The sequence below is a fragment of the Plectropomus leopardus genome, chromosome 20 (genome assembly GCF_008729295.1).
Source record: "Plectropomus leopardus isolate mb chromosome 20, YSFRI_Pleo_2.0, whole genome shotgun sequence".
Lineage (NCBI taxonomy): Eukaryota > Metazoa > Chordata > Actinopteri > Perciformes > Serranidae > Plectropomus > Plectropomus leopardus.
Genome location: NC_056482.1, coordinates 1,938,468 through 2,169,814, shown reverse-complemented (window position 1 = coordinate 2,169,814; position 231,347 = coordinate 1,938,468). Strand labels below are relative to the sequence as shown.

Sequence of the window (231,347 nt, the reverse complement as noted above, 5' to 3'; positions counted from 1 at the left end):
CTTGCATTCCTTCTTACAGAGACATCGACTGGCTAGTCCCTGATAGGAGACAACTGACTGTTCGACACGTATGCGCTATGTTATTGATTAATTTCCTGTCATATCTCTGTTTTCTTACTTTCTCTTAATTTAATTCTTATACACTGCAGCATCTCTTGATGATTTGGAATGGGATTTTTTGGTTGTGTGTATAAGTTTTTGTCTTTCTGTTTTTGTTTAAAAATTCAAAAGTCAATTAAAAATTTTCAAAAATTGACCCTCAAACAGTCAAAAGAAATGTCCCCACACGACTGGATCCTCACACTATAGCAAACCCTGCCAATTCAGCAGAACAGCAGGGAGAGGGAGCAGAGTGAAGCACTGATGTCCTCAGAGAGTCGACATGTATTTCTGAGTGTCTATCATTTGGACTACAACACTGGAACTGTCAGCCAACTAAATTCTAGAGCTGAAACCACGCACTGATTCATTTCATTAGTTAGCTTTTGTAAGGAATGCTGTTCAGAATTTACATCAAGACAGTGACACAGTCATAGGGACAGTCTCTGGATGAATGTGTCAGAGCTGATGTAGCAATACACAGCAGAGCTGGACACAGTATCAGTCATAGGAAAGTGCAATGCGGTCCAAACACATCTTTCACTAGTTCAAACAGAAACCATGGGCTACAGCATGAACTATTTGATAATAAAAGAACTGTGAGTGGCAGGATTTTTTTTAAGATTATTTTTTTGGGATGTTTCCCTTTACTGATAGGACAGCTGTAGAATGGCAGGAAAAGTGGGAGAGAGAAGGGGAATGACACACAGCAAAGGGCCACAGGCTGGAATCGGACCCGGGCCGCTGCAAAGTCCTCGGCATATGGGGCACACACTCTAGCAGGTGAGTTAACCGCCAGGATTTATTTAATCACTTGTTTCAGCAGATGTAAACAGTATTTCCTCCCTCTGGCCTCATAGCCTTTTCTGGCTGCATTACAAAAACATGTGACTCGAAATGCAACAAGAAATTAGTTTACAACATGTCCAAGCACTTCAAAAAGTTTTGGTCAGAACTGATGAGTACAAAGGAATGGGTTTGATGAAACTCGATCCTGTAAAAGTGTAAAGCTTGGCTGCAGTAGCGCAGCCTTCTCTGTTACTTTGATACAGAACCTTAAGAAAAAAAATGAAATGAGCACATTAAGAGAAGCAGCAGTGGACTGACCTTGATGCCGGCTGCATAGCCCACAGGCTGTGGGGCAATGTTGGACTGACCGGGCTCTCCAGTGACCATGGCCATCCCAAAAACTTCCTGGAAGGCATCTCTGACTGCCTCCACATTTACCTCCTTATCCGAAGTGACCACAATGTCAATGTCCCCACCAGATTCTGGAGAGCAACAACATGTGAACCTTTATGGAGAACATTTGAACTTTTGGTCAGCTGTTATCATGGAGTCATGTGGTGAAAAGGAGAGAGCTGCTGGACTTACTGATGTACGGAGCCATGCCAGGATCCAGAGTGGTGATCATGGACTCCACAGAGTGCTTGGTTTTGTCCAGGACTGTCTTTACGACAGGGTTACCTGCTACTCCCTGAACACACACAGACAGAGCACATCATGTCATTCAGTGCCAAGATGGACCTGGTCAGTCACACGCATTCATCACGTTTGCACTTCTTATCTAGAAACTACTACTGACATGTAAGACATGATATTTCAGCTACAATTACACATCTAACAGCTTCATTTCTTATTGCTACCCTAGTGGACAACTATAGAGTGGTGAAGGGATGACATTTTTGTAGGCCAACCAGGAAGTTAGCATCGCACTGGTTCCCTTGTCAAAAACCTTATGGGATTTTTGAATGGGATTTTTGGTTATTGCCAAAAATAAGCTCTGTGACGAACACAAGTTTACAAGACTTACACGTTTTATTCAGCATGATAATCTTCACAGATGAACACCACTTTTGTGTGTTTTGAAGTGTAAATTAAATCACCAGAAGCAAAAAGCTATTGTTAGGCTATACACAAACTACATTGCGGTCACACGTATTAAAAGTCACCACTACAAACACTGTAACAACACGTTAAAACACGATCGAAAATTATTATGAACAGATAAAACTTTGAGTGCGAGTCTGTAAAGCTGTAACGGCAGACAATAGGGTTTAATTAGTTTCTGTGTCCGCTGTGATGACGTCTAACGTCCCCGACAAACACTGTAGTCCCAATTAGCCACCTTTAGCAACCGCCTCTTTGAGATGAGTAAAACCTTAAAAGTTCAAAAATCGGGTTTAAGCAGATGTCTTTTATGCTGCAGAACAAAACGTCTTAATATCTTAAGCCTGTGCTAACCACAGACCTTATTCCGGGCATTTTACCAAAAACCCATTGAAAAAACCCATAGACTTTTGGACAAGGGAACCGGGAGTGCTTAGAGGCTAACGGACTTACGCCTTTTAGGACTCATTACTTCACCACTCTATTCCACAGCTATTTTCCTCTATATGCATCAGGTATGCATGGGTTCTGATGGTTCTGATGCTATAGTTGCATTTAAGCCACTTGGCAGACCTGGGCGGATCATGGCACACACTGCCACCCACTGGACAAAAGTGCATCACACATCTGTGGAAACCAAGATGGCAAAAAATGATGTGCAGCCCACCACCACCACCACACACACAAAAAAAACCCCCAAAAAACTAAAAAAAAAACTAAAAAAGCAAAATAAATAGATAGATAAGTTTAAACTAAAGAGAACAAGAAAATGTCCCAAAAGGTGCAGAAAAATATATACAGTATATGTTTATTTTTTCCTGTACCATAATTTTTTAGTATATATCATTCTAATGGTTAAAGATTCAGTATTCAGTTTTAAGGAAGTCTTCCCTTTTTTTTGATTATTTTCTAATAAGCTCCCCCACCCCCACCCCCTTAATGTCTTTTTCTTTATCACCTTTTACTAATTACTTGCAATTTGTGGGCCATTTCCTGTCATGCTCGTCATTGCCTGTTTCCCCCCTGTTTTAGAAAGAAATATAACCAATTAGCTTAGATTTGATTCTAGCAATATTACCTTAAAGAAGCCCCAGATGCCTCCCCCTGAGGTGCCATGTCCGGACACCCTGGGATCTTCCTGCTCCTCTGGGAAGGTGATAGGTGATGTAGCATCTAAACCTCCTGTCATGGCTGGCTGCTGAACCATGGGGTTTGGCACAACACCTGGAAGAAATTATTCAAATAACAAAAAACCCAAAAAAAACACTGTACTGATATATTTAAGGGGCGTGATGTTTTACAAAACTGCCAGTTGGTTCGCTACAACACAGTGGTATCACAGTATGGTAAGTTTTCAATACAACAAAAAATAAAAATACCAAGAAAATATCCTTGATTTTTATTGTTATATTTTTATCATTATTATTTGTGTGTATGTGTGTGTAAATGGACTACACTTGTATAGCACTAGTCTTATTGACCACTCAAAGCGCTTTAACACTACACATTCACCCATTCACACATACATTCACACACTGGTGGTCGAGGCTACCGTACAAGGTGCCACCTGCTACTCAGTAATCATTATATAGACAGACAAGTCACCAATCAACCTGACCTGCATGTCTTTGGAATATGGGAGGAAGCTGGAGACCCCGGAGAGAACCCACACAGACGCGGGGAGAACATGCGGGGAGAACACGACGCCATCGTGCCGCCCATCACATCATTCATATCATATATAATTTATACTTCATATAGTTCATTCTAAATTACCAGTATGTTTTCTTGCCAGATAATCTCACAGCCAACGCAGCTCAGTGCCACGGCAGAGCCTGTATCAACCCAGTTAGGTAACATACGCACTGAAAGGAAGCAAACAGCACTCCAAAGAAAAATCAGCACACTTTGCGGCTCCTCCACTTCCAGTGTGAAAGTGTTGTAAGCCTGGCTTCATGGAAAATCTTGCATCATGTGTGTTTCACAGAAGAAGTCAGGTGGCTCTTACCTGGAATGGTGGTGGGACTGGAGAATGTTGGCATCAGTGGTGTCTGTGGTGTTCGACCAGCGTGACCCCGTGTGATGTCATATCCGGCACTCATGGAGAAGTTAGATACGGCTGCGCCTGCAGGGGGGGCTGAGATGCCAGGAGCAGAGAGGGGAGGTGGTCCAATAGGGGGGACCAGAGGAGACAAAGAGGGGGAGGTGGAAGGGGGAAAGGGAGAGCTGCTTGTGAAAGGAGAGGCAAGTGTGGAGGGAGGGGGTAGGTTGGAGGACTGGGAGGGGTGTGCAGCCAAAGGGCTGCTGAACGTGGAGAGGGAGGGAACAGGGGGGAGGGAGGTGGAGACTGAAGGGGAACCAATGGAGATGGAACTGGTGGCAGGAAGAGACAGTGGGCCGGACAGACCTGAAATACAACGAAGTCATGTTACACCTCAGACACACACATCCCTGGGCTTTTTGTCAACTGCTCGACATACTGTTAGCCTTCCTTCTCACTGTATCTGATTGACGCTCTGGATTCTTTCTTACAGCTGGGACAAAGCAAAGTGTCCCTGCTGTTTGATGATTTACCACAAATGCTAAAGTAAATAAAATATAGCCGCAAGGTGCAATCCTGGGTCCCTTTCTCAGCCAACAGGGAAAGAATCTCAACTGCCTAATATTAAAGCCACAGGCAACAGCAAAGTGGGTTTCAAGCCTCACAGAGCTGAACAAAATCACTTCAACCTGTTTCAACTTGTCTGAAGAAGTGAGAGCAATTGCACATTGTTTGATCATTACTATAATGTGTACAGGTTTCAGTCCGGACTGCAGTCCGGCTTTCTTGTTGAGGATGTGAGGGGCATGGCCTTTTAAGTTTTCCCTTTTTTGGCTGTCAGTTATATCGCCACCTGATTAGGATCAGATTTGATGTGAAGCATAATTTCCAGTTACAGTGCCTATTTTCAAGATAAGAAATACGAACATGAATGTTTTGTCTGATCGGTGTATGCTGTTTAGAATGTTAACAGAGTGCATTTGTCAAAAATGTGATGGAACTGTGTGATCCTTCTTACTTTGTTTTTAGTGTCTGTTAGAGTTCATTTATTTGCGGGGAAGTCTGAAATGTGCCATACAGGCGCAGTAGGTGACACTGTGATGTAATGTGGCAAACCCTAACTGAACCATAATTACAACTTAAGTAATATTCACTGCCTTATGTTCAGACATGACAATTAAAATCCCATAATTTATTTACCATAATTATAATCCTCTTTGAAATTATTCAAATGTAATTATTCAAATGTGCAGTATTCTTTCAACTCTTGAATGTAGGCTATATTTAACATGTGACATATACTGTATATATTGTACATTCTTATTGTTATTCTTGTGTGTATTTCTGTTGTTCATTGTAGCATTGCACACATTTATTTTTTTGAACTTACATACTAGTTTGATGCATTTTATGTAGCATAAGGCACAATTTTTCTATTTTACATACTTACATACGCAACATACTTATACATATATTATACATTATACATACTTTATTTTTTAAAATATCTAATCTAATATCTCTATATATAAATATCTATCCAATTGTCTACTTTTACATTATTTCTATTTTTATATACTTGTTCTTGTACTTATTTCTACCTGCTATAATTCTCAATTCTGGCATCAGAGCAACTGTAACAAACCAAAATTTCCCTCAGAGGATCAATAAACTATTTCTGATTCTGATTATTAGGATTACAGGGGGAGCTCAGTAATATAACACAATCAATACTAGATATTCAAACAGACACTAACTGTCAATATTTGATTGTTCAATGATCAATTGCTCAATAAAATAACTACAGTATATACTAGCTGATCTTATTTTTGGTTAGTTTTACATAAACACATAACACGAAGAAACATTTGGAGAGGTGTCCTTCTCTTAATTATTCAATGATTCATGTAGGTTTTTTTTTTATTGGGCAGGAAATAGAGTGGTCAAGTCTGTAATGCTTTTTGCACTTCCAGTTCCCTCATCTAAAAGACTAAGGCTAAGGTCCAAAAGTTCACAAAATCTTTTTCTTAACCTCCAGAGAAAACATCACAAGGTCAAGGAAAGATGTAAAGGAGAATTGATAAGGACTTAGGAAAAGACGATCGCAGTGTTTAGAGAATCTGACTGAACTTCTCGGCTCTGTGATGATGCAACGGCGTATGTTATTGATGAAACTGCACAAGTTTGAAAAAGTATACAGAGTTTGGACCCTTGAGTGAGATATTTCACATGGTGAATTACTTCCTTTGGACACACAAAATCTATGACATCTTGGTCTACGTCATTTGTAGACCAAAACATGTAGATTTCATGAAAATCAAAAGATAGTTGTGGTACGAGGCGTCCTTCCTGTTGCCAGTAGGTGGCTCAGTCAGTATCATAGTTCAATGACTTGTTGATGTGATAAGGGCTGCAGCCTGACCACAACTGTGAAATCTGGGGCCAATTGGTCAATGCAAAGTGAAGTTACAACAACTTCCTCTTTGGCAGCAACCACTGGGTCTCCATGGCAACAGCGTTCATGGTAAACCTATACTTCAGAGGGAGGCATCATTAAGGTGTTAAAGGTTTTGTCACTGGTTTTGAAGTCAATCAGATAAAATCTGTAGGAGCAGTCCATTAAAGAAGGAAGCAATTAATTTCCATGACATTTATTGTTGCCAGTAGGGGGCACTAAAAGTTATGGTAACAGGTGTCATGTAGATGTGTTCAGGGCAAGATTGTCATCCAACATGTGAAGTTTGGTGCAGATTGGACCATGTCCCTCAGTTATAAACTACTTCCTGCTTAATGGCGAGACATGGAAATATTTGGCTCAGTAACGGCCACACAGTGTGACGAAAACTCACAAATGTAATAACTTTTGATGTCCAGGGCCTTCTGAGAGGATGTTTAGATTTTGAAGTCAATCGGATGAAATCTGTAGGAGAATATACAAAAATACACCAAAATTGCACATTCAATTCAAAATGGCTGACTTCCTGTTGGGTTTAGGGTATGGGTCCAAGAGGCTTTTTTGTAGGTCTTGGGCTGTTTCACATGCCTCCCAAGTTTTGTAGCTCTAGAAATGTACCACAGGGGCTACTTTGTTGAAATCTGTAGGGGGCGCTACACAGCCATTTTGGCACATCAGTGCAAAAACAATTACATCAGATATCACATTTTAGGACTTATGATGTGTGTGCCATGTTTGGTGAGATTTGGTGTATGCTTTGCCTCTCAAAAAGGGCTTCCATTTTTATGGCGAATAATGCCTAACTTTGGCAATTGCGTTTGATGAAAACGCAAAAGTGTAATTCCTGTGCATCATGAAGGTCTTTACAGTATTCTAATTTGATATGAGGTCAATTAAATTAACCTGCTACAGGGGAAAAATCAAAGGGTAAAACAGTAATTTCCTGCTACCAATAGGTGGCAGTATGAGTAAGATTCAAAATTGCACTGCAGATGTTTTCAGGCCTGGACTCTTATCAAATCTGTGAAATTTAGTAAAGATCTGACCATCTGGGGCGAAGTTCCAACAGTTTTTGATGTCATGTCGACACATCAAAATTGTCCACCCGACTTCGGAAACGCCTTTCAATGAAAACTCTCAATATTCATCTTCCAGCATTATCAACGTTTTAAAGATTTTTTGAGACCATTTTGAGATCAATTGAGTCAACCTGCTAGGAACTGGACATCTTACTGTAAAACTTTGCCTTTCTTGTGCCAATAGGTGGCGCTCTCATTATCGCTTAAAATTGTCATACAGATGTGTTCAGGGTGGGACTCCTATCAAACAGTTTGGGTTATATTGGACCATTTACAGCAGAGTTACATACCACTTCCTGTTTACTTCCTGGTTCATGGCAGAACATGCAAATTAGATGCCTCATACAGATCACATGGTGTGATGAAAAGTCATGATTTGAATAACTTTTGCTGTCGGAGGTTTTATGAAGGTAGGCATAACATTTGAAGTCAATCTGATGAAAGCTCTAGGACAAGTTCTCAAGATTACAACCCCTGAAAATGGCCAAAAATACACCAATATTACAACTTCAAATCAAAATGGCTGACTTCCTGTTGGTTTTACGGTATGGGTATTGGGGTGTTGTATAATTCATTCATTCATTTTCCATAACTGCTTGTCCTTGTAAGGGTCGCAGTGCTGACACATATAGACAGACAACCTTTCATGCCAATAAACCTGACCTGCATGTCTTTGGACTGTGGGAGGAAGCCAGAGACCCCACGCAGGCACGGGGAGAACATGCAAACTCCGCACAGAAGGGCCCCCGTCCATGGACCGAACCCAGACGAACCCAGTTCCAACTGGGTTTCGAACCATAGACCCTCTTGCTGTGAGGCAACAGTGCTAACCACCTGTGTAACACCGACCGTGTTGTATAATAATAATAAGAATTCCTTCAGTTTCAAGAGGATCCTCGCACTGTTCAGTGCTCGGGCCCTAATATTAATAATTATAATTCCTTCAGTTTCAAGAGGGTCCTCGCACAGTTCGGTGCTCGGGCCCTAATAATAATTCCAAGGATTTCAAGAGGGTCCTCGCACCGTTCGGTGCTTGGGCCCTAAATATAGGCTCCCAGTCACAGAAGTAAAATGTAACGTTGTCACACGGGATGATTGCTCACACTCACTCTCCTTGATGATCATTCTTACGTTTCAAAAGTGATGAACTGAAAACATCAGTTGTCTTAAAACACCGCTTTGCGTTGTGGTTAATGTGCTGATTCTGATTTCATAGGCTACAGTTATTTATTGTCACTATATTTTTGCTAGAAGCTCTATTAGAAAAAACAGTCAATAATAAATATTAAATACACATAAAACATGATAAGAAAATAATAATAAAATGAGAATATAAGATATATATATATATATATAACAACATTGTCGGGAACATTAGACGTCATCACACTGGACCCTAAAACTCATTCAACCCACTCGCCCACCTTTACAGCTTTATAGCAACAGTCATGCCCAAACTTGTAGATTTATCTGTTTCTGATATTTTTCGATTGTGTGCGCTAAATCAAATCAGAAGTTGAACGATTTGGGGTGGTGACGTTTAAGTCATGCGACCATGATGTAGTGTGTTTAAAACCTAACAATAGCTTTTTGTTTCTGGCGATTTCATTTACGCTTCGCGTTGGCCCTGCCTGGGTGATGCACCACCCTGGTAGCCAACTATTTCCAATATCTAGAAAAACATCCTAACATCAACCTTTCTTTTCTTGGTCTTCCAAAATCTTTTGCTGTTCTACTATAACCACTCTGAATACTCAGTGTCCTTCTCACAAAGAAAATTTACATGCACAGACACCTTCACACACACAAACACACCCACACTTACACACATATCTCATACACACAGAAAACAGCCCCCCCAATTTTTTTGTTTTGTTTAACTGTAAAAACTGTAAAACCGTCCAGCTTATATGTTATCTATCCTGTGTTGTCAAATGTCTTGGTCTTTGTTTGTATTGTTTGTCTTGCAATTAAAAAAATCCCATTTAAAAATTTCATAAGGTCACAGCAGAGGGAACCTGGTCTGCTCACATATCAATACTTCATAGATCAGCTCTTACCCATGGTTACTGGTGGGGCACTAACTGCAGCAGCCACAGTCAGAGGAGGTGTGGGGCTGGCTGGGGGTGTAGTCTCAATCCCACTCTCTTCCATCATCTTCTCACCCTTATACCTACAATTCAGAAAAAAATAGACATCAGGAGGATGTTGGGATCAATCAGGATGTGTTAATCTTGTTCAGGGCATCAGTTCTAATGCTTGCATATATAAACTGAGCACACGCCCATCCCATAAGCTCAGGTTTAGCAGCAGATATTAGATATCAACCATAGACTGCACAGAAAAACTGGCTTACATTAAATACAGTTTTGTCAGTGATTATAAAAAAATCTGTATTTCCACTATTAGTTACATGGATTCAGTCAAAAATTTTACCAATCCCTGGTATCAAGTTACCTTAAATCCTATTACTGTAATGCAGTGACAACACAGATTTTAAATGTGGGAGAAACATTGCTCAAACATCAGATGTATATTCAGTATGAGTACACACCCTAAAAAGTCAGACCACTGCATCCCTAAGATACACATGTTTAAACTTCTTTGATGATATGCAAGGCTGAACTACCAACTGGGCAAAGCAGATCTCCATGTCCCCATGTTTACTGCCTAGTGTCTAAATGTCCTGCTGTGGATGGCTAAAGTTATCTGAATTGAACTGAACAAAGTACAGATTTGTTTTGAATTATGCACCACTACACTGAAATGTAGGCCTATATTAACTATTTGAAGCCTGAGAAAATTAGCTTACTTTGTTTCAAATTACGAAAAGAATTCAAGAGCAACTTAAGAAGAAACAATGCCAAAAAATAGCACAAAAAAGCAAAAAAAGACATAAAAAACCCAAGAAAATTACCTGAAAAGTAGCAGAAAAAACAGTTAAGTTAAAAGAGAACAAAAAATCAACAAAAACAAATAAAAATAGCAAAAGTAAAAGCAAAGGTTTAAAAAAGCAAAGGAAATGACCTTAAAAGGTGCCATGTGAAAGTCATCTGAGCCATAGATTGTCTATGATGATGGAAGATGGACAACATGACAGTTCCCCTAAAGCACAGCTTTTTAATCTGGATCTTGTTTTTAATCAATGGGGCTGTTAGCGATGTTTTGATGACCTGAATACGTGTTTTGGCGGGAACGCCTCCACCATGGGTATCGCTTATGTGCAGACTCCAGCTCCAAATGACGTCACCAGTGCAAGATCGTATCTAGCATATTTTAGCTTTACTTAAGCGTAGCAGGGGTAGGTTGGGGGCGCACCGTCCGTCTTTATAGAGAGGCTAAGATCTAAACCCAGCAAAAGAACACTGTTGCTCCAGGTTTGAAAGGGTTAATATGAGGACCAAAAGGTTCCTGCATTTTCACACTAGTTTGAGGCCCTGACCCAAAATCTACTTTAAAAATATTTATTTTTTTTACCTCAGGTGCCATTGTCCTTACATTTCGCAGATAACTGAATAAAATCAATGAAACTATCACATACTAACACACACTGAACTGTGGGGGTCCACAGCTCATTGTTGCCCCAGGGCCCCAGGTTAATGCGGCCCTGGTGATAAGCACCTTCACTGCTTCATGTTTAACACTGCAAGGAGGGAGTACTGTGCTGCAATCATAACAGCACATTACGATACACAGGAGACATCTGCCACATCACCTACTGCTCCCTGTCAACGTGTACACTTTACCACACTCACGCGCTGACATGTTTAGCAGCACGGCACAGCACGGCTCTGTTTCACGGTAGACAGGCTTCATGCTAACTGTGCTCAGAAACAGTGCTAGGCTAAGCTTGTCTCGAGTAATAAAGACATCCTGGAAGTAACGCTCCACTGTTTCTGTCTGTTAAGAAGCGACCGACATCACGCTGTAGGAGTTGGAAATGAACTGAGCCTAGCTTCCTACAGAACTCAGCTGGAGGGACATGTGGAGACACACACGCGCGCGCTCGGCTCTAACAAAACAAAGCGGTGTAGGTGCAGTAAAAGCGACAAGTACATTTTTTTAATCAAATTCTCCAAGAAACAATCACCAATGTGTGTTATACGCCCTTAATTCAGATTACAGGACACGTAGCTGGACTATCGCTACTCACCTGCTAGCTTTACTAGCTCTGTACACCCATGAATACGCCACCGACTCACTTTAATGACGTCACGTGTTGCCACGTATGCTAGACACACGACTGGGGGGGCGGAAAGATCAAATAATCTCCCATCCAAACCCCTTTCCCACCACCTTTCCCTAACCTCCAGACAAAACGTTACGAGGTCAAGGAAGGATGTGAAGGAGAATTCATAAGGAATTAGGAAAAGATGATCGCGGTGTTTAGAGAATCCGACTGCACTTCTCCTCGGCTCTGTGACGATGCAACGGCGGATGTTATTGACGTGAACGGCTGTCATGAAACTACAATGTTCACATGATGGACTACAAAAAGCACATCCTCACTGGATTGGTTTTTAAGGGAACAAACAGGGTTTTTCCGTAATTTATTTGTGTTTGTTTTTTTTTTTAAATCTTCATTTGCTGCTTTCTTCAAGTCTTATGTAACGTGGGTGTTGTGCGCCATAAACTCTGAGTATTAATATTATGATTGTGACTATAGTAATTATTATTAATATTATTATGTTATTGTTATTATCTTTATCAGGCCTACTTCGCCCCATTCGTTCTCACCTCGTTGTTTACGCTCGTTATAAAGGTTAAATGAGGACAACACGGTGAAAAATAGCCTAATAAATCATTACCATGGTGAGAATTAAAATAAAGGGGAATGTAGGCTGCCAGTCGCAGAAGTGATATGTAACGTTGTCACATGAAATGGTTGCTCACTGTCACGCTCCCTTTCCCTCATATTTATCGCTATGAATCCTTATATGACTTAATTAAAATAATAAATATGAAAATAAATACGACGTGTTAGATCCACTATTGTACATATGAGCGAAAGTATAATTCGTTTTCAGACGGAACTGAACTGCATGAAAAACGAAAAAAACGGCTTGTTTACTCGTTTACTCATTTTAAACCATTAAACGAGAAAACGGAAGTTCACAGCCGTTTTTCCATGATCCCAGGTTTGGTTAGAAACCAAAATCGAGAAAACGAATTTCAAAATAATGGTCGAATTTTGTTAATGTTCATTTCTTTTTGTGATTTATGGGAAATAGTGAGGAAATGAATCAGGACAGTCACGTGACGCGGAAGTAAAAGTAATGACCTTAAAATAAAAGCCCAGGGAACTAAACCAAATAGATAAAGGTCGGGGTATGGGTCACGGTATGAAAGTATAATTAGTTTTCAGACGGGATTGAACTGCATGAAAAATGAGAAAATGGCTTGTTTCCTCGTTTACTTGTTTTAAACCATTAAACAAGAAAACAGAAGTTCAGAGCTGTTTTTCCATGATCAAATGTTTGGTTTTAAACCAAAATGGAGAAAACGAATTTCAAAATAATGTTCGAATTTTGTTTATGTCAATTTCTTTTTGTGATTTAATGGAAAATAGTGAAAAAAAAATTAATCAGGGCGGTCACGTGATAGATAGATTGATAGAAAGATAGGCAGATAAATACGCTGGGGCCTAATGAATTAATAATTTTTTAATTTTTATAACCATGTGATACGTGGTAACTTGGGCTGGAAAACTCTTTGAGAGTGAGTAATAAGTATTGCCACCCCTGCCCGGCACCTCTCACCAGTGGCAACTCCAGAGTGGAAGAGAGTCCAACCCCTCTCGAGAAGACTGGTTCCGGAGCCCATGCTATGTGTCAAGGTGAGGCCGACTATATCTAGTCGGAACTTCTCAACCTCGCGCACCAGCTCAAGCTCCTTCCCCACCAGAGAGGTGACATTCCACGTCCCCAGAGCTAGCTTCTGCAGCCGAGGATCGGACCGCCAAGGTCCCCACCTTCAGCTGCCGCCCAACTCACACAGCACCCAACCCCTTTGGCCCCTCCTATGGGTGGTGAGCCCACGGGAAAGAGGTCCCATGTCACCTCTTCGAGCTGTGCCCGGCAGGGCCCCATGGGTAGAGGCCCGGCCACCAGGCGCTCGCCACTGAGCCCCACCCCCAGGCCTGGCTCCAGTGGGGGGGCCCCGGCGAGGGAAACTTCGAACCATTTTCCGTATTCATCAGAAGGGGTCCGGTGAGCTACACTTTGTCTGGTCCCTCCCCTAGGACCTGTTTGCCATGGGTGACCCTACCAGGGGCATAAAGCCCCTGATAACTGAGCTCCTAGGATCACTGGGACACGCAAACCCCTCCACCACGATAAGGTGGTGAAAATAAAAACAATCCCAGGTTTCTTTTCAACACCATAGCTAGGCTGACTCAGAGTCACAGCTCAATAGAGCCTTGTATTCCTTTGGCCCTCAGCAGTGATGACTTTATGAGTTTCTTTAATGATAGAATTATAACTGTTAGAGATAAAATCCATCACCTCTCGCCCTTAACTGACCTGACCTCGGACACAGGTAGCTTGGATATGGCAACATGGCCTGGAATTTATTTGGACCATTTTTCTCCCATTAACCTTCACCGACTCTCTAATTTGATTTCCGCATCCAAGCCATCAACATGCCTGTTAGACCCAATCCCAACTAGATTACTTGAGGAAGTTTTACCCTTAATAGACAATTCTTTATTAGATACAAGGAATGTGTCTTTATTAATGGGCTATGTACCACAGTCCTTTAAAGTAGCTGTCATCAACCCCCCTCTAAAGAAGCCCACTGTCGATCCAGAGGTTTTAGCTAACTATAGACAGATTATCTTGCCTCTCCAGGGCATTCTTGTTCCCTTGTTTCCTAGTTTTCCCTGATCCTGGCTGTAATCTTGGCTGTACCTGATTGTGATAGCTGTGCTGGTGCTGTGACCCTGCCTTTGGTTGTGCTCGTGCTGTGACTGCACTGATACTGTACCCCTGGCTCACCCTGATTGTGGTCTTGGTTTTGCCATTGCTGTGGTCCTGTCTGAAGCTACTCCTGTGTTGTGGGTCCTGGTTGCGCAGATGCCATGATTGTGCTTGACGTAACCTTCCACTGCCATTATTATGAGCCACGGCTCCACGATCAATATACGCATGGGAATCTTTTCAACACCCACAATATTTTCATAGAGTGCATTTAGTAATTTTACACCTATCATTATTGTAATATGACATGCAACTGTTTTCATTATTGCTGTGCATCTATCCCCCTCCCCCCCTCTCTTTCCCTCTCTCTTACTCTTTCCCTTTTGTCATAATTGTAATTCAATTGTTATTTACGACATCTATTGCACATCTGCACGTCCTGGAAGAGGGATCCCTCATTATCCTGTGCCCCCCCATTGCAGTCCCAACCTGCTGTGGACTTCGTGACCACAGGCAGGGCAAGAGCTGCCTGCCCTGCAAATGAATCACGCATGTGCAGCTCACGACCAATTACAGATGATGATTTTGTACGGTTACAGCAGAGACAAAGAAGTTTTTGTTTAAATATTCACTCTTTTTTAGTTTCACACCCCAAAATCCCTCACACAGTTCACTCTGTTTCAGTCAATCTCACCCACGCACTCAGTCAGTGTCTTGTCCCTCTCCTCGCTTCTCTGGCCAAATATAAGCTACAAGACCACGTTTTTTTTTACTCTACATTCATGAGATCACAAAAAAAGAAAAGAAAAAAGTAACATCATAGTTATATGGCAACAAAAAAAAATGTAAATACATAAATAGTTAGGTTGTAAACTACCTGGTCAGCCTTTTCTATTAATTTTGCCTCTCTCAGACTTTCATACTATGCAAATCAGTTGATTACATCACCTAGCTACTTCTAGCTACTTTTGAGAGAGCCAACAGCTACTTCCCTTACAGAGAAGTTGGCAACACTGGTTAAAGGGGGCAATGAGGTTTCTGATAACCTGGCCAAGGCTAACGTGTGTTGATGCCTTTAGGATGGTGCACAGTGTGGTAAATGTCGGGCAGGGGGCTCAAATGAGGCAGCATGAAGTTATGCTGCACCAAGGGCAAAAAGTTATAGTTATAGTTATAGTACATAAGTTATAATAGTGACAACAGTGATCAAGGTAATGTGTTTTTCAGTCTGTATGAGTTAAAGAAGGCTATACATACAGGGAGGAATACCACGCCAAGCAAGGATGGAAAAGGGTTTGAAATGCTCAAACATGTTAGTGATTTTGTGTTGGATGAGGTGCTGGCTTTGATTAATTCAGTTTGGGATACTGGAAGGTTGCCTGCAGGGTGGATGCATGCTGTAGTTGTGCCTGTATTGAAACCAGGTCAGGCTGCAACTAGCCAAGGGACCTACAGGCCCATTGCCCTTATATCAGTGCTGTGCAAAACTATGGAGAGGATGGTCACTAACAGATTAGTTCATATGCTTGAAGGCAGGGTTTTTTTCTCCCCGTGTCAGAGTGGATTTAGACTGGGATGGTCGACGCTGGACTCAGTTCTAGTGTTGGATTTGGATGTTAGGAGGGCCCTGGCAAATAAGGAAGTGGTGGCAGCTGTCTTTTTTGATATAGAGAAGGCATATGATATGCTTTGGGCAGAGGGTCTGGTTATTAAATTGTATGATTCTGGCATTGGTGGTAGAATGCTTAACTGGGTTAAAGACTTTCTGAAGGATAGGACTATACAGGAAAGAGTGGGAGATGCCTTGTCTGAGACAGTGGGGATAGACAATGGAACCCTACAAGGGAGCGTGATAAGTCCAGTCTTGTTCAATGACATGGTGAATGTCATGTTCTGTGAAGTTGGTTGTGGTTTTGGGAGGTTGCTGTTTGCTGATGATGGGGCTGTCTGGAAGAGAGGCAGGAATGTGGATTATGTTATGGGCCAAATGCAGCAAGCCCTTAGTAAGGTGGAGCAGTGGGCAGAAAGGTGGGGATTTAAGTTGTCTGAGTAGAAGCCTAAATATGTAGTGTTTGGTAAGAGGAAGGTTACTGTGTGGTTTGATGAGCAGATTATCTGGGGGGTGCATGTTGGGCATATAGCTGAGAAGTGTCAGAAAGTTATTAATCTGATGTGTTGCTTCTCTGGGTGCTCGTGGGGAGCTGACAGAGGCACTCTCACCTCGGTTTACCGAGTGATGATCAGGTCTGTCTTTGACTATGGATGCTTGGCTTATGCTACGGCGGTGCCATCTGTGTAAGGTAAGCTGGATATAGTTCAGGCGAGGGCGCTGAGGCTGTGTTCTGGAGCATTCCGTACCACCCCGATCCTGGTTCTGTTGGTGGAGATGGGGGAGGCCCCTCTGAGACTGTGGCGGAGTAAGTTGGGGCTGAAATGTTGGATAGAATTGAAAGGCTGGGGCTCAGCTCTGTCTGCAAGTGATCTGCTGTGTGAGTACTGGGAATTCCACAGGATGGCCAAGGCTGCGCTTAGACGGGAGAGTATGGATGTCAGGGTGTTACTTGGTAGAGGTGAATGTAGTAGTTTGATTAGAGAGGGAATTAAAGAACAATGGCAGGGGGTTGGGAGGAGGAGAGCAAGGGTCACCATCTTTTTTCTATTCAGCTGCGGGTTGGTAGGCAAGGTGCATCCAAATTGAGGACTCTAGGGGAGTGTCACAACAAAAAACGAATTGACAGGAAAATCCTTGACTTTCTCCATGCCACAGGCATCCCAGGATTTAGGTCAGTAGGTGCCAACTAGGGTGTAGTAACTGGTGTCAATGGCGTGAGGCAGCAATGCCCTAGAAGTGCCTAGTCTACCATAAAAACCTAACAGAAGAAGAGGAAGAAATTGTGGGGTGGATTTTCTCCTTTCCTTTGGTAAAGGATGCTCCAGTGTATCCTATACTGAAGGAGATTATAAAGGAAGCATTGACATACCTTTCCTTAATATTAGGAGAATTCGAACAGCTCTTATCACAGCAGCCACTCAGGTACTTCCGGTTCATCTCACTCAGTTAGGAACCTTCTTAAGCAAAAAGAAGTATTCGACTGCAGCCGGAAACTATAATACATCCATGGACACAGGCCTGACTTTACAACAATACATCCTTGGTACCGGATCCGTTCCGCCTATCCGATCCGTTCCGCGCATGTGCATGCAGTCCCCCATCTAGGATAGCTGCCCATGGCAGCCTCACTTGGACAAAAATGTGCGTCAGTACCTGATCCGTGCCTCCTAACAACGAATATTTATGTGGAGAGAAATTATGCTTAAAACCATGCCATGCCGACAGCTTGTCTCAGGAAAAAAAAAAGAGAAGAGTATGAAAACCAAATTGTGAAGAATATAACAGATTATTTATAGATGAAAACAACTTGTGGTTAAAAAGATGTTTGCAAGTGATGAGTTTCACAACAATTATTTAATTATAAATGGTATATATATATAATATTTCTGATATTTTCAAAATTTCTGTTTTAAACCAGAAGTCTGGATATTCTAACTGCAGTTGGGGGGATTTTGATGAATTTTTATTAATTTTAGAGAACCTAATGAAATAATTAATTGTAATTTTTAATTTATTGTAAAACTTTGTTTAAAAAATGACCAATAAATCTACCTTCTACCTTCTAAACTGTACTATATTTATAAACACATGAATAGAACAATGCAAAAAGTTCCTGAGATATTCATTATCTCAAAATGGGTTATCTCAAAAAGTGTCTTTTAGCCTACTTTCCAGATTATTTGTGAATTGTAATATTAAAAAATATTGTTATTATTCAGTATTTAGCATTATTTATACTAATGCATCAATGCAAAGCAGCATGTAATAGCTAATTTTAACTATTTTTTATGTACAGATAGGTGTTCTATTCCAGTGGTTTCCAACTTCGAGTTCAGGCTAGAGTTTTCTTGATGTCAAATTTTAATCAAAAAAGTGATGAAGAGGCAAAAAGTTGCACGTAACTCCCCCTAAAACCAAAAATTGCTGGTTTCAAATTTCTGTTGGTGTACAAATGTAACAAATAAGGTATAATGTGTTATTAGTGAGAACTTTGAACCAGGTTAGCTGCTTCTAGTCTTTTTACCAAGCTAGCTGCATGCACAACAATCTTCACATCTAACTTCATGAGAGAACTCAAAAAAAATCCCTATGCCTAACTATTTATTTATTTATTTATTTTAAATTGTTAATATGTTTTGTAATATGAGTTTATAATGGGTCCATTCATGGATAATTTTCTCAAACTACTGAGCTACTTAACAGTGTGTAAGTATTTTTTTCTACCTATCAAGTTGTCACATATTGACTCTTTCTCATTGGACTTTCACAACCACAAATTGTGTGCTGGGTACCCCCCTGTGTCTGCTGTTATTAGTCAGAGGTGCCATAACGAATTCCGAGACATCAACAAAACCAAGTGGCTTGGTTTAGAAACAAACTAACATTATGGTTTGGCCCTACATTCATACTAGAAGTAAACACAGGGCACCCAGGTAACAGTCCAGGGTTTGTTGGACCCATCCACCACTCCTTCTGCCACCAGTCCTCTAGGAACTTTCCAGCTCCTTATATTACACTGTTATTCAGTGGTTCAAACATGGTTCAGTAGTGTATTACACTGCTATACTCAAAATGCTTTCACACTACATGTCACATTCACCCATTCACACACACATTCACACACTGGTGGCCGAGGCTACTGTACAAGGTGCCATTTGCTACTCAGTAATCATTCATATGCATTCACACTCCAGTGATGCAGCATTGGGAGCAATTTGGGATTAGTATCTTGCCCAAGTATACTTAGACATGTTGCCTGGAGGAGCTGGTGTTCAAACTGCTTTAGAGGTAAACCTGCTCTACTTCTGAGCCACAGTTTGTATTTGTTAGAAGCCTTCTGTTAAATCTCAGAGTGGACACAATAATACCTTCTATGACTTGAATAATAATCAGCGTTTGAGTGAGAGTTTGAGAGAGTGGGGCGGGTCTATCTTTTGATCTGCTTTTATTCTGTGTGACCCTTGCTGTCAGCAGAAATCAACACGTCAAAATCCATGTTACAAATTCCATGTGGTCTATGTGTACATTATTTGTTGACCAAACCATGTAAATATCATGTAAATCCAATGATAATTGTCCCTTAAGGCTTACTTCCTGTTGCCAGTAGATGCCACTATTATGACTAGTAAATATTGTCAGATTTGACAGACTGTCAGATATTGACAGATGTGTTCACATATGCCAAATTTCGTAATTGTAGATAAAACCAGGCATTGGGACTACACGTTAGGGGGCGCTGTTGAGCCGTTTTGACATGCCCGTTTGCAAAACCACAAAAATACAAAAATTTTTGTCAGGCTGAACAAGCGTACCAACTTTCATGAGTTCTTTGTTAATGCTTAATTGTGAAACACTAGAAAAAATAAAATGACATTGATTGGTATTCATGAATGTATATTGTATTAATCTTTTATGTAAGCAGATATTAATTTTACAAAATTATTCAAGTCCTTTATTAAGTTATCACAGTGTAGAAATATTCCACTATTATACCACTTTTCCACAAAAATTACCCCATGTTGTACACAGGTTTTTAACCTAGCTAAAAATACGTTACAGGCTCTGTAGCAGGTGAGTATGCCTTTTTGTGCAAGGTGTTTTTTCGGTGAGTCACGTTCAATGTCGTGGACAGGTCAGAGAACAGGTTAGCAAAGCAGCATAGATGGAGGCCTGTGAAAACATAATGGTGTTTATTTGTTATTGTACAGTCTCTTAGCAGGTGTTTGCAGGTTTTTTGTGCAGTGGAAAGGGGCCTAAATAAATTTACTCATTATGCAGCACACAGACATACTATATAATGAATTGTTGTTTCAGATAAATTAACATGTTTGCAGCATTTTAATGTTGTAGCATATTATAATATGTATGCTGTTGGGTAATTTAATCTAAAACAATGAAGTGAAGTGAGTTGTAACAAAAGCTGTAGTAGCAAAGTAAAACAGCACAATTTCTCACTCTGAAATGTAGTAGAATGGAGGTATTAAGTTTCACACAAGGAAAAATCTGTGGTTCGATACCTCAGGAATACACTTCCGTATACTTTAATGTAGTAAATGGATTCAGTTGACCATTGGTTATCAGGAGGGAGAGGAAAATAAAGAGGACAAAAGGTACAAGGAGAGAGGAGGATCTACAAAGAGACTTCCTCCTAAACTGATCCTGTTGTTACAAAATTTGGGTTGCGTATTGCTTCATCACAAATTTGACTTAAAGTTACTAAATAAATCAGTTTATTTTGCTCATTTTAAAGTGCAAACAAATATCTAAATATGTATTTTTTTATTTAACAAAAGCAAAAAAACCCACTTGAGAAAAAAAAATCTCTTTTTCAAGAGTATTCTGGCCAAGACAGGTAGAAGACAGATGACATAGAACAAAAATACAAAAGCAAAAAAGCAACTTCAAAGTTGCCTCAGGGTGTCCCCCAGAAGGAGCTGGAAAGCATTGCTGAGGAGAAAGATGTCTGGAGTGCCTTGCTCAGCCCACTTCCCCCATGACCCGGCCCTGGATAATCAGACAATGGATGGATGGGTTGGTGGATGGATAGATGGCATACTATACTATAAAGCATTTTTGCTGCATTATCTATTAATAAAAGCAAGGAATCTCTGTCTGTGTGTGACTGAGGTTATATGTTAGTCTCTGCATATCTTGAGAACAGTTCATCTAAATTACTTAGTGTTTGTATTACTAGGGACCCAACCAGAGGTGAAAGGAGGCCGGTAAGGTCTGGTTCTCAGAGAGCAGTATAGGGACGAGGACAGTAGCTGTCCTACAAATCAGTTTAGTAAAGTATAAGGTACAATGTACAAGGTAGATTTATTGTAATTTTTCATTAAGGTGGTTTAAGAAGAAATGAAACTAAAGTTGATCCTAAATTCTGCTACATTTTTTGGCGCCGAAGGAGGAGTTGAGGAGTCTCACAGCCTGGGGAAAGAAGCTGCTCCATAGTCTGGTTCGGCAGCAGATACTTCTGTATCTTTTTCCAGATGGCAGCAGGGTGAACAGGCTGTGGCTGGGATGGCTGCTGTCTTTCAGTATCGTTTGGGCTTGGGATGTTTCCAGTCAGTAGGCTTTCTATTGCTATTCTGTAGAAGTTAACCAGGATCTTGCTCTGGAATTTAGCTCTCCTAAGTATCTGTAGGAAGTAGAGCCTTTTCTGTGTTTTTTAACCTAGGTGGCTATGTGTGATGAACAAGATAGGTTCTCAGTGGTAGTAATTCCAAGGAACCTCAAAACAATTCATACAAATAGCAAAACACCATGGATTACCTGCAAAAGCCAGTCTCTTGCTCAAAATCCTTAGTTCATCTCTCAAAAGTAAATATCTGTGTCAATGAACATGTCAGTGCCATCAGAATGACAAGTGCTTGTGTCATTGTGTACGGATAAGACAGTAAAATTGCTTAGTCATGTTGTCACTATAACAGTGTACTCTGGAGGGATGTTCTGATGTAAACTATGGCTAAAGTTTTGATGACAATTATTGTAAATTGTAAGTTACACCTTAGTGTATGTGGGAGATTAATTGCAAGAGACTGGACAAGATTCACATTTACGCTTTTACTGTTTGTACTGTAATTTCTTGACAGACCATGTCATTGCGATACAGAAAGGAAAAAACAGTACTGCATAGCACAAAGAAAAAAACAAAAAAGTAGAAATGTGAACATAGGACAATCTCCTTAGGGAAAACTGTACATGCAGTGCTGTAGGAATTACAGTGCAGTCTTCCTACACCTCCTGATGTTTCTGTCTGTTGGGCCACAAATTCTCATCCACATCACAACGAATATCTTCTCTTGTGATGCAGCGTGGAAGGAATCTTTTAGAGTGTCTTATCCAGCCTCTGCAGGCATCTGCTGTGATGCCATCACACACTGCATCCATGACAGCCAGAAGGGTCATCTGCGTATGTGGCTGGCGATCATATACTTTCCGTCTCCATGCTGAGAAAAATCTTCAATTGGTGTTAAGGAATGGGGAGTAGGGCGAGACAAAGCATCCTGTTGTGGGTCGCAAACCATTGCCTGATGATGTTGGAGCGATGGAAACTGACATTGTCCCAAACTATCATGTATTTTGGCAAGTCATCTCCAATCTGACCCCTCTCTTGCTCAGGGATGAGGTCCCTGTAGAGAGTGTCTAAAAAGGTGACAAGACGCTCTGTATTGTATGGCCCAATTATGGGAATATGCGTTAACACACCATTCTCAGAGATAGCAGCACCCATGGTTATGTTCCTGCCCCGCTGGCCTGGCAAATCAACTGTAGCTCTGTGGCTGATGATATTTCGACCACGCCTTCTGCGTTTTGTTAGGTTGAAGCCAGCCTCATCCATGTAGATGAAACTGTGCAGTAGTTCACTTGCTTCCAGGTCCATTAAATGCTACATCCAGAAGACACAAAATGAGTTTTATGAATTACATGCATTTTCATTTTGGTCAAGATACAGTTACATCAAATGTATACAGCACATATTGCATCTTCTTTTCTACAGCCATAGCACATGTTTTACCTGCACATACTGGTAGCGCAGCTCCTTCACTCTTTCACCATTTCTTTCAAATGGAACAGTGTACAACTGCTTCATAGTCATTTGGTGTCTTTTCAGCACCCTGTCAATGGTTGATATCTATATAGTAATGCAAAACACAAAACTGAGTAAGATAAAATGTCACTGTTTAAAGTATACTTGCTGTATATTGTAAAATGCAAATGGAATACTGTAATATTGTATGAAGCATTACAGAAAGTATACAGTAATACAGTACAGTGCCTATTGTTAGATTACATACCTGTTCTGCCGATGAAAGGTCTATATGATTGAGGACACAGTTGTTCTACCAACATTTGGCTGCACTCTTTGACCAGGGGGGACCTGAACACAAGTTGTATTCACAGAGCCTTCAGTCACTGCTAAACAGCCTCATCATGTTGTAGAAAAGATAGCCAGGCAAAAGCCTTTAAAGAATGTATGATTGTAGGTATTTAGAATCCTATCAAAAGTTTCAACCAATATCAGAAAAACTAATCTCTATTGCAATATTCACAGTAAATAATCTGCTGAAAATTCATCATAATTGCTAATCAAACACAGACTTCCTATAGTTAAGCATTTAGGTTAATTGTACAGCTAATCAGTTGTCCTCTAACATCATGGTTATGAATTTAATATTATATGAAATATCCCTAAAATATGTCATCAGTTTACGCAATAATTGTAAAGAACTCCCTGAAGGAAAAAGGTTGGGAACCACCGTACACAGCCAAATACTAGGTTTTAATCTAGTCTTGTTTAAAAGTTCAGCATGAGTAAAAATAGCAACATAATTTAATATTTGTCATATCTAACCATCATAATAAATCTATAGCTGTCCAACAGTGCTGTGTCGATTGTGAAAGTGTTTGGATGAGCGGCTCTCGAGAAAGCTGCATCCGCAATACCACATACTGAGAAATGGGCCCATTCCAAATAGGCATGTTTTGAACAGCCACTGCACTAGTAAACATAATCATCAGTAAATCTTAGCTCTCACAGACCACCTTTACTGGTAGTTTTGAAATCTTATTTACATGAGGGACAGTAATCAGTGACCAGTTTTGGAACATCCTGATAGTTCTGGCAATTCTTTTTCATTCCCACATCCAGAAGGAAGAAAATGAAACTTCTTTTCTCTGTTTTTAGAAGAGATCACCTTAGTGCTTCAAGACTATTGAAAGGAAAACAAGCAAAGTCTCTCTGAGCTCATGATGAACTCATATTATTTGAGGATCCTGTGAGTAAGATTGTATTACTACTTATTAGGCTGCTAATTTAAAAAATAAAATAAAATAAAATAAACAATAGGTTTAGCATTTCAATAATATCCGTGAAGATAATGCAATTGTTTTTTAAGTTTAGATCAAAATTATTTAAGTTTAGATCTGTTACTTATGTTAGAATATTATTATTTTTTAAATAAATAATTTAATTTATCTTTCTTACCTGATTTTCTTTGTATGTGTAGAAGTGTTCTATGTGCTTATAGATTTTTTGCCTTTTCCATAATCCAATGTTGTCTATTGAAAGTATGTGTATTGGTCTTTTATTATGGATAGCCCTATCTTTGCTAATCACACAACTTTAATATTCATTCATATCTGTCAAAATATATTTCAGACTGTGGACACCTTAGTGAAGTGACTCAGTCATCCATATGTTCTATGTTAGTGCACCAGCTATTGAACATCTCGGGAAATACAGACTACATTTTTACTGTGCATGTGATGTGCCCAATATTAGGAAGGTTACTATTGAAATGTAATAGGGTACATATTACGAGTTACCCTGTTATGAATGTAATAGGCTAAGTTTCATAACTATTTCATTTACTTATTCAAAATAATTTAACTCACTACATTTGATTACTTTTTGATTACTTTTCTAACAAATGTTTTAAACAGGACAATAAAGCTGGCAAGACCTAAAAAGAAGTAGTACATAAATGCTGCGTCAAATTTATCTGTCGCTTTGCTGACCCGCATTGTCCAAAAATCTGCCAAAAGAAACATTCCTGCACTGCAAAAAATGTAAAGCAGCAGAAGGAATGTTTTATTCAACATGCAAACCTTTGACTGAAAATATTTAAAAAAAATTTTTTTTTTACATTTCTAACCCCTTTGTGATCACCAACATTTTGATTAGTAACTGCAATGATATATTTTTTCTCAGTAACTGTAACTGATTACAATTACATGTATTTGGTAATTTGATTACTACAACTAGTTACACATGTAGCCTAACTTTTTACCCCCCAGCACTGGATGCACCTAATAATATGACGCAATATGACGCTGTGACATGTCTTATTTTTAACCTCTTTGGGGCGGGGCATCTTTACCGCTGAACCAATCGGTTCGTCCCTCACAGTTCAGTGACAGTGACTGTGCTGCTGGAAGTTGGATAGAAGTGTTCGTTGAGGTACAGGTTTTGAAGGCAGCCTGCTACTGGAAGTTTTTGAGCAGTCTTACAGTGAGGAGTGGTGTTGTTCGTTAAGATGATACCTGTGGTGGTGAGTAGTGTTTTGGCAGGACTTGTGGCCCTTGTTGTTTACCAGAGGATGAACTACCCCTTCTTCTGGGTGGATTTGATTTATTATTTGAAACTTCGGAGGTACGGGAAGACGTTGCAGGCTCGTATGCAGAAAGGAATCATCACATACCTCGACTGTTTTCTCGACCAGGCGAGAAGGAACCCGAACAAACCCTTCATCATCTTCGAGAAGCAGACTCTGACATACCAGGACGTGGACAGGAGAAGTAACCAGTTTGCGAACGCGTTCCGGACGGACGGCTCTTTGAAACAAGGAGACATTGTTGCCCTGCTGATGTTCAACGAACCAGACTTTGTGTGTGTGTGGTTGGGATTGTGTAAAGTGGGCTGTCAGGTTGCCTTTCTCAACGTCAACATAAAAGCCAGATCTGTGCTGCACTGCCTACACAGCTGCGGAGCCAGGACGCTGGTTGTTGGGGCAGGTACTGCACACGTTCCCTTCCTGTTTTACACAGTTTTTTGTTGTTGTTTTACACTCGAATCAGCCAACATTATTTCTGCTTATTTCTATCCTGCCAAAACTTAACAAACAAACAATAAAAACAACACGTTTTACAAATGCTCTACGATTTACTAGCAAACACAATATAGTATGCAAATGAAAAACATAATTAACAGACAAATTGATTTTGTTTTACAAATACAAATGTCCCTTTTAAACAAGCACACAACATATTTCTACTACATTGCGCTTCAGAAGCAAACACAACTTGTCTTGCAAGTAAGCTAAAAAAAAAATGGATTCTACAAAGACAAAAAAATATCACTTGACTTTTGGCACAATTTTTCTCCTATAAATGATGCTGGGATTTTGTCACAAACGTCCAAGGTAATTCTACCTCCACAGCAGCAGGTGGCGTTGTGAGTCAGTTTAAAGACAGGGGTCAGCCACTGAGGATTACAGCATTGTGCCCAGTGTTGCCAGCTTTGTGACTTTATCACTACATTTAGCAACTTTCAGATCCCCTTAGCTACTTGTGACAAATTCAGCAACTTATTCATAACATCCTGCTCATATATATAGAAATATAGATGTGTTGCATGGTAAGTGCAAGATTTGTCTTTGAACAAGTAAAAGTAAACAGGAGAGCTGCTGTATTTCCAGATTAAAAAGTATGTTACAGCCTTACATGCATCCTCTGTTGAGGTAGAATTACCTTGGACGTTTGTGATAAAATCCCACCATCATTCACAGTAGAAATATTGTGCCACAAGTCACATGATATTCTTTTTTGTTTTTGTAGGTTGGTCATTTCTGAAACAAGTGTGAAAAATGAAATTACATGAATTCTTGATCGTGCTCTATCTTTGGAGCTGAAGGTTGAGTTGATTAAAATCAGCGGCTACTATTAAGATTCCAGCTGGCTGCTAGGTGTTGTTGCTGCTGATGGCTGCGCTCAGTTCCTGCAGGGCATTTTTTGAGCTTGTATCAAAGTCTTGAGTCTTTATGGCTCCCAACTAGGTCTGCCCATCAACAACAGTGCAACAGCTTGATCTGGGATGTCAGGTGTTATTTGTTAAGTTTGGCAGGATATTAGAGCCATAGAGTTTTCTATAGCTACTTCCAACAAAAATGGAAATTGGACTGATTTACACACACATAATAAGATACAAATTAGAGAACTTGGTATTATTATAATAAATACAGAAGACTAAACTACACTTGATAGTCCAAGCAGAGCCAGAGCCAGACTTTTCTGGGCCCAAGTTAGGGTTCAAAAACTCCAGCAGCAAACTGTTCTGGAGAGGTTCCTTCATATGGAAAGTACACATACAATGCATTTTAATACACTAATACACTTTTGATAAAAATACAGATACAATAAAAAGAACAACATCAGTTGAAATCTAATTTTTAACAAGTGACTTTACTTTCTTTTTTTTTTTTTTTTTTACTTTTGTATAATTGGCTCTTTGGTGCATCAACACCATGTCAGCAGGATGGGGGAAAAGGAATTTTGACTTATTCCAAGGCAGTAACCTCTGTCACTGGGCTTCTTTTAGTCACATCAGAAACATTAAAATGAAGTCTAAATTTGGACATTTTACCTCAGGGATTCAAAAATGCATTAATCATAATCACACTCACAGCAGTGAACCCTGACATAGTTACCACTCCATGGACTGTACCAAGGCAAGGGTATAAAAAAGAGAAAAACAACTATCACTACAAAGAGCAACTTTAGCCAATGAAAATACAAGTAGTTAAGAAAGTATGTGTATATGTGGAACCTGGGATAGGAAATGTGGAGCAGTATGTAATTGTGCAGAATGAAATGGACATACAACAATAGAAAAAAACATACTTAAAAAAGCACTGTGCAAAAAGTGCTACATTTAAATGGTGACTTGAGGTAAAGGGTTCATGTATGTGCAGGCAGTTTGTTTTTTGGTTTTAAACCACAAACCGAAAAACTGAAATACAGTGCATTTTTCTTTTTTAATTTAAAAAAAAAAATGAAAAAACGGGAAAACTGACTTATTTTTCCATTTTTGTTGTCGAAATCAAAAAACAAAAAATGACAATACCAAATTCAAATAACTGTCCCAAGTTTGGTTTTTGCAAATTCTGTTTTTTAATTTACATGTTTTGCATGGAAGAGTAAAGTGGATATGAGACAGATTGGTGACGTCACCGGAAGTAGGAGTAGATATACTGTATCAAAATGAAAGCCTAGAACAGTTATTCTTGCAAGCGCACACACTGTAGTGTTTGAAGAAAAATAAGTAAATATATGAATAAATAGACGTGGACCAAAAGAAGTATATTAGCAAAACTGATTGTTGATTTCATGCAGTTTAATATCATGTATGTGCACACAGCAAGAGTCAAGTTTTCAATAAATAACTGCAGTTTTTGGTGCGAAAAAGTAATATAGTCTATAGAATTGTAGTTTAACGTAAGTAATTATTGTGTGTGCAGCGTTGTTGCTGTTAGGACTGATATTTAAGTTGGATTCCACCGTAATGCCCTGTTGCTTGAGTAAACCCAATGAATAGTCAAGCTGATGTTTATCCTTTCTACCAGTAGATGGCATGTTTTCTTATATAGACCAACAATTCTCCAAGTTATTTGATACAGATGTAGTTTATTTATTTACTTTGTATTTTTTAATATTATTTCACATACTTAAATGCAGTGTCGGGAAGTAATTAACCAAAAGTAATCAAACTAGTAATTTTATTTATTTATTTATGTCTAGTTGGCTACTAAATCTACAAATAATTTGGGGCCAAAAAAGGAGAGAAATGATTTTTATTTTGTATTCTCTAAGCTTGACTGGCAGCTGGCCTGTGAAAAATATCTGTAGTTTTTAATGATTTTAATCTGAATTTGTAACACTAAAGTTGATATTAGATCTCAGTAAGTCATATTAGTCACAAGTATTGATTGTTGCTATTAGTGTTGCTAATATACTTCTATTGGTCCAGGTCTATTAATTCATGTCTATTTATTCATATATTTACTTATGCAAATTGAAATTACGGATATGAAATATGAATTTGAAATACACCTAATGGAAACACATCAATTTCAAAAAAAAAAACTTGCTAGCTCTGACGGTCTGGTCAGAATGGTGGAGATGGATTCTGGCATGGTGAGCAGCCTGACAGGATACAGTGATGGTGTACAGAGCATCACATTTGACCATGAGGGGGAGACGGTAGCAGGGAGTGATGGGATTATTAACGTCTGTGTGTGATTCAGTTTTAACGAAAAAATGAAGTGAATCCAGTTGATTATCACATTTTAAAATGTGTTCTTGGGGTAATAAAAAGTTCTTTCTTTTGATAGCTTACTTTGCAAAATAAACATTTTCTAAAGGAACCCTTACCTTGAACAAAATAAGCCAAGATTCCCAAATAATCACTGTTTTAACACAAGTAAACCACTGTGTGGGTTTCTGTTAACCCTCAAATTGCACACATTGAAATTGTGAATATAAAATACTTCTAATGGAAACACGTCAATTTTGAAAAAACACTTAAATTTTATCAAAGAAAAGTTTTCACACTCAGATAAGGTGGTATTTGAGGCAATTTGAAAAAGCCATATTTGGCAAAACTGGGATGGAGACACCTTTTTGGCTTTTCTAGGTCACATGATGCTATGACTAGTGCTTGTCAGTAGAAACTGGCTCCCTCATGATGCAGCAGCAGCTGCAAGAGATGTTATTGCATCACATAACTCTTCAGAAGTTGAGCGGATCACCGAAAGTTTTGAATCCACAATTCCTCTGTAAAATCGTCGACTATCACCTCCCAGAATTCCCTCATACATGGCTGCTCCCACATACAAGGGGCTCGCCTTTCTATTATGGCTCCATCACACACCTACGTGGCCTTGGATTGGAAATAATGACGGCTAGTGTGGTGGCTGCAGTAGAAACAAAGCTGCTAATGTTTTGAACATCCATCACCATGCTGCTACAAATGTTATCATCAGAGGAGAAGTCGCAGAACATCACTCAGTGAAAACATAGTCATCTCACAATTGTGTTTTATCGATATTTCAAAATCTTAAGTTTTGCGAAAATTTGTAAGGGAAACCCGCCTAGTGAAATGCTCTCAGTGTATTAAAAGTAAAGGAACTTGTTCTGCTGGATGCCCCCGTCACACTGCTGCAATATAGAATTATGTTACTATTACTAATGTATGAATTCTTTGAAACCCAAGTAAATGGGCTTGATTTATTTAAAAAAACTTGAAAGAAGGCAACAAGCATCTTGAGAAGAAATGTCATAGCAAGAAATTTGTAGATTTAGAAAATCATAAGCAAGGGAAAACATTTTAAATATTCTTTCAAAGGCATTTTTGCAAAGGCATTTCCTTGTTTGTTTTTGTTTGAGAACTTGAGAAAAAATGACCTGAAAAATAGCAAGAAATTATAAACAAATTACAAGAAAATTGCCTGAGAATTTGCACCAGGAAAAAGAAAAACAGGATAAGGAAAGTAAAAAAACAACAAAACAACAAAAGCCTATAGTATGTATAGAAAAATGAATTACTCCCTGCATGGTCTTGAGATCTGTTTGGTGCAGTTTCCACACCAGGCAGTGAGTGATGTTTCCTGTTGACGTGATGGATTATATTGTCTTTACACCTAAATTCTTTCAGTGTTATGCTCTGTATATTATCATGGAAGGTGTTGTCTTAACCACAACCTCACACACATAATACACATGATCACCTTGTCATATAATTCAGTCTTCTACAATGCCATAAACTACAGCCTCTAAAATGATGTTTGAATGGAACAAACAGCTCTTTGTGCATGTCTGTTAACTGGCTTTGGTTCTGTCTGATGTAGCAGTAGTGAGATGTCCTGCTGTGTTTGTTTCTCCAGATTTGGTGGGTTTGGTGAAGGAGGTGATACCGGATCTGAAGAAGGACAGTATGGCTGTGTGGGTGGTGGATCATACATCTCCTTCTGAGGATTTTAGCAGTTTACTGGACAAGGTTGAACACATGTCTGGAGAAACCCTAAGTGACCTTCCTAAAGTTGACATCATGTCAAACTTTCTCTTCATTTTCACTTCAGGCACCACAGGTACTGCATGAACATTGTATTCCACAGTGATTGCATAACCTATAGATGGTCAGCCACCTTACACTCTGCCAAAATGACATCAAACCTACTCCATGAGAGACACTGGGGAAATTATAAAAAGACAGGAACTAATGTCAAGTTCCATTTAGTAGCTGTTTGGAGAGCCCAATCACATCAGATGATCTTTCTCAGCATATATTTTTTAATTGACAAAGTGAACATGTACAAAATGTTAACATTAAGTTTGTTTTTTTAAAATTGTATTTGTACATTGCATACATTGAATAGAATTGTATTTCATTTCTTATTTTTAAGTAGATCTATCAGTATCAGTTATCAGCCAGTTGAGTTTTTATATATTGGCATATCGGAAGTCGGCAAAAATCCAATGTCGGGCATCCTTAGATAAAGATATGGATGACTTAATGGATGGATAGATATATAGAATTTAGTTAGCAAACCTGATTTGTCATTACAAAGGCTACAGAATTGAATCAATTACAAACAATATGGCTGAGAATGAAATATTAACAAATACAGCAAATTTACTTAAAATGGAGACTGTTGATTGTAGTGGCTGACTGGTAAATATAGATTGGATACTTAGATTGGACCAGTAATCTGTGGGTCAGTCAGTCCAACCTTTTTGTCCAGACTGAAATTTCTCAACAACAGTGGGATGTATTGATATGAAATTTGGCCTATACATTCATGCTCTCCTCAGGATAAAATATAATAACTAATAGCATAAATAAATCTTCTGACTTTTCTTCTATGGGCATCATCAGGTCAACATTTGAATTTGTCCATAGCTTTAATGTGGATTTACCCTGTTGTATATCAGTGCATCAGCACTGTCGCTGTCAGCATGTCAGGATACTGACGTTTCGCATTCAGCTAACAAGTACAGCCTCGTGGAGCTGCTCGCATGGCTTGCTCTTGTCTTAAATACCAAATACAATTCAATCTTACATTGATTATGCGCTACAAATTATGAAGTACAAATTGCTAAAAAAAAGAACATGAGGGACAGGAAAGTAAACCAAGAACAGTTTTAACTATATTTTGAAATATACAGAATGTAGACCATTTCAGTAACTGGTGTCATTCTCTTTCAGGTCTCTCCAAGGCAGCCCGTGTAGGTCATCTGAAAGCGATTATGAGTATGGCCTTCTTTCACATGTGTGGAGCCACATCTGATGACATAATTTACATCACTCTTCCTCTTTACCACATGTCTGCGTCCCTGTTAGGAATTGGTGGATGCATACATCTTGGTAGGTTTATTTATGTTGCACATTTGAGCATCAAGGGAATTGAAATTACTTTACATAAAACAACACAAGCACTGACACAAAGTGCAAAAAAACCACATTTTAATCCCCAAGTCTTTTTTGAAATGACTTAACGCCACTATGCTATCTTTTATTTGGGCTGGTAAGTCTGCCAGGATTCAAAAAGCAACCGTTTAGAGGCCCAAACAGGATGGGGGCTTTGCCTTACTCAACATCTTGCTGTATTATGGGCTGCCAACCTCCAGAAATTTGGTGAAAAAATGGTGTCATTTCCCTGACATCCATTGGTGTGTGATTGAGGCCAACTTGTGTATTTCATCCTCTCTTCCTGCATTACTGTTTGCTCCTCTCTCAGTGCATCCTTTCCAATATACTAGCAACCTTGTGGTACTTTCCTCACTAAAAATCTGGGAATACTCTTGATCCAGTTTTTAGGTTGACTGATGAATTGTTAGGAAGTTTTGAAAACCTTATAACCTTAACCTTAACCTATAACCTTATAACTAAATTTGGTTTATCAATTCAGGATCTATTCAGATACCTCCAATTATGTAACTTTTTTACATATTTAGTTTACAGTGGTTTACAGGATCCTTTATACCAAGACCAAGCTTAAGAAATTGTTTTCTGGTACCTATGATTCTTGTATCAGGTGCACTCTCTATCCAGCGGATCACAAACACACATTTTTGTCTTGCTTGAAGCTTGCCCCCTTTTGGACGTCTTTTTATGACACCCTCTCTAAAGGAATTGAGATTCCCTTAACCCTGTGTCCCCTAATTGCTGTTTTTAGTGTGTCTCCTCTTGAAGGCAGGTTTGCCAAATACCAGGCTGACCTCGTTGCATTCGCTTCACTTATAGCCAAGCACTGTATATTGTCACAGTGGAAAAGCCCCAACCCCCCTGGCACAACTTCCTGGTTGAAGGACTTAATGTCCTTTCTCCACCTAGAAATAAAGTACACAGTCAGAGGATGCTTGTACATCCACACTATTGTTATCCAGATCTTTATTCTTATTAGTGTGGATGCTTATGCAGCCACACTATTCTTCAAATCTTTATTAGTGTAGGTGCTTATGCATTTGGACGGCTACTCCTTCTGTATACTTTGTGCTATTTAAACCATTCAACTATCAGAACGTTCAGCTCGTTCAGGACATTATTAACATGACTTTTCTCATTTCTACTCTTTATACTTTTTAAAATATTAAGCTTTTTAAACTTTTTTTCCCATTTAAATTAATGGGGACATTTTTCAGATTCTCTTTAACCCACTCCACTTTCAAAGTCTACTGCTTCCACATACTTTCAGCTAGAGACTCCATTTATCTGTTTAACAAGTCACAAGGCCTTCAACTCCTCTGGTATGATTCAGCTCTTTTGTATCTTTTACGGTTTTTGAGTTTTGGCGATTTAAGTTTTATCCTCGTTTCAGACGATTTCTGCGTTTATAATGGAGTCAAATGGAGACGGATTGTTGGAGGTCAGAGCACGTGACATCACTAACGAGCTCCCGCACTCTAGATGTCTCTGTCTCTGCTCTTTCACAAAAATGTCTCAAACAAAGTCTTCTGCTGCCCACAGTTTAAGGTCTTCATACGCAATATGTATATCAGAACGTAGGAAAACTTGTGTGTCTGTCTTTCTGCCTGTCTCTGCCTTTCTCTTTCTCTGTGTGTGTTTTTGTTTATCTTTCATTCTTTCCATGTGGCTTTGTCTTTGTCTCTGTGTCTCTGAAGTAGTTCTATAACAAGTATTACTACAACTACTGTTACTACTACCATTACTGCTTACATTGTTCATTTTGTACTGCTTCTTATACTATTCTTATGCTTCTCTTATACTTCTTTTACTATTACCACACTATTATTGCTACTGTAAATACATCTTCTTCCACTACTGCTATTACTGCTTCTTATACTATTACTACCCCTTGTAGTACTGCTATTTTCCTTTACTTCCTGTACTTTTTTGATAAACTGCTACTTCTGCATACTTTGGGCTACAGAAACCATCTAAATGTCAAAATGTTGTGTTCTTCAAGGACATCCATGCCTCTCATTTTATTTTCTACATTTTATGCCTAAAATATTAAACATTGATTATTTTAATCTTTTCAGTTGACATCAACTTCTTCCTATGATACTCTTGCAGTTCTACTTGTAGCTTCTTCACTTTAAAGCAGTTCAGCTTTCATTTCTGCCAGTTTTTCAGATATTTCCATCAATTTGTAATACATCTCTGCATCTTCAGCAATAATTTTATGCATTTTCTTCAATAGATTTATGCATTTTCAAACATGCTCTCAAACTGATTTCAGCTATTAGCATCCATGCGCATGTTCCGCAGGAAATGCATTTTGTAGTTTTTCTTTTTCTTCTTCCTTACGTTTTTTGGTCGCCAAATAGTTCTGCATACTTTGTGCTATTTAAACCATTCAACTATCACAACGTTCAGCTCGTTCAGGACAGGTATGCTATGACTTTTCTCATTTTAACTCTTTAAAATCTTTTTTTCTCCCATTTAAATGAATGGGGAAATTTTTCAAATTCTTTTTAACCCACTCCACTTTGAAAGCCTACTGCTTCTGCATACTTTCAGCTAGAGACTCCATTTAAACTTTGAACGGGTCCCAATCCCTTGAACTATTCAGCTATGATTCAGCTCTTTTGTATCTTTTACTGTTTTTGAGTTTTGGCAATTTAAGTTTTATGCTCTTTTCAGACGATTTCTGCGTTTATAATGGAGTCAAATGTAGACGGAATGTTGGGGGTCAGAGCACGTGACATCACTAGCGAGCTCCTGAACTCTGGATATCTCTGTGTCTGCATTTTCACAAAAAAATCTCAAATAAAGTCATCTGCTGCCCATAGTTCAAGGTCTTCATACATAACTTGTACGTCACAACGTAGGTATTGTCTTCTTACACCTTATTTGCTCCTTTAAGGCATAGGCGTAATATTTGTATGCCTTTTTCTGCCTCAGAGCAACAAGAGATCCCCTCCAGCTCCCATTTGCTGCAATGTTAATTTCTCTCATCAAGTTTGAGCAAAACCCAGATGGAGGGACTTTTTGAAACTGGATTTTCTCAGTCCTTTTTCACTTTATCTACACATTTGACACATCAATCTCTTCAGCACCGTCTTGTGGTGCTCATTATCCACTCATTTTGACAGCATAACTTAAAGTTATGTCTGTGGCGTGTCCATTTAAGTTTTATACTTTTTTCAGACGATTTCTGCATTTATAATGGAGTCAAATTAAGACCGAATGTTGGGAGTCAGAGCATGTGACATCACTAATAAGCTCCTGCACTCTTGATATCTCTGTCTCTGCTCTTTCACAAAAAAATCTCACACAGTCTTTTTCTTCTGCCCACAGTTTAAGGTCTTCATCCACAATTTGTACATCATTACGTAGACATTTTTGTTTTCTTTCACCTCATATGTCCATTTAAGCAATAGGCTTAGTATTTGTATGCCTTTTCTACCTCAGAGCACAAAGAGATCGGCTCCAGCTCCCATTTGCAGCAATGTCAATTTCTCTTATCAAGTTGGAGCCAAACCCAGATGGAGGGGCATTTTAAAACTATTGTATCTCAGTAATGGTCACTTTTTTCAACACATTTGACCAACCAATCTTTGCAGTAGTGTGTTCAGTAGTGTTCGTTCAGAGTGAAGCATGGAGAGGGACATTATATGTTGTATGCCAGCATTGGCAGCATGAAGTGTTTTGAGTGTGGCGACGTGGGACACAAGCAGATCGCTTGTCTGCATAGGTTGGCGGAGGGGTACTTCGAGCGGCCGAGGGCCGCGTTGTGCTGGCGGCCACTGACGAGTCGGCGGTTTCTGCAGCTCCGAGTGGAGACAGCAGCGACACTGAGGCCGAGGCAGGAGAGAGACACAGTGGGCAGATGGACAGCCAGGCTGAAGAACAGCGAGCTGGTTCTGACAGAGGGGTGACTGATGACAGCCAGGCTGTCACACTGGAGGAACTCCGAGTGGTTGAGGGGGAAGTGAGTGAGCAGGCTGGAGTTAGTGGTGTTTTAGGCCTGGTAGCAGAGTATGAGCGGAGTCAGGCTGCTGCTGCTGCTGTGGGAAGTGCAGCAAGTGAGGAGGAGATGGAGTATGACACTGACTCTGACTGTGTTTCTGTAGCAGACTCTCAGTCATACAGTGGAGAGCTGCACACGCTGGAGGAGATTAATGATTTCCTTGATGAAACATTTTGTAAATCAGTGAAAGTGTCTGATTATTTTCCTGATACCGAGTAGTTCATTAAAAGTGTGATGACTTTGCAGAAGGTGGTTGGCATGGACCTGCTAGATGAGAAAAAACGGTTCTGTCTAAAAAAACATGTAACAAGTTTGAGAAAGTTACTGAAGGCCAGCAAAGGAAGAAAGACTAAAAGTCATGATGTTGTTGCACTGGGTGATCTTTCTCTTACTGTTTTTTTCTGCCTGATGACACCTCTCTCTCTCAGCTTTGTATGCACAAGGTGAGGGTCGGCTCTTTAAACATCAGTGGTGGGAGGGATGGACAGAAGAGGGCCGCTATTACGGAAAGGATCTCACAGAAAAGAATAGATGTCATTTTTCTGCAGGAAACACACAGTGACAGGAACAATGAGATAGACTGGGGTTTGTGGTGGAAGGGACAGTTTTTTTGTCTCATGGGACTAATCTCTCTGCAGGCATAGCAACTGTATTTTCTTCAGGGCTTCATGCACATATCATCTCTACTGCAGAGATTCAGGTGGGCAGGGCTTTAGCAGTCAGGGCAAAAATACAGGATGTTTCTTTCTGTTTTTTAAACATTTATGCTCCCAATCGGGGTTCAGACAGGCTGGAAGTTTTTCAGAAACTACACAGTTTTTTAAAGCAGTGTGATCAGGGTGAGTGGTGGGAGGGGACTGGAACTGCACCGTTAATTTCAAATTCGACAGGACAGGAGAGGAACCTCATCTGCAGTCATCCACCTCCCTGTCACACGTCATCTCGAAGTCAGGTATAGTGGATGTGTGGAGGGTCAAACATCCCCAGCAGAGGCAGTACACATGGGTCAAGGTGTCAGATGGTAAGGTGAGTGCAGCCAGACTGGATAGGGTTTACATGTCGCAGAGTTTCAGTAATAGACTCTTGAACAGCAGCATTTACCCTGTAGGTTTTACTGACCATCACTTAGTACCTTTAGACGTCCATATCTCACCAACCACTAAGAGCAGCTCATACTGGCACTTCAACATCAAGCTGCTTCAGGACAATGACTTTCTTCTGAAATTTAAGACCTTCTGGGGAATTTGGAGAGGAAAGAAGAAGGACTTTACCTCTTTCAGTGAGTGGTGGGATGTAGGGAAGGCTCATATACGAGTTTTCTGTCAGCAGTACATTCTACAGGGAGGGTCAAGAAAGTCATTGACAATCTAGAAAATGAAATCAGGTCATTGGAAAACACCTTATTCTCTCACAGCAGTGCAGACAGTCAGAAGCTTCAGCAGAAGAAACAGGAGCTTCGTTCTTTTTTACACAAAAGAGCTAAAGGGGCTTTGGTCAGGTCACGGATTATCAGTATCAGAGACATGGACACACCCACCTCCTACTTCTTCAACCTGGAGTGGTCCGTCTCTCAGGCCAAACAGATGGTGTGTCTCAGTCTTTCTGACGGTATGGTGATGACTTACCCGGTCCAGATGAGACAGCATGCTGTAGAGTTCTACAGCACCCTCTTCAGGATGGAGGACTGCAGCAGTGACGGTGTGGATGAGCTGCAGCAGGGGCTCCCTCAGCTGGGCTCCGGTGGCAGAGCGGTGCTGGATGCTGACATCTCTCTGGAGGAGCTCACTGCTGCTGTGGGTCAGATGGCTCCTGGAAGAGCTCCTGGACTGGATGGACTGCCTTTAGACTTTATAAGCACTTCTGGGGGGTATCTGGGGCCTGACCTGCTGGAGGTGCTGCAGGAGTGCTATCAGGCGGGGCTGTTACCTGCTTCCTGTCGGCAGGCAGTCCTCTCGTTGCTGCACAAAAAAGGGGACTTGGCTCTTCTTAAGAACTGGAGACCAGTGGCTTTGATGTGCACAGATTACAGACTTTTTTCTAAGGTGCTCTCCAACAGGCTGAAACACTTCATGGATTTATTGATTCACAGGGACCAGTCATATTGCATACCGGACAGATCCATCATGGACAATCTTTTCCTCATGAGGGAGTTATTTGATGTTTGCAAATTGTACAATATTGATGTGGGGGTCATTTCACTGGATCAGGAAAAAGCGTTTGGCAGGGTCGATCATGGTTTTCTTTTTTCCACTTTAAGAGCTTTTGGTTTTGGAGATGGGTTCATGTCACTGTTGGGTTTGCTGTATAAGGACGCTTTTTGTTTGCTGAAGGTGGGCGGTGGGCTGAGCTGTCCAGTACAGGTTCAGAGAGGCATTAGACAGGGATGTCCCATCTCTGGTCTCTTGTACTCCTTAGCTATTGAACCTTTTTTGTGCAGGTTAAGAGCTCGGTTGTCAGGTCTCATGTTACCAGGTTTGTTTCAGCGTCCCTCTTTGTTTGGGTTTGTTGGCTGGGCAGTAGGCAGACAGGCCAATTCCAAAGCTACCGAGAGACCTCAGCTGGGGGCGACAGGGTATGAAGGTTTTAGGGGGTTTTCCTGGTAACAGAGGAGTTTCAGAGAAAGAACTGGGTTAAGGAGAAGGTGTGTGCCAGACTGTCTAAATGGAAATGGCTGCTGCCGCAGCTTTCCTAAAGGGGCAGGGTCCTGATCACTAATAACTTGGTTGCCTCCACCCTTTGGCACAGGCTGATAGTCCTGCCTCCACCAAGGGGCCTGGTTGAAAAGGTTCAGAGGGTGGTCGTGAACTTCTTCTGGTCAGGGCAGCACTGGATGAGGTCAGCAGTACTGTACCTGCAGGTACATGAGGGAGGACAGGGCCTGGTGGACATTGCATTTCCCTCTTTTTGGAGGACACATTGCTACTATCCTTCGCGGCCTTCCATTTCCCAAGATTCCTTGTGCACCCGCGATCTTCAAAAAATGAAAAATTAATTGTCATAATGGCGGCACAGAGTGGAGATCGGAGCGTTGATTTAACTTAATGTGGGTTTTTACTCATTTGAAAATTAAACGCCAGATATGTTAAACTTAGAGGGACATTAAAATCTCATAATTTCATTCATAATACGTGACGTTAGTAATGCTAACACGTAGCCTTCTAGCATACTAGCTATGGGAATGTAGAGCCAGCTCGGCGCTGTAGTCCCGCTACAGAGGAGAGCTCTGCCCGCTGAGTGAGGCTCTACTGCCCGGAGATAAATCTGCTTCCGACACGGACAGAGGCAGAAACAAGAAAGAGCCGCATGAGAGGTTAGGGGTCACAGGACATAGTTCAGGTGCTAAAGGGGACGCTGGCAGCTCGTAACAGGACTGAGACTTTTGTTGACATCTGTGGGGTGCGGGAGGTGCTCTGTTCGGTTCAGGAGAACTCTTTGGTGGTCAGCTTTTGATTTTTTTCTGATGTCGTTTGATGTCTTGGAGGAGCTGAAAAATAATCAAAAAAATTTCCGAACAAATTATAGTTACTCCCATAGCTAGCAGTGAATGCATACAGTTTGTTCACACAATGTAGGAAAACTTGTGGTGGTAGGTTTGAATTGGGTTTAAAAGCCGACTACCCAACACAGCTGGCTCATGGGACCTCAAAAGGAAGGGAGAGCCAATGAATTCTCCTTTTATTCCAATACAAATTGAGATGAGAAATTTCTGGAAATTGGCTGCGGCAAATATTTCTTTACAAAGTGATTTGGGATATCTAGCAGATATATAGAGACTTCAAAGCATATCACACACAATACAAATATTACTTGCAAAATAGAAGTCTGACATTTTTTTGAAATAGTATTTCTTTCCAACTCGTAAAACACACAACGAGCAACGCATTGCTGACCCTTCACTCCAGGGTCACCCACCCACCCACATGTCCTTGCAGGCATAATTCACAAAATAGTAAATAAGAGAAAGATTAGAATGAACTAGAAAATTTTGGCAGAAATTTGGAGGGTGTCTGCCGCTGAGCCATGTTCTTCCCGCGTGTTAAGCTTGGTAAGGAGCTACTAATGTGTGTTAGGGGAGGAGGGGGGTGGCAACACTTACACACAGGGCCTATTAAGGGCCCCCTCCACCTGAGGGGCCACAGGGGCCAATCAGTGCCCCACTTGTGGCCCCTCCTCTGGTGGGCCCACAGGTGGACCATCGATTACTAACTGTTGTCTTGAATTGGCCACAAGGGCCAAATAAGGGCCCACTCCACCTGAGGGGCCACAAGGGCCAATGATGGCTATATAAATGGTCAGTTAACCATAAATTACTAGTGGACAAGTGGACCAGCCATCACTTTACATTGGAAAGGTCACGTAAACACCAGAATGGCTCTGTGTGTGTGTGTGTGTGTGTGTGTGTGTGTGTGTGTGTGTGTGTGTGTGTGTGTGTGTGTATGTGAATGTTAAGGGCCTACTCCAGCCGAGGGGCCACAAGGGCTAATGATGGCAATATAAAATGTCAGCTAATCATTAATGACTAGTGGACAAGTGGACCAGGCATCACTACTTGGCATCTTTGCATTGGAAAGGTCACACACACACACCAGAATGGCACTTTGTGTGTGTGTGTAAGTGTCTGTTGTTATGGTAATTAATGGCCAAACTGCACCCCTGCTCCCCCCCTCTCCTTTTAGTTCAGCTCAAAGGAGGCAGTTGGATTTAATGGAAATGTCCCTATCAAACTGGTCCATTTTACAGCCATACCTTTCACCAAATAGTCAAAACATGACATCGGGGAGAGAGAGGAGATTGTAATGAATGCAGCCATATCATTTTTGTGTGGAAAAAAATCTCAGCTATAGTGTGAACCATCCCGACATTTTAGGTTTCCTGGAACAGGTCTATAGCTGAGGATCAGGAATGTATTTGGTCCCTAAATCTTTTGTTGCTTTGTATACAACAGTAGTGTTTGAAAGACCTCAAAACTGGAGGCAAATTTGCAAATCCTATAGAATAGAAGAATAGCAAAGGAATGACTGGCCTTACTCTCCCTCTGAGGGGCAAGGACTCGTTGCCTTCATTGGTTAGATTGGTTAGGTTAAGGCAAGAGGAGTGGGATTGGTTTGGGTTAGGTCAAAATGTCACGGTAAGCCAATCAGAGGTAGAGTAAGCCATTCCTTTGCCATCCTGGGATTCACAAACTCGCTAACTTGAGTGATGTGATGTACTTTGTCTGTACTTTCTTAGTGAGGACTGGAGCAGCAGAATTTTGAATCAGCCATGTCTGTCTGATGCGATCATAGGGAGACCTGTAAAGACACCGTTACAGTAGTCAGGTCTACTGAAAATAATGGACTGGACAACTTGGACAACCGTTTCAGATGCTGTTCAGCATGGCATTTCTCCATTGAGATTTTATCTATCCACAGACAGCCTTAACCTCAGTGGGTGTAATGGCATCAATAACATTTTGAATTTTAGAATTGAAACAATCTACAAGCTCATTGACTGAGACCTCAGAAAAGCTGGATGTGGCGGAGAAAACCTGAATAAATATTTCACTGGTGTTTTCAGTGATTTACCTTTTTTTATCACCTCTGCTTGAACACTGTTTGCACTGAGATATTGCTTTCAGAGAAAACAGTAATGATCTGAGAGAGCAACATCAGTCACCAGACCTTAGAAATGTTCAGACCCTTGGAGATAAGTAAGTCTAGAGTGTGCCCCTTATTGTGTGTGGGCTCTATCAAATGCTGAGTCAGGCCATATTTATCAAGAAAACAACACAGTTCTTTTGTCCCTCTGTCCTTGGGACTGTCAACATGGAAGTTCAAATCTGCAACAGTAACTACACAGTAAAAGTCAATACAGATGGACAGCAATAAAGTAAAGTTATCCAAAAGGTTGCACAGTATGTCTTGCAGATATTTATGAACAGACTGTAGCTCCAGAGGGGAATTCAGCCACATATTCAAAAGAAGCAAAATTTGAGTTGTGTAGAGGGACAGGAAAAGGGGGACACACACAGGCTGTCTGTATCTGTGTGTTCTGGCTTTCTTACTTATTTCTGCATTCTTGTATGGTAGGGCTGCCCAAAAGCATGGTGTGGGTTTTGCATTGAGCAGTCTGCAACCAGGATGTATCCATCAGGTTTTAAGTGTTCTGTACAGTTCCAAGATGTTGAAGTTGTCAATAAACTTACTGCCATGCACCCATGGGATCAAGTTTATTGATGACAATAAAAGCCATGCATTTAGGCTAAGAATTCTGCCAAAATATTTGAGTCTTCTCCCCAAAGTTGGAGTGGGGCCTGAAATACATTGGCCTACATTCTGTGATTGACAGTCACTCAGCTTTTCTAGTAGCAGACAAAGGTATACTTTCAGAATTGTGGAGGCAGTTTTTCTTTGCAGCATGTCAGAAGACCAAGTATGGATAATAATCCTCATATTACTTGGATGTGTTGGGAGGATGACTGGCAACAGTTCTGTCAGCTCACTGATTAGATTTTCAGTCTTTGTCATTGTGCGTGTCTATCGAGTCCTCATTTAGTATACTGTCTGGTTTATCAGGTGCAGAGTTAGCATGTTTCCACCAGCCCTCGGCTTATTAATTGATTAGTTATCAGTCAATTTATTTGTTACATGAAATAATAAAGTATGATTTCAGTCAAATGTTTTAGTCATTACTTTAGATAAGATAAGATAATCCTTTAATAGCCTCACAGAGGGGAACTTTGCATCGTTACAGCACTCAACAGTGAACAGGATACGCAGCAAAAAACAATCTAAATAGTAAAAAATACTAAGAAACAAGGTGCTGTATAAATAAACAAACAAGGTGCAAAAATAGTACCAAACAAGTATCCAAACTCAACAGTTAAACACATATATGTACAAAATATATATACACCAATTGCACATGGAGGAAATTGCACCATTGAAAATTGCACTACAGTACAACAGTGTGTGTCTCCTGAAAGCAGTGCTGGTTGTACAGTCTGGACCTACAGTCAAGGACCTACTGTACCTTTCCTACACACATGTGCGTTTCCAGCTCTACTCTACTCGCCTTTTTTGGTTTTCCATTAGGAAAAAGTGCCTGGTACCTTGTACCTGGTACCACCTTTTTTGGTACCTGGTCTCCTGGGGTTCCAAAAAAAGCAGACAGAGTACTATGTGGTACTAAAAGGTGATGTGAAATTGGTCAGAGAGAATCGTCACTGCATCATCAATGCGTGGCATGCAAGGAATACCCTGAATAGCGCAAACAGCAAAGCTATTGTAGCGGCCACAGTTTTGTATCATTTTTTTTCTTTCCCAAAATGGCAACCAGAATGATCACGCTGTAGTCACTCAAGGAGGTGCAAACCTTTCTCACCTTGCTGTCTGACAAGGGTCCCCCCGCCTTTAGGGTGGGGCAGTGTGTCACTGAAGGAGCTTTCCAGTGCAGTCAGAGTGTCATGCATGGGGTGGGACTTATTCACCAGCATGGAAGACAGCTTGGTGATCATCCTCCTACCTCCCACCACCTGCACTGAATCAAGTGAGCATCTCAGGTTGATGACACAACAGTGTCAAAAAAAGTTATTTCAATTGTAGTAATAGTACTAATAAATAAATGTTTAGGATTAAGCAAGACATTCATTTAGGATTTTTGTGGCTTAAAGGTAGGAGCTCTGCTTGAGCTTCTCAGTGCTGCTGGGTGTAACCTCTACCTTCTTCCAACAGAGTGAAAAGGCAGTTATCTGGACGGCTGGGATCTTTAATGATTCTCCTGACCTTATTTTTGTAGCGTCTGGTATAAACATCCTTTCTGCAGGGTACAGCAACACCCAATGAATGAATGAACCCACTTTGCAGGGCCTTGTGGTCTTGTTCAGTGTTGTTTGCATACCAGGCTGTGATGTTCCCCGTCAAAACACTCTTGATGGTGCACTCTTTTTTTTTATATTTTTATTGAACTTTTATGCAAAGCAGGGAAGACAAGGAAAACAAAATACATAACAATAATACGAACAGTAAACAAATTACTAAAACTAAACCTGGCAAGCGAAGACAGGAACAAACAAGCAGACAGAAAAAAACAAAACAAAAATAGATAAATAAAAATAAAAAAAAACCTTTTAAAAATGAATAAGTATTTTTAGGGAGTCCAGAAAGTTCATGGAAGACAGCATTCTGATATCACATCAAGCTATGGCCCCACATCCTTTTTCCAGGCCAGATCTACGTGTAAGCCCCAATCTCATCATCATGATCGTGAGCAATAACAGAGGGGAAAACATTTTCTGAATGTGAAGCCAGGACCTTTGCTAACAACTTAAAGATCTAGATTTAAAACAGATATAGGCCTGTAGGAAGTGCACTTCTCAGGCAGTTTACCCTTTTTTAATACCAAGGAGATATTAGCCTCCATTAAAGATGGAGGGAGAGCTCTAGCTTCAAATGAGGACTGTAAGGATTTCAAATAGAGGGCTAACCAGGGTGGTGGTAAGCTTTTTATAACATTCTGCACTAAATCCATCAGGGCCTGGGGCTTTATTGTTAGGGAATAATTGGATACAATTCTTGATTTCGCTCTGAGTTAATGGTTTACATAATTCTTCCCTCTGCTCATCTGTAATTTTTGGTAACTCCACCTTTGAAAAAAAATGTGTCATTTCTTGCTTAGAGAGTCAATCAAATTGTAAAGCCTAAGTTCTAAGTTCTATTTTGAAGAAGATTAGCAAAATAGCGATTAGGTTTATTACCAAATTCGTGCATCCTTTGCCTCATGAAAAACAGGTTTTTTGGCCATCTTTGTTAGTTAACTCTCTAAGGCGGTCTTATTCATTTGTATTTGTATTTCAAGTTCTTCTGATGGAGATAAATTGTTTTTAGCCTGGAGTTCATAAAGTTCTAGTTCAAGTTTCCTTTGCTCTATTCCACTTTTCTGTTTAAGCCCAGCTGTATAGGATATGATCAGATCTCGAGTGTAAGCTTTCATGATATCCCACGGCAGACCAGGGGAGACATCTGGAGTCATGTTTATTTAAAAAAAAATAGTTCAGTTCTTTTATGAATTTTTCAAAATAAGGGTCGTGATTCAGGAAAGTGCTGTATCTCAAAGGTCTGCTCTGAGACCCAAGATTCAAGTTACTTAAGTCTAAGTAAATAGGCGCATGATCTGATATAAGAATGTCGCCAATACTACAGCTATTGGGGTGAGAGCAAGGTCGATTCGGCAGCTTGTTTTATGTACCCCTGAGTAAACTGTAAATTTAAACCCGCCACGTATCAACTAGACTGAGTTCACAGATGGTATCTGAAACAGCTTTGACAGTGGGTTTTGCACTGGTGGAGATTTATCCATCATGGAAGAAAAGTAGCAGTTGAAGTTACCTGCTGTCACTGTATTGTCTGTCATCAATCCTATCGCCAAACTGGGAGAAAACATGAGATAAAAAATCATTAGATTATATAGGTGGAAAGTATATATTCATAAATGATACCATTTGGCCCTGGAGATGGCCTTTTAACATTACATATCTACCAGATTTATCAGAAATAGTCTGAACATCTGATAGAGGTAGATGCTTATTTACCAAAATAGCGACTCCTCTGCTTTTGCTAGTAAAAGATGAGCTAAACACCTGTCCTACCCAGTCATGCTTTAACTTAAAGTGCTCATTAGCAGACAGGTGGGTTTCTGTCAGAAGCCATTTTGTATTAGGGCAGGCATCATGGCTGCATGTGGATGACAGTATGGATAGCAACTGGAGCTCCCTGAAACTAAACCAAGACAAATAATGTAAATAGTAAAACTGTGTATACCTCCTACATTCCAGCTGCAGATTTTTAGAGAGAACTATGTACAACAAACACCTGGCAGAAATAACAAGTAGACGTTGGGGTCAGACTTTGGTCTGTTACACCTATTACAGATGTGAGCTAGCTTCCCTACTTTAGTAGTGGAAGATGCTAGACCAGCTTTTTTAACACCTTTCTAAAGTTAAATTTATTATACAGTGAGCATAAAAGTAACCTTGAGATAGTACTTAAAATAAAAGTATGTGTAAAATTGGGCTTAGGGGGCCCAGATCTATCTCTTTACAACAAGCGTAAACATACAAATTATGTGGCATTCAAGTATTCAATCAAGTATTTGCATGGCATCAACAATAATATAAGGCAAGTCTCGTATCAATGCACAGGAGGGAGAGAAAAAAAAACAGAAATGAAAGAGGAGATAGATGTGCCAGTCCTGAGGCCAAAATATTGAACTTTATGCTCACCAACTCTTAAAAACAAAAAGCCATCTGTTGTCAGAGAAGTTCAGTAAATTGCCCAGGCCAAATTTAAAGCATGATGTAAAGGGAATCCCTCAGTCAACAGGAATCAGGGGGGATTTGTGCGGTGACACTTTTTTCAAAAAGGCAGCAACATCTTTAGGATGGCTAAGGAATTTCTCCTGAACCCTACTTTAGTGTCTTTTGAAGCTCAAATCAAATCAAATTAGCAGAAGCAAAAAGCCATTGTTAGGCTATAAATGAACTACATCGTGGTTGCACCACTTAAACGTCACCACCCTGAATCAATCAACGTCACTGTAAAAACATGTTAAAACACAATTCCAAAATATTATAAACAGATAAATCTACAAGTTCGAGTGCGACTGTTATATAAAAGCTGTAAAGGTGGGCAAGTGGGTTGAATGAGTTTCTGTCTGGTGTGATGACGTCTAACATCTCCGACAAACACTGTAGTCCCTTTTAGCCACTTGTTAGCAACCGCCTTTTTTAAGACGAGTAAAACCTTAAAAGTTCAAAATTGAGTTTGTATGCAAGTATTTTATGTTGCAGAACAAAATGTCGATAATATATTTAGCCTGTGTTAACCACAGACCTTATTTAAGGCATTTTACCTATTCAAAAAAACCCAGAGACTTTAGACGAGGGAACCAGAAGTGCAAAAAGGCTAACGGACTTCCGCATTTTAGGACTCATTACTTCACCACCCTATTAGCCGAGGGGTCCTCCAGCTCACCGACAACACTGGTTGCTATCTCATGTCTGCTTTCAGTTGGATAAAAAGTTCATTTGTTAAAAAGTAAAGTAAAAGTAAAACTTGTTTTCCAGTGGTGGAGGGGCTATGTGTCAGGAAAAAAAGGAAAAAAAGATGTCAAGGCTGCTGAGTAGTCAAAGGGAATATAAAAGTCGTAAAAAGTGGATGAAATGTGGTCACAAATTATTAATTCTTGATAAATGTTCAAACTAATGAAAGAGATGAAGTTGAGCATGATAAAAATGTGTTTGCACAGTAGCAAAGCAGGAAGTAGAAGAGAACAGATGAACAGCTGTACTTCATGACAAATGCACATAATTTCTGGAAGATTTTCCATTTACATTCAGTACATTCAAAGGTCCAGGGCAAGAAACGACAGGAAACCAACACTACAATAGGTATCCTTTCTGTCAGCCCACAGACCCTTTAGACTTGACAACATAAACTTTTGAAACGAGTCCCTTTTGTATATGCTGTTGGAATGTTTGTTATTGTAGGAAGTAAACAGGGACCAAAGCTGTTGCCTTGGCAACAGTACAGCAATGAAATGGCCTTTAAGGAATTCTCACATCCCAGGACAAAGAGCTGAAACAAAGCAGAGGAAATGTCTCTCTATGGCTCCAGCTGTAATGAATTTGTATCGACAATGGTAGACATGTAGTACTCAAAATCAGAATTTCTATCACTATATTGTGTTCAGTGTTTGTCTTGCCATCTTCTCTCTGTCTTCTCCAGGTGCAACGTGTGTGTTAAAAAAGAAGTTTTCTGCCAGTCAGTTTTGGAAGGACTGTGTGAAACACAATGTAACGGTGGTGCAGTACATAGGAGAGCTCTGTCGCTACCTGTTCAACCATCCCATGGTAAGACTCATCACATTCTCTCCATCCTAAATTATAACTTTTGCCCAGAAGTTTAAAGCCCCACTTTAGTGTATTTTACATTATATACAAACATACAAGCAGTCATCGCAGCACTTTTATTGTGCTGGGATATTGTTGTTTTTAAGCAGGCTGATGATACTGCCATTTAGGGACTTTTGGGTAAAGACACTGACATTTCTGGCTGGAGGCAGCAAAGTCTGTAAAATGGTGTGATGCCCATCTTCTCAACACCAGGGCCAGTGTCCGCATAGTGTTTCTTTTTTTCAGCCCTGACATCTTTCTTCAGTTGTTCCCAATGAGGACAGAGCTTAGAGAAAAAGCACTGCACCCGGCGCTCTGCTCTTATTGAGCAGCCGCTCCAAGGGCTTCTAGCTGAAAAACTGAATTTTTTAGAAAGGCACTGGTGATGCCATTACTGTGGCCAGGGGCGGAGCTAGACTCACAGTACAGTGGGGGCAGAGCTCTCTCAGGAGGACCTTGTGACTAAGTTATTTTAAAATATACAGCTGTAAAATAGTGGATATATCCATAAGCTATATATGATGAATCATTTGTTGAGCCAAGCAAGCCATATGTCCAATAAAACATACAGTCAAGCCACTTTGTGGTGCAAGCTTGTTCTGAAGAGCAAATTAAGAAAGCAGGTTGCCAGTCAAAATGTAAGTTATTAAAAGGCAAGGAATGAGAGAGTAGGAGAAGTGTGATTGTGAGTGCTGAACGCAGTTTCCGCTGTCTGAGGCTCATTAAACCGCCCGATTTATATTTTGTCTCCATTTTGTTATACCAATCTTAACCGCTAGATTAAAACAATTCAAACAGCAAACTGCAGCGGATCAGAATGAGGTTTATGTACATTTGCAATATGTTCTTTGTAGCCCAGTGAGGTCTGAGCCCAGGAATCCCCAAGATGCATGGTGGTGAAGAGAGCAGTTCTTAAAATAGCCTTTAATTTTGCCAATTTTCCGAAATACAAATGTCACTCTATGATTTCTGTTGTGTTTAATGTGCCTGCTTAGAACAGAGTTGTTTTTGTTGATTATTGTCATTTCTGTGCTGGTTTATAATTCTAACTATGAGTGAAGCGGCCATTACATTCCATCACACCAGCTGAACTAGTATGTTAAGTATACCATGCATGCATGGGAAACCCACCACGCAGTAATGATCCATAGCAACAAGCACACTGGTTACTGCCAGTGACCAGTGCCAACAGTAAGAGAATGCCTGTCAGGGGGCCCTGTACCTGGTGGGTGCAGGTTCAGACTAGACTGTACTTGTGTTGTCACCCAATGATATGACGCATTATGACGCTGTGACTTCTCCTTTTTTTAACCTCCTTGAACCCCATCAGGCAGTTGGCTGACATGGCAGGGTAGTTGGCTTTAGTAAGCTCACCTGTGCTTTCCAGGTTATTAAAGGAGCCCCATGTATTCACTCGCTCCCTTCTTTCCTGCAGCAGATATCCACCCTGCATCACTGCCTTCTGGATGTGTACTTTTAACTCTTCCACAGCGCACTCGAGTCATCACTTACTTTGTAGATCCATTGTTCATGGCAGCTGTGGATCAGTGTTTGAGTGTAGGATTGGTGGTTTGATCCCCGGTTCCTCAGGTCAACATGTCGAAGTATCCTTGGGCAAGATACTGAACCCCAAATTACTCCCACTGGCTTTTCCATCGGTGTGAGAGTTTGTATGAATGGTTAAAAACTGAGTAGCAGGTGGCACCATGTTTGGTAGCTTCAGCCACCAGTGTGTTATTGTGTATGTGAATGGCTGAATGTGACTCGTGGTGTGTAAGCATAGTTGAACCACTAGAAAAGTGCTATGCAAGTCTGTTTGTTTTAGCTAAATCTTTTGTTTAGACTCCCTCTGCCAAAATATAACATGCATCTATTGTAATTAAATAATATAAAATAAATTATTCTGAAATGGGCCATTCTACATAATGAGCACTTTTGTAACTTTGAGTATATTTTGATGCTAATATTCTTTAACTTTTACTTGAATGATATCTTGAATGCAGGACTTTTACTTAACTGAACATTTTGACACAGTAGTGTTACTACTTTTAATTAATGGGGCCTCATTTTCAGGATCATATTTGTATTTTGGGGGTCTACTGGAATAGATTTACATGTTTTTTTTTCATTTATTTTATTTTCTTTGGAAATGTTGCCATACAAATGCAATACAGTAGGTGTGTACTTAAACTAACATTTCTCCCCCTTTTTTTTCATACATAGAGATACTTGAGATACTTGGGTACATACATACACATGTACTGTATTGCAAATCCTACAAGGTCAAGTCAAGTCAATTTTATTTATAGAGCCCATTATCACAAAACATGTTTTGCCTCAGAAGGCTTTACAGTGTACGACATCCCTCTGCCGTTAGACCCTCACATCACCCAAGGAAAAACTCCCGAAAAAGAACCCCTGAACGGGGATAAAAAAAGGAAGAAACCTCAGGAAGAGCGGTAGAGGATGATGAGGGATCCCTCTTCCAGGACGGACAGACGAGCAATAGATGTCGTAAATAACAAATGAAATACAATCATGGCAAAAAAAAGAAAGAGAAAGAGAGAGGGGGAGAGAGGCACAGCAATAATAGAAACAGATGCATGTCATATTACAATAACGGTAGTTGTGAAATTATTAATTGCACTCTATGATGATGTTGAGGGAGATGATAACAGTCTCATGCATATGCTGATAGGGAGGTGTCCAAAGGCAAGATCACAACATCGGCGCAACCACGACCAGACCACAATCAGGGCGAGCGGGGGGCACAGTATCAGTACAGCCACAGCACGAGCACAACCAAAGGCAGGGTTGCAGCATCAGCACAGTTATCACCACAGTCAGGCACAGTCAAGGTTATGGCCAGGATCCAGGAAAACTAGGAAACAAGAGAGCAGGAATGCTCCCGAGAGGCAACAGGATTAGCGTAGTGCAGTTCAACAGACCGTAATCACGAGCCCCAGGTAGTGACAGTACCACATGGCTATCACAGATGTAAGGCTAAGCTAAACTACTGACGCTAAGCTAAGCTTGCAAATGGCAATGCAGTTGACAGACATGCATGATTTTCCGATGGCGGCATTGAGAGAAGGAAAAGGAGCTCAGCGTATCAGAGGAAGTCCCCCGATAGGTTAAACCTATGTCAGCCTAACTATGGGCTGGTCCAGGCAGCCTGAGCCAGCCCTAATTATAAGCTTTATCAAAGAGGAAGGTCTTAAGTCTACCCTTAAAAGTTGAAACGGTGTCTGCCTCCCTGACCGATAATGGAAGATGGTTCCATAGGAGAGGAGCATGGTAGCTGAAGGCTCTGGTTCCTATCCTACTTTTGGAAACTTTGGGAACCACATGTAACCCTGCATTTTCAGATCGCAGTGATCTTGAGGGTTGGTAAGGAACTATGAGCTGTGACAGATAGGATGGAGCCTGACCATTTAGTGCTTTGTAAGTAAAGAGGAGGATTTTAAATTCAATCCTGGATTTCACAGGGAGCCAGTGCAACGAAGCTAAAACAGGAGAAATATGATCCCTTTTCTTGCTTCCAGTTAAAACACAAACAGCAGCATTCTGCACCATTTGGAGAGACCTAAGAGATTTGTTGGTGCAACCAAATAATAGGGAGTTACAGTAATCCAGCCTAGAGGTGACAAATGCATGTACTAATTTTTTAGCATCTGTTCGGGAGAGGATATGTCTAATTTTTGCGATGTTACGCAAGTGAAAGAAAGATGTCCTTGAAGTTTGTTTTATTTTATATGGGAGGCAAAGGATAAATCTTGATCAAATAAAACTCCGAGGTTCTGTACAGTAGTGCTAGAGGCCAAGGTGATGCCATCTAGAGAAATTACATTTTTGGAAAAGGAGCTTCTGAGGTGTTTGGGGCCAAGAACAATAACTTCAGTTTTGTCTGAATTCAACATCAGGAAATTACGGCTCATCCAGGCTTTTACATCCTTAAGACATGTTTGAAGTCTAGATAGCTGATCAGTTTCATCTGGTTTCATAGATAGATATAATTGCGTATCATCAGCATAACAATGGAAATTTAAGGAATGTTTTCTAATTATGTTGCCTAGAGGAAGCATATATAAAGTAAAAAGGATTGGTCCAAGCACCGAACCTTGTGGCACTCCAAAACAGACCTTTGTATGTGCGGAGTGTTGATCATTGATGTGAACAAATTGGGAATGATCTGATAAGTATGACTTAAACCAGGCTAGTGACATTCCTTTAAGGCCAACTAAGTTTTCAAGTCTGTGCAGTAAGATTTGATGGTCAATGGTGTCAAATGCGGCACTGAGATCTAATAAAACAGACAGGATTAAACAGTCATTATTAATTTTTGCTAGTGCTGTCTCTGTACTATGATGAACTCTGAAGCCTGACTGAAAGTCCTCGAATAAACTGTTTTCTTGGAGAAAGTCACAGAGTTGATAAGCAACTCAGCATCTCAAGGATTTTAGAAATAAAGGGGAGATTAGATATCGGTCTATAGTTAGCTAAAATCTCAGGATTGAGAATGGGCTTCTTTAGAAGGGGTTTAATGACAGCTACTTTAAAGGACTGTGGTACATGGCCCGTTAATAAAGACGCATTGATTATATCTAATAAAGAATTGTCTAACAAGAGTAAAGCTTCCTTAAGTAGCCTAGGTGGGATGGGGTCTAGAAGGCATGCTGATGTCTTAGATGCAGAAATCAAAGCAGAGGGTCGGCGAAGGTCAATGGGGGAAAACTGTCCAAATAAATTTCAGGCCTTGCTGCTGAGGTCAAGTCAAGTCAAGTCAGTTTTATTTATAGAGCCCATTATCACAAAACAAGGTTTGCCTCAGAGGGCTTTACAGTGTACGACATCCCTCTGCCCTTAGACCCTCACATCACCCAAGGAAAAAACTCCCCAAAAAGAACCCCTGTAACGGGGAAAAAAAAGAGGAAGAAACCTCAGGAAGAGCGGTAGAGGATAGTGAGGGATCCCTCTTCCAGGACGGACAGACGAGCAATAGATGTCGTAAATAGCAAGTGAAATACAATCATGGCAAAAAAGGAAAGAGAAAGAGAGGGGGGGAGAGGGGGGAGGAGGAGGGGGGGGGGGGGGGGGCACAGAACAATAGAAACAGATGCATGTCATATTACAATAATGGTAGGTGTGAAATTAGTAATTGCTCTCTATGATGATGTTGATAGAGATGATAACAGTCTCATGCATATGTGAAAGGGAGTTGTCCAAAGGCAAGACACGGCATCGGCGAACCAGGACCAGACCACGATCAGGGCGAGCGGGGGGCACAGAATCAGTACAGCCACAGCACGAGCACAACCAAAGGCAGGGTCGCAGCATCAGCACAGCAATCACCACGGTCAGGCACAGTCAAGGTTACGGCCAGGATCCAGGGAAACTAGGAAACAAGGGAGCAGGAAATGCTCCCGAGAGGCAACGGGATTAGCGTAGTGCAGTTCAACAGACCCAGGCTCTGTAATCGCGAGCCCCAGGTGGTGAGAGTACCACATGGCTATCACAGAGCTAAGTTAAGCTTGCACATGGCAATGCAGTAAACAGACATGCATGATTTCTGATGGCAGCATTGAGAGAAGGAAAGGAGCTCAGCATATCAGAGGAAGTCCCCCGGCAGGTTAAACCTATGTCAGCCTAACTATGGGCTGGACCAGGCAACCTGAGCCAGCCCTAATTATAAGCTTTATCAAAGAGGAAGGTCTTAAGTCTACCCTTAAAAGTTGAAACGGTGTCTGCCTCCCTGACCGAAAATGGAAGATGGTTCCATAGGAGAGGAGCATGGTAGCTGAAGGCTCTGGTTCCTAACCTACTTTTGGAAAGAAATTTTGGGAACCACAAGTAACCCTGCGTTTTCAGAGCGCAGTGATCTTGAGGGTTGGTAAGGAACTATGAGCTGTGACAGATAGGATGGAGCCTGACCATTTAGAGCTTTATAAGTAAGGAGGAGGATTTTAAATTCAATCCTGGATTTCACAGGGAGCCAGTGCAAAGAAGCTAAAACAGGAGAAATATGATCCCTTTTCTTGCTTCCCGTTAAAACACGAGCAGCAGCGTTCTGCACCAGTTGGAGAGACCTAAGAGATTTGTTTGGGCAACCAAATAATAGGGAATTACAGTAATCCAGCCTAGAGGTGACAAATGCATGTACTAATTTTTCAGCATCTGTTTGTGATAGGATATGTCTAATTTTTGCGATGTTACGCAAGTGAAAGAAAGCCGTCCTTGAAGTTTGTTTTTTATATGGGAGGCAAAGGATAAATCCTGGTCAAATAAAACTCCGAGGTTCCTTACAGTTGTGCTAGAGGCCAAGGTAATGCCATCTATCTAGAGAAATTAAATTGTTGGAAAAGGAGCTTCTGAGGTGTTTTGGGCCAAGAACAATAACTTCAGTTTTGTCTGAATTCAACATCAGGAAATTACGGCTCATCCAGGCTTTTACATCCTTAAGACATGTTTGAAGTCTAGATAGCTGATCAGTTTCATCTGGTTTCATAGATAGATATAATTGCGTATCATCAGCATAACAATGGAAATTTAAGGAATGTTTTCTAATTATGTTGCCTAGAGGAAGCATATATAAAGTGAAAAGGATTGGTCCAAGCACCGAACCTTGTGGCACTCCAGGTGTATTATGCTTTGTTTGTAGGGTCTTATCTTGAGGTCAGAGGTCTAGGGATGATTACGTCTTGGAATCAGATGAGTAGAATATTGATACTAGGCTTACATGACATGGACTGTGGCCCCTTGGGGGTTATTTTTGTGATTGAACACAATAGGTGAGGAATGTTTACTGATGAATGTGTAGATGCTTGTACCTATATAAGAGACATGCATGAGTTGTAAGACAGAGATTCACATTGGTCCCGAATCTTCTCCCAGGCAGACTAGGGTGCCTGGTGGATGCTGAAAAGTTTGTTGTAATAAATTAATTCTTATGCAACCAAGTCGGTGTCAGTGGCGGTTCCTTCATCGTCTTTCATTGCTAGATTAAGATATCGACACTACACACTACAGTCAGTTGAGGGCAAGAGATGATGGATTTTATCTCGAATAGTTTAATTTTATTATTTTAAGAAATTCATAAAGTCGTCACTGCTTAGGGCCGAAGGAAACAAGGCTCTATGGAGATGTGATCTGAGTCTAATAAAAGTGCAGTGTTGAAAAGAAACCTGGGATTGTTTTTGTTTTCCTCAATAATGATGAGTAATAGTTTGCCCTGGCATGGTCGAGGGCTTTTATACACTTTAAGACTGTCCAGCCAGACTAAACGGGACTCTTCCAGTTTGGTTGAATGCCAATGTCTTTCAAATTTCCGTGATGTTTGTTTCAATTTGCGAATCTGGCGGTTAAACCCATGGAGCTAATTTTCTTTGTTTCATTATTTTCTACTTGAAGGGGTGCAACAGTGTCGAGAGCTGATCGCAGTGAGCAAGTAGCATTATCGATGAATAGTCAATTTGATTGATTAAAGTTAGTAGTAAAGTTCTCAGTCGCTGTAAGACATGGTAATGATGTCAAAGCAGAAGGAATTAGTTTCTAAAGCTAGCCACTCTGAATCAACCTGGCTACATCTAGAAAAGTAACTCTTACTGAGAGTTTTGTAGTCGAGTAATAAAAGTTGAAAATTTATTAAATAATGCCCTGGCATGGCGGAATCTCAGGAAAGACTTTAATAAATCTGTCCAATATCAATGCCGTATGCAAAACTCTTCGAGGTTTGTGATTGTAGCGGTGGGTGGGTTTTTCAAACTTTTGGATGTTTGTTTCAGATTTAAGGCTATCTGGACTTATTAACATCCATGGAATGTTAATTTTCCCCTACGATAATTTCTTTTCTTGATTTGAGCAACAAACTCGAGATGATCGCAGTGAAGCCAGATAGCATTATCAGATGAGATAAAAGATCCCTTTGAGAATGACTTAAGGGAGAAAATTAAAACACTGTCAACGTTCAAATTTTCTAAACATGGCTGATTCAAACATGTCAGATTCAGGAATTAGTTTCTTAAATTGTGCCCCCCTACACTGTACCACCATCTTGAATCCTCTGGCCTGCTAACTCTGCTTTTCCAGTCCTAGTGGTACATGTAAAAGGAGTAGTTCATTTTTTATTTGTGGTCTGACACAGCAGGAACTCAGGAATAGACTGCCCTTTTTTTTTCCTATCGAATGCCGTTGTGCAAGGACTTGTTTATTTATCGTTAGGGTTTGATTGTTTTCTTATTTCCTGTTGGGTGGGTTTATGTACACACTATTTACTGATTAGCCTTTTTCGACAAAAGCTTGTTCCCATGCAGAACTTTCTGGCTGTCACTATTAACAACCTCCTGTATTATGTTTAAATCCCCTTTTATCTCTTATGGACATGTATGGCCTTAGTTTTTGTATGAAACTAAACTCTTGAATAATCTCATAAAAAATCATATGTAAAGAAATTCAGAGTATGGGCCGGGGGCGCGGTACACTATGACAAATAGAATTGGCTGTAGAGTTTTCCAGGATGGGTGAGAAAGAAAAGAAAAAGGCTTTCAAATGAACTATAGATTAGCTTAGCTTAGTGTGAATTGCTAAGCTTGAATCAAAAATAGCAGCGACTCCCCTCCTCTGCCAGTGTCCCGCACAACGTGACTATTTATATGACCAGGAGGAGTAGATTCATTCAGGCTAACGTACTCTTCAGGACAAAGCCAGGTCTCAGTGAGGCATAATAAATCAATATGGTTATCCAATATTAAATCAGTGACTAAATGAGCCTTGGTTGATAAGGATCTAATGTTCAAGAGTCCGCATTTAATTCTCTTGTTATGATGCTGTTTGGACAGGAGATGAGTTAATTTTTATGAGATTTTCTTGTACAACTCCCCTTTTGTTTATTTTAGCTTTAAACAAATGAAGTGGCCGGGGGACAGACACTGTTTTTATAACATTTACGTTATGGGTGTGTGACTGTGCTAGAGGAAGCTCAGAGAAGCGTGTAAGACTGCGACTCTGAACCCTGGTCCCAACTCTGGTTTGTCATGGCTTTGGGCCTCTAATAAACTCAGCCAGATTCCTAGAGAGTTTCCTAGAGAGCGGCTCCATCCAAAGTGGGATGGATGCCGTCCCTCCGGATAAGACCAAGTTTCCCCCAAAAGGAGTGCCAATTATTAACGAAGCCCACATCATTTGCTGGACACCACCACGACAACCAGTGGTTGAGTGCTGACATGCGGCAAAACATGTCATCACTGAAGGTGTACATATCAAATATGATATATCTGTACAGTAAAAGGCTTTCACCCCGAGGCATAATTAGCAAAAAGAGAGCCGTGAAAGAAAAACAGAACATCCAAACTGCTAACAAACAAGAGCACAAATATTAGGGTGAGAAAGCAAATACAGAATAGGTATTTTTGTATAAAATAAAATAAATACATTTAAAGGGAAAAAAAAGAACAAAAACAGTATGACTAGTTGAACAGTATGCTGTGATTTGCATGGAGAGATGCTACTTTATGGATGACTGCTAGGTGGTATAAGGCAAAGCTACGTAAACCTACGTATGTCAATACCAGGTCCAAATGGAGAAGAATTTATCTCTACACCCTCTTTGCGTGTATTTCATCCTTTCTAACTGTATGAATTGCATCAGGTCGCCCAACCACAAAGAAAATCTAGGTGGGTTTTTTTATTTCCAATTTAATAATTTGCATGCGTGTTTTAAAAGCAATAATATTTTTATGTCTTTTCCATGTTTATAGAATGTTTCCTATCCGTAAGACCAAATACGGCTGCTGTTGCATTGGGTCGGAAGTCAATATTAAGTTCTTTTGATAATGTTTCAAATATCACAGACTAATAGGTTGCCAAGGCAGGCCACGACCAAAACATGGGTTAAGTTGGCAGGGGTATTATGACACCTATCACGCCTCGCATCTGTATAAGGATATATTTTAGCAGCCTTGCCTTGGAAAGATGGGTGCGATGTAAGACTTTGAACAGATGTATCATGTTCAGTTTTGCACAGGAGGAGCTGTCATTCACTCTTTGTAAAGTGCTGTTGCAAATGTCCTCCTCTAAGTCCTCCCCCAGTTCATCCACACAGTCTGCTCTAATTTTTACTGAGGTTATAAGCCGTTTATTCTTGAAATTAATCTTGAGTTAAAGGGAGGTTCTAACATTTCATTTAAACATGGGGCTAAGGGTATGTGTGGAAAGTTAGGGTCATGGTGCTGAAGGAAGTGGCGGAATTGGAAATACAGAAATAAACTGGACCGTGGGAGGCCAAATTTGGATGATAAGTCCTCAAAGCTACACACAGTCTATATACATATCTTTAAACTTTAAAAAATATGTCTTTGCCAAAGAGAGAATTCAGAGTCTAATATAGCTGGGGGGAAAAGATGATTATTGCACATAGGACTTATGTGGAAAGATTTTTAAACTCAAAGTTCTGTCCACTGAAACCATATCTTTAGGGTATTTATGACGACTGGATTTTTAGTAGAAAATACTGTGTGGAATAGAGAGGCGAAGACTGGAAGTGACCAGGGCTCTGAGGGATGTTGAGATGCATGATGTGGTTTCAAATTGGCACTAGTGTGTATAAGGAATGTAATTTAGGCCTCTGTAGCAATTCTAACTAGGGCCCGACCGATTCATCAGCCGGCCGATTTAATCGGCCAATTATAGCCATTAGAGAATAATCGTCAATCTGCCAAAAGCCGATGTTATTTTTTTAATTTTTTTTCACTAAAAAAATGCAGGGAATATGGTGTTTTTCTTAGAAATTATGTCCTTGTGTTACGTATCCAGTAGTGGACGCTCCGACTCCTTTTATGTCACACTCCAGTGACCCCACAGCAGAGTGAAATAGCGAAGACTGAAGAGCCAGTAGCACATTTACTAAACCAAGCGGTTTGCCTCAATGGTAAGTTTATAACTAGTTTTTGAAATAAACAACATAACTCAATAAGTTTCCCATTTCCCATGACATGCCTTGTTGTGTCTATCACGCTTGACTGATATGTTAGGAAGCTACAGTTAGGATAACCTACCTTAAATATTACCCTGCTAAACACTTTAACCGAGTCAGTAACGGCACAATGAACGTAATGCTTGCTGAAAATAAATGCAGCCCACAGACTGTGTTTTTTAACTTATGGCTCTGAGGAGGAAAAAGCATTTCTGGTCGAAGTTATAATTTCTATGGAGGAAAGAAAATGTGAACACACGTTTAGAGGACATCAGAGAGGCGCATTTCAAATCATGTTTTACCAGAGACTTTTATAACGCTGTTTATCCACCTACCTATTAAAACTACAGATAATAATTTATTAAATACACTCACTGACCACTTCATTAGACACTGCGCAATGTAATGCACACCAATAACAGCCCTGCGATGAATTCTACTTCAATAAATGTATTACTTTGTAAATGTTGACAAAAGACTTCTTAATGTTTACTGAGATGATAGTGGGTGTTGATGTTGGTGTGGAGAGCAGTATACTGAGAGGTGTTCAGGATATTTTGACCATCTGATGCATGTGAGTCCGCTACCACCTCAATAATAACCTTAACTCACTGGTGAAGGAGTGTGTAATATTTGTGCAGCTTCTGTAAGCCAGGGATCCATCAGACAAAAAGCAAAAAATATTGTCCCTTTAATCCCTTTATGAGGAAGCACAGGGTAAGATGACACAATCAAAGAAAGTGTCACAGTCATAGACTCAGCCCACACTCATGCAAGCCTTTGATAGGACCACAAAGTGGACCCCCGATGACCCAAGAGCAAAGGAAATGGACAAATTGATCATGGAGGTGATTGCAACTGATATGCTGCCCTATGTGGTTGTGGAGGGTACAGGCTTTAAAAGATTACTGGCCAAGTCAGAGCATAGATATCCTCAGAAAAGTGAGAAGTATTTCCGTGCTGAACTGATGGACGAAATGTACGCACAAGTTGCAACAAGAGTTAAGCAACTTCTTTCAGTGGAAAATGCAGGAAACAGCATTTCCTTTACTACTGACTGTTGGTGTGGAGCAGCTGAGGCTCTCATGAGCTTAACTGCTTACTTCATTGACAAGAACTGGGTGAGAGTCCGGGTTGTGTTAAATGTAAAGGCCATGTTTTTTCATATGCTGCTTGTTCCACATAATTTCTTATAATAAGAGTATTTGAAAATAGTAAAATGTTCTTTCAATTTATATCTTTGTAACAAGCATTTGGAATTATATTTAGGCCATCAAAAGCAGGTGTTCCATGGCCAAAGCAAATAGCAGTGGACTAATTGGACACCCCTGACAGTTGAAAATGCTGTGATGGCCTACTGTTTGTGATCACCGAAGCTTTGGAGCTGGGAAGTTCAGTCTCAGTCCTGTGCATTGTGCTTATGGAAGGTGCCTGGACATTATTAAAGAAATTTTTCATGTCAGTACTGTCATTTGTCATTTCTGACATATATAGTTTTGAGTAAAATAAGGTAAATGTGTCATTAATTTCTTCTGGGTCAATTGTTAATTCACCATTTACTTTCCCTATTTGTGGGATTTGTTGAGAGACTGAGTGGCTCTTCATCTGCTGTGCTAATAAACGGCCAGTTTTTATCGCCATGTTCATAAACATATCTCTTTGATTTTAACAAAAGTTGTTCAGTCTTTTCAGTTGATAACAAATTATATTGTGTTTGAAGGTCCAGGTTTCTTTTTTGAAGAGTTCTGGGGAGCGGGAGATAGAGTTTTGAGCATCCACCACATTTATTGATTTAATGAGCTCTTCCTGTTTAATTCCTTTCATTTTGTTAATTTCAGCAGCATACCAAATAATCTTACCTCTGATAACAACTTTTAGGGTTTCCCAGAGAAGGAAGGGGGAAATGTTATCAGTTTTGATTTGTTCTAAGAAGTCATCGTTTTTTGGGATATCGCACCATCAGCCAGTAAATTTTTGTCAATTATATATTTATATATATCATAATTCAATTATAGTTGAGTATTCAGTTTTTGTGACAAAGTGCACAAGGGTTCTGTCAATAAAAAAGTAATTTATTCTGCTATATGAATGATACAGGGGAAAAGAAGGAAAAGGATTTACTTTGAGGGAATAGAAAACAACAAGGGCTGACACCCCCAATACTTGATTAATAACACAAATAAGATCACCACCGAAAATTAGTTGTTGAGAATTCAAATCCACTATTAATGAAATAGTTTTTCTCATAAATTTATCATCATCCTACTTTGGAACGTAGATGTTAACCAAAACAACAGGTTCCTTGAAGAGGAACCCAGGTACCATCACATATCTCACTTTTAGATCTGAGATAACAGCAGTTGCATTGAACTGAATCTTTTTATGTATCAATATAGCTGTTCCACATATTTTTGAATTTTAATTTGAATGGAAAACACTCAGTAAGTGAGTTTCCTGTAAAAATGCAATGTTGCATTTTAAATATGTAAGATGATTGAATATTTTAGCTCTTTTTACAGGCCCATTTAATCCCTTTACGTTCCAACTAATAAATCGTATAGCCTTTCTTGTGTTAGTATTAGTTTCCATGTTCAACCAAACAGTACAATGGTGATAACAATAACAAAGTTTGAGAAAGGTTGAAAATAAGTGCCCACCTTCATAAGTGGTATCTCTAAAAAGCCAAAATAAAATAAAGTCTGCAAAAATCTAGTGGTGTCTCTACCCGTAACCCTAGCCCATATCCCGAACATCGCTTTCAATCAGAAGTCTCGCCTCGTCATTTTTTGTGACAAGCAGAACCTGCAACAACATGCTATTTCAGAAAACTTCTGGTAATACAGCCTCTTAATACCTCTGCCCAAGGAGGCCCCCAGTGATTTGTAAAAGCCTTAATCAAAAACTTTATTCATTCGAAGTGAGAACGAAAAAGTATATTTATATATCACTATTAGACAGAACAACATCTGTAATACAATGATCATTCTAAGTGTGTGAAACACAGCCTATGTGACAGAAATTAAAATAAAATAAAATAAAAAAATAAAAGAGTTATCTGTATAACAGAAAAGCTGCAGACGTGCATGTGTAATGTGGATTTGCCCAGCAGTGACATCAACCAGTGTCTATACCTTGAGTCCGTGGGTTGCTGACAGGGCAGGATAACACAGTAAATATGCACAGTTCAAGAGGTTACCTGACTCCAGCTGTACAGTCCAATGCAAAGAATGAGAGAAAAAAAAACCTTAAACAAACATACAATCCTACTCCTTTCCAAACCTGTCATGGTAAAACTTGAGCTTCATCAGGCGAGTCGAAAGTGAGCACGTCGTCCCCAAACATCATTCGCAGCTGGGCCCGGTATAACAGGTAGAACTTCATGTTCTTCTGGTACAGGGCATTGTTTAACACCATTAAATGTTGCTAGCTTTTTAGCGAGAGCTGTGCCTACATCCTGATAGACCCGATATACTTCATCCTGATATACTTCAGCTTGTGATTTCTGGCCCAGCACAGTAAAGTTTCTTTCTGCTGGTATCTGGAGAAACAAACCAGGAACGTGCAGGGGGATATCCCACAACCAGTCCTAAATGTTGGGGTCCGGTGGGCTCTCTCCAGCTCGAGCGGTGCAGGAAAAACATGGGCTCTTGTTGCTTGCATCAACACCTCCGACATGAATTTCACTGGGTCTTTGCCAACCTCACTACCTTTGGGAATGTTTACTATGCAGAGATTAGCGCTCCGTGACTGGTTCTTGAGGTCGACAAGCCTGTCAAGTGACAAAAGTGGTGGACTCAGCTGTTCAAAGTTATCACCGGCTACAAACTCAACGGAGGTAAGGCAACTCCGGAAGGAGTTCACTGTTGTCTGTAGTGAGTCCAATGATGCCTGCAGTGGTTTGACGGCTTCCTGGATCAAGAAGGAGATATCGTCCCTTAGTGAGGTCCTTTGTTTTCCAAATTCTGCAGACAGTTGATCCATGGCAATGACTGCAGCGGTCTCGGTTTCTTTAGGTGCCGTCGAGGTTTTTGTCGAAGGCGGTAGGTTGTTAGCTGCAAGTGATGCTAGCTTACCTGCAGTGCTAGTGGCAGCATGTGTGGCCGGGGTTTGTACGCTGTTAGCTGGTCTGGAGTTCTTAGAATTGCTCATCTTTTCGAGAAAAAGTCTGTGCAAGGTCAAGTAATGGCAGATATGTCAAAGTTTTGAGAAGTGGACTAAGAGCCCTCTTGAGTGCGTCCTCTCCCTACATATCTCAGCCGTAAGGTTTACATGCTTTAATGTTAAAAAAAAAACATCATGTGTCTCACACTTCCCTCTGCTGCAGCACCTCTGACTGAAACAGTCTGTCTGAGCTTATGTACCGCCTCCCGAGAAGCCCAATCTGCTTTGATTGGCCAGCTGGCTCTATACACACTCAAACAAGCCCCCAGGAAGTGCGGCAGGCATTGATACAAATTTTACATAGTGGCCAAAAGTTGAATTACCATGTTCGGGTTGGTCACGTGATGCACACTGGCCCAGAAAGACTTTTCCCCGTTGACATACACAGGGAAAGAGACGCCTGTAAATCATTTAATCATTTTTTGTGAGGGTCAGAACCCCTGCAAAATGGCTTATATCCCTGTCTAAATTTTAACCATCCAGTTCAATAACATTTGTTAAGTCTAACAGAGCTGCAAGATTACATTTTTTAGACTGTCTTTCAAGCTAGCAAGTCACTAATCCGGAGGTCGGTTTCTCCGCCAGCAGAAATTACCCGCTTTTTCTGCGTTTTTTCTGCTTTATGCACCAATGAGCAGCTCTCATAGGAATGAACAAGGCCCCACCCCCATGGCTGTATCCAGACTTCTATATGATACATCCATGCATTCAAAGCACATTCTTTCCTATTTGTTACATTGTGATGTCACTAAGTTATGTAAGTCAACAGTAAAACTCAGGCAACAGGCAGCTCAGGAGCAGTGTCTTTTTAGGGATCTTGGCTGCAATCTTTGCTGCAATCTTGGCTGCGCCTGGATCGCAGTGATGGCTCTGCTGATGATGTGATCCTGATTTTGGTCGTGCTCGTGCTGTGGTTGCACTGATGCTGTACCTCCGGCTTGCCTTGATCTTGGTGTTGGTTGTGCTGTTGCTGTGGTCCTGTCTGATGCCATGATCCTGCTCGACGCAACCTTCTACTGCCATTATGATGAGTCATGCCTCCACTATTAATTTACGCATGGGACTCTTATCAACACTTATGATATTTGCATGTAACATCACATGCTATCAAAGAGTGCATTTAGTAATTTTACATCTATCATTATTGTTATATGATATGCTATTGTAACCATTATTGCTGTGCTTCTCTCTCCCTCTCTCTTCCCCTCTCTCTTTCTCTCTCTTTTTCCTTTTTGTCATTACTGTAATTTAATTGTTATTTATGACATCTATTGCACGTCTGTCAATCCTGGAAGAGGGATCCCTCCCCAGTCGCTCTTCCTGAGGTTTCTACCTTTTTTTACCCCCCATTACAGGGTTTCTTTGGGGAAGTTTTTCCTTCGATGATGTGAGAGTCTATGGTCAAAGGGATGTTGTATGCTGTAAAGCCCTCTGAGGCAAACTGTGTTTTGTGATAATGGGCTTTATAAATAAAATTGAACTGAATTGAATCAAGGGAGAGAGAGCTCCCTTTGGGTTAGGCTTTGGGCTTCATTACTTAGGAGACCTTTTACAAGCAGAAAAATGCTACACAAAACAGAAAAGAAAAGGAAAACCCCCAAAAAGCATAATAGGGCCCCTTTAAATAAATGATCCTGTTACTTCTTCCACCACTTTATGTTATCATTAGGTTATTGGAATATTGAATGGGTTTTCTTTCACTCACACACAATTCTGAGACAGTTCTTGCACTGTTCACTGTTCACTTCTCCATCATCTGCTGCCGTCACTGTCTCTCCACTGTGACTTTGAGAAGGTGCCTTCACACACTGATTTTTCACGTGTAGTGAAATTAATTGAACATATTTAGTGCTGGTTTGTTTTGAGCCACACTGTAAAGTTATGCAACAAGACTTCTTGATGATGGGTCAGATATTGCTGTGCAGTTAATGTGATGTGTTTTAAGTGCAACCTAAGCAGCACAGCGACTGCAACACACTCCTTCAACAGGGAAAAGGAACCAGACTCTTAAAAAGTTTTGCAAGTTGTGAAATGCTGTGACAAATTCTTAGTCATTTGTCTTGCCTTGTCAAATTTGTGAAATGAAATAGCTTACATTAGGTTATTTCTTTCTGTGTCTAAAAAGGAAATATTTTTGTGGAAAAAAAATCCTCTAAGTTTGTGTGTATTGTAGAACCAGATTGCAGAGTTTACAGACTTGTCAGTGAAAAGACACAATTATTTCCATCTGTGAACCCTCTCTGATTTGTCTTATCTTACATCTGTTTCTTACATCTGAAAATTTTAAAACTGTGACAATTAACTGCTCAAAGTGGATAATTATTCTGAGTTGAATGCCCATGCTAGGCCATGCCGTTAAACTAATGTGTTGCTGTCACAGTGTTTTGACATGAGAACCTTTTGGGCAGCTTGAGAGATGAAAGTGCGTGTCACACGCCGGAAGTATGAGCATTGGCAACAAAGGCTGCCAAGTTTTCAGAAAACTTGAAGTGAGACCAGTTGGAAGTTGGCAAAAGTGCGTTAGGCACGTGTGTTTCGGTGGGACCCCAAAGACATTCATTTTTAAGCTGTTTTTTTTTTTTACTTAAACACGATTATTTACAGACAATTTTCCAGATTCAGAACTTCTAATCCTTACCGTGAGAATAAAAGAATGGACAGAGAAATTCAACAATTTGGAGGTCAAAGAGTAACCTTAGTATTTTAATTATGTGGACAGGATGAAGTAAGTCAGTGAGGGACATTCACTCCTCTAGCTCGGTCCCCTACACTACAGGGTCTATCTGAAAACAGACTAGTCTGTGCAAAGTGAAGCTAAACATGTCCCAGACCCTTCACAGTACAGGACTCATATGTGATAAATATTCTCATCTAACTCTGGACAAGCCTGCACATAAGCATTTTTCCCAAAAGGTGGGACTGTTCCTTAATCTGAGTCTTGTCCTGCCTCCAGGTTCCAGAGGAGAGGGCTCACAGAGTTCGGCTGGCAGCAGGAAGTGGTCTCAGGTCAGATGTTTGGAAAGTGTTCGTCAAGCGCTTTGGGAGGATCAAGATCAGAGAGGGTTACGGCCTAACTGAGGCTGGCATTGGCTTTCTCAACTACACTGATGAGGTCGGACCAATTGGGAGGGCGAGTTATTTCAATAAGGTCAGTAACCTCACCAACACTTAGTAATGTTTCCTCAGGACCTGACTCACTGTATTTCGTTACTTTTTACAGTCTTCTTCTTCTTCTCTTCTTTTCTTCTTCTTCTTCTTCTTCTTCTTCTTCTTCTCCTTCTCCTTCTCCTTCTCCTCCTCCTGTGAAATCTGCCTTCCCATGCATGAAAATAAACACAACTTAAAACATAGTTCCATTTTTTTCAGATTAGGCGGCTGGCAAAGGTGAAGCCTTTCCTTGCACAACAGCACTTTAAAACAGCAATCCATGCCTTTATCACTTCTTGGCTGGATTACTGTAATGCACTTTATTTTGGAGTCAGTCAGTCCTCCCTCGCACGTCTCCAGTTGGTGCAAAACGCAGCCGCTCACCTCTTAACTGGAGTACATAAGAGGGAGCACATTACTCCCATCCTGGCCTCCCTCCACTGGCTGCCTGTGCACTTTAGAGTCCGTTTTAAGATTCTCTTATTCGTTTTTAAATTTTTCAATGTTCTGGCCCCATCTTATCTCTCTGAGCTCCTTCACCCCCACGCTTCTGTTCGGTGCCTCAGGTCAGCTGATCTGCTGCTCCTGGAGGTACCGAGGTCAAAACGGAAGCTCAGAGGGGATAGAGCTTTTTCTGTTGCTGCTCCTAAATTGTGGAGCGACCTTCCCCTCCACATTAGACAAGCCTCCTCACTGTCCATTTTTAAAACTCGTCTTAAAACCCATTTTTCTTCCTTGGCTTTCAACCCCGCATGAGACTCTGCTCCTGTTTTAGTGTTTTATGGTTTGTTTTAGTTATTGTTTTTAAATAGTTTTTTAAAAAACAAGAAAACAATTATCTTAGTGTTTATACCTGTTTTATTTCATCCATTTTTTAAATTTTTTTTTATTGTTTTATATCTGCGTTGTTTTGTCTATGTATGTACAGCACTTTGTTTCGGCTGTGGTTGTTTTTAAAGTGCTTTATAAATAAAGTTGAGTTGAGTTGAGTTGAGTTCTTTGACCTTCCACCTTTGAATTTTGCTCTAAGTGCCTGTGAAAAAAGTCTCAACCAGGGCGGTTGAGATTTAACAAGTGAATTTATGTAATAAAAGTGTCAGATTAAAGCTGGGAGGTTAGGTAGCACTGAATGTTGACAGGTGCGATGGATGAACAGTAGATGCTCAGGACTTTCACACTGGAGGTTAGGATTTGAGTCTTTTGTATTGTCATACTTTTTGTTAACAAATCTAATCTCAAAGTAATATAAACTGTATAACTGGATTCCTATTATTGATGCATTACTGTGTTTATTGCTTGAATGGTGCAGATGATAAAGGTACCTGACAGTATTAACAGAGACCACAGCAAATTCTGAAATCAACATCTCAACGTGTATGACAGCCGTTCCATTCCATTCCAGCACACCTCATTTATGACTTAATGAGGTACTAATTAGGTAAACCACCTAAACCAAATATTACTTAAGAAGGAAAAGTATTAAAACCACTGCTGTGTTCATCATTATCCTCTTGCAGAAGGATCAGCTGGAATGCAACAACAGTGCCAGCAGTACTTCAAAAATAATTGAAATCAAAAATAACTATTGACCTCTGCACTTCTGCTTGGCTCTGTTGTCAGGCTTTAGAAAATCCACCTGGGATTGCCTTTTTCTTTTCTCAGTGTTTTCAGAAACATTTTCAAGTGTAGTGCAACAGCAGCCAAAGAGTTCCTATAAACATTTGAGGAAAGAAATGCAGTACACACACAACAGTCTGACTGCAGTTCAGGAGCAGTGATTGAAACATTTGACAGCTGTGTGAAAGACTCCATGTCTCTGATTGGTTGTCTTTGTGTTTTTTTGCAAAACTATGAGGAGGCTGAGGAGCATAATTAGATTATTTGCCTCTTTTACTACTGTCAGGATATAGTGACAACAAAAAATTTGTTATATTTGCTAAAAAGTTAATGTAACATATTTATCACTGCTATTATAAAACAAATAATGGAGAAACACTTTATATATATATATATATATATACACACACACACACACACACACACACACACACACACACACACACACACACACACACTTACTTTTTACTTTGCAGAAAGATTCTTATTAAAGCAAAGTGGTGGTGGGGGGCAACTCTGGCAAATGTGAGAGGAGCAAAGCCACCATCAGCAATGTTTAGGGAAAAATTATGACGGGGGGATAGACCAGCCGACTGTGGCCCTCTTGATGTGTATCAGGGGTTACACAGTCCCAAATAGCCTACTGATACTGTAAGGCAGGTTTAGTTGTACCGGCCATTGTCCCTTCCCAGCCTCTTCAAATGCATGGGTCCATCATGTGATGTCAGAGGTCAAGTAGAAGAGGTCAAACCACAAATAAAGGAAATTAAGACAGAAAGAGCAGAATAATTGGAATGTGATTACTAATAAGATGGATAGAGGAGCTAATAATGAGAAGGTGGAGCAGAAGAGGTCAGAGACGAACAATAAAAAGTACTGGAGGCCATTGCTGGCAACACCACAGGAAGAAGAGTAATGAGTAACATGCTGAATCAGCATTCACAGAGTTATAAGCAATGTTAAAAAAGCAGGAACAAGTATTTCCAAATTTCAGAATCACAATGCTAAAATGTATACTGGTAGCAGTGCATGGTACATTATAATGAATATTGATGTAGTGAGATGAAATGTATATACAGAACTCACAGACTGCTGTGTTAACAATGAGCTAGTGAAGCCTAGAACCTATAAGTCAGGTGGTAACTACCTTATCAATCTCAGCTCTCATCATTTTTACATTTGCAGCTTTCTATGCCCTTTGAGCTGCTGAGATATGATCCACAGACCTACGAGCCAGTCCGGACACACTCTGGAAGATGCATACAAGCACAGATAGGTACCATGTCCTTTAACATGAATAGGTACAAGTACCACAAAAGAGCTCATGTGTGCACTAAACATGCCTGTTGCTTGTATGTGTAGGAGAGCCAGGGATCCTGGTAGCTCCTCTGACAGCTATGAACCAGTTCTTGGGCTACGCTGGCAATCAGGTCCAGTCTGAGAAGAAGCTGCTGAAGGATGTGTTTAAAGGCGGAGATGTTTATTTCAACACTGGGGACCTCCTGCTCCACGATCACAGGGACTTTCTTTACTTCCGGGATCGCATTGGAGACACCTTCAGGTACCTTTACTGTGTTTCATTTAAACTGTATCAATGCAACTTTGCTAAGGTATTTGTATTTCAGTTGGCAAGTTAGTTGACAATGAAGATACAAAATTCAAATGTTATTTTGATGTCACATTGAATATAATGTGATCCGTATCACATATTGATTTGATCTATATCGCATATTGATGTAATCCGTATCACATTTTGGAATTTGGAATATATTTTTGAATGAAAAAGGGGACTGTGAACGTCATCCCCATCGGTTTCGTTGGAATTGACTTAGAGGGAATCTTTTGCGGCCAGTGTTGAGAGAAAGAATAATTAAAGTGACCAACAGCGACTCAGAGATACATGCATGTGCGTGAGCATTGTTAAATTATCACTAGCAAGACAGCAAGCACCAAATGTTTATTGGTAATGTTGGAATTCTCTCTAGTAGACAGAAGGTATAACAACCACGTGTTGATTGTGGTATTGGGATGCATAAGCCTTTATTTAATGGATAGGTACATAATATATATTAAAAATCAGGCTAAATTTGAGCATTAAAAATATGAATAGAAGTAGAATATTAAAAATGGCAGATGGGCTAAACTAAAAGTATGTCAAATAATTTTTCTGGACCATGGTTTCAAACTGATGTATGCACATACGATCATTTTTCTGATATGTTTGGTTTTAGTTGTTTGATGCTATAAAAGAGTGTAACATCCTGACTGACAGATGTGTGTTAATTGGTGTGCAAGCCATCAGTGGGGCTACTTGCAGTTGGGTCTGACAGGTGTATGAGCAGAAAGTCAACACCGCAGATCCACTTCCCAAACACTACTGCTCAGAATCTGGCTCCAAATAACATCACTATGCAAGATAACAGCGCCTGTATCTGGGACATTTTGGCTTCATTTTTGTAAGTGGACACATGCCCCCCTTCTTTATATACTGTACAGTCTAGATTCTACAGCAGTGTCAAACTGCAGCTGAACTGGCTTTGAAACAAAATCATCACAGTGTCAAATCACCTATAGTTGAGGGCTGTGTCAGTGCAGTAAAACACTGCTGTGAAGGATGGTCTCATGTATACGTTCTCACTCCTCGCTCTCTGAGCTGAAATCAACACAGTGAGAAGTCCTCAGTGGTGGTAGATCAGATCCATTTTTAGGTCACCCGAGGAGTGATGAAGCATTAATTATGTTGAAATGTATGACATTAGGATAAATCCCTTTAGATGCATCATGCCGTTTTTGAGGGGGCCCAAAACAAACATTTGTTAAACAGATGTAAAACAGAACAGTACTGGACACAGTGTTATAAGACATAATAACAAGGCTTTCACAAGTATTTAAGCCCACTCGGCTAATTGGTGTGTTTTTTTTTAAATATGGGAAAAGAGGCAACGAACAATTTGGTAACTAATGTTCCACATATTGCAAGAAATTGGTAGATTTAGAATTTTTTTTTTTTAAAGCTGGGGAAAATGTTGAAAAAATTTTTAAAAAAAGCAGCAAAAAAAATATTTATAAAAAAGTGTATGTGTGTGTGTGTTGATCAGAGTTATTATAATTTTTAAGCTTATTTAATTATATATACATATATATATTTTTTGAGTCTTGTTTTCCCTTTTTGTTGCTGTTTCGTTTATTTTTCTATTTTTCTTTTTTTAACTAATTGTTTATTTATATACACATTTAAAGGTAATTTTCTTGTACTAATTTCTTGCTAATTTGTGGGTACTTTTCTTCTTTTATTGCTGATTGCCATACTGGACTAAAACCTCAGTGTGTGGTTCCTCCTCAGTCACAATGAACAATCACTTCAATAAGTGTGCTCAATGCTATGGATAGTCTAATATACAAGCAATACTAATCTAGATGTGGATGTAAGCAAAGCCAGGTGGACACACATGGTTGTCGGGTGTCTGCGTGTGTGTACGTATGTGTGTGTGTATGATGTGTGTGTGTGTGTGTGTGTTGGGTGAGAGAGGGAAGGGACAGAGGGGCAAGATGGCGGACGTGATCTTGTAGGAGGGCCACGTAGCTGAAGTAACTTACGCCAGATGTGGGACAAAGGATGTGAAAGCGGGAGATTTGAGCGGGACAGAGGTTCTACCAACACTGGTTCCACATGCTCCTTTAACTACACACAGGATGGCACACAGCAGACAAACAGTGTGCTCTAAATCTATGTCTGTAACAGTGGTAATGTGAGCTCTCTTAAGGAGCCGCTCACAGTAGGTGTGTGATCTTAGCAGGGTGTGCATCTGTATGTGTGTCTGTATGTGCGTGTGCATGCCCGTGAAGGTTAGTACACAGATGGAGAAAGGGAAAGAGGAAGAATAAAACAAATAAAAGTAAAAAAGAAAAACTCTCAAATGCTGCATGCAGTTGTGGCCACAAGGAGATACTACTAGTTGTCTTCCTATCTAAGAGTTGTCTTCCCATCACTCAGGGGCCGGTAAAACGAATCGATGTTCACTTACCGTCCACTGGTCTTTGTTTCAGATAGGAACTCAACGTATTGTAACCAGCACCCAGTGGCAGAGGCTAACAACTAACAACACGCTTGTATAACAGTAAATAGGCTCCTAGGGAGCGCAGTAACAAACAGTTATCAATAACACATCAAAAGGAACACACGAATAGTCTCCCTCTCATCCAGTGAGTAAAAAGAGATGCAGCCTTGTGCAGCGGCGCACAGCGGCACTTAAAGCCTCAGTGACATCATGGGAATTCCAGGGGTTTCTACCTGGGATCGGGCAGATTCCCACCAATGGGAGACGGTTTTTTGAATTTAAACAGAAAGTCGCACGTAGGTGTGAATTACCGGGCCGCTGGAGCTTAGGCACGCTTCTATTGTTCTTACAGCTCTGCTGGTTGAGAGGCCTTCTCTATTGTTCAGGACATGTGGGTGAGGTCCAAGCATCCCCCCTTTAGTCCTAAGGGTGGGGCGCTAAGTCTTTGGAGCAACCATGGGGCAAACAGTCCACGTGTTCCCATGAGAGCACAGGTTGAATAATCCACGTCCCTTAGGAGTGAAAATTCGTGCAAGTCCAAACAGTCCACGAAGATCATGTTCAGAGGCTAATGTCTGGGCACTGACACAGAGGCTGGTCTGGGCAGGACTGCTAAATATTTCTAGTCAGTTCCTATGTTGGGTTCACAATCACAGAGATATAAACAAATACATTCTTTCTCATTTCCACCACCAATTCTAAGACATTCTAATAAAAAAAGAAGAAAGAAAACAAAGAATAGAAGGAGGGAAAGGAATGTGAATAAGACAATGGTTAGGAAAGAGTTAGTGGGCCATCCTCCCTCCCATTGGAGGGTTGGGGCTAGCCAAGGGTATGGCTGCAGACTGGTGTGCAAAATGTGGTGACACCAGGAGGGCAGAATCCAGTCTGGCTTGTAACCTTTGAATGTGCTTGTACATGACATGTGCGATTATTGCTGTGATGATACAACCACTAAGCAGGAGCCCAAGGGCGGCTAAGCTGATGGGGGGGTCCTGGTAAGCTGGTTTGCCTGGATAGTTAGGAAACGTAGTGGAGAGACCAGTTGGTTTTAGGCTGAATCTTACCAGTTTGGTTCCCTCAATTAGCAGTTAGTGCAGCAGTGTGTCATCAATTGTGAGATTGTGACCGACAAATGCGTCCATGATCTCAATTTTTATGTCATGTCAGTCGTGGTTGAGATGATGGAGGATAATGTCGTTGACATGCACCATGGCTCCATAAGGGATAGTTAAAAACACGGTCTGATTCGGTAAGGTCAGTTTGGTGGTTGTATCATGGCAGTCATAAGACATTAGGACTTCAGTAGCAGGTGTGCTAGTAAGCCATCGGTTGCCAGCTCTCATTACTCTTGTCTCCATCCTTTCATCTTTGATGGACAGGCTAGCTTGGCATTTCAGTTCGAGGGCTTCCGCTCTGAGACTGCAAAGGTCACATATCTGAGGAAAGGATTATTTGGACAAACCCAGTGAATGTCTTTCGTGCACAGGTTAAGACTGGGGACAAGGTAAAGCAAGGGGTTATCCATGTGATAGGCGAGTCCTGGTGGTGTCTTGAGGTCAAGTCAAAGCAAGTCAATTTTATTTATAGAGCCCATTATCACAAAACATGGTTTGCCTCAGAGGGCTTTACAGTGTATGATATCCCTCTGCCCTTAGACCCTCACATCACCCAAGGAAAAACTCCCGAAAAAGAACCCCTGTAACGAAAAAAAAAAGGAAGAAACCTCAGGAAGAGCGGCAGAGGATGATGAGGGATCCCTCTTCTAGGACGGACAGACGTGCAATGGATGTCGTAAATAACAAATGAAATACAATTGTGGCCAAAAAGAAAGAAAGAGAGAGGGGGTAGGGGGAGAGGGGGAAAGAGGCACAGCAAAAATGGAAACAGACCCATTTCATAATACAATAACAATAGGTGCGAAATGATCAAATGCACTCTATGATAATATTGTGGGAGTTGATAAGAGTCTCATGCATATATTGATACAGAGGTCTCCAAAGGCATGATCACAGCATCGGCGCAACCAGGACCAAGAGCACGATCAGGGCGAACGGTACAGTTTCAGTGCAGCCACAGCACGAGCACAACCAAGGGCATGGTCGAGGCGCCAGCACAGATATCACAACGATCAGGCACAGCCAGGGTTGCGGCCAGGATCCGAGAAAGCTAGGAAACAAGGGAGCAGGAATGCTCTGGAGAGGCAACAGGATTGGCATAGTGCAGTTCAACATAACCAAGTTGGTGAACAGTAAAAAGGATAAGCACTCAGTGAGGATCCTAGAGTCATTGATAAGCAATTACGACTTAAATATGAATGCCAGAGAGCAGTAATAGAAAAGAAAGAAAGAGAGAGGAAGTAGAGTCAGAGTAGTAGGTCTGAACAGACTCAAAACCACCCCCGCCAGATCGGGCTGAAAGCTATGCCACCTCTCCCTCCTCCCCGTCACACGGACGGGGATTTCAACTGAGCACAAGAAACTTGTGCTTCAGGAATATACACACTAACGAAACTAGGGTCACTAATCAGCTATTATGGCTTAAATATAAAGGTCAGAGAGTAGTGTTAGCCCCACTGCTCTCTGACTCCGATAAAAAAGTCCCCTGGCAAGTTAAACCTATGTCAGCCTAACTATGGGCAGGTCTGGGCAACCTTAGCCAGCCATAATTATAAACTTTATCAAAGAGGAAGGTCTTAAGTCCTTAACCGAAACTGGAAGATGGTTCCATAAGAGAGGAGCATGGTAGCTGAAGGCTCTGGTTCCTATCCTACATTTGGAAACTTTGGGAACCACAAGTAATTCTGCTTTTTCAGAGCACAGTGATCTTGAGGGTTGGTAAAGAACTATGAGCTGCGACAGAAAGGATGGAGCCTAACCATTTAGAGCTTTGTAAGTAAGGAGGAGGATATTAAATTCAGTCCTGGATTTTACAGGGAGGCAGTGCAACAAAGCTAAAACTAGCGAAATATGGTCCCTTTTCTTGGTTCCCGTTAGAACAAGTGCAGCAGCTTTCTGCACCAGTTTGAGCAACCTAAGTGATTTGTTGGGGCAACCGAATAATAGGGAATTACAGTAATCCAGCCTAAAGGTGAAGAATGCATGTACTAATTTTTCAGCATCTGTCTGGGATAGGATATGTTTAATTTTTGCAATGTTGCGCAAGTGAAAGAAAGCAGTCCTTGAAGTTTGTTTTATATGGGAGGAAAAAGATAAATCTTGATAAAATAAAACTCTGAGGTTCCTTGCTGATGTGCTAGAGGCCAAGGTAATGCCATGTAGAGTAATTAAATTGTTAGAAAGGGAGTTTCTGAGGTGTTTGGGGCCAAGAATAATAACTTCAGTTTTGCTTGCTAACTGCTTAGCTTTTAATTTTCCTAGTTTTTTCCTTTTTTTGCCTTTTTGTCACAAACTCCAACACATTCAAAAAGGTTCCCTACAACGATTAAATCATTTGGACGATAATCTTTGACATTTTTGTATCGGGATTATCCACTTTTTCTTCAGAAGAAACTTCATGTATTGACACAGAGCCATGGCAAGGGATGGTTCGGACCAGCGGGAGCTGCAGTCTGAACAGACCCTGTGTGACAAGAATGTGTTGAATCCTATAAAATCAAGAACAGGCACATCATGCCAGAACTGCTGGAAATATCTACAGGGAATCGTTGTGCTACAGACGAGGATTTTTACACTTGAAGCACCAAGAGGAATTCATGAGACACTCCCAATAACATCGAATGGTAAGACAGCTAGTTCTCCCTCAAGTATTTTAAACCTGGATGACACAGTGTCTTTCCCAAAACTTGCTAGAACAGACTGATACCACTGCTGCCTGGCATACACTTGGTGCTAAGCCAAAACAAAACAGAATCAGAAAAACAAATGCTGGTATCACAAAAAGAATTACAGCATCGCCAGGCATACAGCTAAGAAACAAACATCAACCACCGTCTGAACTAACTGTGAACGAGCCAGAGAGCAATTTTACAAATGGGAAGCAGGGAATTAAAAATGATCAGATTCACAAGGGGAAACGTGAAATTCGCAGTGGCTTACAGAAGAGGCACAAGGCACTCATGGACAAAGGATCTGTGCCAGAGGTGAGGGCGAGACATAACCTGCTTGTGGGAGACGATGCTATCAGTGCTGTAAACAATGAGAGGATCATCACATGCAGCTATCCAAGTGCTGAGTGCTGCCAGGAGCTGTCAAACAACCCTGGAATCCAACAGTTCATCGTGCATGTGGGAGCCGTTGACACCAGGAGAGGAGAATGTTTTAAAAAAGGATTTCTTAAAACTTTTTAACAGACTTGACAAGCTGAAAGTTCAGTCATTCATCAGTGGGCCTCTCCCAACGATTGACAGAAGGATCAATAAGTTCAGTCACCTCCTTGCTTTGAATACTTGGCTTTCTAATGCCTGTGAGTCTCAAGGAAGAAACTTTATTGATAACTTCAACCTGTTTTGGGAACAGGTGGTGGTGACAGACAATCTCCTACACTGTCTGAGGAACCAAAAACATACCGGGCCTTCTCCCAGTCAGCCAAAGTCTAACCCCTAACCCTAACCCTGACACTGCTCCACCTGCCTTCCCTGTGGATTTTCCTTTACGCCACCCCCACCTTAATTACCCAAGGATCTGATATTAAGAACAGCTAGTTTCAAGTTTGTTGGAGCAGGGCCTGAGATACTCTGCTGACAGGGAATTTGAATCAGATTTTTAGGATTGGAGGAGCTTACTGTCACCCTCTTATCTATTCTTTGCCTTGAGCCTGGAGCGATTTTACTCAGGATATTTGAAAATGGTTTGTTCAGCTTTATTTGGTTCGCATGAACCCATTTGTACATTGGTGACTGTCTTGGTTTTAAAACTTTGATCTGGTAAGCTACTGGTGAAGGTTTCCCCACGATTTTGAAAGGGCCTGACCAGCTAGGGAGGAATTTCTTGGCCTACATGGTACTCGCAGTGACGCAACCCTGTCATAGTAGGCTTTTGTCCCTTTTGCGCTGGCCTCCAGGTTCTCCTGGGCCCATGTGAATGTGGCTCGGCGGTGTTCTTGCAAGTTTGTCACATATTGGTGTGCTGTATAGGTAGTAGCAACACTGACATCCTCAGGATGGTACAGGAGGTGCAGAAGCAAGGTCATTTCTCTGCCAGTCATCATTTGACCTGATGGCCATCAGTACCAAAGGACGCGTCAGGTCCCAGTCTTTACCATTGTTGCTAACATACTTCTCGAGCATGTGGATAATGATACGATTAGCACATTCAACTTGGCCAGATGACATGGGGTGTTATGAGATGTGGAACTTGACTTCCACACCCAAGATCTCATACATGGCAATGATCACGCTGGAGGTGAAGTGGCGACCTCAATCTGAATCAACAGAGAGGGGAAGGCCCCAGTGGCTGGACGAATAGTTCATAAGGATGGATTGGATGCTGGGAGGCATTTGACCCACTTGATGAATGCGCAAGTCAACGTAAGGATGTATTTTTTACCTCAGGAAGACTTGGGGACAGGTCCAGTCCAGTCAACCTGAAATTGGGACCACGGGAATGTAATCCCCCTTTCCTGAAGTGGGGCTTGATTTAGTGGTTGGGATGGTTGGAACTGACAGCAAATCAAACATCCTTGGACATACAGTTTTGTGTCACGTGACATCGTTGGTCAATATGTGAACTGCTGGAGGGTTTTGAGTGTGGCTCTGTACCCTTGGTGGCCTCCAACTGGGGAGTCGTGAGCGTGAGCTAACATCACCTCCCAATGGTCCGTGGGGACAACCCAACGATTTGGTCCCTGGCCATTGTGGCTATAAACCAACAAACCTTTCTCCATTTTCGGTTGCGGCAAGTTATAATTGAGAGCTTGCAGCTCTTTGGATCCATCTGGAGGTGGCTGAAAGGCCTCTGCTGATGGAGTTTTAGCCACAAGCTGTCTGATGGCTTGAAGAGCAAGGTCTTGCTGTTGCGTGGTTACCAGGTCTGCATCACCAGGTTTGTGACCCAGGTGCAGTGTTGGTGTTTTAGTTCCAGAGCTTTATTCCCTCTCTCTTGCCTGTTGGCAGGTGCTGGTGGTCACCCAGGGAGTGCCTTGCTCTGCCCCTAGTTTGGCTATACAGTCAGCTTCATCATTGCCATCTTTATCAGGACCTGAAACTTGGGAATAACCCTTGACCTTATTCCAGTACACGGTCATTCCCTGGTCTGTCACTAGATGATTGCATGCCAAGAAGAGCTCAGAGTGTTTGACATCCTTGTTTCAAGCATTCGTCATGCCATTCTCCTTCCACATGGGGAAGTGTGATATGAAGCTGCGACGGGCATTGTTAGAATCAGAGCAGATCACCAGCTGCACAAAAGAAAGTATAGCAGCTTGCCGGAGTGCAATGAGTACTGCCCCAATCTCAGCATACTGGCTTGACTTTGTTCCTAGTTGGAAATGGTTCGGCAGTTCAGGGTTCTGACTGGTCCGTACTAGGCCCGCCCCAGTCTGGAGGTGACTCTCATGGTGGAATGAACAGCTGTCAACATAAACCTCTGGCAGACTGTGACAGACATTCTAATCATAATAACAATGACTGGATGGAAACAATGGTGTCGTGATGCAAAGGGGTTGAGAGCTAGGCTGGCTCTCACAGTTGCAGTGCTGGCACTCTGCCAAGCCTTGACCCAAGGCCATCTTGTGGTTCTGGGCATACTTGACTTCAATGTCATGACCCTTGCAGTGCCATCATCCAAGAGGCAATGCGACTGTTAGAGGCACGTCCCTCTGTTAGACGCTGGCTGTTCAAGAAGGCCACAAGTTGGTGACAGGTTTCGATGGTTACCTTCTGGCCACCGACATAGCTGCGGAAGTTCTCCGAGTGTGGCATTGCTCATTGCCTTGTGGAAGAAGATGTTGAACTCTGCTGGTGAGTTTGAGTAGCACAGGAAAAGGCCAGCTTGTACTGATCTGCGGAATCAACCCTCATTGTACAGAAACCATTTGCCACGTCCACAGTTGAGAACAAACGGGCCCCTTTAACCTTGGCAAGTTCCTGATCCAGATGTATCATGGCCCAACGGGAAAGTGGAACCTGTTTATTCGAGGGATGGTACGACGCCATTTACCAGTCGGTTTCAGAACCAGCCAGATCGGAGAATTGTAAGTTGAGTTGCACTCTCTGATAATTTGCTTCTCCGGCAATTTGTCCAAGATTTCTTGAATCAACTTATAGGCAGCCAAAGGAATTCTATACTGACGCACAAAGGTTGGTGGTGCCTCCGGATCAGTGGGGATGCGCATGGTGTTGAGGTCAGTGACCCCACATCGTGCCAGTCCTTTGAGAAAATGGCTTGGAACTCATGGAACAGCTTCCAAAGTGCATATCTCTGATCTTGTGTCGTAAAGGCATCAGCTCATGCAAGCTGTTGGTTAATCTCAGACACAAAACCAGGGTATGGTTCCTCTAGTGAGGGCTGAAATCCATCCGTGTTGAGGTCAGTGTCTCTTGGCTGAGTCACGAGGGCATACACGACCATGTCACCTCTGTCACTCAGGGCTGAGCCACAAATGGCTGTGTGGTCAGGAGCCTCATGGCTGATCATTTTGGTGGGGTAGGTGGAAAAGAAATCGTCCAGTTTCTCTGCTTTTGATAGAGAAGAAAGCAGCTCGCAAATGGCAGGCACTATCAACTCAAAGTCATAAAAGGAGCTGTCTATCAGCATCTCCAGTGGTTGCCATGCAGTGACTTGAATCAATGCGTGTGTCAAATTCTGAACCACCAGGTACGTTGAACAATTGTTCAACTCAAGCCTGTAAACCAGACATCATCTGTCCCTTAAGGAGCGAGAGACGAACTGGGAACCCTGCTGTTCTTGCGGGAATCATGACTTCCATTTCACTGGCAACTTGGCATGCTTGGGGGATGGTCTGGCCTGACGCCATATGCTCTGGTTAATCTGTCAGATTCTGACTGTTGCCACTTGCCAAGGACCACAAAATCTGGTTGACAGTGTCTAGCTGTGCACCAAGTCGTACAAGCAGGTCTGCCCCTAAGATGAAAGGAGGTTGAAGTTGAGGGACTATGCTCACGTAGTGCATGACCTGTTTCCTTCCGATATGCACAGAGAGTGCACATACCCCAGTTGCCTTAAGAAGGGTCTGCGGTGACCCTGCGGAAAGGAGGCGATGGCTCTGCCAAACATAGGCTAAGGAGGGGATGTCTTGGCACAGGCCTTTGAACAGGTCTTCATCAATCACAGACTTCTCAGACCAGAGGGATCAGGAATAGTTGCAGACATCAAGGGCAATCATTGGGCTTTCCTCCACTTCAGGGATCCAGGTACCATTAAGATGTACACCCTCAACAATGTGGGGGCTGTACAATGGCAAGCTCACATTTTTCAGCGAGCAAAGAAAGGAACCATGTTCTTTGAATATGTTTACCTACCAGTCTTTGGCTGCTGTGGGCATGCAGGTAACATAAAAGGATCTGAGCTCTTGCTGGGCTCTGAAAGAGGCAGAAGCATCGGCGGAAGCCCTCTGGACTCAGTGACAGTGACGTTGCTGTCAATAGCTGGCTCAGTGACTTTGGACTGAGCGGCTTTGGGGTGTCACCTGAGCCCAAATGTATCCACGATGGCAGTCAATGTGCGGAGTCAGCCTGTCCAGTAGGTCCTGTCTGATAAGCAATGGTTCTGTGTCTAGAACGCATATGTAAATGGGGTGCACCAGTGTCATTTCCTGGAAGGTTATGACAACCCAGGCATGCCTCGTGATAGGCGATCTGTCCTGTGTGTTGCTGGTGATGCTAACATTGCAGGCTTCAGTTTGAAAGGGCTTGCTGCGGGAGAGCATTGCCCTAGCAACCTCTGCAAAAAAGTTGGAACTCATCAGGCTTATCTCCCCCCTCTCTCTTTCTCTTTTTTTTTCTCTTTGCCATGATTGTATTTCATTTGTTATTTACGACGTTTATTGCACGTCTGTCCGTCCTGGAAGAGGGATCCCTCATCATCCTCTACTGCTCTTCCTGAGGTTTCTTCCTTTTTTTTCTCCCCCATTACAGGGGTTCTTTTTTCGGGAGTTTTCCTTGGGTGATGTGAGGGTCTAAGGGCAGAGGGATGTCATACACTGTAAAGCCCTCTGAGGCAAACCATGTTTTGCGATAATGGGCTCTATAAATAAAATTGATTTGACTTGATTAGTTGCCAAACTGCCTCTGTCAGACAATTTTGGATAAGGTTCTTCATTTCCACTCTGAAGCCGTCGCCTTTAGGGTGACTTGGGGCTTTCTCATTGGGCTTTCCTTCTTGCTTGGGGTTCCGATCACCTTTCTCTTTGTGGTGGAAGGAGTTTCGTTGTTTGGGCTTTACCTGACTCCCAACTCCCTTGACTCAATTGCCCTCGCTGTTGGCGTGTTGGTTGACGTCCTTGGGGTCCTGCTTGCTTACCAGTCTTAGTACAAGGCACTTCATTGCCTTCAAGCACTAAGTCTGTTTCTTCAGCTGCTTCGAACCCCAAGACTTGAGCGTCATCCTCAGACTTCCTGGTAGGACGCATGTGGATCTCCCACACCATCTGTGTGTACGTCCGGATCTCCTGCATGGGAAAATTCCTGGTCCTACAGGGCAGGGCGACATCATACCAGACACTCTCATGGAGGTTGTGTAGGAATAGGGATTTGAAGCCATTTTCCTCCTCCAGCCCTGGAGCATTGCGGCCTTGGAAGTATGTAACTCTTAAGTGACGGTAATACTCTTTTGGGGGCTCATGCTTTTTCTGAGTGATAGCGAAAGCACCAAGGGTGGCAGAGGCAGGGTCATTGTACAAAGAATACTCCTCCCTCAGAGCTTGGTAGAACGCTGAGTATCTGTTGCGGGTGCCAGGCAGGAGTGACTCCATGAAAACATGGACACTCCTGGTTCTGGTCTTCCACACCAGTTTCAGTTTCTCACGTGACAAAGCTTTAGGCAGGTCGAGGAGGCAGCGCTCCACTTCTTGGAGGTAGTCGTCAACATTAGACTCACAGTTGCTCGGATCGCAGCATTCTCTCCGACTTGTTAAGAACACCGACTTGGAAGAAATGGCGGAGTCAATATCCTGTCACTCAAACTTGAAGGACTGCATGTACAATGAATGTCCCAACGGCAAAGATAGAGACTTTCCAGTTCTAAATGCGGGGGAAATGCAAGCAAGTGTTTTTATCACACAGTGGACAACTGAGACTGTACTCAGAGAGAAAAAAAACACGGTGAAAAGGAGAAAGTGCCTGTTAAAATGACAGTGAAAAAAAGGACAGAGACAACTTTGCATGACCTGCTGGAGCACTTCCAAGGCCAACTTAAAAACTTCAGAAGGCACCTCTTTAACATAAAACAACAATTTGCTTACCACCACGAACTAAAGAGGACCATGAAAGACCATGAATGCTTAATTCATGTTGATTTTTCTGAAAAGTATGCCTGTAAGTACCACTCTCAAATTCAAACTCTTCACTTGCGTCAAACCAGCAGCAGGCAACACTTCGCACTGGTACATGTCTGCTTTGGCACAATCAGCTCTTCAAAAGAGAAAAGCCCTGCAGCAATATGGACCCATCTTGGCCCAATTCTCAATCTGGTCAAGGCTGCCTATCCTAATGTGACTGTGGTGCATTTTTTTTTTAGTGATGGGCCGTGTACACAGTACACACAGAAGGGCAATTTCTATTTGTTTTGTACCAAGCTGCAGGAGTATGGCTTCCAATAGGGCACCTGGAACTTTGAGGCCTCCCATGGCAAGGGTGCTCCAGATGGAGTAGGAGGCCTCCTCAAAAGGGCCGCAGACAGACTTGTCAGCCACAGGGTAGACATACCAAACACTGAGCTCTTCTTCAAGAAACTGGTGGATGCACAGACCTCAGTAAAGCTGTTCTATGTAAGTGAGGATGATGTAGATGAGGCCTTAAAGTACATGCCAGCAGGTCTCCCAGTGGTGCCATCAACCATGCACATTTATCAGCTTGTCACAGTCGCCCGGGGACATATTAGTTACCGTGATGTGAGCTGCATTTGCTCAATAAGACAGACCCTGGAGTGCCAGTGTTACAAACCCAAAACCTTTACCTTTCAAGTTCAAGAAACAGCACCCACACAGGAGGATAAAGGTCAGAACAAGTCAGAAATTCCATGGCAAAACTCGGATATCATCAGCCAGTGGTGTGCTCTGAAATATGATGATGACATTTATCCTGGAATCATACAAGAGGTGAATGAAACTCATGTTCAAGTAAAATGTATGCATTGAATTGGAATCAACTGCATTTACTGGCCAACGCGGGACAATGTCCTGTGGTACTTGTATGAAGATATACTAAGAATGACCCCACCCCCAACTCCTGTGGGCACACATCATGTGGAGATTGACAGAGAAGATCTCAGAGCTGTGAACTGTCTGAAAGCAAAATAAACAGGAAAGAGCTAAAGAGCCTGGAAAATGAAATATACTGCGGGTGATGAGTTTGAACAACAGCATGTTTTTAAAGAAATGCGAACTGAAATCAAAAGAAACATACAAGTAAGTGTACAAGTACTGGACACTGACAACGAAGGAAACATGAAATAACAAGTATTGGAAACTGACAACAAAAGGAAACATGAAATAAACAAGTTTTGGAAACTGCCAACAAAGGAAACATGAAATAAAGAAGTATTGGACACTGACAACTAAGGAAACATGAACTATACAAGTATTGGACAAGTTGTAAATGTAAAAAATTCAGTATTAATGTTCCATGATATTTTTTTCTTATATATTGTTACAATAATAATTGTACAATAACTTGGAAGTGGAGAAATAACAAAGGAAGGAATGAAAGGAAAGGAGGAGGGATGGAAGGAAGCATGGACAGATATATCTGAAAAAAAGATGAAAGGGTTTTCAATTGTTTCACTAATTGTTCAATGACTGTTGATGAAGGAAAGTAGGGAGAAAGAAAGAGAGGGGTAAAAGGAATGACAGAAGGATGGAGAGAAGAAAGAAAGGAAGAAATGACAAAGGGGAGAATGAAAAGAATAAAGGAAGAATGAAAGGAGAGGAGTGAAGCTGAAAGGAAGAACGGGAGAAATGACAAAAAGGAAAAATGAGAGGAGGAAAGACATATTGAAGGAAGAATGAACAGAAGGGATTGATGGTAGGGGATGGGGAAAATGTTAAAAAATGTTGCAATGTTAAAAAAAAACTAGTCAACTGAAAATCAATCAATCAAAATAAAGTTTTTGTTGCAAAGAAAGGTTTTTCTCTTCTTTTCCTTGTCCTGTCAACTGTGTTACTCCTGTCAGCTGTGTTATTTTGTTGTCAACTGTGTTACATTTTTCTGCCATAATTACTTTAAATGTTAGCTTATCTGTAATATAAATGATGAGGGACATTTCTAGAGAGTGACGACTTACATAATAATGTTGAGTAACTTTTAAATTCAGTGTAATATGGATATGGATATGGAAAGTACGGCTAATTATAGAATCACTCCTATGTTCAGTCTCAAGAAATGTGGAAAAATACTTGACTCTAGAGGGAGTAAGAAGGCATGAACCTGAGCTCTGACCATCTCAACCAGCTGTTGCTACAATACACGGTACACAACAATCACAGGGGGCTGCTCATGTAAAGACAACAATCGTTTATAAAATGTAACACTCAGAGAGCAATCACAAACAAAGAAACAAAGAACAATCACTTCAATAAACGTGCTCTACGCTATGGATAGTCTAATTTACAAGCAAAACTAATCTAGGTGTGGACGTAAGCAAAGCCAGGTGGATACACGTAGGTGTAGGGTGTCTGCATGTGTGTATGTATGTGTGTGTGTGTGTGTGTGTGTGTGTGTGTGTATGATGTGTGTGTTGATTGAGAGAGGGAAGAGACAGAGGGGCAAGACGGCAGATGCGATCTCGTTGGAGGGCCATGTTACCGAAGTAACTTAAGATGGCAGGGTTGAACACATCACACCAGATGTGGATCTACCAACGCTCGTTTCACATGCTCCTTTACCTATGCACAGGATGGCGTGCAGCGGAGTGAAACACACTGTGTGCTCTAAATCTATGTCCGTAAAAGTGGTAATGTGAGCTCTCTTAAGGAGCCGCTCACAGTAGGTGTGTGATCTTAGCAGGGTGTGTGTCTGTATGTGTGTGTGCGTGTGCATGAAGGTTAGTGCACAGATGGAGATAGAGAAAGAGGGAGAATAAAACAAATCAAAAAGAAAAAGAAAAACTCTCAAAAGCTGCATGCAGTTGTGGCCACAAGGAGATACAGTAATTGTCTTCTTATCACTCAGGGGCTGGTAAAACGAATCGAGGTTGGCTTACCATCCACTGGTCTTTGCTCCACATAGGAACGCAACGTATTGTAACTTGCATGCAGTGGCAGAGGCATCTACATCTAACAACACACTTGTACAACAGTGAACAGGCTCCGAGGGAGCGCAGTAACAAACAGGGGTCAATAACACATCAAAAGGACATGGCGGTCCTTAGCATTCACAGCAAGTTGGTAAAAACAAGAACTCTTATCTATACTGTCTCTGTCCAGACAAAAGCTCTCTTACTTGGGAATCACTCTGAGTTGGAGTGTGCGTCCCGTCCACTCGAGTTCTCCGGATGGAATGAGCGTGTGAGGGATCGCTGCAGTGTCTTACAGCAGGGTGAATCAAGCTGTCCTTGTCAGGGCAGAGGAGGAGGCAGTGCAGTCGACTGGTATGAAGAAACGGGGTTTGGTGGTTCCGTGTTCTCCTGGAGAAAGGGTTTTCTCCACCTCTGCAGATGTTGAGGAACAGCTGTTTTGCACAAGCGTTCTTCTGAGAATCCCAAAAAAAATGGAAAAAAAGGTGCCTAAAAACACACGAACAATCTCCCTCTCGTCCAGTGAGTAAAAAAAGAATGCGACCTAGGTTGGATAAATTCAAATGTTTGAATAGAGCTCCTTTACAGTAACTTCTTCTTAGAAAGCCGGAGCTTCCGCCTAGAATGTCGTCACACGAGTAACAAGCAACAAGGCGGCGGTGCACAGCAGCACTTAAAGCCTCAGTGACATTACAGGAATTCCGGGGGTTTCTACCTGGGATCTGGTAGATTCCCACCAATGGGAGACAGGAGTTTGATCTTTAAACAGAAAGTCGCACCTAGGTGTGAATTACTGGACCAATGGAACTTAGGCGCGCTTCTATTGTACCTACAATAGTTGAGAGGCCTTCTCTATTGTTCAGGACATGTGGGTGAGGTCCCAACATAGTTGCACACTAAAATACACACATGTAGTATATTTACTATAAAGATATAGAAATATAGCCAAAAAACATTATTGCACAGTAAGTATTAAAATATACTGCACAGTATGAAATTGCACAGCCATGTTACACAGTATAAGCATATAGTAGTATGGATATGTACATATATTATGTGAATATTTGTGATGCTTATGGAAAAATAGAAAATGTATATTACCTGAGTTGGAAATAGTTTAAAAAAGAGCTGTCATATTGGTGCTGGAGACAGAGTCAGCAGAGTTACAGTGTGCCCTGTTGTCCTGTTAGAGTGTTGCTGCTGCTGGAATGAAGCACCTGCGGCGGCGCTCCTTATTTTGGCTGCTGAAGGAGCTCAAGAAGTTCTGCATGTGTAAATAAGCAACTATCTGCTAACAAGTTCACTAACTAAACCACCCTGACAAGTGATGATTTGACAATGTTGTGTTCTCAATGTTTCCCTAAGTGGCCCGAAAAATTAATGATTCCTTCATCTACTGTCATGTCCTGCAGGTGGAAAGGAGAGAATGTGTCCACCACAGAGGTGTCAGAGGTGATAGGTCTTCTTGATTTTATCCAGGAGGCCAATGTCTACGGAGTCACCGTACCAGGTCTGTGAAGTCATTGTGTCACTGAGTCACTAAGTCACTACTGTGATTTCTGATGCTGCATGATTGAAAGAATCACAACCTGTGTATTCGCACGATGAACAAAACATCATGTCAGCACAACAAGAGCACAATCAGTGGACAAGGCTGCGTTTAAATTTATTCAACCAAAGCTGAAGTCATTAAAAGTGATGATATTAAGCCTTGAGCAGGGTCCATCTTTTATTTATTATTATTTATTTATATTTATTTATTTATCTGTTATTAAGCTGGGAAATACTGAGTTTTTTATCGCTGACATTCAGTGTGTGACTCTCCAACGTGTGTGTGTGTGTGTGTGTGTGTGTGTGTGTGTGTGTGTTTGTGTGTGTGTGTGTGTGTGTGTGTGTGTGTGTGTGAGAGAGGTTTTTTTTGCAGGATATGAGGGGCGGGCAGGGATGGCTGCTGTTGTCTTAAAACAGGACCACAGATTAAATGGAGCAAAACTCTACAACCATTTACTAAAAACACTTCCTGCATATGCCTGGCCCTGGTTCCTCCGAATACAGGTACACCACACAGCCATTCATCACCTTTCATGTGTTGTTTTTAAAGTTTAACATGATTTCCACACAGAACACAAAACAACTGAAAAGGGCTAGAAGCACACATAGTCTTTTCCCCACCCTCCACACCTCCCCTCTGAACACCTCTACCCTGAAACCTCCACTCTGCATTCTGCATGGCTGGCACAGTGATGTGTGGGATCAGTCTGGCTGCAGGAGACTGCAGTGCAGGGCTGACCTGTGACAACAGTGCGCATCAGGATACAAGCATGAGAGGAAAGCTTAGAGAGATTGGGCTCTACATGTGTCTGTTGCATTCCAGAATCAGTGAAGAGCAGATGCGTCAGAACGGTCAGTGCAGGTAGCATCTTTCATTTCTTTGTGGTATTTGTTAGCTTTTCATCTTTTAGGGGATCTGGCAGTGGCTGACTCAGCATCAGTGGTTGTGAAACATACACTAAGTTTTTCAGAAAACCCTGGAGAGAGAGCTGATGCATGTTGGGTACACACTATGCATGCACAGTGATATTTTGTGGGTGCCCGTTTGGGGTTGCCACCACACACTAAGAAGATTTGTTTTTATTAATTTTTGTACTGGCATGTACAAACATGACTATTTACCCTCTTTCAGAACTTCTAATCCTTACCATTATTAAGAAAAGAACAGAGAAATAAAACCCTTTTGGTGACCAGAGGAAGCATTGACGTGGGGGTTAAAGGCCGTAACCGGCAGTGGATGAAGTACCCGAAAGCCATACTTGAGTAAAAGCACAGACTTCTTACCGGAAAATGACTTTGGTAGAAGTTAAAGTCACATATTAGAGTATGACTTGACTAAAAGTCTTCGAGTATTTGATAATTACTGTGCTGAAGTATCAAAAGTAATTTTATGATATTAAAAGTACCCAAGTATTGAAAGTAAAAGTACAAGTAAATGATGTTCATAAAAAAAAAATTTAAAAAAAAAATTTAAGTTTATTCCTTCACAACAAACGCCGGTCTAAACAGGATCCCAGTTTACACTTAAAGAAAAATTAGGTCTTTTCTTAACTTCAGTCGCCTGTCCATCTGTTCCTTTCTTCCTTCCTTCCCTATTTTGTAGTAAACTAAACTGCCTGGGGGGAAATGTAGTAGAGTAAAAGTGAAAGTTCACAAAAATATAAAACTCAAGTAAAGTACAGATGCTCCCACTGTAACAAAGTGTTGTTACTGTTGATCCCTTGTGTGTGTTTTCAGAGCTGTCTGGATGTGACAGAGACCTTCAAGCAGCAGAAGATGAAGCTTGTCCAGGAGAGTTTTAATCCGGACATCACCCAGGATCTGCTCTATTTCTTAGATGTGTCTCAGAAGGACTATATTCTCCTGACTGCATCTCTGTATCATGACATTATGTCTGGAAAGATAATGTTATAAACATGTTAGGGCAGGAACACAAGGAAACATAATCTTTGCTGTTGTCACATTTCCATGTATGTGCATTTCAAACCCTGCTTAGTGATCAGTGCCAGTGTGAGGTGAGCCTTACGCTTCACAGAGTCTGTCTGTCAACAAGATGTGAGCTGTTCAGCCAACAACTGATTCTACTTTCTCACATTGTTTCCAACAGTTTTGTCATTTTTAAAGGGGAATAACTGTCCCGAAATTAACAAGAAAAGAAGTCAAAATTTGAAGAAAAAAAAGTAGAGCAGAATTTTCTTTCTCCTGTTTAACATTCAGCGAATGCTCAGTGTATGTGCTCTGCAGCAGGCTGACGATTCAACCATGACACATTGAAGCATCAGCTGCTCACACATGCTGAAAACAACAAACTCCATTTAGTGTATTATTTTATTAATAATGAAAGAAAATTTTAACATGCAACAATCTGACCAAACTTGCAAAACAAAACTCTGAGTTACTCACTCAGTGTAAATTTTCAGTAGTGGCCAGAGCCCATATTTACCTCAGCTTCAAAGAAAAGCAGGCCCTGTAGCACCAGATAATGTAATAAAGCCTGAAAATTTGCACTTAACCTGACTGAAAATGTAATAAAACCAAATAATGTCATCACTTGACAAATAATAATAATTAAATGTCCTGACAGATATTGTAAAAATCTTTTTGCAGATAATATTACATTTTAGTTGGGTCCCTTTTTCAAAACTGTTCAAGTATTCATTTTGAGGGATGATATAATCAGGTAATATTAAATTTTAGTCACTAAAGTGAAACAAAAGCCTCAACAATTGGCCAATACAACTCATATATTAATGTTGTCTTATCCGCGCAAAAGATGTACAGACGACTAAAATAAACACTCAGTGGAGCACAGGTCACTCTGGTAACTCACAGCACTCAAGCAGCAAGAGGACTCTTTTAAAGGGACAGAGACATTTCCTCGGGATATGGCTAAAAAGACAACAGAGAGGGTCTTTGATTTAATTTGACTTGAACATGTAAAAAAAGAAAATAGAGAGTAGTAATATTTACAAACAATTAAAAACATAAAACAAAAGAAATGGCCACACGCAAGATGACTTGGTTTACATATTTGAAAAGGAGTGAAAGTACAAACTTATTAAATCCCACCCCGTCTCGTTACTGAATTTTGATTAACCAGCTTCTAAAGGTCTGTTATTTACACTTTATCATATATATATGTGTGTGCATGTGCGTGTGTGTGTGTGTATATAAGCAGGAACCAGGGAGCTGCTTTTCTTAGAGCATTTCAGAATAATTCAAGTGTCACAGTCAACAGCTAGGATTGATTATATTGTGTGTGTGTGTGTGTGTGTGTGTGTGTGTGTGTGTGTGTTTGTGATGATGATTATATAGGAAACAAGTCTTATTTTCTAATTTGCCCTGTGTTATGAGTCTATTTGATCATCATTTATTAGAAAGTGTCCCTGTATTTCAGTCTGCTCGATTTACTTTGTTGTTGATGCAAAGTCAACACTTCCTCCATGATACTATATAAATTATTAAAATATTGTATAAACTTGATCTGAGAGCGTATGGTACACACATACTCAGTCTGGAGACAGTTTGGGATTCAGTATCTTGCCCAGGGATCAGACCACCAATCTTCAGATTAGTGGACACCCTGTTCCCCCTCCTGGGCTACAGCATGGCGTGGCTCAGCTGTTGCGCTGATGGAACTAGTGCCGGGGAACTGAGCATTTTACTGAATTGATCATGTGACCTTTTACAGTAGCAGTAAATCCACTCACCCTCAGTGTAACTTATTATTATTATTATATTAGACTATTATAGTGCTACATTTTAAAACACTTCATCTAGTGAGAGTTCAGTCTGCAGTTTGTTTTTTTAATGTAACATTACTGAAACTAGATTCTGACTGGAGTTCAGTTTCTGTGAATTGACAAGCTTTAGATTGGATTGGATTTATTTCTGTGTGAATAAAAATGCACCAATTTGCAGAATTGTTGAGTTGTGAATTGAACAGTTTCATCCTAAATGATCAAAGAACTTCTGTGAGCTTTACCTTAATGGTGGCGCTGTAATAGCCATCAGCTGTGCCACTGTGAAATCTAAACTCAGCAGAGCACTGGTGGCACATGCATATACAAAGAGACTGGGGACAACTGTAAAACATGTTGGTTTTGATATCATCACTCAAAAAGCTTGTGAATTATTTGGATACAGTTTTCATGTAGGAAACTTGGTGTACACTACCGTTCAAAAGTTTGGGGTCACCCGGACAATTTTGTGTTTTCCATGAAAAGTCACTTTTATTTACCACCATGAGTTGTAAAATGAATAGAAAATATAGTCAAGACATTGACAAGGTTAGAAATAATGATTTGTATTTGAAATAATAATTTTTTCCTTCAAACTTTGCTTTCGTCAAATAATCCTCCATTTGCAGCAATTACAGCATTGCAGACCTTTGGCATTCTAGCTGTTAATTTGTTGAGGTAATCTGGAGAAATTTCACCCCACGCTTCTAGAAGCCCCTCCCACAAGTTGGATTGGCTGGATGGGCACTTCTTGCGTACCATACAGTCAAGCTGCTCCCACAACAGCTCAGTGGGGTTTAGATCAGGTGACTGCGCTGGCCTCTCCATTACAGATAGAATAGCAGCTGCCTGTTTCTTCTCTAAATAGTTCTTGCACAATTTGGAGGTGTGCTTTGGGTCATTGTCCTGTTGTAGGATGAAATTGGCTCCAATCAAGCACTGTCCATAGGGTATGGCATGGCGTTGCAAAATGGAGTGATAGCCTTCCTTATTCAAAATCCCTTTTACCCTGAACAAATCTCCCACCTTACCAGCACCAAAGTAACCCCAGACCATCACGTTACCCCCACCATGCTTGACAGATGGCGGCAGGCACTCTTCCAGCATCTTTTCAGTTGTTCTGCGTCTCACAAATGTTCTTCTGTGTGATCCAAACACCTCAAACTTCGATTCGTCCGTCCATAACATTTTTTTCCAATCTTCCTTTGTCCAATGTCTGTGTTCTTTTGCCCATATTAATCTTTTTCTTTTATTGGCCAGTCTCAGATATGGCTTTTTCTTTGACATTCTGCCCTGAAGGCCAGCATCCCGGAGTCGCCTCTTCACTGTAGATGTTGACATTGGCGTTTTGCGGGTACTATTTAATGAAGCTGCCAGTTGAGGACCTGTGAGGTGTCTATTTCTCAAACTAGAGACTCTAATGTACTTATCTTCTTGCTCAGTTGTGCAGCGGGGCCTCCCACTTCTCTTTCTACTCTGGTTAGAGCCTGTTTGTGATGTTCTCTGAAGGGAGTAGTACACACCGTTGTAGGAAATCTTCAGTTTCTTGGCAATTTCTCGCATGGAATAGCCTTCATTTCTAAGAACAAGAATAGACTGTCGAGTTTCACATGAAAGTTCTCTTTTTCTGGCCATTTTGAGCGTTTAATCGACCCCACAAATGTGATGCTCCAGATACTCAACCTGCTCAAAGGAAGGTCAGTTTTATAGCTTCTCTAACCAGCTAAACTGTTTTCAGCTGTGCTAAGATGATTGCAGAAGGGTTTTCTAATCATCCATTAGCCGTCTGACGCAATGAGCAAACACATTGTACCATTAGAACACTGGAGTGATAGTTGCTGGAAATGGGCCTCGATACACCCATGTAGATATTGCACCAAAAACCAGACATTTGCAGCTAGAATAGTCATTTACCACATTAGCAATGTATAGAGTGTATTTCTGATTAGCTTAAAGTTATCTTCATTGAAAAAAACAGTGCTTTTCTTTCAAAAATAAGGAAATTTCTAAGTGCCCCCAAACTTTTGAACGGTAGTGTAGGTGTTTTACATGTGACCAGACACCAGATATTTTTTACAAGCAATGTTTGAGTCCCAATATTGATGTTAACACTTCAAATGGTACATCTTACCTCGTGCAGGAGAGACTGTAGCAGCATTCAGTGGCAATTATAGCAACACATGTAATACGTTTATATGGGTACAAATACTTGTTTTCTTTTACAAACATGGGAAAAAACAATCAGCAACTTAGCAAAACATATAGAAATTAGCAAGAAATTAGTAAAAAGTTACAAGATTACCTTAAACCTTTGAAACCTGAGCAAATTGATTGGCAATTGATTGATTGATGGTTTGATTTTCTGTCCTAAACATTGGGGAACAGGCAATAAGTGATTTGGCAAAAAATGTCATGCAAGTAGACTTTTGTAAAAGTGACAAGAAAACATCCTGAAAATTAGTTTTTAAAGAGAGAATGATCAGTAAATAAATAAATAAAACAGGAAAAAGGTTTCATAAAACAATTATTTTTTAACACTAATTTACAGGCCATTTCCTTGTTTGTTTTTGTTATATTTGGGTTGTTTTTTGTTTTGATATTTTAAAAACCTGTAGAAATTGAGCAGCTGAAACTAAAATTAGTAGTTGAAAATATGGATTTTCAGCCAATATGACAGTATTTAAGATCGGGTCAACTTCTGATTCATAAGATTTTAAAAGCATTGGAATATGGAAAATAAAAACAATTCCAGGTTTCTTTTCAACACCGTAGCCAGGCTGACTCAGTGTCACAGCTCTATAGAGCCTTGTATTCCTTTGGCCCTCAGCAGTGATGACTTTATGAGTTTCTTTAATGATAAAATTATAACTACTACAGATAAAATCCATCCATCTGATAAAGGTCTGCTCTCTGTATTAATTAATCTCAGTGCCGCATTTGACACCATTGACCATCAAATTTTACTCCACAGACATGAACACTTAATTGTCCTTAAAGGAACAGCACTAAGCTGGTTTAAAGCAGGCTCGAACACGAGTAATGAAGATGGTAGATTTATTTGGGGAAGAGTGCTGGGGGAATGTGCCAATTGAGAGGAGGCAGGGGCAGCCAGGTCTGATGGGAGGACAAGGATTTGGGACTGGCTGGGGCAGTGAAAGCAGGGTGAGGAGGTCCAGATGGAGATGTGGAGATGGCGTGGAGGCAAAAGCTGGAGATCTGCGGCACAAGATAAAATTGTCCGAAAAACAGGCTCAAAAGCACAAGGAAGAATACTCTGTTAACAAATTGCAGAGCAGCCGAGACGTCACTACCACGGAGTCTGGCAAACCAATCTGTCAATGAGTGAGAGAAGTCCATGGGTTGTTATACTGCTTGCTAATGGGATGATTGAAGACAGGATTGGAGGGAGAGCCACGTCCAAAGCACACAGATACACAGGAGAAGAAGAAACACGAGGGAGACAGGGAAAGGAACACAAGGAAAACCTGGAGTCACGAGAAGAGCCGTGGCACCATGCATACTAAGGTCTGCTTTGGAGTACCACAAGGTTCTGTGCTTGGACTAATCCTTTTCACCTTATGAAAGCTTCCCCTAGGCAACATTATTAGAAATCACTCTGTAAATTTCCATTGTTATGTGGATGATACGCAACTGTATATATCTATGAAGCCAGATGAAACCGATCAGTTATCTAGATTACAAACATGTCTTAAGGATATAAAAGCCTGGATGAGCTGCAATTCCCTGATGTTAAATTCAGACAATACTGAAGTTATTGTACTTGGCCCTAAACACTTCAGAAACTCTCGTTCTGAAGATATAATTTCTATAGATGGCATAGCCTTGGCCTCTAGCACAACTGTCGGGAAGCTCTGAGTTATATTTCGTCAAGAATTATCTTTTCATCCCATATAAAACAAACTTCAAGGACTGCTTTCTTTCACTTGCGTAACATTGCAAAAATTAGGCAAATCCTGTCTCCAACAGACAAAATAAATGCATTCTAATCTTAATTCTATGCTAGATTATCTGGTTGCTCCAACAAGCCTCTGTAGTCTCTCCAACTGGTCCAGAACGCTGCTGCACGTGTACTAATGGGAACCAAGAAAAGGGATCATATTTCTCCTGTTTTAGCTTCTTTGTACTGGCTCCCAGAAAAATCCAGAATCGAATTTAAAACCCTTCTCCTTATCTTCAAAGCTCCGAATGGTCAGGCTCCGTTATATCAGTTGCAGCTCATAGTTCCCTATCAACCCTCAAGAGCACTGCCCTCTGAAAATGCAGGGTTACTTGTGGTTACTAAAGCCTCCAAAAGTAGGATGGGAGCTAGAGCTTTCAGTTACCACGCTCCTCTTTTATGTAACCATCTTCCAGTTTCGGTCAGGGAGGCAGACATCTTCTCCACTTTAAAGGGTAGACTTAAGACTTTCCTCTTTGATAAAGCTTACAGTTAGGGCTGGCTCCTTTTTACACCATTTGTACTACCTTGTTTCGTAGCTTTCTGGATCTTGGCAGCAATCTTGGCTGCAATCTTGGCTGCACCTGGATGGTGGTGATGGCTGTGCTGATGCCGTCACCCTGCCTTTGGCCGTGCTCGTGCTGTGGCTACACTGACACTGTACCTCTGGCTCGCCTGGATCATGGTCTTGGTTGTGTTGTTGCTGTCGTCCTGTCTGAGCCTGTGCCTGTCTCGTGGGCCTTGATTGCTCCGATGCCGTGATCCTGCTTCTACTGCCATTATTATGAGTCATGCCTCCACCATTAATATACACATGGGACTCTTATCCAAGCCTACAATATCTGCATGTAACATCACATGCAATCATATACTGCATTTATTAATTTTATGTCTATCACTATTGTTATATGATATGTTATTGTTACCAGTATTGCTGTGCATCTATCCCCCTCTCTCCCTCTCTTTTCCCCTCTCTCTCTTTCCTTTATGTCATTACTGTAATTTATTGTGATTTACAACATCTAATGCATGTCAGTCCAGCCTGGACATGACAATGGTTTCTGTAGCTTAAAGTAGGTTGAGGTAGCAGTTGACCAGAAAGTACAGGAGAAATTGCACTAGTAGTATTAGTAGCACAAGTGTTAACCGTACTAGTAGTAGTTGTAGTCCTGGAAGTAGAGAAGGTAGCTGTACTTCTATTGACAAAGACAAAGATTAAGACACCTAAGAGGCCACATGGGCCAATCAATGGCCCACTTGCGGCCCCTCCTCCTGAGGGCCCCCAAGTAGACTATTCATTTCTAACTGGGAACTTTCATTGGCTGACCAATAAAGGCTCCCCTCCACCTGAGGGGCCACAAGGGCCAATCAATGGCCCACCTGTGGGCCCTCTGGACCATTAATTACTAACTGGCAACTTTAATTGGCCACAAGGGCCAAATAAGAGGCCACTCCACCTGAGAGGCTACAAGGGCCAATGCTAGCGATATAAAGGGTCAGTTAACCATTAATGATAAGTGGACAAGTGGACCAGGCAACCCTAACTGGCATCATCGTATTGGAAAAGTCCTGCACACCAGGATGGCAGTCTGTGTGTGTGTAAGTGCCTGTTACTATGGTAATTAATGGCCCAGGTGCACTCCTCCCACCCCCCACCCCCTCTCAGGTCAGCTCAAAGGAGGCAGCTGAATTTGATGGAAATGTCCTTGTCAAACTCCATTTTACAGCCATACCTTTCACCAAACAGTCAAAATATTACAACGAGAAGCGAAAGGAGGTTGTAACGAATGCATAATTACCAAATTTGCCTGAAAAAATATCTGCTACATATCCCAAATCCTTGTGTGAGAAAAAGCTTGCGGCAGCAAATTTCCAGAAATTTCTCATCTCAGTTTGTATTGGAGTTTATGGGGAAATTTTTGTGTCTCCCTTCCTTTGGAGGTGCACCGAGCCAGCTGTGTTGGGTTTTCAGCTTTCAAAACTACTTTTCTCCGACCGCCACAAGTTTTCCTACATTGTGATGCACAAATTGTGTATGAAGACCTTATACTATGGGCAGCAGAAGACTTTGTTTGAAAATTTTTGTGAAAGCAGAGACAGAGACATCTAGAGTGCGGGAGCTCATTAGTGATGTCACATGCTCTGACCTCCAACAATCCGTCTCCATTTGACTCCATTATAAACGCAGAAATCATCTGAAAAGATCATAAAACTTAATCGCCAAAACTCAAAAACTGTAAAACATTCAAAAGAGCTGAATCATACCATAAGAGTTGAAGGCCTTGTGACCCATGGATCTATTACAAATCTGGATACAGCCGTGGGGGCGGGGCCTCGTTCATTCCTATGAGAGCTGCTCAGTGGCGCATGAAGCAGAGAAAACTCTTTTTCCGGATTTAGAAAAGTATAAAATACCCAGATCTACCGGCCCATAGAGCATGCGTATAAGTGATTAACGGCAGCCGAATGCGGCCGAGTGTACCCAAACATTGACTCTGACTCACTGGCTTGCTCACACAAGTTACCCGAATCAAGTGCACAAGCGAACAGCGCTTGTTCACGAGCATTCCTCTCGTAGTAGCTTAGCTTATTAGCAACAGCAGCTAATCGGCGGTACAAAGACAGCGGTGCTGTCGGTTTTTTAATATTTATGTGATAATCTGATAATGGTATATGTATCTCTCTCTCTCTCTCTCTACACACGCACACACACACACATATACATATACATACAACTTATCAGGGAATCATATTGTAATCTCGACTGGAGAAATGAAATTAACAGAATCAAAAAGTGTTGTGCCCACAAAAATATAATAAAAGGTGGTGCCTTGTAATATTGCCCTGTGCATTATTACACAGCTCAACTTTAATTAAATACTACGTTCAGTACCGTTTAGTAACTGTCACTAGTGCTCCACGCTGCTCACTGACAACCGGAAGTTTGAATACTGACCGTAGACTGCATATACGGTCTCTGGTACAGACACGGTGGGACGTCCATATTACAGGCTTTACAGCCAACAGCATATGGATGTGTTGTAAAATGGTAAAAATTCTGAATTATGATTTAAAAATATCCATTATTATGGCCGGCACAAAGCCTGTGTTGTGTCAGGGATTCTGAGAGTTCATGCAGTAGAGTCCCGCGGGTCCTATGCCCGCTCATTTTATGTCTGAATTCCAAATCTTGACTCGGAAAATGGTGCATTTTACATCTTTAGGACGTTTTTTAATAATGGCTATTAAAAAATGCATTCTGAAAAGTCAACATGTCTCAAAAAAAATTATCCAGTGATTTAAAGATGTTTCTTTCCCAATGTTAAGCAAATGGGGAAAAGTCCTTCTCGGCCAGTGTGCATCATGTGACACTGTAGTTATACTTTTGGCCACTACGTAAATTTTGCTTCAGAGGGTGGCGCACTTCCTGGGGGCCTGTTGTGACCTGTTAAATGGAGTCTAGAATGGTTGTGTTTTCCTTACCTAGAATGAGCTATTTATATCTACATAGGGAGGAGGTCCTCGTTTTTGGAGACTGCCATTTTGCACCGCTGTGTTTCTACAGTGGCAAACAAAACACTGGCTCTAGATTTGGCTATTTCCCATATTAGCATTGGCCATTGTAGTAAGAAGCTGTTTCGATCACCTGGGGCTGTATTCACAAACATTCTGTGAATACTTTAAGTGAGCTCCTAGCTTAGCCTAAAAACTTCTAGCAAGGCATCAGAGTTTGAAGGTGATTTAGTAAAATTCTCAGTGCAACTCTGAGCACTGAAAAATCAGAGACTTGGAGAGGAGAGGACCTGTGGTCAGGCCCGGTGCTGTGGTCGGCCCTGTGCTGGGTATGACATTCTTTTAACAGGTGTGATTGGTTGTCACAGACACACTTTTTTGTGAGCCTGCGAGGTGTGGAAACCCAGTGGAATGAAATTAACTTCATCACAATAAACAACTGTAAAAGGGCTTTTTGTGTGATCACACTGCTGCACTGTATATTGTATATTTTTTTCTAGTTGCCAAATATTGTAACGTTGTCATCACTTTATTTCTGGCATTACATCACCAAATCTTTGGGTGAAGATGTGAGTGCATCTCTAATGATACTGACTACAAACACTTTTGCTGCATCTATTCTGCAGTGTTTCATTAACTCTTTGTCACCCAGTGTTTTGAGAATATTTCTCCTGCCTCTTTGTCTTCTGCCATTTTCTCCTCTGCTTAAGAAACTCTTAAGCCTTTTAAAAGTCCTCCTCCATTCTTCTAACAGTTTTTCAGCTTAGGAGCTCTCTAAATGGCTGAGATGCTTTGTGAATCACTTTTATCTTTACCAGGACCTAGTCTTAACTTTAAGGAGAAATTCTTTGAAAGCTTCATCATTCTAAGAATTTTCTTAGAAATTTGTCACTTGGTGAGACTCTTTGTGCAGGGAAAATTTGTGAATACAGCCCCTGGTCCATTTGTTGTGGAGAGGAAGAGACCTCTGAGGATAATTCAGCTCCCGATAAAAGGGTAAGATGTTTTTATCGTTGTTAAAAATAATGAACGTCAGTTTGGTGACTCAGCAGCAGCATAAAAAAAACATACAAACAAGTTAAGACTGCAACAACACTTGAAACACAGTACAACCTCCTGAACATGAACACTTGAGCAATTTTAGCCAGGGGAATTTTAGCTGGTTGCAGTCTGCAACTCACCACTAGAAGTCACCAGGTCCTTCTAAATCTTACACATTTCACCTTTAAGGGGGATTTCATAATTTAAGAAATTTTCTAATCATTTTACTTGGAAGCTTTGTAAATGCAGCCCCTGGGCTCCTTTCACAACTTCCACAGAGGAACTGAGCGAGGGTCCGAATCCATCAACAGAAACACACTTTGACATTTTCCTTTGGCAGCCGATTGGCATGCTGACATCAACTGACAACTGACTCAGTGACTGCGATCTCTCAAAACCACCACTATCCTCAGTAACCATTTCAGGGTTAGTTTCGCCTGACAGTGTCTCCCAACCAAGTTAGTTCTTGCATTTGTCATAGAAACCCAGACAGAAAAAGAGCACGGTGTTGTGGATTTGGATATTTGATAATGATTTTAATATTTCTTATGTACAAGTGGACATTTTGGTGTTATGGAGGTGCTAAAGAAAAGGGCAAAGTCACCAAAACTATTAAGGATATGAAGTGCTGAGGAAGTGGAAATAGCTGATGGTTTTGCAAAAAAATGAGGTTTACAAGTAAAAATGATCAGGAATCTTTCGGCAGGGACCATATATTTGCATATTAAATGTCATGGAATATGAAATGATTAGAACTTTTTGGCATTTACCACACATGATCAGCAGGAAAGGCTGACAAGGCGTGACACTATTTCACAATTTCTGTTGTTGGAGAAGACAGAGCAGCTGAAATCCAGACTGGTGGCAAAACAGTGAGAAACATTATTTTGTTCTCTATGAACACTTGACATCACAATGTGGAAGCAGCCTGTATAACTCAGTAGCTCACGCATTGTCATCAAACACAAAGTAATACTTGACTAAGGCAAAAACCAACAGAAGGAAATGATCAGAGCATATATCAGCAGCAGAATAGGCAAAACAACACAATATACAATAAAGTGTTTCAAAGTCCCCATATATTTAATGAGACAGAAAAGCTTCAAATCATTTGGGGAAAGTACAAGCTATTGTAGGCTGGTTTTCTTAAAAAGTTTATTTTTAAAAAACAGTAGGATGCAACACATTTTCACAGGTCGGTGAGAGAAACCAGCCGTGACAGTCATCACCAAGGCCAGAAACAAACTGAACTAAACCAACACAGTGTGCATGATACTATCAGAAACATAAAGAGGTGAACTGACTGCATGACTGCTGCTCTACACTGCAGCTACACAAGCAGAATGCCATCAGGAGCTTCAGTAACTATAACAGACGAGCTACCAGCTGATCTCAGGAGCTGACATCATTAAGACATATGCTGTAGTGAGTGTGACATATATCCAGGAAACAGGAAACACTGTGTGCTATTTTTAGAGTCATATATCTAAACTGAACTATACTGAGCTCTACGTTAACGTGGTGTCATCAAACACGGATGACACGAGAGGCTGCTGTGCAAAGAATTCTGGAAGCAGTTTGTTCATGAGCAGCGACGGACTGTTGGCATCTGAACATGTTGAAGCAAGGCTGGCTTTGAGTGGGGATTCCTGGGGAGATGGCAGGAAAATCAAATTAAGACAAAATATCTTGATTCAGGTGATCCCTTGATGTGTACAGGTGAGATTAAATGTGGGCTGATGAGACAGTCCAAACTCTTCTTATCTTCACCACATACACACACTTATATGTCATTGGTCAGCAGCAGAGCTGATGAGAGAGGGGAGGTGTGTGTGTGTGTGTGTGTGTGTGTGTGTGTGTGTGTATGTGTGTGTGTGTGTGTGTGTGTGTCTGTGTGTCTTTGTGTGTCTGTGTGTCCATGTAGGGTGTCACAACATGACCATACCTACATACTGGATCAGGACCTTCTGTCCCAGTAAATGAAACATCAGCTCTGATGCATTTGCTAACCTCTACTCCATATGAGCAACATACAAGAGTAGAAAAAAATCATTACATTGTAGTCTAGCACAGTGGTTTCTAATTGGTGGGATATTGTCCAAAACTGGGCCACGGGTCCATTGAGAATGTACCACAAGTGACTTGTGAACATGTCAGATTTGTAAAAACTACTTTCTTCAACTACAGACCTACAGCCTATTAAGGGCCTCATTTATCACAACTATCTGTTTTTTCAGTACAAAAACAATTTCATTGGCCAGGTCTTGGTACTATCTGGTCTGCTGTGCCTTTGCAGTGTTTTTATGTCACTGGTCTTGAAGTAGTGACATGCAAGTTTTTGGTTGCAGTGCTACTTATTTATTAAGTTTCAAGTGATTGCACTTTATTCTTGCTATATGTTTTATTTCATTGTGTTGTAATCCCACATGTTGTTTACATTTTGTGCAATAAAATGAATTATGCGGTAATTTATTAAAGGTGTGGGCCCTGAACCAATGACTAAGGAGAAATTTGGACCACAGCTGGGAACCACTGGTTTAGAGCAAATGTCAATAAAATCAATAAACTTCTGTACAGGAATGTATCACTTACATACACATGTTTGGCAAGAAATATATATTAATTCCAATTTATGATCTTTGAGATTTCAGTCTGAGCTGCTTTGTGTCTCTGGTGATGGTGAGTGAAATGTATTAACCACTAGGCTCAGGAAATAGCAAAGTGATAAAGTCATTTTAATGACCTTGTATTGGAAATATCCATATTAACCTAATTAGCTAATGTTTACTAGCTCATTTGAAGTTTAAGCTTTCGTTCTTCTACCACTGTGAGCTGCAGAAGCAGAGTAGTGAGTGTTAGTGTGTGTGGTACTGAATGCAGTAGAAGGCCCTGATACAGTAGTGAGGGGGCTTTGGGTGATGACAGAGAGGGCACCTCAGTACATATTCACAGGTTTTAGTCAAATGTTTCCCACTTCCTGCGAAGGTCCTCCACCTTCTTTTTTTGGGGAGTAGCTGGCTTGGCCATAGTCAGCAGATCCCCAAAAGGATCCTGAGTCTTCTTGCTGTCCCCCTCAGCACACAGTGGCTTTGCCAGTAAGTTCATGGCTGAACTGGCGACAGATGGTGAGTCTGCCAAGCTGGAGAGAGCGTGATTGCTGGCAGAGGAGTGAGGGAGGGAGGCCACTGAGGGGGGGAAGGCTGACTGGAGCAGTCCGTAGCTGGCGGGCAGAGATGAACTGCCGGGTGAGTGCTGTCTGTAGAGCCCTGGCAGCGTAGAAATGGACTGTGGGCGAGCTGCAGTATGTAGGTAGGGGCCTGGCGGGGGCCCGTACACTACACTGAAAGGATTTCCACTTACAGTCGGCGAGTAATTCATTTGGGGGGAGGTGTGCTGAAGAGACTGGGCAAAAGGGTTGAGTGATATGTGAGGATGTAGTGGGAAAGGGGGCAGGCCCTGTGGGTAGGACCTGGGTGGAAGTGATGGTTTGCAGGAAGATGACAACAGACTAATATCTGCCCCGTCACTGTATGAAGTGGAGCTGCTGGCCACTGAGCTTTTCAGGGGGTCGAGAAGGCTTATCAGATCTATACTGTCCTCTGCAGCCTTGGCAGGCTTCAGCAGGTCTCCATCTGCGCTCATGCTTAGAGCCTGCCGAAACTCTTGTCCCCCTAAAGAAGTCCCTCCTTCTCCAGCTCCTGCTGCTTTCGAGCGCAACTGGGCTGTGGGGGGAGCTAGCACAATGCCGAGCTCAGGCGTCTTCCTTCCATGGGGACGTGGAATGGTGATGTTACCTGGGGTGGAAGGGTCCAAAGGGTCGGGGCCCGGGCAGGAGCTGTCACGGCTCGGAGAGCGGGCTTCCATCTGTGGGGGATGTTGGACAGGAGGAGTCACACAGACGGGCACGGCCATCAAGTCCTGCCCCACACTCCACAGCTTGTTGTAAGGGTTGGAGAGCTTGAGTCCTGGAAGTGTTCGTGAGTGTTCACCCACACTCAGGTCCATCCGCTGCAAACAAAAGAAATCAATCTTTCATGCTCATATCCATCATAAACTAATAACCTAATAATACATTTATATTTCTTTTTTTTTTTTTGCAATTATCTTTTTATCTTTTATCTTTGCTTTTTAGTCCTCCTGTGCTGAAACTCATGACCATACAAACTTCTCAGTCCTCTACTCCCATAGATGAGAATTCAAGGAAATCTCATAAACCATTCATCTTTATAACTTTGAGCATGCTCATCTGTGTTCTCCCACAAAACATCAAGTAGCCATAAATCCAACGAATTTCTACCTTACTCTGTCCGCCATTAGGTGTTCCATTTTCTTACATATGCCCAACTCTCATTCCAGGAAATACTAACTATGTACAACTGAACTGAATGGAGCTTACATTTTTACATTTTTCACAACAGCGGGAAGAAAGGAGTTTGAAACATTAATGGAGTTATACAAAGTCTGCTCTCATTGGGGTTATAAATTCAATCCATTTGTGCCAAGTTTGGTAGAATTTGTCTTTTTGAGCTCTCAAGGAGTAAGTTAATTTTTCCATCTTAAATATTTCTAAAATTACACCCTGCCAATCTTCCACTGTAGGTGGTATTGTTTTTAGCCATTTTCTGGTGATTGATTTTTTACTAGCAGCCAAAAGGGCCTGCATTAGCTTTGTATCCTTCCTCTGTTTCAAACACACAACATGGCCCAAATAAAGCGTCTCTATATTCATGGGTAACTGAATTTTGAATACCGTGCACAATGTGTTATGGACACTCTTCCAATATGAACTCAGTTTAGGACATCCCCAAAATATGTGGGAATGGTTTGCCTCCACTGACCCACATTGTCTCTAACACCTTAAACTTTTAGTGGTATATTTTTCCTGGTGTGGGGTCTTAAAAAATCTTACTATGTTTTTCCAGCAGTGCTCCCTCCATTCTGTAGAATTAGTCGAGGACCACTGAAAGCTACAAATTTCTCCCCAAGCCTCCTCCGACATCCTTATTCCTGCTTCTTTTTCCCATTTTTCTTTAATATACAGGGTGTTTTCATTTCCAGCCAGAAACAGAGCATTGTAGAGCTTAGAAATTGATTTAGAGGGAATCGAAACAAGGGCCGACTTCAAAATTCTGAAGAACTCAGATTCTGCTTTTGAAAAATCATAAGTTGTAAGCCCTTTCTGTATCCAGGATTCAAATCTTTTGTCTCCTCTATTGGGAATAAATTCTGTATCGTAAGCACACCATCTAAAGAGCCTGAGCATGTTATGAATTTCACATGATTTAACTACTTTCTGCCATATCCTCAATGTAAAACTGATCCAGGGGTTATTTCTCCCTTCTAATTGAGCTATCAAACCTCTATCTGCAATTACAGCCTGTAGAGGGAAATCTAAACTGATTTCAGATTCTAGTTCCTTCCATTTGGCTTTATATTCACTGTTGCACCAATACAGTAGAGGGGTTAGCTGCGAGGCATAGAAATATTTTTTTAAACAAGGAAGTGCCACTCCTCCCCTTTCTTTCCTCATCTGTAAAATATTAAATCGAATTCTGGGTTTCTTTCCTTGCCAGATAAATCTAGAAATCCATTTATCCCACTCTCTGAACTGGTTATCACTTACTTCCACTGGTAAAGTCCGAAAAACATATAATAGCTTTGGGAGAATGTTCATTTTAATTGCGTTAATCCTTGAGCTTAGATTTAGAAAGGGAATGAGATTCCATCGGTGTAGGTCTGATTTTATCTTCAACGATAATGGTCCATAATTTGCTTGTGACAATTTTGAAAGGTCTTTTGTTAGCGTTATTCCTAGATATTTTAATGATTCAGCTTCCCAATCAAGGTTATAACTGCCTTGCATGCTCTTTGGTGCAGTGAAGTTTTAAGTCATAACCTGTGTCTTTAATACATTGAGCTTGTATCCTGATAGGTTTCCATAAACGGCCAACAGTGTCATCAAGCCTAAGAAGGACTTCTCTGGCTCTCCCAGAAGAACCAAAACATCATCTGAATACATTTATATTTCTATTAACATTTCCTAATTTATGTTTTTCCTACCTTTTCCTATGTTTCGGGGTCCCACTGGTCATTTGATTTCAGTACCATATCTACCATATCTACCAGATAAAGACTCAGCATAGCTAATGCATCATAATTTATTCCACACGTATGCAAATGACACACAAATCTACCTGCCTTTGAAACAGAACAATAAAAACTCTCTTAAACTAATGCTGGGTTGCCTCAAGGACATTAAGCTTGCATGGCACTAATTTTTAAAATTTTAACAAGAGTAATGCTGAAGTCCTGTCATTTGGACCCAGTGGTCACTGAGATTCTTGCCGTACAGACCTGTATTCCTTGGCTCCTTATTTGAATCTACTGCAAAATATCTTGGTTTCATACGGACAGTGACTTCAAATTAGACATCAGATAATCTCTGTTTTTAATCCAGTTTTTTACATCTCAGGCTGTTAACTAAGGTCAAGTCGTTTTCATCTTTTAGTGATTTTGAATGCTTTAATCTCAACCTGTCTGGACTACTGCAGTGCTCGTTATTTTGGCGTTAGCCAGGCCTCTGTCTCATGCTTTCAAGTGTGCTGCAGCTCATGTCTGAACAGGAACATGAAGGCCAGAGCACATTTCCCCCACACTGATCTCCCTTTGCTGGCTCCTCATGGGTTTTAGGGTTGAATGTAAGATTTTACATACAAAGCATTAAAAAGGCTAGCTCCAACTTATCTCGATGACCTTTTCCAATCCTATATCCATCTAAGGTTCTTATGGTCCGCTTACCAGTTGCTCCTTGTTGTCCCACGATCATCATTAAAGCTCAGGGGAGACTGTACATTTTAAGTTGTAACTCCAAATTTCTGGAACGAGTTGCCTCGACATGTTAGGGTGGCCCCCACACTGCTTGCTTTTTCACTATGAGTGTAGCTTTTATATACTATTGTTCTCTTGTCTTTTAAACTGGTCTTTGTGTTTCTACTGTATTGTTTATATGCACTTCTGTTTTTCCTGGGTTATTTATTATTATTTTTGTTTTTGTTTAACACATAACTCCTCTACGTCTAACTATGTTCACTATCATTGGCTGATCAGGGCCACATTCTAGTTAGTAAGCAAAAGGCAACTCTGCAATGTGGTGACATGTTAACATGTAAATGTCAGACAGTGCATAGCGTGATGAGGAGCTCTAATGAGAAGACAATTACACTGGGAAATGTGAAAAGTGAATGTTAAGGTGGTTGTATCACCTACAGAATTTGGCAAATATTACAAAAGCTAAAATCTGACTGCATGCAAAGGGAGATGACTGGCAATGATTGGACTGTCTAAGCAGCTCGTGAAATACAATACAATGACCAAATACTTGGTGAAGGGAAAACGTTTCAGTGACAGTGATGAAGGTTCAGTTGGTTATCAACAATCCTCTGCAATCATCCTCTGAAGACCACAAATATCTACAACACATTTCATGGCCATTTGGCCATAGTTTACAAGGTGTTTTGCTCTGGTCCGAAAGGAAGTGGTTTAGTTATTGTGGACCCCTGGACTGAATCTACAATCTGGACCAAATGTTGTCTCCTTGTAAATTACACTGTTAAGACAGTATTAAGGCTTTATATTCCCTTTACGTAGGAAAATAGATACATCCCTTTCAAATGTTTTAAATGTCACTTCCCTCATATGTCCATGAGTCCTTTATGAAGATACAGCCAACAGATGGTAGAAAGGTTTTTGACAACAATGAACAAGGCGATAGAGGAAGAGGTTGTAATTTTGTACCTTTAAGCAGAGGCAGTGCTGCAGACGGCAGAGGTCTGTGCATCCATTACATAAATCCCTACGTGTACGGAGAATAATTATTTTATAATTTTACTATATATCACTTACGTACGAGACGGATTTTGTCTTCATCTCGTACGGTTGTCTCGTTTTAACTTGGCTACACTGCAGCCATGATCTCCAGTTGTACTGCTCCATTTTGTCCCAAACGTCCACAAATACGGACGAAATGAACGCAGACAACAGACAGAAAATCCATTTGTCTCTGTATTTAACGTTGAGCATAAATGAGCCATTAAATAACAAAGCATTTGGACCTCTAACCTGGTAGGTGAACTTGGTTTGTAGATCCTCAGAGCCTTTGGGAGTCCTCAGGTCCTCAAGGCTTTTAGCCAATGTGATTGGTTGGCTGTCAGGTTCGTCCTGGCAGCCAAAGATGTCCCCCAGCAGATTGACATTGGAAAACCTCTCATTAACTGGGCTGGGAGGGGCAGTGTGACTTTCTGCCCCAAAACCAGGATCGTCCCCCTCGATCAGATCCACCTCCTTCAGGGAGCGGTATGGCTGTGGCCTGCAGGGACAGTGATGATTTAATGTTAGTAACTTTTCTTCTTTTTATGGGTAAGCTGTACCAACCCCTTGGGGACCACTGACCTCTGACCCTAAATAGAGACAACACTGCATTTCTTCAGTCTATGATGAACATGACACGCTTCCTCTGCACTCCCTCTAACTTATCATCTTTCTCACTCATATTATCAACAAAGCCCTTGAAATCCATAATCTTCTTACGATGAACAAGGGAACTGTAGTTAATTTAGAGCCAGATAACTACCACTCTAAATGTGTATTCATCCATGGATGGAAATAGTCTAAAACAACGAGTATCTACTTTTAATTGAGTAACATTTGCTAAAAAATACAGTGTCCAGCTGTTTTAGGAAATGTTTGATTTTTACATTTAACTGAGAGTTTAAATCTGTGAGCTGATTACAGCTTCACCAGGAATGAATGGACACAAGGTACAGAGGTTGCAAAGTATTGCATTGTTGGTTTGGGTTGGTTTGGGAAAATTGTGGAAAAAAGTTTTTGTTTTACACTGTTGAGACACCTCTATTCTTGGAAATTTGCCCGCCCTTTGTCAGCTTTGAGAATGAACACAGACACATTCTCTGTTAAAGTGAAAATTAAATTACTATTTACCAGCATCTTTGTGTTGAATGTTATCCATAGCGAAAAAGGTCCAAGTAATCCATGCAGATGTACTGAAAGACTATGGTTGAACTGGTGCAAACCTCATCCATACTGATTGCTGACAGTGTTCTTCAAGTCAGTGATGTGATTATTAACTCAAAAGATGCAGTAGACAACATTTTGTTGGGAATGGCTGGGTAATTTGGATGCTATCTTCTGTCATGATAAAAGTCATTATATGTTCTGATAATGACGAATATAATGATGAAGCAATTTGTTAGAGTAAATCAATTGCTAAACCATTGACAGTTCTGCTGAGAATAAAGTGAGTACTTGACAAACCAGGAAACTTCATCCGAAAAGATTGCCATTAAGCAGTCCAGCTCTGTGTTTTATTACATCGCTTGCAAAGGCCTAATCATTCCCTTCAAGATTTTTAAAGTTGTGATTCCAACAACTGATGCAGTCCCATGAATTCTGCACGGCCTTGAAATTTTGTTCAGTCACCTCAACTTCACTGAAAATCTGGCTATTTAAAATTGTTAAAATCTCTTTAGCTCCTCTCTTAAACTATAATGAGACTGCTGCTGCGCCTGGGACAGGCACCAATGTTTATTAATGGGTTTGATGATTGAGTAGAGCTATTTCAGTGTTTTGTGAGCAGTACCATAAGGCGCATGTGAGCTGCCCTGCAGCTCACTCTGTGTGAGCCCTTTCCTGCAGCACAGAGCAGGTGAATTTTAATATCTGTCATAGTTAGGACACTTATCATTTTAAATGCACAACAAAATTTAACAGACAGCTTTAGACACTGGCAACAGATACCTGCACTAAGTGACTGTTGGAGCTTTTCAACTTTACAAACTGTAAAGTGACACAACCGCTTTCAAACCTGACAGTAAAGCTGCAGTTTGCAACGGTGACTCTTCATTGATTAGTTTGAAGCCACCTAAAAAATCCGTATCAGTGCATGCTATGTTTATTTCACCGCTTCACCTCGCTGTAAGACAGCTCTTACAGCAGACTCCACTGAGAAAAAGTCATTTTACTCCACTGAACGGCAGAGCTGCTGTTCTACCGCTGCCTCCATCAGCTGTTGTGGAAGCTAAAGAGGAGACAAGATTCAAATATAGTCAACACTTAAGCTGATATTGATTTTTTTAAGTGGATAAAATATGTTGTTCCCGTCCACAACAGAGTGTTGCTTAGCCTCTGTGCCGGTGTTGTGGGACTGTACGTTATTTTTTAGAGAAGGGGGCTGGCTGGAGTGTGACTTTATTAAATTAAAAATTCTTATAAAATACTACCATTTATAGTTGTATGTCCCTCGCCTAAGCCAAAATTAACAGTAGAAGTACAGTGCTTATACAAAAAAAAAAAATAACGGTGCTGGACCCGTTTTGCAGCACCTCTTCCCCCCTCTTAAGTAACAAACAGTCCCTATCTCTAACCACCAAGAGAGGCCGGCCACACAAAGAACCCTTAGTCCAGTTACAGTCCGATTGAGGTGTTTACAAGAAGGAATAGCTTGACTTCCAGTCGCATTATCTGTCACCTCTATCACAAACACACATGCATAATCAACTCAAGTCATGACCATTTCACCACTGCTTTATGGAAATCATAATTCTCCTCTCAGCCCTCGAATCAAAACTTATTCCCAAGATTTCCTCTACAACAACTATAATGTCCTCCATGTGAAGCTTTACACACGTACACACATTTCATAAGCAAGAAAAGAGATAAGCGAAATAAGTGAGATAAGAGAAAGCCTCAGAAATTAGACAGCAGTGCAAAGCAATCAGAGAGATGCGTACAGAGGTGACCACTCAAAAGGGACTGAGAAGAGAAAGCTGTCAGGAAACCCAGAGATGGAGTCATCGTCATACTGGAGCTCGTCTCCGGATGAATCCTCAGAGAGAAAGACTGTGTAGTGACGAGTAGGACGGATAGAGCTATGGTGAGGAGAAAGAAGACAACAGAAAGTTCACAGATCACAGTATAAAAAAAGAGGAAAATTAGGAAAAGGATGGTTGAGGATTAGTAATCTAAAGAAATCAGTTTTTATTATGATCTACATAGACTGTATAAGGATTCATATCTTACTTTTTATTCATCACACTTCATTTGAAGGAGCCTACAGGAAAATGAGCAGCTAGTTGGAAAAGAAATGACACCACAATGGCCAAAAATGTTGAATCTTTGCTTGACTGTATTTGGAAAGTAAACGGAGTCTGTCCCACAATGGAACTACAGAGCTGTCTCCATTGTCTTTAACGGTACTGAAGAATTTCATTCTGAGATAGGCTTCCTTACTTTTCAAGACTTAAAGAGTAACTAAATCCCCAAACCACTTTTTTTCCAGTTGAAAACAATATATAGGCACTTAGTTTTATTGTCAACTGATTCAGATCTAACTCTTCACATTTGAGTGCAAAGTATTAAAATTCTACATATTGTGTATTAATATGCACAGTCACTGCCCTCTAAAGGTTGAAACCTGCTATTGCAATTGAATTTTGCAATTGGCTGACCCTGGTAGCAGGAGCTGACTATTTTGTGAATGTAAGGGTGGCAGGAGGGTGCTGTGAAATGAGAGCCGGCACAATTGTGTGACTGGGCGTGTATTAGCCCCCTACCAGCCCTGCTCATTTTTTTTTTTTTTCAAATTTCAGTGAGAAGGCACTCAAGCTTCAAGTGGGGTTTTAGTTACTCTTTAAGCCCCCTTTCCACTGCATAAAAAACCCTCTAACATCTGCCTATTCAATGAAATTGGAACAGTAACAACCCAGCATTCACAGCCAGGTCAAATGATTCTGAAGTAATCACAGGTATTTCTCGATTCCAGCTCTGATCAGCATTGAACACCCTTTTGAATGTGCTCATTTTAGTCCCTTTATTGTCAAGATGCAATGAGGGGCCGCCACAAACGACTGTCTGTTTATTTTAATGATCGCCAACATAATTCATTCATGAATAAGTGTGCTTATTACACTCAACCAACACCAGGGAATGCAGGCTTCAATACATGCAAAAGTGTCAGCATGAGAGGAACTTTTACTTTGTAAAACCTCAGGGAGCCATTTTTATTTTATTTAAATTTAATTTTCACTGAAATTCATCTTTTTTTAGAAGTTTCCATTTTGCTTAAACATTTGCTTAAGGCATTTAAACAACGTTTTGTGTTGGAGTTTGTTATATACCAAATTCTAAATTTTGACAGAAATATTTTCATTTTTATTGCAAATGCATATCAGTTCCAAATATCACTTATCAGCCTCAATAAGTACTTATAGTCAGTATCTGTATCTGCCCTGAAAAAAAAAAAATATCGGTTGACCCCTACTTTTTTTTTAAAGATTATTTTTTGGCATTTTTGCCTTTATTAGATAGGACAGATCAGCAGTGTGAAGGGGGGGGTGTACTTACTTGAATAATTAAGTAAGAACAGGAAGTGTGGTGTGACACACACAAATGCAAATTACTCACTAAATGACACTGATTATCAAGCTCTATTCGAAGATGGATATTGGAGGGATTTGAGTATAACATCTCTTGCTCTCCTCTACAAACTCAGGCAATACTATCTGTAGTTTTAAGCCTCCTATGTCAAAGTTCATGTGTTTGTAATTTCTTGACTGCATCATGGACAGCAGGATATGATGGATATAATGCAGGTAGGCTTACTGGTCAACGCTGCTTTCCAGACTCACATTGCTGCTTGGTCTCTTCAACAGCATTGGTGGCCGCGCCTGTGGAAGTATGAAAATAAAAATGAAAAAAGGGAACATAACTCATCAGAGAGACCCATTGGACTGTATACAGTGCCCTCAAGAAATGTTGGCACCATTGATGAATAGAAACAAAACAGACTGTGAAAAAATGTCGTTCACTCAAAATATTCACAAAAAGGGTAAATAAATATTTTACACCTAAACATGTGCATTATGTGCATGCTGATTGACATCTACTGTATGTAATTCAATGACTATGAATAACTACTTCATACAACCCCAGTTAAAAAAATGTGAACTATCCCTTTAAGTGAGAGTTTGGCACAATAGAGACAATGACAGAGACAGACAACAACTACACTTTGTGAGGTGAAAGGGACATGTGCATGGAACATTTTAACAAGACTAAATTAAAACCGAGTATTTGGCTGGACCGTGTACAGTGGTTCCCAACCTTTTTCCTCCAGGGACTTCTTTACTATCATTGAGTAAACTGATGACATATTTTGGGGAAATTTCATATTACATTAAATTCATAACAATAACATTAGAGAACAACTGATTAACTGTACAATTAACCCAAATGCCTAATGTAAGAAGTTTGTGTTAGATTAGCAATTATGATGAATTTTGAGCAGATTATTTGCTGTGAATATTGCATCAGAGATGAGTTTTTCTGATATTCATTAGAACTTTTTATAAGATTCTGAATACCTAAAATCATACATTTTTTAAAGGCTGGGGAAATTCCTTTCGCCTGGCCATCTTTTCTATGACAGGATGAGGCTGTTTAGCAGTCAGTGAAGGCTCTGTGAATACAACTTGTGTTTAGGTCTTCACTGTTCCCCATGAGATTAAAAAAATAAAAGTATATGTTGAACATAAATCTACAACTTACAATCGTGTTTAGTTAAATTTGCAGAAATTAATAAAATGCTGAGACAGGCCAACCTTATTTTACATATTTTTAAAAAAACTTTTTACCCTTAAAATCAAGAAGGCCTCATGACCCCCTAAGAAGCTTTGTCGACCCACAGTAGGGTCAGGACCACCAGGGTGGGAACCAGAGATGTGCGAAATGCATTGTTGCGGTCATGTAGCCTACAAACATGTTTAAATGGAAAACAGTACAGTCACATAGAGGAGGAGAGCTGCTTTCTCATCCTTCCTCTGCAGCTCTGCTCGGACCCGGGGGTGAACGTCCCCGTGTAACCAGTGGAGGCTGCGCTGCCTTCAGCCGCTATCAGAGCGAAGCTCCGCTGATATCGATAGTTTGTGAATCGTCCTATCACTGCTGATTAACAAATGGAATTGTGGTGACACCTGGTCCAACACTGTAACATGTCATATTCACTTCAGTTTCAGTCAGTGTCTGATTTTCTTCTTCTTTTTATTACGTGTCAGTAACTTTAATTATACAACAAGTAGTTCTGACGAAGCAATCTGATTGGTCCACAAGACTTTTAGAACGTGACCAAATATGCATTAGAGCATACCTGCCTCAGCACTGAGAAGATTATTCTGCCATTTTTGAATCATAGTTCCAGGAGACTAAATATTACCGTAGTAATGCAAGTAAGGGGCAGCACCACTTATAATATCATTGCCACTATATTGAAAAACTGTGTGTTAGTAAATACAGCTGAACAAATTAAAAGTAACAGCCACTTCACCAATGGTGTAAACTATAAACTAACAAAAAGACGACATTAATCAGCATAAAACACCATGTTCTGCAGAAATGCATAAACACTGACAAAAAAGTGACCTTTGTGTGCATGACCAGAAAATTGAAAAAGCGATTGGGACTGCAGTGAAATGTGAAAGGCTACACAGCATCAAGAGAAGCAGAGTATTTTATGAATTTTAGAAATTAATTAATTGACTTTAATTTTTGACTTTTGGACTTAACCTTGCTCTTGAGTTATTGGAAATGTTTGTCATTCTCTGGCATCCTCCTTCAGCTGTGCTGTGACACGGACGCTATTAGCTTAAAAATACAGGTAAAGTTTGCGGGTTTAATCGCTAAATCTGTACATGGAAAATGTTTATTTGTCCGCAGATATCTCAGTTGTAACAAAACTGAGCAAGCTAAGCATTTCTGTGTTTATATCTGCTGTATTTATTTAGTTTGGGAAACCCAACGATCTCTTGATCAGCATAAGTTGGCCAGTGGACTGAAGAGGGACTAGAAAATTTGTCCGTTGCTAGGTCGTTACTAAGGACAAGTCAAATCAAGTCAATTTTATATGTGAACCCCATAATCACAAATCACAGTTTGCCTCAGAGGGCTTTACAGTAGACAACATCCCTATGTCCTTAGACCCTCACATCAACAAAGGAAAAACTCCCCCAAAAAAACCCTGTAACGCAAGCCCCTCTGTCCTGACCGCATTACTGTCGTGCTCAAATGACATTTGAACACACCCTCTTGTGTAATATTGCTTAAATAAGGGTGTTTTCACACAAGTATTGTTTAGGTTGGCCCAATCGAACTTTGGGCCTGAGTGCGGTGCGTCTGGACCAGTGTGAACACAGCAGTCGCACTCTGATGCGGTCTGTTTGTAGTGAGAAAGCGCCCAACCTTGATCAGCCCCAGCTATCTGGTGTAGTTGCTCCACAGATAATTGGGGCAGGGGATAAGGAGGTCACGGTTCAGGAGGATTAATCTGAGTCTTCCCCTGAATTGTGCTGAAATGTGCATTTGTCGTGTCCACTGCATCAACACAATGTTGTCAAGTCGCAGCCACACTTCACTTTCAAACTATATCGTTTGTCGAGAGTGGTGCATACAAATTATAACAAATACAACTACAAGCACCAGGAACAACACACATAGTTGTTGTGGCTTCACTGTGCACATTTATTTCTCTTTACTTCTCAGCACTTCTTTTTCTGGTCAGGACTCAGGAGTCATGGAAACATGACGCTCCACGCTTCTTTTTCCGGCTGGGAGTCATGGCAAAACGACTCCAGTGGTGCGGCCTTTGGACCAGAGTAAAAACAAAGGTGTGTGAAAGCATGCCGTACTAGCTGAAAAATGAAACAATGTATAACTTTCGCATCTTGTGCACACCAAGGGTCTGCACTAACAAATGTAAAAACTCCCTAAATGTAAGGCTTATGTCTTACAGACATGGCTGTTCCTCAAACAAACCGATGAGGTGTTCCTCTCTCTCCTCCATTCAAAACGGATAGAACAACTGCAGATGGCTTATTAGCTGCCTAGCTTGTTATTTCCACCATGCTACTGTTTTACACTGGTTACAGAGAATGAGGAATAACTTCAGAGTAATACAGGACTGTCAGATTCTGTCAACGTATCCACCATGTCTGTACCTATTTACTTTGAAAGAACAACAGCCAATGGGGAAACAGCAACATCACACCATCAGTCACACTGACCAATGCGGCAACTTCATCACTCACTCACTCACTCACTCACTCACTCACTCACAGACACTGGCATTTATATGGTTGGCCTTGCATGCTGCAGTCCAACAGAAAGTTGTTGTTACTGTAGTTTGGTCCAGTGATCCAGCCCACTTATCACAGTGGTCAGTAGGTGGAGACACTAACTGTAACACACAGCTCATGGAGAATATATATATAAGTACTCCTAACACCTGAAAACTACAGTTGACACCAATCGATATTCCTGATCACACTGTGCCCCCCCCATTTCTGCCCACCTGTCCAAAATGCACAGTGATTGGCCGGTGGTCATCCAAGGTCCCTTCCCTCCTGACTACACTGGTGGAAGAGGTGAACCCCGCTGTACAGTCGTCATCGATGACTGCTGACCCTGCTGTGGAAAAGCCGTTCTCTGCCTGCTCCTGCATTGAGAGGACACAGGGAGGTGGAGGTTGACATGGGCCAAAGGAGTGATGGCACTGCGGGGGGAGGGGGAGGGAGGCTGCACGTTGTGGCTGGGGTTGTAGGGTTCAGTTTAGGTGGTTAAGGTAAGTCAGGGGAGTGTATAAGGAACATTTTGTAAAGGAGAGACCAAGAACTGTCACCACCTGTGCTTTCGAAGATTCAAAATTTGGAACAGTGTCATTCGAACAACATCCAGTGATCCAATGGTTTGTCAGCAATAGAAGCACATACCTTCTGCTTGAGCCGGCTCTTGACTTCCTTGATCCGCATTTTTGCATGGTCCTTGGCCTGTCAAACAAACAGACACAACGCCAGATCATTGCCATTCTCATTTCTAAGTAATGGGTAGTTTTCTAACCTTTGCCAATCTAAGGGGACACCAACGAACCTTGTCTTTCAGAGGCTGTAGTGAGCTGAGTTCTAAAGCTACAGTGATAATACTGAGGAACCCATTGGTACCAACTATGTCTTGCTGGCTTGTCATGAAGGGGTTTTTGTAATCTCTAACCTCAAGATATCTGAATAAAAATAGGTTCTGTGTACCACTGAGTCTAGCCTTTACAGACGCACCCACTGTATGCTAGTCCCATGCAGAAAATAAAGCTGTTTTTAGCATTTTTAGCCCATTGTATTTGAGTATTTGTGCATACTGGGGTCCCTGAAAAGTCTTGGATTTGCATATATTGAGTATGACAGGAAAGCTGAGCCTTTTGTGAATTCAATGAGCGCAATCGTATTCATGCTTGATGATGTTAACCACCCAGAGTGGCCATTTCAATGTAGTGAGAGAAATTTTTGAAACTGACTTCATAGTATAAAATGAGTTATAGTGACCTCTAGGATAATCACATCCTCATGAAACTTTACAGCGTCAAATTAGAGACCTCGGGCATTCAGAGGATCTCCATAAAATGCAATTCTTACAGAAGTCTCCAAACGCCAAAAGTTTTTGATCCCATATCCCAGCAAGGATTTTTCTATGGTGTTCCTCATGATCTTGGTGCTTTAATGTGGCATTTTAGAGGCATTTCTGACCATCAATATTGATTCTCAAGTGGTAAAACATGTTAAAATTGAGACCCAAATCTGTGTAACAAATACCTACAAAGGCATATACTGGTGACCTGCTCACATCCCCTAAAGAACCAACTGTACCCCCTAAAAAAGACAAAAATGGGTCTCTGGTAGGGAGGGGTTACGTAGAAGAGGCTAGATTATAATATAAGACAGAGACATGCTTACAAACTTGTATACAGTCTTCATGGCTGGGTTTGCCTTGGTCTTCACTGTGTTTAAAATAGCATCACCCCCTTTCTGTTGGAAAACATTGACAAAGCATGTGTTAGTGATGGACACATACCTGTACCACCCTTACAGCATCGGTTAGTGATGGATACATACGTTTACCACCCTGACACCATTAGTTAGTGACAGACAAATACCTGTACCACATTCTGTTATCTTGAGAGGTGTATTATGAAGGTTTGTTTTCACACAGCAAATGGACAAACTAAAGATCTAAAGTCTTGATGCTGCTGTGTAAACTAAAATGACGCACACCTACACACTTACACACCCTCATATACACTCCTACACACCTACACATACACGCACACACACGCACACACGCACGCACGCACACACACACACACACACACACACACACACACACACAGAGACTCATGAGATGAAAACAACACACCTACACGCACACACACCCTCACATACACACTTACACACCCTCATATACACACCTACACACCTACACATACACGCACGCACACACACACACACACAGAGAGACTCATGAGATGAAAACAATGGCAGCCATCTTGATGTTCTCATGGCTGCTAAAAATATCAATGAACCCTGCACTCTTTGTTCAATTCTGGCCATTGGACAAATGTAGTTGATGACCCCTGCCATAGACAATATAAAAAATGGGCTTAGCCACAGTGACATCACGCACTAGTTTGTGGACTGCTGTTTTCAAGCTTTGAGTTGTAGTCACCTCCTAAAGGCCCACTCTGAGCCAGGAAAAAACTGCTACTGGGTGAGGAACATCCTGATCAAGACCTTGTAGTTACTAAAGTAAAAAGGGTTACTTCCTGTTTAGCGTGAATATGGTCAAAAGTTAAGAAATGGTCTTAGTAAATCCAGAGTTTGTAACTTTTCTAATTCGCCTGCACAGTCACCAAAACAATTCCCCATGAGTTTCGATTTTCAGCAATCAACTGAGTGACTGAAATGTCCAGGTTATCACAACTGTGTTAACAAATGTTTTTGTACACTTCTTGAGTACAGCCTGATGGTGGCACTATGAGAAAGGTCAAGGGGTTCTCATCCTAGAGAGAAATACAGTGGTCCCTCGCTATAACGCTGTTCACCTTTCGCGGCCTCGCAGTTTTGCAGATTTTTTTTCAGTGCAATTTTGCATGCTTTTTTTTTTTTTTTACAGCGCATTGTGTTCTGCGTCCTGATTGGCTAAGGGACTGTAGACCATTGTCAATCAATCTCCTCCGTGCCATGTCTCCTGTACAGTACAGAATGCGTTCAGCTTGCCAAATTTATATAAATCTTCGATCGCTAGGCACGGTCGGAGGAACTGTGAAATACTGTGAGTCACTATTAATAATTTCTTATGTGTCCAACCTTGTAGGTTGATTGTTAAAATTAAATTTGCTAGTTCTAAAAGCCATCATAATTATTTATAGGAAAACATTTATAGTTTTATTTCTCAAACAAATGTTTGGGCCTGAAAACAGGTTTTGATCTTTGGTTTCATTCTATAATACTGGACTTATTTTTCTAAGAAGCTTTGAACTTTGTGTTTGTGTTGATGTGTTATGTTATGATGATAATGCCTGTCCTAGAAAAGTGTATAAAGTGTGTAGTGAGGGGTTTTACAGCCTTAAAACATCTATAATAAAAAAAAATTGTAAATTGTATTATTGTAAAAAATAAAGCTGACTACTTCGCAGATTTCGCCTATTGCGGGTTATTTTTAGTCCCACGATAAACGAGGGACCACTGTATCCTAAAGATGAATGTCACGTTTTGAAAAACCCTAGCTATTAGTAGTTGAATGGAGATACATCATCATGGATTAGTTTAGGAAGCATTTGGCCTGGTGGTGGTTAGCTGAAAAGATATATTTGCCTGGACCAAAGTGTTGAACAGACAGATGGACAGACATGCAGTATACACTGACACAACTCTTCCCTCCTGTTAGCAGGGCAAGCACACAGGACAGAAATAGCATACATGCATGCAGTGCATTCTTTCAGTTAATGTGCTGTCTGTGTGGGTGACAGCATTCTAGCTAAGTAGCTCACCTTCACAGTGAACAGCCACTGGTGGTAGGTCCTGTCACTGCCTGTGGGGGGTAACAACAGGGAAAGGTCAACATCAGTTAAGACGTTTGCTGGGTACAAGCTGAGAAGGAAGGAAATCTGCTCTGGAATCTCATGTCATACCAATCAGGACTGAGAAGTTGGACTTGTATTTGCTACAGCAACAGAAGCTATGAGACAAAACAGGATATAGACCTAAATTGCCTTTTAATTAGTTTTCATGCCAAAGACAACACACTTATTTCTCCTCACTGTTTAAATGGACAAAGTCTAGGTGCGCTGTGTGCTTCCATGTCAATAGACCTGTTTGACACAGTAACACACTGACTCACCTGCATATTCGCCCATGTTAATCTCCTCCTCAAAGACGTCACTGAAACCTTGTCCTGAGTTCAGCAGGTCCAATCGGCCATCAATAAACTGCAGGTACAGCCACAACATGTGTTGAGTGTAAAAGGAGGGGTGAAATAATGGTGTGTGTGTGTGTGTGTGTGTGTGTGTGTACCTGTTTGAAGAGCTGCAGCTGGATGGCATTCTGGAGGAACTGTCTCATGGCACTGGAGCGGTGGTTCACAAAGGTTTCCTCATTAAATGTTATTGGCTCTCCCTAAAAATGCCGGAAAACACAGCAGCTATCACAGTGCTGTAAGAGTCCAACACGTTCAACATTTAAAGAGAAAGTTCACCACCTTTTATGTGGATTTCTAATTGGTGTTGATGGTTAATGTGGTCCAATAAAGTAATGAAATACTCAAGGAGTGCCATATTGACCAAGAGAGTGGAGTTCAGCAGCAGCAAACCTGGAGTTCTTTCTCCAGTGCAGACATTTGATGTGACAGAAAAAAGACAAAACGGTTCAGAGGGCAGATAATCATTGAGTGAGTAATTTTGTTATCTAAAGCTATTGTAAACCATATTTTCAGTGTCAGAAGCTCACATGCAATGCATCCTGGTACATGTAGGTGTTGGTGGCATGGCTTTCCATGAAAGAAGTCTACTTTCTCGGTCAATACAGCACTTATTGAAGAATCTTCACTGGATGTTGTTGGTGACTGTTGTGCTTTATCAATGTTCACTTTTTAAGCCCAATATTAAGTCGGTGTTATCTAATGTTATTGTCAAGATATTGTTGTCATAGAAACCTGCCACATGAGCAGCACATCATTTAAAAAAACACTGGGAGTGCTTTTTTATGAGGCGCTCCCTGTCATCTTGCTACCACTTCTCTGCTGAAGAAAAGGGTGATGTGGACACAGGTTGGTCCATGCCAATTTTGACTACATGACTAAATCTAGTCAAGAACCACAGACATGCCTGCAGCCTCTTCCTTAGGGCAACAGTGCCTACAGTGTGATAACACCATGAAAACACATAATTTCTTCCCACACAGATATGATATTTCCCACCAGCAGCGATACACACCTGATCTGTCTGATACACTGTCTCTATGAGCTTAAACCGCCAGAAAACTGAAACGAAGGATCAGTGAGCACAAAAGCACAATACACAGAAACAACAATGATGCTCACCATGACAGTTCCTCATTACATCCCTGTGGCACTGAACAGATCACCCCACCACCCAGGGGTGGCGACCATGACAAATTATTTTAACAGTAGGAGGGTAACTAGATAAATATTCTTCAAATGTTGACTGAATGATGAACTACGTCTTAATATTTTCCTGTGTTCTGTTTTGTATTTAATATTCCTGGAATATATTCTATGAGTCGTTTTCTTTATTATTATTATTTTTTTAAACTAAAGATTTACTGCACCCCCAGAGAGTCTCTAGCCCTGTGACCCTTCAGAGGATAAGTGGTTATGGCTAATGAATAAATGAATGAATGAATGAATGAATGAAGATGTAAGGTTCATTCACAAATGAAACCTGCATTGACAGTAACCTTCTGGGGCCCGAGCAATTTTTTTTTTAACCCTTGTGTTGTCCTTGAGGTCAATCTGACCCCAAATGAAATCTTTTGCTATCAAAATATATTTTTTATACTTATGTAATCAAGGTCTATTGGCCCTAAATTCCAAAACAAAGGGAAAAATGTGTGGTAATGGGTTGGACTGAAGACTAAAGGTGTAACACAGAATTGATCGACAATTTATACATTATGCTTTAAATAACAGTCAAAACAGGGCGGGGTCAGAATGACCCCAGAGGACAAAGGTGTATTGCAATCAGGAGGACATCACGATTAAAGGGCCACCAAGGTTTAAAGAATGCAGTCTTGATAGTACGGATGCTAATTCAATAAGTGTTATGAATACTTTGACACAGTTTTTGCACATTGGCATTTTGGAGGTCATGTTGTATTTTTTATGAAGGTTTTGTTTATGTATTGGTGCTGTTTTTTCTCATCTAAACATGCCCCTTCAGGTTCATCTCTGAATGAACCTGCAAGATTTGTAAATCTTTTTGAGAATGCAGCCGAACCTCTAGGACTTGAAGCATTTATTTATAAGAACCTTCCTTTTTAATGTAAACACATTGCTGTGCGTTTATGATTGTTATTATTCAGTGTGTTTTTACTTTTTTCTTCTTTATCTCTTTGTATAATACCTACTGTCGATCGTGACTTAGTAATTGATGTTTGGTATTTATGCCTTCCCATTGCACATGGAAAATGTAGTTAGTTGCAAACTTAAGAGAGGATTCCTACTGAAGAGGGCCTCCTTCGACACAAAACTGCATGGCTGATGAAGCTCTAGTTACTGAAACTTTGCAATAATGTATTTCTTTTGCACATTAGACAGCGTGCAGTGTGGAGAGTCTCTGCAAACTTTACCATTGTAAATATATGTAAGTATCATAGCTTGATTTATAAACAAAATGGGTCTGTGGAATTATATTTTCCCTGTCAGTGTTTTATTCTTATATCTGATGATGAATCTGCTGTGGTTGTTCAAGGCTTATCTAATTTATTATATTATATATATATGACTTCCTGTCCCATCCTGTCCCATCCCATCCTGTAAGAGCCATGTGTCTCTAAAATGTCTGTCCTTGGCCAAATTAAAAGTATGTTATTTAAAAAAAATGTGTTTATCAAGATTATACATCAGATATAGCAAGAAAGTATAAAAAAAAAAAAAAATAATATAGTATTTATCAGCAATATGGCCCTGCCTAAATCAAAGTGCTGGACTCTTATCAATCTGTTTGTCCCCTGCATCCTTCATGTCTTTGGTCTGCAGTATGCACTGACCGGCTCAAACTGCAGAGCGTTTCTGTAACTGCCGAACAAAGCCGCCTGACTCCTGAGGAAGGCTCGAGCCACGCCGTCTCCGGTCGTTGTTGAAACCTTCCTCAAACGGGTCTTCAAAGATGAGACCTGTTGGACATGAGGTCACACTCATCACAACACTATTTTATCTGTGAATTTTTACATGCATGTTTAAAAATCTAAAACACTGAGAAGTGTACAGTAGTTCCTCACCACATCATTGGGCAGGCTTTGGAGGTCATCATGGGGGGTTTCCAGAGTGTTTGTGTCCACATTCAGGACCACCACATCATCCAGAGCCATCCCTCGAACTTTCTACATGTAACAGAAACACAGTCAACTAAAGTCACTGTGCCTGTCAGATAGGCGGATATAAAACAATTTAACACTTGTCAGTGCTGGGTGTGAGGAAGGGTAAAAAAAAAAGTTGACTGCCATTCTTTGTTTAAAATGTCATAACCCGGGATGTTTTCCATGAAGCAGGTTCAATAAAAACTCTGAGTTTTCAGTTTCAGAAAGAGAGTGAGTGAGTCACCATGGTGACAAACCCTGAGATTGTGTCTGTCTCCTCCCTGTGACAGAGACACACATGGGGTGCTTTCCAACACAATAACCAAACTCAAAGCATCCTCCACTCGGCTCCTCTCCTTGCGTCTTAGTCCCTCCCACAGAGGATGCGGGCAGAGGAGTCGAGGAGGAGACGTGAGGAGAGAGGAGGGGAAGCTGTGAATTGGGAAATCCTCTGTCCCACAGCGTCTGTCCGAAGCGACGTTGGTAACGGATGACGTGATGATCAGCTGATCAGCTGTTAGACTGACAAGGAGAGAAGAATCCTTTCAAATTTAATTCATATAGGGATATAGGGAGTTATAGTTATTTAAACCATTTATTCCCTTACAGTTATACACCACACAGCCTCTCTGTGTAAGAGTGTGTGTTAGTGATGACACTACCACACATATATTTTATTTTTAAGTGTTTTGGCATCACACAAATCAGCAGCTTATTTCACTTAGGCCTTTTTTATTTTTGTTGTTTTAAATTGATGTTACAATAAATGATGCGCGGATCAGGCTGCCCTTTATTACAACTAATCCACCGACCGACCCGTTAACATGCATTAATCAATGACCTGAACCCGAACAGCACACACTGAAGCTGTGTGTGTCTACACAGCACATCTTCACGAAGACAACAAGTTCTCACCTCTTTCATGTGATTACATCTCCAGTATGATCTCATGTGCACGACTGATATCCTACAGAGGTTTCTATATGTGTATATTTAATATCACCTATTCAGTGTGGACACAAAGACACTTCCTTGATATTAAAACACGCTGTTAGACCTTCATTATGACTGTAGAAATTAATCTAAATATGTAGGACTTGAAAAGATGTTCCTGCTGAGATAGCTGATGATGAAGCTGCTGCTGTGTGACACAGAGGAGAGAGAGGAGAGGAGGAGGTGGAGAGAGAGAGAGGAGGTGGTGGTGGCACAATATTGTTGTTGTTTATATAGTTATTAATAAATTACTCTGAATCCTGCTCTGTCACTTTCTGTCACTTTTAATAAGTTCACTGGGGTGGGGGGGTTATAACTGTAAGGGAATAAATGGTTTCAATAACTACAACTCTGTTCCCTATATTAATTATATTTTAAAGGATTCTTCTCTCCTTGTCAGTCTGACAGCTGATCAGCTGTGTAGCACGTCATCTGTTTCTGACATCGCTTCGGACTGACACTGTGGGACTGAGGAGTTCCCAATTCACAGCTTCCCCTCCTCTCTCCTCCTGGACTCTTCCACCCGCATCCTCTGTGGGAGGGACTAAGACACGAGGAGAGGGTCTGAGTGGAGGATGCTTGGAGTTGGGTTATTGTGTTGGAAAGGACCCATACTGTTTGATTTCCTCATTGACTCAGTACAGATCAAAGTACATTCACAAGTGGATGCTTACTGGACGTCAGAATGGAAATCCTAGTTGGATATTGGTCTGTTATTCAGAACCAGAACCATTTTCATCATTTGTCGTGCTACGCATGTACGTTACAAAGCAGCAAGCTAGTTTGGAAAAATGAAACACTTAGATTCAGCGGCTGAAAGATCCCATTACTTGAATCGTGTTGGGAACAAAGATGACAAGATGACAGACAGCGTACTGAGACTTTCAACTGTGAAAAACATGTCCTCAGACATCTGCTCTGTAACACCTCATGTTACTACTACAGCACAACGATGCAGAGCTCCAGGAAATACACTTTACCACAGGTGAGCCCTCCTCAGCCATGCGGGATGGCTGTGGCCCTACAATGGCTACACGACCCAAACTGGATTTGAATAGTGGACAGTTGCAGGCTACTAGAGACAAAAAATAATGAAGGTTGTGGCTGAATATGTCTCCTTCTCTACAGATCCTTAGAAAAATACTGGTCACAGGCAAAAGACACTAAGTAAAAACAAAAACATCTGCAGGCTATGTAGCCTTCACTGCGCTTACAGCCAATTAAATTACCCTGACATTCAAAAAGAGGAGCATATGACAACTCTGAATTTTGAGGAAAAAGGGCACAATTACACATTTTGTAAGGTATTGTTGAAGTATGTAAGTATATGATGCAATGTTCATGTTCATGTTCATTCCTTATTTCTTTTTTATTCCTTATATCGTCATGTTTATTCCTTACATAAAAAGATAAGATATAGTCTCACAATAACTCAATATTCTAGTTAACAGTTTAACGCTCTGTATGATAAACTAACCTTTGGGGTCAGCAGTGTGAGTGAACGCATGAGTTCTGGATGACAGTTTAACGTTTTGTATGTCAATCTAAACCTGGGGTGCCAGTGGTGTGAGTGAAAGCATGACGTGAAGAGAGCTTGAGATATGGAGATGGGAGGAGGAGATGTGTTGGATGCATGGGGTCAAAAGGGGAATGGATGTGTGGTGCCTATAATTTTGTTCAACAGGACACCTAGATGGGAAAAACAAGTCCTAATAAGGGATTGTCCTTGAAGTTGGCCAATTCCAAAAATGATGCCATGCCGAAAGGGGGGCCAGATAACGAGGGGAGCCAACCAGAAGATGATTCTACCTTCATTCTCATTTCCTCATTGTAATAGTATAAAAGACTGGATCAGGGAAAGACAGGTTGTCAGAATGCAGGCTGACTCGCTGATGTTGTCGGCTAGGGAGAGGCATTTCTGATCCAGAGATCTGTAACTGCTTACTGCTTGTTGTTTGAAAAGATTCACTAAAGGTTCGAACTTATAATTCTAAATTCTGTGTGGACATTCACTCATTTGCTGTTTATTGAGTTGCCTTTAAGAATTCTGAACATAGCGCTCACCCTGTGAGGGTGAGAGTTTTTTTTCTATTTGCAGCAATCGAGAGAAAAACTCTTCAGTATAAACAGAAAAGTAATTTAACGAGTAGTGTAATGAATTACTGTTGGCAGGGAGTAAAGTAATAAAACTACTTTTGAAAAGATTAATGAGTAATGGGTAACTTATTAGATTTTTTTGAGTAACAAGCCCAACACTGCTCAAGACTATCTGAACTTACAGCTGTTATGTGCTGTTTTTGTTCCTACATTCAAATATTCCAAGTATCAAGTCGGTGTCAGCTCAGAAACAAATCTCTGGATGTCCTTCTGTTTTTATCATACAGCACACAGCTGTCAGTTTGGATGAGAAGATAACTGATTATTGAACATAATGTGTAATTACAGATGAAATTATAAAAATTAGATCAAATCAAAATTAGAATCAATAAATAATGCTCTCTATCAATCATGTGATTGGTCGCACTGATGGAACATAATTCCCATGAAATTGGAGAATGGGAAATATTTCAGAGTGAGCAGGGTGATGGTTGATTGGCTTTTCTGGAACCAAAAACTCAAGAGTTTTTCATCTCAGAGTTCATCAGCTCAGAGTTGAGATCAGACTCTTTCTTTCTGGAAAAGACTGGTAGTTCCTCACAGACACCTACCTCCATCAGGCTGGAATGTACTCCGATGAGGTAGGGCATTGGGGCACTGAAAAACAGAGCCAGTTTCAACATTTAGTCCTGATATATTAGCTTTGATATGGAATTTGCATACATGCATCATCACTTCCAAAGTCTTTCAACTTAAAGCTGCATATCCATTACCTTCAACATGTTTACCTAAAACCACAAGGAAGTATGGAGTGTGTGTGTGAATTTGTCTCTTTGTATCTCTTATTGAGTTGATGTTGGACAACAAGTCATCATGACTTAACAAATCTCATAACATTTCTCTGTAGCAGAGCATGGAGTGTCTCTCCAACAACAGTAATGTTTTACTACCATATACCATACAGTCAGATGGCCACCCACAAAAACTTACTTTCAGACTGAAGACAAATCCATCAGTAAAATGTCACTCTGCTGCTCTCACGTTCTCTTTTATTTCCTTACTGTTTGATTGTCGTGTTTTCAACCGAGGTTCAACTAAAAAACTAGTTAAGCTGTTGAAACTCAACACTTCAGCCAGTGTTTCACATTAACAGAGATTCCACAGGTTCACCAAGAGAATTATATATATATATTTTTTTTTCTTCTTGAAATTGCTGTATGACTTCCTGTCTTTACAAGGCTGTACCGGGCTGAGTTTTAAAGCTATGATACTGGTGTCACCTGAAACTAGAAGACCGTAGGAATTCAATGGTACTAGCTTTTCAGAGAGGGGTCTAAATAATGCTAATACAGTAGGGCTGGGCTATTTGACCTAAAATCAATATCATGATTAAGTGAACATTTTATCTGGATTACAATTAATGAACAATTATTTTGTTTTTTTTTAATATACATTTTGCTGATAATAGGCCAACCTCTCTTGACTGCAGGACTCTAAATTTGAACTTCTGCTGTGTGCTATGAATGGTTTTACTTGGGAAAAAAACATTTTGAGCAGGCCCACTTCTTCTGTAGCTGCCAACAATTAGAGAAAGGGCCCCAAATCACTACATCTGCCCCTGGTAATAATAATGAGAGCCCAGCGTGAGCGGCTGGATGAGACACGGAGCAACACGTTCTGGTGTTTCTAAATAATTCCATCCAAAGTCTGACTGAACATGAAACTAAAACACACGTCGGGTAGAGGGTCTGAATATCAGTTTCGATTAATTCTTGATTAATTGCGCAGCCCTACTCCAAATTTAAGCTAAATTTTGGCGATGGATAAATAGCATGGCCACTTCACAGGGGTTCTGTGGGTACCCATGAGTCGCCCCTTTGCAGATATGCCCACTGTATGGTAGTGCCATACACTTATTGCTGTCATTTGATTTCTAATCAAGACAGTCTGGTAGGAATTGCTTTACCTTGTCAATATGACATCATAACTGTTTCAAAATGCAAAAAACATTGAACTGAAAACATGATTAAAAAATGCAATTAATCGTGATCAACCACTGAAATACTGATTACTCGCGATTTTAAAAAATCAATCATTTGACAGTCCTAACACTAATGATAAAAGTAATGTATATTATGTAACATTTCTGCCAGTAGATGCCACCAAATCCTACACACTTGACTTTCAAGTTTATATAAGTTTCTCGCTACATAGTGAGCTCCTGTGGCTAGTATATGAAACCACAGAAAACATCTTGTAATCAACTACCTTCAGCAGGCAACACCAAATCAGTTTTGATCACTTAATTTGAGATTTTTTAAATACCCCCTAAGGGTTCTTCCCATGAGGACAAGATTTGAAGAGCTGCAGGTCCTCACCCTTTTATCTACTAAAACACTTTTAATGTGAAGGATCTGTGTACGAAGGGTTGAATTTCATTAACATTAGCTTAATAATTCTCAAAATAATTTGAGATATAATAATTTATTAATAATAATTTTTAATTTATCAAAACAGAAGGTAAGCACAGAGGAAGTGTTGAGTGACTATTATCAGCAAATGATAAGGGACAGATCAGACAACAGGAGCATGATAAAATAAAGTCAGAACAAAACAAGAAAAAGAGAGATAACAGCCTGGCTCCACCTGAAGTTGAGGTGAATACAGGGCAACTACTTAGTCAGTATTAATGTTTATGTTAGAACATTATCCCTTTGTAATCTCAATTTGAAAACCATCATCATCATATCATGCAGGCAAAACATGAACTACAAATAACAGTGAGAGGCTGGAGTGCGGCTGAGAGCAGTGGACTTACCAGCAGTAGTCTAACAGGTGTTGAGGCAGGACAGGAATGTAAACATGTTGCCAGTGCATCGGATATAACATGTCTGTAGACCCATGGACACAAGCCGTTAACTGTGGACAGAGACAAATATCAAATACCTGCTCTACATGTGCACTGACAGCTGACACTTAAAATGTAGGTCAGAAATATTATAATATAGACAGAAAATTAAATATTTCAGATTGCATGTTGTTATTTCAGATTCTATGTGTGAGTCTTTAGTATTTTTATAAAAAAAAAATGACAGCAAACTGTGGAGCCCAGCATGTTCCATGGAGAGAAAAAAATAGATTTTACTAAACATATCATAAAGACTATTCAACATTGTAGTTTTGGTTTCAGGGATGCTCAAGATAAGCCAACAATGTGCTCTTCTCCCAGTGACTGCACCTGTAACCTGAGGACTGAGTATCAGCAGGCTTACAGCTAGGTTCTGCTCTGGAAGTCCATCCCTTCATATAAATATTAGATTATTGCATCCATTCCATTTTTCTTATCGCTGTTCCCACGCTTTCCTTAAAAATCCTGACAGCACATCGGTGTTGCTTCAACGGCAATGGCAGTTCTACTTGCTCTGAGGTGCACATATTATCTTTATGTACTTCAGCAACAAGGAAGTGCTCTGGCAATGACTCTGTCGCTTTAAGTTCCTGTCTCCACCAGAAATGGAATATGTGAAAACAATCGGCAAGCCACATCAGGCCATTACCAGTGTGAAGCCATAGCTGATCTCTAGTGGCACTTTGAAGCCATTTTCTTCAGATTTTGGACAGAGCTGTGTGGATGAACTTTGGATGATGCTGTGTTGTTTCCGGGATCCCTTTAACGTGTTCAAATATCACCTGTCAATTTTATGCTTTGTTCTGTGCACATTTTAACCCTTTGAAATCTTTGCAATCTGCCTTTATTTATTTAATAACATAAGAGGAAAGCAATGAGCAACTTAAGAAGAAATGGCCCCCACTTAGTAAAAAAGTGCAAAATAGTAATACCTGAAAGTTTAAAAAAGGGAGAGGAAGGAAAAAACAAAGACAAATGAGGAAATTACTTTTAAAAAGTGCTGAGAAATAAAATGATTCTGTAAAATATTTTTGAATAGACCTCATCATATCTTTCTACCAAGTAGGACTTTTGAGTTAACTATGACTACATCCACTGAAAAGTGGGCTGCATCAAGTAACGTCATAACAATTTTCACATTCTTATGAAAATCCCTGATTTTATTTTGGATAGTTCGTCTCAGATATTGATAAATGTACTGTCTGACATTCGTTTACTCATACCCCAATTAATTTCTATTATAAACTTACATTGAATTTCAAATTCAGGTTTTACTTCCATATTGTACACTCAAGGTCAGAAAAAAACAACACCTCAAACACTGAGACAGCTCCAAATACAAACATTTGTTTCAAAAGTATCCAAATGACATCTTAATGAACATATTTCACAAACATTTTTTAGAGGTAACAAAGAAAATTATGCAGTCTTGTAAACAACTGATTTTAGAAGACATACTCATTTAACCTAAAAATTTCAAAAAGACTAAAATAGCAGAGGTGTAGAAGAGAAAAGGAACAGAGAGTGGACTCTACTTACAGTGCTTAGTTTGCTACAGCAGATGAGGATTCGACGTTCATAAAGCATACTAGCGTACAGATGAAGCATGTTATTGACATCTACTGCTACAAAGTACTCTGTTAGGTTTCTCTGCAAGGGTCAAACACAAGAAGAGATAAACAGGAGTTAGATGTGATGGTAAAGTCCAGTAAACCATGAATCAGTATGAATGCTATCAACTTTGGTTCAAGTTATAAAACGTAGTATTCAGCCGATTTGGCACATGAAATCATATAAACATTATCAGTGAAATGTAATCTGTGAGTTCCTTTAATTGGTGCATTTAAAACAGTGCAATAATAATAAATACATGACAACAGGGCTGTCTCATGAAAGGTTATCATTTTAGTTCATTGTGTCCTGTGGGTAGCAGCTCTTCCTGAGCCTCTCAGTGCTGCCTGTTGTAACCATTTCCTCTTTTCTACTGACACATTGTGCTCCAGGGGGATCAGGGGGTCCTCAAATAAACACCATTTCCACCAATTTATGATGAAATTTTTTTAATGTAAAGACAAACACACAATTCAGGTGATAGGTGACTATTCAAAATGTAAAAATGGGCTGTTGTAGAATATCATGCAGTGAGGCTCTCGGGCATTTAATTATTAGTAATTAGTTTAGTTTATTCAGTCATGACAACACCAAATATTGTACACAGTATTGACATTTCACACAAAATCACAAAATCATTAACTCAAGAATCATGTGTTGAATATTGACTGAAAAGGCATAGGCATAGGCATAGGCATAGGCATTCTGTGTTGCTTTCAAATTTTTTTGTCTCCCCCAGGTCAATTTTTCTCATTTAGAGGATTTCCTGTTAAGTCAACACACGTGTAGACATAGTTTCCTTTTCCATCCTCCTCTTGTCTTTTGTTTGGGGAATAATCTCTTGAAATGTGCTGACAGAGATGTTCATATTTTTACTCTGAAAATTTAACAATTTAAATGTGAGGCATTATTTTTTAATAAACTATCCAGCATCATACAAGAATTAAAAGCTCCACCTTGAACAGACTTGAAGTCAATATAAAGGCATACTGCTAAAACACATTGTGCTAAAACCTCTCCTGACTAAAGGACTTTGACTTTACCTTTCGCTTTATGCTATTGATAGTTTTACTTAAGTACTTCCTTTACAGCTGCCAACAGCCTGCCAACATTCCAAGTTACAGAATAGGTGAAACAAAGCAAGGCAATGTGCTTGGGGCCCCAGGCCCCCTTATCACTAGATCTGCCCGTCGTAATAATAATGAAAGCAAACAGCAAATACTGCGTCCTTGTATTCATAAAGAATGTCATCCAAAGACTGACTAAAACAAAGCTAAAAACAAAGTAGTCTGAGGAAGTCTAAACGAGTCATTTTCTACTTCTGAACATTTCACTGTTTATTCATTCAAACACTTTGCGGCGGTGAGGAAAAGCTCTGCTGTTCACTATCTCTCCAACTGCACTGTGCTAAGTGTCATCTCCCATCAATCAATCGGCTGTGTGATTAGTGATCAGGGTGATCCAAAAATGCATGATGAAAAAAAAATATGTCTACTTGATTCTGTCAGTTGCAGAAATAATCTCTTTGAAGGAGGCAAAGTTTACGTGGCAATGCGCTGCCCCTCATCAGAGGTGGAATACTGAAACTAACTGAAAACGCCTCTTATCTGACGTAACACAGGACTGTCCCATATTGAAAAATAAAATCCCTTGCCCTTTACTAAATCACTACAAGACACAATCTGTCCTGCATTTTTGTGCACAGAACTGTTATAATGAGGATTATACGAAGAGTTTGCTGAAGTATTGGTAGGGACAATTCTGTCCTCTCAAAATATTGGCAGGGACATGTCCCTACCATCCATATGCAAACCTGTGCCGTTGTTCTTCATTAATTATCATTAGAATCTTCGCTCTGCTTTTAAACAGAGATATGTGTCTAACAGACTGAAAACTTTATATTATTAGATAAAAAAGATGTTCCAAATGTCAATATGTCACAACACTCAGCATATTGCAAAACACTTCAAATCGGAGCCCTGACCCATTCTTTACAATTTACTCAATCACAAAAATCACTCCTTGTGCTGATGCCCTCATAAGTTGATGGGTACTCTCATTTGTTTACTACCTCCTGCGTGCACACACATCTCACTAATTATGTCCCTCGGAAACACGTCTGATTAACGTGACCCGAAACAGCACTGCTTTCAACACTCACCTTCTCAGGTATGCTGGGGAGTTCCCTTGTGTCAGGCACAGTGAAGAAGGAATGCTGGAGAAAACACAACATAAGAGGCTAAGAGCTAGTCTGAATCCATTTCAATGTTGTACAAAGCAATGCAAGAGGCTGTAAAAAATATGCAGTCAACTTATTTTTCCTATAAAGTAGATATGTATGGTGATGCATCGGAACAGTTAGTGAAGTAATCCTGTGGTGCTGGTAGTTTAACTGAAATTTCTTTTGTTTTGTTTCCAGTTAAATGTGAGCTCAGCCGGATGTGATGTGGTGAAGTCAGACTTACAACACCAAGATGAACAGGGACACCCGGCTCAGGAATGGGGAGTGTATGTAGGGACACCAGGAACTCTTGCCATTGACTTTCCTGAAACATTCAGAGGGTTCAAAATCCATGCAATGGCCATTTCAAAACTACACTAAGCTACTAGTCACATGCACAAAACATAACTCCAAAGTCAAATGAGCTGACTGGATAAACAAAGTACTGTTTTCATGTAAACTCATGTCTTTTTCAGATGCCAGTTTTTCTACTCCATTATCTGAAGCCAACAAGACAAATCTGGGTGGAAACTGAGGCTAACAAGAAAGTTATCTTTAAATTCTCAAAGAGCAAAATACTGATGAAAGTTCACATCTAGCCACACTTTTAGTAAAGACAATTTCAACAAATCTGTAACGGAGGTCGAGACTCTAATATAATGTAGTGTCCCCATAACAAGATTAGTCCCCTGTCATGTTTCACCTGGCCTTTGATGGTGTAGTCTGCCAGGATATTAAGCAGCTTGTAGAAGACTTCAAACCAGGGCAGGTAGCTGAGAAGAAGGTAGATTTATTAGTCATTTTTTAAACAAATTTTAAAAAACTAAATTACAATTTGTCCTTGATCCTGCTACATCTTTGGAGTGGAAGGATGAGTTGATTAAAATCACCAGCTACTATGAAAATTCCATCCGGTTGCTCGGGCATGTTGCTGCTTGTGGCATCATACAATTTCTGCAGTGCAGTATCAGACAAAGCTGAGCTTTAGACTGAGAGTAACAGAGTTTGGGGCAAACAGCACACCTTAAGGATGGTTTCATTTGACATTTATAAAATTGTAGCACCCAGTCCATTTTCACTCTTAACACAGTGAAGCAAAATGAGTGGTGATGGGTTTCATTGGGCCACCTTCTCCAAGATCATGTGAGTTTCTGGTTTCCTTTTTATCAAACATCCTTACGATGTAAATAGCTACATTTTTGCTATATTCAGCTAACACTATCCCGACACTACAGAATGTTGGTGCTGTAAATAATTTTTAAAATGTTTTTTTTTATTGATTTTAATCTGTTTTAATGACTGCAGATTGCGCTAAAGGTCAGGCTATTAAAATTCTAACTCTATTATTCGAAACCCAACAGATATATCTGTCAGCTGATTTTATCAGCTGATATTGGCCAATCACAGATACAGATTATTTTTAACAGAACAAAATGCAGAAAAAGATGCTTAGGCTAATTTAAAATGAAGTTTAGCGTTTCAGTGCACTGATCCAGTTTTTAATGATAAAGTTTATTCTTAAACTGCAAAATATCCTGCCTCTATTACATATCTTTGTCACAAGTATTGGATAACCATATATGAAGGATAATTGCATGATATCACATAAATAATATAGACCAATAAATCAATATCAGAATTTTTTACTCTAAAATATCGGTATCAGCCCTGAAAATCTAGTATTGGTATTATAAAAAATCTTATAACTCTATTCCACTCTAATGCATAAGGGTTTAGTAGCTTTTATCAGCATTTCCACCTCACACTGTGACTTGTGTAAATGCACATACCCACCTGAGGATGCAGTAGCAGGTGTGGGCTCCTGAGGAGAGGCGACAGAAGCCAAATCTCTGTTTGCTCTCAATATCAGTCAACACAAAGGTGAAGTTCTGACCAACCTGGTTCACTGTCAGACTGCAAGGGGGAGCGAGGTTCAGATAGCAGAGTGAGAGTGAGAGAGAAAGAGAGAGAGAGAGAGAGAGAGAGAGAGAGAGAGAGAGAGAGAGAGCGAGAGAGAGAGAAGTGAGGGGGAGATACTGATTCTTTAAAAACCTTTTTTTCTTTTTCTTAATGTCCACACATTATTTTCATGACAAAAAAAGTGTTATCAATAAATTGTAATTCAGTATTGCACAATGTCACACGTCACACACCACAACAACATCACACATCGCAACAAACTCACCAACACCTACATAAATATAAAATTAAAATATTAGGCTTGGGCGGTATACCAGTATTTAGTATTTAGGAATACCAAAGGTATGTTTTTCAGTACCATAATAAATGCAGGTGCTACTCTTTCTATTAAACTCATTGTATGTAGTGCACTGCATGCATGCACCAAAACTCTTCAGTCTCTACTGGTGGAACAGGCAGCTGAGCCGACAGACATCAGGACTCAGAGTGGTGCGGGGGAATCAATTACAGGACTGTAAATCAGCCGGACAGCTACAGCAGAGAAAGACCATGGGGAAAAACTGCATGTTTTTCACATCAATGAAGTTTGAGGAGACCTCAGAAAAAACGTTGGGACTTCTTTAAATCATCATTACAACACCAATGACATTACAATGCTAGCAATGCTATGTATTATTTGCTGCACCTCATTCCTCGTCAAGTATTGAACTTTATTAGTTAGTCAGATTTATGGATATATAATTCATCATGTAGCGTATTGTCTGACATGTATTGACAGAGCATAGTTCAACATGCTGCAGGCTTAACTGTTATTGGAGCACAGAGTGAAAAAGGCCGGACTTAGGAAAGGCTCTGCATGTGGTAAAATGTAACCTTCCAGTGAACACATCTCTTCTTCTTGTTGCTACTATTAGAACATTAGTAAGGACTAATGGAAGTAAATTCATCTGTTGATTTTTATTATAGATCTTTACAGATAAGCTATATTTTAGAAGCAGCAAGTAGACACAGTGAGAAAGAATAAATTATGTGTTAAATTCGAAAATTCCCTTGGCTATAAGTACAACTCCAATTCCCAAAAAAAAGTGGGCAACAAAAGACCAGCAAAATTGTTATTTGAAAAACACAAGTTTGAAACCTTCCACAAGTAAACAGGTTAATTGGTAATATATTTAAGTATCACAACTTTAAGGGGAGCCCTCGAAAGGTTCGGATGCTCATAAGCAAGAATGGTCACTTTGTAAAAAACTGCGTAAGCAAACAGTCCAGCAAAAGCATGACTGCAAAAAATGTAACCATTTTACCATCTACTATCCAAAATATCATCAAAAGCTTCCAAAAATCAGAAAAAAATCTCTGCACATAAGGAGCAAGGCTGAAAACCAAAATTGAATAACTGTGACCTTTGACCCTTCAGGATGCACTGCATTAAAAACTGATGTGATTGTAAATGGATTGTAATTGTACAGCACTTTTTCTAGTCTTTTTTACCACTCAAAGCGCTTTCACAGGCCATGTTACATTCACCCATTCACACACAGATTTGGGTCCGAGGCTACCTACTAGGTAGTAACCGTTAATACGCATGCGCACTCCGATGATGCAGCATCGGTAGCAATTTGTGTTCAGTATCTTGCCCAAGGATACTTCGACAGGTTGCCCGGAGGAGCCGGAGATCGAACCGCTGACCTTCCAATTAGAGGACGACCCACTATACCTCTGAGCCACAGCCGCCCCATTGTATAAAGGTTATTACTACATGGGCTCAGGAACACTTTGGAACACCATTGTTAGTAAACACAGTTCATCACTGCATCTACAAATGCAAGTTCAGACTCTATAATGCAAATTGAAAGCCAGTTATTAACAACATCCACAAACATGGGCGAACTTCTCTGGACCTGAGTTCATCTGAGATGGACTGACACTAAGTGGAAAAGTGAACTGTGGTCTGACAAGTCCACATTTCAAATTGTTGTTGGAAATCATGTACGTCATGTCCTCTGGGCTAAAGAGGGAAATGACCATCCAGATTGTTACCAGCTCAAACGTCATTCAAGATGTGTTCCAACAACATGGCTTTGTAGTGAAAGAGTGCAGCTATTAGACTGACCTGCTGCAGTCCAGACCTGTCTCCCACTGGGACTGTATTACGCATTGTACAGCAAAAAATACAGCTATGGAGAACATTTTTGTTTTATTCTATAAACTACTGACAACATTTTCCCAAATTCTAAATAAAAATCTTGCCATTTAGTGCATTTATTTGCAGAAAATAACAACTGGTCAAAATAACTCAAATGAGGGGTGCCTGTGGCTCAGAGGTAGAGTGGGTCGTCCTATAATTGGAAGGTCAGCAATTTGATCCCGGGTCCTCCAGGCAGCATGTCGCAGTATCCTTGGGCAAGATATGTCGGGGTGCGCGTGTGTTTGAATGGTTATTGAGTAGCAGGTGGCACAATAAACGGTAGCCTCAGCTATCAGTGTGAATGTGTGTGTGAATGGGTGAATGTGACATGTAGTGTGAAAGTGTTTTGAGTGGTGAAAAAGACTAGAAAAACACACAAGTACAGTCCATTTACCATTTATGAGGCAGTGTTTTCAGACCCTGAATAAAACAAAGAAAACAAGTTCATATTCATTTACAAAACAACACAAAAATAATGTTTTAAGTTTGGAAGAGTTCATTAATCAATATTTGGTGAAAGCTTTCATGCGTTACGGCATGCTCTCCATCGGTCTTTCACATTACTGCGGGGTGACTGGCACAAAATTAAGAAAAACCTTGTTGGTGAATAGATTCATGCGTTGCTCACAAAGACAAATTTTGCCCATTCTAAAGCATCCTCAGATCATCACCAGTCCTCCGGCAAATTTCGGTGCAAGACACTATGGTCTTAAGCCTCTCCAGGTCTCTGTCTAACCCTATGACTTCCACGTAGCGGTCAAAACTGAAGGTTTGGCTTATCAGAAAAGATTAATCCAGTCCTCTATACGGTCCAGTCCTTGTGGTCTTTTTTTAACTTCAGTCTGACTCTTCGTTGTTCTCCTGAATTAATGGCTTTTTTCCCTAACCTTTCACGACATTCCTTTTCATTTGACTGGTATTGTATGGTACTGGTATGGTCAATGGTTATTTTTTATTCATATTATCCTGAGGTACTGCTGGCACTGCTTTTGCAATCCAGCTGGTCCTTTTACAAGAGGATAGTGATGACCACAGCAGTTGCTTTTATACTTTACCTTGTAAAAATACGGTTCAGGTGGGTCACCTAATTTAGAACCTCAGTAAGACATATAAAGGAGGTGTGTTTGTGTTGGAATGGAATGGCTGCCATACATGTAGAGATGCTGACCTAAGAAAAATCTTTAGTGCTCTCTCAATTTTTTACACGCGCTGTAGGTCAAAAAAGATTCACAAATCATTGCTTCCCACTGTTTTCGGGGGTTGTAATATATACTCAAGAATGCACTGTATGTCAAAACTATTGTGTGTGTGTGTGTTTATGTGTCTGTGTGTGCGTGCATATATGTGTGCATGTGTGTGTGTGTGTGTGTCTGTCTGTCTGTGAGTGCGTGCATATATGTGTGCATGTGTGTGTGCGCGTGTCTGTGCATGTATACCTGTCCATGCTGAAGGGAAAGCAGAACTTGGGCACAGTCTGAAGAGTTTCCTGTGGGACCCAGATGACAGGTCGTTGCATATGTTATCAATATGTACTTGTAATGGTCCATGGTATTAAAGTGAAAAAATTTAATAATGTAATGTGGAGGAATTGATCTGTGACTGAGGGAGATTAAGAGCAAAGCACACATGGACATTACCAAAGAAAAATGGCATCACAGGTTGTCCAACTTTCCCATCTATGACATTAATAAATACAATGCAAAACAGTGGCGCATGCTTTTGAAAAACTTAAACCTGTGTTTGACATATGGATAAGAAAAAAAACTACTGGTGAAAAAGAAACCAATGAACAACAAAAAAACAAAAACAAGTAAAATATATTATGTCTTTCAAACCTGGTCTGTGTAGTCTTCAGGGAACTGCCTTCGCACCTCTGGCCCTGTTAGAAATGAATGGACATGACATTACTTTGGAGAAGTGAACAGGACCAAATGTGTGGATCAAGTTTAACAACTAACAGCCAAAGTATGTGGAATACAGATACAATATAATTATGAGGAACGATGTATTCTTATTAACACAGACAGAAAATGTTTTATCCATGTCTTTCACGACCGCACTTTGTGCAGTATTAACTTTGTCAATAGGCTATAACACAACAAAGGAGGAAATAATTCAATACAATTATATTTACAAAGCCCAATCTTACAAATCACAGTTCCTCAAAGTCACACAATAACACAAAGTAACTAACAGACTGTGGCAGCAGTAGACCAGCAGCACATGTGTTTAGTGAGCTTAAATGACTGTTTTTGTCAGTGGAGTCGGAACAGGCTGTCTGATGGAAAGGTAGAGCAGTGAAAATACTCTCAATATACAACTGATATTGATTTTTTTATGTGGAACTTTTTTAGGTGGCTAATATATGTTTAGACGCTGACCCTCCACTACTGTATGTTGCTTAGCTACTGTGTCAGACTCCAGCCAGCTCCAAACTGGGGGTATGCTGACTGACATCTACTGTGTGTTGTACACTGACTATGGATAATTGCCCCATACAACCCCACTTTAAAAATCTGAACGATCCCTAACAGTGACAAAAGGGACACATCTTTTTGGTGGAGTTTGTTGTTGATTGTGTTTTGAAACACGGGTTTCAAACACTCAAAGCAGGAGAATTTCACTCAAAGCAGGAGAATTTCAGTGTTGTGCTGCTCAGTATAAAATGATGTGCTGTTTGCTCTTTCTGTTTTGTTAGTGATAACAGAGCTTCAGAAAATGTGCTGAAGCAGGTGAGACAAACTGGACGTAGAAACTTCAGAAAATACACTTTAGTCACTCATGTCTAATGTAAACTGGCATTGTTGTCACATTTCCTTTTCTGCTACCCCAAGTTTGAAAGTTGAAATGAAACATGGTCTCATACATGGAGCCTTGATGGCTGGCTGTAATTACTGCTCAGGATCAGTAGAAAGGAAAGATTGGCAGTACAGGATAAGCTGTTCCTTTGGTCTTTAGATACTTACCAGAGCTGTGTGTGCCTGGATGGGCTACCTCTAGGTACACCTCAAATGTGGACTCTGGGCTCTCCCTGGAACAGAGGAGGAAACTTATTACTGTGCTCTGTGCATTTTATGGACAAAATGATGAAAATAAGCACATACATAATATACTGTAGCCATCCATTTCAAAGAATAGTTAATAAAGTTAATAGTTAATTTTTGGACTTTATTTAAGACTTACACTAACAAGCAACAGAAGCTGTACTAAGCAAGTGACTTTGATCTTCCATACAAACAAACTTTCATTTGCCTGTATGTCCCTTTATATCAGTTTGTGTCTCCTGTCTAAATTCTGAGGTTTTTGCAGATGCGTGAACACAGCAGTTTGTGACTCATCGGGTGGATAACTGAGCCAAACATTGTGTGCGTGTGTGTGTGTGCACTGGGGGAGAATCCATTTTTTGATGGAAGTAAGTATGTAAAGTATGCCTCCTTTCAGCTAGGTGCTATTGGACATTCCTCTGGTTGACCTTTTACGCCACATACTATACCCAACAAGTTAGCAAGCGGCAAACAGGTTGCAGAGAGAAAGAGTGTGTGTGACCTGTGCTGTTGAACCCTTGCAAAGTGGTATGGATATTCTTCTTCCCTGACGTGCTGACGTAATGCGGGTAAGCGTGATACCTCACTTCTGGTGCATTTTTGTCTGTACCTCTAGTAAAGTAGCGTTTCTGTGCTACTGCTACAAGCGATTCCCAGCTAATCACCTAACTTGCTCCTTACTTCGGCTGCTTTTTACTTGTCTGTGACCGAAAACTCACATAAGTTTTACACAAACACTCACAGCTGTCTTCTCCTCTCAGCGGTTTTTGTATTCTGTTTAATCACACAGCCGCTCACTCACTGTTAGCTCGTTAGCTACTTAATTATTAGCTCTGGTTAGCGATGGCTTCTCCCTGCTCTTCTCCCTCTTCTGCTGCTCTCTCCTGCTCAGTGTGTCAGATGTTTAGTTACTCCTCTGCCTCCTTCAGTGATAGTGGTACTTGTAACAAGTGTAGTTTATTTGCTGTGCTGGAGGCGAGGCTTAGCAATCTGGAAGCGCGGCTCCGCACCATGGAAAAGCCCTTTTTAGCTGCGATAGTGAGCAAGCCCCCTGTAGCTGGTGTGGACCGACATAGCATAACCTCTGCTAGCCGTCCCCCGGCACCCTCGTGCAGCAGGGAGGCTGGGTGACTGTCCGAGCGAAGCATAGTAAGCCGAAGCCCACGGTACACCTCCCACCCCCGCTTCATGTTTCAAATAAGTACTCCCCGCTCAGCGACACACCTGCTGAAGACACAACCCTGGTCAATGGTAGCTCTGTTTTGCGAAACATGAAGTTAGTGACACCAGCGGCCATAGTCAAACGCATCCCTGGGGCCAGAGTGGGCGAGTCAAATTTAAAGCTGCTGACTAAGGCTAAGCATAAATACAGTAAGATTGCTATTCATGTCGGCGGCAATGACACCCGGTTACGCCAATCAGAGGTCACTAAAACTAAAACACAGTCGGTGTGTGAGTACGCAAAGACGATGTCGGACACCATAATCTTCTTCGGACCCCTCCCCAATGTGACCAGTGATGACATGTTTAGCTGCATGTTATCACTCAACTGCTGGTTGTCGAGGTGGTGTCCAGCAAATGATGTAGGCTTCGTTAATAACTGACACTCCTTTTGGGGTAAACCTGGTCTTATCTGGAGGGATGGTATCCATTCCACTTTGGAAGTAGCTGCTCTCCTATCTAGGAACCTGGCCAAGTTTATTAGAGGCCCAAAGCCATGACATCCCAGATTTGGGACCAGAGTGCAGAGTCTTACACGCTTCTCTGAGCTTCTAGCACAGTCACACACCCATCTGGTAAATGTTATAAAAACGGTATCTGTCCCCCAACCACTTCATTTGTTTACATCTAAAATGAACAAAAGAGTAGTTGTACAAGAAAATCTCATAAAAATGAATACATCTCTTGTCAAACAGCATCATAACAGGAGAATTAAATGTGAACTATTGAACGTTAGATCCCTATCAACCAAAGCTCTTTTAGTCACTGATTTAATATTGGATAACCATATTGATTTATTCTGCCTCACAGAGACCTGGCTTTGTCCTGATGAGTATGTTAGCCTGAATGAATCTACTCCTCCTGGTCATTTAAATAGTCATGTTGCGCGCGACACTGGCCGAGGAGGGGGAGTCGCTGCTATTTTTGATTCAAGCTTAGCAATTCACCCTAAAGCTAAGCTAAACTATAGTTCATTTGAAAGCCTTTTCCTTCGTCTTTCTCACCCATCCTGAAAAACTCTCCAGCAAATTCTATTTGTTATAGTGTACCCCACCGTCAGCCCATATTCTGAATTTCTATCTGAATTCTCTGAGCTTATATCAAGTTAAAAACAATCCCAGGTTTCTATTCAACACTGTAGCCAGGCTGACTCAGAGTCACAGCTCCATAGAGCCTTGTATTCCTTCAGCCCTAAGCAGTGATGACTTTATGAGTTTCTTTAATGACAAAATTATAACTATTCGAGATAGAATCCATCAACTCTTGCCCTTACCTGAACTGACCCTGGACACAGGTAGTTTGGATATGGCAGCAAGGCCTGAAATTTATTTGGACAGTTTTTCCCCCATTGACCTTCGCCGACTCTCTACTTTGATTTCTGCATCTAAGCCATCAGCATGCCTTCTAGACCCCATCCCACCTAGGCTACTTAAGGAAGCTTCACTCTTATTAGACAATTCTTTATTAGATATAATCAATGCGTCTTTATTAACGGGCTATGTACCACAGTCCTTTAAAGTAGCTGTCATTAAACCCCTTCTAAAGAAGCCCATTCTCGATCCTGAGATTTTAGCTAACTATAGACCGATATCTAGAGTGAGAGAGTGGTTGCTTATCAACTCTGTGACTTTCTCCAAGACATTAGTTTATTCAAGGACTTTCAGTCAGGCTTCAGAGTTCATCATAGTACAGAGACAGCACTAGCAAAAATTAATAACGACTGTTTTAATCCTATTAGATCTCAGTGCTGCTTTTGACACCATTGACCATCAAATCTTACTGCACAGACTGGAAAACTTAATTGGCCTTAAAGGAACGTCACTAGCCTGGTTTAAGTCATACTTATCAGATCATTCCCAATTTGTTCACATCAATGATCAATCCTCTGCGCATACTAAGGTCTGCTTCGGAGTGCCACAAGGTTCTGTGCTTGGACCAATCCTTTTTACTTTATATATGCTTCCTCTGGGCAACATTATTAGAAAACACTATAAATTTTCTATTGTTATGCTGACGATACACAAATATATCTATCTATGAAACCAGATGAAACTGATCAGCTATCTAGACTTCAAACATGTCTTAAGGATGTAAAAGCCTGGATGAGCTGTAATTTCTTGATGCTGAATTCAGACAAAACTGAAGTTATTGTTCTTGGCCCTAAACACCTCAGAAACTCCCTTGCTAACAATGTAATTTCTCTAGATGGCATCACCTTGGCCTCTAGCACAACTGTAAGGAACCTCAAAGTTTTATTTGATCAAGATTTATCTTTTCCTCCCATATAAAACAAACTTCAAGGACAGCTTTCTTTCACTTGCGCAACGTCTCAAAAAATTAGACATATCCTGTCCCCAAAAAAATGCTGAAAAAATAGTACATGCATTTGTCACTTCTAGGCTGGATTAGTGTAACTCCCTATTATTTGGTTGCCCCAACAAATTTCTTAGGGTCTCTCCAGCTGGTGCAGAACGCTGCTGCACGTGTTCTAACAGGAACCAAGAAAAAGGACAATATTTCTCCTGTTTTAGCTTCGTTGCACTGGCTCCCTGTGAAATCCAGGATTGAATTTAAAATCCTCCTCCTTACTTACAAAGCTCAGATAGGACCATTTAGGTCAGGCTCCATCCATTCCATAGGAACCAGAGCCTTCAGCTACCACGCTCCTCTCCTATGGAACCATCTTCCAGTTTCGGTCAGGGAGGCAGACACCGTTTCCACTTTTAAGGGTAGACTTAAGACCTTCCTCTTTGATGAAGTTTATAATTAGGGCTGGCTCAGGCTGCCTGGCCCAGCCCATAGTTAGGCTGACATAGGTTTAATCTGCCAGGGGAATTTCTTTGATACGCTGAGCTCCTTTTCTTTCTCTTACTCCCGCCATCTGAAAATCCAGCACGTCTGTTTACTGCATTACACTTACTGCTTTGCTTAGCCTTGTATCTGTGATAGCCATTTGTTAACTTAGCTTAGCCTCAGTAGTCTAGCTTAGCTTTGCATCTGTGATAGCCATGTGGGACTGTCACTACCTGGGGCTTGCGATTACGGAGCGTGGGTCTGTTGAACAGCACTACGCTAATCCCGTTGCCTCTCAGGAGCATTCCTGCTCCCTTGTTTCCTAGTTTTCCCGGATCCTGGCCGCAACCTTGGCTGTGCCTGTTTGTGGTGATAGCTGTGCGGGCACTGTGACCCTGCCTTTGGTTGTGCTCATTCTGTAGCTGCACTGATACTGTACCCCCTGCTTGTCCTGATTGTGGTCTTGGTCCTGGTTGCGCCGATGCCATGATCATGCCTTTTAGACACCTCCCTATCAATATACGCATGAGACTCTTATCAACACCCACAATATCATCATAGAGTGCATTTAATTTCAAACCTATCGTTATTGTAATATGACATGCGTCTGTTTCCACTCCCCCTCTCTCTTTCTCTTTCCTTTTTGCCAAGATTGTATTTCATTTGTTATTTACGACATCTATTGCATGTCTGTCCGTCATCATCATCCTCTGCTGCTCTTCCTGAGACACCCCCCCACCCCACCCGGTTACTTGACTTGACATGTCAAACGGTGAAAATATGGATAACTTTTCTGCACTGTACATTTTGTACATGCTCTACCCTTTCCTTTTTTTCAACATGCGTGGTTCTTCTAGCACTCTCCATGTTGATTTTGTCATCTTGTTTTGTTTTCTTCCCTTCTTTGTTTTTCTAGGCTTTCTTTTACAAATTTGTGCCATTGGATTTGAGGGTAAAAGCCCAGCGCAGGAACTATGGAGCATGCAAAGAACGCCAAGGCCAGTTCAGGCCCACTTGAGCTGCATACATGAAAGAGTAAATCGACCCCCAACCACATTTTCTAGGTGTGTTATGTGTGCATCTTTGAGAAATTTACCTTAATACGAATTCAGTCGAACTAACATGTTTACATGCCCCATTTTAAGTCAAGTCAAGTCAATTTCATTTATAAAGCCCATTTTCACAAAACACGGTTTGCCTCAGATGGCTTTACAGCGTACGACATCCCTCTGCCCTTAAACCCTCACATCACACTAAGGAAAAACTCCCGAAAACCACGGATGCATGTCATATTACATTAACGATAGGTGTGAAATTACTAAATGCAGTCCATGATAATATTGTGGGTGTTGCTCATGTTAAAAGGCAGTAGAGGGTTGCGTCGAGCACGATTATGGCATCGGAGCAACCACGACCCACAAACACAGGCGTAGCTTAAGGCAGGACCACAGCAGTGGCAAAACCAAGGCCACAGTCAGGGCGAGCTGGGGGTACAGTATCAGTGCAGCCAGAGCACAAGCGCGACCAAAGGCAGGATCACAGCACCAGCACAGCTTTAGTTAGTTGGACTAACACAATAATTCAACTTTAGGAAAACTCAACTTATAATAATTATAATAATATAATAATTATAATAATTCAACTTTAAGGAAACAAATATGTCATTCAGATAACTTGGAGGGGTGTTTAAGTGAAGCAAGGCCACTTAAGTCTATCAGTAACACTTCCTGATGAGACTTTGCACACAGTCAGTGAACTAAAATCAGAACCAAAAGTGACTGAGGTCTTTGTCAACAACCATCAACCCAATCTGTCTCAAACATAAGCTACAAAATGCTGTATGTGATACCAAATTTCCCATTGCTGATGTACCTACCGCTGTCAGCGGTAGGTACATCAGCACCACACCTCTGCTAAACTGTCTGCACAGACTGACTGCTGTCAGATACAAGGTGGAGGAACAGAGGAGGCTGCTGCTCTCAGAGGAACACTGCTATGGGCCAGGCTGTTTTTAATAAAATAATAGGGGGTTCCATTACATAGTGATTGAGAAATATTTAGTCCCAAAACTCTGAAATTTAAACATGTTTAGTCTAACAATACCAGAATTAGCCTTCAAGCTTCCCTGTGTGTATTATGACAGAGTATTGCCTCTGGGGCTGTTACAATCCCTAAATTCCTAGACACAATACAGAAGACATGACCTCTGTCTCAATGGCAGCCATTGTGTCATCCTCTTCAGGGCTGCAGCTGACTGAAGAAATCGTCACCATAGGCCAGCTGCATACAACGAGACATTTCATTTGAAGCCATCTCAGATTAACCCTTTGAAACCTGGAGAGACATCACTTTTCTTATGCTGCTTTCAGATACTCAATACACAAGTATTTAACCCTTTGGGCCCTGTGCAAGGTGGCCTGATTTCTTTCAAAAACATGGGGAAAAGTCAATGGGAAATTTGGTATGAAATGTTGAACAAATGCAAGAAATTAGTAGATTTAGAAAAATAGGTTTAAAAAAAAGCTAGGGGGAAATGTCTAGGAAAAAGTACATTTATAATTACATATTTAAATTATGTTACAAAATTATTATAATTTTTAAGCACTTTTTCAAAAGTCTTTCTTTCTTTCTTGTGTCTGTTTTATTACTAAATTTCAGGTAGTTTTCTTATACTTTTTATTAATTTCTCATTTAATTGCTTCTTCACGTGTTTTTAAAAGAAATCAAGTCTCAAAGGGTTAATGCAATAAAATAGAATAAGATGCTGACACTTGTTAATGATCAACATGTCCCACACAAGGCTGGGACCCTGTCACATCAGCCTGCACACACGCTGGACTGACAACACGTCTGCAGGCTGCAGTGTGTCCAAATGTCTTCAACTCGTCTCGTGTTACTGTGCCTTTGCTGCTGGACCAAGAAGCCTCAGAGCTCTCAGTGATAATGTAACGGTACAGATGTGACAATCATCTCCCCACAGCTAAAACTCAGTAGCTTATTCAGCATAACACCTTCAGAGACAGTGGACTGAATGTCCCAGTTTACACAAAGCTAACGGCAGACTGGTCACAGCCCTACAATATTAGCATAATGTCCGAGCAGTGACATCAGGCTAGAATTCCTGTAGTCCCTCAATCTAGCATCCGGTATAAGAAGAAAATGTGACCTAGTTACCGTGTTGACATGTCTGTAACGTCACATGCACAAACATCACATCAAACCACTGCTACACATCTGTATATACAGAGCTTTTCACTGACATGTATGATCTTGTTGAATAAAAACCCCGAGTAACAGTTGAAAGGCGCTGTTTGGGGCTCAGTGCGTGGAGGAGCCCACCGCCACTGTTTTTAGCCTGTGTCGCAACAAGTCAGGGCCTTCACTGAGCTCTATGTTCCCCGATGACTCACAGGAACAGAGCTAACACAGCAGCAGGCTGCCAACAAGTTCTGCTACGGCGCCGGACAAATGGTCTTACTTGATTCGGGACCCCATCCTTGATGTCAGCCCGCTGTCGGTGTCGGCAGCGGATTTCAGTGCGCAGACGCGTCTGTCGGGAGCTTTCTTTCCGACGCTAAGCTGTCACACAGAGATACACAGCGCCATGGTCTGTGTTCACGCGTACATCACGCTCCGCCTCGCGCTGAACTCTGGGACTTGTAGTTAGATTGTAGAAGACGTGTAAGTCTGTAATACAGGCAGTGAGCTGTTAGAAACTGCAGCTTCCACAATACATGCTGTAGACGACGGCTGGGTCGCGTGGTTCTTCTGTATGCCGTTATTTACTTTACCGCTTTTAAAGATCTTTGTCGAAATTCCACAGTGAGATCGCAATTACATATTGAGACAAATAAGGCGCAAACCAGTGCCGAGTAGGCTACAAACCTCCATGGACTGCACAGAGTCAATAATATGTCATTACTTATGTATTGATATAAAATCTCCGCTTTTGAACGTCATAACTCTAATTGCAATTGCTGTTATCATTGTTGTTTTCTTGTTTTATATCTAAAGTGATTTGTACATTGTACTGTTGAATACAATTGGTGAAACAGTGCGTTTTGCTTTCCATCAGTGTAAACACATAACAAATGGGCAATCATTTTTCATAATAGCTCAGTGTGTTTAAATGACAATTTATCTAGCCTAAAACAATTACAGACAAGGCTTGCTCAACTTCTCCCAGACTCCCTGACTCCGTGAGAAGACGTTGCTTTGTCTCATTCTCATTACATTGACTCACTTGACATTTTTTTTGTCCTTACACAGCAGCTCCAAGACACAACAGCTCTAACAGGAAGTCTTCTCTCTGATATTGGCAAACTTACATCCTCTCTCAGAGATTCTTATTTTTTAGATCATAAATAACGTCTGTGCCTATATAAGTTCAAAACTTCTAATAAATTAACCTCTCGTTTTTTAAATCATTTGTATAGCCTATTGTAGGCTACATTATTTTGCTATTGTCTGCTTGTAAATGTGTTCTGCAGTAAAACCTCCATGCAATAATTTAGAATGAAGGCCATGCCTGGCTCGACCTGTGCTTTTCACACACTGAAAGATTATCCAAGAGGGTATTTCTGTTAATGGCAGCAGATATGTTTAGGCCATTTTTAATCTGCCAACAAGATCTATAGCACCAGAACCACCATATCCTTTTGTTTCAAACATTAATTTCCTTTTAGTGACTTTCCACCAGATAAAAGAGTAACTAAACCTCCCATTTCTGGCTTGAGTGCCTCCTCCCTGGAATGTGATAAAAGTCTCAGAAATGGGAAGGGCTTGGAGGGGGGCTATGGCACGCCCAGTCACCCAACTGTGCCACCTCTTGATCCACAGCACCTCCCTGCACCCACGCAAAGTATTCGGTTAGTGAGAGGCCGGTGATGGGGCAGTGACAGGGGGCTCTGTTGGTGATGAAAGCAGGCTCCTGTTTCCAGGATCAGCCAATATCAAAATTCAATTGCAATAGCAGGTTTCAACCTTTAGAGGGCAAGTATTTTAATTTCTCGTTTGACTTCAATTTTATTTACTTTACCCATAGTCTACAATAATATGTGTGCACAATACTGAAACATATGTACAGTTTACATGAGGTTTTCTGGCTGACTAATATGACAATTTTATTCTTATGGGCTGTGATGGTCCAGGGACAAAGGGGTGTTGTATGCCTCAAGGGAAAACTGTGATTTGTGATATTTGCCTTTATAAATAAAACTTAATTGAACTGAACATTGGTTGTTAGGTTTTAACAAACAAACATGGGACAGGCCTGCCGATGATGATTTGTCACGATAACTATAACTATGGCATCACCATACAGTTGACCCATACACAGAGGTGAAAAGCCACTAAGTACAATTACTCGAGCACTGCACTTAAGTACAATTTTGAGGTAACTGTACTTGACTTGAGTTTTATATTACTTCCATTTTATATTACTTTATGCTTTTACTCCACAAGACTTTGGAGGCAGGTATTGCACTTTTGTTCCACTACATTTATCGGATAACTTCAGCTACCGCTTACTTTGAAGAATTACAATTTATAAATCAAATACTACCTCATGATATAGATTAAACTACACAGCAGTAGACGGTTCCATTTGTCACAGACTGACAGACAGTGCAGCCAATCAGCGACAAGAAATCATTGTCAAATAGTACCTTCCTTTTCTGGTTTGAGTCTTATATTTTGATGTCTGAAAAGTTGTGGTGTTTTGGGAAATACTGCGGTGTTGTGGAAAATGTAATTTGTTTTCTGAAACTTTTTATTTAGGGAAATGCTGTAGTGTTTTGAGAAATGTTGAAGTGTTTTGACTCTCAAGGCCACCATAGCCCATACAAAATATATCCATATATAAATGATTCAATGAAAACCCAGCTTAAAAACCATAAAACGTATGAGCTCGGACTACAATTTACGGCTCTCATTTCAATAAATAGTTCTTTCTTCATGGTTGATACAAATCTCCCATTAGATCACACTCATATACTTACTCATATACCGATTCTTTTCTTTACTGTCTGTCACGTGTGTAAATATACTCAGATCAAATATCATCAAACAATGGCCCCATCCCACATGCAGGGGGCTGAGTTGAGAGAGAGGGAGCTGTGACGTTTGACCTACTTTTCAACAAACACTTGTCAAAGCCTCGCCACTCTTTACTGTGCCGAGTTCTCACACTTTGAAGTGTTTCTTCTCAATCACTAAGTTGTCCGCGAGATTGCGTGGTACCGTCCGCACGAGCCACCGAGACACAGCTAGGAAGAGACCCGGGGAAGGGGGTCTGTCTGTCGGAGTGGGGAGATTGCAACAGCGCAACACGGACTACCGTAACGTGTAGAAACGGTTTCAAGAAAGCAGGACAGTAGTGATTCTTTTAAGGTAAGACATGACGCTCTCATTATAAACAACCGTCGGTGACGTGTTAGTAAATGGTTCGCTCGCAGAGAGGTTATGCAGGAGTTAACTTTGTTGATATAACTTTGTGTGTTTGTGTGTCACGAGACGCCTCTCTGACAGGGTGCAGTCTGTTTAGTAAGTTTGGGAGGCTACTATAACCCACCTAGCATATATCTAGCTAGCAACACGTTAGCTGTGAGCTGTGGGAGACCATATGGAAATGATATTTACCCCGCTGCCCTTCTACGGAAACGGGGCTGCATTCATTTCTCATATCTGCTTTGAACGTGTTGGTTTGTTGTTGTCCCCCCACCACTTTTAAACAAAGAGTTGTATGTAGCCCGTGCCATGTCAGCCCAGCACTGCAAACTAAAAGACACTTAGGACAAAATACCATAACACTGAGACCGAACTTTAATCTCATTTCACTTGGTCACATTTTTCATTTCCATGTGGCCACTGTCAGGTCAACAAAAGCCCCAGCTACCCGTTAGTCCAGCTAAATGGAGTTATGATAGTGTTAATCGAAACATAATCCAGCTATTGAGATATTTATTTCCTCTCTGTGGGCTATTTCTTCATAACAGGAAATCATTGCAAGGCATTACTAACTTCTGCGGGGCACTTATTTTCTCTGAATGGCATTTAAAAATGGTTTTCTATAAAACAAATTTGTAATCACAGTATCATCTTATTAAAAGTAATGCAACTTTGTCAGTGTTTTTGACCCCTCAATGTAAGATAACCTGAGTAAGTTGGCTAGATTTCTTTCAAGACAAAACAAGAATAAATGCCCCAAAATTTAAGAAAAAAAAAACAATCACAAGAAATATATCTGAAAATTAGTAAAACAAACAAAAACAAACAAAATAACCCAAAATAAATAAATAAATAATAATAAAGAAACAAGGCATACAACACTTGAAAGACGTGGTTAAAATATGAAAAAAATATGTTACATAATTTAAAATATGCAAATATGATAATTAGAATATGATTTTTCCCTAGCTTTTGTCTTTATTTTTCTCTAGAAAATTTTCCCTGGCATTAAAAACCCTAGCATAACACAGCATACATCTACTATAAATCTACTAGTTTTATTTTTTATTTTTTGCAATTTGTGGAGCATTTCTTACCAAGTTGCTCATTGCCTTTTCCCCCATGTTTTGCAAGACATCACACCAATTTGTTTACAGTTCAGAGATTTAAATACTTGTGAAAGGCAGCACAAGAAAAGAAGTGATGTTGCTCCAGGTTTCAAAGGGTTAATAAAGTATTGAATATGGCTTCTGGCATAAAGTGTGATAATATTCAATGATAAACAACATTTAGAGACCAAGTCTAACTAGTACTGGCCTCTGCACCAGTGTTACACAGACAGACTCAAAACTTACATGTACTTCCTGCAGGAGCACAGCATGTGTGGTGAGGGCGGTATTAAAGGAGGGGTTGCTGCTAGTTATGAGGATGGCTGGGCATCCAAGGTCAAATAACTGGCTAAAATTAGTCACGTGTCAGCTGTGACACCGAGCCAGCGTCCTGTTTGACTGGGAGGACTTATTTGTATCCACCCAGCAGGAACCCATGTCTTCACACGTCCTCACTGAATATCTTTAACTGCCCCTTCCCCATTATTCTTTGTCATTGAGGTTATAAACAACTTTTGTTGTTGTTTTGTTGTTTGTTGTTCTCATTTTGAGAACTGAATGCGGTTCTATTTAGCAACCATTGGATGGAGATTGAAATTGGAAGCATCACTGAATGGCTGCCTGGGGCCCTCGTGAAACTGGCTGCATTCCCATGGAAACCATGCTGACTTGAAGAGAAGAAAACTGCTGGATGGTTTAAGCAGCCAAGTGTAGCCTGCAGGTTAAAGATGACGCCTTCAGTCTGGCACACATTCCTTTTTTCTAAAAATGTTGAAATATGAATTATGAACACACAAGCCAGAATTTTTCCTAGTCATGGTGTTGCAGGAAAAAAAAAAATCCCAGCAGCTCAAATAGCATTTTGATCACCAAAGTCAGTCTTCTATTATAAATTGTTGATCTGTGGAGGTTTTATATTTGTACAACCTTCCTTGATTTGAGAGAAACAATTTTAAAATGTATGATGTTATGACAATGTGAAGTTTATGGGTCGGGAACAGGCAGGCGGGGCCAGCAGGAGGAACACTGCTGGCCATATTCAGTGAGCAGCATACCCTGGGACCAAACCTGGAGGCTAGAAGTGTTGTTTGACATGCATACGTTAGGCAAGCAGTTCCAGTGAACTGAATAGGTGCCATCTTGGGTTATTATTTTTCTCAGTTATAATTTTGCATCTGTAGAATGGTGCAGGAATGAGACCTAAAGCTGGGAAATGAGTTAGCATTTTCTTAAAGTCCATGGGTATGTGGTTAGAAGCCTTAAATTAGGTCTGTGGTTAACACAAGTGTTTTGGTGTCACTTATGGGTGCCCTTCCTCTGTCCTCTGTTATCTCTGACAGAGTTTGACATATACCCCTTTCCCATCATGTCAGCTGGCGTGTGTGTGTGTGTGTGTGTGTGTGTGAGTGTGATGTCTTGTTGGTGTGTCCGTGTGATGTCATGGACAGGCAGGAGAACAGGTAAACAGTAGAAAGCAGTAGGATCAGAGGTCTTTGAAAACTTGTCAGTGGTTTCTTCTCTATTTATCTCTTACTTATTCAGTCTCTCTCTCAGACTTAGTGCAGATGTATCTGCACTGCTTAGAAGGAGATGGAGTGAAATTGTTGGTGGAGTGTCAGCGCATCTTGCCGGTTAAGCAGCTGAAATTACCACGTTCACCCAAGTGGACTTCCTGTTGCGCAGCGCTGCGGTGACACAGACTCTGTCCTGTGCTTGTTTTACGTGTGTTCTATGTGTTGTAAGTTGCTTTTATAGGCTGTGCTAGTTTTTTTCTTGTTTTTAAGTTGACTCTGGACTGTACGGCATAATGCTAACCACCGAAAAACTTTTATTGGCACTTTTTTATCCTGGCGCTGTTTTCACAATACCAAAAGCTACCTGCACGGGAGGGAAACAACCCGGCGTTCCCATATATGAGAGACACTTTGCTGTCTCTCCAAACCATGGGAGTCTCGCCACCCCTGGGCTTACCTGAGGACATACGGCGACCTGCAAACCCAAGGAGACGCCTCAGGAGAAGGGGAAAGAGAGGAGGAATCCGCCAGCGTCTCCGACGGCTGGGTAACAGGCCACCACTACCATCAATGACCCTCAGCAATGTCAGATCGTTAAGGAATAAAATGGACGAGCTGCGGATCAACGCCAGGGCCTTCAATGAGTACGGTGACTCTTCAGTGTTGGTGTTCAAGGAGACTTGGCTTCACTGTAATATTCCGGACTCTTTGTGTGAGGTGGATGGTTTTTCTTTAATCCGCTCGGACAGAACTGAAGCGTCGGGTAAGGGCAGCGGCATTTGTGTTTTTATCAACGACAACTGGTGTAGAAACTCAACTTGTCACTGCCTGGTTTTCATCAATACATCAAATGCGGGACAAGAGACAATAAAATATTAGATAAATGTTACGGTAACGTGACCAACGCATATGTAAACACCCCCGCTGTCAAACTTGGATCATAACACTGTACACCTTACCTTGTCCACTGAATGGAGTGTCTTTCAGGAGATGGTTTTGGATATTGCCACTGGATCTATTACAGATTATATTAAGTTCTGTGTGGACAATATAATACCTGAAAAGACAATCACCAGTTACCCTAACAACAAACCATACATAACTAAGGAAGTGAAGGACTGCATCAATCGCAAAAAAATTGCTTTTAAAAACCAGGACAAAATACAACTTAAAGCTGTGCAAAAAGAACTTAACATCATGCTTCGGGATGCCAGGACAAAGCACAAGGAGACTATTGAACAGAACTTTCTTACTATGAACCCTAGAAAGCTGTGGGACAACATGAAAGCAATCACCAATATGTCCAATGAGTTTAATGATTTCTATATGCGAATTGAAACTAATGACTTTTCCTCTGAACTTGAAGAGGTTCTAGAGACTCTTACTATTTCAGATCAGGTCACACACTTGGTGATTGAACTCTGCAAGGTCCAATCACTCTTCAAGAGAATCTGCACAAATCCCACAGGGCCAGACGGCATCTCTGCATTTCTCATCAAGATATGTGCTGAGGAGCTGGTGCAAGCTTTCTGCCCTATTTTCTAAAGATCTGTGGACCTGTGTACAATACCCACCCTCTGGAAAAAAATCAATAATCACACCTGTCCCTAAAAAACCCTGCCCCAAATCAAATAATGATTTCAGACCTGTTGCCTTAACACCTGTAATAATGAAATGTTTTAAAGGGATCATGGTCCTCAGGCTTAAAACGGAGGTTGATTTTTATTTAGATCCTTTTCAGTTTGCATATAAGCAGGGGCGTGGCACTGATGATGCTATAGTATCACACACCTGGTCACCAAACACCCGGAAGACCCCAAGGCTTATGCACATATGCTTTTTATTGATTTTAGCTCAGCTTTTAATACATTGCAACCTCACCTTCTGATGCAAAAACTCAAACAGATTTGTGTGAATCCTTTTATCTTGAGATGGCTCTCAGAACACAGCAAGTCAGAATAAATAAGGCCCTCTCTGAGCAAAGACTGCTCAGTACTGGTGCTCCTCAGGGTTGTGTCAGCTCTCCTCTTTATTCTGTACACTAATGACTGCAAGAGAATCCATCCAGAGAACTATATCATTAAATTCTCAGACGATACAGCTATCCTTAGCCTAATGAGAAGAGATAGCAGCCCCTCTGTTTATGACTCTGAAATTGAGAGGTTCGTGTAGTGGTGTGAAAAAAACTACCTTGTGCTTACTGTTAAAAAAACTGAGGAGATGGTGTTTGATCTCAGGAGTGTGGGGGATCATCAGCCTGTGGTCATCCATAGTAAACCCATCACACAGGGCAGCTCCTACAAGTACCTGGAGGTTCATATTGACAATACGCTTAGTAGGAGGACCCACGTTGAGAGCCTGCGCTCAAGACTGAATCAGCGACTGTATTTTTTACACAGACTTAAGAGTATTTGGAGTTCAGCAGAAGCTAATGATGTTGTTTTACTCTGCTGTACTCGAAAGCATCATCAGATATGGAATAACAGCCTTGTACGGTCATTTGTCTGTTCAGTTAAAAACACAGATAACTTGTCTAGTGCAGACTGCTATGAAAATCATGGGTGTTAATAGGCACCCATCTCTCCCAACAATCGATGGGCAGTCTGTTGTTAGACAGGCACAAAAAATAGTTTCCGATCCAACCCACATTTTCCACTCCGAGTTTAAGCTCCTGCCCTCAGGAAGAAGCTTTAGGGTCCCTCAGACCAGACTGCATCGCTACAAACATTCATTTGTGCCCATGTCCATTAAATTCCTGAACAATAGGTGATGTTAGATCTGCCATGAGGTTCTGCAATATGCCAGTATGCCACTGTTGCCAGATGTCTGCATTTTATGTAGATGTAGTGTATTGTTAGATGGATATACTGCTGCTGCAGGATGTAATGTTATGTATTTTGTATGACTTTTATGTATGTATTTATTGGTTTTGTAACTGAGGGACAGAGTCCAGGATGAATTTCCCTACGGGGAAATTAAATTTCTATCTATCTATCTATCTATCTATCTATCTATCTATCTATCTATCTGTCAATCTGTCTGTCTGTCCATCTGTCTAAGTATTGTGTTCACATCAATGCTGATTAGAGCGGTAAAAACCTGTGTCTGCTGCAGAGTCATTTGACCCGGGTGTGAATGCCAATCGTATGCATTCCCATTGTATTAAAAAGCCAGATGTTAGCAGGTTTGTTGTGCAGTGAGAATGAGGCTTTATAGAGTTTGGGGCGGCTCTGGAAGTAGAGTGGTGGTCCATTACTCACAAGGTTTGTGGTCCGATCCCTGCCCCTGCAGTCTACATGTTGAAATGTCCCTGTGCTACTGGTCTTCTATAGGTCTTAATGTGTAACTGCAGCAACAGAAAGTCTGCTTTTACTCATCTCTGCAGCAGCTGCTCATCTAATCCATGGATTTGATTAGCTGTAAATGATCCAACCACAAACTGATCAGTTATCCGTTCTGCAACTTGAACTCAACACTGGTGCTGAGAAGAACAAAAAAAAATCTCATGAAGCACTCTGTCTAAGTTGCGTTCACGGCAAGAGCATAGAATAGGGACGGTAGGGACAAGTCCCCACCAATATCCGGTGGCTACTGAGTTGTCCATTGTTGTTTTTCAGTGTCTAATCAAAGTATTCAATACTTAAAATGTTACCAGATCCCCTCCTCTGTTACAACCCTGCCTCCTTAGTTCAATATTGCTAATAGGATTGGCTTTGTTGTTTCTTGCTAACATATGAGAGGCTGTGGCTGCATCTGGCTCTGTTAACAAGCTGTGCGTCCTCTGAGCATTGTGTCGTTGTAAGTGCTTCCCACTTTTCAGGGAAGCAGCTGTGAACTGCACTTTACTGGGGATGGTGAAGTTACAATTTGTATGGATAATAAGCCACACAATGGTGGAGCGGCATATAGGTGGCATATGCATATTTAAAAAGTTAACTTGCTCAAAGAAAAGATACAAAGAATTAGAAAGGAGTAACTCCTTCATGTGCAGGAGCATGAAATGAGAAATGTCGATCTACAGGAGAATAAATATTAAAGCAATACAAAATGGCTGAGACTTGCCTTACTATATTATTTTTCATTCTATTTTCATATTTTGAATTGTCACCTGATGCCGTATTTTTGTGTTTTCCTTTTGAAGATTTTAACATGTATTTTCCTTGTTACATTAGTGGGTGGGTGTGATGCTAACATGGAGGCACAGAACAACAACCAGCCCACCTTCGACAACCACAATAACCTCTACAAAATCCCGGATAAGGAGGATCAGGTAGGGCATTTAACCAGTTCATTATTAGAGAGGCTTGATGAATTTGTGATAGAGAAAAGCAAAATGCTACTTGGTCTAAAATGTGGCGTCTCATATTTTCTAAGTTTCATAACATGTATGTCAAACCAACTCAGGGTTTCCCACACATTCATTTATTTGTGACGGGCCGTCAAGTCAAGTCAATTTATACAGCCCATTATTACAAAATAGACTGTGCCTTTAGTTTGTTAGGGCCTGTATCCACATAGTGTTTTTTCTCAGCGCCAGCATCTTTTCCCAATTGTTTCCAATGAGGAAAGAGTAGAGAAATAGTTCAGTGTCTTTTATCAGTGCATACTGGCTTTTTTGTATGGTTGATCCAAGCGCTTCTAGTTGAAAATCTCTGAGCTTTTCAGAAAGGCACTGGTGATGTCACTGCCGCTTCTTTAGCCTGGCTACTGCTAGGCTAAAAGAAAGACTGAAAAACCCATAATGGGCGCAGATTGGCAGGAAGACACTGGATGTTGCTGGTCAGTGTTGTTAGTGACATACTGCAAACTCTGTAAGGACAAAGATTGACCAGCCTTCTCTTACCTGCACCACTGTAACACAGAACAGTAAAGACTGCACCAGACCTGTTAACCTTTCTATATGTATGTGTAATATGTATTGATTTTGCCATCTTCTTTGTAGTTATTCCTGTTGTCTGCTATTTTGACTATTCAAAGCATTTTCACACTACGCGTCACATACAAGGGCGGCACGGTGGCTTTGTGGTTAGCACTGGTTAGCACAGCGAGAGGGTCCCAGGTTCGAATCCCGGTTGGAACAGGGTTCGGTCCGGGCGGGGGCCCTTCTGTGCGGAGTTTGCATGTTCTCCCCGTGTTTGCGTGGGTTCTCTCCGGGGTCTCTGGCTTCCTCCCACAGTCCAAAGACATGCAGCTCAGGTTAATTGGTGACTCTAAATTGCCCTTAGGTGTGACTGTGAGTGTGTATGGTTGTTTGACTATATGTGTTGGCCCTGCGATGGTCTGGCGAACTGTCCAGGGTGTACCCCGCCTTCCGCCCATTGACAGCTGGGATTGGCTCCAGCCGCCCGCGACCCTTACGAGGACAAGCGGTTACAGAAAATGACTGACTGGTGTCACATTCACCCATTCACACACACATAAGATGCCATCCTCCACTCAGTTTTTAAAAAATTCAAAGGCACTCACATACCGATGGAACAGCCATCAGGAGCAATTTGGGATTCATCATCTTGTCAAAGGACAAGACACTCCCAGCGTTTTTTTTAAAAGACATGCTAAGCATGGCTTTTGTTTCTATGACAACAATATCATTAATTAGGTATCTAATGTAACATTGCATCAACAAAGGGTTAACTACACAGCTAAAACAGGCTTACAGCACGTACACTGATCAAAACACAACACTCACAAGCAACAGCTGGTCTTTTCTGTCACTGATGTTGTATTTAATAACTGACAAATCGAATAGTAGCTAAAGGAGCTGCAGTAAAGTGACCAGTGCTTTTCAGAAGAGATTTTCAACTAGAAACGCTGGAGGCAGCTGCAGAAAAGATGCATGGCGCAGCTTTTTTTATTGTAGGTGACCGTATATGTTCCATCCTCCCTCAGAACCATTGAAAAAAGACGCCTGCACTCAGAAAAAACGCTTCGTGAACACAGGCCCTCAGGGCATAAAAAGATGTAACATATAAAACAAATATTCATACCTTTAACACATGACAATTATATTATAAACGATTTAAAGGATTATTTTGACATTTTGGTAAAATCATTTGCCATGAGGTTGCCAGACAGCCAGCTGAATAATAACAGTACGGATGTTTGCCACATAACACCCGCACAGCCACAACCACAAGATACAGCTTGTTCATCAGTGAGCTGGAGAGGTGCACTACATTGTAAACCTTTTAATATGGTGTTTTCTTGTACAGAAAAACATACCAGGCTGTAGGTACTGCTGCACTCTGTCAAACTTTCGTATTGAGAAGAAGATTGGTCGGGGCCAGTTCAGTGAGGTCTATAAAGCCACATACCTGCTGGAGGGACAGCTGGTTGCACTCAAGAAAGTCCAGGTAATGTACTCAGCAGTGTGTCAGGCACAGCTTCAGGACCTTATTCTAAATTCATACAGGTGCATTGTCAAGATTATGTGGTTTCATCAATTGGCCAATTTAATGTTGTAAATATTTTATGTATCATCAGAATTGCCTCTGGTGGCAAAATGTATATACTGGCAATGTCAGATGACTTCTCTGAACAAACATCACTATGAAGTGTAGTTGTTGCAAATCATCTGATGTCAAAATTATGTTAGAGGAGAGATGAGGAGTTTCGTTTTGAACCAAGCCATGTTGGTTTGAAAAAAGCTGACCTTTTAGAATGATGCAGACCACTTCATGGAGCGATTTTATCAAATAAGGATGTTGATATTAGCCTATTGAGGCTGGTGTCCGTCGGGCTCTACTTAAGTCCAATTGATGACATTTAGATTAGAGCCTGACCAATGCAAGTGTTTGGCTGGAATTGATAATTGGAAGTAGGCTTGGACGGTATCAAAATATTACTGTATACCAGGGTCTTTAGAAATCCCAAAGGTATGTTCATCAATCCCATTATAAATACAGGTGCTCCTCTTTCTATTAAACTTATTGTATGTAGTGCACAGCACGCACCACTACTGCACAGTTTGCTGTCTCTACTGACTGAACAGTCTGCTGTCTGTGACACCTAGTGGTGGAGGGAGAAGTTACAGGACTGTAAACTGCCGGTAGCCAAAAGGCAAAGAGAAACCGCGGAGAACAACTGCATGTTTTTTTACATCTAACTTGGTGAATTAAGTATTTATTTGGACCAAACTGGAGCTGGGTGATTGTTCGAACAGTGGACTTACTAACTACTACTACTACTAGCAAAAGTAACCAAGACGTATTGAGTGAGTTTTATTTTGTTTCTGTTGAGATTGAATATATATATTTTTTAATGAGTTATTGAGGCACTTAAGCCTTGTCAGACATTTGACTGAAAGAAAGTTGAATTTAAAAGGTGTACAGTTGTTTTTCTCTGTTTAATAAAGAAAATAGCTGTGTGAATATTACTTTACTTAACATTTTGTGGGTTTGTCTTATGTATTTATTAGTTTGAAAAGCTGAGAGTAGGGAGCTTTCTGTTAATGCTGCACACTTCTGTTGTCATCTACCTCATACCCCAGTGAATTTTTAGGCAGGTATGAAGGTAGGAAATATTACATACTGCCCAAGCCTAATTGGAAATTTTTACAAAAATGTTTGGCTCTTACAGAATTGTGACCAAGGCACATCTTTTGTTAGAGAATAAATGAATATTTACCCATGTATTTACCAGATCTTTGAGATGATGGATGCCAAGGCTCGTCAGGACTGCATCAAAGAGATAGATCTACTAAAGGTAAAGTGGATAAACCATAACCATTGTGTTCAGTGGATCAGCAAGAAAAATAATTGATTGAAAGGTATTCCAGCATCATTTGGAGGACAAGGCTAGGAGCACTGCATTTCCCACACTATCATTTCTTAATTGACAGCTGATGTCTGCTGTGTTAAAATGAATAAATGACAGATTACTGTCTGTACATAACCATTTGTTCTTCTGTTTATCCACTGCAGCAGCTGAATCATCCCAATGTAATCAAATACATTGACTCCTTCATTGAAGACAATGAGCTCAACATTGTTCTGGAGCTGGCAGATGCAGGAGATCTGTCCCAGATGATAAAGGTCAGGAATGACAACGTAGTCCCCCTGAAACTCACGGGTTTACTTCATCTTAAACAAGTAGACAGATACTTAATTTAAAAAAAATTCAATGGACGTTACATCCAGCAATAAAATTACTGAGAGATAGAGTTTGATAAGTTGAACAATGATGTATAAATATTTGGATTGAATTTAATGAAAATGGAAGGCGTCTCTGTATGTTTTTAAGTATGTCTGTCCTTTGATTTTGATTTTCTCATGCTTGCCTACATCAGTCGCACCTGGATCGCCATTAGGTGTGAGCTTAGCTAACTGTACTTTGGACCAGTAAAGCCGATGTAAAATCTTGAACTGGATAATTGTATTTTGTAAGCAAAATGAAGAGGAATGTTTTTTTATCTAAAGCTTTATTCCAGACTTCCACAGGAAACTGTATCCCCAAATCTGCCTCCCACTCACTCCTTATCATAGTCAAGTTATGTTTTTATTATGTGAGAAAAATTGTTTTAACTGTGCCCAGAGCTTAAATGAGCGCTTCACATTTGGATTTGGAGAGTACCTTGATATAGTTTCAGATAGGGAGATTTTTTAGCAGAGCAGGGTTTATGATATCAGGTCACAGGATAACTTCTCCAATTGTAACAACTTGGTAGTAGTGCCATTGGATAAAGACTCTTTCCAATAGAACATAGTCCTAATGTTCGCAGCCCAATAATAAAATTGCAAATTAGGGAGAGACAGTCCAACATTTTGACGGCACCTGCCGTGGCTTCTTCTGTAGGTCTTTTAAAAACTGTTAAGATGCCTTTTACAGACATTTCCAACGCGTTATCTTTCAAGTTATTTGGCTTGCTTTACTCATGTTGTGGTGACTTGTTTGGTTTTGTCAGGTTGGCTTGAGGTCCGATGGCTCGTGCAGTAATCAAAATAAATCAGTGTTTTTCAAACACACAGTCATCAAAAAAAGGCCCTTCAAATTCTTAAAACCAAATCAAGCCCTACGAGGCAAGCTCAATAAAATGATAAACAAAGTTTAAAGGTTTACATTAAACAGTTAATGATTGAGAACTGTGTTTTGTCTGCATCTTCCAGCCGCCAAACTGCACACAACTAATTGGCTGGGGTGCTGAGGGAGGTACAATCCCATTTAAATGGTATACCGTCATCACCACTAGGTGGCAGTGTCCTTTAACTATTTAGACAAAGTAAACATGCCTTTATGTATTTGAGGGATTTTCTTGTTCCAAATGAATCCTGATATCCGTTTAGCTACGGACAAGAAAAAAGGAATGGAAAAAGGGAAACAGGAATGCTTTGGAATATGAATAAAAATTTTGGCAGCACATTCATTTTGATTTTGTTGACTCTTCCGCCTAACAAATAGGCATATTTGGAACAAGTACTGCACTATTCCACTTAATTTAAAACAAAAGTTATCCTTTGTCTTGATGTGGTTCCCTTAAATATACTAGCGTCTTTCAGATATGCAATGTCATTTTGTACGGATTTACAACCCTGCCCTTTGTCTGTTTAGTACTTCAAGAAGAAGAGGCGCCTCATACCAGAGAGGACGATATGGAAGTATTTTGTGCAGCTCTGCAGCGCCCTGGAGCACATGCATTCACGTAGAGTAATGCACCGGGGTAAACAGCTACTCACACATTACTCACTCTCCTCTCCCTCCTACACCATGCACACTTCTTCATCTCCATGTGTGTTTCTACTGACAAATCCTGTCAGACATGTCTATGCTCAAATGGTACTCTCACCTCTGTTTTACTTTCATGTTTTTATTTTCCCTCTCATCCTCTTTTTTTACTTTTACTTTTATTCTACAGACCATATTCAACACTAGACAGTATGTTTGATTGTAGAGGACATAATGTAGTGTAGATACTGTGACCACGGCTGTCTTCATCTTTCTTTGCACAGCTTGCAGTGTTCTGAAAAGCTCTGCCCAAACATTTCAGCTTGAGTACATAAGTACAGTATGGTTACAATGCAGGGGTTTAAATGTGTGTGTGTGTGTGTGTGTGTGTGTGTGTGTGTGTGTGTGTGTGTGAGAATCAGATATCAAGCCTGCCAACGTGTTCATAACAGCAACAGGAGAGGTAAAGCTGGGTGATCTGGGATTAGGCCGCTTCTTCAGTTCTAAAACTACAGCTGCGCATTCCTTAGGTAAAGTGCATACACTACATACACCCCACATACATGCACACACAATCAAGTACATGAATGCCATATTCATGCAAGAACAATAGATTACAGCCAAACTGTATATTTTACTATTAAGTGCTTATATTATTCAAGATACTTTTTGAAGAAACTTATTTTATTTGTTTCTTATTCACTCTGTCCCAGTGGGGACACCTTACTACATGTCACCAGAGAGGATCCATGAGAACGGATACAATTTTAAGTCTGATATCTGGTCCCTGGGATGTCTTCTGTATGAGGTAAGCTCACATATACTCTGACCTTTATTGCCAGTATATGATTCAGATACATGATGTAGGGATGTCCCAATCTGATCTCATACATCGGACTCAGGGCCAATCAAGGCATTTTTTGACTAATCGTAATGGGGAATACTTAGCTTATGAAGTAACTGATCCTTTTTTCAACATCAGCTGTCACACAGTTGATTTATTTTCATGCACAACAACAGGGAGTGCAACCTTAAGTCATTTCCCCTACACTCAGCTGTCTCTGTCTACCTCCTGCAGCTCCTGTGTGTGTAAGAGTAGCGGCTGAACTCCACCCACCACAAAACACCTCACACCATAAACAAAAATGCAGTATGAGACTGTATAATAATAAGTATCTGATCAGGACTCAGTATAAGTAGATACTCAGATCGGGATCAGGGGCACAAAACGTGATCGGGACGTCCCTAATGATAACTTCCTCACCCTGAGCTTCTGTTTGAAGGAATCCAGCTGTCTGCATAGGCCATATGACATCTCACATTTTACCTCCACAACATGCACGAAAACTCAATTTTTCATGTTTTACATGCACACTCTGCAGTGATTGTGTGTTGGGCTGTGAGCGCTGCCAAGATGTGCTGCTTTGTTAGTGTGCTGCTTTCACTGTGTAGCAAGTGTCCTCATTGTCCTGAGGCTGCCGTCGAAAGAAGGCTCAAGGGTCCACTTCCCTTTTTTTGTTTTTTTTAAATCGTGTGTGTGTGTCCCTTTTTTTTTTATCATTGTGTCCCCTCTCTAAATTCACATGTTTTTGTGGGATCAATTCAGTCAGAGCTGATCAGATCAGATCAATGGATGAGAGAGCTGCTGCAGAGTGAATGAAAGCAAACTTTTTGACCTAGCTCAATGAACGGTTAAGTTTCACTTTGACTGTACGTGCTATTCTGCTGCGTCTATGCCCTTTATACGGGTAGATTTTAAGCCTGCTTGACTGTAAGCCTGCTGCACCTCCAACGGTGCCTGTTTGGTTGGCTGCAGGGTCATCAGCCGGGGGCCGACATTCACCAATGTTTTGCCCCTTGACCCGGAACATCTCCTGGTGGTGGGGAAGTGAACAGGAATGTCTCCCTGACAGTCCCTGCAGCCAACCTACTTCAGGACTTTTCAGATCCCCATGCCTTGTCCTGCCTCCTAAACCAGAGCCAAAAGCTTGCTTTTTCTGCCTCTTCGGCCACCTTCCTGGTTGCCTTGCTCAGAGCTCTTCCCTGTAGCCCCAGGTCTTTGAGTAGGCGTGTTGTTGAGCCCCCCCACAAATCCTAGGGTGCCAACTTCCACAGGATAGATTCTTGTGTTCCATCCACCTTTCCTGCACTCTTCGACCAAGTCAGCACATTTTGTCTTCTTCCTCTCATGCGCTGCCTTGGATCCCTCCTCCCATGGCACTTTGAGCTCGACTAGAAGTACCATTCTTTGGACTGTGGCCCACAGCACCATGTGTGGTCACAGTTTGGTGCTGGAGATCTCTGCTGGAAATGTAGCTGCCTACCCAGGTCCACTTCCATCCTCCACTCCACCTCTAGTGAGAGGAGCTTGGATGCTGGTCTTCTGTTGAAGGACTCTGTAAATCCCCCCTCCCTGAGGAAGTGGATCCTTTGTTGGTTCCTTGTTGGACTCTCGTGGCACGCCTCCAGCCTCCTTCCTTCCACCAGCTCCGCCAGTTTCCTCAGCATTTGATCATGCCGCCACCTGAACCAACCCTGTGTCAGTGCAGCCTTGCACCCTGCTACAGTGTGTTGGAGGGAGGTGATGGTCCCACAGAGGTCACAGGCCTGCTCTGTGCCCAGCCACACCCAGAGTGCACTTTGACAGTGGGGTGCAGTGCATAATATAACGATATATATATTTCAACAGTGCTCCTAATGAACTGTCCAGCTCTAAAAACTGAAATTTTATTTGTGGCAGGAAATGTTTGATTGTGGCGAGCCACCACAATTAAATGAACGTGTGGGAAACCCTGGAAGTGCAGAAATGCAGTCCAAACAAGTATTCCTCTCTTTGTCTTGCTTTCCACAGATGGCAGCACTGCAGAGTCCGTTTTATGGGGACAAGATGAACCTGCTGTCCCTCTGCCAGAAGATTGAACAGTGTGATTACCCTCCCCTCCCTCCTGACCATTACTCTGAGAAGGTAGAGCAACCCGAAACTGACTGTTCGGCCTCCATCAATGATTTATAGAATTCTCTGAGAGACCAAATGTTCTTTAAATAAAGGCATTGACTCAACCACTCAGTGCATGGTAACATAAATTAGTCAAAAACTAATTCTAACAGAATTTACAAACATGAATCCAGTTCATTTCTCTTTTCTATAATGAATCACTATTGCTTCAAAGGTAGGTCGTTTTTGAGGCCAGCTCCCCTCCGTACTGTACAAGTCATAACGTTTTTTTTTTTGTTTTGTTAATTGCCAATGTTGTTGTTGCTGTTGTTTATCTGTGTATGACATATTTTCTCATATTTCACAGAGCAATTGCATGTCTGTTTTTGCAGAACATTGTGATGTCACAGTAAAGTTGATTTTGCCTTTTGATACAAAATGCCATAACTTCATCATTATATCCTATTTGACATTTGTGTAAATTTTGGCATAAGTAGAATATGAATTCTAGAGTATTTGCTAAAATCATGTTTTGTGAGGTTGCAGTGAACATGACCATTGACCCGAACATTCTAATCAGTTCATCCTTGAGTGAAAATGAAAGCTTCTGGCAAAATTTAAAGAAATTACCTCCAAGCGTTTCTGAGATATAACCCTTAGAAGAATGGGACAGTGTGAGGTCACAGTGACCTTGACGGACGAGCTGACAACCTGAAAACATTGATGTTGCCACTGCAGAGACATAAAAAGTCCACCATCCAACAGCCTAAAACGGTCCTATTTATCTCTTGTGTCTTGTTAGCTAGATGTTCAGAGTGAGGACATGTTCAGACCTGTGGGGTGTACTATGAAGTGACATTTGTGGCTTAGCGAGGTATGTTGAGGTTATAGTCAGTTTCAACACCATGAAGGTGGATCTCTTTTAACCTGGCTAGACTGCAATGGTAACTTATGCTGCATGCAGAGCCTCCTCCAGGAGGTTCAGAGAAAAGAAGGTTTTCCTCAGTGGAATTGTGTTTGAGGACTGAGTAGATCTGCTTGCTTTTCCTGCCGATATTCTCTTAGTGATTCAGATTCTCAGCTGAGGAAATACCTTCTTAATGTAAACTTCTTGAGCAGAAACATTGTATTAGTAATGCTAGTAATGTTTTTGGAGCTTTTTTTGACACAGGAACCTGCATGGATTTAATTAGTAATGCAGGATATCTGAGCAAAAATAATGTTTTATTATGCCTCCGTACTGGCGATAGCTGTGGCTGGAAGAGTTACGCTTTCATAAAGGTGATATCTCAGGAATTCCTGGAAGGAATTTCCTCAAATTTGGCACAGACTTCCTCCTAGACTCAGCGATGAACTGATTAGATTTGGTGGTCAAAAGTCATTGTGACCTCACAAAAAAATTACACACAAACATTCACTAATTATACAAAATTCTAGACACATGTCTAATAAGATACAATTATTAAGTGATGGCATTTTATATCTAAAAGGTCAAAGGTCATCTTCAGTGTGGCATCATAATGTTGTGCAAAAACACTTTTCTGGCCATTACTCAGCACCTTCTGCATTTGGATTTGGTTATACACAGCTGCGGGACCTGGTCAGCATGTGCATCAACCCAGACCCAGACCAGCGACCAGACATCGTCTTTGTGCTGCAGTTTGCCAAACAGATGCACATGTGGACATCCAGCACCTGAGCACCATATCTGCTTCAAGCCTTCTCTGCTCAGTCTGAGGACTTCAGACCACTTGGCATAACATCTGCCTGGTCTCGCACTAAAGTGTTTGCCTTAGCCTCATGTCGACAGGAGGAAACCATAGAGAGACTCCACTCCTGTCCTGTCACAGAGACTGTAAAGAGCTGCGTTACTGGTGGAGCACTCATGGAGAGTGGAGTTAATGTCAGCACACTTATCAATGTGAGAGCTGACTGCATTTCTGCTCTTTACTGTAGCTATGGACAGAGAGCTGCGTCTCACTGCTATCCCCGATCTCTCCAAGCTGTTTTCTATCACTCCACAGGGGGTTGCATTCCAAGTTCATGCCCTGTGTGTCGGCTGAAGCTAGTGCAGTAGAGATTGGATATTCATTATTTAATCCATCATTGTAATCCTTTTTTGCCTATATTTTATCAATTTCAGTACATCATTTAGGGGTCTAAATGGACAATTGGTAAATTTGTAATTACTAAGACATATTTCTCCCAGAATGCAGCTCTGCCTATATGTTAGCTTGCTATGAGTCTGTTGTGATGGAAATCTGCCTCACTGCTCAAATATCAATATAAATATATATATACCAGACTCTTCAACCACATGCCATGGTCTTCATCAACAGATGGAGCTTGCTCAGCCGTAAGTGACTTCTCTGAAAAACAGCTTCCACAACTGAGCAAAACCTGTTTGCCAATGAGGACCATTAGATGTGGTTGAAAACTCAGGTAAAACTTCGTAAAATGACCTTGAGTCAAGATTGACAACTTTGAGGCACAATACTGTAATTGTCTGCATTATTTTTTGCCAATTGGGGGCAGCACAGTAATCTGAAAAAACAATATTGACATATTTGTTAGTAATATTTGATCTATTGACTCAGCCAGCAGACACAGAGAAACCCTATCATTCATTCAGAGTGGTGTTTGTATCCACCTGAATAATGGTAAATAATAAATGGACTGTACTTGTATAATGCTTTTCTAGTCTTTTCAACGCGCTTCCACAAGATATGTCACATTCACCCATTCACACACACATTCACACAGTAGTGGCAGAGGCTACTGTACAAGGTGCCACCTACTAGGTAGTAACCATTCATATGCATGTGCACGCATGTCCCCCTACACATCTGGAGCAATTTGGGGTTCAGTGGCCCAAGGATACTTTGACATGATGCCTGGGATCGAACCGCTGACCTTCCGATTAGAAGACGACCCACTCTCCCTCTGAGCCACAGCCGCCCCAATCTAAGTTCAAAAAGGAAAATCTACTTTCAGCTTTGCTTTGGTCCTCACCAACTCCTGAGAAAAACTATGTGCTCCACTCTGTTCACTAGCTAGTCTTTAACTTTGGGTCTTTTCCAGTACCGACTGGTGTCTTATATCTTATAAGATTCTACTGACTTGCGTTCTTGGAAATGCAGGATCTGGTGCCCCTCTTGTATCTCAGTCTTGACGATAACGATAAAGTCATGTTCACACTGCTGTAGAACAGGACAGTGAGGTTGTGAATATGCTTGGGTGGTATGTAATATTTAAAACCTTCCTGAAATTTCACCAAGGTATATGGTATATGGCGTTGCAACTGTGCTATGCTAACAACTCCCCCCCATTCCTCCCAACAGTGATAGCTTTTTATACTAATAAATACACAATAGAAACCCACAAAATGTTAATAAAAGTAATATTCTCACACCTGTCTTCTTTACTTGACAGAGAAATACAACTTAACACATTTCAAATTCAACTTTCTCTCGGTCGCGGAAGACAACTGGCTCATTAACTCATCATAAAACACAATTCTTTCAAACTTGACAGAAATAAAATAAAACTCACCCAAATCATCTTGGTTACTCTTGCTAGTATCTAGTTAGTAAGTCCACTGTTCCACAAATCACCAGCTCTGGTTTGGTCTAAATAAATTATATGTAAAAAACATGCTGCTATTCCCCACAGTCTCTCTCTGCCTGCTGGCTGCCAGCTGTTTACAGTCCTGTAACTTCTCCCTCCACCACTAGGTGTTGCTGTGTCTTTCAGCTCAGCTGTCTGTTCCACCAGGCTGGAGACTGAGCTTTAATGGTGCGTGCTGTGCACTACATACAGTGAGTTTAATAGAAAGAGGAGAGCCTGTATTTATGATGGTATTGAAAAACATCTGCAGGATTTCTAAACACCCTGATATACAGTAATACTTTGAGACCTAGCCGTGATTTTTTGGATCAAATCAGCAGCAGCCTCTGTTCCAAAGTTCAGCTGCCTCAATGTCAACTTGCCATCCTTGCTCCTGAATTTAAGACTCACAACCTCTGACTTCATCCTTTAAGCTCATTTTGAACTCACGATATTTTAATATTTCTAATGATTTTTGTATTGTCTAAAAGTGCATATCATTTTCAATATAGTGGATTTAAGAAGGAAAGAAAAAAAACTTCATAATTCATTGTTTGACTAAAGGACTGCCTTGTAATAAAGATTTAAAGTTAAATCTTGGTTCTTTCTTTTTGACAGGAAGGAAGTGGCACAGTATTGAGTGCTGTAGTGTTCTGTATTAGATCTGTTCATTACAAATGTAAACACACTCACAAAGTTGTACAAAGTGTTTCTATGTGTAAATACAGATGATTATAACTGAAACTGTAAAAGACGAGATATTGTGAGTCATATTTGTAGAGTGCCAAACAAGAATATGTTTAAGGAGGAAAACCTAAAGAACAGTGCCTTACCGTACAGAATAATTGACCATTATTTGTATTCATTTGTAAATGACAGCTTGTAAAGAGTAATAAATGTATTACATACACAGGACGGAGACAGTTTAGACAACTTACAGTAGAGCAGCATCTTCATCTTTCATCCACTGTACTTGCTGATTCATGACTTTTCACTCCTGGTATTGTGCCATGATGTTTTTAGCGACTGTACTTAGATGTGCAACATGATATTAAATGAAGCTTTGTGTATACTTGTAGGGAAAAGTGGTTTTAATATGAAAGATGAAAAAGTTGTAGATGCAGCGGAGGCTCTCATAGCGAGAGATGAGTCTTGTACCCTTATTATTCAATCATAAAGCGTCACACAGTCACACAGCCATATGATCTCCGTGTTTTCACAACTGCTCTCATGAGGCCCCATAATCACCAGAGAAAAACAGTCAGGGATTTCCCATTTTTTGATGACGTGCCTCCTTGTCTCCTTGATTCCCTCTGCATGTGACCCAGAAATCGACCTTAGCGCTCCATCTTGAAGGACATCTGAGAGCGAGGAGCAAGGAAGATTTCTAACAAAAAGCTCCTGTACGTAAGCATATGTTTATTAGTGACATGCAGATGACAAAGCAGCTTCTGTGCTATTACTTTTAACTTAAAGAAACACTGCATGCAAAGCTCCGCCTGTTCCTCCCCTCAGTCTTTTTACTGCCACATAAAATGTGCACAAAAACAAAGGACGCGCTCTCCCTGTAGGAGAGGCATACTATATTTCTTCTTCTCACCGTCACCATTTTCCAGTGTAACGTGGGGACAAATATTTCTTTCCCTAGTCAGATCTGGGACACTTTCAGACACAATTTTCTTGTACTTTTTACTGATTTCTTGTAAATTGCGTCATTTCTTCTTTAGCTGCTCATTACCTTCTTTCCATGTTTTTAAAAGAAATCAAGAGAATTTGCTCAGGTTTCAATGAGTTAAGATACTGATATCAAAGCAAGCATCCCTGTTTGGCTCCTTGTTTGGGACCTGCTCTGTCTCTTTCTCTCCAAGCTGTCTTCATCTACTCAGCCAGCCTACACAACAACAGGGAAAAATTCCGAAAAATCTTAAACTGTTGGTTGTTCATATATTTGTTGAAAAAAGGGGTTAAATGGCTTCATAAGCTAATTTCTTGGTGAGCCTGCAGGTGAAGCATTCAAAACAGGAATCGTTTCTCACTCAATCTCATTTACAGACAGCTATTATCTGAGGGCTCCCTTTAAAATGGACTTTGTATCTCAACAACTCAAAAACAGTCATGAAGAAAACAGGAATCAACTCAAACACTTTTATTGTAAACCATGGAAAAACAGGACATCTGTGTAAGGAATTCTGAGGGGGTAGTGCGTTACACTAAGACATACATTGTACTAATTTTAGGAGGTATCCATTGTCTGTACACTCTCCTCCACGACCTCCAGGTTCAGCGGGGTCACCACCTTTGTCAGCACACCGGTGGTTCCTCTCTTGTACTTGTAGTCACCAGCTCTACATCAAAAGGACATGTTTCAGTCAAACCCAGGAATTAACAGTTCTATTAAACATGTCTGCAGGGACATATGTGAGGGGCTTGAAGAGCACAGCATGCCTCTTTAGACTACCAGCCACAGCCATGCACATTAGTTGTGTAAAGTCAAACTGAGCAGGTCCAGTGGACAGGCTTTAAAAAGCTGGTTAGTAGCAAACTGAGATCAGCTTGAGAGGCGGCGGCTGCTTAATTTGCACTCTACCACAACACATCTGTACTCACAGCTGCACGGCTTCAAGCTCATTTACTCTTCAAGCAGAACAAGCAAAAAAGACAACAAGTCATCCACAGTTCATCAAGTCATGGAAAGTGAATGATTGACAGGAGCAGTGTGTAGGGATTATGCCTGCAGACAGCTCAAACTTCTCCAAGGTGCTGAGTGCAAACTCCCACTTAAAATTCCTTCAGTGTTTATTGTTCAAGAGGTTTTTATCATGAGCTGATTATCTGTTTATTAGAGGTATCTTCCTCTTCCTTTTTTTTAGTCATGCCTCCACTATACACATACTGTTATCACCACATAAACTACAATATCTACATATAATATTACATGCTATCATAAATTACATCTATTAATTTTTTAATATCTTACTATTGTTATATGATATATTATTGTTACCACTGTTGTTGCTGTGCGTCTCTTCTCCTCTCCTTTCCTCCCTCTATTTCTATGTCATCTACATTTACAACATCTATTGCATGTCTGTCCTCCTCAGTCGTTCTTCTTGAGGTTTCTACCACTTTTTCCCTGTTCTAGGGGCTTTTTTTCGGTAGGGGGGTTCCTTAGTTGATGTGAGGGTGTAAGGACAGAGGCATGTCATATGCTGTAAAGCCCTCTGAGGCAAATTATGATTTGTGACAATTGGCTTTATTAATGAAATTGGTTTTACTATCCAAAACAAACAGCCCAGGGGTCTCATAACAATTGCTTACGCATAAAACAATGCCTGCAAGAGGTGTATGCCACTCCATGCGCAAAAGTGATCTATAAAAACAAATTTGACAGAGGAATGTGCGCACCTGTAGGGAACTCTGAGCCATGCATAGATACATTTTGGAGAGAGGGGAAACTGGTGACGCAGATGGTGAGGCAATGAACTAAAACCATATTGTGGAAATAAATCACTATATTCAGAGTGATGTCACTTGTTACTTTACTTGTCATGAACATTCAGTCCAGCAGTTTTTATTTTATCTATCTTCTTGTGAGCCACAACTTCTCCATAAGCACATTATAGTCGTAAACATTAAAGCCAACTAAAATCTTAAATTGAGTTCTGCTCATTATTTCATCAGCACTGTCTCCTCATAAGAAATACTCAAATTATCAGTCTGAATTCTTTAAACTGCGGGGACTCTGTGGTCATTGTCATGATTCACCTATGAAGGTCCACTGCCGGCTCCTTAACGTTTATGAGGAGCTTTGCATTGCCCATTTCCGATTGAATGTGGGCGTGTAGAGGGCTGGGTATTAGGCTGATCTACCTGTAAATGATTCCAAGTTGAGTTGGGATTAGAGATGTAACGATATTAAATTTTCTAACCGTTGGGGAATTTCACCACGGTTTTTGTTACAACCAGAAACCGTTACATCCCTAGTGGGATTTGTAAAAGGAAACTGCGGACTGGCATCCATAGCCACAGTTTTATAAATCAGAATGTTTTTTGGGCACATGCCATTTTCAACTTTTGTCCATACCTACACTTTCAGTCTGAATCCTACGCACTGTTTTATGAACGAGGCCAAAAGTGTTTTAAATCGCTGGTAATACTGAATAAAGCACCTTGAAGTTAAAAATACATGTTTGTCCAACGCTGCTCAGCCGTAGGTGGATGATCTGCTAACTATAGTGGCTGACGCAAAATGCATTTCTGCCAACATATCCTGCACACTGAACCTTTACTATTTCATGCAATGTACCAACATGCTCTGTAATGCTGTGAGATGATATGATGTTATAGTAATTGACCCATATTTAAAGGAATACTTCATCCTTCATCCCAAATGACAATTTGTGTATTTATTACTCAGTCCATGTTACACTAAAATGGGGAAGAAAACTGTGTTTTTCTCACACCTGTTAACAAAGAATTCAAAATTTGAGAAAATTCTTGACAAATATGATGCCACAGGTGTGGGATTAACCAGGGGCCCTGCAGTACTATATAAACACAATACTATAGAACTGTGATTTTATATTTTTGGAAATATGCTGATTGTGATTTAAAAAAAAAATTATTGTGATATATATACTTTTTTACAACCGCAACTTAAGGACAATCTGTGTATCGATACAATATTACCACAAAATATCCGAATACTATGCTGTACCGAATTTTTCCCTCACCCCTAAAGGCCATTTGTTAACAGATAAACTGTATGAAAACATCCATTTACAGTTTTCATGTATCCAGTCGGATGCTCAGCACTTCACAGACAGCTCTTTCTGGCGGGGAATTCATGTTTCCTACTAAAAGTAATGCATCAAAATTCATACATATCCCAAGTAATCAAGGGCCAGTAATTACTGAACAACGCACAAAAATAATTCAATAATTACTGGCTCATAATTATTTGGGATATGCATGAATTTTGGTGCAATACATGTGCAGTGCACGAGAGCACCCTGTTTTATTCCCCCATCAGAAAGAGCTGCCACTGAAGTACTGAGCCTCCCACTGGATAAATGAGACCTGGATTACAATGCACCAACAGTGAGAGAGTTTGTAAACTGTTGTTTTGATGTAGTTTATATTAATATAGTGCTATTGTCAAACACAGACCCCTTAGACTTCAAATCATCATGAATTCTCTTATTTTTGAATTCTTGGTTGACCAGAGGCAGGTAGGAAAAAGAGTTCTCTTCATGGATACAATGTAACAAAGAGTGAGTCACTGAGATACAATGCATTAAGTACTCCTTAAAAGTGAACTCTGTTTCTGGAACTAAAAACTTTATTTGTACTGAAACCAAAGTAACAGCCTAGTTGCTAATTGAAAAAATGTGTGTGTATATAATAGGATGAAATCTAACTACAGATTACATGTTTCTGAAGCATCACTGGTGTAGTTCTCACCTGACCCCCTTCTTGTTGGCCTCATCATGGGGCCGGATGTAGTTCACCTTGCCCTTGGTGATAACACACAGATCGATGTTGCTGCCAGAGCCCAGGTCATTAAAGATACCTGCAGCAATGGCATCTCGTACCAGCCGCTTGGCCTCCTCCTCCTGTCACACAAACAACAATGCTCAGATGAACTTATCACCTCCCTCACAGGACTCTGTGTTAGGGTGCTATGCTTCACATGTGAGAGGTGAACTCACCATCATGTCGGGCTTGTATCGGTCCTCAAACACTGCCATGGCAGCCAGGGAGCCAGAGCCTTTAGAAAAGAGAACAGCAGTTGGAGTGGATCACTGAGGTGCAGAACTGTATTAAGTCACATTCTGAATGAGATTAGAGTGTAAGGCCCTCAACTCTGCAATTATCAGACACTGGAGGTTACACAACTGTGGTGCAGGTTTGGTTGAGTGGATGAACGGGTGCCAATATGTCCAGACTCTGCGTAAATCATTAATACACTAACCCTGCCTTGCAATTTCCTGTTAAATTCTGAAGAATATGAAATAAAAGAGATTGCTTTTTAAAATGTAAAACCCTTAAATCCAGTCGAGGAGTTGGCAGATGGTCTGCTGTCCTCCTCTCAGGCTGCATACAGCTCCGAAATTAAGATATGCTGGGCTGTATGTAGCCTCAGAAGTGACACCCAGGGCAAAAAATACAATTTTTACCGTAATGACAATTTAGACCCTGTCCTCCTCCACACAACTGAGGGATGTACCACAGAGCCAGATTAGTGGGTTGGGGAGGCACACAGAGCCTAAAACCAGAGTTTTCACTATCACAAAGGGGGCTTTCTTTTAACCTGGCTAGATCGCCATGGTAACTTATGCTGCAGACCTCGCCTAGTCGAGACGAGTTGTTGTTCTGACTTTCAGCGTTTCACTACTCTACTCCTTTGAAAATGGCGTCCCCAACATCTCTGAGCCATGTAGACTTGCAGCTGAGAGAAAACATTATAGGTCGTGATGTTACATTAGCCTTCCAATTACAGTAGCACTTACTTTAGGGGTCAACTCATATAATGCGATAAAACAGACGACAGACACTTTCGCTTTCTACAACAAAAAGAATGGATGCCCTAGCTATTATAGTCTTTATTTTAGATCAATATAAACCACTATACAGGATTATGAAAACAGCTTTCTCCTACAGCTTTTATGGAGAAATACCTGCATAATTACAGCAAATACCAAGTCTACACGGCACATAAGTCAGGTAAGGTAATGTAAGGACATGATCTGATGACAGGAATGAAGAAGCCTTAGCTTTTTGCTGCAAAAATAATAAATGTTCTGGTTATTATTGTTCTTACTTTAAATCTATTAAGACAGAACTATGCAAACAACAGCCTACCACAGCTGTCAGTGAGAGGGCTGTTTGTTTAGATTTTTTTGCCTTAATTTGATAGGAGAACTTGAGTGTGAAAGGGGGAGAGAGAGGGTGACATGAAGCAAAGGCCCTCCAACCTGTTGATGCTGTGGGGCAACGACACAGCCTGTACACGTGGCACCAATTCTACCGGTGAGCTAATGGGCAGCCGAGGGAGGTCCATTTTTAATGGTTAATTAATAATCTGCAGGCTGTATGAAAAGCTTTGGCCCCTGGACCACCATTTGATTATCACTGGCTTACTGTATGTATCACATGATGACTTTTTTCCCCCCTTTTCTCCAAGCGGACCTACTGTACATCAGTGATGCAGACAATCTGAACAGGAAGACGTTTATTCTATTCACGAGATTGTTGTTACTCTCGGTGAGCTACTAAACATGCTTATAGTGCTCTCTGGTCCACTCGCCCACACTGTCTCAAAAAGAAGCCTTTTACAAAATCACAGAAAGCAACCATTAATAGTTTACTGTAATATTAAGCAGTAGGACGTTTACTTGCATGATTGATGATTAAATTAAATTAAATCTGCTGCATTAAGTTTAAAGTTTAAGACCACCGAACCTTTAGCTTTAGGGTTTGTGGAGCAAGCTCATGCATTGAAAGCCTGGCTCTGTTGGACTTCCTTTGAGGTACATCCCTCTGACCACAAATCTCACATTTGGGGTTATTTACAGAATTGTATGAAAAACTAAAGTAGTTAAGGTCTCTTAAAATAACTACAGGGGGTTACAGTGTGTACTTTGCATCCATCAAGGCGTTAGGCTGTGACTGATTTACGAGACATGTAGAAACAGTAGTATGTTAGTGTGTGAGACTGACCCATGGTGACGTAGGGCAGCTTGTCAGTGGAGCCGTGAGGGTAGATGCTGTAAAGGTGAGGACCATTACAGTCCACTCCACCCAGGACCAGGGCAGCCCCGATGTAGCCCTGATACCTGCACACACACAACAATACACTTAAATGTCTGTGCATATCACACATACTTATACTTATACTCATTTTTTCAACATGTTTTGTATTTATTTTACTGGATTACCCAAAGCTGGCTATCTGGTTATTGTATGAATCAACAGTTTATCAACAGATTTTTCAGATAATCTACTACATGATGAGAAATGTACCTGAAGAGCATTTGTTTAAGCATGCGGTTGGCAGTGGCCACACGTGGCAGCCTGCCTGTGGAGAGAGAGTGCAACTCCAGGTTGGATGAGATGATCTGAGTGGTCATCTCTGTGTCTGCAGCTGTCCCTGCTCCACAGCAGCTTGACAACAACACACGTACAGAGCAGTCTGTCAGTTATACAACACCTTAGCTTCATCACATGAAGTTTGTAAAAAAAAAAGAAAAAACAACCACAAAAAAACAACAACCTGAAAATCAACTCTTTTCTCAAAGCCACTGTGCGTATGAGCAGGTTCAGGTTTTGTCCTGAGAACCGGAGCTCCTGTTACTTACTAAATGTTGGGGGAGATGTAGTGGATCTTGGAGCAGTTCTTGTCTGCCACTACCATGCCCTCAGTGGCTCTGGTGTCAGCTCCGAGGACAACGCCATCCTTCACAGGGAAACAAATCATCATTTAGACAAACTCAGTGATGCTGCCCTTATTTTGAGCTTCTCAAAAAAGTCAAACAATACTAGTTCTGGCATTCAGCCCATCTGCTGAAACCTTCTGAGTAGTTTCTCTTAGGCTATTCTGTCGGCTGTCTTTGTGATGGCACCCTTTTCTAGTTGAATGATTTTTATCCTGTACGTTAATATGAGAGACAGGGCTAGGTTATATGGCTATAATAAGATCATTATAATAATACTAATAGTAATATTGCAATATTTTATGATAAATTGAGATACAAGATATACACCTGGATATATAAATGTTTCAAAATAAAGTGCATTGTATCAGCAACTGATAGCATTCTGTCCACAGAGACACAGTCAGATAGCTATTGTTTTGAAAGGGAAGCAAGGAAGTTGAGGTAAAAAAAACACCTTTGTATTTCCTCATCTCTGTGACAGAGAGAGACTTTAAACTGTAGTATAAAGTGCTATAGAGTCAAAAAAACACGACCGTCACGCATAAAAAAAAAGGCTACCCATCAATGTTTGCAATGTAGTCAGTTTATACATCCACAGGAACAAACTGTGATACATCAGTGTACACGATTTATCGCCAACCCCTGGTGCCAGCCAGTGGCTCCACAAACACCTATGTCAATGTTAGATCAGGAAGAGGTCGAGGAAGAGATGCATGACTGAATTAGATTAATGGATGAACGAATTAGACCTCAGTCACATTATTTTGGAAATTAAAGCAAAGGTTTGATTGTTTGAAAGTAGGCATGTCATAACAGAGAGGCCCCAAATTTAGACTTCACTAGATAGACGCTACCACTGACTCCACTTAATGTCCATAATTTAACAAGCCTTCTTTTAAAGGGCCAACTTCTTTTAAGGATTCTGGTTCCTGTCACTCACCTTGAAGACAACACCACAGATGGTAGTCCCTGTTTTCAGCGCAGTAGGCAAGCTGCATCCCACTTTGTTAGCTTCACCTTCTAAAATGGCATTTCTGAAAATAAATTTGACAGTTAATAAATTGCAAAAAGCACTTGAATAACAGTGTCACCGTTACAACAAAGACTATGAAGACTAATAAATATTAAGCTCTCTCCCCAGGCTTCAATCTTGCACAAAACAAAATCTTGTGCAGACAGACTGTGACAATCGAAACTCATTTCAAAAGACCGTATTCAACTCCCTCACATTTGAATTTTCAAAATCTTTTAGCACTGACAAAGGAAAATATTAACTGTTCTCATTGTGGGTTTGACAGGAAACAACATTACACTTATTCTGGAGCAGTCTTTAACCTCTTACTTTGGAAAACAGTAGGGCTGCACCTAACAATTATTTTTTTATTGGTTAATCTATCGATTATTTTTTCAATTAATTGGTTAATCTATCGATTATTATTTAAAGTGCTCTAAATATTATTTTTTTAATTGCTCAATAAATATAGCAACGGATTTACTGAAAATAACATTTTAAAACTTGTCATACACTGCAGGGCATTATTCCCCAACAAAAAATAGACCAGTCTTAACTGGTAATCTGTGTTTTGCAGTCTGATATAAAGTCTCCAAAAAAATTAGAGCTTGTTCCACTCAAGTAAAAGGAATGTAGTGCAATCTAAATTTAGCAATCCAACAGCAAAATAAATAAAACAATGTAAAATTCAAGTCACTTAACAAAATAGTTATTCTTTGTTACAGTAACAAACCTCAAATATAGCAGTCCAGCAAAACATCTTACAGTAAAATTAATGCAATTTGAATAACACTATAACTTTTCTCTAACATAAATAATTATAACAAGTACATTCTTTCTGCATCAAAATAGACCAGCCTTACCTGGGCCTTAAGGCATATCTGCCTGCTGATGTGAGTACTGTATTTTCATATTTATAAGCACATATTTCACTCATTTATGAAGTTGCTGACAACACTGTCCTGTAAATGTTTCAAAATAAAGTGCATTGTATCAGCAACTGATAGCATTCTGTCCACAGAGACAGTCAGATAGCTATTGTCTTGAAAGGGAAGCAAGGAAGTTGAAGTAAAACAAACACCTTTGTATTTCCTCATCTCTGTGACAGAGAGAGACTTTAAACTGCAGTATAAAGTGCTATAGAGTCAACAAACGCGAGCGTCACGCGTAAAAAAAAAAGGCTAACCACCATTTCTCTACATGTGCTGCAACTGAAATGCCTCTCAGGCGCACCTGACAAGCGCTGCTCAGGCGAGCAGTGTGAACACGAGCGCCGCAACAAAAAACAACACGCTCGGCGCTGCTCACGCTCTCATTACGCGCGCTGTGTGAAACGGTGCGAAGCGTCGACGCACCTTACGCGAATCGACGTATTCACGTAATTGATTACTTCGACGCGTCGCCCCAGCCCTAGAAAACATTAAACTTGTTTAAATATGGATAAATGTTGCTCTTTTTCATTGCTATGTTTGTCATGTTTTATGTTGTCTGTGGTGTCTGACAACTGTGTTAAATGGATGCCTTGCACTTTATACTGCAAGCCAAATCAACCTAGGGATACAAAAATAAAGTAACCTGAACGTGATGCGTAGACTTTGGAAGCCGATTAGGGCCATTTATGATGAAGAAAATAATTTTGGGCAAATCGAATTAAAAGTTGAAATGACGAGAATACAATTGAAATTTCGAGATTAAAGTCGAGATGACGAGATTAAAGTCGAAATTTCGAGAAAAAAAGCCGAAATGTCGAGGATTAAGTCGTAATATAATTTCGAGATTAAAGTCGAAATTTCGAGAATAAAGTCGAAAGGAGAGCGGAGAGCCGCGCCGACCTCTGTGTATTTGCCCGGCGAGGGCTGCTCCTGGCCGGGATGATGGCAGCGGGGAGGTACCCCCCTCCTATCTCCCAGAGGAAGCTCCGAAGAGCCGCGACGACCTTTGTGTACTTGCCCGGGGAGGGCTGCTCGTGGCGGTGGTGCAACTACCGAGGCTCCCCGGGATGAATTTCCAACGTTTTCCCCTCCTCCTCCCCCTCCTCCGTCAGGCCCTTCAGCTTGACTCTGCAGAGTCGCAGAGTACCTCACCTCCTCACCACCACCAGCCACCACTATGCGTATTATAAATTTTGCATCTTTGCATTTTAGAAACATTTCATATTCACTACAGTGAAATCAGTAGACCTTTTTTTAATATAGTTTTCATAAATTAAATACAACAGTACATTCAAACTATTCAGCACTCTATAAACCGCCCCCCCCCCCCCCTTTTTTTTTTATAACTTTCATGCTCTATTTAGCCTTTAACCACTGAAATGTCTATTATTGTTTGTTACTGCACAGAAAGCATCTGTTTCCTCAAGCCTGGGTCTCACTCAGTGTTGGAAATGAAACCTACCAGTCACTCAATAGATTACCATTGTTTGTTTAGTTTTGTTCTTTTGGCTGGTGAGTAAAGCAAATCTAACAGTCACTGGCATAATTTAACAGCGTTTGGCTGGCTCTAACCAGAGACACGTACTAACTGGATTTCAATAACGGATGTGTCAGTATAGCAAAATTTCACTGTTAGTTTCTGACATGTCTAGATGAAGTCCTATTGCTTTTTTTTTAAATTAACTATTTTTCAATGAGGGGTTTTGTTGTTTTTAAACTATAGTTTGATTTTGAAGACCTTAATCATTCAACAATGTGGGTTCACTAACAGCATCTATGGTGCAAAGCACTACGTCCCCACAAAACCACTATGTACTAACAGTACATGCTGATGTATAACCACTGCTGGAAAGGTTACTTTTGTATTCTAACTATTTTACTTTTTTAATCAAGGTAATGTAAGGTATTACATTTGTTTTTTCTGACAAATACTTTAAACTGGGCATTTAGCTAAAAAAAATACTGCCAAAGACCGAGGTGTATTTCGAAGAGATGTAAAGCAACAGAATGAATGTGATGTAGCTCAGTTCCACTGAAGTAGATACTCCCGAACACTGTGTAACATAGACGGACACACAGTAGCTGACTGATGGCTGTTTGCTCTCCAGTTTGTGATGCTAACGGTGCCGTTACAGTTATTGTTACTTAGCTTACGTTTTCAAACATTTTCTAAATGATTTTGTGTAAGGCACAATTTAACGGTGTATAGTGGTTAAACGCGTGGCATTTTGTCAAAACGTAATGTCACAAGATAGCTGGCCGGTAACGTTAACACTAATGTAGGGAAAAGCCTGAGTCATTGTATGGAAGCCAAGTTAGCATGAGCTAACATCACTGAGAAAACGCCTCTATTCTACACACAGACTAACACCACAGCTAACAGCTTATTAAACTCACGGATATATTTTTTTCCAATGTTTTTTATCAATGAAAAAATGACTTACCTCTTGCAGTTTTCGAAACTGAAACCCCCAACCGGTGCCTGTCTTACCATCGCCAGTGCCGCCATCTTGGAGAATGCAGGAGTGAAGTTTGTGTTTCCGGGAAGCGATGCATTGTTTTCCGCCAGACTCTGCCTCTGATTGGCTCAGGCAGGCATGACGCTGCTCGAGCACAGGAAAAGCACAGAGTTTCAGCATGGGTGTATTATACAATACATCCATGGTATTATAGGGAAGTTATTCTACCCTAAATCCACGATTCTACCTTGTTTAATCGTGGAAAGAAATGTCAATTTCTCAGTTGCTTTTTCTAGCATGAGAGAGATGATGGACAAGTCCCAGAAATGTTAATAGAAAAATGGATGTAACACTATCACTACCTGGAGATTTGACTGAAGACAAATTCTTTTCTGCTTTATTCATTTCATTGACAGTAGGCTAATACGAGCATCGCACGTCTCTGCAAACTCAGTGTCTTTGCAGGGAATGAGATCTTTGGAATGGTAGAAACATAGACTGTGTGTATACATACACCTTCCTATATGGAATTGTGTGATAGTGGCTAACAGTACTTTCTGACCCAATCAGAGGCGGAAGAGAAATGTAGTGTCAAAGGAAAAGGATGCGTGACAGCCAAGTAAAGTGCTGAAAATACTTTACATGTAGTGTGCACTTAGACTGATTGATCTTTTAGGTAGGCCTTTTTTCAAAGTGGCTAAAATACATTTTGATATCAACCCCAGTGGGGGGCGTTGCCCCTCTGCTGCTGTAAACACGGAGCATGCTGACCGCCAGCTACTGTATGTAATACACTGACTATACATAAGTGTCTAATTAAGCCTCACTGCAAAAATCCCTAACTATAACTTTAAGCACAAGAGAAAATGGTGTAAAAACAGAGGTCAGAGAAATATTCTCCAAACACTGGATGACAGTGAGTTACTGAGACGCTACAGATTAGATGGTGCAGGGTCAGTCTTACTAAGACACGTACACATTACACAATAATGATCTAACACCAAAAATAAAGTGAACCCAACAGAAGGCCTGCTCCCGGTTGTAACACTGTAAACTTAATCATGCCACCATGTTTTGTCCTTGAACAGGACAGATGGCAACTTGACGCCAGCTGGATCTCAAGGTTGGGCAGGAAATGGGCTCCAGTGAGGTGGAAAAGATCAGATAGTGTGCCTTCACAACAACATGAGTGCATTATGGTGATTAAGCCCTTTATTAAAACAGAGTGGGCAAAACAGGTGGTTAAAGGTGTAATCGGTGGGATCTCAGTGCCTGATAACAATCAGGCACTGATTGCCTGCACTGTGATGTGAACCTGCAGGAAGTGTGTTTTCTCATCATATACTTTCTTCGTATTCACGTTAGCTTGCACTAAATTTCTGGCATTATGTAACACAGTTTGTAGTCTATATATTCCCAAGAGATGTACCATGTGTTATACTGACTAGTTTGTGCTCATGCTGCACCTGTTGATGATTAAATGAGATGATCTCTTCATCCCTGCAGAAATCATGTTTTGAGGAAAGGCATAGTTTAAACCCACATACCTTCATTTGAAATGAAATCTACACCTCAAAATTTCCAATAATACAACACACAGGCTGAATTTTAGGGAAAATTATACATTTGATATGTAATGCAATGTAATGGTGCCCTCAAAAAACAAAACAAAAACAAAACAAAAAACAGCAGTGTGCTGAGTTTTAATATTTCAGTCAGTCTTAATATCATATTACAATGAAGGGTAAAAAATAATCAGAAATGTTTAATGGTACAGTCATTATTGTATCTTTATATTAACAATGGATCATGTAAGTGTGTGCTATGCACGAGGGAAGCAAATTATGTAATTATGTAGGGAAAGCCTACAAAAGATCCACAGCGAATTTCCTTATTTGAAATGAAGGCGGTTAAGAACAGGGGGTGTTTGTGATTTTTTAATAAATGAAATGGACTTGACTTGGCCAGAAACACAACTTTAAAGGAATGGTAATGTTGCTCTGCTGGATGAGTCAATGATGTGTTTACAGCTTGTTTCTGTTTTCCTCCAAGTGGCTAAAGGGATGTTACACCATGTTAAAGGTCGACTTTTAAGGCAATAGTTATAGTTCAAGATGAATTACAGCTTGATCCATTATAATTAAATGATATTAGCCCAATAATAAGCAAGTGCTTTAAGTGACCCTATCCCTGAGAAAGGATTGTTAATTTTGTGACTTTTTACACGAGGATTTTCATTTAGGATTTAGAGTGCATCATATCACAGAGACAGCACTGGTAACAATCACAAATGACTGATTGCTTCTGACAAAAGACTAATCTCTGTACATTGTGCTGCTTTTGATACTATCATATTCTTTTACAAAGACTAAAATATTTAATTGGCCTTAAGCAACTGCACTAAGCTTCAGATCAATCTCAGTTTTAAATGTTAATGATGAATCCTCCCTGCATGATAAAGCTAGTCACAGAGTTCCACAAGGTTCTGTGCTTGGACGAATTCTATTCACCTTCTGTATCAGACTTCCGGCATGACTTAAGAACATAAAAACCAGGAAGACTTTCAACTTTCTGATGTTAAACTCAGACAAAACAAGTTACTGTACTTGGCCCCAAACACATCAGAAACTCTCTATCTAAACATATTGTTACTCTAGATGGCATTGTCCTGGCTTCCAGCGCCACCGTAAGGAACTTGTGAGTTATCTTTGATCAGGATATGTCCTTTAACTACCATATAAATCAATTTCAAGGACGGTTTTCTATTACATGCATGATATTGCAAAAAATTAGACACAACCTGTCTCGAAGAGATGCAGAAAAACTAGTCCACGCATTTCTTACTTCGATAGACGATTGTAATTCCTTATTATCCGGTTGCTCCAACATTTCTCTAAAGACCCTGCAACTGATCCAGAATGCTGCAGCACTTGTACTGATGGGAACCAAGAAAAGCATTCACATCTCTCCTATTTTAGCTTCTTTCCACTGACTCCCTGTAAAATCCAGAACTGGATTTAAAATCCTTTGCAGCACTTACAAAGCTCTGAATGGTCAGGTTTCATCATATCTTACAGAGCTTGTAGTACCCTATTACCCGACCAGAGCACTGTGCTCTGAGAATGCATGAGAATGGTTACTTGTGGTTCCTAGATTCTCCAAAAGTAGAACAGGATCCAGGGCCTTCAGCTGTCAGGCTCCTTTTCTGTGGAGCCATCTACCAGTTTCGGTTGGGGAGGCAGACATCATCTCCACATTTTAGAGTATATCTAAGACTTTTCTCTTTGATAAAGCTTATAGTTAGGGCTGGCTCAGGCTAGCCTTGGACCACCCCCTAGTTAGGCTGATATAGGCTGAGGGATTTCCTATGATACACTGAGCTCCTCTCTCCTTCTATCTTTACTTACAAACATTCATTAGTGCATGTTATTGACTCGGCCTCCCTATAAGCTGTGAGGGTCAAAGGACAGAGGGATATGATATGCTGTAAAGCCCTCTGAGGCAAATTGGAATTTGTGATGCTGGGCTTTATAAATAATAAAATTGAAAATTGAATTAAAATATAAATACTGCTGGGACACTATAAAGAGTCACCGATCAGCAGGCTCGTCAAAATTCACGAGGGCCTTTGCATTTACTATTTACGGTGTAATGTGTGTGGGTACAGGAAGGGATGTGAGGCTGATCCACATGAGGACAATTCCAGTTAATATTTATCATTTTTGATTTGGGAATTTGTGTGCTGACAAGCGTGTGTTTGGTTTTATAAATCTGAATATTTTTGGCACATGCCATTTTTAGCTTTTTCTCTTACATACCTTCTTAATATAGATCCACCTCACTGTTTTATAAATGAGACCCCTGGTCTGTTTGTTCTAGAGAGACAAAGATCTCCGTGGATAATTTTCCTCCTAGTAAAAACTCAAACAATGAACAATTAAGGAACTAACTGGGATTTCACTCTTGGCATATGGAAGAAGTTTCAGATGGTTGCAAATTGCAATCCTCACCACCAGATGCCACTAAATTTTACAAACTGCTCCTCTCTGTAGTCCATGTAGTTTCAATGGATACAAATCAAAAATTTCCCATTCACAATAAAATGTTATTGTATAATTTATTGCCAAAACTCAGTTTTAAAGCACAGTAAATATAAGGCATGTTCTCATTGTATTAAATATTCATGACAGCTTAATGCCTCCATCTGCTAACATATGAGGACAATGACAGAGCCCCTTAGTCTTCATGCCAAGTTCCGCTTGGCATGGAGCATCTCAATTAGCAAGTTGTTACAGGGCACCTCACCACTCAGGTGCTTGCAGTACAGGTAATCTTCGGCAAGGGTGCTGAGAGAGCGCAATTCAGACAGACAAAGCAGCAGATGAGCAAAGCGTCCAAGAAGGTGTGAGGAGGTGCACAGAGTGTACTCCAGCAGGGCTCCTTCAATCTGTGCCTGCACACTCTCTACGAACTGATGGTCTTCAAGCAGTGTCACATCTGGTCAGTGGAGCAAAGAGAAGCAACAACCAGTGAATTTACATAAAGCAAAGCTTGACAAACATTTTCATATCACGGAGTGAACAACTGAAGAATTAGAAGTACCACTCATGGTTAATACTTAACTGGCATCATTGACAGCTCGCTTAATAACAATATCCCTGGAACCACAAAAACAACTACTGAATTATTTAGACAGTCACTTTTTGACCAAAAAGCTTATCACTGACACAAACAGCATATTGTCTCAGTCACTTGATCAATCTCAGGCCTTGGTGTCATTAGTCTTAGTAACTGAAGCTGTAGCATACACAAGTTATAACAACCATTTGTGTTTAACACTGTAGAGTCCTTCCTCATCCTGGGTCATCAAAATACTACTGCTACTAATACTAGAAGTCCACTGCAACATATGACAACTTGGGATGCGAATGTGTTGGCATTTGTGTAAGGTCTCATACGAACAGTTCTATAAGGATACATTAAGTTATGAATGAAAACCTGTAGAAACTGGTTGCATGGCAACTGGTGGCACTTCACATGTGTTACAAGAATTACTCACATAGCAGAAGTTAGCCTTAATTATTTTTTATAATAAACAGGAAATAATCCGTCAATGTTAACTTCTTATTTTTCCTACAACTCCTGAGCGGAAATCCTGTGTTTGAGCCATTCATCCACCATCATCTCCTCCATGTGTGTACATTGTCGTTTTTTGAACACCTCACCCCACTGTTCGGCAAAAAAGCCCTGAAGGCTCACTTATCTCAATAGCGGGAATAAAGTTGTTTAATCAATGGTAGCGCCTCAAGCTAAAGTTAGCAATTTGGTCGACAATTCAAGACTTTAATGTTAAAATTAGATGAAAAAGGTATTTTATATATGTGTAAACTTTTCCTTTTTTCTGTGCTTGCACAGCAGCTGGAATCTCTCAACATCATACAATTAAACAAGATCACAAGATCACGTGAAAGTCCATCTGGTTAGATAAGTAATGCTCATATGTCCGAACTGCCAGTAATTCAGACCAGTCAGCATCCTTTGAGATGCTACTGGCAGGTATGGGTGTGGTTTAGGTGTGTGGCATGACACAAAGAGGCGTACACATAGACACTCCCTCTCTTTGACATATATATATATAAGTTTTGACTGCACAGATTAAAGGAACTTGCAACATATTGCTTGATTGATTTTTGCATTATAAGACATTAATTACGAACCTTGGCTTAAAACGCACATCTGAAATTCACAAAGACTGCCCAATCTGTATGGAACCCCAGGACTTTTTTGGAACTAATTGAAGCATTATTAATAAATAGCATCAGCTGTAACTAACCTGGGTTAAACAGGATGAGGAACTTGATGCAGGCAAACTCTTGGCGGTCCACCTTTAGGATGTGAAGCTTCTCAACCAGCTCCTGCCCTCTCTGGACCAGGCTGGTCAAGGTCAGACCAGCATGAGAGTCTATGTCAGATAGCCCCATCTAAACCAAACAACAAATGTACTGACATCAGGAGCGGTCTTCCTTTTTGGGAACTGTCATGTCCTCCATCTCTATAAACAATCTATGCACCCAACTGTATGTACCCCTAATTCCTAATGACCACAGTAACATTGATCCCCTCCATCACTACCTACATGAAATGAGAAAGTGTATGCATCAAAACCTGCAGCTTAACAGGGCCAAAACAGAGGTTTTACTAATCAGTCCACACTGACAGAAGTGCTAATACACCAGCTGGGTTCCTTAGCTCCCTATGCAGCACACTCTGCCAGAAATTTAGGAGCCATATTTGACTCCAACCCTGAAGAATAAGAGGAGACATCCTTCCAAACAAATGGGAGAATTAGATCACCATTTTTCCAAATAACATGGATGCTATTGTTTATGGTTCTGGATAAATTTAGGTACAATATAATTATAATATGGGGCCACAGACAGACTAAATACTATATAGCCCACCTGGTCCCCATGCCTTGCAGCTATTTGTTTACTCCATTTGGTTTGTAAAACAGAAATTACCTCCTGCCCAGTGACCAAGAGCAGGCTGCCCTCTTTGCCACACAGGACCTGTCTGGAGATGATGTCCAGGAGCAGCAGTTCACTCCAGCAGCTGTGCAGCAACTTCATCTGATCATTCAACTATGAGCAGAAAGAAATAGTTAAAACTATTCAAATACTGGTTTGATCCTGCACAATGCTTGTCTGTATTTTAAAGGAGGACCTTTATCAAATCTGAGCCAGCTCCAGTGTAATAACTATAACAAAATTAAACATTTAATTTAATAACAATAGTTATGCACGTTAGCACACTGACAGTAACAATGCGTAACTGTTAAGCAGATATAACGCCATTACTTTAACCACATATTGCACATATTTGATCACCAAAGGTTCACCAGTACACACAACAGTTTAAAAGTTTGACCAGAGAATGATGCAGGCAATTAATTCTAAGGAACATGAATGTCTGCATCAAATTTGTTAAAGAGATGAGTCAGTCTGGACTGACACTGCCATTCCACACTGCTAGTGTGGAGCAGTGTAGGAACTTCATTCATTTTATCTTGATATTTAAACAAGACCTTGGTTACTCCATCATGAATAACAGTTACCAACACATGCAATAATATTCTGAAAAGACGCACTACAAGCATGAACAAAATGTAATGTTTGCATTTTAGAAAGGCAAACTTAAACTACTGTAGTCGTTTAGTAGAAAAAACTAGTCCAGCACAAGGAATGATGGGAATTGTGGCCGATTACAACAATATCACTGTGGATGGATATAAAATAAAAATGCCCATTTTGTTTGCAACATCACCCCTTGATTTTACTGACAAGTCATTTCATTAACTTCACACTGAAAAGTCATTGCTAAATTCTGTAGTCACCTCTAAAGAGTCAGTCAGGGGCTAGGAGCTGACCACTCCCTGCTATCACTGAGAGAAACACACACAAAGAGGAGAAGGCAGCAAGTGCAGGAAGAATGAGGAAAAAAGCCAGGGCCCGTATTCACAAAGGTTCTTAGAATCATGACATTTGTTAAGATTTTGAGCTTGCAGTAATAGGTCCTCCTAGTAAAGATTAAAGCTATTCCCAAAGCATCTTAGTCCTTAACCCCTTGAAAGCTGAAGCAACATCATTTTTCTTGTGCTGCTTTCAAACGACTTTTGAACCCTGAGCAAATTGGTGCGATCTTCAAACACACATAACCGGGCAATGAGCAACTGTTTCAACCCACCATCCGCAGAGAGATCACACAAAATTACTGTCTTATATTGTGATGTAGTTCATTTAATTTCCACTGGGCGTCCACAACCTGCAGACTCAAAAAAGGACAACCAATCACATTCAGATTCAGATTCAGATTCATTTATTTATTTGTCATATGCAAGTTAACACACAGTCAACAATGCAATGAAATGTTTATGGCTGAGAAGAACCAGTCAACTCACTATTCAAAACAATAAAAAAAGAAGAAAAATAGAAGAAATAGATTAAGAAAAATAGATATATCTATATACATGTGCAAGGCTAAGAATGTAAACATTAAGATCTAAAGTGTGTGTGCATGGATTTGTGAGTGGCAAATATGGGGTTAATGCAGTGCCTCAACCAGTTATATTGAGTTAAGGAGCCTGACAGCCTGATGGTAAAAGCTGTCTTTCAGTCTTTTGGTGTGTGCAATCAGGCTCCTGTAATGTCTGCCAGATGGTAGCAAGCAGAATAGTCTGTGTGCTGGATGGCTGTGGTCCTTGACAATGCTGCGTGCCTTCCCCAGACACCGGCTGCGGTAAATGTCCTGGAAGGAGGGGAGACTGTTTCCAGTGATGTGCTGTGCCGTCTGCACCATACTCTGCAGTGTTTCCTGGTTGCGACTGGAGCAGTTCCTGTACCACACTGTGATGCAGCCCATCAGCAGGCTCTCGGTGGTGCACCTGTAGAAGTTGATGAGGACGCCAGTGGTCATGCCAAACTTCCTCAGTCTCCTCAGGAAATATAGCCGCTGACGAGCTTTCATGACCACAGTGTCTGTGTGCAGTGACCAAGACAAATTCTCTGTGATGCGGATGCAGAGGAACTGAATTAGATGTGACATCTGGACTCGATCAGGCGCTCTGAAACAGTGCAAGATGATCAAGCAGATGTCACATCTAATTCAGTTCCTCACTGGTTTTCATCCCCTCATTTAATTGTTGCTTCATTTATGAGTTTGTAGTTCATTTAGTCATTTTATTCACTTGGTGTCTTTGCTGTATTCACTGTTTCATCATTTATTCATACTTATTCTTAAACTCATTCATTTGTAGTCTTTTATGAGTAGTTTTGCTGTGTAGTGAATAGTTTAATAAACCTTTCATTTATAAAGCCACTTAATCTTGTGATGTGTGTGTGTGTATAATGTCAGGTCCCTGTACACCTGGAAAAAGAACTCTGTAGCAACCTTCAGATTATGAGACTGAATCAATTTATAAAGCAAAATGGGTTATCAACCTTTCTATTTTAATGGGTGGTGCTCCGAGGTTTTTAAACTCTAATTTTTAATGTAAACTTATTGTTCCTGATAGCCGAAGTTGAGTCCCATTAGTCCCTTGAGTCCCTTCATCTTTATACCAATTCATGTTTCTGAGTCACAATTTTTTATATTATGAGTTATAGTTACATATTTTGGCATTGATTTATTGATTAATTAATAATTTTAATTAATTGCTAATTAATTAATACATCCCCTATTTAAACCGCTACAGCAGAGTCCGTGTACTCATTGATGTCACCGTCAGCTGCTTCCTCAAACATCTGCCAGTCAGTTGTTTCAAAGAAGTTCTGTAAGATCTCTTCAGTAATCTTCCCACTTGTGAACGACACTGGGTAAAAGACTGCGCCATACCGAGAAACAGGGTGAACCACACCTCTCCAGATCAAAGATTCTGTCCTTTCCCTGCTCAGAGTTGCTCTGAGAACTTTCCTGATTCAAATCAATCCACAGGTGTGATAGCTTTATTTTATTCAAAAGCCCCACCAATACATCAACATCAAAATTAAGCTTAGAACCTGTTGTTTTTATTTGTATTTGTTTATTTACTTTAAAAAAAATAGTGAAAGCATTGAATAAAAAGTTTGAGAAGTAACATGCTGTATGTATCAGCCATGTGTTACATGGAATTTTGACTTAGTGTCTAACACCCCTGAGTATTTCATGGTTGTTTAAAATGGACTATATAAGAATGTCCATATTGAAATGTCACATTCTGGTTGTCAGTGTTTTTCTTTTCTTTTCTTTTCTTTTCTTTTAACCCTTTGTTCACCATTTGGTTCATACACATAGTCTAACCAAAGAAAAAGTCAACAAAGCGATGATATTGGATTTTATATTAAATAAAATTAAGAAAGCAACAACAATGAACTTAAAGATAATTTAAACAAAAGAAAACAAAAACACGCAAGAAATAAGAAAAACAAACAAAAGACAACGAAAACAAACAAACATAAACAAACAGAGTGTTGATTGTTTGGGTTTAGTTACATTTCATGTAAGAGTTTTGCAGGATGGGTTTGGTGTGGCATTATTAATTCTTTAATCAATGTATAATAATTTTCATAGTATGATTTTGAAAAGCGCTTTTTGTGTGCAGAGCAGTATAAGTGTGAGTATTTGATGCTGCACAGAAAAATAATAATGTATAAAAATCAGTGTTGCTGCTAATCATTGACATATCCTAGACTGTGATCATAAAAAAAATGTGTATATACTTGCAAATATACTAGAATGTAGTATATTTAAAAGGTAAGTAGTAGCAAGTAGAAAATATTATTAATGTATAGCATTTTTAAAGCTTGATTTTGAAAAGTGCATTTTGAGTGATACAAGTGAGTGTAATATTAAAGCGGGCCCTGAGGGTTAAACAAGACTAATGAGGGACAACAGCGAGAAATGCATGGACATGGACACATATGATGAACACATATCTGAGTGTAAAACTAAATCAGATGGATGTGGGCTGAGTTTTGTGTTTCTTGTAGTTTGCTTTGTGTATAACAGCCAAATCAACAGACAGGATCTCACCTTGAGTTGTTTGAAGAAGATGGATGTGCGAGCCCACTCCACAATGGAGAACAGGGTTTGGTCAGCCATGAGACACAGGAGCCTGAATGTGCTGGGCTCCCCGTGTTTTTCCCACCTCGCATGCTCCTGCAGGAGACGAGTAGTGGTCTGAGTCCGCAGCTGAAGCTCATCTGGATCACAGCGCAAGAACTCCTTCACTAGCTGAGGCATCCTGGGAGCTTGTGGAGAGAAAGGTCTTAAGCACAGCTTGCCTGAGGTGATTCCTACAGCAGAGGCTGGTGAACTTGCACAGATGTTGGTGTACTCTGACTTGATGGTCCAATCTGAGAAGGAGGTACACTGGTAATCAGGCAGGAGTGAGCACAGGAATGGAGCCTGGTCTCTGTGCTGGGCTGAGGAGACCAGAGGTGGGCTGCTGTCCATTCTGAATCCACTAGCTTGAATCAAAGCCTTTCTCTGCTGCTTGAGCGCTCGATCACGCTTGTACATGGGGCCAAACTTGTTTCTGCCACCTCGCATCCGATCTGCACGAACAGCTGAGGGGAGCAGTTGATTGTTTGAGCAGTTTTTCAGGTTGATTTTTAGTATGACGTGCACACACTTTCCTAACAGGCAGAGAAGCCAATATATGGCTCACTCAGAGCATGAGGCAACATTATGACTGACATTCACTGTATTCTTCATCTTTAGGACCCACTGGGCTAAATGACCATGAATGAGAGTGTAATGCGCTAAAACAAATGGGCTATTAATACAATACTGGGTACCTGGAAAATATGTAAATGCAGGAGAAGAAAGAAATTAGAGGTTAACAACATTTTGTTTAAGAGGGACTTAGAAATTAATGACATTGCAAGTATTTTCCAAACCACTGGGTATCTATTAGATATTTACATGGTACAGTAATGATGTAACTGACAGGAGAAACTGGTGTAACTGTGTTGATTCTAAATTAATCAAAATTAGTACTGCTGTTACATGATATATTATATTAAGAAATATAATAATATAGAAATAAAATAGTACATTAAAAGACTTTGGGAAATTACATTGTTTTAGTTTTTGAATATGAAGTTATTATTATTATTATTATTATTATTATTATTATTATTATTTTACTGTAACAGAACATTGAAAGAATAAAAAGAAAAGCAAAACAGCATGAAGTGACAAAATCAGCACACCTTAATTAGATGATATATTCTTTGGTTAAAAAAAATCTTATTTCTAATTACATATTTAATAACCACAAATTTAAAGACATTTTAAACATTGCAACAAGAAGAACAGAGAAATAATTCCTTTCATATGTGGCAGTACTTTTCTAACGGAACACAATTGTAACCATGTTGTCATTGTATATTATTATTATCATTATTATTATTATTATTATGGGCGGCAGGAAGTAGGTTACATTTGGATATTTTGCAAATGTGGCATTAAAGGAAAGTAATGCACAATTAACCTTTTTTTCTTAATTAATGTGTCTAAGCAGCACACTAACTCCAGAGGAACCACAGGTGTGTAAAAAACTGTCCTTCTTACCTTCCAGTCGCATTCCAACATGAAGACACTTTTGAAATCTGCAGAACGGACACCTTTTTCTCTGAGTAACGTCAATTCTGCACACCTGCTTCTCTGCACAGACGTACCTCTTGTTGTTTTGAACCGTTCTTTTAAAAAAACCCTGTTAATTTTGAAGAAGAAGAAAGGTCCATTTGAAGAGAATGGTTCTGTTTTCTAGCTATTTGTTATATATACATAAAAACACATAAAACATAAAAAACAAAAGCAGAACTTCTCCACTCAATATACAGTCCAGGTGTAACAAGGGCAATATAATGGAAAAACCAAACATACCTTGCAGCTTTCACAGGTGAGCAGACCGTAGTGGTAACCAGAGACTTTATCTCCACACACAGGACACAGCTCCTCCAAAGCCACATCACGTCTGTACTCCATTCTGAAAAAGGCAACATAAGCCTTCTCTCAGGACCCAATGAAGAGCAACAACAACTACACTGAACTTTATGGACATCAGATTACAAAGTAAAGAATTGCACTGGTTGCTTTGGAACATTACAACTGACTGCAAAATGTAATCTGCTCATTGCAGGTCTTTTTCCAGAATAAAATGATTACCTTCTAATGATCCAAGAAAAGAAACATGTAACACCGGATTCTGTGACTTGTCAGATTCTGTGACCCAGTACTGTGACTCCCTTAAAAGGGAGTTCTGTGAGTTGTTGAGTGTTTAGGCTTTGGGTGCCGGGTCCTGGATCTGACGGTTCACAGAATTTGGTGTAACAAATGCACTCAGTTCCAGCCTGAATTAGAAACAAGATGCATCAAAAGGAAAACAAATGAAAGATATCTCGCAGTACAATCAATTGATAAAAAGAAAATTGTATCATACCCGTAGCGTTTCCTGACTTACTTATTGCTCGGCCTTGGGTAAGTTCTGTAACCGTTGAGTGTTTAGTCGTAAACTGAAATCAAAGTTGGTGCAAATGCTGAGTGTTCTTCCAGCTGCAGTGGTGAAGCGGATCAGAGCGCTGGCCACATGTCTTCATGGTCCTGATTCTGTGTCCAAGACAGGCTGCTGACGTGGTCTGAAGCTCCAGCCAATGAGCACCTCTACTGACTGACTCACCTGTTTCTGTGTTGCTGTACAACAAAACTTTGACAGCAGAATAGAAAGGTGAATATTAATCGCCTGGTTGGTTGTTCTCTCTTTCCTGTTGCTGCTGATGGCTCTTAGTGTTTTAGGTAATCAGAGTTTTCTTTCTGATTTTCTGACCAGTCAAAGCACTTTTACACTACATATCAAATTCAGGGCTTAATATGTGCCAGCCAGTTGGACCTTAAGTGAGGCCAAAGTTCAACGGTTTCGGCATTCAACAGTGTAGAGACCATGGTGGGGTCATGGATTGTAAAAGGACATAGAACTGCCTGTGACACAAGGAGTAAAGAAACAAGCAAGGGAAAGGAGGCTGAGGGCTCTGTGGATGTTTTATGGACTGTTTTGGACAAATATGCATGAAGGCGGGCAGAAGTTTTTATTGTTATTTTGTGCTGTCTGTGCTAATTATTGATTTGGAGGGTGATGATGATAAAATTAATACAATGCATGCTGTTATGTGGTTTAATGTTTTTTTTTGTTTTTTTTTTGAGTCTACATATTTTTGGGGTATGATTCCTGTAAGCCTCACAAGCAAGTTTGGTGTTTTTGCTGAAATCAATGCACGCCTGTGGCTGTGTAAGGTGGAGCGTTGGTGGGGCGCTGTCCGTAGAACTGAAACAGGATGGATGTTCAGACAGACAGACGTCATTTAGCATACTTTATCTTTGTCTTTCTAAATAGAAAATAAGGCCTTAATTAGTATTTTTTTCCCCAATGTTGAAACCTGGCTGAAGGTACAAGACAAAGAAGTTACAAGACAAAGCTACAAACTGTTAACAGCTGTTAACAGCTGTTTCTATGCGTCTCATCCTGCTGATTTTGAGTGAACACTCAGATAGATGAATCTATATAAATGCTCTGTTTGAAAATACGTTTTTTTTTTTTTTTTTTTATTAAAGTTTTTTTAGTATAACAGTTAGCACCCATGCAGTCCAGTATGTACAGACTGTGGATTTTGATACGTTCCATTACATTTTCCTTCCTTGCTGAGATCATCCCCCTCTCTTTGTTCCAGGACCTTCTAATTTACAAATTGAGTGCTGATCACATTCACACACACATTTACATACTGGTGGCTGAGGCTACCATACAAGGTGGAACCTGCTACTCCACTACAACATTTGAGACATTCACAGCTATTGGGACCAACCAGGCGGTCAGTATCTTGCAAGAGGAAACTTTGATGTGTGGACCAGAGGAGCTGGGGATCGACTGCTGATCTTCCGATGAATGGCTGACCCGCTCTACCTCCAGAACCACAGCTCCTTCTCTGTTACAGTTTTTCTTGATTGCTTAGAGACACTTAATGACCTAACTCACTTGACCTGACCTAATCATCAAGTAGATCCCAGAGAAATTTGAGGCCTTCAAAACGCTGCTGTGTAAACAAAAGGCCAATTAAAGTTAAACGTTTTATGCAAGAACCGTTGGAGTGTAAACGATCCCTTAGACAATGTGTTACCCGAATGATCACACAGTGCAGTAAAAGATTTAGAGGCTGTTTACATGGCAACAGTTATCGCATGAAACATTAAACTTTTGCTGCGGTTTGACCTTTCGTTCCAGAGTGTAATCTTTTGAAAGCTCCACTCCTTCTGTCGCCGTGTAAACCCGGTGTAAACTGGCAATGTGCGGATCCTGTGAGTGACTTCACAGCTGCGCTTCAGGCCTGTGTGTGGTGTTCTTCTATGGTGTGTTATCACAAAGTTACACTGCCAACTACTGGCCTGGCATACAGCATTTTGTTCTGTTTTTGCTGATCCATGTACATGAGGATCATTTTCATAATGTTATGACAGGAATGTGGATTTTTTTTAAATGCAAAGGAAAGACTTTTCTGTTTTTAGTAGGGCTGATCTGGTCTAAACATGGCCTTATATGGCCACTTTTGCGTGAGGTTTACAAAAAGAGTTTTGAATACTGAAAGGTGTGGAAACAGTGGAAGATGTTTTTAGGAAATGTATCTGTTTTGGCATTATGTTTTGGGATGCTTGGTGAAAATTTTTCTCATCTGCTTGTCCATTTAGAAGTTAGCTTTGCAAAACAGTTTAGATTGTTATAAACTGAAAGTTGCTGGCCAAAATGGACAGCCAGTGCAACCCTGAGCTGTTACTTTCTGAAGAAGGCAAAACAGATCATTTTCCTTGTTGTTACTCCTGTACATGTCATGTTGTACAGCATGTACACATAATCTCTACTACAGTGATGGATGGCCAAAGGTCAGTCACTGCGAGGCTGCCATCTGTTGGAGGAAAGCTTCTCACAGCTGAGCGGGAGGCTGATGTAGTGAACATGGTGTGTGACAGTTTTCATTGCCATCCGTTTATGGGAAATTCAAATCAGAATAGATGAAGACCTGGTGGTCCTCTGATGAGCTGACAGCATCAGCATTTCCATCAGTGGTGGATGCTTGTGGTCTTTCCAGGGTTGGGGACCACAAGCATCCACCATAATATCTCTTCTATTGATGAGATATTATGACCTGACCCAGACTTGAGACCAGATGATGCATTTATAAAGCTTCTGGAAATATAACGTTTTATAAAACACAAAATTTAATGATTATCAGTAAACTAAGGATTTAAGTGCAGGGGTGCCAGTGTTTTCGGCAACAACAGTAAGACAATATCAGAGAAGATATTAGTCCAGTAGATGGAGCTGCTGCATTAAACAACATGCACAGCCAAAACAGTCCAGTCGTAGTTTTATTATCAGTCACTGAGAGATTATATTATTATTATTATTAATTGACACAGTGCCTTCATTTTAAACACACACACACACACACACACACACACACACACACACACACTTAAATAGACTATGTATCCAATCAATCTTAACCTAATATCTCCAAATAACTTGGTTTTGTAAAAATCTTTTCCTTTGCTTGCCTCCTTTATCTTATTCACATCCTACACTGGCAATACACACGTTTTACTTTTTTTTCACTTGCCTTTTCTGCTTTGTAGGTCACATAAAAAAAATGGCAAAAAACATGACAATTTTGAATCAGAAAAAAAAATTCAGTTTCAGCAGTCAGAGGCTGGGTGACGCATGATGACCATACCATCATAGACTCCAGTGTCATGGATTGTCACCCCTCTGGCAGGGGAGGAAGCTGGTGCAGGAGGTGGAGCAGTACTACCAAATATTGTTATACTCTGCCCTTCGTAAAGCACTGGTTCCGGAAGCAAACTGAAGAGGGCTGGACTCTCTCCTTGTCTGGAGGTGCCCAGGGTGAGAATCAGATGACCAAGAATGGGCTTTTTAATCAAACATCAGAAATCTACTTTCAAATAAGATTTTATCCCACTGATTTTAGGTTAAAGATCCTATAAACAGTGTGTAGTATCCATACTAAAAGTGTACCAGTGCACAAAAGCCAATAACGCCATGTGCAAAAAAAATAGCGATTGATAAAACCATGTGTATGGAAGTTTGATAGATGAACACAATCATCACTGAGAACACAATTTATTTATCCATTTATTTAAGTTTTGTTATCGTGAACTTGGCCTGCATTATAATTACAGTAAGTCATAATAAGGATGCATCATGATTGTGTGAGAAGTGGCACTTCATTTACAGACTTTGCAAATTCACATGATCCATATATGTAGGTAGTGAAGATATATGCGCAGTGACTGGAGAAGGCAGAGTGTGTGTGGCAGCCATTGCAGTGTCTCCAGTGCACTCTGTACACCTGACAGCACAATCATGATATCATCGTGATTGTGCTGTCAGGTAAATATCACATAGGAGGTGATATTTAAAACTATAGATGTTGTTCTACAATTCTACAATGGTTTTTGATGTTATGATTGATTATCTTAGTATATTCAGACTACTGAGGTAAACCAGATTTTCCTGAACTCTGCCATGTGCTACATCCTGGCATTTCAATGGTTGTGGTGCACTCAGCAGCTGACCATGAGTGTCAGTAACTTAGAATCTGACCCTCTCCTCTGCTCTGGTCTGGTCTGATATTATTCATTAAAGCTACACATCCAGACATAAAACATTTTCTCATTTGCACATTTATTTTGAACCCACACAATTCAATAAATGAGGCCTGGGGATGAACACACTGTCTATTCATAAACACTATGTTGAGTTGCTCTGTCTAATGTTGGCTGAGTTCCTGCAGCCTTAGTTTGCAGCTAGCAACAAAGACACTCAAACAATCAACACTGTTGATTTAATTATGTCATTTTAGGCTGTATAATAGTGTTGTACTAGACTTGGTTATAGATTGTTATAAATGTCTGTAATTGTTTCTACGTTACCACTTACATAAGTTTGGACAGAGAATATAAGAGAACGCATGGAGCCACTCAAAATCAAAAAGATCTGACTATACAGTGTTTTCTATATAATTACAACATATGTGCGGCAGTAGCTGTCAAGGGGTTCTGTTTAAGTATTTATTTATCCATCTTTAAAAAGCCTGTATGTCCCTTCAACACATTTTCATCCCAACTCGTCACATGTTGCAGCTTCCCGACTTCCTTGTCTAAATATAATGTTTTAGATCTCCTTCTGCATCTGCTATTTACATTCCAGGATGCTGCTACTGTGATGTCAACAAATGCACATGGTAGGATGATGCGGCACATGGTTATGTTAAGGATAACAGCACATGGCAGCCAACACTGGAATGTAAACAAACACACATGCTGGCATGGATAGTTAGGATCAGGGGAAGGAGGCATGTGATAAGGTGTAGAATAAACATCACAATCAGATGGGAAGAGAACACTGGACTCCCCTTTTTTATCCTCAGCAGCAGTTTGTCACTCACAGGTTGGATAACTGATCTGTCGATCTTATCACAGCTGATCAAATCACACGGATAGATGAGAGGGCAATTTGTAAGTGAAAGTAAACTTTGTTAACCAGCAAAATTAAGTTTCAAGGCCAAATTTTACTTGCATTTGACTTAATTGTGTGCAGCAGTTATATTGTTAATGGATAGCATGGCTAACACTCCAAATTGAACAAACTTGTCTTAAACAAGAGTTTGTGCAGTTTGGCCTGCAATGTCCCTTTATAATGTAACTGTTTTTTTCAGCTTTGGTAATATTGTAGCTATTGTTTGGCCACTGAGCTAGTCTCCTGATTAACTTTAATACAACTTAAATTTTTCTGTCTGAAGCATATTTGATCCTACAGTTTTTTTTTAAAATTCCATTATAGTCACCTCTTTTGGTCATTCCAGTGTGGATCCTTATAGGAAAGCTGAGAGGTTAAGCATCTGGATGCAGTTCACAGGCAGTTAGAGCATCTGCTGGGATATGGGGCAGCTTTGTAAGATCCTAGGGCTCAGGGTGACTGCAGGCACTTCTGGCAGGAGCTGAGGAAGCCAGGCTGCCTCAGTTCCTGCAGAAAGTATATTCAAGCTTTCTTTACTGGAAGTTGACAAAGTTGAATGCTCTCCATCTGTTTGACCAAGAAATGTAAGCAGAATGCTATCTAATATTTAATCCTGTATATCAGTTGTTTAGCTACATTTTTGGCTAGATTTAAAGTCATGGACTGGGTTTCCTAAAGGTGACTCCATCCAAGGAAATCTCTAGCTATTTCATTTTATTGTAGGATCCTAACAAATATGACTTGGGGTAAAAGAATAAAGAACAGACAACCCAAGCCAATCATAATTTCATTAAGCAGTAAAGTACTTCCTCCTGTTTAGAATGGGTGCAACATCTGTATTCCTGGCTTACGCAACAGATCTCATTGCAGTGTTGGGCAGTAGCGAATTATATTTAATAAAACTAGTATTTCAACAAAATTTTGCAGTAGCTTGATGATAGTTCAACTAAATAACTATTTGCATAGTGATGCAACTAATTAAATTACATTATTTTATGTAGTTACCTGCTGAAACTACAACGAATCTTTGTAGGAAGGGTAGAGTTAATTTACACATACACATGCACACACACACACACACACACACACACACATCCCCAACCAAATGGGGTTTCTGACAAAAAAAGATTGAGAGATTCTTGGGACAGATGAAGTCCATAGCTGGTGTCCTGGGGTCGGAGAAGAAAACCTGACATCTTGGCTTTACAGTCAGTAAACAAAGCAAACCTTTTTTTGGTCGAGGAGCCCAAACGAAAAGACTTCAGGGGATAAAGGATAGTTGGAAAGCCAGGCTGGCAACAGAAATTTCAAGAAGGGCGGTCCATGGTGTGTCAAGCACCACCCAATTGTATACCCAGCTGCTAGGTTATACAAAAACTACCCAACTCCCTTAAAATAACCCATAAAAATGACCCAACAGGCTCAACCCAGTGTTTGGGTAGTTAAAATAACCCAGCATTTCTCAGGGTGAAGACTTTACTTATGACCCGACCTAGGAGACTTATGTTAGCATCTCATTAAACTGGTGCTCTATTTGTTCAGAACTAGTCTCCTTCACAGTGGAGGACACAGAGCTCACTGAAACAAAAAGAAACATACTAGGATACCTTGATGACAAATACAGCGACAAAGGATGAATGCATGGACATGACTTAACTGATGGGCCCCAGGTTCCGCACAACCTACATCAACTCAGACAGGGTGGAACAAGTCAATAAAAGAACTGTCACTGATCTGCTGTCTCTGCCTGCTAAGTACACCACAGCCTGGAGTTATTTTCCCGTCAAAAATCGTTTTTTTTAAATCAAGCGCACAATTTTTTACTTGAGAGGACATTATTTTAATTCGAGAGCATGATAGTTTAAGCCATGCACACAGTGTCCTTCCTGCGTACCTTCAATACTTTACTCACATTTTTAAATGCACTTATGACTTTTCTCAATACTGTACTCTGCTTTCTCTCCATACTGCACGCTCGCACTCAAATACGCTGCGACTTGCTACACAGATAATTTCCCCTCACTTCAAATACCAAGTCCCTACTTACGGATTTTTCCTCCTCTCTCCTCGGATCATTTCTCCTCTCGCCACAAAACCTGACTGAAACCCACCAATAAGAATGGTTTTCTGACTTTGGCCAATGGAATTATCTCAGTCCCATTGTCATTGGTTAGTGTGTGCATGTGCGCAGGAAAGACCGAAGCTTGTAGTATCATGTGGTGGTGGTCATGGGAAGCATGGACATTGAAAATCTCTGTCCTCAGGTAAGTCATTTGTAATTAATAGTGAAAGTTTATTTTAGACAAATGTTCACAGAGAATGCATTAGTACTTGGCCTTGACAGAATCTCTTAATCTCAGGAGATTCTTTTGATGTAATGTTAGAATAAGCTAATGTTAGCTAATAAGCAGTGTATTGATGTTAGCTAATAAGCCGTGTATTGATACTAAACAAGACAAGAACATACGGTTTAGCCATCATAGCTGTGAGTATATTGTGTATATTGTCACCCCTGGAAGAATAACTGATGTTCATGATGTCAGTTAAATCATAAGTCTCAGCCAATAAGCGTCCATGTCTAGGGTTGCCAACAGGAGAAATGGCTGGGGGTCGGGGTGGTATGCACAACAAATATATTATTAGCCTATTACACTTACTCTATCTAAAAAATATAGCCTACCTTGTGACGATTTGGACATACTGAGGACCCAAGTGTGGACACAATACACAAGACGAGAGTTCAACAATTGAAGGGTGTTTATTATTTACAGTGAAAGGATTCCTTCTTGAGGCCTTGGGTGCTCAGGTGAGCATATGAAGACACGGCAGGCAAGCAAGCGGGCAGGCAGGCAGGAATGCAGGTAGACAACACACAAGCAGCTGGAGCACAAACCGTAGAGTAGAGGCGACTCTGAGGCAGGGAAAAACATAAGACATAAGCCACACAGGCAAAATCCTGAGATACAACTGACAAAAATAAGTAGGGGCCGTGAGTAACATGTACCACTTAGTAGGAGTATACTCTGGCGACGAATAGTTCTGAGACCTAAGATTTAGTACACCACCAGCTCATCAGGAGATTGCCTGCACCTGGCCCAGCCTGCAGGGAAAAAACATGCCCACACTCACACACACAGGTTAGGACATAGAAGGATCAGCAGACAGGGAGAACACACAGAAGGGGAGGAGGGAGGCTGCTTAGCAGCCAATCATGACATACCTGGTTGTAAGAAGTCCCTTTCATACCGATATATGGTATATAGTCAAGTCAGTATATTATATACCATAGGTCCCTGCACTAAGACAAATACACAAACCTGAATTTGATCCGTTTTGTATATTTGAGCAATAGAAATACATGTAACAGATTTACATTCAAGAATTTTAATGCAACCCAACTTGAGTTGGCCATGTTCTTGAAACTCGTGTCTCAGGTGTATTGTAGCTGACAACGCTATCTATTGGTCAATAAGAACGGCATTCTTGTTGCGGCAACATTGACACAACACTGTCTCATTGGTCAACACGAAGCGCATTTCAGACCGGCAGAGAAAGAGCTGCACAGTTTCATTTTAATAAAAATTGCTCTGATATTGATTTTTGTTGATATTTTAAAAAAATGGAACAAAGTTCGTCCCTTATCAGTTCAATAAGGGACATGTCTTTCAGTTTCAAAACACGGAATGATTCCGTATTTTAAGGGACGGATGGCAACAGTTAACACCCAAGCCCATGACCTGTTAACAAACTATTTTTATTTAATTACAGGCAGGCCACATAGATGAAGAAACAAGAAATACAATTAGATTACTAGAATTAATTACTAAGAGATCAGCTGGCTCCTCCCGTTTTTAATTGATTTTTACGCTGAGCGGTGAGCTTTGTTTACCCCTACTCCTCACATCACTGTACACTTTTCTGCATCGTAAAACCGTTTCGATTCCAAAAAATTATGGAACGTGGATATCTGCTGCCGCAAATTCTCTGCTCATTCTCTGCTTCACCTCAAGCACAAGCAGGTCGGTTTCTTCAGCAGAACACCTCTCACATCTGTAATTCGCAAAATACTGTAGTGAGGAAATAGGGGGAGGGTCACCCTCCGCCTGGAGAGAGGGGCCCTCGGTGTGGCTCTGCACGGGGAGGACGTCCTGTGCGTGAGCGGAGGGCACCTGTTTGGTTGGGTGATTATGATGTGACATGTTGACTCGAGGACGAGTCCTCTTCGTTAGGGGAGGGAGGAGTGTAGTGAGGAAATAGGGGGAGGGTCACCCTCTGCCTATGGAGAAGTGTGGGGAGGGATTCCCACATACCTGATGACTGTCACCTGTGCTCGGATGGGGGAGGGAGCACACTGACTCTAAGGTGGGCAGAGTACGGGAGAACGGCGCGTGAGAGAAAGACTGAACTCTTGTCCGTGGCTGCGGCACCGTGGCGGGAGGGTGCTGTTCGCAACTTTTAGTGTTGCCGGTAGCGAAGACAGTTGAGTAGGGGAACCGTTCCTGTGTTAGGAGGGGAGGCTGGATGCCTCCTTTAGGTAGCGAGTGACCGGGGAGTAGAAGGTGCCTGTGCAGCGTTGGGCGGATCAGCAACCCTCCTGCCCAACAAATGCTTCACGCCGTTCAGCCGCTGCAAGCAAGTTATCCACCGTCACTGCTTTGGCGTCTTGGCTGTATTGACTGTTTCTTCCCATGTGCGCTTCCTGACTCTACGGGAGGATCCAAGACTTACACCCCATGGGGGGGTGTCGTCGCCAGGCCGACGAGATAAGTTTAATCGTTAATTTCTAATGTTACGTGATATTTCAGAGTTTGTTATAAGTGTATTTATTATTGTGTTAATGGTAGATTTTAGTGACGTGACACCCTGCCGGGGCCCCATTTTAGGGGCAGTATCTGTGTCTTTGTTAGCCCTCTGCCTCCCCCTATTGTTTGGAGTGGGTTTGACCTGCCTACAGTTTGGAGCAGTCCATATTGGATGCTGTGCATTCTGATAGTGTTTTAGAAGTGTGTAGAGTGCTGTTTTGCTGTGCTGTGTGCAGGGATCTTTGTAAGGTGTGAGCAAAGTTATCTTAATTCACCTGCAGTGTTGTGTGTTAAGGGATGGGGAGGGCTGTCAAATTATTTAGTGGTTGACTCTATGGGGAGTCCTGTGTGGGGTTGTCTCGCAGCTTTTATGAATTTGTACTCTTAATAAAGGTTATTTGTGTATTGCATTCCTAGCCTTTGGGGTGTATGTTCTCTTGCCTCTGACGCCGGACCAGACCGGATTTACAAAGGTGGTGGCAGCTTTATGCTATCTTAAATCTTTAACTACCAGCAAATATTACAATACGTCATTTAGATAGTCATGGGCTTTAGACCATGCGCTATAGATCGTCTAAATAGGGCCGTATGTGTTGCGTTGCGGATCGACTCCGCCCCAGCTCCGGCAGTGTGGACGCTTGTGGATCAGATACGGAAAGCTCCTATTTTTGCCAGATGCCGAAGCACTTCGCATCAATTTAACCGAATTAAGCACAGAGTAGACAGGAAGCCAGATAGCGGCACAAAATTAAAATATCCGGTTAATTTTCAGAATTCAGAATAAAACACTCCGTGTTTACGTTTGATCGTATTTCACTTAACTACATCAACAAAATGTCACAATGAGCGGGTCCAGGCCTGGAGTCAACAGGTCAGAGGTTTTCAGAAATCACTACCGACAGCATGGATGAGGAGAAGGTACTTATGGAGTTGGAAAACCACAAAACTATCCTTTTCATAAACACAACTATAGAAAGGAAATGGCGTGAGCACCATATTGGGAGTTATGGGAGTGAATGGAACTATTACTCCTTCTCCTGTAATGATTGTAATGATTCTGTAACTACCACAGGAACTTGTGAGCGAGCCTCACAGATAAAAAAAGAAAGAAGACTCCAAGGCACTCTCTTAAAATGTGAAAATGCCTTTATTTTTACAGCATGGTCATGATAAACATTAAAAAACACTTAAAAAATCAAATTTTTTAAAGGTTCATCAAGACCATGCTGTAGAAATAAAGGCATTTTAACATTTTAAGAGAGTGCCTTGGAGTCTTCTTTCCAATTTTTCAAATCTTAGTATATCCTCACCCAATGTATTGATCCAAAGATCAATACATTGAACACTGTCTCCTACATGTGGCTAGCCGTATGGTCTGCTGTCAAAATGTTTAGCGGATTAGCAGAGAATATTGGAAGGGCCTGTAGCAGACAGCCAAAAACAGCAGGCTGCTCCTTTTTTGTGAAGAGGAGGATTTGGTCAGAGCAGAGCTAGCGATGTGACAGCAGAGGAATGGGTGTGACAGTGAAGGTGAGGTGCAGTCAAAACTGAGGAGAAGCAGATAATCACTGACTGCCTACACCTGTGAAGTGTCTGTGAAGGGTACAGAGCCAGTGTGGAGGTAAGTTGCATGAGGAGTGTTTAAACCAAAGAAAAGCATTTTGAAATTCAACTGATTCTTTTTTTTAAATCAGCGCAAGCACCTTGAGTCTCTTTTTGAAGCATCTTGAGGTGAGTTTATTCCTTCATTGAGGATCTTCTAAAACTATTTGACCCTTAAAGTAATCCATTACAGTGATTATAATTGTAGTGAGGCGGGGGAATCCAGAGCTTTTTTGCTCCGGTGATGTCTTTCCATGGATGGAATAATGTGTTGCAGAATCAGATGTTGGATGTGCTCAGAAAAATGGTGGCCATGCTGGTGAAGGCTCTCCTCTAAATCTCCACGTCTTCTCACACCCAACTTGCCCAAATCACAACGCTTCAATAAACTGGCCCTCTCTTCCGGAAGCGTCTCTGTTTCCCCTCTTCAAACACTCACTTTTATTTCTCTTTTAAAAAGATAATTTCAGACTACACAAGCAGTTTGATTTGATAAATTGGTCATTGACTTCATTATTGGATTCCATAATGTGTAGATAATATATCAGTTGGTCTGTGCCTATAGTTTGTTTGAAAAAATGTATGGACCTCTTGTAGTGCATGGATGTGTGTATTTGTTTTTTCTTCATTTCAGGTTTCCCCCTCCACCACTTCCTCACAGCCAAGCTACATGCTTACATTTTGTAAGAAAACATAAGGCCTGCGAATGTTACACAGGTAATGCTGTGTGCTTGCCTTTCTCTTCAGCATCAATCTTCCACATACCGAGCAGGGACTCGAGAGCAAAATTAAACACAGCTTAGAGAAGAAATAACAGCCAAAATTTGCATTGTCCATGTGTGATGGGTGTGAATGGGGCATAGATGGAGGTGACTCTCTTTTCCAATGTTTATTTGTCCTGCAGAAGATAATACATGTGTTAAATTGCCTTCTGACAACTGGTCTCACCAGCTCTGCTCCCTCAGCATAGCAAATAGCACTGTCTGGAGCTAAATTCACATTAAAATACATACAATTACATTAAATCAACACAACAGTATTTATTTAATAAATTGTGCACATAAATAGTCAAGATCTGTCAAAAAAATGACTGAAAAACAATTCTATGTGAATTAAAACAGTAAAATAATAATAAAAACATGAAAAAAATACAAATAAAAGGTTCCAACAGTGACACCTTGTGGCCGAAATTTAAAGACATAGCCGTGAAAATGGAACTGAAACTTCAGAAATAATTACATTTCTTAAATAAAAACGTACGGCAGAAGACAATACGTGTCAAAATGACTTCTAACAACTGGCCTCAGCAGCTCTGCTCCTGAATATACAAAATAAAGTAATTTACACTTGGAAATGGCTGCAGCGCTTCAACAGTCAGGTCACACTGAGTGAACTGCTTTGTTTCAAATTGCTGCAAATATACTTCACTAAAACAGCTTAGAAACAACTTTAAACTCTCAGAAACGTAATAAAACTACTAGTCAAAGTTACAACATCATGAGAAGTAACTAAACACACAATACTGAGACAATATAACTTATTTGCCCACAGTAAATAACAAAATAGCTGCAGCATCGTCTTTCTACACACCTTACCCTCTGCATAGCAAAACAGCACTGTGAGAGACAGACAGGAGGAGCTACGGAAAGCCCTGAGGTACAGAAGCCACAAAGTGCAAAAAGGGCAGTCCTCAAAAGGAATATTTATATAAAAATTACAGTAAATAAAAATAACTCATTTAGAAAAAATCACAAATATTTTACAAATAAAATAAAACATAAATTTCTCAAATAATATTTTTTAAACCAGACTTATTTAAACACATTTTTAAACTTTGTTACACATGGGCCAGTCATTCCCATTTGAATGTTTGAGTAAAATCCAGGGATGGGTATTCACATGCAGTTGTCTTTAAACAAACCAGACTCAGTTCTCCTACCTGGTCAGTTCAAAGTGACATGGTTCAGCACCATCACCTGACCATTTTATCTCTGCTGTTGGTAAGTATTTTATATCTACGCAAAAAATATTTACGTGACAGAGTGGTGAAAAGCAAGCAAATCTTTTCAAATCACATCTCTGCATTCCTGGCAGTAGTGCACCATCGTAGCATGTGTTCAGCAGTGCAGGTGACATTGCCCATTCTAAACGTGGTGGTCTGACTCCTCAATGTGTTGACCAGTTGATTTTTCGGAAGAAAAACTTCTCAAAGAGCAGCGCTGAAGCATACTGAAGTATTGTTTTGACAGAAGTTTCTTTTGATTTGGTTAAAAAAAATCTGTTGCAGGAATGATGCAGGAACAGTTAACAGAAAAACATTTGCACTTTACCAGGTAAGCATATTTTTACCCTTTGTATTTGTTTAAAAAAGGTTGTTTTTCACTTTTATCAAAAATAAGAGTGTCATCATATTTTAGTGAGATACTAAATGATATAATATGAAATTGTCATTTCATTTATTGGTTGTCATACAAAATGTAAAAGACCATCTATCTATACCTGGGAGAGGCACCGTAGTTGCGTTGTATGAGAAACAATTTTTGTTTTTAACAAAATCAAAGTCCTCAACAAAATGTCCTGCTTTAGGTTTTTCAGTGTATAATATCAAGTCTACTACACATACCTATACAGGATATTCTCACAAACTGCTACATTTTCTTGCAACAAATAAAAGCACCCAAATTTGTGCATGTATTTTAAAAGGCTGCGATCACATGACCAATGTGTTGTTGGGAGTAAAAAAGGAAGCAGCCCCGAGGCAGGTTGGTGTGGTGGATCGCTCACAAAACATCACCCTCAACTTTCCCATGGTTGCGTGTGTTTGGAAATGTGTGAACTTTGAGTAATTTTACGGTGCTCCTCGCCATGCTTTTTTCCCTGAACCTAGCCATAGTAACTTTTATTATGTAGACCTTACCATAGTAACTGTACTTGAATTACATAATGGTGTGTTAAGGACATAACGTCATTTGTGGGGCACTAATTGTTTGATGTTATACGAACTGTTGTGCATGCATTTTAGTAGGATATCATATGGACAGTTCTATGATAATACGTTGACCTATATCTTTTTCAAATATACCCCTGCATCATTATGGGGCATCATACCTCGCATTAGTTGGTGCTTTAATAACAGGGGCAGTATTCACAGACATTCTGAGAAATATCTCAGAGAGCTTCTACTGTCTAGCAAGCATTCCTAGTTTAGTGATTTAGGAAAATCCTCAACTCTGAACAAGGAGAGACAGAAACTTTTATGACACATTCTTTCAACAGATGTGATTGGTTGTCACAGACACATCTTTTTGTGAGACTGAGAGGTTTGGACAAGTGGAAATAAAATGAGACTGTGGAAGTGTTTTTGGTGAGATCACACTGCTGCACCTTAAAGTTTTTCCAGTTGCAAATACGTTGTCATCACTTTGTTCCTAGCATTATATTGTTATTGTATTGAATGGCAGATGTGAATGAATCTAAAGAGATTAATTACAAACATTATCCCTACACCATCTAATCTGTAGTATTTCATTACATCACTGTCATCCAGTGTTAGGAAACTATTTCTCCTGCCTCTTTGTTTTTCTGCCATTTTAAGAGGCAGTTAAGAAACTCTTAAGCCTCTTAAAAGTTCTACTCCCTACTTCTAACAGTTTCTCACTGTCTTATGATCTAAGATGCTTTGTGAATTACTTTTATCTTTACCAAGACAGTCTTAACTTTAAGGGGAAATTCTTAGAAAACATCATTATTCATACAATTTTCTTGCAAGTTGCTTCAAGGAGCATCTCCTTGTACTGGGAAGCTGTATGAATATGGCCCCAGGTTGCTAAGGAATACATGAAACATATAATTTCAGTGAACAAGGTAAAATCCAGCAGTCACAAGCAGTTGGTGACAAATGTCTTTCAGACTCACCTGAGGCAGCAGGTCACAGAAGAACAAGTCTCTCATGTTTGCTCTTGGCACTTAAACAAGCTGCTAATGTAACTACAGACAGGTGTCAGCCATCTTTATTGTTTACTGTATGACAGAGCTCTTTTCCCTGTGTGCTGCTGATGTCATCAGCAGCCTGCTGTAATTAATGAATACTGTCTGGCAGCGGGAGCTTAGGTTTCAGCATAAGTTCAGGACCAAAATGTTTCCATAGCTTCAAATGATCTCAGCAGCGAAGGACCCTTTCATAAAACAATAAACAAATCAGTGTCATTAGTCAGGAGAACCAACTCATATTACAGGCCACAAGAGGGCCACAGGGGCCTCATGCAATGACAGATTGTAGGATGGGGCCTACTGGCTGCTAAGCTCTACACTCAAATATTAGGATCATATAACACAGAATTGTTTACTTTGGAAGTGTTTTACAAAATAAAGGAATTTCAAATGGAAAAAAAGTGTTTTTCTTCCTGTTGTATGAATTTAAATTGTATGAGAGGTCTCAGCCATATAATGCTATAATCCAGGGTTGGAGGGACAGACTGAGGAAAGCAGACTGTCCTCTCAAGAAAAACAACACCCGTTTTTTCAGTGAATGCACCAAAACCACGTGTTTACATTGTTTTGTAATGGTCATAGTAATTATGGAGGAGCAAAGGAGGAAGTTAGTTGAAATTATTGAGCCAAACAGTCCATGTAGGGAGGAGCTCAGGGTGGAACAAACACCAGAGACTATTGTACATTTTTTATTTTTTTTATTGCTTCAGGCAGTTGATGTTTCTTTTAACCGTGACCATGATGGTTTCACAGTCTTTAGTGTTTATTATTGTCACCATGGTGACCAAGGTCCTCTTACCTTAATGAAGTCATTTTAACCAAAACTACACTAGAAGCCTTCTGAGTCTTTGAGCTGGTTCATGACCTCAACCTGGACAGCATGGGTGAATAGAGTACTTAGTTAAGGTACAAATACTTGGGGTGCAGAGGTACCATGAGGGGAGCAGGCGGGAGACATGGTTGAAGAGCCAGTGGGTCCAAAACCAGGTGCATAAAAGCCAAGGCAGAATCGGGGAAGAGCAGGCAGAAGGTAGGTCAGGGCCAGGCAAAGAGTCAGAGCCAGCAGGTAAGTAAACACAAGATAACTAGTGTGGTGAAACTGTCAGAGTCTGTGATCCACAGGAAACCACAAAGAAACCCAAACTGTGGAGCCATCATCAGTGGACACCAAACAGCCCAGGAGGAGAGGCAGACAGAAACCAGGAGTGCTGAGGCATAACTGGTGGCCGGGGACAGAAAGCTGAGGTGATTTGCAGGATTACAATAAGGTAGGCAGGTCAGAGTAGGTGAGGTCAGCAACAGGAGATCAGTCCAAAGGTAAGTACTGGAGAGTGTTGCACGGAAGAGCAAAAAAAAAACAAAACAATCTGTCAGTGAGTGAGTGAGAGGCAGGAAAGGCTTATGAAGCAGCTTGATTGGTGATGAGCTGCAGCTGGGAGCCAAGGTAAGAGAGGTGATCTGATGAGGTGGGAGTGGTTGGCAGGTGGGGTGAGGTGGAGGCAGGGTGAGTGGAAAACTACTAGAGACACGGCAGGTAGGGAGAGGAACAGACTATGACCTAACCTAGCTGTGTTTGTGCTTGCATCTAACCAAACTGTAACCATGAACAGCATAAAACATTTATTTTCAAAAATTGATTTGTCATGGATTTGGAACAGAGATGTGTTGATAGAGACAGCAGACCACAAAATGTTTCTTATGTGTCATTCTTCAAGTCATTAATCGATCAATAAATCAATTTATGCTTCAAATGAAATCTTAAAAGATACAATTCCAGTGAAATGTAATCCCATCAGTTCCTTTAGTTTGTGCAAAAAAGAAAGACTATAATAGATATGAGTATGATGAAATTGGAGACTTGGCTTCAAACAATTAATGGCTGTATCATCAGTGACATCACTCACAGGCTGAAATGACATTACATGTTGGATTTTGTCATTATTGATTTCTGGGGCAGCAGTAGCTTAGTCAGGGACTTGGTTTTGTAATTGGAGGATCGCTGGTTTAAGTCCCCGTACAGTTCAAAGGAATGTGGGCTAATGCTGCGTTCCAGACAACTCGGAAGTCAAGATAATCTGACCTCCTACTAGAAAAAGTACAATACAATGCCTCTCTAAGTGGGAGTTCCTACTTGTGAACTTGGGGCAAATCCATGTACCCCGGATTTCAGCAGTCTGACGTGACACAACAATGGCAGCATCCATGGATTCCACAGAGATGCAGTATGTAAGTAGAAAAAAAAATCAACTAACAGGCAACTTTAAGTATATGCATCTAATTAATTGAAATAATGCATCTACTATCAGTGAAACATGTTCTGTATTTAATTGATATAAAAATATATCTCTGAACACGATCTTCTCCGTACAAAAATTCATCTGGAGAGCACTGAAAAAAAGTAAAATGTGGTAACATTAGAAAATAAACAACATTTACTGAATTTTGCTGATTACCTGCTGATGTAGCTAGACTGGAATCAGTTAATGAGTATGCTCATGAAGGCTATATATATGTTGTTGGATCAGTTAAGAATGGGCGATTTTGAATATCAGTAATGATGGTAATTCAGTGTTATCATTCAAACGTTATAGTGTTCTTGGTTTACAAATAGGCCTATTAACCATCTTCTCATCTGGTCTTTTATATATTTGCATTATATTTACCTGTATAAGCACTTAATGGTATAGGGCCAAAATATAATTCGATCTGCTAGTCTACATTATGAACCATTCAGGCCTCTCAGGTCGTCTGGGACAGGTCTGCTTTCTGTCCCCAGAGGTCAAAATAAAAATAAAATAAACATGGAAAAGCAGCTTTCAGTTTTTATGCTCCACATATCTGGACCAGACTTCCAGAAAGCATCTAATCAAATTTTGGCTTTTGATTCATTTCTTGCACTGCATAATAATAATAATGATAATAATAATAATAATACAAATAATAATAATAATACATTCAATAAATAGAGTGCTTTTCTCTGAAAATGTGTACAGATCTTTTTAATGACTTTTTCTAAACTTCAAGATGTAGGCCTATAGGTCTTGCTAGTGTTGCTTCTGTGATATAGATGAGGCCCCTAGCTCTGTCATACCTAGGTGCATTTATCTCTTTTCTATCTCTGCTATTTACAGATCAATGTGGAGGAGGGGGCCTCATATCTTTTGCCATGAGAACGGCAATGGACCTTGTATCTCTCTGGGTCCTGCACCTGTTTGGACAAGCGGGGTTGATCAGTGTGGCAGGGGGAGCTGCCACAGGTACACTCTTCCAAATGCCTGTTGGACCACGACCCACCCAGGCCTTATTCTGGAGTTGCACAGTTGGTCCTGAATGGAAAGAACCATTGTCAAGTCAAGTCAAGTCAAGTCAGTTCAGTTTTATTTATAAAGCCCATTATCACACATCACAATTTGCCTCAGAGGGCTTTACAGTATACAACATCCCTCTGTCCTTAGACCCTCACATCGACCAAGAAAAAACTCCCCAAAAAATGGGGGGGGGGTGAAGGACCTCAGGAAGGTAGCAACTGAGGAGGGATCCCTCTTCCATGACGGACAGACGTGCAATAGGGAAAGATGCACAGCAATAATGGATAGAATAACAAAATACATAACAATAATAATAAACATTAAATTAATAAATGCAATTTAGGATGGCATGTGATGTTACATGCAAATATTCTAAGTGTTGATAACAGTCACATGTGTATATTAATAGTGGAGGCATGACTAATAATAATGGCAGTACAAACTGGGTGTCGAGCGGGATCACGACATCAGTGCAACCAAGGCCTACAACTCAGGCGCAGCCACAGACAGGACCATAGCAACAGCACAACCATGCCCACGATCCAAGCTGAGCTAGAGGTACAGCATCAGTGCAGCCACAACACACGCACAGCCAGAGGCAGGATAACAGCATCAGCACAGCCATCTCCACAATCAAGGTGCTCAAAGCACCAGTGCTCCGGAGAAGAAGCCGGTTTAGTGTTATGCAATAAAAGGACATGAGCGTTTGCAGATGAATACAGCGAGAGAAGGAAAAGGAACTCTGTAGAGAGTATAGAAACTCCCCAGCAGACTAACCTATGTCGCGCTTTGGAGTAGTGATAAAAAGGTAGGCTTGGCCAATGTAGGCACTATCCCCAAGAAGCTCACACCTTCCCATTTTTTCATTCTAGTTTTCTTTGAAGGTTGATTGTCTCTGGATCCTCGTGTTATGAACTTTACCTGAATTACAGTCAGAATCAGAAGCAATTTATTGCCATATAGGCAGTACCTACTAGGAATTTGTTTTGGGTACATTAATAAAACAATGGAACAGAAATTGCATGGTGCTCCAACAAAGATTGTGTGGAATCTTCCTCTCTCATCCACAATCCTCTGAAGAACTATGGAGTAACAGGTCTTTCTATATAAGTAGTCCCCTCCTCTGATGTGTGGTTTCTGTATCTTGAAGTGGCATCCATCAATGGCACCAATGACTCTTTCTATGCCACAGATTGCGTGGAAGGCAGCCGAGGAAGCCATCCTCTCACAACTGGATAACCAACAGGGGCGGCCGTGGCTCAGAGATAGAGCAGTTTGTGCGTGACGGGCTCTAGCAGAAACTGGATGAGGCAGAGGAACCTGCTCGAGCCCCAGCTGAAGGACCACTTCCTCATCAATGATACAGGCATCGGCCCCAGAGTCAATGAAGATAGCCAAGGTGTGAGGGCCATCTGGAAGGAGGAGCTGGCCTTGGAGGTCCCTGGCCTTGGGGAGGTGACGGGGCAGTTGAGCTCACCAGCGTCTCCCCAACTACTGGTGAGCTCTGGCTTTTGCTGGACAGCTGGAGATGTAGTGTCCCACTGCCCCACAATAGAGGCAGAGATTGGACTTGCGGCGGCACTATTTCTCTTCCAGGGAGAGGAAGGTGCGAGCCAACTGCATGGGCTCAGGATCCCCAATCTGCTGACCCAATGAGGCGGAGTTGACTACAGCAGCAACCCCACGGGAGTGAGGTGGAAGAGAATGTTGGGCTCCCCCTTGACGCTTCTCTCGTCGACAAGCCTGGATTTGAAAGTCGATGCGGATGGCTAAATCAATCAACCCGTCCAAGGTGATGGGGGTGTCATGTGAAACCAATTCATCTTTAATGTAGTCAGCCAAACCATGGAGGAAGGCATCACAGAGGGCTGGGCTGTTCCAACTACTTTGGCTGGCTCTGGTGCGGAAATCAATTGAGTAATCTGCCACTGTTTGCTCACCTTGTTTCAGTCCCATCAGTCCCCTTGCAAACTCAGATGCACAATTCTCGAAGCCAAAAACCTTGCGAAGCTCGGCAGCAAACAGGTCAAAGGAAGCACAGGCTGGAGACCACCTCTCCCACTTAGCTGTTCCCCATAGTTGAGCTCTGCCCGTCAGGTGGTTGATGACAAATGCTACCTTTGCTGGTTCAGTGGCTAAGGTGCGGGGCTGCAGGGCAAACAGAAGAGGGCAGTTGGTGAGGAAGGGGCCACAAGTCTCTCGATCACCGTCGTCACACAGGGCTCAGGAGCATCTCTGGGCAGAGAAGGGGCTGGTACAGGTGCAGGATCAGGCGCTGATGCTTCAGAAGAGGGGGCAAATCCAGTTGATGGAGAGAGCTGTTGCATCTGTCTGGCTGACGCCGCTAGTGCTCGTCCCTGAGCCTCAGCAGCCTGTCTGGCTTCAGCAGCAGACGCAGTCATCATGGTCTCATGTTGCTTCAGGATGCCCTCAATCATCTCGAGGCGAGTAAGTGGTGTGGGATTGTGTGCTGGGTCCATAGCTGGCCAGATTGTACTGTACGGGTGTAGAGTGAACCCAATTGCAGCACAAATGAACCAGGTTTGTTGAATTAACAATCTTTATTCAGCAGGTTAATGCCACAAGATGCATCAGTGTAGAGCAGGTGGGTATGGCAGTATTCGAACCCGGGTCTCCTGTGTGGAAGACAGGCGTTACCACAAATTACCACAAGACCAACACGGCAGGCAGGGAATGTGTGGGACTCGTGAGCAGGTAATTGTCCAAAAGTTCTCAAAAGGCTCAACAAGTGTGGTGGAGGGGAACCAGCACAAACTCACTGCATATTGAAGTTTTCCTGGAAAGTGGTTCAGATGCGGGCTGGGAGTAGATCCGGACCTTGAGATGGAGTTGGCGAGGCTGACGGCACCAGAGGAGAGGAGCTAGCGAGGTGAAGCTGACACAGTGGATCTTTGGGCTGAGCAGGAACAGGCTGAGTCCCAACCAGCCACAGGCAGACAAGGAACAGAAAGCAGGCAGGCAAAACTCGTAGTCGGGGACAGAAGGCTGGTGGATTTACCGGGGCTGAGACTTGAAGCAAAGGTCAGAGGCGAATCGGGTCGATACCAGGTAAGCAGTCCAGGAACAAGTGCTGGAGAGTCAGGCATGAGAGCGAAGACAATCTGGCAAAGAGTGAGCGGAGTGAAGCTGCATATATACTGGGTTGTTTTATTTTTATTATTTTTTTTTATTATACCTGTTAAAAACTCTCTCTCTCTCTCTATATTATATATATATATATAATTTATGCAACAAAGGAACATGGGAAATAACAGTGATAATGATCATACTACTACTACTAATAATAAAACAAAAACAAACAAATAAATAAATAAATAAAAATAATAAATAAAATAAATAAATAAATAATGATGATAATCATCAAAATAATAATAGTAATTAAAAGTTAAGGTGAAATAATATAATAAAGCAAAGTAACAATAATAATAATAATCCAGAAATAATAATCAATACAATGAAAATAATAATGATGTCTATAAGTGCGCACACACACACACACACACACACACACACATATATAGACACATATACGTATACACATATACATGTACAAACACATACACACACATCTATAAGAAACATACAAATCAAATCTCCTCATTCACCCCATTAGGAATGAGGGTATCAGGGTGATGTATCCAATAGGCCTCTCTTTGAAGAAGAATTTTATCCCCATTTCCACCTCTCCATCGTGCTTTCACTGTTACATATATCCGTATATAAAAACAGGTCTTGTTGTGTTGTCTTGGACCGAGTATCTGTATTCATTATCATCAATTTGTCCCTCTCTTAAGGCCTGTTACAAGACAGTCTTGATTTCTTCTTCAAACTTTAAAGTGGGGTCTGAATGCAGAGGGATGTATATATCACTGTCACTTAATTGTCATTGAATTTCCTTTATGTATGACATTTTATCTTGGACCACAATGGCCCCACCTTTATCTGCTTGACATATGATAATATCCTCATTATTCATCAGCTCCACCAGGGCTTTCCGTTCAGATTCTAAGAGAAGTAATGCAACATTTTTTCTTTAGACTGAGCACACAAGTCCATATCATCTCTTTCCACTAGCCAACAAAAGGTTTCCACTGATGGATTATTTATTTGTGGTGTAAATGTACTTTTAGGTTTGAAAACTTTTTTGCCAGTGGAGACAGACGGACAGGTGCTGTGATAAGAGACAGAGTTTCTGACAGTGTCTTTGGTGTAGAAAGCCTTTAGTCGTATGCCTTTGAAAAACTTACATAATGGGTTTCTTGGCTGCAGTACATGGGCATTGAAATGGTGAAAGCACAACGGAGAGGTGGAAATAGGGATAAAATTCTTCAAAGAGATGTCTATTGGATACATTACGTTGACACCCTCATTCCTAATGGGTTGAATGAGGAGATTTCATTTGTATGTTTCTTATAGATGTGTGTGTGTGTGTGTGTGTGTGTGTGTGTGTGTATATATATATATAGATATGTATGTATGCATGCATCATCATTATTAATTAATTAATTATTATTATGGTTCTGTTGAACTGCACTATGCTTATCCCATTACCTCTCCGGAGCATTCCTGCTCCCTTGTTTCCTAGCTTTCCCGTATCCTGGCCGCAATCCTGGCTGTGCCTGATCGTGGTGATAGCTGTGCTGGCACTGTGACCCTGCCTTTGGTTGTGCTCGTGCTGTGGCTGCACTGATACTGTACCCCACGCTTGCCCTGACTGTGGTCTTGGTCCTGGTTGCGCTGATGCTGTGATCATGCCTTTGGACACCTCCATAACAATATATGCATGAGACTCTTATCAACACCCACAATATCATCATAGAGTGCATTTGATAATTTCACACCTATCGTTATTGTAATATGACATGCGTCTGTTTCCGCTATTGCTGTGCCTCTCTCCCCCTCTCTCCCCCTCCCCCTCTCTCTTTCTCTTTCTTTTTTGCCACAATTGTATTTCAGTTGTTATTTACGACATCTATTTTGCACGTCTGGCTGTCCTGGAAGAGGGATCCCTCATCATCCTCTGCCGATATTCCTGAGGTTTCTTCCTTTTTTTTCCCCCCCGTTACAGGGGTTCTTTTTCAGGAGTTTTTCCTTGGGTGATGTGAGGGTCTAAGGGCAGAGGAAGGAATTTTATAGATAATAACCATGACCCAAAAATGCAGATATTGCACTCTACCTTTGGATGACCACGAACAATTAAAACACTATTGCAAAGGTTAAGTGTAGTATCTACAAACTAAATGCATTTATCCAACTTTACTGTTGTGTTTCTTACTATATTTTGATTGTTTTTTAAAGTTTTAATAGTTTTATTGATGTTTGCAAGTTGTGAAGGTTGAAATTGCTCAGTAGTACCTAAGGATCTAAGGATTAAGAATCTTCTGTTACCGTGCTCCTTTCATCACAGTGTTTTACTCATTAACTATCACACTTTGAGAAAGAAAGAAATGGAAATCCTCAATGTCATCATTTTTCCAGACATCTAACCACTTTACAGAATTATTATAATTAAATGCTAGTATGTTGACTTGCATGAGAATTTACAAATACTTCAAAAGGTAATTCATTACAGACCAACGATATTTTAAAACAGTAATTTAAAAAATCACACAGTTGAAACAACAACAGAAAAAGCAGGTAATTTGTGTGTGTGTGTGTGAGAAAGAGAGAGAGAGAGAGGGAGAGTGCACTTGTGTGCACACTTGTGTTTGTGAGTGTGTGTGTGTGTGTGTGTGTGTGTGTGTGTGTGTGGTTTGTTCACTCCACCCAAATGTTCATTCCTCTTCAGCCAGATTCTCCCAAAAGTGACAGCAGTTGAGGGAGGTATCGTTGGGCCGTGCTTGGATATTTAGTGTGCCTTCTTCTCCTTCTCTATCCCCTTGTCTCCAGGTCAAAGCTGTTTAGGATACTCCAGAGTCACCTAGAGTCATCCATAATTTACATTTCACCTCAAGTTGTACACTATTAATAACTGTATGTGACAAATAAATTTTATGCTTACTCTTAATCTGTCTTACTTCTCCATGACGAAGACCAATTGTGTGAACTCCTATTCATCATGCAAGAGTTTGAAGAACATGTCTCTTGATCAACTGAATAACAGCCATTTGAGCCAGATTTTGTGCCTTCTGTAGTTGAGTCAGTGAGTAACCAGCCCTCTATGGCAGGATGTTCCTGCTCTAGAACTCCACCACACTGAATTTCCCAGAGTTGGAGGCAGCAATGAAATTTCTGAAGTCTTCAAAATCCACGACAGCAGCCATAGGACGCTTCCTTGTCTTTTTCTCCACCCAACGGTGGAAACTGTCTAAACTCATGAAGGTGTGCCCTGGTTCCAAGAACTAGTAATATCCTCAAGGGGGGTTGTAGGGTAATTGATAATTGGTGAGCACTGTGGATTGAGACATCACCAAACTCTTCCCTTTCTACATCCAACCTGTAGTGACGCCCTACTCTCTCCACTTTGTGCTCCACCCAATTTTGACAGGGGTGACACTCCACGAGTGGATGGTAACAGATGATTCACTCTGTGCTGTGTGAATGTGTTCAGATGCATCTGCATGAGATAAAAACTTTTTAGCTAGGGAAATATTTTCAAGCTAATCCAGAGACAGTACTTACAATGTATTATAAACATAATAATTGACTAGTTAACCGTGACCTCCGGCGTGCACTGGAACAGAGTGTGAAGCAGTTGGGATAAGAGTCAGCACCTTCAAGTCAGATGCCATGGTTCTTTGATGGACAACAGTGGATTGCCCCCTCTGGGTTGGGAGAGAGAGAGAGAGAGAAAGTTTCTGACTGAAACAAAGGAGTTCAACACCGGATTTCCACCGCTTGCCTGTGAGTTTCATTACGGCTCCACTGCGGTTATGCTCCCTGCCCCGTCATCCGTCAATCCTCAACAATTGTGTTTTGAGTCCAGCACGGCACAGCGCTGCCGGATCAGCTGAGTGGCGAGACAGAGGAGTTCTCGCCAAATTACATAATCACGCGCAGTATATCAGTACAGATGAAAAAGTAATAACTCCATTCACTCCACGGGTGTATTTTTATAGATGTATTACTTGAATTATATACAGTGATTTAATTCCATTCCATTCAAGACTTTCAATACGTTGTGGACGAAAAGACTCCACCATACATGGCTTCTATGCGAACCTCCTTTTATCCACTGCTCTCCCAGCAGAACTGAAGTTTCTGTTGCTGCTGATGCTTGCAGGAATGCTGAAGACAGAGCGAGTCTGGCAAACAAGGGCAAGGAGGCCTTTTGAAGTTTCCATCATCCTAGAACATCTCTGTCATTTTTTTTTTCCACGCATCACTGACCCTGAGGTATTTCTGCACTTTGTCCATAGTGTTGGTGGTGGACATGTTCTCCCACTCACATTCCACCTGCATTGTAGCTCTCCTGCACTGGGCTTGTCACTGGGAACAAGTGGTTCATCACCAGCTGGGTCTTAGCTGGCTAAACTTAGGCCATAAAAACATGGCAAGCTAGTGAAGCTGCATCTCTTCTCTCAACTTCTTGTGGATGTCTTCGGCACAGAGTTTCTCGCTGTGCCCAACAAGTTGGATCAAGCTCATCATTCAACTTGGTCAACCCATGTCTTGTTATTCTGTGCTGCAAAACCACAGGGAGGGGGTGCTAATTTTGTGGGTCAAGATGTTATAGGAACAACACCTACCCAGGTTCCATAGTATTATTTTATGTTAAGCTCTAACACCTCAACAGCACCAAGCGGTGCTTTAAAATTTACTAGTTGGAATGTCAAAGGGCTGAATTTCCCTGCAAAACGTAACAAATTTAAATCAGTTAAACACTAACATCACTTTTCTGCAGAAAACCCACCTCAAGCCATCAGATAATCTTAAACTTTGCAGAGGGTCGGTAGGCCAGTTTTACCACTCTCATTTTCAAGTAAGGCCCGTGGAGCCGCAATTCTTGTTCACAAATCAGTCCCACTTTCTGTATCCCAGGTTGTATCTGACCCCAGTGGGTGCTTTATTGTCATTACAGGGCAGATTTGTGGAAATAATCTGATTCTGGCAAATGTGTATGGTCCAAATCGGGACAATGAAGAGTTTTTCAAAAACGTTTTTTTTCTTTTCCTAACTTAAATTCTTCTCAGCTCATTATTGGAGGTGACTTTAATTGTTGTCTCAACCCTTCATTAGACCGTTCATCCAACAACCCTCTGCTCCATCTAAATCCTCTAAAGCAGTTCAGTTGTTCATGGAGCAGTATGCTGTCTCAGATGATTGGCGCTTTTTCAATCCTATTGCAAAACGGTTTTCTTTCTTCTCTCCTGTTCATGGTACTTTCTCTCGAATTGATTTCTTTTTAATGGACAATAAATTACTCTCCTGTCCGCTCATGTTCCTACAGCCCTATAGTAACATCAGATCATGCCACTGTCATAGTTGGTCCCTCCCTCCCTGGTAGGTCCCTGTCATGATCCCCCTGGCGTTTTAATTCGCTATTACTCACCGACCCTGATTTTATTAAAACTACGAGCAATCACACTGACCTATTCATTTCCACTAATGTAAATCCAACTGTCTCTGCATCATCAATATGGGAGACATGCAAAGTCTACTTGCGGGGAGAAATAATATATAATATTATTCAGCTTACCAGAGGAAGATTAACACTGAAAAGAGTATTTCTCTCTGCAGATCTTTTTGAAGAATTACTCACAAAAAAGTCTGAATTTGACATCCTAGCTTCCAATGAGGCAACAAAATCACTTTAAAAAAACAACATGAATGTTATGAGTTCGGAGATAAACCAGGCAAGTTACTCGCCCACCAAATTCGACAGTCCTCTTCATCACAACATATAACACAAATTAATACCACCAATGAAATAACTATTGATCCTCAAACTATCAATGACCAATTTAGGGATTTTTATAGCTTGTTGTATGCTTCTGACAGCCCATCTGATGAGACACAATATAAACATTTTTTTAGGTCCTTAACCCTCTGGTGCATAGCGGTCACTGCAGTGGACAGCTACTAAAACGTCATTTTCCCTTTAAGGCATTAGTTTCTATGGTGGAAATGCATATTAGCCTCTAGAGTGCTCTCTGCTGCCATACTCCATTGAGGTCAATTCAGTGGTCAGTCGGTGTAACTGCAAGTAAATTTCCTCTGAATCCAAGATGGCCGACAAACAGCCACCCCTGCCGACCACTGCTGGCATATCCTGTCAATCCTTCTATGCTGGAAGAGCCCCACTGGTAAAAAAAAATATTATGATATACAGTAACATCTAAGGAAGGATATTATCTGTTTGGAATATGAAATTTTTATGTCCAATATGTAGAAAATTACGATTAACCATGTGTCCAATGAAGTGGACATCATGCACCACCCAGTATATTTTTTAACACAAGTCATATAATTGCTTCACTGTTTCTTGTGACTGTTTTGGTTATAAGTCAGTGTATAATTGTTATATTTATAAGCTATTCATTTAAAATATAATTTTTTTGTGCAGATTCGCTATAGTTTGTTACTATAATAATTATTTTATCATATTTCGTAGACTTCAAATGCAAGAATAAGGCAGCCTACAGAATAGTCCAGGAAATTCCGTCCAGCTCCAGTGATGATGAGGACAGTGATGATGACTGTAGTGACAACAGTGATGATGAGTGGCTGCCAGAGAAGAACAGAGACATAGGTGCTGAGGATGATGGAGATACAGACAGTCAGGATGCAGAAAGTGAGGATGATGAGGGGCAGGATGCAGAGGAAGGTCAGCATGATCAGGGAGTTTTGGTGGATGGGCACATGGCACCTGACCATACTCAAGCCCGCAAAAATATCTGGAAGGTCCAAGACAATGACTTTGATGGAGACTTACCACCTTTTCTAGGAGAGTGGAAATTGAATGTGGAGGGAAGAGATCCCATAGATTTCTTCAGACATCTGTTTCCAGCAGATCTCATTGATGATATAGTGCACAACACCAACTTGTATGCTCTCCAGAAAGGGAAAGAAAATCTAGCAGTGACAGGAGAAGAAATGCAGATTTTTTTAGGGATCAACCTGATCATGGGGTACATTCGGTATCCTAGGGCACGAATGTACTGGTCTAGTGAGGATGGCCTTCATCTTGGAATAATTGCAAATGCCATGTCTGTAAACAGATATGAGCAAATCCTGAGATACCTGCACTTTGTGGATAACTTGACTTACCAGCCAGAGAACACAGATAGGCTCTTCAAAATAAGACCATTGCTAAGCGCACTTCAGGAGACATTCAAGGCAGCAGCAGACCCTGAGGAATTTCAGTCAGTTGATGAACAGATCATTCCTTTCAAAGGCCTACTGTCCATCAAACAGTACATACCAAAAAAGCCCAAACCCTGGGGAGTGAAAGTGTGGGTGAGGGCAGGAACCTCAGGCTATATGAACAGATTCAAAGTGTACCAAGGCTCTGCAAGTAGTGGTCGCATCAGTGGATTGGGAATGGCTGGAGATGTGGTGATGCGTCTTTGTGATGACATAAAACACAAAAATCACAAGGTGTTTTTTGATAACTTCTTCTGCAGCATTCCAGTCATCGAGGCCTTGAAAGACCAAGGCATCTATGGCACAGGTACACGCAGAGCAAACAGGCTGAAGGGAGCAAATCAGAAACTCAAGAGTGAAAAACAACTGAAAGAAATGGGCAGAGGAGCTTGCTCTGTTGTCAGCAATAATGCAAACATCACTGTCACACGTTGGCTCGACAGTTCAGTCATCCACATGGTCTCGTCCTGTGCTGGCCAGTCCCCTGAAGATGTTGCCAATAGATGGGTCAAGAAGGAAAAAACGATGATGATGGTCCAAAAACCCTTCTCTGTGGCCCTTTACAATCAACACATGGGTGGGGTTGATCTCGTTGACCAATGTCTGGCAATGTACCCCCACAGACGTCGAAACAAGAGGTGGTACATCCGAGTGTTTTTTCATTTTTTGGATGTGACCATTGTAAATGCCTGGCGCCTCTACCTGATGTCTGGTTTGGAAAAGATGAGACTCCTCCTCTTCAAAGCTTCTGTGGCTCGTGCACTGATAAATAGTGGCACCCTCCAGCAAAGCAAAAGAGGAAGACCCAGTGGGACCCCACAACCCGTGAAGGCACAGGATATCACTGGCCCCAACTCACAGAGGTGAAAAATGCAAACAGATGCCATGATGCTGCATGCACACGGAAGACCAAATACATCTGCATGCAATGCTGTGTGCCACTGTGCCCTGGATGCTTTGCAAACTTTCATACAGCCTAGGTGTGATGAACACAGAAGTGTTCAGAGATGCAGAGACTAAAATGTCAGTTCGTGTTCTCTTCCAACATGCTAATATAAGGGCTTGGTAATACTGTCCTGCATCCTTATAGAACTGTGGAGACTCACAATAATGTTTCTCCTGTTGGAGATGGTTTGACACATTCGAGTGTAAGATTCATGGCTATGAGTGTCATTGGCTTTCTTATTCAGGCCTAAACATCGTGCGTATACAGTGTTGAAATTTCCAGAAAATTGTTGAAATGTTTTTCAAAGCATTTAAAGAAACAAGTGTTTGTATATTTACAATAGAACACAAGTTAATTCATTTTTACAGTAAGTTCACAATGTTTTATATTGAGTGCTCAGGCGCATGTAGTCCACTGGATTGGACATGTTTGTAACTTCATGAAAAAATCATATTTTTGGGAAAAAAAAGTTGAACATTTTTTTTCATGTCCTGAGAAGTATAAAAACACTTTAGAAAAAAATCTTGACCAAGGCTTTCATAATTCATGCATCAGAGGGTTAAATATCCCCTCTATTAATCTTGAAACATCCTCTAGGTTGGATGAACCCTTCACAGTTGGTGAAATTAAGCAAGCTTGTTGATGCAGAATGGGAAATGCCCGGGCCCTGATGACTTCCCTGTTGAATTTTGGAAAACGTTTGCTGATAAACCATCACCATTGTTGCTTAACATGTTTAACGAATCTTTGCAACTTGGCATACTCCCCCCTACGTTACGTCAGGCTATAATCTCTCTTATATTAAAAAAGGACAAAGATCCCCTTTTTTGCAGTAACTATCGTCCTATTTCTTTGATTTGTGCTGACGTCAAGCTATTAGCTAAGATGCTCGCAAGGTGTTTAGAGTGTGTCCTGCCAATTATTATTTCACAAACGTCTTCAGACTCCCCTGAATTGGTTATTTCAGTTGATGCCGAGAAGGCATTTGACAGCATTTTGGTGTGGAGTGGCTCTACTTGTTTTTCACATTAAAGCAATTTGGATTTGGGAAAAAAATTATTTCATGGATTAAGCTCTTGTACTCTTACCCACTAGCTTGCATCCATACAAACAATGATTATTCCAACTATTTTCCTCTCAAACGTGGAACACGGCAAGGTTGTCCACTCTCTCCATTGCTTTTTGCCATGACCATCGAACCATTAGCAGTGGCCCTCAGGTCCAGTCAGATACTGGGCATTTTTAGGGATGGCTTTGAACATAAATTGGCCCTGTATGCTGATGACTTTTTGCTGTTCACCTCTGACCCAGACAGATCTATCCCTCCAATGCTAGCTCTGTTGAATGAATTTGGGCAAATTTCTGGATATAAATTAAATTTTGATAAAAACTGTGCTCATGCCCGTTAATGCTGCAGCCACAGCCTGCCCCCTCTCAAAACTGCCTTTAAAGACATCTTGCGGTAGGTTTAAGTATCTGGGCATCTGTGTAACCAGGAACTATTCAGATCTGTTTAAATAAACTTTTTCTTCTTTGATTAGCCGACTAACTCAGGACTTTCATCGCTGGTCTCTCATACCTCTTTCTCTCGCTGGTCGGATAAACTGTACAAAAATGAATGTTCTTCCCTAAATCCTGTACGTCTTTCAATGTATTCCTATCCTCATCCCCCAAAAATTGTTCACATCCCTTGATAGCTCTATCTCTCAGTTTTTATGGAATTGAAAAGTCCTCAGAATTTGCGAAACTATTTTACAAACAAACAAAGAATTGGGCAAGTTAGCCTTACCTAACTTTTTTTTTTTTGGGTTTTGCCTTTATTTGAGACAGGACAGATATAGGGTGTAAAGGGGAGAGAGAGTGGGGATAACAAGCAGCAAAGGGCCAAGGCCGGAATCAAACCCACGGCCGCTGCAGTGAGGACACAGCCTCTGTACTTGGGGCGCCTGCCCTACCACCTGAGCTACTGGGCGCCCCAGCCTTACCTAACTTTTTATTTTATTATTGGGCTGCAAATATTCAAACTATATTGTACTGGCGAGGCACTATAAATCAGCCCCCACCGTGGCTGCAGATCGAAGAGGCTTCATGCAGTTCTTCCTCCCTCATGTCCCTCTTGTGTCTCCCAATGACACTACAATCATCAAAACACTCCAGTAATATTAGAATCCAAAACTGTCTCAAGATCTGGTCTCAACTCAAATGTCACTTTGGTTTCCAGGCAACATCCCTCCTATCCCCTATACATTCTAATCCTCTGTTTCCTCCTTCTATTACTGATGGAGCTTTTGCAACTTGGGAAGAGCATGGGATTGTCTCTGTGAGGCACCTTTACATTGATGGAACCTTTGCATCTTTTGATCAGTTAATTCATGTCTTTAATTTGCCAAAGACCCACAACTTTAGATACTTACAAATCCGACATTTTACTCGTAAACATTTCCCTGGTTTCTCTGTAATCCCTCCTTCTCCCTTGGTTAACCGTATATTTAATACTAATCCCCATCTCAAAGGTAGCATTTCCAAGTTGTATAACATTTTTCCCACGTCTAACCTCGGACTCTGACAGTCTACGTAGTACTTGGTCCAGTGATCTTAATATAGAGATAGACACTGAGGTTTGGCAGTCAGTTTTGAAAAGGATCCACACATCATCCATTTGTGTGTGTCACAGGGTTTTGCAGTGTAAAGTAGTCATCTATTCCGGGACCAATCTAAACAGTGATAAATGTCATCAAGGCCCAGTTAATCTAACCCATATGTTTTGGACCTGTCCGGCCCTGTCTTCATTTTGGAAATCTGTTTTCGACTCTCTTTTGTCCATTATATCTGCCAACATTCACCCCTCACCCTTAGTTGGCCTTTTTGGTGTCCTACTCATTGACCTTTCTCTGCCATCCTATTTTGTTTAACTTGTAACTAACTGAGCACCCCTATATCTACAGATCTTTCCTTAATTAATTATCCATATTCATGTGAAGGTTTTTGTATTCAATGTATGCTCCTTATGTTGAAAACGTCATAAATAAATCATACATTAAAATAAAGCCTGACCTGGTCCTACCCAGGGTTAGGCCTTGGGTTCCATAGGGCCCAGAAGGCATCCTAAACTAGAGGTCTGCAACCCATCCTGAGGGTTGCAGAACTCTAGTTTAGGATGCCTTCTGGGCGCCTCCCATTACAGGTCACCGTTGCCTCCAACCAACTGTTAGGAGTCCCAGGGGCAGACCAAAAACATCCTTGAGGGATTATATATCTTGTCTGACCTGGGAACACAACAGGGTCCCCCAGAAGGAGCTGGAAAGTGTTGCTGGGAACAGGGATGTCTGGAGTAATTTGCTCAGCCTGCAGCCAACACGACTCGGCCCCAAATAAGTGGATAAAATTGGATGGATGGATGGATGGATGATCTAGAAGACGAGAAGAAAATTTGAGTGATCTGGAATAAAATATCAAGAAGAACTTAGTTCCTGGTCAGCTTTGAGAACAGTCAGAAGCTAAGCTGTCACACTAACACATAAACACTCAACAATCACATGCTGAGTGCTAATGTTGTAAGCCAGCTAAAATTAGCATTCACATGGTAGTGAAAATAAACATGTCAACAAGCTGTTAGCTTGTCAAATTCATGTAAATGAAGTAATATGCACATTGTCTTTGCATTTAAACTTATAGTTGGGGTTCTAAAATTCATGAGGAAAAACACAAAAAAAAAGTTGTGATAAAGTTGAATCAGTCCTGGATTTTTAAACATGTGAGGAGAAAATAGAATGAACACATACACAATGCAATAAAGCAATTGCAACAATATTTTCATTTTCATGTAAAGGACCTATTAAAAATAATCTGTGTATAAAGCATGAAAACACATTGAGAGAATTGAGCTGGGTTCATTTTTGAAATCTACCATTTTGTGTGCAGTACAAAACAAAAATGTAAAAGGAGAAACAAGAAATGTCAACAGTGGCACCCCAAGGTTTTAAAGAAGACAGGGTCAAAAACATCAAACATGGTGAATGTGCACAAATATCTGCCCTCTGACAACCAGTCATCTGTCTCAAACACACTCTCAGGTAGTGTTTTTCTTAGAGGTAAGGAGAAGTATGGTAGTGATTGGGGGCAACAGGTTACAGAGGGAACAAGGTGTTAGCCACTGACTCAGGGTCAGTCAATAGCAGAGCTGCCTCAGAGATTCCACATGTCCTCAGTGTAGAGCTGAATGATGCGTGAGTGGCAGCTTGGCCAGAGTGACTGCTCTGTTCACTTATACTAATGATTAGTCAGATTACCATGGCGATAAAAGGGGAAAGACAGATGGTGCATTGTCAGGAGCTGTCTCACAGCTCAGTGAAGCAAACATGAGTGGAGCTTTCAGCCCCTGGGGGCCACTAGCGGCAGACATTCACTATTTATCACATATTTACATGAAAGCGCTACGAATGTGGCATGTGTGAGGATTAGCATTCGTGTAAGTCAGATCAAATCTACAGACATGGGAACAGGCAAAGCTGCCATCACTCCTGTTTGACAATCAAATCTCACCTGTTCTTCACTGCAGCACACAGCCTCAGTGTATTTGTTTAAACAATTCTTCAACATTCACTTGATCTATTCCTGAGTTTCACATCCAACTTTGATGAACTTTAAATGTGATTTAACAACTGACACATTGTCTATTAGAATAGAATGATGTATCGTACACTGATGTATGCTCACAAGACCTTGTGATTATAAGGGGTGTAAGAAAACTTTTTAAAAAATACACAGTCGGTCTGGATTTCATCCATTTTTTTGAATACAAACTACCAAATGAAATTGTTAATTTTCAAAGTTAAGAGTATTGTTGAAACTATTAAAATACACAGGATAAAGGCTCAATGGTTACGTGAGCACAAGCACAGTCCCTGATCTCCCATTGCTGAGTGAGCCTTAATCGCATCTCATCCACTTCACTCTCCTGCAACCAGACATTAGCCAGCCGGTCCAAGTCAGGTCAGCCTCGCCCCCGGTGCCGGCTCACCTCCCTCTCTTTTTCCAGTGCTTTTGGTTTCGTTTTTCCCCACTGGTCTGACTTGCTACTCAGCACATGCCACCGGTGGGGATCCTCTTGCGGTCTGCTGCGTTCAGTCCAAAACCCACACAACTTTTCCAGATGCTGATAAGTGCTTCTCTATTGTAGAAAAGTTGTGCTTCAGCACAAGGGGTCATGGTGTCAGAAAAAATAGAAAAATATAGCAAAAAAGTAGCAAGGATTTGAGGAGCTACTGGCTGCTGCATCTACATGTGCTAGAAAGTTTTTACGCTGGCATAAGGTGGTATATTTTAGGCAATTTGAAAAAGCCATATTTGGCAAAACTGCAATGGCAATACTTTTCTGGCTTTTCTAGGTCACATGATGCTATGGCTATGTGCTTGTCCGCAGGAACTGGCTCCCTTGGGCATGATGCAGCAGGCGCTACAAGAGGTGTTATTGCATTGCGGAACTCTTCAAAATTATGGCTCCATAACTCCCCTACGTGGCCTTGGATTGGAAAGTAAACCCTAACCCCAACCCTAGCGCGGTGGCTCTCATAGAAATAATTCTGCTAATGTTTTGAACATCCATCGCCATGCTTCTTGGAGTAATATTGCCAGAGGAGAAGTCACAGAACAGCACTCACTGGAAATGCAGTCTTCTTGCAAGTTTTGTTTTATCAACATTTAGAAAATATTGTTTGAGTTTTGTACAAATTTGTAATGGAAACCCACCTCTCCCTGCTTGCAGAACGAGAGGGAGCTGCTGAAATGGGATGTGATATCAGTCAGTCAATGAATATATAGTATCTATAACATATTTTGATAATAGGCTATATTTTGGATTCACTTTTTTAAAAAAAAGAATTTAATAAATTACAGTTTTTTACAATTGCTTATATACTAAAATTAAAAATATTCCATAATTAATGAGACCCAACACACAAGGAGGAAAACCACAGCCCAGATTAGCACAACTATAAGTACATTGTCAGCCTCACATTTCTTG

General features: G+C 40.8%; 6 protein-coding genes across 16 annotated transcripts in view; 2 read left to right on the top strand and 4 right to left on the bottom strand.

Moving 5' to 3' along the window:
- Positions 1–11,805, bottom strand: part of prrc1 (proline-rich coiled-coil 1) — a 16,831-nt gene extending 5,026 nt beyond the window's left edge. The window contains exons 1-6 of one of the 3 annotated variants that reach the window (XM_042508988.1): positions 11,718–11,805; positions 9,625–9,737; positions 3,998–4,396; positions 3,068–3,213; positions 1,474–1,576; positions 1,207–1,370 (exon numbers count right to left, since the gene is read on the bottom strand). In XM_042508988.1, the coding sequence (XP_042364922.1) occupies positions 1,207–1,370; positions 1,474–1,576; positions 3,068–3,213; positions 3,998–4,396; positions 9,625–9,721 (909 nt within the window). In that variant the 5' untranslated portion in view covers positions 9,722–9,737; positions 11,718–11,805. Of the gene's footprint in view, positions 1–1,206; positions 1,371–1,473; positions 1,577–3,067; positions 3,214–3,997; positions 4,397–9,624; positions 9,738–10,591; positions 10,691–10,737; positions 11,023–11,717 lie in introns of those variants that run through there. The other 2 variants (XM_042508987.1, XM_042508986.1) reach the window with 2 other exon arrangements.
- Positions 11,806–25,533: 13,728 nt separating this feature from the next.
- LOC121959637 (long-chain fatty acid transport protein 6) lies at positions 25,534–90,342 on the top strand. 2 transcript variants are annotated; one of them, XM_042509054.1, is made up of 10 exons: positions 25,534–26,110; positions 31,036–31,239; positions 32,358–32,516; positions 48,351–48,475; positions 66,598–66,792; positions 69,594–69,684; positions 69,771–69,969; positions 87,249–87,346; positions 87,761–87,891; positions 89,125–90,342. In XM_042509054.1, the coding sequence occupies exons 1-10, from the start codon at positions 25,633–25,635 to the stop codon at positions 89,299–89,301; spliced, it is 1,857 nt and encodes a 618-aa protein (XP_042364988.1). In that variant the 5' UTR covers positions 25,534–25,632; the 3' UTR covers positions 89,302–90,342. The 2 variants fall into 2 exon arrangements, with proteins under 2 accessions (XP_042364988.1, XP_042364990.1); XM_042509056.1 differs by lacking the exon at positions 89,125–90,342 and adding an exon at positions 88,211–89,105.
- A 9,808-nt stretch (positions 90,343–100,150) lies between these two features.
- On the bottom strand, positions 100,151–147,729 carry dennd1a (DENN/MADD domain containing 1A). 3 transcript variants are annotated; one of them, XM_042508721.1, is made up of 23 exons: positions 147,594–147,729; positions 140,024–140,088; positions 138,893–138,936; positions 138,494–138,543; positions 134,744–134,863; positions 133,653–133,722; positions 133,194–133,274; positions 132,890–132,943; positions 130,657–130,767; positions 129,028–129,128; positions 126,821–126,866; positions 123,042–123,143; positions 122,811–122,936; positions 120,099–120,200; positions 119,926–120,013; positions 119,576–119,616; positions 117,483–117,554; positions 116,472–116,528; positions 116,054–116,197; positions 112,315–112,379; positions 110,445–110,582; positions 107,758–108,004; positions 100,151–101,288 (listed from the first exon to the last, which is right to left on the bottom strand). In XM_042508721.1, the coding sequence occupies exons 1-23, from the start codon at positions 147,608–147,610 to the stop codon at positions 101,148–101,150; spliced, it is 2,082 nt and encodes a 693-aa protein (XP_042364655.1). In that variant the 5' UTR covers positions 147,611–147,729; the 3' UTR covers positions 100,151–101,147. The 3 variants fall into 3 exon arrangements, with proteins under 3 accessions (XP_042364655.1, XP_042364653.1, XP_042364654.1); XM_042508719.1 differs by having other exon boundaries at positions 101,201–103,647; XM_042508720.1 differs by lacking the exon at positions 110,445–110,582 and having other exon boundaries at positions 101,201–103,647.
- A 2,465-nt stretch (positions 147,730–150,194) lies between these two features.
- On the top strand, positions 150,195–169,180 carry nek6 (NIMA-related kinase 6). Of its 5 annotated transcripts, none has more exons than XM_042508970.1 (10): positions 150,195–150,505; positions 157,358–157,455; positions 159,398–159,538; positions 160,827–160,889; positions 161,111–161,218; positions 162,732–162,840; positions 163,262–163,375; positions 163,559–163,653; positions 165,697–165,810; positions 167,337–169,180. In XM_042508970.1, the coding sequence occupies exons 2-10, from the start codon at positions 157,378–157,380 to the stop codon at positions 167,538–167,540; spliced, it is 1,026 nt and encodes a 341-aa protein (XP_042364904.1). In that variant the 5' UTR covers positions 150,195–150,505; positions 157,358–157,377; the 3' UTR covers positions 167,541–169,180. The 5 variants fall into 5 exon arrangements, with proteins under 5 accessions (XP_042364904.1, XP_042364908.1, XP_042364906.1 ...); XM_042508974.1 differs by having other exon boundaries at positions 161,108–161,218; positions 163,268–163,375; positions 167,369–169,180; XM_042508972.1 differs by having other exon boundaries at positions 161,108–161,218; positions 163,268–163,375.
- A 2,337-nt stretch (positions 169,181–171,517) lies between these two features.
- Positions 171,518–182,285, bottom strand: psmb7 (proteasome 20S subunit beta 7). 2 transcript variants are annotated; one of them, XM_042509049.1, is made up of 9 exons: positions 182,213–182,285; positions 178,765–178,858; positions 177,747–177,844; positions 177,412–177,552; positions 177,109–177,224; positions 175,098–175,156; positions 174,850–175,001; positions 171,994–172,020; positions 171,518–171,731 (listed from the first exon to the last, which is right to left on the bottom strand). In XM_042509049.1, exons 1-9 carry the CDS (start codon positions 182,275–182,277, stop codon positions 171,620–171,622), a joined length of 864 nt encoding a protein of 287 aa, XP_042364983.1. In that variant the 5' UTR covers positions 182,278–182,285; the 3' UTR covers positions 171,518–171,619. The 2 variants fall into 2 exon arrangements, with proteins under 2 accessions (XP_042364983.1, XP_042364984.1); XM_042509050.1 differs by lacking the exon at positions 171,994–172,020.
- A 4,106-nt stretch (positions 182,286–186,391) lies between these two features.
- Positions 186,392–194,755, bottom strand: LOC121959778 (nuclear receptor subfamily 5 group A member 2-like). The gene is made up of 6 exons (XM_042509262.1): positions 194,654–194,755; positions 194,339–194,480; positions 192,794–193,329; positions 188,749–188,868; positions 188,061–188,208; positions 186,392–186,724 (listed from the first exon to the last, which is right to left on the bottom strand). Exons 1-6 carry the CDS (start codon positions 194,753–194,755, stop codon positions 186,471–186,473), a joined length of 1,302 nt encoding a protein of 433 aa, XP_042365196.1. The 3' UTR covers positions 186,392–186,470.
- Between the last annotated feature and the right edge of the window lie 36,592 nt (positions 194,756–231,347).

Coding starts and splice junctions, on each gene's coding strand:
- dennd1a (XM_042508719.1), bottom strand. Junction 130,768..132,889: donor TCCCCAGCATACCTGAGAAG/GTGAGTGTTGAA, acceptor TGACCCTTGCAG/AGAAACCTAACAGAGTACTT. Junction 117,555..119,575: donor AGTGGCTGTTCACTGTGAAG/GTGAGCTACTTA, acceptor GTTTTCCAACAG/AAAGGGGGTGATGCTATTTT.
- LOC121959778 (XM_042509262.1), bottom strand. CDS start 194,755: ATGGAGTACAGACGTGATGTGGCTTTGGAGGAGCTGTGTCCTGTGTGT. Junction 194,481..194,653: donor TCACCTGTGAAAGCTGCAAG/GTATGTTTGGTT, acceptor CAAAATTAACAG/GGTTTTTTTAAAAGAACGGT. Junction 186,725..188,060: donor CCTCATCCTGTTTAACCCAG/GTTAGTTACAGC, acceptor TCCACTGACCAG/ATGTGACACTGCTTGAAGAC.
- psmb7 (XM_042509049.1), bottom strand. CDS start 182,277: ATGGCGGCACTGGCGATGGTAAGACAGGCACCGGTTGGGGGTTTCAGT. Junction 177,225..177,411: donor CTTAAACAAATGCTCTTCAG/GTACATTTCTCA, acceptor GTGTGTGTGCAG/GTATCAGGGCTACATCGGGG. Junction 175,002..175,097: donor GATACAAGCCCGACATGATG/GTGAGTTCACCT, acceptor TTTGTGTGACAG/GAGGAGGAGGCCAAGCGGCT.
- LOC121959637 (XM_042509054.1), top strand. CDS start 25,633: ATGATACCTGTGGTGGTGAGTAGTGTTTTGGCAGGACTTGTGGCCCTT. Junction 31,240..32,357: donor TTTCACTTCAGGCACCACAG/GTACTGCATGAA, acceptor ATTCTCTTTCAG/GTCTCTCCAAGGCAGCCCGT. Junction 66,793..69,593: donor GGGCGAGTTATTTCAATAAG/GTCAGTAACCTC, acceptor TTACATTTGCAG/CTTTCTATGCCCTTTGAGCT.
- nek6 (XM_042508969.1), top strand. CDS start 157,378: ATGGAGGCACAGAACAACAACCAGCCCACCTTCGACAACCACAATAAC. Junction 163,376..163,558: donor TACAGCTGCGCATTCCTTAG/GTAAAGTGCATA, acceptor ACTCTGTCCCAG/TGGGGACACCTTACTACATG. Junction 165,811..167,336: donor CTGACCATTACTCTGAGAAG/GTAGAGCAACCC, acceptor GCCATTACTCAG/CACCTTCTGCATTTGGATTT.